General features: G+C 38.7%; 2 protein-coding genes across 2 annotated transcripts; one reads left to right on the top strand and one right to left on the bottom strand.

The window, feature by feature from the left end:
• Positions 3522-200395, bottom strand: FBXL13 (F-box and leucine rich repeat protein 13). The gene is made up of 19 exons (XM_013963219.2): positions 200309-200395; positions 189223-189290; positions 188259-188413; positions 186839-186948; positions 184670-184834; positions 148278-148373; positions 145431-145563; positions 115443-115495; positions 111883-111983; positions 95272-95401; positions 70343-70441; positions 69683-69800; positions 69424-69586; positions 63002-63121; positions 62152-62278; positions 38044-38127; positions 18398-18532; positions 12906-13069; positions 3522-3801 (listed from the first exon to the last, which is right to left on the bottom strand). The coding sequence occupies exons 1-19, from the start codon at positions 200393-200395 to the stop codon at positions 3618-3620; spliced, it is 2292 nt and encodes a 763-aa protein (XP_013818673.1). The 3' UTR covers positions 3522-3617.
• LRRC17 (leucine rich repeat containing 17) lies at positions 95012-135696 on the top strand. Its single transcript, XM_013963247.2, has 4 exons — positions 95012-95331; positions 117991-118896; positions 128568-128723; positions 134745-135696. The coding sequence occupies exons 2-4, from the start codon at positions 118125-118127 to the stop codon at positions 135140-135142; spliced, it is 1326 nt and encodes a 441-aa protein (XP_013818701.2). The 5' UTR covers positions 95012-95331; positions 117991-118124; the 3' UTR covers positions 135143-135696.

Genomic DNA, 211482 nt, shown 5'->3' with positions numbered 1-211482 from the left:
TCAATAAGCAGAGTGACGGTATACAGCCTTGATGTACTCCTTTCCTGATTTGGAACCAGTCTGTTGTTCCATGTCCAGTTCTAACTGTTGCTTCTTGACCTACATACAGATTTCTCAGGAGGAAGGTCAGGTGGTCTGGTATTCCCATCTCTTTAAGCATTTTCCAGTTTGTTGTGATCTACACAATCAAAGGCTTTGGTGTAGTCAATAAAGCAAAAGTAGATGTTCTTCTGGAACTCTCTTGCTTTCTCGATGATCCAACGGATGTTGGCAATCTGATCTCTGTTTCCTCTGCCTTTGCTAAATCCAGCTTGAACATCTGGAATTTCACAGTTCATATACTGTTGAAGTCTGGCTTGGGGAATTTTGATCATTACTTTGCTAGCTTGTGAGATGAGTGCAGTTGTGCAGTAGTTTGAACATACTTTGACATTGCCTTTCTTTGGGATTGGAATGAAAACTGACGTTTCCAGTCCTGTGGCCACTGCTGAGTTTTCCAAATTTGGTAGCATACTGAGTGCAGTTTCAGGGCATCATCTTATAGGATTTAAAATAGCTCACCTGGAATTCCATCACCTCCACTAGCTTTGTTTGTAGTGATGCTTCCTAAGGCCCCCTTGACTTCACTTTCCAGGATGTCTGGCCCTAGGTGAGTGATCACACCATAGTGGTTATTTGGGTCATGAAGATCTTTTTTGTATAGTTCTTCTTTGTATTCTTGCCACCTCTTAATATTTTCTGCTTCTGTTAGGTCCATGCCATTTCTGTCCTTTATTGAGCCCATCTTTGCATGAAATGTTCCCTTAGTATCTCTAATTTTCTTGAAGAGATCTCTAGTCTTTCCCATTCTGTTGTTTTCCTCTATTTCTTTGCATTGATCCCAAAGGAAGGCTTTCTTATCTCTCCTTGCTAGTCTTTTGGAACTCTGCATTCAAATGGATATATCTTTCCTTTTCTTCTTTGTCTTTAGCTTCTCTTCTTTTCTCAGCTATTTGTAAGGCCTCCTCAGACAACTGTTTTGCCTTTCTTTTTCTTGGGGATGGTCTTGATCACTTCCTCCTGTACAATGTCACGAAACTTCCATCCATATTTCTTCAGGCATCTATCAGATCTAATCCCTTGAATCTATTTGTCACTTCCACTGTATAATCATAAGGGATTTGATTTAGGTCATAGCTGAATGGTCTAGTGGTTTTCTACTTTCTTCAATTTAAGTCTGAATTTGGCAATAAGGAGTTCATGATCTGAGCCACAGTCAGCTTCCAGTCTTGTTTTTGCTGACTGTATAGAGCTTCTCCATCTTTGGCTGCAAAGAATATAATCAACCTGATTTCGGTATTGACCATTCTGGTGATGTCCATGTATAGAGTCGTCTCTTGTGTTGTTGGAAGAGGGTGTTTGCTATGACCAGTGCATTCTCTTGGCAAAACTCTATTAGCCTTTGCCCTCCTTCATTCCGTACTCCAAGGCCAAATTTGCCTGTTACTCCAGGTATCTCTTGACTTCCTACTTTGCATTCCAGTCCGCTATAATAAAGAGGACATCTTTTTGGGGTGTTAGTTCTATAAGGTCTTGTAGGTCTTCATAGAACCATTCAACTTCAGCTTCTTCAGCATTACTGGTAAGGGCATAGACTTGGATTACTTTGATATTGAATGGTTTGCCTTGGAAACAAACAGATAATTCTGTCGTTTTTGAGACTGCATCTAAGTACTGCATTTTGGAGTCTTTTGTTGACCATGATGGCTACTCCATTTCTTCTTCCCCACAGTAGTAGATATAATGGTCATCTGAGTTAAATTCACCCATTCCAGTCCATTTTAATTCACTGATTCCTAAAATGTCAATGTTTACACTTGCCATCTCCTGTTTGACCACTTCCAATTTGCCTTGATTCATGGACCTAACATTCCAGGTTCCTGCGCAATATTGCTCTTCAATTTCTTTCATATGATCTAGCACTCCCACTCAAAAACTATAATTTGAAAAGATACTTGCACCCCAGTGTTCATTGCAGCACTATTTACAATAGTCAGGACACATGAAAGCAACTTAAGTGTGCATTGGCAGATGAATGGATAAAGAAAATGTGAAATGTATATAGATATGTGTGTGTATATATATATATATATATACATATATATATATATATATATACACACACACACACCAGAATATTACTCAGTCAAAAAAAGAATGAAATCACTTGGAGCAACAAGGATGGACCTAGAAATTATTACACTAAGTGAAGTAAGCCAAAGACAAATATCATATTATACCACTTATATATGGAATCTAAGAAAAAGATACAAACAAACCTATTTACAAAATGAAAATAACCGCACAGACAGAAAGCAAATTTATGGTTACCAAAGGGAGAGGGTGGTGGGAGGAAGGATAAATTAGAAGTTTGGGATTAACATGTACTCACTGCTATATATAAAATAGATAACAAACAAGGATCTTCTGAAAAGCACAGGGAACTATACTCAAGGGTTTGTAATAACTTAGAAAATGACGACCCTGTATGCAAGACAGCAAAAAAGACACAGATGTGTATAGCGGACTTTTGGACTCAGAGGGAGGGGGAGAGGGTGGGATGATTTGGGAGAATGGCATTGAAACATGTATACTATCATGTAAGAATCGAATCACCAGTCTATGTCCGATGCAAGATACAGCATGCTTGGGGCTGGTGCACGGGGATGACCCAGAGGGATGTTGTGGGGAGGGAGGTGGGAGGGGGGTTCATGTTTGGGATCGCATGTACACCCGTGGTGGATTCATGTCAATGTATGTCAAAACCAATACAGTATTGTAAAGTAAAATAAAGTAAAAATAAAAATTAAAAAATAAAAAATAAAATCTTAAATAAAAATTTAAGATTATTAAAAAAATAATAATCCAAAAAGAATATATATGTATGTGCATGCATGTATATAACCAAATCACTGTACTATACACCTGAACTAACACAGCATTGTAAATCAGCTATACTTCAATAAAAAAAGATCTTTCTGAGACATTGTAGGGACAGTGCAAATTTGACTAAAAGGGACTGTTTCTTTTTAATTTGCCTCTGACTGTTAAGTCAAATGTTGAAATGAGTCCTAGGTTAATTGGCATTTAGATCTGTCTTGTTAAGTGTCTAGAAATTATTAGAAAGCTTTGTTTGTTTTTAAAATGTATATCTATATCATTTATAATAAAGCCTTACAGATCCTTAATGTCGTTGCTCTCACTCAAAACCCTTACTATTTTATATAGCCTTCTGCTTTCTTTTCTAAGGAGACGCTTGTAAATTTCTTGTCAAAAACATCACATCTGTCAGGATTGTTTCGTATACAACTGTAACCTAGATTTGATAATCTCATGAAAACAATTTGATTAAGGTAAATTGACGTAGAAAAGTTACATAGTAGCAATACTTGATTTGGCTTTTTTTAATCATGATTGTTAGAAGAACTCATAGATGTATTTACAAACGCATAGCTGGAATAAAAATCTGGAAATGATTTCCAGCTTGTTTACATTGTTCAGGTCCAGCTAGTAAAAAATACTTGCATTAAATGAAGTTGCCAGATTCTAGATTTTTGGTTCTTGCTTGAGGTTGAAGGTCATACTGCTTCCTCTTCATTACTGTATGTTGACTCTTTTGTGGTAAATTCTGAATCTTTAAGTGATGTATTTTGTTGCTCTGTAAGAGACTTGCCTTCAGAATCATAGCCAAACCAAAGTGGAGGGTTAGAAGCGCTATATTCCTGGTGCTGAACTAAAGATGACATTCTTAAAGCTGCCTCCCTGTAATAACAGTGATGAGCATTAGCTAGTTGAAAAAGTAATTGCTAGTGCAGAATTTTCAAATTAGACCACATTTGGAGTTAAAGAACTCACTGTCACAACTCGAATTCACATCTCTTTTGCCTTCCTGAGGGGGAGGGTGTGGGTAAATTGTGCTAATAATCAGGATCCCAGAGCTTCAGTAGCTCAGTAGTTCTCTGGTTCAGTCAGTTCAAAGATTAACAGATACTGAAATGGGTAAGGAAATAGCATGGCCAAGGCGTGGAAACACTGAGGGCATTCTGTAGCTAGCACTCCTAAGTGAGCTCTCTGCTTGTTATTCGAGTTTCTTTGATGGAAGTATCCTAAGTAGGCAACCCATGAAAGTTAGCTGTGCACCAGAGCAGGAGCTCCTAACCTAGAGTCCACAGATTCCTGTTGGATATGCGGAAGAACTTCAGGGAGGACTTAGGGATTCCTTGAAAATTCATGCAGTTTTGTATCTACTATGCTTTTTTTTTTTTGAGGAGAGGGTTTGTGACTTTCATTAATGTCTCAAAGGTGTCCATGACCAAAATGATTAAAAATATGTGTTTCTTAGAAGGAAGCAAAGAAATCATCAGAAAGTTATTTGGAACCCCAGTTCCAACATGGGGTGGTGGTGTTCCCCATACCACTTAACAGTTCTAAGATACCAGCTGGCCATCCTATAATTCAGCCCAATTCTAACACTATATATCCAGGTATAGCATTAGATTCTGCAAGTTAAGGGCTCAGACCCACGGAAAACCTTCCAGATGTGTTGTTACCTGGGCTTCTGATCTACCACCTAGAGCTGCTGACAGAAAACAGAGACATTTACTTACTGAATCACTGGTTCATTAAAGGATATTACTCAAGAACAACCAGGTATCAGAGCTGCATGGGGCAAGATATGGGGAAAGGATGCCAATCTTCATTGCTTTCTACAGGCATACCACTTGCCCCAAATCTATGCATTCAGCAACCTGGAAGATCTTCAACCCTTTTGGGTTTTTATGGAGGCTTCATTATGTAGGCATGATTGATTAAATCATTGGCCATTGGTGACTGAGTCAACCTCCAGGCCCTCACTTCTCCCCAGAAATCAGAGGGTGATTTTTGAAATCATCCTGAAAATGTTTCACTCCTCTATTCATGGTTGATTCCCTTGGCAACCAGCCCTCATCCTTAGGTGCTTTCCAGAAGTCACCTCCTTAACATAAACTCAGTTGTAGTAGAAAGGAACTTGTTCTGAATAACAAGACACCCATATTTCACCTTGTGGCTCTGAATCAGTTTCAGAAACTGAAGATGAGAGACCAAATACTATGATAAAAGATTCTTCCATTGCTCTTATCACTCAGGAAATTCCAAAGATTTTGGGAGCTGTGAGCCAAAAACCATGGAGGAAGACCAAATATATATATAAAAGATAAATTTTGATCCTCTGAATGACCAAATATATATATTCTATAAAGCACAATATTTCAACATCAGAAAAAATAGTATATCTAACTTGAAAATAATGTCATTTCCAGGAGAGAAGGATTTTCCTGGGAAGCTGGTTTGAATGGTGAGATCGGCACTAGAAAGGAAATAAGTAACTGGCAGCTTCTGTAGGAACAGAGATAAGTAACAACGTTTGCCCATGTGGGGGATTCTTTGCTTGTTATTACTGCATATTACACTCAGTTATTAATTGCATAAGTTTGGAAACTGAGTCATTGATACGGAGGCTGATGTCATATACTTAAGTTTGTGTTCAATGGCCATATGAGTTCTGCTATGGCTATGAAATTTACAAAAAAGCTAAGATACATCAGCTGTTTAAAATACCATTTCACTTCAGTCAAATTTTAGGTAGTTTAAAATAATTGTAAGCAAACTCAGCAGAGAGACAGCCAAAGCATCGCCAGTTCTGTTTTTACCACATTGCTTTTTGGCTACTATACTTGCACTCATAAAACTTAGAAAAGTTTAAAGAACAATTTTAAGGAAAAGCAGTTGTTATACTAATTTCTAGTTCTGAGCCACGAATCCTTGTGCGTTAAAACTTAGCAAACAGATGTCTTCTCTTTAGAGAAATATTTATTCTCACATTTGAAAATAAGTTTATAGTCTAATAACAATATGAAGTTTTGCATTCTGCTAATTTTTCAATCTTTTTTAAGAAGTGTAATTCTATGTTTTAAATTTCTTATATAATCTTTGTATGTCTTCTAAGTAGAATAGTATCATGCAAAAATAACAGATATCTTTAGCTTTCTCTGTTTTCTTCTGAAGATTTTTTCTCCCTTTTCAATTCTATGTAGTTGACAAGATTGCCATGTTTTTTAAAGTGTTTCCTGTGAGATTTTTTTTTTTTTTACCTCAAAAACCTGCCACAATATAATACCAAATGCTGGAGGACTCAGAAACATGGTTAAAAGGTTAAAGCACTATCCTGGGCAACAGAGATCTGTTGTTACTTACCCTTCAGCCTGTCTCTGCCTGTCTAAACTTTGCCTGTCTTTTAAGACTCCAACCCAACTGTTTCCTCGTCTAAACTTTCATAGGAAGTTGACCATAGAATTAGTTTCTTTCCAGTACATAGTTTCATGGTATTAACTGTTTATAATTTTAGACTTTGTTATTTTTCTTTCCTTTGAGAAGGTATTTAAGGGCATATTACATTTCTTTGTATCTCCTGAAATACAGCAGTAATAGAGAAATCAAGAGACTTTAGTAGTTTACTCAAGAGCCCTTTAGCTGTCTTATCTTCTGCTGGTTTTCGGTCTAATTTGATTTGGTTTAAGTTGCTATTCCCAACATCCTAACAGCAGAGCACTGGACACACATACTACATTTCACAGTTATTGATAATGATTTAATGTCACTGATGATAACAACACTACTGAGTTTAGGCAACAAGGTCTTGACCTACAGGAAAAGGACATGTTTGGGAGTAAGAGATTTGTAAATAGTTGAGCAAATTATGTATAACCTTTGGCCTCAGAAGAGTAAGAGTTTTTGAGAATTCTAGTTAACTGGTAAGAGGATAAGCACTCTTAATGCTAAGTTTGTTCAGTCGCTAAGTCATGTCTTACTCTTTGCAACTCTGTGGACTAGAGCCTGCCAGGCTCCTCTGTCTGTGGAATTTTCCAGGAAAGAATACTGGAGTGGCTTGCCATTCCCTTCTCCAATATTAAGTTTGGGGATACATAAATACTAGGTAATAGAGTTCCTCAAATGACTTATAAGACCCAGTAAGATAGATGGTAAGTAATGTGATATAAAAAGTTAGCAAGTAATGGGAGTTTGAAAAAATAACAAGAAAAAAGGTTGGGGATTTTGACTCAATATAGACAAGAAAAATAGGGAATAAATAGGAAAACTACTCATTAAGTGCAAATCATGTGACAGAATAAAAATGAACTGCATATTAAAAAATAAAAAGCTGCATATTGAGCCCTGGCCGTGGATGAAGTACACAGTGGTGCAAGCATTTCTTAGATCTGCAGTTCCATACTGCCTCTACTTTAGCTCTTAGTGATAAGCACTGCTCTCCTTTTACCCACAGTCAGCTTCACTGAAACTAAACATCAGAGGGTCCTGGCCATTGAAGGTGATCCAGACAAGAGAGGAACAAAGGATCAGGTCTGAGACCCCTCTTCCCCCAATCACAAATGCCAGGAGGTTAAGGCTTCCTCAAGTCTAGAATGTCTCTAGGGCTAACTTAGTCCTACATATTTTACCAGCAAGCATGGTCCTGGGGAAAACTGAAAAGTCTGAATCTGTTTAGCGCAAATTTGGCATTAGTTTTAGAGTCTGAATACTAGTGTAGAGTATTTCCTAGTCCGCTTCCTCTCCACCCTTTAGGAAATCTTGAGGCCATAAACTAGCTGCCCTCACCACCTTACTAGGACTTGCGTCATCCTTGCATTGACAGACTCCTAAGACACAGGACCTAACCAAGAGAACGGACCAGCATGGTCCATTTCAAACTCACCACCAGTGAGTTTCAGAGTTACTTTTCACAACATTCTGTGTAGCTGTGTATTTGCACATAAGAACTTTTGAAAAGTTCTTATGAACTTTTGAAAAGTATCAGAAAACTTGAAAATGTAGAGACTGAATGCTCCTGCTAGAAACATGTTTGTCTGCCTGTTTGTCTCAAATGCCCCCTCTTTCTTTTTAAAAGCTTGATGCCTTAATCTATATGGGAGCTGGGAAATATTGAAAATGTCTACTTAGGAATCATTGTGTGTTCTAAGTTCCTTCCAGTGCATATGGAATCCTTTGAGTACCTTCTAATCAGGCTTGGCCTGAGCAATACCAAGACCTGGTAAAAAATGATTTGAAAACTGAAGCAGTCTACTGCAATGGTTAGTCATTACACATTTAACCTAGTGAGAGAGGTTTCTTTGGATCAGAATAGAACAAAGATTTTCCAACATGATATGCCACAAACAGTTGTATTACATTAGAGGGTTTAGTTTGTAAATGACTTTTGTTTTTCATAAATTAAAAGGGATTAAAGGTTCAGTTCAGTTCGGTGGCAGTTGTATCTGACTTTTTGTGACCCCATGAACCACAGCACGCCATCACCAACTGATCCCTGTCATCCCTGTCCATCACCAACTCCCAGAGTTTACCCAAACTCATGTCCATTGAGTCGGTGATGCCATCTAACCATATCATCCTCTGTCGTCCCCTTTTCCTCCTGCCTTCAATCTTTCCCAACATCAGGGTCTTTTCAAATAAGTCAGCTCTTCTCATCAGGTGGCCAAAATATTGGCGTTTCAGCCTCAACATCAGTCCTTCCAATGAACACCCAGGACTGATTTCCTTTAGGATGGACTGATTGAATCTCCTTGCAGTCCAAGGGACTCTGAAAAGTCTTCTCCAACACCACAGTTCAAAAGCATCAATTCTTTGGCACTCAGCTTTCTTTATAATCCAACTCTCACGCCCATACATGACTACTGGAAAAACTATAGCCTTACCTAGATGGACCTTTGTTGACAAAGTAATGTCTCTGATTAAAGGTTATCCCTATATAAACATTGAGTGAAGTGAAAGTTGCTCAGTCGTGTCCGACTCTTTGCAACCCCGTAGACTATACAGTCCATGGAATTCTCCAGGCCAGAATACTGGAGTGGGTAGCCTTTCCCTTCTCCAGGGGATCTTCCCAACCCAGGGATCAAATCCAGGTCTCCCTCATTGCAGGCGGATTCTTTATCAGCTGAGCTATCAAGGAACTGCCCTCAAATTTCCTTCTAGTTAACTGAGTAAGCTAAAAGAAAGGAGAATTTGGAACGTACATCAAAGACTGCTTATAATCAGCCTTATATTTATGCATCGGCCAGTAAAGTAGGCAGAGTACTTATATGCCCTTACTGATCAAATCTCTTGAATGTTAGTGCTTTAGAAAAGCTTGAAAATCACTAATCTAAAGATGAAAGAGCAGCATAGCAATGATAAGACCTAGATACAAAGTATGGCTCTTTTATTTGTATGACTTTAGGCGTGTTATTTAACCTGTTTACGATAGTTTCCTTATTCATTTTTATGGTAATAGAGTATTTGCATTAGATAATAAAATAGGATTTAGCACAATACATGGCAAATAATAATGGTTAAGTAATATTATTTGTTCATGTTAGTAATAAAATTCAGTAGGTCCAGATTACAAAGGCCTTTCCACAAAGACATTCCCATGAGCTGGAGAGACCTCTGAGTTTTATTAAGATTTTCTAACAATGCAGATCTCTTAGAGTGTTTAGGTAGTAATTTATGCTGCCAGCAACTGCTAAATAAGGTCTTCAAAGAATCTGTACTGCTGTTCGAAGCTCTGACAACCATCTAGATTTTCTCTGTTCGTCTCTCTAATGTTTAAAAATTTGGATTCCAGACCCCAATAATGTCAAAAGGGTCCTTTCACTCTTTGCCAGTTATAGACTTAATGGCTCTTCTGCTTCTCTGTGGCTCTGACCCTCCTGGATTGTTGGAGACCATCGTTTGGGTCTTTCTCTGGCTTTCCCATTATGCTTTTCATTTTTTCCTTTGCCTATCTTGCTTTCCTCACAGAGGTCTATAAGTTGAAAGACTTGTTGGATACAACTGCTTCAAATGTAGACAGCTAGATTTTCTTGTCATATTTATAATCTCAGTTATTAAGAATTTCTCCTTGAATTAAAGGAGAATTATGTCTCTTATGGGCTTCCTTGGTGGCTCAGACAGTAATGAATCTGCCTGTAATTCAGGAGACCTGGGTTCGATCCCTGGATCAGGAAATCCCCTAGAGAATGGAATGGTAACCCACTCCTTGTGGGCGACAGTCCGCAAGGTTGAAAAGAGTCAGACACGCCTGAGTGACTTTCATTCATTTATTACGTCTCCACATGAGACTTCTGGAATCATTTCCTGGGATCCCTTCAGGCTCTGAGGTTGTAGAATGACAGAATATCTCATGCTGGAAGCTCTCCTGCAAAAGAGCTATAGATAATTTGCTCATTGACCAAAAGTTTACTACTTCCCTGGTTCAGAAAGGGTGGACTGAAGAGACCTCTTTGATTTGTAAAGCTGGTGAAGTATTTTCAGATTCCATTGAGTATGGAGGAATTTGTATATAGGACAATTTCTTCTGAGAGCTATAACTAGATTTTATATGATTTCATACGTTTTTATGTTCAAATGGAGTCAGATGTGTGGGAATATTTTGCTTTGTGATTCAAAGTCACGAAACCTCTTCCCAAAAAAATCTCCTCCATCCTAATTTCCAGATGTTTCATTTCACCCAGACGAAACAAAGCTCTCACTGTTGAGGGAGCAAGAGCAAACAACTACTTTTTTTTGATACCATCATGAGCTTGTGTCTTCAAGAGTTCACATACTCTACAGCATTTCCAGCTCCACCCAAGGATCCCATGGGTCTAAGTGAAGAAGAAAATGCTCTAGTCTTTAGATTTGAGCCCAAACAGCAAAATGAGGCCAGACCTTACCACTTCTCTAATCAAAATTTTGAAACCCAAGTATCTTGGGACCTCCTTGACTGACAAGTAGCATCCTCTCTGGAAGCTGGATGTCAAGACAGATGCTCCTGGAGCCTTACTAGCCTAGCCACCATGCTGTGGGAAGCCCTCTCCATTGCTAGACAAGGATAGAATCAAAAAATTCTAGACCTCTTTCTTATTGGACCTTAGCAGAAGTGGAGCTACAAGGGAAACTGAAATGGTTTGGCCGTAAGATGGGCAGACAAGCCGGCTCCCCTTTAAGCATGAGGGCCAAGTCTCTGTCTGCTCCTGGCTGATAGGGACAGCCTTAGGCCTGGTGGTAGAAAACAAAATAGGCCTTTAACTGTTCTGGATTGGGTAAAGGAATTTTCCATAGATTCAGCTAGTTGACTAGAGTTTTGCATTGGTTGGGGGGGCCAACCCCAGCTAGTAGTAAAATCTTACTTGTTTATTTTCTTTGCATATATATATTTTTTTCAATCTATGGACCTTGCACGAGGAGCGGGTAACCATGTTTAGTTTCACAGGGACCCTAGCTAAGTCTTCCATTCATTCTACTTAACATCCTACATTTCAGAAGTTTAATAATATTACCTCCCCAAAATAATGATTGGCAAAATATAATCAAAAGACTAAAAACTAAACTCCTTTGTGTAATACATTATCCATTGACTATCATCTTACCCAAAGGTGACATCTTAGCTGTTTTATGATATCACAAGGTCAACAGAAACTCCTAGGACCTTATTTCATGGTGTAATACTCTGAGTTAATAATATTCATGTCAGTCATCTCCAGACCTATCAAGAAAAGTTGAGTCTATTCTGCTTCAACAGTTTTCAAGAACCTGCCCTCTTTGTTCTGATCCATTTTCAGTTGGCTGCCTTCTCCCCTGGCAAGTCTAGGCCCAATGGGAGTGCTTATTCTATAAGTAATAGCTTTGTTTTTGCTTTTTCATTTCATTTTAGCACACATATCCTTAGATCAGAAATCATTTTCTTCCTCAGTTATCAAGTGACCAGATTTCATGGTTCAGCTCTTACAAGGGCTGTTTAATTAAGAAAGTTCCTCTGTGAAATCTACATGCTTAGAACACATTATGTACTTTGTACCTTGATAATATTAACTCTTAGTATTCATTTTTCCAACTTTCAGATAAGAACCTGACCTTCAGGGACTGGTCAAGAATTCTCATGTGAACACTCCACAGGTTACTTCATCAGGTCAGTTAAAATACTTCCATGTTTTTATTTCCAGTCAATAGAAAAAAAAAAATTAACAACAAAGCAGAAAACTGCTTTCTATCTAAAAAGTATACGGTAACACCTAATACCTTCTACCTTTATAGATTTCTTGTTTACCCAGCTGTTATTTCATTGGAAACATTTTATAAATTGAGGAAATAGGCATTTGGCCTGTAGCAGTTATCAGAATACCTTACTCTGAGCTCTGGATCTTAGTAAAATAACAAATATAAATAACAAACAAATAGCTTTGGGGGAGATGGGACTCTTAGGATAACTGTTAGTAATTTGTACCTAATTGTGAGCTAGCTCAAACGGTAAAGAATCTGCCTGCAATGCAGGAGACCCGGCTTCAATCCCTGGGTTGGGAAGATCCTCTAGAGAAGGGAATGGCAACCCACTCCAGCAGTATTTTTGCCTGGAGAATTCCCATGGATAGAGGAGCCTAGCGGGCTACAGTATGTGGGATCACAAAGAGTCAGACACAACTCAGTGACTAACACCGCTGTTACTATGTCTGATGATTTTCTTAACCCACAGGGCAGATTAACTGAATGGCATTATTTTGAGAAGGAAGTAGAGGAAGAGCTAGTGATTATTCCCTGAGGAGCAGAGTTAGGGCTTTGGGCATCTGCACAGTCAAGGAAAGGGAAGCACTAAGGGCAGAAGGACTACTGGAAAAGGAATATAAAACCACAAAGACCATTTTAGACGTCAGCTCAATATACTGCCTTCAGTTAGGTGAAAAAGAAAAACTTCCTAACTCTGAAAGCCACTATGTATTGTATTATGAATGCTGTGGTGACATAATCTGTTTTCTCAGGAAGTAGTTCACAAAACTTTTCATATTCAGGTACATACTTACTTGGAAATAAGTGTGCAGTACTGCATCTTTAGGATCCGGAGTTGTCGGCAGCCCATTGCAAGGTTCTCAAGCATTTGGTCGGTAAGCAGGATACAACCAGAAACATCCAAAACGTGCAGGTAATGGCATTTTGCCGATAGCATCTCCATTGCTGAGTCAGTAATCTGGACATAGGGCCAAAGTAACTACTGATTATTTCGATCAGCTGCATCCCAAGGAAGAATAGTATATTGGTCAGTTTGGGCTGTTATAACAAAATACTACAGACTAGTTGGTTTAACTAGCATACGTTTATTTCTCAGAGTTCTACAGACTGAGAAGTCCAAGATCAAGTTGCCCAAAGGTTCAGTGTCTGGTAAGGGTCCTCTTCCTGACTTGTAAATGGCTATCTTCTTGCTGTAAACTGTACATGATGGAATACTGGGAGTGGGTTGCCATTTCCTTTTCCAGGGGATTTTCCCAACCCGGGGTTAAACCTGGGTCTCCTGCATTGCAGACAGATTCTTTATCATCTGACCAACCAGAGAAGCCCAAAGGGAGCTCTAGTTTCTTTCTATTCTTTAAGGACACTAATTCCATCATGGGGGTGCTACCCTCGTGACTTCAATCTAAACCTAGTAGCTCAGCTCCCATAAGTTCCAAAAACATCACCTCAGTCACTGAACACTTGGGATTCTGATCTACAGGAAATGTTGGGCTCCTTTTCAGTTCCTCTGGTATCAAAAAACCCTAGTACTCTGAGTTCTACCTCTCTGGGATTTTTCCATCATCTCATTGTCTTTCCTTTTCCCTACAATTCATTAGGGGCAGGCTGACTCCTGCTCCCAATGATATCAGATCTTCAGAGACCCATAGAGTGTGTCAGGAATGTCTGAAAGAATTTATGTGAGAATCAGTTGCAATGTTAAACCTTGGTCCTGAGCATGTTCTGGAAACAGGGCATACTTAGACAATGACATCTTTCTTTCCAAACATAAAAAGTATACGTTTCAAATTAAAGGGGGTTTCTGCATAATTCTCTCAATTTTATGTAAAAAACAAGAGCTTAGCCTCATGGCATGTTTTTTAGAATGTTCAAACATTTAAAGTAAATTAAATCCAGTTGGAAAAAAATTCCTTTGGGGAGAGTAATCTAGTTGATTCTGCAGCAAGTCTCAGTTCAGCTATAAATTCAAACACTAGACCTTGAGTAAGTGAAGTAATCTAAGAAGTGGAGTTGAATTACTTCTACAGAACATCTGTGCAAACCCTCAAGATGTTGGAACCCTTAGCAGAAATTCTCAGTGTGAGATTCATGTAGTCTCTGTGGCTTCTGCTCTTCTTTCTTCTGCTGCCTACAAACATCTCTCTCACCTACTAGTCCCTTTCCAGAACCAATTATTCCATATACAAACCATCAGAGATGTCTAGATCCCTTCTTATAGCAAGTTGATTCTGTTTGTAGGTTAATATATATTATATATATAAGTTAATATATATTATGGAGAAGGCAATGGCACCCCACTCCAGTACTCCTGCCTGGAGAATCCCATGGACAGAGGAGCCTGGTGGGCTGCAGACCATGGGGTTGCAAAGAGTCGGACACGACTGAGCGACTTCACTTTCACTTTTCACTTTCAAGCATTGGAGAAGGAAATGGCAACCCACTCCAGTGTTCTTGCCTGGAGAATCCCAGGGAGGCTTCCTGTGTGCTGTTTTGGATCTGTCAGGAATTCTCTGCTCCTTATTAATTCCTGAATACTCAGGAATTAAGAGGAGAGGCAAGCCTCTCCCGGGAGCTGAGGAATCCAGGCATTTCCTTCATTAGTTTTTCTATACAGTGATAACTATCCTCTTCCTCCTTGTGAACCTTACGGTAAAAGTGATTGTTTACAAATCTCTCTCTTTAATATGCATTGCCTATGTTTTGTAAGTCTGGAATTTTAACCTTTATCTTTGCTAAGAATAACAACTTTGTAAGACAGTATTTATACACACACCGCGTTAATGAAAACACCTTTGCTCCATCAGAGCTCTGGTCCCCGTGTCTTTCTCTCTCTCTCTCTCTCTTTTTCTTGCTCTCTCTCTCTCCCTTTCTTTTTCAGGCTGATCCCCTGGAGCACAGAGGTTCTCTGAGTTCACTTTCCTGCCCGGGCTTCCAAGACCCTCTCGAGAAGGTGCTCTGCGCCTTCACCCCATTGAGAGGGTGCCTGAGGCCTTCGTGAACAGAGCAAGCCCCATGCAGGGACTTTATTGGCTTTCTGTGTAAACCAAGGAATATCAGCCTCTTTCTCTCTCATTTACTTTCTTATCGGTCGACTCTGGACCACCAGGTTCCAATCCATTAAAGGACCTCAGCAGTGGGGAGTGTTCATATTATGGTCATTGCATCTTCTGAATCAGAATATTCATTTCACCTGCATAGATGGTAAAGCTCAATGCTTTTCCTTTACATTGAGATTCTAAAATAATCTACTCTCCTTCCTTTTTCTCAGTCTAGATCTTCAGTGTAGAGTGATGCATTTTATAAAATGTTATTTGTGTAATCCTCCTTAGTTTCTAGGCTGTAAGACAATGTCCTCTGCACCTTTTATAGAAGGAACTCTGTCAGGTTTTCCTTACAAAAACAAAACAAATAAACACAAATCCTCTGCCTCAGTTCTTGTTCTCTTTAGAGTCTTTCCTTTTCTCATTCTCCTATTTCCCTCCCTTATTAGTGGAGCCTCTTAAAAACCCAGTCAACATCTGTGCTTTCTTTAGAGCCAGGGCAGTTCCCAGTGAGCCATGTGTTACCCATGTGTCTATGTGTCTGTGTGCAGTGAGAGCAAGGACCCCACGAGCTGTGACTGCCCAAGCTGCAAAGGGTCCATGGTCACTGCTATCCTGAATTCCTTGCCCCAGCTTACTTCTGGAACCAGATGATGCTGACCAGAAAGACAGCTAGTTTCCCTAGTTCTAAAGGCTGTTGAACAAAGAAGAATTTTATTGTAAATTTTCTAGATCAATTTTGTCATGATTGACCATAGCTTTCCCACCACTGCCTCCTCCTTATTGTGGGATGGTTAATGATAGAGAAATCAGGAGGTTCTAGCATCACTCTCTTAACCTACTAACTACCCAGAATGAACAACTGAGAAGCTGAATTTTTACACCAGTTAGAATTCAAGGAGTCTTGAAAGTTCTTTAATGTGTGCAACAGAAGAAGACAAAATTGTTAGTAACTTCGCAATTTCTGAGGATTTTTTAAGAGATATTTTAGTTTTCTTCCCTTTGGGTATTTTACTTCCTCTAAGGTTTTTCTGTTATTTTGTTTTGGTCTTTATCTTCTCCTTTAGAGGCTTTTCTCCTAAGTGTGGCCTCATGTCCTTGACTCTCTGCTCATGATTAATAGTGAAGAGCTAAAAACTGATTGGACTTCCCTAGAGGCTCAGCAGTAAAGAATCCCCCTGCAATGCAGAAGATGCAGGTTTGATCGCTGGGTCAGGAAGATCCCCTGGAAAGGAAATGGCAACCCACTCTGGTGGTTTTGCCTGGGAAATCCCATAGACAGAGGAGCCTGGTGGGCTACAAATAATGGTGTCGTAAAAGAGTTGGACATGACTTAGCGAATAAACAAAAACAACAACAAAAGCTGAATAGAAGATCTGAGTGTATAACGTGGGCCTTCTCTTCTTTCAGCTTCAATGGGCTAAATGACTTATTTGTTGGAAAGTCCACAAATGTCAGTATTTTTCAGTGTTTCATCTTGGACTAGTCAGAGTCCCCAGTAAAAAGGATTCCAGCCTCCTGCCTGGAGGGAAAGATCTGGCAGCCAAATTCTGGATGCTGTGTTGGCAAAGTGCTGAGTATCTCTGCATTAAGCATTTAGTCACTTAATTCCCATTTTCACTTGTGTATCCAAGCTCTCAGTTTTACATGATGTCTCCCAGCGTGGCCACCTTCTGTTTTATTATCTGTAGAGTGGATAGTAGAGAGATTTTACTCCCCTCCTCCATCAGAGGACATTCAACAATATCTGGAGACATTTATTATTGTTATGACTGGAGGTATGGTGTGGGGACTAGGTGCTACTGACATGTACTGGATAGAGGGCAAGGATGCAGTTAAACATCCCACAGTGCACGAAACAATCCCCCACTGTAAAGAATGATCTTGTCCAAATGTCATAATGCCATGGTGAGGAATCTGGCTCTAGGAAATATATCTCAAATCTGGTGAGGATGAGGAGGGGCAGTTGCCTGAAAGCATAGAATAGGGAAGGAGATCTATTGATGTATCTACTTCTCAAGAACTTTTAACCCAGTCTTCCTTATCTTAGCAATCCTCTTGACCCAGTTACAGAAGTATACAGTATTGCCAAGTTGAAGGTTATGGTGTAAATCCATTCTTTCCCCAGCTTTCTCTACTATTGGTTTAGGATTCAAAGTTGTCTCTGGTATGCTAAATTAATTCATCTATTTTCGGGTTTCCAAAATTTTGTTGCTTTTGTCTCCTACTGTTTTCCCTATCATTTGTGGGCCCTCATCCTTCTTCTGCAGTTTTGGTAGCATTTCAAGAGGGAACAAAATTATCAGGGTGTATTTAATCTGCCATATTAATCCAGAACCAGAGACCTCTATTTCTTGACCTGGTGATATTATCTGTAGTATATTAAGAGAAAAGAAAGTAGGTTACAGTGTATTTTAGAAAGTATGATTCTAGTCTTTAAAAAGCAAGACAAACCTTCTTTAACTATAATCTCTGTACATAGAAAAGAATTCTAGAAGAGTAAGTATAAAATGCCAGTGGTTATGTCCTGGATGGTGGTATGACTTTGAATTTTTACTTTCATACTTTTAATATATGCAGTCCAAAGATTTTGCAATGAGTAAATATTCCTTTCAAAGACAGATGTCAAGAAAAATTGTCAAACACTTGAAAATAAGACGAAAGATGGTTGCCTACCCTTACATGTTTACTGGAACATTATTTTAGCAGGTCCAACAGAAATTTTACAAGGAATTATGCCGTTTTTTGGACATACTATTTATAATCAATTAGGGCTCAAATTCTACCTGTTGTATTTTTGTCTAAGAGAGATGCAGATTATTTCTGGTAGAAACTATAGCTCCAAGGTTATTGATCTGTTACCTTGTAGGACTTTAACCAATTTTGGATTTAACCTAACAATCATGTTCCAACATTCTTTCTTCAGTTCCTCTAAATACTCAGTTTGATCAAATGCTGTATGAACTGACTTTATCATTTTGCTGGTCCTCTCATTAGTGAATTAAATAAATATTTGACACATTTTTATATTTGTAAGAGAATTGTCTTTACTTTTTCCAGGTACTACTTTTACACAAATGAAGTCATAAAGCTATTTACAGTTTGGGGAAGGAGAACTCTTGATGAGTACCTCAGATATGGCAAAGAAAAGTTCTGTCATGAGTCCCACACCTAACAGCTACCCTGCCCATGTTCTTTGGCAGAACTTCAATCTGACATGTCTGAGCTCTAACTCCTGCACATACCTTTGGACAGCCAGCAACACTGAGAGATGTGAGATTAATACAATAAATGGCCAATGCTTTAATAATTATATCTGATAGTTGGGGGCAATAAGAGACATCCAGATGTTCCAAGGTCAGTGAGCCTTTGCAGAATACCTGTAAGAAATTCCAAGTTAGTGGTTTCCTTTTTTTTTTCTTCTTCTTAGTCTTTATTCAAATTTTATGCCATCTTATCCCGCGGCAGTTTATTTAGTATGCATTTCAGCTCTTGAGATGTAGATGTGTTACATTTTGTTGCAAACAAAGAAGCCATTACATCCAAAATCTCCTTATAACAAAAGATACTCAGACACCACTTAACAGTTCAGTAATACTCAAATTCCTGCTAATAGAATTTGGTTTTCTATCACTAATGGAATTTTACCCATATGGTTAGTAATTATTAGAGTTATATTCAGCTCAGTGAGTAGAAGAAAAGAAATCTGGAGATAAGAATTAGATGGCAAACACTCTGGAAAGTGAAAGTGAAGTCACTCAGTCATGTCCAACTCTTAGCAACCCCATGGACTGCAGCCCACCAGGCTCCTCTGTCCATGGGATTTTCCAGGCAAGAGTACTGGAGTGGGTTGCTATTGTCTTCTCTGAAACACTCTGGGGTTGACACTAAAATATAATGGAAAAAGCACAGTTTTTGGACTCAGACAGACGTAAGTTTTAATTTCATTCTACTACTTTATTAGCTTTGAAACCTTAGCAAGTCAGTCAGTTTTTCTGAGCCTCAGTTTCTTCAAGTTAGGGAAAATAATATCTACCCTTCAGCATTGTTCTGGAATGCCAAAATGTTCATCTAAAATTTCTAGGGCTAGAAAAGGTCTGGAAATCATTGAAAGTTCTTCCCTTTATCTTGGTTGTTCTTAATTTTCATTCCTACTTTCAGTAAAAAGAAAAAAAGCCTATATTAAAATTTATATACGTGTCATTTTAGAGGCAGTTTAACATATTGATTAGTTCTTAGGAAAGATTGAGGGGAGGAGGAGACAGAGGATGAGATGGTTGAATGGCATCACTGACTCAATGGACATGAGTTTAAGCAAATTCTGGGAGACAGTGAAGGACAGGGAAGCCTGGCATGCCGCAGTCCATGGCGTTGCAAAGATTCAGACACAACTTAGCCACTGAACAACAAGCACTCAATAAATGTTAATTATTACTGGAATTTGCATATGATACCAGTAATAATAAAGATGCACATTTGTGTTGTACTTTGGAGAAACCCAAAAGATATTGCTTATTTTACCCTAAATCATCATCTTTTTCTGACCACAGTAACCATCAGTGATTCCTCTTTCGTCTGACCTCATACAAAACTTGTCTTTTTCAACTGATTCAAGCACTTACAGTACTTGACTCACTCCTGTTTTGTAGCTCAGTTTATGTGGAGATTTGTTTTCTCTAGCAACTAAGTGATGTCAGATATTGGAAGGGGCATCTGGTAATGAGATATTGAGGTCCCTGTTATTGGAGCTTGTCAAGCACAGAGGGCACAACTAGGGAAATCTAGCTTTAAAGGATTGGAATTAGTCTTAAAACTCAGCTCACATTCAACAAGTTTTTCAGTTAGAGTGCAATAAGTCTCTCAGAGGTACTGCCTGGAACTCTGCTTGCTCCTTATACCCCTTTCATAAGCATCATATTTAGACTACAGTAAGTTCTCAATAAATAGTAGCTGCTTGCTCAATCTGTTTGTGAGTATCTTCAAGGATATAAAGACTTGTGTTTTAATAACACAGGAATTCTTATGTTGCAAGGGGTAGGATAACATTGTTTTCTATTTAGAGAATGGATAGACTTCAAGGAACCAGAGAAAATGTAAAGCAAGAAGGAATAGTTGAACTATAAGAAAAACTTATTAAAAGATGAAACAAGCTTCAAAGGGAAATTCAAGTCTCTTCATGTCTGCAGACTCTTTTCAGAATCATCTGTCAGTGTCTTGGACTGCTTGAATCAGTTCTGCTTTAAGCCTTTTTAAAAGCTTTGATATTCTTTGAAGTTAAACTTTCTCAGAATTTTTAAATTAAAGAAGAACTTATAAAAATGATTAACAAGGCCTATGATGCATTCATGGTAGCATTCTCATTCAGGGAAAATCTGAGGCACAAAGATGAGTCCAGGGCTTTATGTTTGGCATAAATCAGTGTAGATCTAAGAAATAAATCAGAACTTTCCCTCTCTTACAATCCATATTTTCCTTTAGAGGCTGTAAGTCGTATTAAGTACTTAAGCCTGCAGGCATGTTTTTCAGCATAATCACTCGTGAAATTCCATACCCCCCTTACCCATAAGATTATTTATGCTCTTCTGGCTACAATACTTCAGAATCACACATATATCAATGCTGTTGATTTTCTTTTCTTGGAAAATGCTAGACTGAGCTTATTCAAAGTAAAAAAATTTTATAATGAAAATGGAGAGAAAGTGTAAAAATTATCAAGTTTGACTTTCATCCCATGTATCAACCAATTTTGCCATGGGTTAGCAGTCTTGAGAAGGAAATGGGCTACCCATTTCAGTATTCTTGCCTGGAGAATTCCATGGAGAGAGGAGCCTGGTGGGCTATAGTTCAAGGGGTCGCAAAGAGTCAGACACAACTGAGTGACTAACACTTTCACTTTCTCAGCAGTCTTTAATACAACTTCCGAATCTCTTAGTGAGTTAAATAATTTCTCTGTATTTCATGAATTGAATAACTGTGTGGGGGCTTAATGACAGCATTCCTAAATTGGATATGTGGAAGAGACTGAATCTCACTAACATTTACCGATTGTGGCAATAATGTGCTTCTGTCAAAATCCTAATTTAAACCACCTCAATAGGTGTCAGCTCCCGGTCTTAAAAAAGCTCACCTCATGGTGCATACTCATAAAACCATCTCTTCACTATTTGCCTTATTAAGTTCTGATTAATCCTGCTACAGAGTTCTATGTGGGAGTAAGATAGAGTTTTCTACTGATAATTACAGAGAATTCTTTTGCTATCATGAACAATTTTCTATAATGAAGGCTATTTTGGGCTAGTTGAAATACAACTTCCTCAATTCTAAGTTATAAACAGAATTCAAAACTATAGTCTCTTACAATGCTTTGTCCCCATTAGGCATCAGCACAGGTAGGAGTGGTGGTTGCCTGGGCACACTGAGCTGTGAAATCGGGGCCCTGGCACCAAAACCGAACTATCAGAGCCCGAGTGTCCACCACCACCCCTACCACCCCACTGATAAGATGCCTCCCCTGCATTCGCGTTCTCCCTGCCAGGGAAACTAGGCTTAGCTTGGGCTCAGCGTTACAGGATTATACCACTTTTAGAGGAGCCTACTGGTTTTAAATATGGAGAGGACTATGAAAGGGAGAAAGGGCAAGACCAAGATGCCAAACAAATATTTCCAAAGATACTTTCACCGTGAAATTTCTTATCAGTTATATAGTGATTTGAGGGAATAAGCCATAGCTTCAAACCAGCTCAAATGTACTTTATTCCATGAAGTTATTCCCAATTCCTCACTCTGGAAGTAATGACTCTCCAAAATTTCTGTAGCTTTAATTTTTTGTCCTTCTCACTTTCCACTTATATTATAGCTATTTATACAACTGTCTTATCTTCTGCATTGATTGTAACTTCTTGAGGGCAGAGACCATGTCTAAATTATCTTGTGGCCCCAACATCTGGTATACAGATGAAGTTCAAGATGAGAGTTTCCGAAGAGAATGGAAAATGTCTCTCATCAAAGGAGTGAAGAGAATGAGCTCCCATAGATTCCACTAAGCCCAGTCCTACCTGGCACTCTGTTCAGTAACTGCTAGTGAACAAGAGTAGTTAAGAGGACAGAATTTGGGGTCCACTAGCCTAATTTCAAATCCTGCCACTTGGAACCTCTGTCTCTCTAGATAAATTATCCAACTTCTCAAAGTCTGAATGATCTCACTTGCAGCATGGGAATAAAATGGTATAGTATTATGGCACCTACTTCACAGAGTTGTTAGGGGGATTAAGTGAATTAAGATGAATAAAGGAATTGAGCAATGCCTGGAACATAGCAGTTGGTAAATAATAGCTAGTAATATTATTTGTACCTACTGATTCTCTATGATTATGATTTCAAAATTTTTAAAATCACCATACCATAATAATATTTTGAGCATATACTTACAAAAAATGTAAGTTAAATGTACTTGTAAGTTATATAGATATTCAAATATATATTATAAAGTATATAAAAATAGAAATAAAATATATGAGATAAAACTAAATCTTAATAGAAGTTCTAATATTTTCTTGTCACACTGAAATAGATTATCTTGTTCACTTGCCAGAGTAAATGCTTTCTCTAGAGAAACCTACTCAATGGTATGCATTTGGTTGTCAGTAAGCCTTAATGACATACTGGTTGTACAGACTCTAGGTATCTGGTAAAAACAAGGGAATTACTTTTAAAGTATCAAATGTGACAAGTACATAAAAAGATGTCAAATGTAAGAAAATTATAAACAGGTTGAGTGAGTGGAAGAAAATGCATATTGGAAGGAAAATCAAGAAAGATCAAAACAAAGTATCTCTGAATTATAATTTGAAATTAGGACTGTTGAAAGAAAATCCTAGATTTTCATCTTAAAAAAAAAAAAAAATGAGCTAAGGTTGGACTACCCAAAGGTCAGTTAGGTATTTTTCTGTGGCTTGAAATATAACCGATTTTTTTTCCATTTTTAAAAAATAAAAAAAGGATATCGAGTGGCCCAGTTACCTGATACTCCAGCAGCCCTGTGAGACCAGAAGGGTGAGGAAATTGCTTTTTTTTTTGCTTTAAATGATTATTAATAATATTTTTAAAATTGAAATGTGGTTGGTTTAAGTGTTGTATTGTGCTAATTTCTGCTGTGAAGTAACTCAATTATACAATATATGCAATATTTTTGTATTATTTTTCATTATGATTTATCCCAGGAGATCAGCTATAGTTTCCTGTGCTGTACAGTAGGACCTTGTTTATCCATCCTATGTATATTAGTTTACATCTGCTAATCCCAAACTCCCAGTCCTTCCTTCTCCCAGCTCCCTCCTCCTTGGCAACCACAAGTTTATTCTGTGCATCTGTGATTCTGTTTCTGTTTCACAGATAATTTCATTTGTGTCATATTTTAGATTCCACACATAAGTGATGTCATATGGTATTTGTCTTTCTCTTTCTGACTTCCTTCGCAGTATGAAAACCTCTCCATGTTTCTACAGATGGCATTATTCCACTCTTTCTATGGCTGAACAGTATTCCATTGTATATACGTGCCACATCTTTATCTAGTCATCTGTCAGTGGACATTTACTTTGTTTCCATGTCTTGGCTATTGTGAATAGTGCTGCTATGAACATAGGGTACATGTATCTTTTTTAATTAATAATTTTATCTGTGTATATGCCCAGAAGTGGGATTGCTAGATATTATGTTAGTTGTTTTTTTTAGTTTTCTAAGTGACCTCCATAATGGTCTCCATGGTAGTTGTACCAATTTACATTCCCACCAGCAGTGTAGGAGGGTTCCTCTTTCTCCACACCCTCCCCAGCGTTTGTTATTTGTAGATTTTTTTTAGTGATGACCATTCTGACAGCTGTGAGGTTGTACCTCATTGCAGGGTTGATTTGCATTTCTCTAATTATTAGTGATGTTGAGCATCTTTTCATGTGTCATCTGTATTTATTCTTTGGATAAATGTCTATTAAGATCTTTGGGCAGGGAAATTACTTAAGCTATAATAATCAGCATTAAAGAATTGATGGGTTTGTATTTGCAAGTCAGCCACTTGACTTCTTATTTTTTCTCCTTCTTCCCCAAGAAAATGGCAACTCAGAACTTGTGTCATTCTGTGACCTCTTCCGTTTAAGAATCTCTATTGAATAATGAGTTCATCAACCATTATTGATGCTTTGATCTCCAATTTTGGTGCATAATGGAATAAGAGACGATGTAATCAAGGGAGGTTTCTGGTCTAGAAGAAAAAGAAAGGGCAAGGAATTTGAAGTTGTGTCTGTGACCTTGGGCAAGTTACTTAACTTCAGATTTCCTCATCTTTAAGAGGAGAATGAAAATAACTGTCTGTCTATCTCTCAGGTTTATTGGAAGGTAGAGAGAAAATGTGTACTCCAGGATCCCTTAGCAGACGTAATACCCTATGTAAATGCTGACTTTTTGTCTGTCAGCATTGGAAGCAGAGAGGCTGTAGAACAATCCTGCCTGCCAGTTAAGACATGAGAATGCCACCTTACCACCTTCAACGTGCTGGAGGGTTTGAGATGAAGAAATATCATGCACACAATTTAACTGGAAGTTAACAAAGAGGATTATTAGAAGTCATAACGTAGAAAAATCACAGCTCCTATGAGACATGCTTCAGGTGCTCAGTTCATGTCAGGTGAGGTGCAGTGAGCCTAGGCAAGCTGCATAAAAGAGAGATCAAACAAACAAACAAACAAAAAAAAAAGATCAAAAAAAAAAAAACAAAAAAAATCAAAAACAAAAACAAAAAAAGATCAAAAAAAAATCAAAAAAAAAAAAAGAGAGATCAAAACCACATTAGCCACTTAGGCTTAAGAAGCATGAACTCATACTATTGTAGGAAAGTGAGATTCTGACACTTATTTTTCCTGCCCTTTTATTTTTGCCTTCAGATAATCTGACTTTGGGCAAGTTTTAGCTTATATAGGATAAACTAATGTTCCAGGGACAGCTTAAATTGAGAGAGGCCTCCAAAGGATTATCTTCAACATATTCTCTTATAGTTCTTTTCTGTGGATGTTCAGCATGAAAATAACAGATGTGTGCATTCATTTAATTAATCCATCAGCATTTCAGTTGTAGGAGAATGGTTCTCTCCAGTGGGAGTAGGCAGGAAGCCAGTACTTGTGTGGGGTGTTCTCAGTTTCGGCTGTTTATCAGACATGAAAATATGGTACCCAAGACTCCATTATGCCTTGAACAGTAGAGACTGTGGGAAAATGACAAGTTGTCAAATCCCACATCCTTTGAAGTGCTGGCAAATTTCTAATTCTATTGAATTGCCTCAACAATTGGAAACACACTAGCATAAGGAGCAGTGGAGAATTCTGAGCTTATTTCTTTTGCTCTTAGCCTTTGAAAAGAGAATAAAGCCTAGGTATCTTGGTAGGAGTTTGTCTGTGACTCAGTTGATTTCAGATTCTTTAGGTCTCTAAAGACTATTTTGTTCTATTATAAATCCTAGGAGACTGTTCTTGGCATGGGTAGCCATGAAGCATCAATTTCTGTAACAAAGCTCATACTTATTCCAGGTTCTGTGGGAGGTGCTTTTTCCATAAGGTTTCAGATACCCCATTCTTAATTCTACCGGAGGGATTCCTTAGTTCCTTCTTCTAAGACCATGTGAAATAATTTTGAACCTGGGATCTTCTGGTATCTTCATCATAGACTGTTTAGTCGGTTACTTCCTAATAATAACCTATATTAGTGGATAAGATAAAGAATTTTCCTGAATGGTATAGCCAAGAGATGAAGTGTCCAGACGTCTGGATGCCCCATCTTCCCACATGCAGTCGATTTCAGAGCTTTCACTGCCCCTGAGGCCAAGAATTGTGGCCGTTTTGGAAATGGATCTTCTGTTTGTTGCTTCCCTTCCAATCAATAAACATAACTATATCCCTGGGGAAGAGGTGGAGTTATTGAAATCCCATGCTTTGATAATTCTTAAATGGTTTAATCTTGGAAACCAAATAGAAATCAATGTTTTTTTTTTTTTTAAACACTGTTGCCATGTGGAGCCAACACATACAGTCCATCTTTGGCACTGTAAGTTATTCTGTGTCAAAGCCCACTAAAACTGATTTTGGTTCAGTACTAGAGGGTGAGGTCTATGAACTGATGAGAATGAGTGATGAGAGTCTGGTATGAACATCATTTTATAACTATTCAGAAAGTTTAGTAATTCAAAGTAAGAGTTTAAGACCAGAAAAGAGTCACTGGGGAGTCATTCAGTTCTTGTTTTAGGTCAAGAACGAATCCAGGATGAGTGCTAGGCAAAACAAGAATCCACTTGCATAACAGGCTGGCCATAGGTGATTATTAAGGAGGAAGGCGCAGATAGGACTTTTGGGGAATGAGGTGAGTACTCCTAGGCCTTTCCAACCTGAGTAGCCATGTAGATGCTCCACACTAGCTGTAAGGGTTTCAGTTCTCTAGCACAGGTAGTCCAGGGTACAGGATTGAGAACCCCAAATTCTTAGTCTCTAGTTGGACTCAGCCTGGAGCAGACCCATATCTACAGAACCATTCAACTTACTAACCATTCCTGGGTCAGGCTGAATGCCAGATGAACAGCCATGGATCCTGCTTTGCTGTTCTCCCAGCTATGAAGTAGCTTATAATTTGCCCCATATGGCCACACTTCCCCTGTCCCTTATTCCTTGATCTTTCCTCTCTTCTCCCCTTTCTGTTTGCAAGTCAAGATAAATCTGTTACTAAAGGTCAAATAAAAAGTAAAATCAAAAGTTTGTAAGTCAGGATAAAAGAGGTCAAAACACACTGAAGATTAAAGGGGAAAAGGAACTTGTTATCTCAAGTGTCCAAGCAGTTAGGGCAAAATTAAGGATCTCAAAAAAGAAGAGTCCCTAAGAGAACAATGAGGGATGTGGAGGTTCTAGCACCTCCACTGCTGCTTTTACCCAAAACCAAAAGTTATCAGACACCTTTGTGATCATCAGAGAATGACAGTAACCTAGACTTTAGTGAAAGTGAAGTCGCTCAGTTGTGCCCGACTCTTTGTGACCCCATGGACAGTGGCCTGCACCAAGCTCCGCCGTCCATGGGATTTTCCAGGCAAGAGTACTGGAGTGGGTTGCCATTTCCTTCTCCAAGGAATCTTCCTGACCCAGGGATTGAAGCCAGGTCTCCCGCATTGTAGACAGACGCTTTACCGTCTGAGCCACCAGGGAAGTCCTAACCTAGACTTTAACTGGGCTCTTAAAATTCCTCAGCGGTGCCATTTGCAAGATACCAGTAAACCAGCTTGTGGACAATATAAACAACAAGCTAGGCAGAAAAGACACAAGAGAGTAGATGAAGCTGAACCGCTACCACGTGCCTCCTGCCTCTCTTATGTGGTTATAAGTCCTACCCACTGCATTCTGGTTAGAGGGTTTTAAAAGATAGATAGCCTTCTCTGTTAGAGATACTTTTTTTCATTAAAAAAATAATAATAAAGAGGGGGCCATGATTGGGTTTGAAGAACAATGACAGTTACCTACATTTGAATCTTCCCCTCTTCCCAAAGCCATAAAATCTATTGAGAGGACAAATAAAACTCCATAGGACCCATACATTCATCGTTACTAGGACACAGAGAACAAATCACATTACCTATACATAGAGTGAAAACAGAAACAAACTCCAGCAGAGCTCCCTTAGCCACCGTGAGTCTGTGGGTGAAGAGCGTGGGAGAGCGGATGCTTAAGACTGTCTTCAGAGTAAAGAGATGACGAGAGCTGAGAGGATGTACAGACAGAATCACTCCCAAGAAAAGAAAGTGCAGTGGTAAAGGCCAAAATGCTGAATCAGACTTGGTAGTTCATAGCCCTGGATACCTGACTTGGCTATGGAAAAGGGCTTGAAAATGAGGGTACCACAAACTTCTCAGGCAGCCAAATCAGAATCATGGTGATTGTTGTTATTGTTCAGTCACTCATCGTGTCTGACTTTTTGTGAAGTCATGGACTGTAGCACGCCAGGCCTCCCTGTCCTTCACTGTCTCTGGGAGTTTGCTTAAACTCCTGTCCATTGAGTCGATGATGCCATCCAACCATCTCATCCTGTGCCTCCCCCTTTTCCTGCCCCCAGTCTTCAATCCAGAAGCATGGCCACCATCCTTAACCATAGCTTGACCCTGTCCCATCCAAACCATTACCATTCTGTGGATTTGCTATCCAGATAGTCTCCCATTCATTCTCTTCTGTTGCTGTTCAGGCTGCCGTCTTCTCTCCCCTGGACTATAACAAAAACCTCTCAACATATTTCTACCTTTAATGGTGATAGCAGTTCTTTCTCCCTCTGATCTTCAATCCATCTTCTATATTGCTTATTAAAGTGATTTTCCAACAGATAGGCTCTCATTGTCATTCCCATGCTGGATTAAGTATCTCAACTGAATCCTTCTGTAGCTTCCTTTATCACAGCATAATGGCAAGAATTGTCACTCTGGAATAAGACATGTTATACCCTAGCTCACATGCTTGCTTGTTTCATTATTTGGGGTAAAATTCATAACCTCTCTGAACTTCAGTCTCCTTATCTGTAAAGTGGAATCAAAAGTATTACCTATCTCATAAAGTAGGTAATTACTGTATGGGAAATACTTAGAACAGTGTCTGGCATGTAGCATGATGCTAAATTAATGTTAGCTAACAATGACTAAGTGGTATTGGATTTTTCTAAGTCTCTTTATCCTACTAGACCCAGCCTCAATATTCTTTAAAGAATTTAGAATTATTTCTTTTTTTAACAACAGATTGTCTCAGTGTCCACTACACAGAAAGTCCAAATGTTTTCAGTTCAGTCACTGAGCAAACTGTCACATTTTCATAAAAGCAGTTAATCTGAATTAGACAGATTATTGTCTTACATGAGAGCATGGAATTCTTCATTCAAGTTGAACTTAATCATTGAAGTTTTCTCCAATTTTGTAATTGCAAATAAAATTCTAGTGTTGTACTAAGGAAACTGAAGATCTTTCTGGAAGAACATGACCAAAGAAAATACTTGAACTTCGGGGCAGCCACAGGCCCCATCTATATAAGCACAGTCAGGCACACCGCAGAGAGCTCACAACAGCCACAGGTGCCATGCTCGACAATGACCGCATACCTGCCCAACTTACCTATGGGTCTCTGCTCTTGGCTCCAGCGACTTTCAGTTCCTGACTTCATTGCTGGGCCTCAAGATCTGATTCAGAGCCCACTATACATTGGTCATCCCTTTTTGGATGCTTCTGATTCAGCCAACACCCAGGGATCCAAAACTCATGTTCCAGACTTCCGGTTTCCAGTCTGTCGTGGAAGTCTGGAACTTATCAGTCCCATCCTCAAAACAAGAAAAAAGCTGAGCAAACTGAAAATAAGCAGCTCTCCTTAAATCTGTCAGATAATTGAGGTCATAAAACAAGTCACCACTGTCGAAATTGGAGAGTCAGGCAAATACAGAGAATTAGGGCTTACTAGGAGTGGGGAAACTTGTGGCTGGAGCCAGTACAAGTAGGCACACTGAAAGGGTAATTGACTAATTGCTGGAAACTGGGACTGGAGTAGCCTGAGAGAAAAATTCCTGGCAGGCCAACCTTAAGTGGGCCTACAGACTTTCATGAGCTTTACCTCTAGGAGGGCCTCTAAGTTCTCACAGCAGAGACTTTAGTAACCATTTTGAAATAATGCTCTGGACATATGCAAGGCTGGTACAAAATTCAAAAATCAACTAATGTAATTCATCACAATCAATGGGCTAAAGAAGAACAACTATATGATCATATCAAAGATTGTATTTGACAAAATCCAACACACATTACTAAAAAACACTCTCAGCAAGACAAGGAATAGAGGGAAAGTTCTTTCAACATGATAAAGAACATGTACAAAAAATCTATAGCTAACATCATATTTAGTGAAAAGAAACCTGTGGTTTCCTCATAAGATCAGGAATGAAACAAGGATGTTTTCCCTTTTCACATCATACTGGAAGTCCTAATTAATTCAGTACAAAAAAGAAATAGAAGGTATATAGATAGAGAAGAAAAAAAAATGCCTGTGTTTGCAGATGGTATGACTGTTAGGTAGAAAATTGCAAAGAATTAACAAAAAGCCAAAACAAGAAAACATACCAACTACTAGAACTAATAAGCAATTATAACAAAGTTGCATGATATAAAATTAGTGTACAAAAAGGAATGTTCTATATGTTCATTTTGTCCCTGTAGACCTGTAATCCTCCAAGATTTGACAAGCCTTGCTCACACATAGGTGGGTAGTAAGAGGGCTTAAACAGAGAGGCCTGCCTTTGTAGTATGTGAACATGATGCCCACTGTTATGAGATTATAACAGAAGTAGATATGGAGTCAGGCTGAGTAAAGATGGAAAAAAAAAAAAACATCTGAGGGCTTAGGGCACATACACGTTGCCAAAAGCAAAAGGGTTAATTCAGTGCCTAAGTTTGTGCATCAATATCCTGAGTGTTATACTAATTTAACTGCGCTAAGTCGCTTCAGTCGTGTCCGACTCTGTGCGACCCCATAGACGGCAGCCCACCAGGCTCCGCCGTCCCTGGGAGTCTCCAGGCAAGAACAGTGGAGTGGGTTGCCATTTCCTTATCCAATGCATGAAAGTGAAAAGTGAAAGTGAAGTCGCTCAGTTGTGTCCGACCCTCAGCGCCCCCATGGACTACAGCCTTCCAGGCTTCTCTGTCCATGGGATTTTCCAGGCAAGAGTACTGGAGTGGGGTGCCATTGCCTTCTCCGAATTTAACTGGGATGTTGGGAAATATGTCTAAAATGATAATCCTAATTAAAAACAATGATCCTTTTCCTTTTTACTTTGTATATTCGCTTATAGCATTCTCAAGAATAGTAGTAATTAATTATGTAGTGTCGTAGAATTGCTTAATGCTCCTACACATACATATGTTTAATCAATTATAATTTAGGTGCCACTAAAAAATGCACCCAGGTGTCAAACCCACGTTCTCGCTCATCACAGGCAGATTCTTTACTACTGAGCCACCTGGCAAGTCCCCCAAATGCACTGGTTCATTCATAGGAATAAAAATTTTTTAATTGTTTCTTCTAAGAGCATATTCGAAACATCTCCTTACCATAGGAAAAAGAATCTTGCCATTTACATAGATACTTAATTTTTTAAAGTATAAACAAAAAGATAATTCTTTTTTTTTTTAAAAATAGACTTTATTTTTTAGAAGAGTTTTAGGTTCACAGCAGAATTAAGCAAAAGTTACATAAATTGCCCTTATATCTCCTACCCCCACACATGCATTCAGTTCAGTTCAGTCACTCATTCGTGTCCGACTCTTTGCAACCCCATGAATCGCAGCACGCCAGGCCTCCCTGTCCATCACCAACTACTGGAGTTCACTCAGACTCATGTCCATCGAGTCAGTGATGCCATCCAGCCATCTCATCCTCTGTCATCCCCTTCTCCTCCTGCCCCCAATCCCTCCCAGCATCAGAATCTTTTCCAGTGAGTTAACTCTTCACATGAGGTGGCCAAAGTACTGGAGTTTCAGCTTTAGCATCATTCCTTCCAAAGAAATCCCAGGGCTGATCTCCTTCAGAATGGACTGGTTGGATTTCCTTGAAGTCCAAGGGACTGTCAAGAGTCTTCTCCAACACCACAGTTCAAAAGCATCAATTCTTCGGTGTTCAGCCTTCTTCACAGTCCAACTCTCACATCCATACATGACCACAGGAAAAACCATAGCCTTGACTAGACGGACCTTAGTCAGCAAAGTAATGTCTCTGCTTTTGAATATGCTATCTAGGTTGGTCATAACTTTTCTTCCAAGGAGTAAGCGTCTTTTAATTTCATGGCTACAATCACCATCTGCAGTGATTTTGGATCCCCCAAAAATAAAGTCTGACACTGTTTCTACTGTTTCCCCATATATTTCCCATGAAGTGATGGGACCAGATGCCATGATCTTCGTCTTCTGAATGTTGAGCTTTAAGCCAACTTTTTCACCCCTATTAGCAACATATGCCCCACCAGAGTGGTATGTTTGTTACAATTGATAAACCTGTATCAACACATCATAATCACCCAAAGTCCATAGTTTACATTAGGGTTCCCTCTTGGTGTTGTACATTCTATTAGTTTTGACAAATGTGAAATGACATGTACTCACCATGATAATATCATGCAGAGTAGTTTCACTGCCCTTAAAATCCTCTGTGCTCCACCTATTAATCTCTTCCTCCCCTACAGGTTTTGATCTTTTTACTGGCTTCATAGTTTTGCCTTTCTAGAATGTTATATAGTTGGAATCATACAGTATTCAGCCTTTTCAGATTGGCTTCTTTCATAGTAATAGCATTTATACTTCCTCCATGTCTTTTCTCGACTTGGTGTCTCTTTTCTCTTTATTGCTGAATAATGTTCCATTGTCTGGATGTTTATTTATCTATTTACCTATAGAAGGACATGCTGGATGCTTTCACATTTGTCAGTTATAACTAGAACTCCTATAAACATCTGCATGCAGGTTTTTTTGTGTACATATACTTTTAGCTGAGCTTTGATGCTTTGCAGGATTTATCTCCCATTCTTTGAAACAAATATGTCTAGTCAAGGCTTCCAATATACCTCCCACATTTGTTCATTGATGGAGTGAACCCTTGAGATATTCTGCAGTATATCCAGATGTTTCACATCCTTTCAGTTTGAACCGGAAGGGTAGACTCTTCCAAGTTGACTTAAATTGAAGCAAGAGGGCTGGGTCTCTTTCTCATAGTATCAACCAGCAACTGGATTACCTCTGATCCAGGGAAGAGGCCTACCCTGGGATACAGCAGCTGCTGAGGAAGGACTCAGCTCGGGGAGTGAGTACCTGATCTCTGTCCTCCCCAACTCACCAGCTGAAACCGTGGAACTCAGGTTGAGACTTGAACCCCTGGTCTTTAAACCGAGATCACACACCTGATCCAGGAATTAATGAAGCTCAGGTTCTCGATGTCTCACTGCAGAATGAATTCAGTGAGAGACAAAGTGATAGGTAAGAAGCACATTTATTTAGAGAGAAAGACACTCCACAGGCAGAATGTGGGCCATCTCAGAAGGTGAGAGCAACCAAAAAGATAATTCCTTAAAAAGCTAGTTTTTATTTGCCTTGAATATTGACCACAATTTATTTGGTATTAGTTTGTTAGTTCAGTCATTCAGGCATGTCTAATTGCAACCCCATAGACTGAAGTACGCCAGGCCTCCCTGTCCATCACCAGCTCCCGGAGTATACTCACTCATGTCCATTGAGTTGGTGATGCCATCCAACCATCTTATCCTCTGTTGTCACCTTCTCCTCCCATCTTCAATGTTTCTCAGCCTCAGGGTCTTTTCAAATGAATCAGTTCTTCGCATCAGGTGGCCAAAGTATTGGAGTTTCAGCGATAGCATCAGTCTTGCCAATGAGTATTCAGGACTGATTTCCTTTAGGATTGACTGGTTGGATTTCCTTGCAGTCCAAGGGACTCTTGAGAATCTTCTCCAACACAACAGTTCAAAAGCATCAATTCTTCTGCACTCAGGTTTCTTTAATAAGCTTTCTATAAATAGTCCAACTCTCAGATCCATACATAACTACTGGAAAAACCATAGCTTTGACTAGACGGACCTTTGTTGGCAAAGTAATGTCTCTGGTTTCTAATATGCTATCTAGGTTGGTCATAACTTTTCTTCCAAGGAGCAAGGGTCTTTTAATTTCATGGCTGTAGTCACCATCTGCAGTGATTTTGGAGCCCTCAAAAATAAAGTCTGCCACTGTTTCCACTGTTTCCCCATCTATTTCCCATGAAGTGATGGGACCAGATCCCATGTTCTTAGTTTTCTGAATGTTGAGTTTTAAGCCTACTTTTTCACTCTCCTCTTTCACTTTTATCAAGAGGCTCTTTAGTTCTTCTTTACTTTCTGCCATAAGGATGGTGTCATCTGTATATCTGAGATTATTGATATTTCTTCCGGCAATCTTGTTTGGTATTAGGCTAAACTAAATAATATTATAACATCCTTATACACAATTTGGGCATACTAAATATACACACACATTGACATATTCATGTAATCTAACAACCACTAAGATGTATACATATATTTAATTTACACACATATACTCAATAATTGGGCTTCCCTGGTGGCTCAGCTGGTAAAGAATCCACCTGTGGTGCAGAAGACCTGAGTTTGATCCCTGGGCTAGGAAAATCCCCTGTAGAAGGGAAAGGCTACCCACTCCAGTATTTTGGCCTGGAGAATTCCATGGACTGTGTATAGTCCATGGGCTTATAAAGAGTCAGACACGACTGAGTGACTTTCACTTTCTCCTGCACTGCAGGCAGTTTCCTCACCATCTGAGTCACCAGGTTAAGGGAGTGTAAAAAGCAGTTAGACTAAATAATTTTATTTATTCCATTGGTTCTATTCAAACAACTTAATAGAACAAAACTAATATATTTGTACCATAGCATCTCAGTTAAAGGGGCTTCCCAGGTGGTGCTATTGGTAAAGAATCTGCTGCCAAATGCAGGTGACACAGGAGACACGGGTTTGATCCCTGGGTTTGATCCCTGGGTTTGGAAGAGGGAATGGCAACCCATTCCAGTATTCTTGCCAGTAAAATTCCATGGACAGAGGAGCCTGGCGGGCTATAGTCCATGGGGTTGCAAAGAGTCATACATGACTGAGCAACTGAGCACACACACACATCCCAGTTAAACCAATTCTTTTGCCAAACTTGATGGTCTGTTATTTAAATTCACAAAATGCTCAAGGAAAAAAGTTTCTTAAGAAATGCCCAGCTATGACTATATCAGACATTGCTTCCAAAATGAGTGTGTCTTTCAAGAGTACCAAACCTAACGTGATCATTGAATGTCTAATGTTCTCAGGAAAAAAACTAAAGTTGGGAAAAGTAATTAAAACCAGATCCTAAAAAGTCAATACATCTGAGGCTCCAGATATTCAAACTTCATATGCTGTGGTTTCCAGTAAAACTAAAATGAGGTAATTTTTTATTCTTATTATGTTCATGACTCTTGCAAAACCAAGCCAGGATAAAAATGCTTATGGTCTCCTTTTTCTCATTAAATCATTATGTAGTTTTCAATGTCATATGCCAAAAAGAGAGTCCCCTACCTTCTAAATAACAAGAGATTTCCTGATAAATTTAGGATAATCTAAACATCTCAATTTAATCACGTTTGTTTCAAATCCAGATAAAGAATCATGAAATTGGCTTATGTATCACTTTCGCCTCCTCCCTCTTTATTTCATCTCTTTTGGAACTTAATAATTAGGCTGGAGGAGGGAAGGAGGTGAAAGATTACACATGCCCATTAGTGTAAACCTTGAAACCTTGGAAGAGGTAAAAAGAGATTGAAAAGTCACAGCATTTCAGTGTGAGCATACAGACACATATACACATACACACACACCACATACACTCCAAAACAGGGAGGAGAGGAGAAAAAACGGGATGATGAGAAAGAGAAAAAAAAATTTTTTTTCATGAACTTAAATAAAACAGCCAATCTTGTGCAACTGATAATTAAATAATTCTGTATTTCCATGCTCCTGTATTCCCCATCTTTTCTTTTAGATCACTGGAATCAATACATCAATAAAAGACTACATTTTTAAAAGCTATACCAAACTCAGCTATATGATCATACAGTTAGCATATAGGTAAACTTTTTCGTCTAAAATCTCAGAGCACCTAAAAATAGTATGATTTTCAGGCTCCCAAGAGGGAAAATAAAAAGGCCACGGCAGGAAGCACTGGCTTCCTGATACTTAGCTTCAAACTTCGGTCAGCACTCTTTCATTCCAAGAAGCACTTTTAAATGAATAGTGATGGATATTAAGAGGTCTTATATGTCATCACCATAAGGGGTTTTAATACTTCCGAATGATTTGTAGTTATTGATCAAATGTAATTGATCACCATGAAGGAAATATAACCCAATATTAGAAATGTTAATACCTATTTAATTTTAATAACCTTTATTCTGTTGCCTTGTTAAAGACCTTTTGAATGCTTGACTAGATCATATTCATGGATAAAGTTTTATGTAAATTCATGTTTAATCCTTAAATGAACTGCAATACATAAATCATGGTTTATTTAACCTTAGAGGAACCTGTTGGCTTTTTCTTCTAGTAGGTTACACGCATTATAACCCCTTTTGTTATTGTAGAGTTACAGTCTTGCCCTATGCAAGTTGTTGGTCCTCTCTGGGATCTTTGCTTTGAAAAAGTGTTTGTTCTTTTTACCTCTTTATACAGTTGAACGTACTACTAGGTAGATTTCTTAGGAACCGGCTAGAAATTTGGCAACCAGGATCTGAAACTGGGAGAAATTCACATTGTTTGACATTATTGCCTACTAAAGGAGACTTTTTTTTTTTTCTTTCCCTTCCCTTCTTTTTAAAGGAGACTTCTTATCAGTGTTACATTCTCCTGTTCAGTACCATTACATTGTCCCGATACAATGAAGTACAGTGAAAATCGTTGAAAAACAATTTTTCCCACTAGGTTATGTTGACCATCAACCATTTAGAACAGCAGTTCTGTGTTTCTACTCTTCATTTCTGTAAAATTAGATTAGTTTGCTGAGAAGGCATAGGACTTTGGACTGTTTAAGCCCTCTGGGCCTTAGTTTCCTCACTTGTAAAATTACAGAGATGGTTTAGGTGATTCTAAGATCCCTTCAGCTTCAGAATGGTGAAATTCTATGCTAAAGTCTAGAACACCATTTGACCTGGCACTCTCTGTAGCCCAAAACAGTTCATATAATGTTTTAACACTCTCCTATTAGTTATGCTAGAACTTCTTGAAAATTTCATTTCAAATTTATGGAACACAGCTTAACTTCAGGTCGCCACACTCTGGTGGACTTTTCAGCTAATATTTGCATTATCTTTCTACATGTGAGATGATTTCTTTTATGTCAATAAGAGTTTGTATTTAAATTATTTTTCTGAGTTTAATCCCAGATTTTCACAAATACTGGGGTTTCTGAACTCTCAGGATACTTTAAATGGGGTTTCCAATGCATTTAACAGTTTCCACATTCCTAGATTATTAGTTCTGTTTAAAAATGCTATCTTCCAGTCTTTTACTAATCAGTAACCAGATTTTGCCCTAGTTCAATACAAGTATGATATATGATTTCAGTTGTCTTCTTTTAACAGCAAATTGAGATGCTTAATGTTGTGATAAACACCATGTGTGGCTTGCTCACAATAACTACTTTATGACTTCCTATCACTCAACAGCAAGTCTAGGAAATTTACTTCTCATGAGTTCTTAAAGTACCATTTAAGCATATAATCATTTATCTTATCCAATTACTTATCTCATGCTTTCCATCCTGGCAAAGTATGCTACCAATTATGTTTGAATAGCTTAGTCCCTAATTGTTAAGTACCTGGTGTAATTTTTCAGACTCCCCCAATTCTCATGGTTAGATGATACAACATTTCTTTCTACAGAACATTTCTATTTTAATATGAGAAGACTTTTACCACATTGCAGTTCATTATTCTCCAAATAAAATGTCAACCTATCCCTGTCTATCCTATGAGTCTGACATCTGGAAGGGAGAGAGTAGACAGGAAAACATGGGAAAGCAAATCCTCTCAATCACCTCGGGCTGTGGAGACCTGACTAAAGGCAGAGTTGATCCTGGCTCAACCAAGATCACATACGTATTATTGGTTTCATTACGCTTCTTTTTTTTTTCCCTATTGTTACCCACAAAGGTTATTCAATTTGCACTTAATTTTCAATCTTAATTCTTTAAAAGTAACAACGAAAAAAAACATAATTATCTTACCTGGATTCCAAAATCGGTGATTTTATCACACTCAGACACAGAAAGTTCCTTTAATTTTCTATGTCTGGAAAGTGTCATCAAACCCTAAAAATGTTTAATATAAAGATTATTTGATGATACATTAGTATAGAAGGTGTATTTCCAATAAGATAACAACAGTTTATGCAAACTAAAAATATATAGCTTCTGTTTTATATTTCTTTAGACTTAATCATACAATCACTTTGGTTAGGCAACATTATTAAATAAAATTTTCAGGTTATCTCTAACGTTTTACAAAAAGTATTACAAATCCTAGAACCAGAAAATTTCTTATCTTGCCTCCTGTTTTCAGGTAAATGTTACATGAATCAATGTAAAGAAATCTTCAGTTGCCTAAGTTTACAGCTTTATTTTATTTGAAAACACTTCATGTGGCTAATGAATCTATTTATCAATAAATTCTTATTTATGTTTAGCCTAAAATCTGAAAATCTTTAGCTATTTTTTTATATTTAATTGCTTGGAGGGAGAAGAAACACATCTTTATGTAAAGGCCCATAGACAGATAATTATTCACTCAGTTCAGTTCAGTTCAGTCCAGTAGCTCAGTCGTGTCTGACTCTTTGCGACCCCATGAATTGCAGCATGCCAGGCCTCCCTGTCCATCACCAACTCCCAGAGTTCACTCAAACTCACGTCCATCAAGTCAGTCAGTGATGCCATCCAGCCATCTCATCCTCTGTCATCCCCTTTTTCTCCTGCCCCCAATCCCTCCCAGCATTGGAGTCTTTTCCAATGAGTCAACTCTTCGCATGAGGTGGCCAAAGTACTGGAGTTTCAGCTTTAGCATCATTCCTTCCGAAGAACACCCATGACTGATCTCCTTTAGAATGTAGTTCGTTTCTCTTTTCAGGCTAAAGGTTTTGTTTCTTTTTATTTTAAAAAAATGGATTTCACTTTCAGCCCTTCACTTTTTTAATGTGTGGTTTTGTTGATGCTCAGATGATAAAGAATCTGCCTGCAATTCAGGAGACCCGGATTCAATCCCTGGGTCAGGGAGATCCCCTGGAAAATACTGGCAACCCACTCCAATTTTCTTGCCTGGAGAATTCCATGGACAGAGGGGCATGATGGGCTGTAGTCCATGGGGTGGCAAAGAGACACAACTGAACGACTCACTTTCGCTTTCACTTTCATTGGCTGGCCCATTTCTCAGTACCTATTCTCCTAAACTGGTACAACATTCAGTTAAGGAACTGGCTATTGTGCCTTATAAATGCCATCCTTCTGTTTTGCATTCAGGATCATGTTACTTTTCTATTTCCTAGATATGCTTCCTAGACTATGTAGACTAGAGCAGTTTCTCCTCCTTTTATGGTCCCAGAGCTGGCTGGCAGGGAAAAATTCTGGAAATGTTATCTGATTTGTCCTTTTTACATTTTATTTTCAGGACTGATTTACCTTTTAATCAGAAAAACCACATTTGGACTATAATTGAAAATGGGTCATGCAAGTATTATATGCTGGGTTTTTTTTTAACCAATTTAAATATTAGGCCTTTTATTTTTCAAAAACAAAATGCATATCAAAGAGACGAGTACTTGAAATTCTGCTTGATTGAAGTCACTGTTAAATTACAATTTCTAATTTCATTTAACAGTTCTGTACGCCACACAAAAATAAAATGACCCCATTTATTCTTTTCATTTCATTGCAAATGTGGATTCCTTTCCTAGGAACACATTATATTTTCTGTCTCATTGTTTCAAAACAAAGAATGGGCAAACTCTGTGAAGCCATCACATGTGGTCTGGGTTCCAGATGTGGATGCTGTTTTATTCACGTTAAAAGAATAGGAATTTAGATACTCTCCCAACAGAAACTAAATTGTTTGAACAAAAATATCAAGTAAGCGATGCAGTTTTCCTCTTTGCCCTATGCTTGATAATAGCTGCTGCTGCTGCTAAGTCGCGTCAGTCGTGTCCAACTCTGTGCGACCCCATTGACGGCAGCCCACCAGGCTCCTCCGTCCCTGGGATTCTCCAGGCAAGAACACTGGAGTGGGTTGCCATTTCCTTCTCCAATGCATGAAAGTTAAACATGTTTTATTATTCTATGTGGAATGTGTTTTATGAAACTATCTCTAAATAGTTTCTCTGAAGTTTTCACTTTTTATTGCTTCTATGTAGACCATGTTAGAAAATTTTTAAGTGAACTATAATGAAGTATACTTGCTAAGTATGACATTTAACAGACTATGGACAGATAATAAGCCTTGGCACTGAAATTTATAAATGCTCCAAATTAGAAGGTGTTCTCTGAACCAAATGATGGTTCCAACATTTTACAGTCTTTCTTTATACCTTAGAAGTCTTGATTCTCAGGTCTAGAGAAAATTCATTCATTTTTAATTTATTATTCATCTGATAAATATTTAATTAGCATGTATGATATTGATCAGACTCTGGGATAGAAGCTGGGAGTATAAAAGTCAGTGAGGTGCAGTGTCTACCCTCAAGGAGTCCATAGTCTGGCATTGAAGACATATTTAAAATAGATTGCTACAATCCTGTGAAGGTAAATATTGTGCACAGTGATTAAACCAAAGAGGAAAGATGAAGCCACTATTTTGGATTAGAGAAGATTGGGGGAGAGTTATGGGGGAGAGTCATGAGTGGGGAAGTATAATTTGCCAAGTAAACTACAGAGGGAAGAACGTTCCAGGCTGAAGGAGCGGAATGCGCAAAAGCATTAAAGTATGAAACAGTATGGTGTATGTATGAAACTGTATAGTATGGCATGATTAGATTTACATGGATTTTTTAAAAATTATATGAAAAGCTGGTCAAAGAATTTCTCTTAGGAAGGAACTACAAGGTTTTGTTTTTGTTTTGTCTAATTCCTTGTTAATTGTTTGAGGGAGGAGTCCTGGGAGTTGGCTGTGCCAAACTTTTACTTCTGGGAGGGATGGAAAGAGGAAAGTGGGAAGATAAGACAAAAATAAGAAGGAAAGTGGATACTTAAATTTCCAGGAAATTTGTAGTATAATGAGAATGTAAATCCTCCTTCATCTCTTTCAAAAGTAAGCCAAACTCAAGAATGCTTTGCAGGAAAGGTTCTGTTTTATTTTGCCAAAACTTAGAAGGGACTAAAATTTGTAATCAGTTAAAATGCAGAGGAAAGCAAATATGTGGTAGCCTGGAGAAGTCACTAGCATTGCAGATTATATGAGAATACAAGGCCTTAGGAATTCATAGGTATCCTGGGGAGCACTTGTCTCCTCAACAGGCCATGGAATTGAGGGATCAGGAGTCCCTGGTGGAAAATTGACTTATATTATAGCTCTGATGGCTTCTCAGGTGGCTCAGTGGTAAAGAATCTACCTGCCAATGCAGGAGATGAGGGTTTGATCCCTGGGTCAGGAAGATCCCCTGGAGTAGGAAATGGCAACCCATTGCTGTATTATTTTTAATTTTAATTGGAGGATAATTATTCTATAAAATTTTGATGGTTTCTGCCATACATCAACATGAATCAGCCATAGATCTTCATATGCCCCCTCCTCCCCCAAACTGCCTTCCCACCTCTCTCCCCATCCCCCAACTCCAGTATTCTTGCCTGGGAAATCCCATGGACAGAGAAGCCTGGAGGGCTACAGTCCATGGGGTTTCAAAGAGTCAGACATGACTGAATGACTAAACACGCATAGCTCCGGTATCATGTCTATAGAATGGAGTGTCAAGACTTAAGATTTGAAAGGAAGCAGGCACCACATCATGAGGGCCTTGAGCATTATTCTGGAATATAGACGTTATCCTATGCAACACTATTAAACAAAACTTTTCCTCTTACAGGGAATAAATGACAATAATGCAAAAAGGAATGAGGATGTGTTTCAAAAGAGGTATAGGGACCACAGAGCAGGGAGTGATTTATTTTAGTTGGAAGGAGGAGGTGTGAGTCTAGAAGAAACTTTCATGGAGGAAGAAGAATTTGAATTAAGCCTTAAAGACTGGGTAAGATTTTGACAAGTAAAGTAATAGGAACCGTGTTTCAGACTGAGAAAGCAGCATGAACAAAGGCTTTATTTGGAAAGTGTGAGTTGTTTGGGAAGTAGTTCAGTCTGGGGTCACTGGGAGTAGTAGGAGGGAATACTGCACACTGCCAGGAAGACATGCGTGTACACCAGATAGCTGGGAGCAGACAAAGCCTTTAAAACTATTCTTTTTCCCCCTGGTTTTACATCTGGATTGTTTAGCTGATATAGATACACATCAGCAATGAACTAGTTACCAAATGTTGAAGTAGTATGTGTGTTTGTGTGCACTTACTGTATGACTGAGTCATACTACTCCAGCCTTAGACTATCACTGACGTAAACAGAAAACATACCTCCCCCAACTCTTTATTTTGAAAACATTCAAATCTATAGACAAGTTCAAAAAATGGTATAATGAACACTTACATATCCTTTATATTTATGTAAGAATATAGTTTTCTATGTGTATATGTTGCTGTTGTTGTTCAGTCATTAGGTCCTGTCCAACTCTTTGTGACCCCATGGACTGTAGCCTGCCAGGCTCCTCTGTCCATGGGGTTTTCCAGGCAAGAATACTGGAGTGGGTTGCCGTTTCCTTCTCCAGGAGATCTTCCTGACCCAGGGATCAAACTCGTGTATCTTGCACCTCCTGCATTAACAAGCAGACTCGTTACCACTGAGTTACCAGGGAATATATATATATACACACACATATATATATATATATTTTTTTAAATTCATATGTGTAGCATGGACCATTTGAAAATAAGTCTCTGATATCATGATGCTTTGCCTCTAAATATTCTATATGCATCTTCCTAGGACACTTCCCTATGTAGCTATATAGTCCTCTGTATATATAATATGATACCTAAGATTAGCAGTAGTACCATACTATATAATATAGAGTCAGTATTCAGATTTTCTTTTTATCCAATCCCCAGAGTTCATGCATTGCATTTGGTTGTCATGTCTCTTTAGCCTTTCTTTTTCTTTCTTTAAATTTTACCTTTCAAGAATCCCAGGCCAGCCATTAAATAAAATATCTTACATTCTGGATTTTTCTGATTGTTCCTTATGATTGGCTTCTAGGTAAACATTTTCTGCAAAACTACTACCTAGGTGCTGTTTCATTAGAACTGTATTTTTCCTACTTATTTAATAAATAATCCATGATGTGATCCTTTGAGACCACATGAGTTCCCTGTTTCTCAACATCCTTTCAGTCAATGATTTGAGCATTAATTGATGATCCTTGCCTAAATCAGTCATTTTGTTGAGAGTTGCAAAAATATTGAGTTTTCTGATTCTGCCTTTCCTTCTGAATGTAGAATCTGGTATTTATTTAAACCTTTTTTTCCATTATTCTTTCTCTTACTCCCTGCCAAATAATTTGGGAAGTACTTTGAATAAAAGATTATTTTAGACATAACAATTAACTGTCCCACTTAATTTTTTGTGTCACTTATTAACAACCTTTTTTATTGAGAGATAATTAACATTATATTAGTTTCAGGTATACCACAGAGTGATTCAATATTTGTATATATTGTGAATTGATCATCACAATAAGTCTCTTTAAAATCTGTCACCATATATAGTTCCAGTTTTTTTCTTGTCATGAGAACTTCTAAGATCTCCTCTGTTAGCAATTTTCAGATATACAGTGCATTATTATTAACTGTAATCACCATGCTGTATATTATATACCATGACTTATTTATTTTATAACTAAAAGCTTATACCTTTTGTCCCCCTTCACCCATTTTGCCCACAGCCTTAACCCCACCTCTGCCAATTACCAGTCTATTTTCTGCATCTATGATGTTTTTTAAGATTCCACATATAATTGAGATCATGTGGTAATTTATCTTTCTCTGTCTGACATTTCGCTTGGCATCATACCCTAAAGATCCATCCATGTTGTCACAAATGGCAAGATTTCCTTCTTTTTTACGGCTAGATACACACACACACACACACACACACACACACACACACACAAACACACACACACATATGTATAGACCACATTTTCTTTATCCAGTCATCCATCAATGGACACTTAGGTTGCTCCCACATTGTGACTATTGTAAATAATGCTGCAATGAACAGGGGGGTACATATATCTTTCTAAATTACTATTTTCATTTCCTTTGGATAAATACTCAGAATAGAATTGCTAGATCATATGATAGTTCTTTTTTCAATTTTTTAAGGATCCTCCATACTGTTTTCCGTAGTGGCTACTCCAATTTACATTCCCATCAAAGGTGCACAGATGGCCCATTTTCTCTGCATTTTCACCAACACTTGTTATTTCTTATCTTTTTGATAATGTTTATTTTAACAGACAAACAGTGTTTTAATTTTCCCACATTCCTGTTAAGTGTGTTTACAAAATGGAGTTACTCTTTTGCTTAATGTAATTATGTTGTTTGTTGGCAAAAGATGACACACTGAAGAAAATAAAAAACATCAGTATTTTGCCCCATTATAAGACTATAAACATTAGATTATAATTTAAAAAGAACCAAGTTTTATATATGAAATTGAATTGTATGAAACCTTGTTAATCAGTTTCACAATCTGAAAGATTTAGTCTTTACAAATTGGATGTGGCTTTTTTTTTCTGAGAGACAGTGCTTTCAGAAAAAGTCTAGGTATTATAGAATACTAACATTAGAATAAAATGTAATGTAACTTATCTAATAGCCACAATGCCACAAACCACCCTTGTTTATTGTATGTTTCAATTTGGGAACTGTCAACAGTTTAATAAGGCACACCAGAACAGTAAGTAAGCATAGATAAATTTTATAACCTGTTCTGCTTTGATTAAAGAAAGTCTGTAGAAAAAAATTATATAAAATTACATAAGATTGCATAGTTTGTCCAACTTTTAATTCATTTTTTCTTGAATATTCTTTATAAGTATAGCTTGTAGACTTTCAAGATTAAAACACTAATACAAGCCTCTCTTCCATAGTTATGAGATAAGCCTTTATAAAGGTATGGTAAAAATATGAAAATATGACAAGTGATTAATAACTACATTATTGCAAGGAGTTCATACAAGTTGGCAGAAATATTGAGACCCCCAACATATAAATGACTAAAGAATATAAACATAAAATTCACATAAGAAAAAATACAATCACAATGATAAATATAGGGGGAAATTATATTGCTAGAATTTTTTAAATGCAAAATCAAATAGCAATAAAGTTATAATGTACATCTATTTTTTGTTGAAATTAAAACAGCCAATATTAATGAATGAGTATAAGTAAGGCCAGCCTACTTATTTTTTTCAGTTCAGTTCAGTCAGTTCAGCCACTCAGTCGTGTCTGGCTCTTTGTGACCCCGTGAACCGCAGCACGCCAGGCCTCCCTGTCCATCACCAACTCCCGGAGTTCACTCAGACTCACGTCCATTGAGTCAGTGATGCCATTTTTTTTTAGTTGATAGCAATAAAAATTACTACAACTTATTGGGAAATCAAGTGACCAAAACAACAAGAAAATATCATGTTCAAAGAAGGGAGGATTTGAGGGGGAGAAAGGTTAGTAAAAACTTTGGGGCAGGTTTCTGGTCTTATTCCTGTTTCTACACTGAAACCTAGAATTACTGCCTTAAATATAGTAGGGACTAGATAATTAAGTACCAAAAGAAGGAGGAAAAAAGAATGAGTGAATCAGTAAATAAAATGTCTCAATATCTAAAGTAATTTAGAATAACTTGGGGTAAAAAAAAACAATACATGGGTGCATTATTAAATTCTTACACATATCAACAAAGAATTATATAAAGTATTAACACCATGCATATTTCCTTTACGAGACCCACAACAGTTCTGGGGAGTTTACTGTCTGTTCCAAATAAACTGTAACAGCACAAAAACACCAATATTCAAGCAAAATATTAAGCTTTGTATGTTAACATATACAAGTATGTATGTATATGAACAATTTTGTTTAACAGAAATTAATATATCCTTCTCTGTCTTCATGTTACTTGGTCCATCTGTGAAGTTCAACCTTGCTTTCTGAAACATCACTTCCCTTAGTTCCCATGACATCACTCCAAACTCTTTCCTTATCTACTGCTCTGGGTGTTCATTTTCAGCTTCCTTTGTGGGTTTATCTTCCAAATCCACCCAGTAAGTATCTGAGTTCCCTGGAGCTTTGAAGTTGACCTCTCTTCTTCTGTCTCTCATCCATAACTTCAGGCACCTCAGCCTTCTATACAGCTAGCCCAGATCTCTCTTCTGAGCTACAGAATTTTTAAATTAGACACCTGAACGTGCCATAAGCACCTGAAACTTAGCACTGTTACTTTCAAAGGACTAGTATTCAAACTGGAAACCACAGTGTTTAATGAGTTCTTCCTACTGTTTCTTCTGGTTTAAGCAAGAAGTCTGGTTAAAGTTGAATAACTCATGGTAGACTTTTCTTCAACTTAATTAAGTACATTGTTCCTTTCTCTGCATTTTACAACTTTTATGACTCTCTCTTTGTTTTAATCTTTTTTTAATTGAATATAGTTAATTTATAATATTGTATTAGTTTCAAATGTACAGCAATGTGAATATATAGCCTTTTTCAGATTCATTCCATAATAGGTTTTTAAGATACTAAGTTTAGTTCCCTGTGTTATAGAGTAGGTCCTGTTGTTTACCTATTTTATATATAGTAGTATGTATATGTTAATCCCAAACTCCTAGTTTATCACCCCTCTGCCCCGCTATCCCTTTTGGTAACCGTAGTTTGTTTTCCATGTATGTATGACTCTATAGCGCCTAGATTTCTCTACCTGGGAAATCTATAAATATAATCCATACAACTTAAGATATTTAGTATCTGATTACAGGATGTTGGAAAACACATCCTAAGAAATAAGATGGAATGTGGTACACACGAGTCTAGGATGACTGACAATTTTGATGTAATTATTGGAGTTGTGAAAAGTGAAGTTGCTCAATCATGTCCAACTCTTTGTGACCCCATGGACTCTAGCTTACCAGGCTCCTCTGTCCATGGGATTTTCCAGGCAAGAGTACTGGAGTGGGTTGCCATTTCCTTCTCCAGGGGATCTTCCCAACCCGGGGATCGAGCAGTGATCGAGACCCAAAACCGGGTCTCCTGCGTTGTAGGCAGACACTTTACCGTCTAAGCCACCAGGGAAGTCCACTGAAGGTGTAGATCTACCATTGGAGGGGTAGATCATGATAAATCTGTAAAGAACAAAAGGTCCCTAACAGAAAACATAGGAAGCCTCCTTTCTTGTTGCTTTTTTTGAGGATAAAATGGGATATAAGTTATTGTAATAGAGGGGATAGAGTTAGAAGGTGTTGTTGAAAATCTTTTGTGTAAATTTTCTGCTTATATTATAATATACCTAAGGCCTATGATTACTTGTCAGATGTACTGAGAAACAAAACAGACAAAAGTGAAGATTCTGAAGTCAAATGAGTCTCTGTCTTCTATCTGTCAACCAGGACAAAAAGAGCTCTTAGTCTGGAGAGAAGTGTCCTGGTACTGAATTGAAATATGTTGAAATAGAATTCAGCATCTTGTGTCCTAGTCCTAATCCTTCTCTTGTTTCTTTTCCTGGTAATGATACTGCTATGTCAACAACTGGTCAAATAAAAACCTGGATTTTATCTGTGTTTACTCCTTGACCCACTGCTCTGCATATCCAGTTAATCAACCACAAGCCCTACCTACACTACCTCTAAATATCTCATACATGCCTCTTCTGCCTCCATGGTCAGAACCTCATTATTTAAGCCGTCATCGCAAAAGCTCATCCTTCTTAAATAGATCTTCCTCACTGTTATGTCTCTGTACACAAATCCTTTTGAGTCCTACTCTGAGTTTTGCATTGGCTCCCTTTGTATATAGCACATAGTCTGAATCACTTTGCAAGGCACCCAAGGCCATATTCATTCTATCCTCCGCCTCCTTCTCCAGCCTCATCTCCTGCCACATCCTCTATCTCCGGCCATGCCCTGACAATACAAAGGCACTTATGGATCCCCAACTCATAACCCTCTCTCATGTCTCCATGCCTTCCTCCCTGCTTCTTCCTTCACTAGAATGCTCGTCTTTTCTTCAACTTACAAACCCCTACCAAAGCTCTTAGCTGCACCTCAAAAGCTGAAGACCATCTCCTGACTCCACCACAGAGACAATAGAGACAGAACCACTCACCTTCCAGCTCATTCTTGCTGCCAAGATGCAGTGCGGTGCACATAACTCCATAACAGCAAATCTACCTCATTATGTCATAGGTCTGATAAATTATTGCTAATTTACCATGTGCCATATACTTACATTGGAGAAGGCAATGGCACTCCACTCCAGTACTCTTGCCTGGAAAATCCCATGGACGGAGGAGCCTGGTAGGCTGCAGTCCATGGGGTCGCTAAGAGTCAGACATGACTAAGTGACTTCACTTTCACTTTTCACTTTCATGCATTGGAGAAGGCAATGGCAACCCACTCCAATGTTCTTGCCTGGAGAATCCCAGGGACAGGGGAGCCTGGTGGGCTGCCGTCTATGGGGTCACACAGAGTCGGACACGACTGAAGCGCCTTAGCAGCAGCAGCAGCAGCAGTCCTTTCTTGGACTGGATAGTCCTGGGGCTTCCCAGATGGCTCAGACGATAAGAGTCTACCTGCAATGCAGGAGACCTGGGTTCAATCCCTGGGTCAAGAAGATCCCTGGAGAAGAAAATGGCAACCCACTCCAGTGTTCTTGCCTGGAGAATCCCAGGGATGGAGGAGCCTGGTGGGCTGCCGTCTATGGGGGTTGCACAGAGTCAGACATGACTGAAGCGACTTAGCAGCAGCAGCAGCATATACTTAGGTTAAGCAGTTTGCAAGTCTTCACAACACTATGAGGAAAGTAATATTATAACTACTGCATTAAAGAGAAGGTAATGGAGGCACAGAGAGGTTAAGTAACTTGCCTGAGTTCTCATAGTGTAGTGACAACAGTGAGGATGTAAAGCCACACTCTGAATTCCTGCTTTTACTAATTTTTAGCCATGTAGTACTGTTACTCTTGGTGGTATTCTTTTGTCACTAGGCTATACCTTGAGACCAGGAGTGTGTCTGTAAGTTTAGTACTCCTAGACGCTTTCATAGCCTTTGACACACAGCTGACAATGAATAAGTATTTGTGAATGAATGAGTAGTCTATTTATAAAATTATCTATTTTTATGAACCTAATTTTCTCTTATCTTGCTAGTATACTGTCATAATTCTTGAGTGGAATCTATTTCCCTTTATAATTGTGCAGCTTCTCTGGTGGCTCAGATGGTAAAAAATATGCCTGCAATGAGGAGACCTGGATTTAATCCCTGGGTTGGAAAGATCCCCTGGAGAAGGGAATGGCAACCCACTGCAATGTTCTTGCCTGGAAAATCCCATCAACAGAGGAGCCTGGCAGGCTACAGTCTATGGGGTTGCAGAGTTGGACACAACTGAGCAACTTACAGGTTTGTAATTGTGTGAATCATTGTTTACATTTAATATGTTTCTTTCTGAAGCAGTCACTGTATTCAGTATTGCTTACACATTCTTTTAAGAATGAAGAACAAAACTTTTGTCTGAAAATACGTTTTATCTCGATTAACACATCCTCTTTCTAAAATCACTGATAACACTATCTTGTACACTGTCCATGAAAATATATCTTTAACCTCAAAAGTGATCTTTTACACTCTGGTTAGCAGTTACAATTTTGTAAAAATAATTTGCCTTTTCTTTTTAATTATTTTTATTTCTATTTACTTATTAGTATGGATTTTGTAACCATACTTTTTAAAATATGCCAACCTTTCCAACCTATTTTACCAACCTACAAGTCTAAAGGAAAGCAGGCTTTGGTCAATACACAGAAATAGGTCCTCTATATGTTTGTGAAGGAAAGAAAATAAGCATCTCTGTTTCCTGGAAATAGAGTAAGTCACCTTGTGTCTACATGCCTCCTACCTGGTGGAGGTTGAGAGGAAAGTTACATCAACCAAAGATTCTCCTGGAGGGAAGTGACAAGCTCACGTTGGTCACTTCTTTTTTTTTTTTTTTTTTTTTTGGTCACTTCTTTTTTGTGATGATTTTAGTAGGCATTTTTCTGGAAACAGGAGAAAATTGACTGGAAGCTGTATGAGGAAAACCACTATTGCTAGTGATGGGACCAGCAGATTCATACAGGGCCACTGGCTGTGAACAGGGGCCTAGAATGGACTAAAGAAAGGTCCAGCTCCATAGGAAAAAGTTCAATAGGGCAAACTTCTTATGTGTGTGTGTGTGTGTTTTGCTGTTGTTGTTGTTGTTTGTAATCCAAGGCAAATCCATTTATCTCTGAGTTATTCTGCTTTCTTTTAACTCCTCTTCTTTCTGTTTCTTAAATCTCAAGTGATTTCCTGTGCTTCCCGCTTTAGGAGCTGCTGTGCACTAAACCTCAGCCTTTATTTGTGTTTGTGTTCCATGCAGATGGGTGGTCTCTTGAAAGCATATCATCTGGTTAAGATGTGCAGCTGTAAGCATTCCCACTCCAGCTCAGATCATAGCTGAGAAGATGTGGCATTTTGAAAAATCTTGTGTTTGGTTTAGAGGAAGAAAATGGTACCAGATCCATTCATTCCCTTACTCACTACTCACTGATCAAATATTTTACACACCTTTTATGTATTAGTTGTTATGCTGGGCATCTCAAAGCTGGGACAATCCAGCTTCTGCCCTGAAGAGTCTTACAATGTTGTAAGGAGGCAGGCATGAAAAAAAATATTAAAATACATTGAGTGACTCAAAAATATATTGAGCTGATTGCTTTATCAAAGACATTATAAAGTACAGTGGAAACACAAGGGAGATCCTAAGCTTTGCTCAGGAATTGCCCAGGAATTCCAGGGGAGCTTCACACAGCTGAAACTTGAGGGATGAGCAAGAAGTTAGCAGGTAGACAAGAAGAAAGGGTGTTTCAGACAGACAGAATTACTCACAGAAGTGAGACGAAAAGAAGAGTAAGACATATCTAAGGACCTGGAGGAGAATCAGTTCTGTATCTCTGGAGCTAAAAATGAAGGTGGAAGTTATCTGGAAGTGAGGCTGCATAGGTGGGCAGGAACCACCTTAGAAAGTCTTGGTCCCCCAAACTAGACTGTTTAGATTTTTTACTGAAAGCAATGTAGGTCTCCTGACGATATATGAGCAAAGAAGTGAAAGACTCAGATTTGCATGCTGGAAGATCACACTGCAGCAGAGTGAAGAATGGATTGAGGACAGTGATGCTTAAGGCAAAGAGGTTAGTAAGAAGAATGATGCTTGAACTATGGCAGTGACAGCAGGGATGGAGAGGAGGCAGGGGGACAGAATTGAGAGATATTTAGACCACTAATTATTGTTAAAGATCTCACACTGGCTTCTTTCTATTCTTATACATTACTTAGTCTTAGAGATTTTTTTTCTAGATCTGAAATGATCTTATAATATATACAGGTAAAATTAATATGGAAAACATGCCAATATTTAATACAGTTCAGTTCAGTTCAGTCACACAGTCATGTTTGACTCTTTGCTTCCCCATGGACTGCAGCACTGCAAGCTTCTCTATCATCAGTTCTCAGAGCTTGCTCAAACTCATGTCCATCGAGTCGGTGATGCCATCCATCCATCTCATCTTCTGTTGTCCCCTTCTCATCCTGCCTTCAGTCTTTTCCAGAGTCAGGGTCTTTTCCAAAGAGTCAGCTCTTCTCATCAGGCAGCTGAAGTATGGAGCTTCGGCTTTAGCATCAGCCCTTCCAATGAATATTCAGGACTGGTTTCCTTTAGGATTGATTGGTTTGATCTCCTTGCAGTCCAAGGGACTCTTAAGAGTCTTCTCCAACACCACAATTCAAAAGCATTGATTCTTCAGAACTCAGCTTTCTTTATAGTCCAGCTCTCACATCCATACACAACTACTAGAAAAACCATAGCTTTGACTAGATGGACCTTTGTCAGCTTCTTTTTAATATGCTGTCTAGGTTAGTCATAGCTTTTCTTCCAAGGAGTATCTTTTAATTTCATGGCTGCAATCATCATCTGCAGTGATTTGGAGCTAATGAAAATAAAGCCTGTCACTGTTTCCATTGTTTCCCCATTTGTTTGCCATGAAGTGATGGGACCAGATACCATGATCTTCATTTTTTGAATGGTGAGGTTTAAGCCTGCTTTTTCACTCTCCTCTTTCACCTTCATCAAGAGGCTCTTTATTTCCTTTTCACTTTCTGCAGAGTGGTGACATCTGCATATCTGAGGTTGTTGATATTTTTCCCGGCAATCTGATATTTCTTTCAGTTTGTGCTTAATCCAGCCTGGCATTTTGCCTGATGTACTCTGCATACAAGTTAAATAAGCAAGGTGACAATATACAGCCTGACAAATTCCTTTCCAATTTGGAACCAGTCCATTGTTCCATGTCCAGTCCTAACTGTCGCTTCTTGATCTCTTTATGGATTTCTCAGGAGATGGTCTGGTATTCCCATCTCTTGAAGAATTTTCCACACTTTGTTGTGATCCACACAGTCAAAGGCTTTAGCATAGTCAATGAAGAAGAAGTAGATGTTTTTCTGGAATTCTCTTGCCTTTTTTTATGATCCAACAGATGTTGGCAATTTGATCTTTGATTCCTCTGTCTTTTCTAAATCCATCTTTAACCTTTGGAAGTTCATGGTTCACTTACTATTGAAGCCTAGCTTGAGGGGGGGGGCACTTTTGAGCATTACTTTGCTAGCATGTGAGATGAGTGCAATTGTGTGGTCATTTGAACATTCTTTGGCACTGCCTTTCTTTGGGATTGGAATTAAAACTGACCTTTTCCAGTCCTGTGGTCACTGCTGAGTTTTCTGAATTTGCTGGCATACTAAGTGCAGCACTTTCACACCATCATCTTTTAGGGTTTGAAATAGTTCAGATGGAATTCCATCACCTCCACTAGCTTTGTTCATAGTGATGCTTCCTGAGACCCACTTGACTTTGCACTCCAGGATGTCTGGCTTTAGGTGAGTGATCACACCATCATGATTAGTATAGTTCTTCTGTGTATTATTGTCACCTCTTCTTAATATCTTCTTCTTCTGTTAGGTCCATACCTATCCTTTATTGTGCCTTTATTGTTTCTATCCTTTATTGTGTTCATCTTTGCATGAAATGTTCCCTTGGTGTCTCTAATTTTCTTGAAGATATCTCTAATCTTTCCCATTCTGTTGTTTTCCTCTATTTCATTGCATTGTTCACTTAGGAAGGCTTTCTTATCTCTCCTTGCTATTCTTTGGAACTCTGCATTCAGATGCTTATATCTTGCCTTTTCTCCTTTGCCTTTTGCTTCTCTTCTTTTCATACCTGTTTGTAAGGCCTCCTTAGACAACCATTTTGCCTTTTTGCATTTCTTTTTTTGGGGGGGATAGTTTTGATCACCGCCTCTTTACAATGTTACGAACCTTTGTCCATAGTTCATCAGGCACTCTATCAGATCTAGTCCCTTAAATCTATTTCTCACTTCCACTGTATAATCATAAGCGATTTGATTTAGGTCATACCTGAATTGGAAAAGACTCTGATGCTGGGAGGGATTGGGGGCAGGAGGAGAAGGGGATGACAGAGGATGAGATGGCTGGATGGCATCACTGACTCGATGGACGTGAGTGTGAGTGAACTCTGGGAGTTGGTGATGGACAGGGAGGCCTGGCATGCTGCGATTCATGGAGTCTCAAAGAGTCGGACATAACTGAGCGACTGAACTGAACTGAATGGTCTAATGGTTTTCCCTACTTTCTTCAGTTTAAGTCTGAATTCGGCAAGAAAGAGTTCATGATCTGAGCCACAGTTAGCTCTTGGTCTTGTTTTTGCTGACTGTATAGAGCTTCTCCTTCTTTGGCTGCAAAGAATATAATCAATCTGATTTCGGTATTGACCATCGATAATGTCTATGTGTAAAGCCATCTCTTGTGTTGTTGCAAGAGGGTGTTTGGTATGACCAGTGTGTTCTCTTGGCAAAACTCTGTTAGCCTTTGCCTTGCTTCATTTTGTTCACCAAGGTCAAACTTGCTTATTACCCCAGGTATCTCTTGACTTCCTATTATTGCATTCCAGTTCCCTATGATGAAAAGGACATGTTTCTTTTGGTGGTCTTGTAGGTCATCATAGAACTGTTCAACTTCAGCTTCTTCAGCAATAGTGGTTGGGGCATAGACTTGGATTACTGTAATGTTGTATGATTTGCCTTGGAAACAAACAGAGATCATTCTGTTGTTTTTGAGATTGCACCCAAGTACTGCATTTCAGACTCTTGTTGACTATGAGGGCTATTCCATTTCTTCTAAGGGATTCTTTCCCATTGTAGTAGATATAATGGTCATCTGAATTAAATTCGCCCATTCCAGTCCATTTTAGTTCACTGATTCCTAAAATGTCAATGTTCGCTCTTGCCATCTCCTGTTTGACCACTTCTAATTTACCTTGATACATGGACCTAACATTCCAGGTTTGTATGCAGTATTGTTCTTTACAACATCAGGCTTTACTTCCATCACCAGTCACATCCACAACTGGGTGTTGTTTTCTCTCTGGCTCAGCCTCTTCATTCTTTCTGGAGCTATTTCTGTTCATTTCTGAGCCTTTCCCTCAAAACCTGTTACTTTTCCTGCATTACTTAACTTTCTTTGAGATAGGACCTCCATCCACCCAAAGTCAGATTTGGAATCCTTCTTATCCTCTCGACCTCTAGGCCCTTATCTTCCCCAACTAGTCAGTCACCAAATTCTTTCAGTTTTACCTCCTAAGTAGTCTTGACAGTGTTCTTTCCACTACTCTCTGACCTAGTTAAAAAATTCATCTCTTTAACTACTGAAATAACTCCCACTACTTTCCCCTCCAATCTATCCCCCAGAGAATTTGTTGTTGTTCATTTGCTAAGTTGTATCTGACTCCTTGTGACCCCGTGGACTGCAGTATGCCAGGCTTCCCTGTCCTTCACTCTCTCCCAGAGTTTGCTCAAACTCATGTCCATTGAATAAGTAATGCCATCCAATCATCCTATCCTCTTTTATCCCTTCTCCTGCCCTCAATCTTTCCCAGCATCAGGGTCTTTTCCATCAGGTGGCCAAAGTATTAGAGCTCTTTGCATCAGGTGGCCAAAGTATTAGAGCTTCAGCTTTAGCATCAGTCCTTCCAATGAATATTCAGGGTTGATTTCCTTTAGTATTTATTGGTTTGATCTCCTTGCAGTCCAAGGGACTATCAAGAGTCTTCTCCAGCACCACAGTTCGAAAGCATTCATTCTTCAGCATTAATTCTTCTTTATGGTACAGCTCTCACATCCATACATGACTACTGGAAAAACTATACTACTTTGACTGGACCTTTGCCAACAAAGTGATGTCTCTGCTTTTTAATATGCTGTCTATGTTTGTCATAGCTTTTCTTCCAAGGAGCAAGTGTCTTTTAATTTCATGCAGTCACCATCTGCAATGGTTTTGGAGCCCTTGGCAGACTCCTTGGCATAGCGTGACATTCCATTGGTAACATCTCCTTTTCACAGTATATTCTAGCAGTACTAAGCTGCATAAAGTTCCCTGAGTAAGCAAGCATAGGCATGCTTTTGTGTTAGACTGGCTGAATTAATAGATCCCTTTCTCTGCATCATCTATCCCTCCATCTTCCATACCATATTTAAATGAGTCACACTTACTCTTCCAAATCGAGCTGCAGAGAACAAATCTTACTCATATTTGGTATTGTAGAGCTCAGCATTTGTTCCTTCATTCAATGAATATTTATCAAGCATCTACTCCCCTCAGGATTCTGGGAAAACAGCAGTGAACAAAATTAAGTCTCAGCCTCATGGGTATTACATTCTCGTGAGGGGACGCCAGGAGATGGCCTACACAATGGACACTTAGGGTGAACATTTTTCTAGTGCTGATGGTGAAAAATTTTGAAAATCAGGCAAATGAAAGAGTCTTCTTAAACCACTGTCTAAGCATATGTCTGGAACATAGCTCTGACTCATTTTTCCTTTAAACAAGTATGGGTGGTGACTAAGACAACCTAAGCAACAGATTTAACTGCCCTAACTGGTGATCCTGTGGTCTTCAGTAAATGATAATTCTCCTAACTAGCAGAAAACATGTTCTCATATACGTGGAAATATAACCTTATATTCAAACAATCCTCTGGGGTAATAGGTAATGAATAATATCCCACTGAATTAGACAGTAAGAAAAAGCTATAGAAAATTAAAGATTTTTAAAGATACCGTAAAATATCATCATATTAGTAAGCTATTTCCTTCACTTACAAACCCTATTTTCTTTATATTGGAAGATGAAAATTGATATCCTTCCTCTTTCTGTAAAATATGCTTATTAGATAACTTCCTAAACAACTTTTATTCTTGGATGATGTAATAGATTAGGCACTATTTTTCCAAAAAGGAATGGCTGAAGACAATAAAATTAGTAAAAGTAATGTATAAAGTTTGAAGTAACCATTCTCTTCCTTGCTGTCCCCATTTAAATTAGTTCTCTTCGTTAAATATATTGCTTGATTTCTAAATATCTATAGGTTTTTCTTTGCTGATTAACTTCCTCATGAGCATCCATGATTTTCCAAACATAAAAGCCCATTACCCATGCAACCTTAAAGAGCTCTTCTACCTTTGAGTAGTAAATTTCACTGATTTCCCTGCTTATTTCTAGAGCTCTTCTACATCTCTGTATAGCTGTCTTGCAGGTGACTCAAACTAAACATGCCTATTTCCCCAACCTGTAGCAATCCTTCTCCTCCCACTGTGGAAAGGACACAGCTCAGTAAGGGATACCACCATTTATACAGCCATTCAAGCCAAAAATCTGGCATCATCCTTGATTTTCTCCTTCTCTTCCTTACCTCCATATTCATTCTGTCTCTAGTTCTCATTGATTCTTTCTCCAAATGTCTCTCAATCTGCTGTGCCAGCCTTACTACCATCTCCCTGGTTCTAGCTCTAATACAGACCCTCATAATTTTTCATCTGGATTCAGTTCAGTTCAGTTCAGTCACTAAGTCATGTCCAACTCTTTGCAACCCCATGAATCACAGCACACCAGGCCTCCCTATCCATCACCAACTCCCAGAGTTCACTCACACTCACATCCATTGAGTCAGTGATGCCATCCAGCCATCTCATCCTCTGTCGTCCCCTTCTCCTCCTGCCCCCAATCCCTCCCAGCATCAGGGTCTTTTCCAATGAGTCAACTCTTCACGTGAGGTGGCCGAATTATTGGAGTTCCAGCTTCAGCATCAGTCCTTCCAATGAACACCCAGGACTGATCTCCTTTAGGATGGACTGGTTGGATCTCCTTGCAATCCAGGGGACTCTCAAGAGTCTTCTCCAACACCACAGTTCAAAAGCATCAATTCTTCAGCACTCAGCTTTCTTCACAGTCCAGCTCTCACATCCATACATGACCACTGGAAAAACCATAGCCTTGACTAGATGGACCTTTGTTGGCAAAGTAATATCTCTGCTTTTCAATATGCTATCTAGGTTGGTCATAACTTTCCTTCCAAAGAATAAGCGTCTTTTAATTTCATGGCAGCAATAACCATCTGCAGTGATTTTTTTCACCTGGATTATTGCTTTCTAATCAGTCACTGACCATTTATGCTTAGTCACTCAGGCATGTCTGACTCTTTGTGACCCCCTGGACTGTAGCCTGCCAAGCTTCTCTGTTCATGGGATTCTCCAAGCAAGAATACTGGAGTGGGTTGCCATTTCCTTCTCCAGGGGATCTTCCTGACCCAGGGACTGAACCCAGATCTCTGGCATTACAGGTGGATTCTTTACTGCCTGGGCCACTAGAGAAGCCCTAGTGCATTATTCCCATGTCTGTCCAGCAGATAGAGTGATCTTTTCAAAATTTCAGTTTTAATATTTTATGGCCTAATTGACAATACTGAATGTCCTTCTGTTGCCAACAAGGCAGAGAACAAATTCACTGTGGCTTCTGGGCCCCTCATGACCTGGCCCCTGCCTACCTGTCAAACATCATCTCTCACTACTCTCCTCACAATCAAGCTATATCCAAATGTGCAGATGTCTTTAATGCCACCATACTTTCAACCTCTTTATCTTTGTGCAAGCTGTTTCTGTGACTTACCACATACCCCTTCTCCTTCTCTTGTAAAAGAAGGTCTTCTCTGACTTTGATTTAGGTTAAGTTTCCCTTCTGTTTGTTTCCTGCACCCATCTCGTTTTATGACCATTGTTCCACACCTGTCTTCCACTAGAATATAAGGGCTAGGAGGAGGGGCCGGGTCTGTTTTCCTGATTCCAGTACCCTTGGCACTGAGCACAATGTAATCAGAATAAATATTTGTTAACTAAATATATAGTATGATTCAAACTGAAAACTCACTATTGAAAAGAATCGTGAGTGAACATCATTATTAGAAAACATAATCTATTTCTTCCCAAAGGTATAAATGGTCACATTTGACCTCTCGTAATATCTGTAACATTCCAGAGTTTAAATCCTAAATGTTAAATCTGTAGTCATATTTGCACTTCGTCAGACCTATAGTCCAGGCTGGTGTTTGCTGCCCAGTTTGACATCTGGGCTGACTCATTTTAATTTGACTGTTTGAGGTTAGCTTCCAGAGCTGTTGTACCTTGCGTTGTTGGTCATTTGCCACTTAGGTCAGAATTTAACTGTCTTGGAGGAAGAAAACAATAGCCTTCAGAAGACTAATTTTTCCATCTTCTAGCAGAAAACAACTAACTTTCTTCTCCACAGGTATTTTTGGAGATTGTTTAATTTTTTTTTTTACAAGAAAATAAAAACAGTGAATGGGACTTGAGGCTATATCCCTAAATTTTATACTTATCCTCAGTTGATAAAAATTTTAATATATGATCTTTGAAAATAAAAACTGAGTTTTTTTGCAAATGCTAAAAACTAGGATAGAGCATCTAAACCTCCTTTCATTAATTCAACAAATGTTCACCAGATACTTCAGGTTGTGAGGAGTGCTGTGGTGGAATTATATTTTGATGTAATTTACAACGTGCTTTGATCCTTCTCATTACCCTGTGATCCTTCAGACAACAGCTGGGCCTTCTGCTTGTATGTGTCAGGGAAGGGTTTTTACAGAACAGCACAGTAGAAAAACATCCTGGACTTGTAAGCTTAAAATTCTAAACCCTGAAAGACTTGGAGCATGACGTTTTTAAAAACCATGTAATCAGTTGGAACATGTCTTCCACCCCCAGATTAGATAAAGAATCTATGCCAAGAGAAAAGACAGGGAGCAAAGAAGGAAAGAGGGGAGAGGAGAAGAGAAGGGAAAGGGGAAGGGAAGGGAGAGAGCAGAGCAGGAAGGAGGGGAGCTTGGAAGAAGAGGGGAAGAGAGAGCCAGAGGGAAGCAAAAGGATGAGATGCTGGGATACAGGGCCCACTTCCAGACCTCCCTGGACTCTATCTCCTGATAGGTTGGGAATATAAGAGTACATGAGAACTCATTCTATCTTTCCCTTGTATGCTTGTGAAAAGCAACAAGGGATCAGAGTTTCCCTATGCTCATCATTGTACCAGCTAAAATCTAATGAGGAAAGTAAAAACAACTCTTGTTTGAAACTGAGGAAATATAATCATGAAAGAAAATTGACTAATAGGTTATTAGACACCTTAGGAGCCTAATGGAATAAGGACAAAATCTAGATATTAGCAGTAGCAGGAAGCCAGTACCATGCCTATGCTGGAAGGACAATGGAAAGAGATAGTGTTTCTAACAGCCCAAAGTCCAAGGTCATGTGGGAAACTGGAACCACAACAATCCTGACCGAAGGGAGTAGATCACAAAAGAAATGCAGCTGATAATAATAATGCAGGGAAAGGTGGACAAAAACCCTGGCCTCTCCCTGCTTCTGAGCCTCCTGTTGTTCACAGATACTTTACAAGCACCAAACCCAGCTGGAATCTAACTGACATAAGTCAGCCACTCTGTAGAAAAGTAAGAAGGGTGAGGCATGGGTCTGAGAACAAATACACCCAGATGTAAAAGTGGGACAGTATCTGCAGGGGATGTCTGGGACTGTGGACCTAAGAAAACCTCACAGAGTCCCCACACCTCAGGATGACCCAGAGGGGCCCAGAGCAAGGCACATATGACAAAAGAGCCCCAAAACTTGAGGGGCCCTTGGAGCTGGGACAGGGAATATACATCTGGGATTTCCCTGGAAGGAAACCAAAGACCAGATGGGCTGTCAGACACTTCAGGGGATTCCACCTTGGACAAAAGACAGCATTGAAGGAGAAGGCAATGGCAACCCACTCCAGTACTCTTGCCTGGAGAATCCCATGGATGGAGGAGCATGGTAGGCTGCAGTTCATGGGGTCGCTAAGAGTCGGACATGACTGAGCGACTTCACTTTCACTTTTCACTTTCATGCATTGGAGAAGGAAATGGCAACCCACTCTAGTGTTCTTGCCTGGAGAATCCTAGGGACAGAGGAGCCTGTTGGGTCCCGTCTATGGGGTCACACAGAGTCAGACACGACTGACGTGACTTAGCAGCAGCAGCAGCAGCAGATGATCTCTGACTCAGCGGCTATACTTGAAAATATAAATTGCATTTATTTTAATAAAGTTTGTAATTTTGTCCTTGAGCTATTAAAAAAAAAAAAACTACTAAAAAAACAAACAAACAAAAAAGACAGCATTGAGAAGACCAGGCTTGATTTCATCATAATGAGTTGACTACATGTAACTGTCCCAACCTCCCCATCTCATTCTACATTTAGACAACACTCCAACACTCCTTAGTTGGTAAGGAAGCTGCCTGCAGTGCCAGAGACCTAGGTTCGATTCCTAGGTTACGAAGATCCCCTGGAGAAGGAAATGACAAACCACTCCAGTATTCTTGCCTGGAGAATCCCATGGAGAGAGGAGCCTGGCAGGCTACAGTCCATGGAGTCGCAAGAGTCAGACACAACTTAGCAACTAAACCACCACCAACAACAACATTCCAAGTAAGAGGAGAGGAGACCAGCTAGCAGAATGGAGGCCAAATCTAAATTCGCTCTTAAAGAAGAGAAAGAAGTGTACCAATAAACAGACACACTTCTTTATTTAAAAGAGCCTACTGAATGTGTGGGGAAAGATAGACGTATAACACAGGTATCAGTAATGTGGTGAGAAAGAGGTCATGGTAAAGGAAACACTGAGGCTGCAGATGTACACAGAGAAGTTGCTGTATTTGCTGTACGGTAGGACTTCTCAGAGAAGGCCTCAGAGACAGTGGTGTTTGATGAGACTGAGGGGTGACTAGGGATTTAGCAAGCAGATGGGGGAGAGATCCTCACCTCTGTTGTCTTCTTCTGTCTCTCCTAATGCTCTGATTTCAAGAGAAGCCAGCATATTTATTATCTAACTGCAGTCCATTAAAGTCTTTCAGAAACATGACAAATCTCTGGATTTATCTTCATTTTGAATGGAGCAGTGCTAGAATGATAGGATGGGTGTGACCTGTGTTTCAACTCTAATGAGTAGCTACAGCAGCCTGCAGGAAATTAGTTTCTTAAAATATATCCTTTTATAGATTTAAAGAGGCCATTTTTATTCCCCCTCTTATTTTCACTTTTTAAAAACTTATTTTTTATTGAGGAGGCCATTTTTAGATTTCAGTTTTGAACTAAAGACTTGAATCTAAAAGCACTAAGGTAGTCTTTTGGAATGTGTAATCCACAAGGAAAATATATTTAAGCCATCTAAAATATATCTTCACAATGAGCAAATGTCCATAGTTGAAACAAATTTCAGATCTAACAGTCTGATCTGTCAGGACTTTCCTGCAAATATTGTATTTTGCCATTTTTTGAAGTAGAAACAAAACCATTGATTTACAAAACCTCAACCATCACTATTCCAGAAAAAAATTTCCAACTTACCCTTTATAATCCAATAATTTAAGAAACAAATAATTGTTGTTCTCTCCATTGTTTACAAAATGGAAATGATTGTGTTACAGAAAACAATAGAAGTCATTTTTTTTTACCTCATTAGAGATATCTGTTCCAGAGAGATCAACTGATACCAACGAAAAGATGTTTACAATAAATTCAACTCCTAAGTCAGTCAGATGTTCACAATTTCGTAAATTCAAGTAGTTTAAATTACAGCACCTGAAAGAAAGTAGCATGAAAAATTAAACTTTTCATAACCCTGTCAAATAGCAATTTCTTTGCATAAAAACCATCTGGGGAAAGCAAATGCTATTGAAACAAGGATTTTATTTTTCTCATCATAATGTTAATAGTAAGCTTAAAAGTGGACAATACACAGCTGAGTGAAATATTTTTTCTGTGATTTCATTTCATATTGCAATTTCTGATAAGAAAAAAATATTGCATGCATGCATGCATGCAAAAAACTCATATAAATACCAAGATGAATAACCACTAAAAGGACAAATTTAAATCTCTCCTTTTCCTTACACATTTACTACAAGAATTAGACTTCACCCTGTAGTGTACACAAGACCTTTGACAAGTAAAGAGGATCAAGAATAAATTCACCCACTAGAGTATCCCGTGGGATACACTGGAGTAAAGGTTTCCTTAGAGACAATGTCCTTGAAAAGGACAGATAAGTCACCCAGGTATAGCTATTTATAACTTTTTGCGTGATTCCATCTCAAACTTTTTCCAAGGTGAAATTAGTAATAAACAGAGATAGAAAAATATTAATCTATGACTCCAATATCTTATTTGGTTTAACTGAATATTGGACCAGCTTCTAGGCATCCCTGATGTTTTCCAAATGGCTTCAAAAGTCCATCTCTGATCTCTCATGTCAACAGATATACAGCTACTAATAATATATGTAATATTATTGTTTTATCGTACCGTTCTGATAGTTTTTCAATGGAAGCATCACTCAGGTGGATACAGTTACTTAAGTTTAATTCTCTTATCTTTGTGCTTGAAGGACCATCAAGAAATTGCTTTAGTCCCATATCACCAATTCTGTAGGAAAGAATAAGGAAAGCTCTACCTGTGATTTTATGTGTAAATATGTACAGTACTATTAAAATAAGAGCTACTACATCCAGTGCATTCCAGAATGGCAAGGCAATATCTATATCTGGTATTTTGCCCACATTTGTAAACCAAATTTGGTTATATAGCTTTTACTTTAATATAAAATATATAAATGATAGTAATAGATGTATTAATAAAAATGCTATTCCTGCTCATTTGTTCATTTAATTAGGTGGCATGACTATTAATAAAACAGATGGCCTGCAAGGTTTCTTCCCTGAAGTTAAAATCTGATCATGTTAAATAGTGCCTGTTGCAATCTCCTGCAAAAGAAAAAAGACCAAAACTTAGGATAGGGAGAAAATACTTACAATCAAACTACTATGAAAATCTTGGATGAATTTCCACTAAGCACAAGTCAGTTTAGCTGGACTAGAAGAAACCCAGTAAGTTACGTATAGATCCTTTCTGAAGCAGACAAGACCTGATGCTGTAGGAAGACCTTGACCTCAGTCTTCCCACACTGTTCTTAATCAGAGACACCTGTGTGTCAGTGCCACCCCTCCCATAAGTCCTGCTTTATAGTGATTCTCTCAGTTATAGTCAACAAGACACACACTTTTAATAAAATGACAAGAAGAAAGTTGTGAAGTAGCATTGCTGCTGCTGCTGCTGCTAAGTCGCTTCAGTCGTGTCTGACTGGAGAAGGGAACAGCTTCCCACTCTAGTATTCTTGCCTGGAGAATTCCATGGACAGAGGAGCCTGGCGGGCTACAGTGCATAGGGTTGCAAAGAGTCGGACACGACTGAGTGGCTAAGCACACACACACAGGAAAAATCATGTTTATGGTCATTGTAAATCAAATCTTACTCTAAATTTTGGTTGCCTTTGAATGTAGATTACAAATTTCTGAATATTAAGTATATTCATAAGCCTAATCATAAAAAATTAAGTCATCCTACAATCTTTTAAAAAATTACCTTTTAACCAAATAATTCTTAAAAATACTACTATGAAGAGAAAAATCCAAGTCATGACTTTTTATGCAACATATAGTGTTAGTCAATGGCACCCCACTCCACTACTCTTGCCTGGAAAATCCCATGGACGGAGGAGCCTGGTGGGCTGTGGTCCATGGGGTCACGAAGAGTCGGACACGACTGAGCAACTTCCTTTCCTTAAAGTGTTAGTCCCTCAGTAATGTCTGACTTTTTACGAAACCATGGACTGCAGCCTGCCAGGCTCCTCTGTCCATGGAATTCTCCAGGCAAGAATACTGGAGTGGGTAGCCATTCCCTTCTTTAGGGGCTCTCCTGGACCCACGGATCAAACCCGGGTCTCCTGCATTACAGACATATTCTTAACCATCTAAACTATCAGGGAAGCCCCTTTATGTAAACATAGCTAAGTCACTTCAGTTGTGTCCGACTCTGTGTGACCCCATAGATGGCAGCCCACCAGGCTCCCCCGTCCCTGGCATTCTTCAGGCAAGAACACTGGAGTGGGTTGCCATTTCCTTCTCCAATGCAAGAAAGTGAAAAGTGAAAGTGAAGTTGCTCAGTCATGTCCGACTCTTAGCAACCCCATGGACTGCAGCCTACCAGGCTCCTCTGTCCATGGGATTTTCCAGGCAAGAGTACTGCAGTGGGGTGCCATTGCCTTCTCCATTATGCAGACATAATATAGCATAAATACAAACTGAAAGAAAAATAATTAGGAATTCAAAAAGAATATAATTAAGGTACAATTTTGTATTAGACTTGATTTTTGACAAAAGTGGGACATAAAAATTAATACAATTAATGTAATTTAAATTCCATGGACTATTAAAGTATATTCAACATGATAAACAACTTAACCATCAACCTTCCCATCAGCCTTACCCCAAATAAATACTCCAAAAGACAGAGATCACATTTTTGTACCATGATTGTTATAAAACTAAAAGTTAGTAACAAAATTATAATTAGATATAAACTACTTAGATATCTAAATGCATTTTTAGTAAATAATTCTGGACAAAGAAAGAGAAACTCAAGTAAGTATTATAAAACTATATATCTTTCCAAAATTTGTGTATTTAACAATTTCAATTAATATCTCAATAGGATTTTTTTCTGAAATGTGACAAAAGTATTCTAACATTCATTTGGAAGAATAAACTGGCAAAAATATCTAATAATTTAAAAGAAGACGACTCATGAAGAGAGTTTCAGTCTGTTAGATATTAGAATATATTTTGTTGTTGTTTAGTCACCCAGTCGTGTCTGACGCTTTTCAGTCCCAGGGACTGCAGCGTGCCAGACTTCCCTGTCCCTCACCATCTCTCAGAGTGCCCAAGTTCATGTTCATTGGATCGGTGATGCCATCCAGCCGTGTCATCCTCTGATGCCCTCTTCTCTTTCTGCCCTCAATCTTTCCCAGCATGAGGGGCTTTTCCAATGAGTCATCTGTTCACATCAGATGACCACAATACTGGAGCTTCAGCTTCAGCATCAGTCCTTCCAGTGAATATTCAGGGTTGTTCTCCCTTAAGATTGACTGGTTTGCTCTCCTTGCTGTTCGAGGGACTTTCAGGAGTCTTCCCAGCACCACAGTTCAAAGGCATCAATTCTTTGGCGTTCTACCTTCTTTACGGTTCAGCTCTCCCAACCATATGTGACCACTGGGAAGACCATAGCCTTGACTCTATGGACCTTTGTCAGCATAGTAATGTCTCTGCTTTTCAACACAATGTCTAGGTTTGTCATCACTTTCCTGGCAAGAAGCAATCGTCTTCTGATTTCACAGACTTCCCTGGTAGCTCAGATGGTAAAGAATTTATTAAGTATAATGATAATAGATAACACTTATTGAGTGTTTATTAAGTGCCAGACACTATTCTAAATATATTATATGAATTGATTTATTTTATCCTCACAACAATCCTGTGTATATACTCTTTATTTTCCCCATTTTTACAGATAAAATACTGTGCAAGATTAGATAGAAGACAGATGAATGATTGAAAGAGAAAAAATAGCCTTAAAACACACATTTATACACACACACACATACTGATGTGAATCTGTGTTTATATGTATGTATATATAAATTTATATGATAATCCAGGAAGCATAAATATCAATAGAAAGGATTATTTCACATAATGGCCAAGTTGATGAGTTAATGTAATTAGTTGTAAACCTGGCTGTGCATCAAAAGCACCCATGTTGCTTTTTAAAAAAATATGTTAGTTGATGTTCCATCGTTAGATATTCAGATTCAGTAGCTCTGGGATAGAGCTTGGGCATGTGTAGTTTTATTCAGCTCTTCAGGTGATTATGATGCTCTGGAATTTTCATTTTAAATCATAAATATTTTTAAAATGTAGCTTTCTATTACTGATTCCTAATATAATTGCACTATAGTAAGAGAATCTAGTTTCTTGATACCAGTACTATAAAAGTTGTGAGGACTTGCTTTAAAACTTTATACACAGTCCATTTTTTGAAGGATTGATATGTGGTTGAGAAAAATATATGCTTTGATTCTCAAATTTCCCATATTAAGTGTATCTTCTATAGATGAATTAAAAAAAATCTAATCTAAAACTCTAAATTAAACCTCCCCTATCTTGTTATACTCTATTACATTTTTCTTTTTATTTTTTCACTCTGCTATCATATCGTCAGTTATCTTCCAACTTTGTATTTCTCTCTTCACTGAGTTCTAATCTGCTGATTAGCAATCCATTTTATTTCAATAACTATATCATATTTTTTCATTTCTAAAAGTTAGTTTTTCAAATTGTTGTTGTTTGGTCATTAAGTCATGTCTGACTCTTTGTGACCCCATGGACTGCAGCACACCAATCTTCCCTGTCCTTCACTATTTCCTGGAGTTTGCTCAAACTCTTATCTATTGAATCAGTGATGCCATCCAACCATCTCATCTTCTGTCATCACCTTCTCCTCCTGCCTTCAATCTTTCCCAGCATCAGGGTCTTTTCTAAAGAGTTGACTCTTTGTATCAAGTAGCCAAAGTATTAGAGCTTCAGCTTCAGCATTAGTCCTTCCAATGAATATTCAGGGTTTATTTCCTTTAGGATTGACTGGTTTGATTTCCTTGTTATCCAAGGAACTCTTGAGAGTCTTCTATAGTACCACAGTTTGAAAGTATCAATTCTTTGGCACTCAGCCTTCTGTATGGTCAAACTCTCACATCCATACCTGACTACTGGAAAAACCATAGCTTTGATTATATGGACCTTTGTAGGCAAAGTGATGTCTCTGCTTTTCAATATGTTCTGTAGGTTTGTCATTGGTTTGTCACATTTTCTTCCAAGGAGCCAATGTCTTTTACTTCCACGGCTAGTCTAGTTATTTTTATCGTATTTTGTTGCCTGCTCATATTTCTGGTTCCATTATCTATTTATTCAAACATTTTATACATAGTTACTTAATATTCTATGACTGATTTTTCTAATATATGAATTACTCAGCTCAAATTTATATTGCATATCTTTGTACACTTGATGACTCATATCTTCATACATTTGATGGTCTTTAATTGTGAACATCTATTTATTTGATCTTAACCTATGGGAATCCCAGATGCTTAAAGAGAAGATGCTTTCCTTCAAAAAAGCTTGCAGATAACTTCTTCCAGGGGCTTGGGCACTATCTACTTGAGACTATTTTGTCCCTTTTGAAGGGTCCAAACACTGCAGAAGTCTCATCCTGATTCCCTATCTTGAGTCTTACTAAAATTGATTCTCTCAATGCCAATGCTGAACATTTACGCTAATAGCAGCTCCACCTTTTATGTTTGCTTGCCCTTCACTCTCCATCTCAGAGAGTCTGCTCACTGAGAGAATGGTGATGAATCATGAACTGGATATTTCTCTTACTCTTTGTAGGCTCAGCAATGTATTGAAAGTATGTTTCATTAAGAATCTAAATTGTTTGTATTAATAGCAAGGAGTCCTTTAAAGTGTTTTGTCAACTATACTGCTAGAAGCATAAAAACCTCCATTTATTTTTAAAATTAATTAACCTACAGAAGCCTGAGTGAAATATATGAGTGCAATTCAATTTTATTTCATGTTAATACAAATAGGATTAACTGTTACGTTCTTAGTTGCTCAGTTGTGTCCAACTCTTTGAGACCCCATGCACTGCAACCCACCAGCCTCCTCTGTCCATGGGGATTCTCCAGGCAAGAGTATTGGTATGGGTTGCCATGCCCTCCTCCAGGGGATCTTCCCAACCCAAGGATAGAACCCAGGTCTCCTGTACTGCAGGTAGATTCTTTACCAGCTGAGCCACCAGGGAAGTCCATTAGCTGTTGTATGATAGCTTCCATATTGTGCTTCTATCATGATGCCAGCTTGTTCATGAGCTTGCAACTACAAGATATCAGCTGGGGCTTTAGTCATCTGTAGGATTTACTGAGTGTGGAGGATCTGCTTCTAAATTCACTTACATGTCTGTTGGTAGGAGGCCTCAGTTCCTTATTGGCTATTAACTTAGAGGCTTCATTTCCTAATCCAGGTTTTCCCATTTCAAATCCTGTCTTTGCCTTCCCTCCCAATCCTCGGTGCCTCCCCATTTTAATAATAGGGACCATGGGTTAAGATTTTGTTTAGCTTAGCTTATTACTCTGACTTGTCTTATGTTATGTAAACTATTAACCAATTTCTTTGTAATCACATGCTGTTTTGTTATCTTCTGGCCCCATAATATTTTAAGAAATTTACATAGGAAAGAGGCTGAGATATCAATTGGGGAAGAAATTTTAGCAAGAATTGGATCCTTGCCCACCTGAGAATGCCAGGTTAGCCTATTTGTAGCTCAGGTGAAAAAAAAAAACGGTTTCAGTAAGAACTTGCCATCTGTGAGCAGATCCACATAGAGGAAAAATCTAACTAGTACCCCAGAGTAAACACTTCAGTAAGATTGGTTCTTCATAGGCAAGTCAGAAAGTCCAGTTGGGAAAAAGACCTATTAACTGAACTAGCTGTGAGAACCTTCACTAGGATAAGTAGCCCACAAATGTTCTACTGAATTCATTTAATCTTATAAGAGCCTGTGATTCCACATATCCTGAGCATTCCCTGATCATCTCCCTGTGCCCACATATAACTAGTCTGGGTTGGGTGCCCCTCCTTTATTTTACCACAGAACTCTGCACTTACCTCTACTTAGATCCCTGACTTTCATGTTTACTATACTAACAGTGAGCATCTTGAGGAAGCTTGAAACATTCTAGATAATCAGTGTTTCTTGACTGAATGACTGTTTACCTTACACAGTTTGCCAGATTCAACACAGTGAGTTGCTTCAAAGGTGAGAGTGATTTGAGGCTGCCATCTGTTATTCCCTTGCAGTCTACCATGTAAATGTGACTGATGTTTGGATAACTCTTGTCTATAAGTTTGAAGCATGCATCAGTAATCCTTTTATTTCCTGTTTTTAAAAAAAGAAAAAGTTAAGGCTTATATTTGAATCACCACAAGATTAAAAGTAAAAATTAATGCTAAACTACTTTTTAATATCTCACACCTTCAAATCGGATCTTTTTGATGTCACAAGCAGATAGAGCTTTGAAAGTACTATCAGAAATATGTGGTGCACCAATGAAAACTACTGATGAAATACGACGGCATTTTTCAACTAAAGCCTTTAGAAGGAAAAAAATAAAAGATTAATCAGATTATATAGAACACATTTATCAAAGTCATGAGATTATTTTTTCTCTCAGTCTTTTCAAAAACGGACACATTAACTATTAAGTTGCCCTATTGTCAAAGAAAATGGGAACTTTTACTTTTTCCAATATACTTTACTACACTTACATTTGAGTAATGCATAGGAATCAACTAAATGATATCACAAAAGATAGGAAAACATGAGACAATGGAATGCTGAAAGAAATCAGAACATTTAGAAGCTTAACATGTAGAACCAGACTTAAGGTTTATGCTTAAGCTTACATATGATTTTGTGAGATTTGATTGCAATATCATTGAAATAAAAATATCCTAAATGTGAAATGAAGTTTCTTAGGGTATTTAAAGATTCAAATGTTCAAATGTGTATATAAATTTCATATAAACATCAACTGGAATGAAAAGCCCACTCATATTTTTCAATAATTCAAGCCACTAGAAAATATGCCTGCCAAATTGGACTGAGAAGAAAATGTAGTTTCCAAATACCTACTTTTACACAGTTGTCTGTCAGAGTTGGCATGTCATTGATAGTCAGATGCATTATCCCACTGCAGCTGTTTGCAATGTTCCTGAAGCCTTGGACTGAAATCTGAATTGTACAAAGTTGGTGAAAATGATGGGAGAACTCATTAGCATCACCCCTAATAAAACCCAAAGATAGTAATAACCAAAGATGTGTTATGATTGATTTACTGTGTTTTAAAATTGAAACCATAACATGTTGCAGACGTAAAAAGGAAACACATATTCTAATCTTGATTTCTTTATATGTATGTTTTGTGAAATGATCACCAGGGTAAGCCTATTTAACTTGTTATTCTATTTTGTATTGAAGTAAAATTCATATAACATAAAATTAGTCACTTAAAGTCTCTTAACTAAGGAGAAATATCAATAACCTCAGGTATGCAGATAACACCACCCTTATGGCAGGAAGTGAAGAAGAACTAAAGAGCTTCTTGATGAAAGTTAAAGAGGAGAGTGAAAGAGTTGGCTTGAAGCTCAACTTTCAGAAAACTAAGATCATGGCATCCGGTCCCATCACTTCATGGCAAATAGATGGGGAAACAGTGACTTTATTTTTCCGGGCTCCAAAATCACTGCAGATGGTGATTGCAGCCATGAAATTAAAAGACGCTTACTCCTTGGAAGGAAAGTTATGACCAAACTAGACAGCATATTAAAAAGCAGAGACATCACTTTGTCAACAAAGGTCAGTCTAGTCAAGTCTATGGTTTTTCCAGTGGTCATGTATGGATGTGAGAGTTGGACTATAAAGAAAGCTGAGTGCCAAAGAATTGATGCTTTTGAACTGTGGTGTTGGAAAAGACTCTTGAGAGTCCCTTAGACCGCAAGGAGATCCAACCAGTCATCCTAAAGGAGATCAGTCGTGGGTGTTCATTGGAGGGACTGATGTTGAAGCTGAAACTCCAATACTTTGGCCACCTGATACAAAGAGCTGACTCATTTGAAAAGACCCTGATGCTGGGAAAAATTGAGGGCGGGAGGAGAAGGGGACGACAGAGGATGAGATGGCTGGATGGCATCGCCAACTCAGTGGACAAGGGTTTGTGTGGACTCCAGGAGTTGGTGATGGACAGGGATGCCTGGTGTGCTGTGGTTCATGGGGTCGCAAAGAGTCGGAGATGACTGAGCAACTGAACTGAACTGAAGTAATCATAATTTTGAATAGTCACTTCTATGTAGTTTCAAAACATATTTATCACCCTAAAAAAAATCCTTTTACTTATTAAGAAGTTGCTCCCCATACACACCTTCCCTAGCCCCTGGCAATCACTAATCTGTTTTCTGTCTCTATGGATTTACCTATTGTAAATATTTCTTACAAGTGGAATTATGCAGTATGTAGTCATTTTTGTCTAGTTTCTTTCACTTGCCCTGATGTTTTTGAAGTTCAAAATATAATATGTGTCAGTACCTTATTCCTTTTTATGGCTGAATAATATTCTATTTCATGGAGATACCGCATTTTGTTTATCCACTTATCTGTTTTAGATCTTTTGGATATTTTGAATAGTGCTGTTGTGAACATACATGTACATCTATTTGTTGTACCAGTTTTAAATTCCTTTGGGTATACACCTAGGAGTGAGATTGCCAGACCATATGGTAATTCTACTTTTAACTTTTTAAGAACCACCAAAATACTTTCTACAGTGGCTGTACTATTTTACATTCTCACCAACAATCTACAAGGGTCCTAATTTCTCCACATCTTTGCCAAAATTTATTTTTTATTTTTTCATATTTTCCTTTTTCAAAAAATTTCCTGAGTTTGAAGTAGTACCTCATTGTAATTTTGATTTGCATCCCCCTAATGACATCTGCATTGCAGGCAGATTTTTTACCAGATTTTTTACCAGCTGGATACTGGAGTGAGTAGCTTATCACTTTTCCAGCAGATCTTCCCAACCCAGGAATTGAACTGGGGTCTCCCACATTGCAGGCAGAAAATTTACCAGCTGAACTACCGGGGAAGCCCAATGACTAATGAAATTGAAATCTTTTCATGTTCTTATTAGTTGTTTGAATATCTTCTTTAGGGAAATGTCTGTTCAAGTCCTTTGACTATTTTTCAATTGGTCATTTGTCATTTGTTGAGTTATAAGAGTTCCTGTATATTCTGGATTCTAGACCCCTAGATATATGACTTAGAAATATTTTGTTCATTCTTTAGGTTGTCTTTTCACTTTTTAATAATGTCCTTTGATACACAAGTTTTTTATTTTGATGAAGTCCATTTTCTCAGCTTTTTCTTTTGTCACTCATGCTTTTGATGTCATATCTAATAATCCATTGCTAAATCTAAGGTCATGTAGATTTATTCTCAGTGTTTTCTTCTAAGTGTTGTCATTTTAGTTCATATTTAGGTCATTGGCCCATTTTCAGTTAATTTTTGTATATAGTATAGGGTAGGGAACCTACTTCATTTTTTCATGGATAATCCACTTGTCCAGCACCAGCTGTTGAAGAGAATATTCTTTCCCCAACTGCATGGTCTCAGCACCTGTGTTGGAAATCAGTTGGCCATAACGGTATAGATTAATGGACTCTCAGTTCTACATGTCTGTCCTGTGGCAGTACCACACTGTTTTGATTACTATAGCTTTGTATGTTGATTTCTTTCAGCTATCATTATCTACATTAATAGAAGCAACAGTGGTAGCGAGTGTTCAAAAATAGTTACTGGTCAAAAGATCAAATATATTTCCCTATGAATTATCTTAAAATAACATTGTTATTTAGACTTTATTTCCTAACAAATGGTCATGGATGGGCAATAAGATGATGCTCTGATTCAGTAATGGGAAAGTAAGACTCTTTCCAAAAACAAATATCAGGGGGAACTCTCGTACCAAGTCATTTTCACAAAATGACAGGGAGATAGAGGAATAGCAGCCGTATATATTATGATCTCAATGTTGTTTTTAAAAATACATGTGTCACAGACAAATAGACAAAAAACTAGAAACATTTCAAAATATTGTTTATCTTTGGATGCTGAGCTCATGAATGACTTTTATTTTCTTTTGTGTTTTAAAAATCTTATTTAATGAGCATATAATTCTTCTGTAATCAGAAAAAAATGAATAAAAGGAAAGAAGGAAATTCAGTCCTCTTCCTCACATAATAGGTTTGCAGTCACATACCTAAAGAAATCTAATGTATGCTGAAAGTGTCTACTGAAGACTTCTGCTCCAGGACATGGTCCTTTTAACTTGTTAAAAAGCCAAGCCTCTAGGTGATATTTGGCCTAAAAATGTCCTGTTAGATGATTTCAAAGACTTCCCAGTAAAGCTCAGGAAAACATTTGTTGAATTCCTCTTACTCCTACTCCTCAGTCATGGACTGGAAGAAAAAGTCTCTGATAATAGGATCCAAAATGTTCCATGAGAGGCTGTGGTGAGCTCTAGAAACCTAGTAGGGCTCATAATAGCTATCATTTAAATAACACTTATTGTTTACCAGGCACTTTTTAAGGCAGTTTTCATATTGTTATTCAGTTACTCAGACACGTCCGACTCTGCAATTCCATGCACTTCAGCATGCCAGGCTTCCCTGTCCTTCACTGTCTCCCAGAATTTCCTCAGATTCATGTCCATTGAGTCCTTGATGCTATCCAACATCTTATCCTCTGCTGCCCCTTTCTCATTTTATGATCAGTCTTTCCCAGCATCAGGGTCTTTTCCAATGAGCTGGCTCTTCACATTAGGTGGCCAAAATATTAGACCTTCAGCTCCAATATATTTTCACATAACTGGTCTGTGTCATCCTCTCAACCACCCATTATGATGTTACTAATGCTACTGTGTTGGTCTGGGTTCCCCAGAAGAAGAGATCCAATAGGAGACAAGTAGATAGGTAGATAGACAGATAGACAAATAGATGGAAAGGGAGGAAGGAAGAAAAAACGTGCATAGATAGATAGATAAAGTTCTTATAAGGAATTGGCTCAAGCAACAACAGAGGCTAAAAAGTCCTAAGATCTGCAGTTGGTAAGCTGAAGAACCAGGAGAGCTGAAGGTATTGTCTGAAGACGGGCAGAGACTGATGTCCTAGCTTGAAGACAGGCATCAGTTCAGTCGCTCAGTCGTGTCCGACTCTTTGCGACCCCATGAATCGCAGCACGCCAGGCCTCCCTGTCCATCACCATCTCCCAGAGTTCACTCAGACTCACATCCATCGAGTCAGTGATGCCATCCAGCCATCTCATCCTCGGTTGTCCCCTTCTCCTCCTGCCCCCAATCCCTCCCAGCATCAGTCAACTCTTCGCATGAGGTGGCCAAAGTACTGGAGCTTCAGCTTTAGCATCATTCCTTCCAAAGAAATCCCAGGGTTGATCTCCTTCAGAATGGACTGGTTGGATCTCCTTGCAGTGCAAGGGACTCTCAAGAGTCTTCTCCAACACCGCAGTTCAAAAGCATCAATTCTTCGGCACTCAGCCTTCTTCACAGTCCAACTCTCACATCCATACATGACCACAGGAAAAACCATAGCCTTGACTAGACGGACCTTGGTCGGCAAAGTAATGTCTCTGCTTTTGAATATGCTATCTAGGTTGGTCATAATTTTTCTTCCAAGGAGTAAGCGTCTTTTAATTTCATGGCTGCAGTCACCATCTGCAGTGATTTTGGAGCCCCCAAAAATAAAGTCTGACACTGTTTCCACTGTTTCCCCATCTATTTCCCATGAAGTGGTGGGACCAGATGCCATGATCTTCGTTTTCTGAATGTTGAGCTTTAAGCCAACTTTTTGCTCTCCTCTTTCACTTTCATCAAGAGGTTTTTTAGCTCCTCTTCACTTTCTGCCATAAGGGTGGTGTCATCTGCAAATCTGAGGTTATTGATATTTCTCCCAGCAATCTTGATTCCAGCTTGTGTTTCTTCCAGCCCAGCGTTTCTCATGATGTACTCTGCATAGAAGTTAAATAAGCAGGGTGACAATATAGAGCCTTGATGGACTCCTTTTGCTATTTGGAACCAGTCTGTTGTTCCATGTCCAGTTCTCACTGTTGCTTCCTGGCCTGCATACAGATTTCTCAAGAGGCAGGTTAGGTGGTCTGGTATTCCCATCTCTTTCAGAATTTTCCAGTTTATTGTGATCCACGTAGTCAAAGGCTCTGGCATAGTCAATAAAGCAGAAATAGATGTTTTTCTGGAACTCTCTTGCTTTTTCCATGATCCAGCGGATGTTGGCAATTTGATCTCTGGTTCCTCTGCCTTCTCTAAAACCAGCTTGAACATCAGGGAGTTCACGGTTCATGTATTGCTGAAGCCTGGCTTGGAGAATTTTGAACATTACTTTACTAGCGTGTGCGATGAGTGCAGTTGTGCAGTAGTTTGAGCATTCTTTTGCATTGCCTTTCTTTGGGATTGGAATGAAAACTGACCTTTTCCTGTCCTGTGGCCACTGCTGAGTTTTCCAACTTTGTTGGCATATTGAGTGCAGCACTTTCACAGCATCATCTTTCAGGATTTGAAATAGCTCAACTGGAATTCCATCAGCTCCACTAGGTTTGTTCGTAGTGATGCTTTCTAAGGCCCACTTGACTTCACATTCCAAGATGTCTCGCTCTAGATAGAGAGTATATTTTCCCTCTCAGCCTTTTTGTTCCATGCAGATGCTCAACAGATTAGATGAGACCCACCAACATTGAGGAAGGCAATCTGCTTTAGTCAGTCTACTATTTAAATATTGATCTCTTACAGAAAAACCATCATGGACAGACCTTAAATAATATTTATCCAAAAAACTGAGCACCCATGGCCCATTCAAGTAACACTAAAATTAACATCACAGCTTCCGTGAATATTTTGGACGTTGACTTTTCCTAGACTCATGGTTAATGCTCTTTTTGCTCTTGGCTGCTTTCCTGGCTGTTCATCTAAGCTTGCCTGGCCACGTTTTTATCCAGATCAGCATCTTTGAGACCATCCACCCCATCTGGCACCACTAACTGTTTGACTCATACACAACTAAAAAGAAAGCCCTAAGACTTTATTTTTGCCCCATATTTTCAAGTTAAAACACAAAATCTCAAGTTAAAACTTTAATTCTAAATATTTAATTAAGGAACTTAGTCAGTCATAAAGGAAATCAGTCCTGAATATTCATTGGAAGGACTGATGCTGAAGCTCCAATATTTTGGCCACCTGATACAAAGAACTGACTCACTGGAAAAGATCCTGATGCTGGGAAAGATTGAAGGCAGGAGGAGAAGGGGATGACAGAGGATGCGATGGTTGGATGGCATCACTAACTCGATGGACATGAGTTTGAGCAAGCTCCAGGAGTTGGTAATGGACAGGGAACCCTGGCGTGCTGCAATCCATGGGGTCACAAAGAGTCAAACACGACTGAGCGACTGAACTGAAATAAGTGTCCTAAAGTTAAAATTTGAAATCGGTAGGGGAAACATTCCATTAAAAAAAATATTTTAGTGAAGTATATAGTTGATTTACAATGTTGGGTCATTTTCTGCTGTACAGCAAAGTGATTCAGATATATATTCTTTTCTGTTCTTTTCCATTATGACTTACTACAGTATATTGAATATAGTTCCTTGTGCTGTACAGCAGGACCATGTTGTTTATCCATCCTATGTATACTAGTTTGCATCTCCTAATCCCAAACTCCCAATCAAAAATTCCATTTTTAATGCTTGTGTATGAATATTATTTAACTTGTATATCCTGAACTTTATTATTTAGACTGTATAACTTAATTTTTATTATTTAACTTGTGTAGCTCTGTGACCAATCATGTTTTTTAGCACTGTGAAAGTTCTCACAGAGTATATGTGATTATACTATGTTGTGAAAGGTCTCATAACTGACTGCTCACACTTAAAAGACATACTACAAAATGTCTGGAGGCAGGAACAGTAAAAGAAGAGAGGCTGTTCTAAGGAGCTGAGACTTCTATAGACTGAGGTAGCCCTAAGAGATGAGGAAATGGAGACTCAGATCTCTTGATCAATTTTCTCCAGATTACAGATTGGTAGAGCAAGAACAAAGATGTGCAAATTCTTAATCCAGTACTCCTTCTGATTAACATTCTTCAACAATAACATCCAGTTCAACTGTTCCATCCCAGCTTCCAGAGCTCTTCAAACTTCGTCATTCTGGCCAGAAAGGCATCCAACTTCTCCAGTACTCAGTGGACCTGTCTGCTCTTTGTCTGACTTTGTAACCTTTCTCCACCCCTTTCTCTTTTCATCTAATGAAGCCTTAGCTATTCGTCAAGTCCCAGTGACTCCAACCCTTTCCTGCTACCTTTCGTCTCTCGCCCTTACACATTTATAATTATTTTAGCATATAACAGTCCTATCATCTGTGCATGTTTTATTTCCCCCAAGGAGATGATTTTATACTCTTTTTCTTTTAAACTTCTTACTGTGTTGAATAACTATTAGGGGATGGATGAATTAAATTTAGGAGTAAGACAAAGTCTGGGAAAGAGTACAGAATTTGACTACAGACAAGATTGAAAATGATTCAAAGTTGAAGGTAAAGTACAAGCAGAGGCAAAGCAGTGGGAGCACTTGGCTTAGATGAAGTGGCAAGATCACCCTTGGGATGAATAAGAAAAGCTTAGTAGGTAAAGAGGGAGAAAAAACTAATGGAAGACCCATAAGACAAAAATTAGGTATTTCGTATTGTACTGCCATGGGTTCTTGAATAAGTTTTCCATAAATACTCACAGGGAAAAGTCCAGGGGAGATAAATTAACATTATAAACCTGGAGAACAGAGGGCAGGGAAAGAATGCTGGGCTTGGAACCAGCAGAGAGCTGGGTTGCTGGGTTTGAGTCTATCTCTTTCTCACTTATAACAAAAGGCAATTCAACCTGTCTGATGCTTAGTTGTCTCATCTATAAAATGGGTATAATAATACTTATTTTAGGAGATTCTTGAGAAAACAGTGGCATGTATATGAAAGTGGTTCGTTAGCATGATACCTGGTATGTGTTTCGAGTACCAGTTTTCCTGTTACCATTTTTCTGGGCATATTGTGAGCTCACTGAAAAATAAAGATACAAGAACTAGAGGTAAAAGACCTTGAGAGATCATTCTAGTGTATCCCTCACACCATAAGTATGAAGAAACAGTATTTAGAGAAGTTGGGTGATTTGAGAATAGATTCCTTATCTGTTCCTCATGGTGTGTCCCTGGTGCTGGACACAGTGCCACACACAGAGTGGGTGCTCTGTAAGTGCCGAATGAATGAATGGATGTTCTTGAGTCACACAGTCAATGGCAGAGCCAAGGCTAGAGACCATTTCTCCCCATAGTGAATAACTCCAGATCCAGGGATGGGAGCAGTTGTTTTTCGCAACACTTCTAAATTTCTCCCCTTTTCTCAGCCCTAGCATATTGCCCTGCTTCCCCATTGGCTAAGCAACTAAGTGGCTAAGAACTAAATAATAACAACAAGTCTATTAGCCTAACACTTGTATCTCCAATAATGGCTTCCCCAAAACAAGTAAAAAACTTTTTCTCTCTTGCTGTCTTGGAAATATGTTCATGACAAGATTTCCTGAACAAGGGGGAAAAAGTGATAGCAGAAATCAGCCACAGCTGAGTGGTTCCTTGTAATGCAGCCAAAAACTGGGTGCTATCAACCAATAAGATTGTATCCAGGAAAGGAAGGGGGAGGGGCAGGGAGACCTCTGAGAAAAGCTTTTCAGTTTTGTCCTGGCATGAAATGCTTAGTTCTGTACATAGTTTATTTTAGAATATCCAAAAAGATGCTTGGCTAATATTTTATGACTCAAATATTCCTGCCAGAATCTTTTAGGCCAACCATTAGTTCTTTCTTTTCACTGAAAAGTAATGAGGATACAAGCCTAAAATTAAAGATTCCTCTCTAAGAGAAAAAGCAAACTATTTCACCGTGGTAAAATCCTGGGTTTTGCCACATCTGATATCTGTGCATATTCTGTATAGGATTCTTATAAAATTTGGGGTAATTTTGGCTTCAACTGGACAACTGGATCCCTGCCACGCTGCTGTTTTCTGGTCAAGCCCCCATTGGTTGGGAACTTGGAGAAGTTGGCCACACCAGTGGTGTTCCAGTCTCAAGTCCCAGCAGATAGCTACTGCTGCTAATGGGGGCAGAGAAGCCTTGGTGCTCACGGGGAAATTCCCTCCATCTGCCTCTGGCTGGGTCTCAGAACAACAGGACTGAGTGGTCTGTGAAGGAAATGAGCTCTCAGTGAGCCACACGAAAAGAAGACCAAAGTGCTGAGCAGCACAATCTAGCTCAGATCCCTCCTCAGGGAGGATCACATCTTACCGAGGTCCCATTTTCCAGTCCTTCTTTACAACATTGTCTCTGAATCAGTTAGCTCAACAACACAGAAAAGGAGATATATATATGTAGGATGAGACCCTCGATGACAGAAATACCCATCTTAGGTAGACATAGCCCATGTTGTGTTCCTGTACCATTTTCAGCTGTTCCTCTCATTCTAACCAGCACTATAACCAATGGCTAATGAGTAATGTGATGACTTCAGTCGTATCCATATATCTTTCATAACCTCTTGATAACCTCAAAGAAGCCTGGAATGAACTGTTGGAAAGAAGGATTTCTCCCAAAACATTATGGAACTTTCTGTTTTATTGCATTCAAATGTGCCACAGGCTTCAATAGCAACATTTCCCAGGATCTGTGTTAAGAGGGCTTGACAGGCTTTCAAATATTGTGTCCTCTGTGGTGATAGGATAAGAGGCCTAATTATTATCCCTACCACTCCCTCTCTTTGCATGTGCCTGTGCTTTCCAGTCTCTATATTCTTCACAGCCACTCCCGCCTCTGTGTCCGCTAATGCACCTCTCCCAGGTAGCTCTGGAAGAGGCTTCAGGCAGAGCTGTCTCTTTCTCTTACATCTCAGAGCGCCAACAACCAGAGCCCTCACTTTGCAGTGTGCACCTTCGGCCTTGTTTAATAATTCCAGGTGCACATGTGTAATATCCCTGCCCATCTTACCCATCAGGCCCTTTACAACACCATGCTGGGAGCAAAGTATGATGCAACAACAGCTTGTTAATAGGCCAAGTAGTTGTCAAGTAAATTGTGTGTGGAATGTAAATGAGAATTAGGAGTTCTAAAGTGGAAGCGGCAGTAGGGGGCGGGGGGTAAGGCATGGTCAATATCGTCCTTTGTTAAAGATTGCCATATTTATCTAAAAACATTGAACAGCCAAACATGAAACAAAAGAAAAAACTTTCATTTTCAGTATGAGTAAGGAAAATAAAACTAAAGCACAAGATTAGTAAAGCCTGCAGATACCAGGAAGGCAAGCATGGGTGCCAACTCTGCATGTATGTACTCACTGCACAATGACTGCGAGCTGTGATCTGCAGAAGCAGGCTGACCCTTCCTAAACTCTACCATTCTTGTCTGGAGTGTACCACGTTGTTCTCTTCCTCACCCACTGGCCAATTACTTACAGCTTCCCTTGTGCTATAATGGATGGTTATCTCCTTTTAAATCAAGAGAATCACAGGTACAATACTTTCTTCTTAAAACACAATTTCCACAGAGCTCTTTTGTCTAGATTATTGAGTTAGATGGAGGCTTTACAGCTACAGTCCTAACCACTGGCTTCATCCAGATCCAAAGAACTAAAGTAGAGTTTTATGAGCAGTTCATGAAATTCTGTGTATAAGCCATTTGCTATGATAGGGAAGAGAGAAGAAACTGAAATAAGTTTAGTTTTTCAGAAAGCATTACAATTTTTTCAAACCTATTTTCAGGAGGGGGAAATATGATCTGAGTCCAATGAGACTCATCATTTCGTCATCTGATTCTTCAAGATCTAAAAATTGTTGCCAGATGTTTTATTTTTTACTACTTAATGTAATAAACATCTTTAAATATTTTGGCTACAGAGATTACATTAATCTATGGATCCTAAACAATAGGCTTTTGTTTTATTTCTTTATTTATTTCAATGTGGCTTGTATTAAGTTGCATTCAAACTAATAATTATGACAACCATTTAAATTTATATGTCTTACCTATAAGATTCATAAAATTTTTCATTAATTCTTCAATATTTTTTCCCAATACGGGTTGAAGTGTGATTCAGAAAGGACACAAAACATTCCTTTAACAGGAAGACTGGGGCCCAAGAGCTGACCCAGAGACAGAGAAATTGCACTGTGACTTTTATGATTCATGCCTGCTTTTCCACTACAACCCCTCCTGAGTGATGACACTTAAGACCATATAACATTTTTCTCAAATACAAAATTTAAATGCAGCAATAATTTCTTTATCATATACAGTATATAGCACTTTATAGTTTTAAAAATGATAGTCTAACAGCTCAATAAAGGACAGAAATGGTAGGTACCTAACAGAAGCAGAAGATATTAAGAAGAGGTGGCAAGAATACACAGAAGAACTGTACAAAAAATATATTCATGGCCCAGATAATTATGATGGTGTGATCACTCACCTAGAGCTAGACATGCTGGAATGTGAAGTCAAGGGGGCCTTAAGCTAGTGGAGGTGATGGAGTTCCAGTTGAGCTATTTCAAGTCCTAAAAGATGATGCTGTGAAAGAGCTGCACTCAATATGCCAGCAAATTTGGAAAACTCAGCGGTGGCCACCAGACTGGAAAAGGTCAGTTTTCATTCCAATCCCAAAGAGAGGCAATGCCAAAGAATGCTCAAACTACCACACAGAATGCTCAAACTACCACACAATTGCACTCATCTCACACGCTAGTAAAGTAATGCTCAAAATTCTCCAAGCCAGGCTTCAGCAGTACATGAACCGTGAACTTCCAGATGTTCAAGCTGGTTTTAGAAAAGGCAGAGGAACGAGAGATCAAATTGCAAACATCCTCTGGATCATCAAAAAAGCAAGAGAGTTCCAGAAAAACATCTATTTCTGCTTTATTGACTATGCCAAAGCCTTTGACTGTGTGGATCACAATAAACTGTGGAAAATTCTTCAAGAGATGGGAATACCAGACCATCTGACCTGACTCTTGAGAAACCTATATGCAGGCCAGGAAGCAACAGTCAGAACTGGACATGGAACAACAGACTGGTTCCAAATAGGAAAAGGAGTCCATCAAGGCCGTATATTGTCACCCTGCTTATTTAACATATGCAGAGTACATCATGAGAAATGCTGGGCTGGAGGAAGCTCAAGCTGGAATCAAGATTGCTGGGAGAAATATCAATAACCTCAGATTTGCAGATGACACCACCCTTATGGCAGAAAGTGAAGAGGACCTAAAAAGCCTCTTGATGAAAGTGAAAGAGGAGAGTGAAAAAGTTGGCTTAGAGCTCAACATTCAGAAAACAAAGATCATGGCATCTGGTCCCATCACTTCATGGCAAATAGATGGGGAAACAGTAGCTGACTTTGTTTTTCTGGTCGCCAAAATCACTGCAGATGGTGATTGCAGCCATGAAATTAAAAGATGCTTACTCCTTGGAAGGAAAGTTATGACCAACCTAGACAGCATATTAAAAAGCAGAGACATTACTTTGTCGACGAAGGTCCATCTAGTTAAGGCTGTGGTTTTTCCAGTAGTCGTGTATTGATGTGAGAGTTGGACTATAAAGAAAGCTGAGCGCTGAAGAATTGATGTTTTTGAACTGTGGTGTTGGAGAAGACTCCTTTGAGAGTCCCTTGGACTACAAAGAAATCCAACCAGTCCATCCTAAAGGAGATCAGTCCTGGGTGTGCATTGGAAGGACTGATGTTGAAGCTGAAACTCCAATACTTCGGCCACCTGATGCGAAGAGCTGACTCATTTGAAAAGACCCTGATGCTGGAAAAGATTGATGGTGGGAGGAGAAGGGGACGACAGAGGGTGTGATGGTTGGATGGCATCACCAACTCAATGGACATGAGTTTGAGTAAACTCTGGGAGTTGGTGATGGACAGGGATGCCTGGCAGGCTATGGTTCATGGGGTCACAAAGGATCGGACATGACTGAGCAACTGAACTGAACTGAATGGTTAAGAGCCTGGTCTTCAGAATTAGATGGATCAAGGTTCTAATCTTTGTCCAGACATTTTTAGTGTGAATAAGCAAGTTACTTACCCTGTTGTGGCATCATTATATGTGGAGATAGCTTATATTAGCTTGCAAGAGCATGTTGTTAAAACTTAGAAACTATGAAAGCCAGTTGTTAAACACAACCAGCTAATAAATTAAAAAATATAAACTTAAAATTAAATCAGCTATATTACAAATGTAACGAACACCCAAACTCATGACTTCATAATTATTTTACTATTATGCTTTACCATTATCTATGTTCTTGAAGATATATATGTTTATTATATCTGTATGATGACAGTATTATATAGACACTTACTCCTTGGAAGAAAAGTTATGACCAACCTAGATAGTATATTCAAAAGCAGAGACATTACTTTGCCGACTAAGGTCCGTCTAGTCAAGGCTATGGTTTTTCCTGTGGTCATGTATGGATGTGAGAGTTGGACTGTGAAGAAGGCTGAGTGCCAAAGAATTGATGCTTTTGAACTGTGGTGTTGGAGAAGACTCTTGAGAGTCCCTTGGACTGCAAGGAGATCCAACCAGTCCATTCTGAAGGAGATCAGCCCTGGGATTTCTTTGGAAGGAATGATGCTAAAGCTGAAGCTCCAGGACTTTGGCCACCTTATGCGAAGACCTGACTCATTGGAAAAGACTCTGATGCTGGGAGGGATTGAGGGCAGGAGGAGAAGGGGACGACTGAGGATGAGATGGCTGGATGGCATCATGGACTCAATGGACGTGAGTCTGAGTGAACTCTGGGAGATGGTGATGGACAGGGAGGCCTGGCGTGCTGCGATTCATGGGGTCGCAAAGAGTTGGACACGACTGAGCTGAACTGAACTGATTACATAGTGCACATTTCTTCCTGTCTCACTGTTTTAGTGACCTCTGTTAGCTTGGCCATGCTGAGAGTATTTACACCATGGAAGTCGGCAACCATTGTAATTCAGGGATTTTCCTGTTCCTTCTCAGGTATTAGATGTTTACCAACACACTAGTGCTCAGTTTCCACATCTCAAAAATGAGAATAATGATACATACCTCATACAGTTATTTATAAATATTAAATGAGATAATAAATGCAGAGCACATACCTCAACACCTAGTTCATCATCAATACCCAACAAATGGTACCAATTTTTATTGTTGTTTAGTCGCTAAGTCATGTCCACCTGTTTTGCAGCCCCATGGACTGTAGCCCTCCAGGTTCCTCTGTCCTCTGTCCATGGGATTTCCCAGGCAAGAATACTGGAATGGGTTGCCATTTCCTTCTCCAGGGAATCTTCCCAACCCAGGGATTTAACCCTGCATTAGCAGGCAGAATTAGCAGGTGACTCAGAATACCACTGAGTCACCAGGGATTAAATGGAGTCACCATCCATTAAAATATAGAATAAGGTAAAATATAAGTGAATTATAATTTTAATGTAGCTGTTACCAATTCATTTTGGTACATAATATCTTCATTCACAGCTGGTTTAGCTGGTCACATAACTCTTACTGTTCCAATTGCCCTCTGTTGATAAACTACCAAATCTGTGCCTCCATTCCCAGCTCTGCTGCAAGGACTGGACTTCCACTTTCAAGTAGTTCTGTCACTGGCAACTAGATGTATCACAGAAAGCTCAAATTCATTTTTCCAAAATAAAATTCATTATTCTTTTTCCCCACTCATATTCCTTCTTTAGTTATCTTAGTTAATCATCTTATAGAAACACAAAATCCTAAAGCTGAAAAAGATCTCAGAGATCTAGCCTAACCTAGCCATTCTACAAAAGAGAGAACTGAAGCAGAAAAACCACATAACTTCCCAGGGTTGCACAGGTGCTTATGTGGCATAGCAAAGGCTGGATGGGGGTGTCTTAACTTTAGTTTGGGGCTCCATTCACCATCCCAGTGCCTTCTGCTTATGAGGGAGAGAGAATGAGATTGCTCTGCTTATGCAATCTCTGTGCCATTTGGCTAATACAGTTATCTCTGGAGGTGCCTCCGCAGCTTTCTCCCACTTCTACCACAAACCCCAGGGGTGACTAAGTAAGACCTTCCATGATCTTTGCCTCTCTGAAAGGGGAGGTTGGAATTTATGTAGCGTAGAGAGAACTGAAATGACCTTAGAATCTTCTAGTTTGCAGTTTACACAGTCCACCTTTAAGATTCATGAGTCTCAGAGAGATTTAGTAGTATAAGAACTACTGATAAACCTCTGTTGCTATATTGAGTATTCTAATCATTTGAACATTTCTGGGATGCTATCCCTTTTCGTTTTTGTTGACTTGCATAATAACTGAAAAACAGTTGATGAAACCATAACTTTCACTGTAATATTTTGTAGTTTCCTAGGCCCTTTTCTCCCAGTAAATCTGAAGAAATATCAGGCTCAGCTCTTACCAAGAAAAGATAATCAGGCTCTGCTCTAGCAAGTTACCAGCTTCTCAGACACCTAACGAGTGTCCTGAGCTTCTACCTGAAGAACTTGCTAACCATGCTCTGAAATTGGCTGCAGTTTCATTCATTCATTCATGAAACGTTGATCAGAGTCTTACTATGTGTCAGGTATTTATGATATACTTAGGATACAGGTACAGATAATCAGGCTCAATCCTGGCCATAAGGAGCTCACAATGGGGCAGAGAGCAGACAAATAAGCAGACCATCAAATACATAGAGAACACTTACCGGAAGTGGAATGAAGAGATCTTAACCCAGATGGGTTTGGGGAAAGGAGGGGTCAGTGAAGGGTTCCTGGGGAAGGTTGTCATTGAACAGAGCCTCAAAGGATATATGAAATTAACCTGATGAATGGGGAAATGAGACAGTATGAAGGTATTTAGGCAGAAGGCAAAAAGTGAGCCTAGTGAGAGTATTTAGGCTGGATGGAAATGAAGAACAAAGGAACAGAGAGGCAGAAACTATTATAAGCCCTCTTGCTCGCTGGTTTACCTTAAATCTGAAAATCTCAAATCTGTACCTTGGCCCAAACTACCCCCTCTTCATCTGGATCCTTTTCCCACTCCATGTTTAGGGTTACTGGTTTCTGGACATTTGGGTTTCAACCTGAGACTGGCTACAACCTAGCCTTTGTTACCAGCACAACTGTGATCATTCTATGCCTAACTTTCTATATAATGCCATAACCCACTGCTAAACACAATTGGAGAAACAATAAATCTGTAGGAAAGGCAATATCAACATGAGAAACCTTGAAGTAACACACAGAGCAGAGGGTAAAGGAAAAGCATAACCAGTAATCTGCCCTCCTAATTGGCACTTTCTCATGTACACATAGGATAGATTTGTCCTTTCCATTAAAACTGTAAATCCTACCCATATTTCTTCTTTGAGATTTTGAAAGAAACAAGTTCACATTTTAGAGAGTTCTGATATGAACATAGAAAACTAATGTGGATCTCTTTGGAGCATTCTGGCTGATGCCTTTTAGTCACTTCTTCATTGATTAGGGGCATATATTAGGTAGACTAGAGCTTCCCTGATAGCTTACTTGGTAAAGAATCTGCCTTCAATGCAGGAGACCCTGGTTCGATTCCTGGTTCAGGAAGATCCCCTGGAGAAGGGAAAGGCTACCCATTCCAGTATTCTGGCCTGAAGAATTCAGTCTGGCCCCTGTACAGTCCATTGGGTCGCAAAGAGTTGGACACGACTGAGCAACTTTCACTTTTCATGAAATAGAATAAAAGAAGGTGAGAAGCTGTCCAGATAGCTGCAGAGTGTTGCAGGCAAGGAAAATAGCCAGTGCAAAAAACCCAGAGGCAAGAGCTTGTGTGTTGAAAGAACAGCAAGGAAGCCAGTGTGGCTGGAGAGGAGTTGGTAAGAGGAAGAATAATAGGAAGTGATGTCAGAGAGACAGAGAAGGAGGCAGATTACATGGGGTCTTGAAGGTCCTTTCAAGGCTTCAATTTTATTGAGCAAATAGGAAAACTTGCCAGGCATTTGAACTGAGGGAGCACATTGACTTCTGTTTTCAGAAGACCATTCTAGGTGCTACTTGTTGAAAAGAACTTAGAGGTTGAAGTGAAAGCAGAGAGACCAGTTAGGAAACTGTCACAATAACCCAGGCAAGAGATGATGGATTGGATGATGACTTGGATTTGAGTAGTAACTATAGAAATGGTAAGGAGTGGTCAGATACTGGATAGATTCTGAAGTAATAGTCAACTGGACTTCCTGAAAGTGTGCATGTGGAGTGTGAGAAAAAGAGGAGTTAAGATTGCCATACTAGTTAAGTTGGATGATGACTTGGATTTGAGTAGTAACTATAGAAATGGTAAGGAGTGGTCAGATCCTGGATAGATTCTGAAGTAATAGTCAACTGGACTTCCTGAAAGAGTGCATGTGGAGTGTGAGAAAAAGAGGAGTTAAGATTGCCATACTAGGTATGCTATAACAGAGGACCACAAACTGGTGGCTTAAATAAGAGCAGTTTGTTATCCAGCAGTTCTGGAAGCTAAAAGGTCCAAGATCAGTGTTGGGGTGTTGGTTCATTCAGTGTGAGGGAAGGATATGGTTCAAGCTTCTCTCCTTGGTTTGTAGATGGCTGTCTTCATGTTTACATGACACTCTCCAGTATGCATATGTTTGTGTCCAAATTCCCCCAAATTTAAAAAAAAAAAGACATCAGTCACACTGGATCAGGGCCCACCCTAATGATATCATCTTAACTAATTGCATTTGCAATGACATTATTTCCAAGTAAGTTCACATTCTAAGATACTAGGGGTTAGGAATTCCACATATTAATTTGGAGGGGACACAATTCAATCTGTAACAGATGAATTCAAGACTTTTGGCCTAAGCATTTGTAAACATGAAGCTGCCATTAACTAAGATAGGGAAGGCCAAAGGAGGAGTAAGGAGTTATTTTTTAGAGCAGAGACTTTTTTTTTTAAGATATGAATCTAAAACTTGAGAGAGAGTAATGTTTAAAAAGCAAATAAACTGGACAGATGCAAGACAAAAATCTGTTCACCCAACTATAAAAGGTGATATATTTTTTAAAAATTACAATAAATGCAGAAGTGTTGGACGCATTTAGTAGCCTTAAATGAAAAAGCATTGATTCCCACTGTTCCAGGAAAACAAAATAAAAACAAAAAAAATTGTTTTATTTTTTTAATTTGAGAGAGAAGTCTGGATTAAAGATACATATTATCTATCATTATATGTGTCTATGTCTATGCATATGTGTGTGTATGTATATAAATATACACACATATATACATGTATTCTCTATATAATATATATATACATACTCATATATATACTCCTATAAGCGTATATACTTATATATGTATATATGCATATATAAACATACTCTTATATATATACATTACATTCATGTATGTGTATATGTGCATTTGAACATATATTTGTGTGTGAATATTACACATATATGATTTTATATGTGTGTGTGTGTATTTGTCATTGTAGGTGATATTTAAAGCTATAATCTGTTAATAGGTGACATCACCAAGGGTGTGATGAGAAGAAAAGCAGAACCAAACTGAACCTTGGGGCTCTCTGTGATTAAGAGGTTGAAGAGAAGAGGTGACTTAGAGAAGCACCTTAAGAAACATTGTCAAAAATCGAAAAAAGAGTGGGAGCTATAGCACAATATAATTTATGAGAATTAATATCCACACACAGAACCACAATATAAGAATTTAAAAATACATTAATATATGTATATTAATGTATTCTTTTTTGTTGCTAGAGGAAGACTTTCATGTTTTACTCATTTTTAAACTGAAGTATAGTTGAACTACAATATTGTATTAGTTTTAGGTGTATAGCATTGGCACCCTACTCCAGTACTCTTGCCTGGAACATCCCATGGACAGAGGAGCCTGGTAGGCTGCGGTCCATGGGGTCACGAAGAGTCGGACACGACTGAGCAACTTCCCTTTCACTTTTCACTTTCATGCATTGGAAAAGGAAATGGCAACCCACTCCAGTGTTCTTGCCTGGAGAATCCCAGGGACGGGGGAGCCTGGTGGGCTGCCATCTATGGGGTCACACAGAGTCAGACACGACTGAAGTGACTTAGCAGCAGCAGCAGCAGCATAGTGATTTAGTTTTTTTGCAGATTATATTCCATTATAAGTTATAAGATAACTGGGTATAATTCCTGTGCTACACAGTAAATCCCTGTTGCTTATCTGTTTTATGTATTGTAGCTTCTATCTGTTAATCCCATGCTCCTAATTTGCCCCTCCTGCCCGCCCCTCCCCTTTTATAACCATAAGTTTGTTTTCTGTGTCTATGAGTCTGTTTCTGTTTTGTATATACATTTATTTTTTTTTAGATTCCACATATAAGCCATAACATACAGATTTCTCTTTTCTCTGACTTATTTTATTATATATATATAATATACATATAACATATACATGTATGTATGTGTGTATGTGTGTGTGTGTGTGTGTATTTGTATACATAAAATTGTTACAGTACCTAAAGAGTTCTGAATGGGTTCTGCTAAAGTCATGTTCTTCCTGGAAAAATTGTAGCAATTGCATATGGAACTTAAGAATGTCTAGGCCTGGGCCAAATGATAATGGCCATTGGAAAACACTGTTAATAATCTAAAAATAATATCTAATAGTGGCTAAGCATTTACTATATGCAACCATCATTGTAAGCCTCTTATATGTGTCAAATCATTTAATTCATATAAAACACAGGTAGTTACCATTAACAGCATTTTCCCCATTTCATAGATAAGGAAGGTAAGGTATACAGAAAGATTAGGACCTGCCCCAGCCCCATACCTATCAAATAGCAAGCTCAGGATTAAAATGCAGGTGCCTCAGAACCCATGCTTCCAATTGGAGAAGGAAATGGCACCCCACTCCAGTGTTCTTGCCTGGAGAATCCCAGGGACAGCAGAGCCTGGTGGGCTGCCATCTATGGGGTCGCACAGAGTCGGACACAACTGGGGCAACAGCAGCAGCAACAGCCCCAGAACCCATGCTCCCAATTATTGTGGTATGTTACTTTCATGATGTCGTGACTGACAGCTCCTCAGAACCACAAGAGAAGGGAGAGGAGTGGTTCCTTGAGGCAGAGAATGAGATGCAAAGGAAAATTACTAACATCTCATATAGTGGTTCATTAGTTTCACTTATTTAACTAAACATTAATCCAAATATTCAACAAGCATCTGATAAACATCTACCATGAGTTAGGTCATACATGATTCCTTAAGACGTAGAAAAAGATGAATCCATTCACTGTCACCAAATGTCTCTCAGATCATAAATTACAAAGGAGCACGCGAAAGAGTACCTTCTTTACATGATAAAACCATTTTGTCTCCAAAGAGTCTTACCACATTGTATTTAAATATGGTTTTTAAAAATCATTTTATGGTATAAGCTTAGATTTTATAACTTTGAGTAAATAGTAAATATAAAAGCAAACAAATTAAATTTGTTCAACTGATTCAGCCAGAATCATTTTGTTAAATGAATGTAGTTTTGTTTTTTTTTTCTTTTCTGAAAATACTATAAGGAAAATGTTGTACTCAGGTTCTGAAGAAAAATTTTTTAGAGAAATATACTAATAGGCTTTATTTTTTAACACCAACTGTGTCAGGAACTTAAGTTACATTATCTCCAATATTCCCCAGTTTGAAAGAAAAATTTTAATTACTTTGAAAAATATTTTAACATTGGCAGCATTTTGAGACAAAAATGCTATCATTCAACAAATATTTATTAAGTGCCTGTGTATGGTTTAACTTTGCCTGGAAATCAAAGAAATACAAATTGAAAATATAATATATATATATATAAAACTTGAATTGACAGGTTTTTTATATAAAATATATTTATGAAGATAGCAAACTATTTTACATTCATCATAAATGTAAATTGTGAGTCTTTGTAGAGCATGGACAACCTTAAAAATAACCTCTGATCATTTCATTTCTAAAAATTTGTACCCAAAATTACATACATGTATGCTAAGATACAGCTACAATAATTTTCCTCAGAGATTATTTATGATAGCCAAAGAAAAGGTAGACCAGGAAAAAGAATTGTAGGCCAATAATGAATGGTTAAATATAAATTGGTCTTTTGATACAATGGAATACTATTATACCTCTTAAAAGTAAGTTACAGGAAAATATTTAATGGAATAAAGATATGGAATAATGAAAGATATGGGTACTATATAATCCTTTTCAATTCAAAAGAAGTCTAGACATGTATAGTAGTGAAAGACCCTGAAATTCTAGTAGTGTTGATTATTTCTGGGTGGTGAGTTTTCAGGTAATTTAATTTTTTTCTTTGCAGAGGACAGTGAGAGAGCTCACTGCAGCAGCCCTATCACAATTCAGGCCAAGGGTGAGCAGAGGTTTTTCCGAAGAGAAGAAACTGGGCAGAGGCATTACTTCAGCCACATCAAAGATGATAACCTGCAGGCAAACATGTAAGTGCTAGTATTCATTAGGAAATCAGTCATATAATTTAATGCACCCTACAGTGTTTATCCAATCCCATAAGACTGTAGAATATTTCTAAAGCATATGTAATTGATTTTCACTTTTCTTTGTAGTTCTCCATCATCCACATATTTATTTTTTCTAACACGTATGGTTCAAATACTTTCACAGTATTATATAAATACATCTTTCCTTTTTTGGGCAGCCATGACTACATTAACATTTAGCTTTTGACATATTTTGTTTATGTTAATCCAGAGTTTCCAAAGACAGAGATGCTATTTTACTCATCACAGTGCCCAGTATGCAGCAGGCACTCAGTAAACACCAGTGAAAAACTTCTGGTCGTAAGCTTCTATTCTCGACTCTTTTTGTTTTACTAGGACATTTTTCCTTGGTCAGATATATTAACACATGTCTTCATAGCGCAAAATTCCAAACATATAAAAAGAAACTACATTTTAGTTTCCAAGGGACGAACCTATAAAACCTGTGAATAGTCAGCTTTCCTTCTTTGAAACCATTTTGTATTGTCATACCAATGCAATTAGACCACGTAGGGTGAAACTATCCTCACAGGTAGGTAGATGGAGCCCGGAAAGTAGATGAAACCACCTCAGAAGACTTCATAAGTCCCTCAGGCGCAGTAACTTCCAAAATACACTGATTCGTCCTGAAGTTATAGCAGCAGCCATTATTAAAATATCTATGGTTCATAATGAGCCCATTTCTTACAAAGTTTCAAATGGTAAAATTTCCAGTGCCTGACAACTAGGGTTAAATCTCTGTTTGCTGTTAAATTATTAAGTGAACAAAGGGAAATGGAATGTAGATAAATAAAAAATGAACACCCTAACATTATTTTGCATGATGTGAAATACTAACATCACTGTCTTTTGAGAATTACAAATTAAGGATCAATTAGGAAACACAATCTATTCTTGATACATTCAGACCAAACTCAACACCTACTAAGACAGGCAGGCAATGCAGTGAAGTGGTAACTGTCCCAGAGTATGTGCATATTTGGACATTACTGAGTGGAGGAGAGGGCGGTAAACTGAGGAGAGGGCTCCATTTCAAGGGCTGAGGCTGACTCTGTTCCAGCCCCCTTTACCATGTGGGAATGCAGGCCCAAGTTTGCTAGTTCTTATGTATTTTTTTAAGAGAAGCTTAAAGTCTAGATTATTTGAAAACTCCAAAATTCCAAATGTTGGCTCAAAATTTAAAGACAGACTATATCTATATGTTTTGCATAAATATCTGGCCAGAAAGTCATCAGTTTGAAACCTCTGACTTTGAGCTGTGTTTGAAAATATTTAACCTTAGGACATGTTTATGTGTGTTTGTGTGTCTATGCCTGTGTTTGTGTTGTTGCTGCAATAATTACTTGGTGGAAACTGAGAAGAAAAAGGAGTTAAGTCACACTGTGAGGAGGGTTCTGAAGCACTGAGATGAGTTAGACACTACTATATATAAAATAGATAACTAATAAGAACCTACTGTATAGCACAGGAAACTCTACTCAATACTCTGTAATGACCTATGTGGGAAAAGAATCTAAAAAAGAGTGGATACATGTATATGTATAACTGATTCACTTTGCTGTACAACATTGTAAATCAACTATAGTCCAGTAAAATTTAATTTTAAAAGAAGGACTAAAGGATGTATCTTTCAGGGAGAGATTGATCAGTGGGATGTGTCAAAAGCATATTGAGTTATTTCTGAATTTGCAAATATTCCTCCTTTGTGATCAGGCCATCTGTGTTTGCTGACATTCATATCCAAGTTAGGCCCCCATCAGTCCACAGAGACTGGGAGATACAGATGCTCTCTCTCTTGATGATTACACATCAAAGGCTGGCTCCCAGGTCCTTGAGGAAGACATTCATGGGTTGTAAAACAGGTAAGAAACTTTTTAAGAAGTTGACATCTCAAAGGGAGCGAAAACAGAATGTACAACTGCAAGTTTTCTAAAGTAAGAAAAAGGAGATCAGGGATTCAGGATCAGAAAGAAGCCTATCTGAAGTTTTGTCGATCTGGAGGGAACATTAAGGCCGTCTTGATCAGAGTGGCAGATGTCGGTGCTTAGCAAACTATTGATATATCAGTAGACTGGATTTAAACAAATGCAAACTCTAGCCTTGCAGCCCTAGCTTAGCATCCTTTCCCCTACATCCTCCCCAGTGCCTAGTGTACCAGGAAACCATGATATGCCAGTGGTGGTGGCTAAGTAAGATTTCTGTCCATTCAAGAACTTGGAGGAGAAATCCATTCTGTCCCTGTATTCTTTCCAGGAATACCTGCTTATAGCAGTACCAGTATGTTTTTACCAGCTATGCAACCCTGAGAACCTTGGTCTTTTCATCTAAATAAGCTATAGTGCACAGCATTTGTATGAGCAGTAAATGTGATATGTATGAAACACTCAACATGGTGCCTGGTGTATAGTAACAGTTCTCATTTGTGTCATTATATTATTTTCATAGAATGATGACCATGCTGCTGCTGCTGCTAAGTCGCTTCAGTCATGTCCGACTCTGTGCGACCCCAGAGACGGCAGCCCATCAGGCTCCCCCGTCCCTGAGATTCTCCAGGCAAGAACACTGGAGTGGGGTGCCATTGCCTTCTCCAAATGATGACCATACTATGACACTAATAGCAAGACACCGAGAGGTGGAAGAAAAGTTAAATGAACCGTGACTTAAATCTAACAAAACAGAGCAGAAGAAACTATCAAGGAGGCAGGAACTGCTTCCACAGAGCCATGCCATACCCTTCACAATTCCACACTATTTTCTGCCCAGGTTTCTTAGTCTTGTTCCTTCAGACTTAAATATTTCCCCATGTAGACCTCAAATCTTCATGTTATTTAGCCCAAGGATATAATGCAATTTAAAAAAATCATTATCTTTGTTGTATTTCCTTTCTTACATTTATCACTTGTCACATTTTACCTAATACTATTTACTCTCAGAGTCCACGTGGAAGCAAACTAACTTTTCAGGAAGTTCTTTGCAAATTCTCCCCACCCTCTCCCCCAAATATTTTTCTTTGTTTGTATCTTGGTAGCAATTCTAAAAAGTTTTCAAGATTTGGACTCTGCTATCATAATTGTGCACAGAGTGTCTACACAGAAGTGGTCTGCTTCATCATCCAATGAGCTCTGCCTCTTCGTGGATGTGACACTCCAGTGGAGGGAAGCCAAGAGCCTATAGTAGCGATCCTTGGCAAAATTTAAGCAGCTGTGTTCACGTAATTCAAAACCTCTGAAAAGTGTGCTGCAGTCCGTGCACAGCGTTAGTATAACATGAGGGCTGGGGCTGGATGCAGCCCGTTCTCTGGAGGACTTCTTTGCCTGCTGCAGGAAAGAGAAGGCTGAAAGACAAACCTGGGTGCAGCCGGAAAGGTCCAGATAGATGAGCTTGTGGCATCCGTTCCCCAAATTCAGGTACTGTAAACCTTTGTCTGTGAACTTTCTGCAGTAAGCCAAACTAAGATTCTGTAAATTGTAGAAGTACCTGAGAAGACAGGGAGAGAGAAGAGAGGAAGGAAAGTGATTATACTTAAGCTGTTTCCTCACATCTTTGTTAAGCCACTATGACAAAGAGAAGTAAAGCTGTAAATTAATCTTTTCTCCTTGCAGCTATTCAAGAGTTGAACTTTATTGTTAATTCTCTTCCTGTTAAGGAGATTGCAGCAGCATATCAGATAATGTATAATCACATTTCAAATGAAACTAAAGATTTGTCTAGATTTTTAAGAAAACCGATTGGGATAAAGCTTTGGGGGCGGGGGAGGTCTGTGCATTCATATTGTTTGCAAGTTAGTTTGTATTTGAAAGCAGTTTCAGTTTGTGTTATTGTTGCATTTACCTTTTATATTGGAGCATCGAAATAACAATGCAAATATCTAGGAGGACAAACTCTTTGTAAACATTTAAATGGTGATTAACTGTTACCTGAGAGTTAGGATTTGGGGCAGAAAGGAGGCAAAATTAAACATAATAGGCTCTTAAAATGGACATAGTAAGCAAATGGCTTGAAAAAATACATTTGCATGTGCATGAGTTTTTAAGTAACAGTTTCATTATTATAACTAAAGAAAGACTGGCTGATACACAGAGCTTAAAAGTGGATTAAAAACAGTCTGCAAAGATGTGGGCAACATATGAGAGGAATAAAACCATATTAGAGGCTATAAATCTCACTGGAGTTGCAACAGATTAACTATGGCATTACCACCATAACCAAAATGAGAGCTTTCAGGAAAAAGGACGGTCTTTAGGACAACTCTTTGCAAGACTCACAGTTTGAGGACACTCTATGGGCAACTTTCAAAGCCCTCCTAAGCCTGGCATTTTTTAAAAGTGCAAGAACTCTCACTTCTGCTCTTGTAATGGAATTAAACAACATGATCTTGGCTTGTGATCTGCAGCAGTTTAACAGTGAACTAGAAAGCAAAAAGAACAAAAAGTAGGAGGAAAATGCCTTTCTGTCCCTCAAAAGCCACAGATGACTAATAAAGTTTACTTTCACATAAATGGGAAATTAGATATGCAAGCTTTGATCATTAATCAGATTTATTTCCCAAATCTGAAAATATCATATGATATAATTCATATTCCGTAGCAGATTATTTGACTCACACACATTTCCCCCTGGTAATGGCTATTTCCATGAGATTCAGTAGAACAGAGAGGGAAGTCTTCTGGATTCCCCGGTGGCTGGGTGGGCAGGGATCTGACGGAGGAGGCAGCACTAACATCCCAAAGACATGACCCTTCTGGGGCCCTTGAGAGCATTGCCAAAGTTTCAGAAATGCTTTATCATTCTCTCCCTGAATTATACCCTTGTGATTCAACTAAGTGAAGTACAATTTTCTTGGGGGGGGGGGTTGTCATTCCTAAGAACTTCTTTGCTCTCCAATTTGGAGAAAGGAATAGTGAGGCAGGCAGCATGACACAATGGAAAATACACAGGGTGTTGGAATCTGACCAAATTGGATTTGAATCCCAGCCCTGACACTTACTGCAACTGCCCCTTAACTGCTCAGAGACTGTTTCCACATTTATTAAGTGGAGATTATAGCATTATCTTTTTTTTCAACCCTGACCAACTGTGGGGCCTCCAGCTTTCCTGAACCTTAGTTTTCTATAACATGAACGTAACGTATCTGCTTTTTCCTCTTAATAAAGATGTGACAATTACATAAGAATGTATATATAATAGTATTATATTGAGGGTGATTTTTGATGATTAAAATCAGCAGGGATATGGTAGAAAGAACCTTTAGAATACATATATTATTATTATTGCTACTACTGTCTCGAATAATACATATGAATTATTCTTACAAAGTTTGACCTTTCTTGTTTCCATTTAATGGTACTTACCTGACAATAGTGGTGCATACTAATTTGAAGAGTTTGAGGGGCCTCATATTCCGTCTGTACCCTATTTCAGTCGTGGTGGCAAAACCATGTGTAGTCTGTTAACCCCAGCGAGATTGATAGTCTGCTGTAGTTTCTATTCCTCCATCTGTTGCCCATGCATTTACAGACTGTTCTTCCTAACCTATTTTTAAGCTCTGTACATCAATCAGTCTTTCTTCAGGTATAATAATGAAACCATTACTTACACAATCATGCATATTCAAATATATTCAAGTCTGATCCAAGTCTATATTTCAGTTTCTTTAAGTGCATGTGATCCATTAACAAACACCAAAAATGAGAATTGAACAAGCAGCTTTTAACTTTTTTGTCTGTCACAGATACTTTTGGATCTATAGCCCCTTTGTCAGCATAATGTTTTCAATGTATAAAATAAAATACAATTACAAAGGCAGCCAATTTTATCCAAAGATATTAAAATATTTTTAAAAACCAAATAAGTGAAATAATGTATATGCTTCTTTATTAACATGTTAAACAACAACATCTAGTGACAGCTCTATTAACTACAATGCTTTTGAAGCAGTACTGAGTACCAATGATAATTTTAAATATTTGTAACAACTATAAGAAAATACATGTGATGAGAAAATAATTGTGATTTGTATGAGTGAAAGAGTCCCAGGGACTGCTAATACTACCCTGAATTTTTTAAATCTATATTTCAGTTAGAGCTTAGTGAAATAGAGATTTTTTTTTTTTCTCCTATCAAAATTTATGGAACCCCTGGTTTCCATTCATGATCTTCTTGGAGGATCCACTGACCCCAGGTTTGGCAAAAGAGTCATTTAATTAAACTAAATGATTCTGAGATTAAGTCAAGATCTATCTCTTCAAAGTGGAACCATATGGGAACCATCAGTTTGAAAGTAAAACACAAATCTTGAGTGGCTCTGTTAGCCTTTCTAGGCTTTTATGGTGCCGCAGACTTAGAGCTTTGGGGGATGAGAAAAATATTGGTTGACAGTGAAATTACACTTGGCAAATTTTATGCAATATTGCCACTTTTTATCCTGAATTTTGGCAAAGAAATATGTCTGTTGTATGAGTAAGATCTGGTTCATCATTTTTCCAATCCAGAGATGAATTTATAGTTCTAATTACACTTGAGGCAGTGTTTTAAGACAATGTTTTCTAATTATTTGATAACTTTTTCTTATGTGTGTGGGGAAGGTTCTCGTTGTGATTTATTTTTCTACTGTTACTATAATCTTTAAGACATCACAATTCTTACAGAAACTACAGAGATTGCTGTTTCTTTTTTCTTTGAGTTTTTTATCCATTAAAGAATTGAGGCCCTCTGTGTTAGATCTTCAACACCTGAGGGTAGCTATTACTAGAAAGAATGTAGAATTCTGTATTTAAATTAACATTTCCCTGAAAAATCTCAACACAAGGTCCAGTCTGTAAAAGAGAGTATTTGCATATGGATTCTTTTGAGTTGAGTACTGGACTTAGTCTTGCAGAGGCAGTTTTTTAATAGAATTCGGGCAGAAAATCCAAATGCAGTGACTTGACCTCCTATTTACAGGGTGGACCCTAAGGATTTCCAGTCACAGCCACAGCTTACTCTGTCTACCCCACTCTGATGAACTGTGGTGAGACTATATAACATGAGAGTACTTGTCAATAAGAAGTTGCCAGTTAATGTAAGGGTTGATTCATCTATAGGAAAAATAGACATCATGCTTCTATAGCATATAAGGCTCTGTTAAGAAGCAAAGATCATAATATTAATATCTTTACTCACCACTCTGTGCCCAGAATAGTTGGAAAGAGCAGTTGATCAATACATAGTGAAAAAGTGAATGAATGTTGCTACTGGAACTCAGGGAGGAATCACTGTGGAGTTCTGATAGATGGTATGACTTGAGATGTAAAGTCTACAGATTAGCAGAGAGAGGAGAAAGGCATTCTAGCTTGTAGAGAAAGAGAAGCATGTAGCAGTCAACTGACCAGAGTTGAGAGTTTCCTTTGGAAAACCTAGGCAGATAAGATTGATCAGATAATGACAAAGAAGAGTAAAGGAAGAGTCTAGACCTTAAGCACGTCAAAGACACGGTAAGACTAAGTTCAGGACAATACGCCTCACAACATAAGGGAAGAGAGACCAAGGGTGGACCATCTGGATGGTGCACCAAATGAGGTATTGAGAATGCCACCTTGACTGTGGCAATGGAATAAAAGGACAGGGTTTAATTCAGGAAATATTTAAAAGCAAAAAATACTTTGAAATGGGCTTGAGCTATGGGCAGCCCTTGTTTTCAACTTTAGAAAACTGAGCAAGTCCCCAAAGAAGTAAGGAAAAATATTCAGATAAAAAGCTGGCAAATCACTGTTGCCAAGACAGGCAAACAAATTACATTTTTCTTTGGAAAGAAACACTAAAGGCACCAGAGAGAGAATAAGAACAGCAACAAACAACACTTCTCTAGTTATTTATAGCTGAAAAAATATTATTACATACCCAAGCATGATTAAAATAATAGAAAGCAGAGCAGAAATAGAGAATCATTATGAAAGGTATTTTTATTATAGATAAGAAAGTCAGTGTACATTTTTTTCATATGATGAGAAACATCAGTATCACGTAGCATTTATCCTGAATGTTATCTCAATAGCAAGAACTAGAAGTTAAAACAAACTTCTCATTTTAGGTCCTATTTTCCTATATGTTGCCCACTAAAGATACAGCTTCATTTGTAAAATAAACATCCTTAAAAAACTATGCAGAGCTGCACCATTATTTTAAATTTCCTAGAAGAAAAAGTTATCTCAAAGTATGGTTGGAAAAAATGTTTTGAGTTTTAAAACAAGTGATAATGCTACTCCCAAATCATCTACTTAAGAGTTCAGATTTTCACATATGGATTTATAGATTTTTAAATATGTATCTCTCTCTCCCCTCTCTAGCCGCCCCCTGACTCACTTTCTATCTATAGATAGATAAAATACATACATACACATATACACATGTACTATATATATAAACACATTCATACATGCACATATATTCATTCACATACACACATATATATCTTAATGTAGAATTTCTAAAGAAAACTACTGAGTGATATTCTTTATAGTAGGGCAGAGAATCCTACAGAATTCTTAAAAGGGTCAGAGGCCCTCCACAGTGGTGCTGATGGAGCTGGCTTGCACTAGCCCATGAGAACCAATTGTTGGCATCTCTTCTCAACTGTACATTCAGTGGCATGGTGGTAGCTTAAAACTGGACATGATAAAATTATTTATGTCACAGTTCAGTTCACTTCAGTTCAGTCGCTCAGTTGTGTCTCACTCTTTGCGACCCCATGAACTGCAGCACGCCAGGCCTCCCTGTCCATCACCAACTCCCGGAGTTCACTCAGACTCACGTCCATCGAGTCCGTGATGCCGTCCAGCCATTTCATCCCCTGTCCTCCCCTTCTCCTCCTGCCCCCAATCCCACCCAGCATCAGGGTCTTTTCCAATGAGTCAACTCTTTGCATGAGGTGGCCAAAGTACTGGAGTTTCAGCTTTAGCATCATTCCTTCCAAAGAGCACCTAGGGCTGATTTCCTTTAGAATGGACTGGTTGGATCTCCTTGCAGTCCACGGGACTCTCAAGAGTCTTCTCCAACACCACAGTTCAAAAGCATCAATTCTTCGGTGCTCAGCTTTCTTCACAGTCCAATTCTCACATCCATACATGACTCCTGGAAAAGCCATAGCCTTGACTAGACGGACCTTAGTCGGCAAAGTAATGTCTCTGCTTTTGAATATGCTATCTAGGGTGGTCATAACTTTCCTTCCAAGGAGTAAGCGTCTTTTAATTTCATGGCTGCAGTCACCATCTGCAATGATTTTGGAGGCGCCAAAAATAAAGTCTGACACTGTTTCCCCGTCTATTTCCCATGAAGTGATGGGACCAGATGCCATGATCTTCGTTTTCTGAATGTTGAGCTTTAAGCCAACTTTTTCACTCTCCTCTTTCACTTTCATCAAGAGGCTTTTGAGTTCCTCTTCACTTTCTGCCATAAGGGTGGTGTCATCTGCAAATCTGAGGTTATTGATATTTCTCCCAGCAATCTTGATTCCAGCTTGTGATTCTTCCAGCCCAGAGTTTCTCATGATGTACTCTGCATATAAGTTAAATAAGCAGGGTGGCAATATACAGCCTTGATGGACTCCTTTTCCTATTTGGAATCAGTCTGTTGTTCCATGTCCAGTTCTGACTGTTGCTTCCTGGCCTGCATATAGGTTTCTCAAGAGGCAGGTCAGGTGCTCTGATATTCCCATCTCTTTCAGAAGTTCCCACAGTTTATTGTGATCCACACAGCCAAAGGCTTTGGCATAGTCAATAAAGCAGAAATAGATATTTTTCTGAAACTCTCTTGCTTTTCTGATGATCCAGCGGATGTTGGCAATTTGATCTCTGGTTCCTCTGCCTTTTCTAAAACCAGCTTGAACATCAGGGAGTTCGCGGTTCACGTATTGCTGAAGCGTGGCTTGGAGAATTTTGAGCATTACTTTACTAACATGTGAGATGAGTGCAATTGTGCAGTAGTTTGAGCATTCTTTGGCATTGCCTTTCTTTGGGATTGGGAAAACTGACCTTTTCCAGTCCTGTGGCCACTGCTGAGTTTTCCAAATTTGTTGGCATATTGAGTGCAGCACTTTCACAGCATCACCTTTCAGGATTTGAAATAGCTCAACTGGAATTCCATCACCTTCACTAACTTTGTTCGTAGTGATGCTTTCTAAGGCCCACTTGACTTCACATTCCAGGATATCTGGCTCTAAGTGAGTGATCACACCATTGTGATTATCTTGGTTGTGAAGATCTTTTTTGTACAGTTCTTCTGTATATTCTTGCCACCTCTTCTTAATATCTTCTGCTTCTGTTAGGTCTATGCCATTTCTGTTTTTTATTGAGCCCATCTTTGCATGAAACCTTCCCTTGGTATCTCTAGTTTTCTTGAAGAGATCTCTAGTCTTTCCCATTCTGTTGTTTTCCTCTATTTCTTTGCATTGGTTGCTGAGGAAGGCTTTCTTATCTCTTCTTGCTATTCTTTGGAACTCTGCATTCAGATGCTTATATCTTTCCTTTTCTCCTTTGCTTTTCACTTCTCTTCTTTTCATAGCTATTTGTAAGACCTCCCCAGACAGCCATTTTGCTTTTTTGCATTTCTTTTCCATGGGGATGGTCTTGATCCCTGTCTCCTGTACAGTGTCACAAACCTCCATCCATAGTTCATCAGGCACTCTATCTATCAGATCTAGTCCCTTAAATCTATTTCTCACTTCCACTGTATAATCATAAGGGATTTGATTTAGGTCATACCTGAATGATCTGGTGGTTTTCCCTACTTTCTTCAATGTAAGTCTGAATTTGGCAATAAGGAGCTCATGATCTGAGCCACAGTCAGTTCCCGGTCTTGTTTTTGCTGACTGCATAGAGCTTCTCCATCTTTGGCTGCAAAGAATATAATCAATCTGATTTCATTGTTGACCATCTGGTGATGTCCATGTGTAGAGTCTTCTCTTGTGTTGTTGGAAGAGGGTGTTTGCTATGGCCAGTGTGTTCTCTTGGCAAAACTCTATTAATATTTGCCCTGCTTCATTCTGTACTCCAAGGCCAAATTTGCCTGTTATTCCAGGTGTTTCTTGACTTCCTACTTTTGCATTCCAGTTCCCTATAATGAAAAGGACATCTTTTAGGGTGTTAGTTCTAAAAGGTCTTCCTAGAACCATTCAACTTCACCTTCCTCAGCGTTACTGGTTGGGGCATAGACTTGGATTACTGTGATATTGAATGGTTTGCCTTGGAAATGAAGAGAGATCATTCTGTCGTTTTTGAGATAGCATCCAAGTACTGCATTTCAGACTCTTTTGTTGACCATGATGGCTACTCCATTTCTTATAAGGGATTCCTGCCTGCAGTAGTAGATATAATGGTCACCTGAGTTAAATTCACCCATTCCAGTCCATTTTAGTTCGCTGATTCCTAGAATGTTGATGTTCACTCTTGCCATCGCCTGTTTGACCACTTTCAATTTGCCTTGATTCATGGACCTAACATTCCAGGTTCCTTTGCAATATTGCTCTTTACAGCATCAGACCTTGCTTCTATCACCAGTCACATCCACAGCTGGGTATTGTTTTTGCTTTGGCTCCATCCCTTCATTCTTTCTGGAGTTATTTCTCCACTGATCTCCAGTAGCATATTGGGCACCTACCGACCTAGGGAGTTCCTCTTTCAGTATCCTATCATTTTGCCTTTTCAATATGTTCATGGGGTTCTCAAGGCAAAAATACTAAAGTGGTTTGCCATTCCCTTCTCCAGTAGACTACATTCTGTCAGAACTCTCCACCATGACCCGCCTGTCTTGGGTGGCCCCACAGGGCATGGCTTAGTTTCATTGAGTTAGACCAGGCTGTGGTCCATGTGACTAGATTGACTAGTTTTCTGTGATTATGGTTTCAGTGTGTCTGCCCTCTGATGCACTCTCGCAGAAATCAGTAAATCCTACTAATCAAAACATATGTTGACCCCCTACCTCAGCCAGTTATTAAACATTTACTGGAACACTGCTGTCCTCAGAAAACACTTTGAGAACTACTGGTACAGAGAATGCAGTATTGCTGAGAAAACAATGATGAGAGATAAGATGATAGCTTTAAAGGACTGGAATAAAATCTGACCTGAAAATGAAAGGGGATTCTTAAGATAAAACATGAATAAATAGGGTTGAAACATTAAAAAAAAAAAAAAAGCCCATCAGTTAACTCAAATTGAGAGATTGTTTACAAAATAAATAAACAGTATTCTTCAAGTGTCATAAATAAACAGTATTCTTAAGTGTCAAGGTCATGAGATACAAGGAACAACTGTGAACTGGAACAAACTGGAGAGCACTAAGGGGAAATGACAGCTGAATGTAGTATGGAAGCTTACACTGGATCCTAGAGCAAAAATAAAAGAACATGAGTGGGAAACTTGATGAAATTTGAATAAAGACTTTCAGTAATAGAAAAGTAAAGAGAAAACTATCTCTTTTTTAGCTGAGAATATTAGTTTTAATGTCCAAGAGGTTTAGCTGAGAAAATTAGTTTTAATGTCTGAAATATTTACTATGTCCCAGGAAAAATTAATTAAAAGAACACAAGTTTGGAAAATGTTTTTAATTTCTCAGAGAAAAGGAATTTCCTGCCAGCATCTTGGCAGGGAAAAAAAAAAAAGATTACCAACAAAAGAAGAGAAAAATCAGGCTGGCTTTAGACTTTTCTTTAACTTGAAATAGTGAAGATTATGGAGCAGCATTTGTAGGGTTTTAAGGCTATGGTTTTTCCAGTAGTCACGTATGGATGTGAGAGTTGGACTGTGAAGAAGGCTGAGTGCTGAAGAATTGATGCTTTTGAACTGTGGTGTTGGAGAAGACTCTTGAGAGTCCCGTGGACTGCAAGGAGATCCAACCAGTCCATTCTGAAGGAGATCAGCCCTGGGATTTCTTTGGAAGGGATGATGCTAAAGCTGAAACTCCAGTACTTTGGCCACCTCATGCGAAGAGTTGACTCACTGGAAAAGACTTTGATGCTGGGAGGTTTGAGGGTAGGAGGAGAAGGGGATGACAGAGGATGAGGTGGCTGGATGGCATCACAGACTCGATGGACGTGAATCTAAGTGAACTTCAGGAGTTGGTGATGGACAGGGAGGCCTGACATGCTGCAATTCATGGGGTCGCAAAGAGTCCGACACGACTGCGTGACTGAACTGAACTGAACTGAACTGAATCATAAATATGATTACAATATTGAGTACAGACACCAAAAATCAATATTAAAAAGAAAGTTAGATGATAAAAAATCACAGTTAGTATGTATTTACATATAGGTGAGTCAAAGTAGAGGGACATCGAGTTCAAGGGAGAATTAGAATTGTATTAGATCTCTTGTCAAACACAGGGGGAGCAAAGTTAGTGTTTCACTGTGACTTTGATAATTAGAGAAATGCATGATAAAGCATGTTTTTAAAAAACATAGAAATAGCCACTAGTTAGAATACACAACAGAATATGCATTTATCTAAATGCATTCAGATTATAGATATAACACATTTTATAACAAAAAGCAGAGAAGTACAGTGCAGTAACATAAAAATAAATAAAAAACATAAAGCAAGATGATAAAAATAAGACCATATACTCAGTTTTGACAAGAAATATTAATCTTTTAAACCACTTCTTAAAAAGGCAAAGAGATTGAAATTTTTTTAAATAGAAGTTAGCTATGTGCTACATGTGAAAGGTAAACCTAAAATATAGCAACACAAAGGTTAAAAATTATGGGTATACATAAAGTTATTTCACAAAGCCACAAGCGAAAGAAAACAAAGGTGACTGTGTAAGCAGCATTTTAAAAGAATTTAAGACAAAGAAACATCAACCAGGATAGAAAAATAAAATTTTATGTAAACAAGTGCTACAATTTATAGATAGATTGTATGTACAAACATGCTACTTATTAATCCTTATGTTAAATAACAAAATTTATGTTATTTACGTTAAATAACATAAAAATAAAAACTTCATTATAATAGGCAACTACTATATCACTATGACATTAAGAATTTACACATGCATGTGCATATATACATAGAAATTTTGTTCTCTGAAAGAAACTCTCTTGTTTTAAACATTCATGGATGATTTATTGAAATTGATTATATTAAGTAGTCCACCAAGAAATCTCCATAAATTTCAAAAAGTAGGAATAATTCTGTCCACATTTCTTGACCGCAGTATACGAAACTAGAATTAAAAACAAAATTCTCTTCTAGATAATTATTGGGTCAAAGAGGTAAGCAAATATACAACAGTTTGTTCAGAAAAGGAGAACAATACTTAATCAAATCATACAAGCTTTGCCAAAGTTCTTTAAAAGTAATTTCATACCTCTGCTTTCTTATTTTAGAAGAAAAGAAGTCAATTAAATCATACAAATGAAAAGTTTAAAAAGATACATGTACATCATATCCAAATCCAAAAGTATTCATTAGAAATATATTGAAAATATGTTTGAAAATATATTAAAAATATATTTCCTCATTAGAAAATATAATGAGGAATCACATTCAGAAAGGATACCATGCACAATGGCAATTAAAAAGACACCACAAAGACTATCTGTATGAATAAAACAAAATTTTGATACATCTAAGAGCGTTTGCAAAAAGATATTTTTTTGAAGTATACTATGTTCCTGATGGGCTTCCCTGGTGGCTCCTTGGTAAAGAGTCTGCCTGCCATGGCAGGAGAGGCAGGTTCAATCCCTGGGCCGGAAGATTCCCCTGGAGGAGGAAGTGGCAACCCACTTCAGTATTCTTGCCTGGGAAATCCAAGGGACAGTGGGACCTAGTGGACTCCAGCCCATGGGGTTGCAAAAAGTTGGACACGACTAAACGACTGAACAACAAAATGTTCCTGATAGGGAGACTAAATATTGTAAAAATATGACTTAGTTTCTAATTTATTTTATCTTTCATTATTGACATACTGGTAGATATCTAACAACTGGCTCTTCAAAAACATGTATGCATATGTATATATGTTTGCTCTAAAATTATACATCTTACTATTTTAAGTCAACTATTTTACAGATATAAAAGATGAATAGCCCACAAATTACAAATAGTAACATACGCAATACTGTTTATTACTGATTTCGTATAACCAGTTGATTCTTACACAATGCTTTCATTCATTGACTTTTGCCAAACTCATAATATAAGTGGTACTTTTGTCTTCTCCTGTGTGTACTCAAAGGAAAAATAAAATTGGTCAGTCTGCTATATTTATTTTTACCAAAAAATAGAAGTAAAATTTGAAAAATTGAGGAATGAATATAATTCCAATACGAGTATATTTATTTATTTTAATGGGTAAGACAAAAGTGAAGAAAAATGTGTGTCCAGATTTCACTCAGTCATCAATGATGTGACTTCTTTGCTCAATCGGATAACAGTTTTCAAGTACTGAAAAGATACTTGCTACACTTTTTTGTGCTATTCACAATGTTGCAGCTACAAATATGACATGCCTTTTTTCAGTATTTTTTGTGGAAGTATAGTTGACTACTGTGACTTACTGTGTTAATTTCTGCTATACAGTAAAGTGGTTCAGTTATACATACATTTCCATACATTCTTGTTAATATTCTTTTCCATTATGATTTGTCATTGGATTTGAATATAGTTCTCTGTGCTACACAGTAGGACCTTGCTGTTTATCGATTGTACATATAAACACTTGACTTCTGCTAACCCCAACCTCTCACTCCATCCCTCCCCCTAACTCCCTCCTTCTTGGCAAGCACGTCTGTTCTATGTCCATGATTCTGTTTCTGTTTCATAAGTAAGTTCATTGGTGTCATATTTTAGATTCCACACATAAATGATATCATATGGTATTTGTTTTTCTCTTTCTGACTTACTTCATTTAGTATGACAATTTCTAGCTCATCCATGTTGCTGCAAATGGCATTATTTCATTCTTTTTTATGATTTTCTATCATGTATGTATCTACCACATATTCATCCCTTCTTCTGTCGACAGACATTCCAGTTGTTTCCATTGTCTTGGCTATTGTGAATAGTGCTGCTATGAATATAGGGATACATACATCATTTTGAATTATAGTTTTGTCTGAATATATGCCCAGGAATGGATCGTATGGTAATTCTATTTTTAGTTTTCTGAGGAACCTCTGTATTTTTTCCCACAGTGGCTGCACCAACTTGTATTCTCACCAAGAGTGTAAGAGAATGCCTTTTTCTCCACACCCTATCCAGCATTTGTTATTTGTAGACTTTTTAATGATGGCCATTCTGACACATGTGAGTGAGGTGGCACCTCACTGTCGTTTTGATTAGCATTTGTCTAATAATTAGCAATGTTGAGCAGCTTTTCTTGTGCCTATTTGCCATTTGTGTCTCTTCCTTAGAGAAATGTCTATTTAGGTCTTCTGCCAATTTTTCAGTTGGGTTCTTTGATTTTTTGTTGTTGAGTTGAGCTGTCTGTATATTTTGGAAATTAGGCCCTGTCCGTGGCATCATTTGCAAATCTTTTCTCCCATTCTATAGTTTGTAGACATGACGCACTTTTAATCACCTATATTGTTTTCTCCAGTCTAAACAATCAACAGAAAAATAAACTAGGCCCTAATTTTGTATTATTTGCCATTTTCCTTGCCATTTTGGCTGATTTCAAACTATTAATGAGAGATCACTGATAATGGAGTTGGGAAGAGATGCACAGAGCACACTATTTTATAGTATTTTCATCATACAGAATCAATAGACATAAATTACCTCAAGAACATAGACAATAGTAATGTGTACAAAAACATTAGAAGGTGATGAGTTTTTAGTAAAGTGAAAGTGAAGTTGCTCAGTCGTGTCCGACTCTTTGTGACCCCATGGACTGTACCCTACCAGGCTCCTCCAGGCAAGAGTGCTGGAGTGGATTGCCATTTCCTTCTCCAGGGGATCTTCCCGACCCAGGAATTGAACCCGGGTCTCCCGCATTGCAGGCAGACGCTTTACCGTCTGAGCCACCAGGGAAGCCTCTAGATATATAAGGAGATATCACACATCACTTGAGAAAAGTTTTATTCAGTATATGATGCTGCAATAATTGGTTAGTTATTTAACAACTCTTTTTTTTAATCACTGAAGTATAGTTAATTTATAATGTTGTGTTAAATCCCAGTGTATGGCAAAGTGATTCAGCAATATATACATGTATACATATATATATATACACACACACATATGTATATAATATATTCTTTTTCAGATTTTTTCCATTATAGGTTATTATAAGATATTGAATATAGTTCCCTGTGCTATACAGTAGGTCCTTGTTGTTTATCTATTTTATATACAGTAGTATGTATATGCTAATCCCATACTCTTAATTTCTCTCTCCCCCTCCCCTGCTCCGCCCTGCTATCCCCAGGAGTTTGACAATTCTTGATGTGAAAAATAAATATTCTGAGCTCATGGACTGCACACAAACACGCTTTGGGCCACATGGGTTGAGCCTGTTAGATTGTTGTTTCATTTATCTACAGAATAAATTCTAGCTTGATTATAAATTTAAAAACAAATCATAGAAGAAAAAAATGTGTATCAAATGCCTGGAAGGAGGAAAACTCTCTATTTTTAAAAGACTCACAAGAAATTTCAAAGGAAAAATTTGATAGATTTGACCGAATAGAATGTGGCAAGTCAATTAATGAGATAAACAAATATGTCACCACCCTTTTCCTAGGCTTGCACATTTCCAGAAAATGGTTGAAGAGAAAAAATAAGGAAGAGTACCACCTAGAATTTTCTGTTTAAGCATCCCTAAAAAGGTCAGTTTTTATTCCAATCCCAAAGAAAGGCAATGCCAAAGAATGCTCAAACAACCACACAATTGCACTCATCTCACATGCTAGTAAAGTAATGCTCAAAATTCTCCAAGCCAGGCTTCAGCAATACGTGAACCGTGAACTTCCTGATGTTCAAGCTGGTTTTAGAAAAGGCAGAGGAACCAGAGATCAAATTGCCAACATCTGCTGGATCATCAAAAAAGCAAGAGAGTTCCAGAAAAATATCTATTTCTGCTCTATTGACTATGCCAAAGCCTTTAACTGTGTGGATCACAATAAACTGTGGGAAATTCTGAAAGAGATGGGAATACCAGACCACCTGACCTGCCTCTTGAGAAATCTGTATGCAGGTCAGGAAGCACCAGTTAGAACTGGACATGGAACAACAGACTGGTTCCAAATAGGAAACGGAGTATGTCAAGGCTGTATATTGTCACCCTGCTTATTTAACTTTTATGCAGAGTACATCATGAGAAACGCTGGACTGGAAGAAACACAAGCTGGTATCAAGATTTCCATGAGAAATATCAATAACCTCAGATTTGCAGATGACACCACCCTTATGGCAGAAAGTGAAGAGGAACTAAAAAGCCTCTTGATGAAAGTGAAAGAGGAGAGTGAAAAAGTTGGCTTAAAGCTCAACATTCAGAAAACGAAGATCATGGCATCTGGTCCCATCACTTCATGGGAAATAGATGGGCAAACAGTGGAAACAGTGTCAGACTTTATCTTTTTGGGCTCCAAAATCACTGCAGATGGTGACTGCAGCCATGAAATTAAAAGACGCTTACTCCTTGGAAGAAAAATTATGACCAACCTAGATAGCATATTGAAAAGCAGAAACATTACTTTGCCGACTAAGGTCCGTCTAGTCAAGGCTATGGTTTTTCCAGTGGTCATGTATGGATGTGAGAGTTGGACTGTGAAGAAGGCTGAGCACCGAAGAATTGATGCTTTTGAACTGTGGTGTTGGAGAAGACACTTGAGAGTCCCTGGGACTGCAAGGAGATCCAACCAGTCCATTCTGAAGGAGATCAACCCTGGGATTTCTTTGGAAGGAATGATGCTAAAGCTGAAACTCCGGTACTTTGGCCACCTCATGCAAAGAGTTGACTCATTGGAAAAGACTCTGATGCTGGGAGGGATTGGGGGCAGGAGGATAAGGTGACGACGGAGGATGAGATGGCTGGATGGCATCACTGACTCGATGGACATGAATCTGAGTGAACTCCAGGAGTTGGTAATGGACAGGGAGGCCTGGCGTGCTGCAATTCATGGGGTCGCAAAGGGTCAGACACGACTGAGTGACTGAACTGAACTGAAGTGAAATGCCTCATTGTCATTTTTAAAAAGATCTAAAAATAGTTACATTCTCAAAAATTATTCACTCCTTCATAGGAGTTTGAAAAATGTTTTGAATCTCTCCCAATATGAGTATATACACTTTCCTAATTAGTTTTTCCTTGGTGAAAATGAGGAATAATTGAATGATGTAAATTTTGGATAAAGTTGAATATCCTGTCAGCTCTTAGTAATGTATTCTTCCATGCCTTCTCCTCCAAAGAAGTGCTAGCTTGTCAACAGTCCATAGGTCAAAAAAAAACCAGCAAATATTAGATTTCCTGGAGGTGATGTGGGGGCCCTAGCAGGTAGCCAGAACACGGCAGTAGGGAACCTGGCGCTGCAGAGTTCAGTCTGAGGAAGCAGGATATTGGCTTTCTGTTGTAGAGAAGTCTGAACACTGGACTAGAATTGAGGGGCCAGGCTTCAAAGTCCAAGAATGAGGACCATCAGAAGGAGACAGGCAGAGCTTAACTCAAGCTACTGGGCAAACTGCTACAAGAGTGACACCAAACCAGCAGCCAAGGCAAAGGATCAGTTAATTATAACTGATAATTTCAGTGGATGCCCACTGAAGTGGGTATTCATCTCAATGGATACCCCCCAAGAAGGGAGAGCAGCGGCGCTTGAAGGCAGTGGAACTTGAAAGCAGTCTCCTGCTACCAGGATAGGGGTGCCACAGGCGGGGGGTGTTAGTGAAAGGAGCGCTGCCTTCGGGTGATACTACAGCAAGTCAGGGCCCAAAGGAGCATAACTATTTTCAGGGTGATACAGGTAACACAAGCATTACCTTGGCAGGAGTCTCATTGTCCTGTTGGTGATAACTGTGTTAGATAGATTGAGATACAGGACACCAGGGCAGCTCTCAGAGATGTATCTCATTGATTCATCCTGCATAACAGTAGAGGGAAGAATCTTATTAAAGTCTAACAGGCTTTGCTATTTCCCCATTATCTATCATCTCTCTCCCTGCTCCCCAAAAAGTATATGCCAGACTTGATCTCTTCATACTCTTTATTAGTTATAAATCAAATTAAGTAGAAGATTGCTTTGCTTGCAACTTCATTACTCTCTCCCCTTCCTTTTCTTTGGGCTTCCCTGGTGGCTCAGACGGTAAAGCATCTGCCTGTAATGCGGGAGACCTGGGTTCTATCCCTGGGTCGGGAAGATCTCCTGGAGAAGGAAGTGGCAACCCACTCCAGTACTCTTGCCTGGAAAATTCCATGGATGGAGGAATCTGGTAGGCTACAGTCCTTAGGGTCATAAATAATCAGACACGACTGAGCAACTTCACTGTTCCCTTTCTTTGGAAATAAAGTCCCATTCCATCACAATGACGCTTTATTAAAATTTGAACCCTTGCCATTTCAACACCATGACAGAAAATTTGAGCTTGTGTTCAAAGTGTCAAACAGTCTTGACTCTTTAGATACATGAAAATGATTGAAAAGGGATCCATTTTTAAACTTATTAAAATCATTCTGAAAGACGGGAGTAGTAAACTCTTTCAACTGGACTTCATTAAAAAATGAGTCCATATTCATACACGGATATATATATATATATATATATATATATATATATATAGAGAGAGAGAGAGAGAGAGAGAGAGATGTTTGTGTGTGGTGAAGTTTCTGCAGTTCCGTTACTGAATATTTTAAACAGTTGAACAGATTTTCACCAAACTTATGATGAGTTTGAGATGGCCTGAATTAGAGGCTGCATACATGTCGGACATGAAATTTAGTGTCGGGGAAACTGTGCAGGAGAATCTTAAAGATTCAGTCAGCCCTCCTCCAGAGAGCTGAAACCCAGAACAAGAGAATAGTGTGACTGTGACATGTGAAAGACAGAAAAACAAAGAATGATTTCAATCATGAGCCCTAAACTCACGTTTACAAGACAGATGAATTGCAAGCTTGGATTGCAGTGCTGCTGCTTCTTGTGTGGGTAACTATTGGTAAATTGTTCTAGAATGAGTAGCAGCAGGTTTGTGTTTATTTAATGATGGTGGATGAGTCCCCAGGAATACTGAAGAGGTCTGCTAGTTTTAAATATCTGTGGTACATTGTCCTAGAAATAGGCCGTTACAGGAAGAGGTAAACTGTCACTAGGCTAGCTGATGTGGTTTGGGGAGGGATTCTGCCTGGTCAGTATGGCTGCCCCCAACAGCACAAAGGATGGCAAATGTTTAGTTTCAGCAGGACCATTGGTGCTTAATATTCTATTCCTAGCTACTTCTTGGAATCATGAATATTAACATAACAAAATCCTACAGGTCAAAGCATCTTCCACATGGGATAAGAATTGGTTGATTTAAGATGCAAACCATACCTTAAAGAGAACACAAGGGGGTTTTTTAAGGTGTGAAACTGTAGTTCTGCCGTAGAAAAGATTCTGTGTGTCAATAACGCCTGAGAGCAAGTACAGGGATTTGAATAAACACTGTACTCTTGCCATTGCATTCAAGATGCCAGCGAGGTTTCTAGACATTCCGTCACAGAAATGTAGGATTTGGATATACATGCATACATTAAAAAAAGTAAACAGTACACTTTTCCCCAACAGGAGTGGAGAGAACAAGTATAATGTGTGGCATTATAGTTTAATACAAAGAATCTATCTTCAAAAATATTCATGGTTCCACTATCGAAGTGACTATGTGCCTGTTGGAAGATTAAGGCAAAAATGCAGATCAGGTGGGACATGGAGGAGGAGAGAAAGCCGGTTTACACCCTTAGAGAAGTAGCCACACAGATATAACTGTGGGAACCAGCAAGAGGAAGATGTTGTAGGCTTTCTGTAACATGGAATAATCCGATGTTCCTTTGAGATGAGGAAACAAACCATTCTCTTCATTTTCCTGTCTGAAGGAAATTCAAACTAATTTTGTTTCAACATTTAAAAGAACAAAAGAACTCAAGTTGCAATCCCCAAATACTTGAGCGCATAAATGCAAAAACTGTTTCTGTGTTTAACACTGCAAGATGGTCTGTGGAATTTGTCCACAATGCACTCAAATCTTTCTGGATGTAATATATTCATAAGGCAAGCTTCTTAAAAATCAAACCTTTTTGAATAAATGTTACTCAACTCCTTAAATGTAAGCCTGTCTCTTAGTCTTTGTCTCAAAAGGAAAGACAATAGTAAAATGTAGCTGGATAAAATTATCAGCCCTGTATATTATTAGACTAAAACTGGAAAAAAGACTTTGATGTTCACAAATTCAACACAGATGATATTGTTCTGACTTTCCTATTAGGAAGCCAAATTTACAGAATATGCTGTTTTTTTTTTCAAGGAAGAACTAAAGCTCCCTGAGGGTAAGAATTGGAACCTAATTCATCTTAAATTCCCTATAACACCTCTATTTTATAACATATAAGTTCCCTATATATCATATATCTTTAACACAGTAGGTACTAAAAATATGCACATAAAGAATGAAATAGAGTAGAAATCTGAAAGAAGAAACTGTAATGATGAGGCTGGGTAGATAGCAAGAAGGAGCCGGTTCATGAAGTCTTTTCACGTATGCCAAGGTGCATGGACTTCAATCTGGAACTGGTGACCTATGAGGAGCATGAAGCAGTGAGGCTCTTCATTCTGTTCCTCCTATCTCCAAGTGAAGAGCACAGCCTGTGCAAAGGCAGAACAGCAAGAGGAGCTTGGTGCACGCAGCAAAGAACACAAGGCAGGTTGCGTCTGCTGCAACTTAGTGTGCAGCAGGACTTAGAAGATGAGACTGGAGAGCGAGGCAGAGGCAAGATCACCGAGGGTCTCCAGAGTACAGTAATTTTAAAGAGCTGACTTTATCCCATAGTGTGGATGACAGGCGTTTGTATAAATGGTGGAAGATAGTAGTGAAATGGTCAGATCTGCCTTTTAGAAGGAATATCTGTGGTCACGCAGTGGAAGACAGATTGAAAGCAGAGGAAGCCTGGAGGCAGGGACCAGGAAGGAGCTGACTAGGGTTACGTGTTCGTTTCCATCCTCTTGGGCACCACAGTTGACAGCCAGGAAGACTGATAGATTGACCCTGTTGTCTCTGCTGGAGCCCATTTTTTTCTGTCTCACACGCACATGACCTTAAACATAAATATAGCTCATTTTTGTGTTATTGTTGAATGGTTTTCACTTTTCAGAGATTCCAACCTTGGGCATACCTATAGGATAAATAATAGCATTATATAAATTGGATAATATTTCTTGTCAATGTTTGCTTTCTCCATATTTAATATAAATGAGCACACAGACATGTGTTTTGGCAGAACCTCTGTGTTATTAGTACTCTAGTGGAGCAAGTCTGAATCCATATAAACAACAGTAAAATTAGCTTCTTATACTCACTGTGAGCGATGGACAGTCAGAGACATTCAGCTCTTGCAGGTTCTTACAGAAACCTAAATCAAACAAGTTACATATTACTAAAAAACATATTACAAATATTTAAACTTAAAGTTTTTCCACCCTGCATTCAATGCTGTGTATTCATTAGAAAGCAAACCAAAACCCCTGGTAAGTAACTTGTTCTAAGTATATGGTTTCCTTTCCTAGAAAAATGATTTCTTTGGGCTTTAAAATTAAAATATGCTTATTATTGTTTGAGGATTACAAAAGGAAAGGGGATAAGAGAAAAATACTACTTTGTGGGGGAAAACTGTATATACTTAGAGCTTTTCAGCTTCGAAGCTTTTGGAAAAAACCAATCTGGTTTTGTTGTGGTATGACATTTTTGTTAATTTGGGAGGTTGTGTTTCCTTTTAACATTATGAAATTTTTCAAACATACAAAGAAAGTTGAGAGAATTGATGGATTGTACAATGAATATAACCATCACCCATATTCTACAATTCATATTTTACTATATTTGCTTGATCACATACCCACCTGTACATCCTCTCTGTCCCTCAATTCATCTTAATTTCTTATGCATTTTAAAGTAAGTTGCAGACATCGGGACATTTCCCCCCAGCAAATACTTTAGCATGAATGTCATGAATAATTCAGCATGCACAGTAATTAACAGAATGTTTATATTTTAGGTTGGATAGCCATAAAGTTTACAAAGAATTTTAGATTGATATGTGGAGAGTCAGAAAGGCCAAGTGCCTGTGAGTTCTGGGACCAGAGACACCTGCCCAGCTTGTGATCTAGAAGGGAAATCAAGACGTGTGCAAAGAGCTAGACAGCAAAGTGTTACACAATCAGCTCTCTGGGTCTAGACTGGCATGAGTAAGACTCCAAATCTGAGACAGAAGAGAAACAGTGAGGGAACACAAAACAGTGAATGGGAGGAATGTTTGGGGCAAAGAGGGGAGAAGGCATTCTAAATGGAGGAGAACCCTACAATCAGGAAAACTCCAGGCAAGGGGGTGATCCTGGCATTCACACTGAGACAATGAATAGAAAACACATCTGTTGCTCATAACCTCAGAGCCCCATGATAATAACAACAGAAATGTTATTAATTACAAATCCATTTTGAACATTTCTTCCTCCTTACAACTGTGTCCTAAGTAATAAGTGCAAACCAGAACCAATTTTAGAATTTTAAAAATGAAAAAAAATTGTTTAAAATGTGCAGATTTTGGAAGTCATCAGTAATACTGAAGGGAAAAATAGATTCCAAAAAAATAACTAAATTTATGAGGTTGTTTATATTTTAAACAGCAGTTACTTGAATTCATGCAATTCAACAAACATTTAACAAGAACCTGCTATGTACTAGAAACCCTGCAGGTGCTGGAAATAACAGCAGTGAACAAAATAGAGAAAAATTCCTGTCCTTAGGAAGTTTATATCCTAGTTGGGAAAGAAGGACAATAAACAAAAGAGGCAAAATACTTATTTTGACAGATGGTGATACGTGCTCTGGAGAGAAATAAAACAAGAAATGGATTAGAGAATCACCAGTGAGTGGAAAGGGGTGCTACCTTAAATAGAGCAGCCAGAAAAGGTTTTGCTGAGAAGGTGGCATTTGAACCAAGATGTGCAGGAGATGGCAAGGACAGTTGGTGATTTACCCTGAGCCTTTCTAGAGCCCACATTCAACATGATTGGTGATTGTGAGATAGCAAAGGAAACAGAAAAATAAGTTCAGCAGAACATCCATTGGAGTCCTACTCTTGTTTGCACATCTCAAAGCTATAAGAAGAATCCCTTTAATTTCTTGAATCCAGTTTCAGTTTTCATAATGCTAAATCCTAACAGTTAAACTGAGTTCTTCCCCTGGACCAGGAACTGTGAAATATTCATTGCGGTGAGCCTGTTTCATCTTCCCCCAAAATGCTAGAGGTATCATCGGTCCCTCTTTACAGTTGCTAAAGATGAGATTAAGCAATTAGCCTGAGATCACACAGTTAAGCAAGTAGAAGAGCCATGATTCACATTCAGAGGCCAAACATTTAGCCATGAAACCAGGCAAGCAGGAGGGCGTAGAGCTTTCTACACCACTTTCTACATGTACCTTTATTATAATAATTGGAATGCCTTTGCCTTAAAAAATAACTTGAGTTCCATGTCTCCTGGTTTAGAGTTTATGGGAACTTGAATAGAATTTGCATCCTGCTATTGGGTGAAAATTATATAAATCTTGATTATGTTGAGTTTGTTCGTAGTGTTTCTCAGGTCTACTCTTTCCTTCTACTTTTCTGTCTATTCTATTAATTTTTGAGAGTTTGATATTGAAACCCCAACTAAAAAATCTTAATTTGCCTACTTAAAAATAGTTGTAATATATAGTGGAACTATATGTAACTTTGCTCTGTATTTTCCAAGTCTCCTGTAAATGTATTATCATACTTTTATAATTTAGAAAAAAAACTTGATAATTTGATTTTATTCATCAGTTGCAGTGTTCACAAAGGTCTCTATTTTTTTTCCTTTTGCAATCTAGGGACTGCCGTACCTCAGCTGGGTCTCATTCTTCCTGAACTGCTTTAGTTAAGATTACCCAAACTTGGATTTCAAAGGAATACTTTCGTGGTTCCATCTGTCACACCAAGTAATTGGGACCAGCTGGATGTCAGGATGCGGGTGGTGACCATCGTAATCCTACTTTTCTTTTGTAAAGCCGCTGAGCTCCGCAAGGCAAGCCCTGGGGGTGCAAGAAACCGAGTGAACCATGGCCGGGCTGGTGGGAGCCGGAAAAGCTCCAACCCGGTCAAACGCTATGCACCAGGCCTCCCCTGTGAAGTGTACACATACCTTCACGAAAAATACTTAGATTGTCAAGAAAGAAAACTAGTTTATGTGCTGCCTGACTGGCCTCAGGATTTGCTGCACATGCTGTTAGCAAGAAACAAAATCCGCATACTGAAGAACAGCATGTTTTCCAAGTTTAAAAAGCTGAAAAGCTTGGATCTACAACAGAATGAGATCTCCAAAATTGAGAGTGAAGCTTTCTTCGGTTTAAATAAACTCACCACTCTCTTACTGCAGCACAACCAGATCAAAGTCTTGACAGAGGAAGTGTTCATTTATACACCTCTCCTGAGCTACCTGCGTCTCTATGACAACCCCTGGCATTGTACTTGTGAGATGGAAACGCTTATTTCAATGCTGCAGATTCCAAGGAATCGGAATTTGGGGAACTATGCCAAGTGTGAAAGCCCACAAGAACTGAAAAATAAAAAACTGAGGCAGATAAAATCTGAACAGTTATGTAATGAAGAAGGAAATGAACAATTGGAGCCAAAACCCCAACTGTCAGGAAAACCCCCAGTCATCAAGACTGAGGTGGACTCTTCTCTTTGCCACAACTACGTATTTCCCATACAGACACTGGACTGCAGAAGAAAAGGTTTGTAAGTTGCTTACTTTTTCATTTTTGTGGATGATTAAAAAATCCTTTTTGAATGTTATGAATCCCTGCACCCCCACCCCCACCTCATGACTTAGAATTTTGGGTGTCATTTCCACCATGGGAGATTTTAGTGAGGCTCTTAACATATTAGTGAAGACACTATCAAAGTGTGGTCTGAGCACTGTTAATCAACCCTAGGACAACAAACAATTTAGTTGTCTCTTTCATTTCTAGCATGGGTTAATAACTTATTTGTAATATTAAAGCCAGATGTCGCTGAATTAGGGTCGTATAGAACATGGTATTATTCCCTCCAATTACTGTAAGGTTTTTTTGGGTTTTTTTTAAGAACAGAAAGGAAAGGTTAAGATGAACCGAGAGACTCCAGCACGTCTCAAAGAAATTATAGAGAGGAATCTGTTAATGTTGAAGAAACAGAAGTCAATTTGTTGATTTATCAGCAAAGTCATGCTCAAGGCTTGCCCCCCTCACTCTGAGTGTGGAAGGTGGCACCTGGTTAGATCTCACCATGACCATATGACACCGAAAGATTTGCTTACGATGACACTCTGAATTTTGATGCTAGAGTAGAGCGATTACAGCATTGTAAGCTGGGAGATGCCATCATGGGATCCTCTAAGTTTGAGAGAAAGTGCTCATTAATTGAGAACCTACTATGCTCCAGGTATTCCACATACACGCTATCCACAGCTGCCAGCAAGGTAGTAGTAATATCCCCATCTGTAGAAGGGAGGAGGAGGAGAAAGAGGCTAAGGTACATTCAGACACTTGCTAGTGGTCTCACAGGTAAGCAGCAAAGGTAAGTCCACCTGAGCCTGCTGGCATCCAGAATTAATCTGCTGCTGCTGCTGCTAAGTCACTTCAGTCGTGCCCGACTCTGTGCGACCCCATAGACGGCAGCCCACCAGGCTCCCCCGTCTCTGGGATTCCCCAGGCAAGAACACTGGAGTGGGTTGCCATTTCCTTCTCCAATGCATGAAAGTGAAAAGTGAAAGGGAAGTCGTTCAGTCGTGTCCGACTCTTTGCGACTCCATGGACTGCAGCCTACCAGGCTCCTCCGTCCATGGGATTTTCCAGGCAAGAATACTGGAGTGGGGTGCCATCACCTTCTCCAAGAATTAATCTAATCATGTTCAAACAAGCTCCTGAACAAGGGAAGCATTAAAGAATTTGAGGAAAGTCACTACACATAGTTTCTCTGTAGCCAGATTGGGTGGAATTTCCCTAACACTGTTACAGTAAGTACTTGGTGCTTCATGCCAAAGAACATGTTTTACTAGGATTTTCTTTGTAATGCTTAAAACCTTGAATTATATATTTAAAAAAACTATTACAAAGCTACTATTCCTAGACTTGAGTTAGAAAATTACTTGATATTGCTGAGGTTCTATCCTTAAGCTAAAGTTCATTTGCACTTGCTATACCAGAGAAAATAGAGTTAAACTCATTAATTATCTGAGAAAAAAAATGCCATCAAAACGAAATTGAAGATTTCTACAACTAGACCACACTGTAATTTAAGAAAAGATAACATAATAGGAAAGAACTTTTTTTTTTACTGTTTTTCTACCCTTAGGCTATTCCCGCTCTAGTGAGTCTATTTCTGCCTTTGTCTTTGTTTCCATAATATTTTTGTCTCTTGGCAAAAATCAACTTAGAAAAATACAAATTTATTTTTATTGCTTTCCTTCCTCAAGTGATTGTTGTCTAAACACAACCTTTCAGATATGCCCCATAAATTAATTACCCTTGCTTTAGAAACATATTATTTACTGGAAAGCAAAGTTTCATGACACGCACAGTTAGTACATATCATTCAGGTTCATACACTAAAGACAACTTAACTTCCTCCATGTATTAATAATGATGTAAATCAGAGCCTATACATTTTAGATTATAAAATGAAGGGTAGTTTTTTCTTTTAATGTCATCAATATAAATCTCTCTCACTATGGTTGATATCACTCTATTGATTCAGCTGATCATTTACTTTTCATTTTTTATTATATTGTTGATTCCCATAAGTTTAAAGTCAAGGATCTTATCTTTTAAATTCCCTTTGGTACTACCTGGCACAAGGCCCCGTTCTTTAGATTGATGGCAATAATTGAGCTGCTTCCTTTGCTCTTACAAAGCAGTAATTTAAGCAACTTTTAAAAATAAAAATACATAGAAATTAAAAATCATGACTAGAATTCAAGTATGACAATCTGAATTTTATCCATTGTACTTTTCCTTACTCCATTCTACAAATAGATAATAAATGTCAACTACTAAGAATGAATGTTCAGCAGTGTTCATCTCTTAACTCTCTGCCAGAATATAGCAATATTTTTTATTGTGTTCCACATGTTGGACACCATGTAGAATCTCTTTTTTTTTTTTAAGTCACTTAGTTGTGTCCAACTCTTTGCAGCCCCATGGACCGTAACCTGCCAGGCTCCTCTGTCCATGGAATTCTCCAGGCAAGAATACTGGAGTGGGAAGCTGTTCCCTTCTCCAGGGGATCTTCCCAACCCAGGGATCAAACCCAGGTCTCCCATATTGCAGGCAGATTTTTTACCATCTGAGCCACCAAGGAAGCCCTAAAGAAGGCACGAGTAGAACTAGCAGTGGTAATTATGAGAAGAAGTGTTAGTCGCTCAGTCATGTCCAACTCTTTACAACCCCACGAACTGTAGCCCACCAGGCTCTTCTGTCCATGGAATTCTCCAGGCAAGAATACTGGAGTGGGTAGCCATTTCCTTCTCCAGGGGTCAAACCCAGGTCTTCTGCATTGCTGGCAGATTCTTTACCATCTGAGCCACCAGGGAAGCCCATATTAATGAGAGCTGCCTTCTAAATGCTCTGTGTGCCTAAGATAAAGCAGTTTTATGCATTGTCATTTAATCCTTGGGCTTCCCCAGTGGTTCAGTAGTAAAGAATCCACCTGCAATGCAAGAGACCTGGTTTCTGTCCCTGGCGTGGGAAATTCCTCTGGAGGAGGGCATGGCAACCCATTCTAGTATCCTCCCCTGGAAAATCCCATGGACAGAGTAGCTATGGTCCATGGAGTCACAAAGAATCAGACATGACTGAAGCGACTGAGCACACACACACATTTACTCCTCACAACCTTAAAAGAAATACTAGCATTATCATTTTAGGACGAAAGAAGCTGAGGAGCAGAGAAGTTGCCCTTTAAGGTCATGTAGGTAGTCCCTAAGCAGGTCCCAAGCCATTGGTCACCATGTTGCTGTTGCTACTGCTGCTAAGTCGCTTCAGTCGTGTCCGACTCTGTGTGACCCCATAGATGGCTGCCCACCAGGCTCTCCCATCCCTGGGATTCTCCAGGCAGAACACTGGAATGGGTTGCCATTTCCTTCCCCAATGCATGAAAGTGAAAAGTGAAAGTGAAGTCGCTCAGTCATATCCGACTCTTCACGACCCCATGGACTGCAGCCCACCAGGCTCCTCCATCCATGGGATTTTCCTGGCAAGAGTACTGGAGTGGGGTGCCGTTGCCTTCTCCAATTGGTCACCATACAAGTCACCATATACCATCATCTTCAAGATTAGGGGTATGCCTGTTAACCAAGAAGATTTTATAAAAGCCTTCTGGGTGGTTCCTCCCAGTATTGACTGTCCTCAGGCTCTGTACAACACATCAAGGAACCTGAATACAGATTCCCCTACCTTGGGAGTTATACCTTCCCCAACCAACGGATGATGAGCCAGATGGTGTGCGTAGGGTACCTAATACATACCAGTTTGACCGCATAGACCTCAAAGATTACTATTTTTGCCTTAAACATCTGACAACAAGAAAAAGAAATAATAGCTCTATTCATTGGGAGACAGGCACTTTGCCATCAAAACTTAGTCTTTCAAAGGGAATAAATGTGAGATTAGTTAAAAGGCATATTTATGCCTTATTGAGATGGATGGATTTAGCAAAAATACATGAAAGTAAGTTTTAAAAACTGCTTTTTAGCTTCACACTTATCAGAATAATTTGCTATTTTTAAGGATTCATTTTCCTGCTAAGATTAGGGCTCGGGAGGATTATGACCAAAAATTGCTCCCAGCTGCCTCCAAAGTTAATTTCACTATTAGTTTGAAGAGTAATTAGGAATCTTTAATTCGCAATAGACTAAAGCCATTTATGTCTCTTCACCTACCACTACCAAAACTTCAGAGTAGTTCTGACATGGCTGACGATCAAGATAGCCTACTAAATGGGAAATTACATGGAAAAAATCCCAATTTCCTCCTCAAAATCAGCAAAGTTTTGGTGAGAGGAGAAGCAATGCTTGTCAGGGGTGATAATCAAGTACATTTGGTATTTATTGAAGGTTTACCAAAATTTATTGGATAGCAGCAAATAACCATGTGGTGCCTGGTCTAGAAATGGGGGCATTGACCAAATTTGACTTCTGGTCTTGGGATATAATCTTTATCAAAGGCAACCATATTTCACATCAGTATTTGCAATTGTCATTTAAGTTTAAAGTTAAAAACAAAGGCCTGTTTTTACTCATCAGTACAACAAATAAGATTTTTCCATGTGTTCTAAGCCTACTGGTAGAGGCTTTGGTTTGCCTTTAGTGGTATTACTTGTGGATCCTATTTTTACCCAGGGCTGCTGGTAAAAATGCCAAAGTTGGTTCTGCAATTCATATTCCTCTTCCACAGGTCTGCCACAATGGTTAAGCTGGGTTTCAGGGTGTTCTCATAAACATTTTTTCTACCCATTTATTTGTGGTAAACCCACTTTAGCTTTGGAGAAGGCAATGGCAACCCACTCCAGTACTCTTGCCTGGAAAATCCCATGGACAGAGGAGCCGCGCAGGCTGCAGTCTATGGGGTCACTAAGAGTTGGACACGACTGAGTGACTTCACTTTCACTTTTCACTTTCATGCATTGGAGAAGAAAATGGCAACTCACTCCAGTATTCTTGCCTTGAGAATCCCAGGGACGGGGGAGCCTGGTGGGCTGTCGTCTATGGGGTCACACAGGGTTGCACATGACTGAAGCGACTTAGCAGCAGCAGCAGCAGCAGCACTTTAGCTTGTTCTACAGTGGTTGCTTGAAAGGTCTCTTGTCATTCACTCTCATGCCCAACCCAGCAGATGTTGGTTCAGCAAGCAAATCCTGATAAATAAGCTGCTTTCCAGAGCCTGCTGCTGCTGCTGCTAAGTCGCTTCAGTCATGTCCGACTCTGTGCGACCCCAGAGACAGCAGCCCCCTAGGCTCCTCTGTCCCTGGGATTCTCCAGGCAAGAATACTGGAGTGGGTTGCCATTTCCTTCTCCAATGCATGAAAGTGAAAAGTGAAAGTGAAGTCGCTCAGTTGTGCCCAACTCTTAGCGACCCCATGGACTGCAGCCCACCAGGCTCCTCCGTCCATGCGATTTTCCAGGCAAGAGTACTGGAGTGGGGTGCCATTGCCTTCTTCCAGAGCCTAGAAGATACTAACTCTGCTGGCAAGGAAGACCTCAGCCCTTAATAGCTTTGTAGGGTTTTGGTGAGGACTTGGGCTTTTATTCATAGTGAGATGAGAAACAAAGGATTCTGCCATCTGGTAAAATGACAGATCTGACTTATGTTTTAAAGTCATGTGGACTTAGGACAATATTGGGATAATCCAGACAAGAGGTGATGGTGGCTTAGACTAATGTGGTCACAGTGAGGGAAGAGAGGGGAGCTGGGATCCTGGATATTTTGAAATAAAACTTTATTCCTCTTTTAAAAATCTGAGAAAATGCCACAACCATTCATTGCCAATAATTATTCTAAATGCTAAATGTCAAGAAATTATTTCTTCTGCCTGCCCTCAAGTGTTCTCTGTGGTTTTCAGTTCTTCCTAGGATCTCCATCTCCTTGTTTACATGGAGTTTATAAGATAGAATGTAGCTTTCCAGTCAGGGTCTTGCTGGTCCTAAAGGAGGATATTACTCAGTATTTCATCATTATAATAAGTTCAAATCTTAAAATCTTTCACATTTCTATGTGTTGGCAGACACAGCTCTAGGTTAAATGAGACAGTATCTTATCAGAGGATGGAAATAAAGTCAATCCAAATTTTCAAAGCAATTTTACTATAAGAGGGCTCAATATTCTTATGGCTTCCCTGGTGGCTCAGATGGTAAAGAATCTGTCTACAATGAGGGAGACCTAGGTTCGATTTCTGGGTGGGAAAGATTCCCCTGGAGAAGACAATGGCAACTCACTCCAGGATTCTTGCCTGGAGAATTTCATGGACAGAAAGCCTGGCGGGTTACAGCCCATGGGGTCGCAAAGAGTAGGACATGATTGAGCGACTAACACTTTCACTTTCATACTTTCAATATTGCTGAATCATTTTGGGCTTCAAAATCACTGCAGATGGTATCTGCAGCCATGAAATTAAAAGACACTTGCTCCTTGGAAGAAAAGCTATACCAATCTAGACAGCACATTAAAAAGCAGAGACATTACTTTGCCAACAAAGGTCCATCTAGTCAAAGCTATGGTTTTTCCAGTAGTTATGTATGGATGTGAAATTTGGGCTATAAAGAAAGCTGAGCATCAAAGAATTGATCCTTTTGAACTGAGGTGTTGGAGAAGACTCTTGAGAGTCCCTTGGACTGCAAGGAGATCCAACCAGTCCATCCGCAAGGAAATCTGTCATGAATATTCATTGGAAAGCCTAATGCTGAAGCTGAAGTTCCAATACTTTGGCCACCTGATGCAAAGAACTGACTCATTTGAAAAGACCCTGATGCTGGGAGGGATTGGGGGCAGGAGGAGAAGGGGGCAACAGAGGCTGAGATGGTTGGATGGCATAATCAATGGACATGAGTTTGAGCAAACTTCGGGAGTTGGTGATGAACAGAGAAACCTGGCATGCTGCAGTCTATGGGGTTGCAAAGAGTGGGACACTACTGAGCAACTGAACTGAAACTTAACATATTTAACAAGCTCATTGTTTCCCATGTGTTATTAGATAACTAACTTTGTTGCTGCCTAAAAACTACCCCAAACCCTAGCAGCTTAAAACAACACACTTTATTATCTCACAGTTTCTGTAGGTCAGGAAGCCAGACATGGGTTAGCTAAGTCCACTGCTTCAGGATCTCTCACGAGGCTGCAATAAGGTATTGACCAGGGCTTGGTGCTGTGGTCTCATCTGAAGGCTCAACTGGAAGAGCATCTTCTTCCAAGCTCATATGGCTTGGCAGGATTCAGTTCCTGAAGGACTGAGGGCCTGAGTTCCTTGCTGGCTGTCAGCCAGAGGCTGCCCTTAATTACTTGCCATGTAAGCCTTTCCAACATGGCACCTTGCTTCATCAAAGCCACCAGAAGAGAGTCTGCTAGCCTGACAGAAGTCATAATTACTTATAACCTAATTATGAAAGTGACATCCTATCATATTTGCTACATTCTATTGTTAGAAGCAAGTCACTAGGTTCAGCCCATACTTAGGGAGAAGAGTTTACACAAGAACATGAATATCAGTAGAAGAATTGTTGGGTGCCATTTTAGAGTCTGGCTTATTTATTTGTGATATATTAGACATTGTTCTAAACCTTCTTCATGAAGCTTTCATGGGTAGGAAGGTACAAAAATTAAAAGAAAATCAATAAGATGTACACTGTGTCTAATGTTGCTATCTACTATTGAAAAAAAAGCAGAAATAGTATTATTACTGTTGTCTGCTTGAAAGCAGAGAGAAGTCATTTTAAATACAGAGCCAGAAAGGTCTTATAGCCATCCCAATATATTGTTTCCACCCCTGTTGCTGCCCAATCCTCACGTTACCCTACATATGCCAAGTTTGAGGATTCTAGGCAGATGGGCAGCATAAATGAGACTGAAAGGTACCATGACTAGTCAGCAGAGCACAGCATTTAGAAGCATAGGTTTGAATCGCTAGTCTAGGTTCGATACAGGATACAGGATCCTTGGGGCTGGTGCACTGGGATGACCCAGAGAGATGATATGGGGAGGGTGGTGGGAGGGGGCTTCAGGGTTGGGAACTCATGTACACCTGTGGTGGATTCGTGTCAATATATGGCAAAACCAATACAGTATTGTAAAGTAAAAAAACAAATAAAAATAAAAAACTACAAAAAAAAAAAAAGAAGCAGCATAGGTTTGGGGGCTAGCAAGTCTGTGTTTAAATCCTAGGTGTATGACTATGAATAAGTTGTGCCTCTACTTTATCTGTAAAATGAGGATAAATGTACTTACTAGCTTATAGGATTCTTGCACATAACACTTGTTAGGACACCTAGAAAAGTTCTTATGCAGAGATACTAAGATACCAAGATCCCATCAAGAAGAAAAAGCTAATATAACAGTAATAAGGATACCAGAGAAGGAATCCATTGACCATGAATTCTAAACTGTTAAAAGAAGGGAGGAAATAAGACTGGATCTTTATGAAGGTAAACATACTATTAGTTAAGAAATCATATATACCAGAGGGTTTTTAAAAAATATTTGGAAGAAATTATCAGCAACTCAGTTATTCTCTAGCAAAAAGGGAATCACGGATAGATGTATACCACCTTTCATGAACTTTACTGTTCCTAGTTCAAAGAATTTCTACATATTCAAGAAGTCTTTGTGTCATGCTACTTCTCAGGTATGAACTAATCTGCATATTTTATTTGTTGCTTCTAGTTTCTTAGGTCCAAACAGGTTTGTTTCTCTTCACAGATTCCACTTGCTCTACTTAGAATTGAGCAAAACCTCTTCAGAATATTTTGCTAAAGATTAAAATAAAGGGCAAGTAGTATGCTAAAATATAAACTAAACACGCTTTATAGTTTTACAAAAGCATAATTTAAAGACAAATATAAATATGAAAGTTAGGTGAACCTTAATTGCCTATCAACCTATGAAAACTGGATTCCTTCCAGAGGCTTCTCTTGTAGCAGTAGTACTGGTAGCAGCATTATTATCGTTGTTGTTCCTGAGGAGTCCAGTTACTGCAGTACCTCAGGAAGAGTTAGGGATGAGTGAGTACAACTGAGTCACAAGGATTCAGGGAGTAAATGGTGATCAGGAAGCAAGAGGAGCAAATGAGGACTATACTTTCTCAAATTTTAGCATCCAAGGAAAGGAGAAATAAGATAACAGCTTGAGGGTCATCAAGGTCAAGGGCTTTTGCTTCTTTTTTAGGATGGTGAAATCTGAGCTTATCTGTTGAGAGGAGAGGGATGAAATGAAGATGCTACAGAGAGGCCGTAATTAGTAGTCAAAGCTCTTAGAGGAGTAGGAAGGGAATCAGAGGGGACGCGCATGGAGTGGTTTGATTTGTAGGTTTTATTTTGTTTCAGCTTTCTGTTTTTAAAAAGCTTTGGTGATTCTGACAAATGGTTAGCCTTGAGCCCAACTAGCCCACACTGCCTGTTGTCCTCCTTGATTTCTTGCCGTCTCTAGGAAGTTTCTCAGAACATTTCAGCAATGAGCGCTATCTCCTCCTCTAAGTGAGATGCACTTAGGTTGCTCGGCTTTGGTGGAATTCAGTATATTCTCAGGCTTGTTCATAGCAAAGTTCTTTGGCTTTAGATGGGTTATCCTTTTTCCTTTCAAGAGCTGACTCTTTACCACATGAGTGATAGAGTCAGTGGGGTCAAGAGGAGAGCTTGGTAACCTGAACATGATTTTTTTTCTAGAGTTGAAGAAAGTTCCAAACAACATTCCTCCAGATATTGTTAAACTTGACTTGTCACATAATAAAATCAACCAACTTCGACCCAAGGAGTTTGAAGATGTTCATGAATTAAAGAAATTAAACCTCAGCAGCAATGGCATTCAATTCATAGATCCTGGTAAGTTCCACAAATAGCCCTTTTAACAGGCCACAGGTATTCTCTGGCAACATTTATAGTAAATACAATTTAGTTTTTGAAAAACTAAAAAGAACTTTGAATTTAATTAGAACTTGCTTGGCACTCAAGGAAATATTTGCCAAATTGTTGCTTTATGAAGTATGTAATAGTATGTAATATTGCTAAGCAACAGTTATTCAATTGGTCAATTATTCAATTGGCCCAAAGAAGTGTTTTGTATAATATATTTTAAAAATAAGAGTATGTGGCTAATAATATGCTACACATGTTGTGATTTTTTTTTAAAAGGAAATTCAGATTTGGCATTCTCTTTGCTATTCATTAAGTCCCAACTTGTTTAAAGTAAGACTTTAACAGTAAATTTGAAGCATTCTGCTAAGCAGAATAAATTAAGTTCATAAAATTAAGTATGCTCATAAATTAAGATAAAATATGCTTAATTAGAGCCAGATAGATTTTTACCTAATCCTAGATCAAGATCAATTCTTTTTCATCCTTCAAATCTCTTCTCCATTTGCTAAGCAAAGCCCCTGACAAGAATGAACATGGTAAGTTAACACACTGAATTTAGAAAGAACTGAGAATGATTGCAATGGTGATCAGATTTGTAATGTACATAGTATTTGTGTATTCCTAATTAAGAAGCCCACTGTTTAAAAATGTGTATTAATGCATGTATGCTATCCTAAGTCACTTCAGTCATGTCCAGCTCTTTGTTGACCCTATGGACCATAGCCTGCCAGGCTCCCCTGTCCATGGAATCCTCCAGGCAAGAATACTGGAGTGGATTGCCATGCCCTCCTCCAGGGGATCTTCCTGACCCAGGGACAGAACCCAGGTCTCTTATGTCTCCTGCCTTGGCAGGCAGGTTCTTTACCACTAGTGCCACCTTGGAATACTATTCTTTTGTTGTTGTTGTTCTTGTCTCTTTTTTTAAATTAATTTATTTTTTAATTGAAGGATAATTGCTTTACAGAATTTTATTGTTTTATGTCAAACGTCAACATGAATCAGCCATAGGTAAACATGTGTCCTCCCTCTTGTACCTCCCTCCCATCTTCTCCCCATTCCACCCCTCTAGGTTGATACAGAGCCCCCGTTTGAGTTCCCTGAGTTACACAGCAGATTCTCATTGGCTATCTATTTAACATATGGTAGTGTAGGTTTCCATGTACTCTCTCCTTATATCTCACCCTCTCCTCCCTTCCCATCCACCTGTGTCCTTAAGTCTGCTCTCTATGTCTATTCCTCCATTACTGCCCTGTAAATAAATTAATTGGTACCATCTTTCTAGATTCCACATATATACATTAGTATATGATATTTATCTGTCTCTTTCTGACATATTTCACTCTGTATAATAGGCTCTAGGTTCATCCACCTCATTAGAACTGACACAGATGTGTGCCTTTTATGGCTAAGTAATATTCCATTGTATATACGTACAATAGCTGCTTTATCCATTCATCTGTTGATGAGCATCTAGGTTTCTTCCATGTCCTCAGTTCAGTTCAGTCGCTCAGTCGTGTCTGACTCTTTGCAACCCCATGAATCGCAGCACACCAGGCCTCCCTGTCCATCACCATCTCCTGGAATTCACTCAAACTCACATCCGTCGAGTCGGTGATGCCATCCAGCCATCTCATCCTCCGTTGTCACCTTCTCCTCCTGCCCCCAATCCCTCCCAGCATCAGAGTCTTTTCCAATGAGTCAACTCTTCACATGAGGTGGCCAAAGTACTGGAGCTTCAGCTTTAGCATCATTCCTTCCAAAGAACACCCAGGACTGATCTCCTTTAGGATGGACTGGTTGGATCTCCTTGCAGTCCAAGGGACTCTCAAGAGTCTTCTCCAACACCACAGTTCAAAAGCATCAGTTCTTCAGCACTCAGCTTTCTTCACCGTCCAACTCTCACATCCATACATGACCACTGGAAAAACCATAGCCTTGACTACACAGACCTTTGTTGGCAAAGTAATGTTTCTGCTTTTCAGTATGCTATCTAGGTTGGTCATAACTTTTCTTCCAAGGAGTAAGCGTCTTTTAATTTCATGGCTGCAGTCACCATCTGCAGTGATTTTGGAGCCCCAAAAGATAAAGTCTGACACTATTTCCACTCTTTCTCCATCGATTTCCCATGAAGCGATGGGACCAGATGCCATGATCTTCGTTTTCTGAATGTTGAGCTTTAAGCCAACTTTTTCACTCTCCTCTTTCACTTTCGTCAAGAGGCTTTTGAGTTCCTCTTCACTTTCTGCCATAAGGGTGGTGTCATCTGCATATCTGAGGTTATTGATATTTCTCATGGAAATCTTGACTCGAGCTTGTGCTTCTTCCAGCCCAGCATTTCTCATAATGTGCTCTGCATATAAGTTAAATAAGCAGGGTGACAATATACAGCCTTGACATACTCCTTTTGCTATTTGGAACCAGTCTGTTGTTCCATGTCCAGTTCTAACTGTTGCTTCCTGACCTGCATACAGGTTTCTCAAGAGGCAGGTCAGGTGGTCTGGTATTCCCATCTCTTTCAGAATGTTCCACAGTTTAATGTCCACACAGTCAAAGGCTTTGGCATAGTCAATAAAGCAGATTGTCCTAGCTATTGTAAATAGTGCGGCAGTGAAGATTGGGGTACATATATCTTTTTCAGTTTTGGTTTCCTTGGGGTATATGCCTAGTAGTGGGACTGCTGGGTCATATGGTGGTTTTATTCCTAGTTTTTTAAGGACTCTCCATACTGTCTTTCATAGTGGCTGTATCTATTTACATTCCCAACAGTACAAGAAGGTTCCCTTTTCTCCATACTCTCTCCAGCGTTTGTTGTTTGTAGAGTTTTTCATGATGACCATTCTGACTGGTGTGAGGTGATATCTCATTGTAGTTTTGATATGCATTTCTCTGATAATGAGTGATGTTGAGCATATTTTCATGTGTCTGTTAGCCATCTGTTTGTCTTTGATGAAATGTCAGTTTAGGTCTTTTTAGATTGAAGTATAGTTGATTTACAATACTGTTAGTTTCATTTGTATAGAAAAGTGATTCAATAATACATATGTGTTTTTTCACATTCTTTTTCATTATAAGTTATCACAAGATATTGAATATAGTGACCTGTGCTACACAGGAAATCCTTGTTGTTTATTTTATATATAGTAGTATATAGTTTCACTGACTTACTCACTCATTATTTTAATCTCTAAGCCCATCCATATGGCTGCAAATGGCAATATTTCATTCTGGCTGAGTAATATTGTGTGTGCATGTGTATATATACATAAACATTCATCTGTCAATAGACACTTAGGTTGCTTCCATGTCTTGGGTATTGCAAATAATACCTGCAGTATTACCCTTTCCCCTTTTGTTCAACTCAGTTTCAAGAAAGTATGATATTTTCTACATTAACAAATATGTACTGAGCATCTGGAAAATGTCAACCACTTTCCTTGGTAAATCCTCTGGCTAAAAAAGCATCTCAGAACTTTTAAGTGGTCATTTCAGGCTGGTCATTTAAGTCAAAATGACCTTTAAAACTTTTAAAATAAATACCTTCTATATTTCAGGGTTTTTGAGTTGAAACACTGCCAAAGCAAACTTACTTTAATGATGTATGCTGGTAGGTATACAAATGCAATGAAATATATCAATCTTAAAAGGCGATGTGAATAATACAGTCTCATAAAATGCCAGATATTATTGCAGAAAAAGGAAAGAAGGCAGCCTCATTTTAGAATCTACCTCGTTTAAGGAGCAAATGAAAAGTAGCTTTCCAAAGTGCCCAAGTACGTATGGTTTAAGTAACAACTTTAGCATTTTCAAAATAAAATATAGGAATGTTTACAGATGCTTTCAATCTGAAGGGCTAATTTCTATTAAGAAAAGTAAACAGTGAGATGATTGACTCACAAAGGTTAAGTTTTTTTTTAATGCAGTGTTTTCAGAACTATCATTGCAAGGGCTGACCTTTTGCTCCTTCACAGCAGCCTGTTCCTCACTCCCTCCTCCTCCCCGCACCCAAGTCATTGCTTTGCACCAAAATATAATTCTTTGGGGGGCTTCCCTGGTAGTTCAGCTGGTAAAAATCCTCCTGCAAAGCAGGAGATCCCAGTTCAATTTCCTGGGTTGAGAAGATCCCCTGGAGAAGCGATAGGCTACCCACTCCAGTATTCACGGGGTTCTCAGGTGGCTCAGAAGGTAAAGAATCCATCTGCAATGCGGGAGACCTGGGTTCAATCCCTGGGTTGGGAAGATCCCCTGGAGGAGGGCATGGTAACCCATTCCAGTATTCTTGCCTGGAGAATCCCCATGGAAAGAGGAACCCCATGTCAGTCCATGGGGTTGCAAAGAGTCAGACGCAACTGAGCAACTAAGCACACATGGGTTTTGTCTGAGAACAAATGATATGAAAATGGTTAATGGTACTGGTTTGAGAGTGTATTTTTGAAATTCCACATAAGGGCACTGTCTACCCTAGCCAAAAGTATTTTAAAACAGCAATGAGAAAATGTTTAAAATATAAACAAAATATTTAAAATCAGGATTGGCCTGTTATAGCATACCCGGTCTATTCACATTAACTGAAATAGGGATAATTTATGTTTAGATTTCTTTACTCTCAGAGAAGGAAAAATAGCTTTTTGTTGTATTATTTTGTATTATGTGTTTAATATTTGTTTTAATTATCTACCCTCTGGTGAAATTAAATACATATGAATTCAAAGCTGATAGCTACCATAGCTTGCCAAAATACAACCAGATGTTTTCAAAATATTAATAATTTTTTTTGTTTTGGACAATACAAGAATATAATTCCTTCCCCATAAACTTGGAAGTGGCTATTTTCTAGGCATTTTCAGAGTTTATTCATTTCCCAAAGAGCTGTCAGATTTCAGAACACATTTCTCATTTTTTGTGCACTTATGTCTTACATTGAAATATTTTCCTAATTCATGTCTTTCTGTGGCATTTTTCCAGTGGATATTTTTAAAAAATGCACATGAGCACAAAATACATTTTTTAGAGATCTAACTTAAAACTGATTTTTCAAATAAAAAATTGTACTCTAGTTAATCTAATCAAGGGGAGAGCTTTGAGGAAAAACATGTTTCAGAATTTTTCATTTAAACATGTATACTGTTAGGGAAATATAATTAAAACCAGAGTCCTTACCCAGCACAGAAACCCTCTCCACAAAGTAGTGGAGAAAGAAAACTCTTTTATTATTGAATAAGCATTAAATTGGAATGTGATGTACACAACAGGCAATCTGCTAAGAGATTGCAGAGGCAGAAAGAAATCTCTCCCTTTATATAGCCAAGCAGAATCAACCTAGCATATGTGTGTTTTCAGGATACATGTTTGATCCCTGGATAGGGAAGATCCAACCCAGAGAAGGGAAAAGGAGAAGGGAAAAGCTACCCACTCCAGTATTCTGGCCTGGAGAATTCCAGGGACTATACAGTCCGGGGGTCTCAAAGAGTTGGACATGAATGACTTTCACTTTCAGTCCTTAAGTAAGAAGCCTTGACAGCACCACTTGCCAAACAGTTCATTCTAAAACCTTACTGAGCAATTGGAGTGGCCATCTGCGGTAGCTAATTGGCTTTATCAAGAAGAAAACAAATTTCTGTCTTTATGACAAGAGATAATTTTGCGCCTTAAAGGCTTCTACCCTCCCACAGTAACTGGGAGTCAGGAGTGTTTCCTCTCTTGATGTTTCCATTTCAAAGAGATTGTTCCCAGGTTTTTAAGAAGGATGTTCCTCAGAGAGCTGAGAAAGGCCTCTTTAGTCTTCTAAAGGATGTATATATATTTCAAAAGAGAAGAGAAAGTACTTGGAAGTTTTCTAAAGTAAGAACTCTGAGAAAAAGGAGGTTAAGGAAAATCTTTTCCTTTATTTTCAACAGCGAGAATTGTCTCTTAATTTTAAATTTGTCCTTATAATATACAGTGCACTTAACCTAATTACTCATTGGTTTAATAAATATTTTCTGTTTCTAGCTGCTTTTTTAGGACTCACACATTTAGAAGAGTTAGATTTATCAAACAACAGTCTGCAAAACTTTGACTATGGTGTATTAGAAGACTTGTATTTTTTGAAACTCTTGTGGCTCAGAGAGAACCCTTGGAGATGTGATTATAACATCCACTACCTCTACTACTGGTTAAAGCATCACTACAACGTGCATTATAATGGCCTGGAGTGCAAAATGCCTAAAGAATACAAAGGATGGTTTGTAGGAAAATATGTTCGGAGTTACTATGAAGAATGCCCCAAAGACAAATTACCAGCATACCCTGAAACATTTGACCAGGATATGGAAGACGATGAATGGGAAAAAATACATAAGGATCACACAGCAAAGAAGCAAAGTGTAAGAATCACTATTGTGGGATAACAGAATTGTTCTTGTTGCAACTAGTTTGCCTTTGCTATACTGGTGTTGGAAAACCGCATGTTTACATTTTGATTAACTGTATTATTTATGCAGGATTATCCAACTAAAGGAAGGTTCCCTTGATTATTATTGTTGTTGTGACAATATAGTAATCAAAGGAATACTCTTATCCTGCTTGCCTGCCTGTTTGCCGAACAGCTTTCGATGATGATCCCACACTGGTAACCTGCAGGAGTTGGGTCCTAATGATGGCATTAGATTTTCATAATGTCCTGTATAAATCTTTTTACTGCTTTTTGAAAATAAAAATTTTAAAAAAGCTTGGTTCATTTTTACATGCTTTTCAAGAGCTGCGTGCACATACCTAAAGATGATCAAAATGAAGAAATACAAATGATTAGTAATAATAAAATCTTATTCTCTCCCCTCTACCCCCATTTTTTTTCCAGTAAGTCAGCTTATACACTGAATAAATTTCCATGTTTGATTCCTGTGCACTCCAAAATGAGGTCCTGGTAAACCCAAATGCTCCACTACTTTTCACTGATCCTTGCCAAAAAAAAAAAAAGTCAAGCTAAACCAGAAGAATTGTCACAGGCAATAAGCCAAGAATCTGAGAATTATATTAGAAATTGGTTAGAAGACCGGACTCTGAGAAGCAGTTGTACGTGGTGTGAATCATGAACCCTGAACAGGTATAAACACTAGTAAGTGTGGAAACAACACTGGTGTTTTAACAGAATTTAGGCTATGGAACCGCCTGTCAGTGAGAAGGATCTGAGCCCTTCATATGTGAAGCAGCATAAAACAGGATGAAATTAGGATTCAGAGTCAGGATTTGAGATGAAAAAGAAACAAAAAAGAAATTGATATCAGAAGCAACTGAGGGAGCAGGTGGTATGGAAGAGAAATCCTATGGGGTTGCAGGTTAAATTCAGCTCACCTAGAAAAACAGATCACCAGAAAGAGAGGAAGTATTTGGAGACTAACCCCATCAGTTTGTATTTTGATAGTACTATTCTATTAGAAAAATAAAATGAAATATGTACACATCATTAGAAATACAACTTTTTATGCAGATTTCCTTTTTCATATTGAGTTGAACATATTTTCATTTCTTATATCAAGGTATTCATACAAAGTTTAGCAACTGATCTTTGATACTTGCACAGATTTCCAAAGCATAGACATGATAAATAGTATTGAACATGTTTTTTTGGCTGTGCCATGTGGCTATGGGATCATAGTTCCCTGACCAGAGATTGAACTCAGGCCATGGCAACAAAAGTGCCCAGTCCTAATCCCTGGACCACCTGGGAATTCTGTTGAGCATTTCTGAAGCACCTACTAGAGCTCAGACACTGTGCTAAGAGCTTCACATATTCTTTTTCTAATTCTTACAAGATCCCCCTGAGGTACATAATATTATCTGCCTTTTCTAGATGAGGAATCTGAGGCATAGTGTATGCCTCCTGAAACACCTTTCTCCTTTTTCTCCTGAAACACCTGTGAGGGCTGGAGACACTCTTTGGGTCAAGTCAGTTAAATCTGTACTAATATGTATAGGAAACCAAGAGACTGGGGAACAGGAAGAATTCCTGGAGCTTGTGGTTCAGGAAACGACACAGCATTGTAAGGTTCTAACCTCTATGCCCTTTTTCCTATGGTTTGGGTCAGGGTGGAGACTTAAGAGACACTGGTTCTCAAAGCAAGTTCTCACGTTATTCAACATGATATGTTAAAGGCAGCTGTTAAATTTGAAGTGTTACCAGAGAGATATAATAAATTTACTTATTGTTGATGAGCACTTAGAGTGGAATATTAAAGAAAACATCCAAGATTTGATGGTGGAGAAAGCCCAGGTGGGACCATAGTAGGAGACAAAGGCACACAATGGAGAGGTGAAGGTTCCAGAAAGGAATAAGGACATTAAATCTGATTCAGACAAAGGACCCAAATTACTCTCTGGGTTAGTCTTTGGAGGCTAGTTGGGAATTTGATTGGTTGATTTTTATATTCAGGATTATCCCCAGGGATCTATTTGGAAATAAAGCTCTGGAACACACGGTGATACAAACTGATCTGGATCATCCAAAAGTAAGTTGTTTAGAATTGCTACTATCTTCCTTGGCCAAAATTTAAATATGTTTTTAAAAGTTTAAGATTGCTATTTTTATGTATCAGAGTTCATAGTTTCTCAGGGAAGCATTGCTGATCAATGATGAAATGAACAATTAGATACTTCCTCTCCTGCCAGTTTCTTACTTATCATTTGATAACTTGTCTTTGCAACTTCCTTCTATTCAACAGGTGATGAAATTCAGGAGTTTTTTAAAAGTATATTTCATAGTAGTCAAAAATAATACAATCCTGAGATCTCCATATTTGAACACATATGTTTAAATATCACCTGAATTTTTATTCAAATACCCAAGTGTTTGTTTTTTTCAACTAGTTCTAAGATTCTTTGATTTTTTCCTTTTTTTGAAGTAAATAAGATTTACTACAAGCTAAGGTCTTTTGAGTGCTAAGTCTGAGTCAGTCCTGACCTAAATCTTGACTCTTTGAGAAAGGTATTTAATATTAAACTGTGGATTATTCATTTGTTAAACATTCCCTCTCCTGGAGTTTTCACTGTGGATCAATTAGCACCCATTTCTGAGAAATCTGAATAAGGCTCCTGCTCTGGCAAATAGAAGCAATTCAGTAATAAGAATCTACTTGGCTAAATTCTGTGAGATTTGGGGGCTTCTTTCTGCAGGAGGCAGAGTATTTGGTGAGTGGATGGGGAGATGTAATATGTATCAGTCAACAGTGTGACTAATCAGTATAAATGAGAGAACCAGTAATAATAACATGAATATGGTAGGCAAACTGGAAAATTACTTCATAAATTCTATTCCTCCCAAAATTAAGTATTTTATTCTATGAATTCTAGAAACATAAACATGCAACTTTGGGAGTATTTACAAGTCAGGTGTTTTCTGAACTGATCTCATCTTGCCAGTCATCAAGTCGGTGTAGAAAAACTGCAGTCAAGTGGAGCCTCTCATCCCTTATGAATCTGTTTTGCTCAGGTTCAAAGATGTAACTGCTGGACTTAAAAATCACTATGTGTATCCTTGCCAAATGTATGCTCAAGTGTTTCATCATATACTCTGCATCAGTTCAGTTCAGTCGCTCAGTCATGTCCGACTCTTTGCGACCCTACAGACTGTAGCATGCCAGTCCTCCCTACCATCACCAACTCCCGGAGTTCACTCAGACTCATGTCCATTGAGTCGGTGATGCCATCCAATCATCTCCTCCTCTGTTGTCCCCTTCTCCTCCCGCCTTCAATCTTTCCCAGCATCAGGGTCTTTTCAAATGAGTCAGCTCTTCACATGAGGTGGCCAAAGTATTGGAGTTTCAGCTTCAGCTTCAGGCCTTCCAGTGAATATTCAGGACTGATTTCCTTGTGGATGGACTGGTTCGATCTCCTTGCTGTTCAAGGGACTCTCAAGAGTCTTCTCCAACACCACAATTCATAAGGATAAATTCTTTGGCACTCAGCTTTCTTTATAGCCCAATTCTCACATCCATACAGGACCACTGGAAAAACCATAGCTTTGACTAAATGGATCTCTTGGCAAAGTAATGTCTCTGCTTTTTAATATGCTGTCTAGGTTGATCCTAGCTTTTCTTCCAAGGGAGCAAGCATCTTTTAATTTCATGGCTGCAATCACCATCTGCAGTGATTTTGGAGCCCTCAAAATAAAGTCTCTCACTGTTTCCACTGTTTCCCCATGTATTTGCCATGAAGTGATGGGAGCAGATGCCATGATCTTAGTTTTCTGAATGTTGAGTTTTAAGCCAACTTTTTACTCTCCTCTTTCACTTTCATCAAGAGACTCTTTAGTTCTCCTTCACTTTCGGCCATAAGGGTGGTGTCATCTGCATATCTGAGGTTATTGATATTTCTCCCAGCGATCTTGATTCCAGCTTGTGCTTCATCCAGTCCAGCATTTCTCATGATGTACTCTGCATATAAGTTAAATAAGCAGGGTGACAATATACAGCCTTGACATACTCCTTTCCCGACTTGGAACCAGTCTGTTGTTCCATGTACAGTTCTAACTGTTTCTTCTTGACCTGCATATAGATTTCTCAGGAGGCAGGTCAGGTGGTCTGGTATTCCCATCTCTTTCAGAATTTTCCAGTTTGTTGTGATCCACACAATCAAAGGCTTTGGCATAGTCAATAAAGCAGAAGTAGATGTTTTTCTGGAACTCTCGTGCTTTCTTGATCCAACGGATGTTGGCAATTTGATCTCTGGTTCCTCTGCCTTTTCCAAATCCAGCTTAAACATCTGGAAGTTCATGGTTCACGTGCTGTTGAAGCCTGGCTTGGAGAATTTTGATCTTTATTTTGCTAGCATGTGAGATGAGTGCAATTGTGTGGCAGTTTGAATATTCTTTGGCATTGTCTTCCTTTGGGATTAGAATGAAAACTGACCTTTTCCAGTCCTGTGGCCCCTGCTGAGTTTACGAGAATCCCAGGGATGAGGGAGCCTGGTGGGCTTCCATCTATGGGGTTGCACAGAGTCAGACACGACTGAAGCGACTTAGCAGCAGCTAGCATATTGAATGCAGCATTTTCACAGCATCATCTTTTAGGATTTGAAATAGCTCAACTGGAATTCCATCACCTCCACTAGCTTTGTTCATAGTGATGCTTCCTAAGGCCCACTTGACTTCACATTCCAGGCTCTAGAGTCTGGCTCTAGGTGAGTGATCATACTATCATGATTATCTGGGTTGTGAAGATCTTTTTTGTACAGTTCTTCTGTGTATTCTTGCCACCTCTTCTTAACATCTATTTCTGTTAGGTCCATACTATTTCTGTCCTTTACTTTGCCCATCTTTGCATAAAATGTTCCCTTGGTATCTCTACTTTTCTTGAAAATACTGCTAGTCTTTCCCATTCTATTGTTTTCCTTTATTTCTTTACATTGATCACTGAGGAAGCTTTTCTTATCTCTCTGTGCTAGTCTTTAGAACTCTGCATTCAAATGGGTATATCTTTCCTTTTTTCCTTTGCCTTTAGCTTCTCTCCTTTTCACAGCTATTTGTAAGGCCTCCTCAGACAACCATTTTGCCTTTTGCATTTCTTTTTCTTGGGGATGGTCTTGATCACTGCCTCCTATACAGGGTCACAAACCTCCATCCATAGTTCTTCAGGCACTCTGTCTATCAGATCTAATCCCTTGAATCTATTTGTCACTTCCACTGTATAATCTTTAGGGATTTGATTTAGGTCTAGTGGTTTTCCGTGCTTTCTTCAATTTAAGTCTGAATTTGGTAATAAGGAGTTAATGATCTGAACCACAGACAGCTCCTGGTCTTGTTTTTTGCTGACTGTATAGAGCTTCTCCATTTGGCTGAAAAGAATATAATCAATCTGATTTCAATATTGACCATCTGGTGATGTCCATGTGTAGAGTCATCTCTTGTGTTGTTGGAAGAGGGTGTTTGCTATTTACAAGTCAAGCATTTCCTGAACTGATCTCATCTTGCCAGTCATCGAGTCTGTGTAGAAAAACTGCAGTCAAGTGGAGCCTCTCATCCCTTATGAATCTGTTTTGCTCAAGTTCAAAAATGCAACTGTTGGACTTAAAAACCACTATCTATTTCCTTGCCAAATGTATGCTCAAGTTTTTCCTCATATACTCTGGCTGCTGCTGCTGCTGCTGCTAAGTCACTTCAGTTGTGTCCTACTCTGTGCGACCCCATAGATGGTAGCCCAAGAGGCTCCACTTGTCCCTGGGATTCTCCAGGCAAGAACACTGGAGTGGGTTGCCATTTCCTTCTCCAATATACTCTGGCTACCTATCAATATTTTAACAGGCATTTCCCAGTCTTGCTGTCATCTGTCTTTTAAACATTTAAAATAATATGTTAAAGTTAATTTTCTTCTAAAGTTTTTTATAGATAGGATTACCAGTACAAGTCGTGTGGCTACTCAGCCAAACAGCCTGAAATATCAGCCAATATTTATCTTCAATCCAACAAAAAGTGAGAAAGTCAAACTTCTTACCAGAAATGTGTATAACTTTGCTACTGCTAAGTCACTTCAGTCGTGTCCGACTCTGTGCAACCCCATAGACGGCAGCCCACCAGGCTCCCCCATCCCTGGGATTCTCCAGGCAAGAACACTGGAGTCGGTTGCCATTTCCTTCTCCAATGCGTGAAAGTGAAAAGTGAAAGTGAAGTCACTCAGTCGTATCCGACTTGTAGTGACCCCATGGACTGCAGCCTACCAGGATCCTCTGTCCATGGGATTTTCCAAGCAAGAGTACTGGAGTGGGGTGCTTTAGGCACATCAATAAATCAACTTACCTCAGCTGGGGGGGAAAAAAACTGAAAAAGCTGAAACATCTCCGAGATTAATTTTTTAATCTTTGATAGATTCAAAGTTGTTGAAATGAACAGTGATTTTATTAAATAAGCTATGGCAACCAGACACCCCCATAAGGCCTACTGCCAGCAGCCCTGGGAACTGGCCCCATCCTTCAGCTGGTGAACACCAGCCCCAAGACCTGCCAGGCCTCACAGCCAACCCAGTGGGCCAATAACCACTGAACAAAGCAGGGTCTTTCCACCAAACACACCCGGGGCCAGCCTTGTCTATCAGACTGCCCACTGTAGTTGGCCCTGCCACAACAGAAGGACCCTCGCAGCCCACACTGAGGACAGCCCTAGAGCATTTAACTCTGGTAACCAGTGGGGAGTGTGCTGCTCAGCCCCATAGGACATATCCTACATAAGACCACTCTTCCATGATTGGTAAGTTTTTTACATTTCCTAAACACATAGAAATAAAAACAGAGACTTAGGCTTAATGAGATAACAGAGAAATATGTTCCAAATGAAGTTACAAGGCAAAACTCCAGAAGAAGAACCAAGAGAAATAGAAATAAACAATCTATGCAATAAAGAATTCAAGGTAATGATCATAGAAGTGCTCAGTTAATTGGGAGAAGAATGAATGAACACAGTGAGAAGTTTAACAAAGAGTTAGAAAAAAAAAACTGAGGAATACCATAATTGAAATAAAAATATACTAGGAGAAATCAACAGTAGATGAGATGATACAGAGGAACAGAACTGGAAGAGTAGTGGAATCACCCAATCTGAAGAGAAAAAAAAACAATTTCTTTAAAATAAGGATACTTTAAGAGACTCCTGGAAAAATATCAAGTGTACTAACATTGGGCTTCCCAGGTGATACTAGTGGTAAAGAACCCACTTGCCAATGCAGGTAGATGTAAGAGATACGGGTTCAGTCCCTGGGTTGGGGAGATCCCCTGGAGGAGGGCACAGCAACCCACTCCAGTATTCTCCAGTACTCTTGCCTGGAGAATCCATGGACAGAGGAGCCAGTCAGGCTGCAGTCCATAGCACTGCACAGAGTCAGTGACGCCTGAAGCAACTTAGCACAACTGCGTGTACTAACATTTGCATTATAAGAAGAAGAGAGGAAAGGGCAGAAAACTGGAAGACATGATAGCTGAAAACTTTCCTAACCTGGGAAAGGAAACAAACACTCAGGTCCAGAAAGCACCAAGAGTCCCAAACAAGATGAACTCAGAGGTCCATACCAAGACACACAATAATTAAAATGGCAAAAATTTAAAGAGAAAATCTTAAAAGCAGCTAGGGAAAAGCAACAAGGGAACTAACATCAGCTGACTTTTCAGCAGAAACTCTGCATGCCAGAAGGAAGTGGCATGACATTTTTTAAATGATAAAGGGAAAAAAAAATACTCCACAAGGCTACCACTCTGATTCAAAGAAAAGACCAAGAGTTTTAAAGAGGAACAAAAGCTGAAAGTAACTGGATTTACAAGAAATGTTAAAGGGACTTCACTAAGTCGAAAAGAAAAGGCCACAACTAGGAATATGAAAATTACGAAAGGAAAAGATGTCATTGGTAACGGCAGGTATCAAAGGCAATAATATCAACCGCTTATAAAACTAGTAGGAAGGTTAAAAGACAAAAGTAGTAAAATCATCTATATCGACAATAAGTAGTTAAGAGACACACAAAACAAAAAGGTATGAACTGTGATGTCAAAAACAGTAAACTTGAAGGGGAGTAAAAATGCATTCAAACTTAAGAGAATAGCAACTTAAAATAATCAAATACATATAAAGATTTCTCTACATAAACTTCATAATAACCACAAAACAAAAATGTAAAACAGGTACACACACAAAAAAAGAGGAAATAAATCCAAGTAAACACTGAAGACAGTCACCAAATCACAAAGAAAAGAGAACAAAAGAAGAAAAAGTAATAAACTGGTTTAAGATGGCAGACTAAGTACCTGTTTCAATTTTCCTTTCCTACCCAAATTACCAGAAACAAATTTTTCTAATCTATCATGTCCTTGGAAAACAACAGGGATGGTCTTGGTGGGTCAGAAATTAATAGTTCCTAAAAATTCAAATGCAAACATTACCAGATTGAATGAGGAACATTCAGAAGATGGCTGCTGTCAAAGTGTGAAACAGTGTTATATCTTTGTGAAGGTGTATCCCAAAAATTAGAATATACAGTAATATTAACACTATTATCATTAAAAATATGAGAAAAGGATTCAAGAACAAGACAAGATAGCTGGATATCCTTGCTACCAGAAAAAGAAGTAGAAGATATAAGAATAGGAATGAATGGAAATATTTCCAGATGATATGATAGTCTACCTAGAATACCCAAAAGAATCAGCTGACAGACTATTAAAACTAGGAAGGCCGTTTAATATATGATCAGATAAAATGACATTATATACGAAACCATCGCTTTCTGCAGCACCAGCAATAATCAGTCAGAATAACTCCATTTTGTATTTTTTCAATTAAAAAAATACAGATAACTGTTGAAAGCCCTTGTGAACCTCTTCCCCATTTCATTCAACTCTCTCCATCTCAGAGGTAACCACTATCTTGCATTTGGAGTTTTTCATTCACATGCATGCTTTTTATATTTTGCTGTCTGTGTGTGTGTCTGTGTGTGTATATACAAGTGACCTTAAATATATAGTACTGAAATTATTTCAAAATATGAAGTATATAGTATTATTTTACACATTGAAAACTTGTATGCAAATGGTATTAGATTATATATATATCATTCTGCAACTTGCTTTCACCCATTAATATCTTTATCATTCATATTGATATTTTAAAATCTATTTTTTCTGTCATTTCCAGAAATATATATATGGAAACTTTAAAATGCACCTCAAAGGACATATATTTTAATGCAATGGGCTGAATGTTTATGTCCCCCCAGAATTCATATGTTGGAATCCTCATCCCCAATGTAACGCTATTAGGAGGTTGGGACTTTGGGACATAATTAAGATGGAATTCTCATGAATAGGATTAATGCCCTTATTCAGGGGATTCCAGAGAGCTCTCTCTACTGCTCTTTACCATATGTGGATACAGGAAGAATACAGAAGTCAACAACCAGAACAAGGCCCTCACTAGACCCCAACCAAGCCTAGGCACCCTGGTCTTAGACTTCCAGGCTTTAGAACTATGAGAAATAAGTTTCTGTTGTTTATAAGCCATCCAGCCAAAACAGAACTTTATTATAGCAGCCTGAACTAAGACAGTTAAACACAAAGTTTACAAAGCAAGTTAGAAAACTTGGAAATAGCCTCAGGGTCCATCAGTAGGAAGAAAGTTAAATAACTATGGTATAGCCATAGTATGGTATTCCCTAAAATCAGGGAAATAATTTTAAGTACTTAAAAATAATGTAGTAGTTCGGTATGTACTGACATGAAAAGATTTTCAGGACATAAAAGAAAATATAAAACAATATTATCCCTTTAATGTTAAAAATTAAAATTGTGTATTTTTAATCACAAATGCTTAAATGTATTTTAGAAAAACAGAAAAATTGACAATGTTGAGTACCACTGGGTAAGTGAATGGGTTTGAGAGAGATGAAAGTAGAGTTTTTCTTCTACTGTCTACTATTATTTCTTTAGTGAGAATATGTCCTTATATTGTGGATAAATTGATGATATATAGATATACAAATGCTAGACAAAAAAAAAATCAATGAGAATGACCAAAGGACCAGGTCTCAGGGCATACAATCCAGGAAGAGCTGACTGTATTATGGGACTTTTAAATAGTTTTGATAGGCATTCTCATGGCCTAAGACTGTAACTGCAGTTTCCATTTTAAAATACAGGGAAGCAAGACAAACAGTTGACAAACATACTTACTGACAGATCTCAAAGTTTTCAATCGGAGAACACAACCACGAAAATTCAAGCGCAGCACATTTAGACGCCACCTTTGCAAAATAGACACTATATATTTATCTGTGATTATATTTTTTACTGCAGAAAAATCGATCTAAAAAGGATAAACAAAAATGTTAAGAAATGAGAAAGATCTTTGGCATGTGAAGTTTTAAAATATTTTTAAAGCATCAAAGAACTAAAATTTCTTTATCTTATCACTCTCTTTTGTTTGTTAGGGTTTTTGTGGTCATTCCCAGGTTTAATTACAAACAAATTCCAAATGTCTAGTCCAGGTTGACAGCTGGGAGGGCAGGGATCTCACATCCACCACCCAACAAGAGTCAATTGTCGTGGAGTGCCTGGATGCCTGCCCCCCATCATTCCAGGTGAGCCCCAAGGCTTCCCCCTACTTCAATGTTAATGGACCCTTCTTCATTCATCACTAATATGTGCCTGCTTCTTTTTTCATGAGCACAAACTATACATTGAGTGCTTGACTATGGAAAGACAATATAGTATATGGATTATTATGGCTTTTCCATAGTTCATAAGTTTGTAGGGGTAGTTCTAAAGATAAGGAAAGATGATCTGAGTGCAGTGTATAAAACTGAAAAGCACAGAATTTTCTGTAACCTCTGAATGGCCAGGGCTGGTGGATAAACAACAACATCGTATTTTTTTAACTGAAGTATAGTTGATAACAATAACATAGTGCTAATACTACCTTTCAGCTAAAAGGTTAAGTGTACTGAACATCCCATTTCTTATTTCTTTCTGAACAAAGTTATTCTTCATGCTAAAATGTTTATTACAGTTTTGTCACATTTGAGCACTCACAAATAAAGACAGAAATAATTGTAAATGAAGGGCAATAGATAATTGTAGAAAGAGAGATTTGCTGAACATAAACTAACTTCCTGCTCTGGCTTTGCTCTTCTCTGCCATGTACTCATATTTTCTCCATCTTTACCCAGTGAGGTCTCTGGGCAGGAGTGTTGGTTTTTTCTGCCAGTTTTCTGTAAGATTTGTCCTGATTTAATATGGTACATATTCTTTCTTTCCCAGACCATTTGGATTCAGTTTATTTCTTCTTTACGGGTTTTCCAAAGGAAAAAGTGACACTCCCTAATCTGTCACATAAGTAAGAGATTTATTATTTTAAATCAGTGGTTCTTACTGTGGTCCAGGGACAAGCAGCAACAGCATCACCCAGGAACTCACTGGAAATGCAAATTCTCAAGCCCTTTCTCAGAAGCACTGAGTCAGAAACTCTGGGGGTGGCAACCAGCAATCTAACAATCCCTTCCGATGATTCTGATGCATTCTAAAGTTTAAGAATCCCTGCCTTCAACTAAAAATTACATCTAACACAAGAATACTAAATTTAGTAGCTAAGAGGTGTTAATTAAGACAAGCAAATTTTTTAAAATTACCATTGCTACATAAGGTAAGAGTAGAACACTATAGTCAAGAATGGAATGGTGCTCTGATGGGATGTAAAGATGCTGTGATGATTATGGAGCTAGAGTCCTTGTACCTTGCCAACTCCTCTTGGGTTCTTTGTCAAAGTTTCTGCAGAATGACCCCAATCACTTATTCATAGGTCAGTCTGAGCACATGATATCATTAGTCCTCCAATCAATAACAATTAAGGAGGGGTGGTAAGGCCAGCTATTGACTGGACATAGGCAACAAGGAAAATGCTGCCACTCCAACATTTGTTGATGGCATAAATGATCACAGTTATTAAGATTAAAGCAGTCATCCAAGAAAAAGAAAAGAAAGGTCATCAAGGATAATATATGCTTATTTTTATCATTGGCTAAGACCTACCACCCAATGTTTTTTTGGAATGAAAAATAAAGCATGTTCTACTTTATGGGAATAGTACAAATATAGTGCAATGACAAGAATAATACAAGAGGCATGAGCCTAGGAGTCCACATTAGAAAATGTCTGGATATATATATGTCTGCTGCTGCTGCTGCTGCTGCTGCGTCACTTCAGTCATGTCCAACTCTGTGCAACCCCATAGATTGCAGCCCACCAGGCTCCTCCGTCCCTGGGATCCTCCAGCTAAGAATACTGGAGTGGGTTGCCATTTCCTTCTCCAATGCATGAAGGTGAAAAGTGAAAGTGAAGTCACTCAGCAGTGTCCGACTCTTCGCGACCCCATGGACCACAGCCTACCAGGCTCCTCTGTCCATGGGATTTTCCAGGCAAGACTACTGGAGTGGGGTGCCATTGCTTTCTCCAATATATATATATGTGTATATGCATGCAAACACACCAAGAATTATCAAACAAGCTTTGTTTACATGTTGTCTATTTTAGCCTGAATTCAGGCTCAGCAGTTTTTTTTTTTTCTTCCCTTTTACTCTATATTTTGTGCTGCTTTTGTTGTGTTTTTCTCTGAACTAAGAGCAGTAGCTAATATTTATTGAGTGCTGCCCACATGCCAGACTCTACAATAAGCACCTTTCTTGCATTTTGCTTAGTCTATCTCTGGAGCTCCTTGAGTAAGGCAATGTTAAGCCTAACTCAGATATAATAGAGCTTTATTTCAATCCAAAAAATAACATGCAATTTATTTCTACTATTTAAATTAGAAAATACTTCTATCAAATCTCTTCAAATAACATTTTTTATCTTTTCCTTCAGGCTGTGCATGGACAAAAGTGAAACAAGTGTATCTCCTTTTTGTGATCCCATGTTGTGGAGCAGGGAAGAAGGTAGTCCCCATTACTGCTATAAGGTGGCCTTATAGCAGTCTATTCTCCTTTAAGAACTAGAATAAAGACATAGCCTCAGGTAGTGTCTACTTACACCATTCCACAATGAGCCCATTTGTGTCATCAACAACCAGGAGCGATTAACTTGACCACATATTACCAAATCTCTTATACTGAGGTAGGAGAAAATCTAAACACAAAGAAAAATAATACACAATTTTGAAAAATGTGAATTTTGATCTAACTCCTGCATTTTCCATTTGTGTGTGTGTGTGTGTGTGTGTGTGTGTGTTAATAAGGATAATGCAATCCATATATTGTGGTAGCAGGGGTTTATGTGCTTGCATTTTATCTAAAGATAGAAATTTCATCTAGAGTTCTAGAACTTATCTGATGATGCCTTTGATATAGTGTGATCAAACTGATAGTTGCAGAAGGACGGTGAAGAAGATAGGTAGATTTATTTTGTTTTCTGAATGAAAGTAGCATTCTGCTAGAAAGTGAGTGATTTCCCTAAATGAAGGCATTCAATAATAATTTGCTGAAATGAACTGGATTCTTTTTAAAGTTACAGGATTCTTGGGAATATACTTAAAATGTATGTTGTAGTGAGTTGATATATGTATACATTGTGAAAGGATTCCTCCATCTAGTTAAACACATCTAACATTCACATATATATCTTTATTTTAATTAATTCATTTTTATGAGAACATTTACGTTCTATTCTGTTAGCAAATTTCAATTTTACAACCCAGTGTTATCAGCCATAGTCACCATGTATCACTTTAGATTCTCATCTTATCACCTTGTTCATATGATAGCTAAATGTTTATACCCTTTTTCAAAACTATGAGTTAAATAGCAGCAGAAACCCAGCTGATGCAAGAAATAGCAAACTGGATTATTTAAGATAAAATTACACAGGGTAAGGCACAGAGGTAGAAAGAGATGGAAAATATGAAGGAAGTTAAGAGCACATTATATAACATAAAAAGGTTATAGATAACATTATACAACCTTCTACATATACCCTTATAGAATTTCCAGAAGAAAGGAAGAGAGCAAATGGAAATCAAAGCAAAACCCAAAAATATTACAAATAAAAATGCTTTAGAAAGATGAAAAGCAACAATTCTCAGATTTAAGAATCACAAGAAATCCCAAACAGGATACTTATTCCATGGCTTTGTAGTGAAATTACAAAAGGCCATAAGCAAAGGAAAACCTTAAGTGCAACCAGAGACAGATTATCTACAAAAGAATGTCACTTAGTCTCAGAAAGCAAAAGTCAGCAGAAAATACTTATCAATCTCAGATACCACATGTAAGTAAATTACAACTCAAGGATGAGTATTAAGTAGACACCCTATGACAAAGATTGAGAGAGTTTGCCTCCAGTGGACCCATCACAAAAGAACTTGTAAATGATGTTTATGTAAGAAGAAAGGAGTGAGATGAAATAGTAATGAGGGGCAAACAAACTAATAAGGATAGGAGTAAACCCAATAACCTTATAAAAGCATATAATGATGATGACTAATGTGGGGGGTACAAAAACCAAGGGACAAAACCACTAGAAAATACTAATATTCTAAGACTGGAGAGAGTAATCAGAGTTAAAATGTTCTAAATTCTAGTAATTATTCAGGAAGAAAGTTTAGATATTCACTTGCTTTAAGCCTTACTAAGGTAAATGTGCATGTTAAAAATATTTAAGTGAAACCATTGCAATAGAAGAAATAGAATGGATATCTTCTAAAATATAAAAATGGGGAATGGGAATAGCTTTTTAAATTCAACAAATAAAGTCAGGAAAGGACAAAACAAGGAAGCACATAAAAAAAAACAAATAGTATAAAATGAAATGAAAAACTGAATCTAAGTATATCTAGTAATAATAAACTTAACAAAATTCACCGGTGGGAATGGAGAAGGAAATGGCAACCCACTCCAGTATTCTTGCCTAGAGAATTCCATGGACAGAGGAACCTGGTAGGCTGCTGTCCATGGGGTCGCACAGAGTCGGACATGACTGAAGCGACTTAGCATGCATGCATGCCTTGGAGAAGGAAATGGCAACCCACTCCAGTATTCTTGCCTGGAGAATCCCAGGGACAGAGGAGCCTGGTGGGCTGCTGTCCATGGGGTCGCATAGAGTAGGACACGGCTGAAGCAACTTAGCAGCAGCAGCAGCAGCACCACCAGTAGTAAGACAAAGATTATCCCTAATAATGTTTTTGCTTGTACGTTTTTCCTTCTTATATTAATATAGCTATCAAAAATCTCCTTTCAGTTGTGTTCATCTTGTTCAGCATTGTACTTTAGGTGGATTTTTAAAGTTTATCTGATAAAGAAGGTCACTACATTATAATTAAAGTAATTCTAACAATCTACTAAGGATATATAACAATTCTAAATGTGTAAGCATCTGAAAACATAGCCACAAGGATACAAGGAGAAATTGACAAATCCACAATCATGATGAAAGGTTATATCAGAACTCTCACTTGTTGATAAATCATTCTGAGGAAATCATCTTTCCTGGATTCCTCAGTGCTCCTGCAAAAAACTCTAGCCTCCGGAGACACAGAAATCTGTATGACATAAAGGTAATGTTTTAAAAAATAAGTAAAAGTAATATTTTATCTTTACTTCCTCTATAAACACTTTACTTTTATGTGAACTACAGAGATTAGATCTGTAGCTATTTGTTTAGTTAATTCTCTGATCTGAAAGGATGATAAAAATTTTCTTTTCTCCCCAAGAATATCAAATGGGTATAATCCAGCCTACTTTCCTAGGTCAAGCTCCCAAAATGTCAGGAAGATCGTTTCTAATTTACATTCAAGGAGATATGGGTCCCAGGACCTTGGCAACATCTCTATGTCATAAAAATCAGAGATGCTTATTTTTTATCTGGCCCTTGGAGAGATGTATTTAAGCCCTGCCTCCCTGATAGGTCAGTTGGTAAAGAATCCACCTGCAATGCAAGAGACCCCGGTTCAATACCTGGGTTGGGAATATCTGCTGGAGAAGGCATAGGCTACCCACGCTAGTATTCCTGGGCTTCCCTTGTGGCTCAACTGGTAAAGAATCCACCTGCAGTGCAGGAGACCTGGGCTCAATCCCTGGGTTGGGAAGATCCCCTGCAGAAGGGAAAGGCTACCCACTCCAGTATTCTGGCCTGGAGAATTCCATGGACTGTATAGTCCACGGGGTCACAAAGAATCTGACACGACTGAACAACTTTCATTAACTAACTCCCTCTTTTATTTATAAAGACGTTGTTACTACATTGGATCCACCCATATAAGCAAGGATAATCTCACCATCTCAAATTCGTTAACTTACTCACATCTGCTAAGACTCTTGCCTTGTATTCACAGGTTCTGAGGATTTGGTGGGGTACAGGGGTGGGGTGAGGAAGCAATTATTATTCTGCCTATCATACTATGTAAGGCAATGAAGGTGAAAGTGAATTTCCCCTAAAGTCAGGAACACGACAAGGGTGCCCACTCTCACCACTACCATTCAACATAGTTTTGGAAGTTTTAGTCACAGCAATCAGAGAAGAAAAAGACATAAAAGGAATCCAGATTGGAAAAGAAGTAAAACTCTCACTGTTTGCAGATGACATGATCCTCTACATAGAAAACCCTAAAGACTCCACCAGAAAATTACTAGAGCTAATTAATAAATATAGTAAATGGCAGGATATAAAATCAATACACAGAAATCCCTTGCATTCCTATACACTAACAATGAGAAAACAGAGAAATCAAGGAAACAATCCCATTCACCGTTGTGACAAAAAGAATAAAATACTTAGGAATAATTTACCTAAAAAAACAAAAGACCTATATATAGAAAATTATAAAACACTGATGAAAGAAATCAAAGATGGAGAAATATACCATGTTCATGGATCAGAGGAATCAATATAGTGAAAATGAGTATACTACCCAATGCAATCTATAGATACAATGCAATCCCTATCAAGCTATCAATGGTATTTTTCACAGAACTAGAACAAATAAGTTCACAATTTGTATAGAAATGCAAAAAACCTTGAATAGCCAAAGCAATCTCGAGAAAGAAGAATGTAACTGGAGGAATCAACCTGCCTGACTTCAGCCTATACTACAAAGCTACAGTCATCAAGACAATATGGTACTGGCACAAAGACAGAAATCTAGATCAATGGAACAAAATAGAAAGCCCAGAGATAAATCCATACACCTATAAACACCTTATCTTTGACAAAGGAGGCAAAAATATACAATGGAGAAAACACAATCTCTTTAACAAGTGGCGCTGGGAAAATTGGTCAACCACTTGCAAAAGAATGCAACTAGAACACTTTCTAACACCATACACAAAAAGAAACTCAAAATGGATTAAAGATCTAAATGTAAGACCAGAAACTATTAAACTCCTAGAGGAACACATAGGCAGAACTCTCTCTGACATAAATCACAGCAAGATCCTCTATGACACACCTCCCAGAGTAATGGAAATTAAATAAAAAATAAACAAATGGGGCCTAATTAAACTTAAAAGCTTTTGCACAGTGAAAGAAACTATAAGCAAGGTGAAAAGACAGCCTTCAGAATGGGAGAAATTAATAGCAAATGGAGCAACTGACAAAGAATTAATCTCAAAAATATTCAAGCAGCTCAATTCCAGAAAAATTAAAGGCCCAATCAAAAAATGGGCCAAAGAACTAAACAGACATTTCTCCAAAGAAGACATGCAGATAGCCAACAAACACATGAAAAGAGGCTCAACATCACTTATTATCAGAGAAATGCAAATCAAAACCACAGTGAGGTACCATCTCATGCCAGTCAGAATGGCTGCTATCAAAATGTCTACAAACAATAAATGCTGGAGAGGGAGCAGAGAAAAGGGAACCCTCTTACACTATTGGTGGGAATGCAATCTAGTACAGCCACTATGGGAGAACAGTGTGGAGATTCCTTAAAAAACTGGAAATAGAACTGCCATACAACCTAGCAATCCCACTGCTGGGCATACACACCGAGGAAACCAGAATTGAAAGAGACACGTGTACCCCAATGTTCATCTCAGCACTGTTTATAATAGCTAGGACATGGAAGCTACCTTGATGTCCATCAGCAGATGAATGGATAAGAAGAAAGTTGTGGTACATATACACAGTGGAATATTACTCAGCTATTAAAAAGAATGCATTTGAATCATTTCTAATGAGGTGGATGAAACTGGAGCCTGTTATACAGAGTGAAGTGAGTCAGAAAGAAAAACACCAATACAGTATATCAGTGCATATATATGAAATTTTCAGTGCATGTATATGAAAGATGGTAACGATGGCCCTATATATGAGACAGCAACAGAGACACAGATATAAAGAGCAGACTTTTGGACTCTGTGAGAGACAGCAAGTGTGAGATGATTTGAGAGAATAGCATTGAAATATGTATATTCCCATATGTGAAATAGATGACCAATCCAAGTTCGATGCAGGAAGCAGGGCACTCAAAGCTGGTGCCCTGGACCATCCAGACGGATGGAATGAGGAGGGAGGGGGGAAGACAGAGGGAGGTTCCAGACTGGGGGATACATGTACACCCATGGCTGACTCATGTCAATATATGGCAAAAACCACCACAATATTGTGAAGTAATTAGCCTCCAATTAAAATAAATTAATTAATTTTTTAAAAAGAAGTGGAAAAAAAGAAAAGAAAGTGAAAGTCACTCAGTCATATCTGAGTCTTTACAACCTCATAGACTATACAGTCCATAGAATTCTCCAGGGCAGAATACTGGAGTGAGTAGCCTTTTCCTTCTTCAGGATATCTTCCCAAGTCAGGGATCAAACTCAGGTCTCATGCATTGCAGGTGGATTCTTTACCAGCTGAGCCACAAGGGAAGCCCAAGAATATTAGAGTATGTAGCCCATCCCTCCTCCAGTGGATCTTCCTGACCCAGGAACTGAACCAGGGTCTTCTGCATTGCAGACAGATTCTTTACCAACTGAGCTATCAGGGAAGGATATGTAAGGAAATTATCAACACTAAATTTAAGAAACCAGTTACATCTGAGGGAGGGAAAAAAAATACAGTCAGAGAGGATTTAATTGTATTTATTAAATCTTATTTCTTAAGCTGATTGGTGATTACATTCATTATATTTTTTTGTGCATGCCTAAAATATTTTATTTTAAAAACCTCACTTTTGACAAAAATATCTAGAAACAAATGTAACTAAGGTGAAAGACTAGTACATTGCAAGCAATAAAGCATTATTGAAAGACATTTAAGACCTAAATTAATAGGAAAATATCCCATGTTAATAGATTGGAGGACATAATAACAATAACAATAAAAGAAATTTAACCAGAATTTGAAATTTGCCTAAGAATAAACACACACACACACACACACACACACACGTAAACCCTACAGATTCAAAGAATATTTTATCAAATATCCGAGGAATTGATAATACTAACAAGAAAAGTACTTAAGCTGTCAGTACCACCCAAACTGCTCTACAAATTCAATACAATCTCTTCAATACAAATACAATATCAAAATCCCAATGGTCCTCGCAGGCAAGAATATACAAAGGGGCAAAGACAGCCTCTTCAATAAATCATGCTGGGAAAACTGGACAGCTACATGTAAAAGAATGAAATTAGAACACTTTCTAACACCATACAGAAAGATAAACTCAAAACGGATGAAAGACCTAAATGTAAGACCAGAAACTATAAAACTCTTAGAGGAAAACATAGGCAGAACACTTGATGACATAAATCAAAGCAAGATCCTCTATGACCCACCTCCTAGAGAAATGGAAATAAAAACAAAAGTAAACAAGTGGGACCTGATTAAACTTAAAAGCTTTTGCATAGCAAAGGAAACTATAAGCAAGGTGAAAAGACAACCCTCAGAATGGGAGAAAATAATAGCAAATGAAACAACTGACCAAGGATTAGTTTCCAAAATGTACAAGCAGCTCGTACAACTCAATACCAGAAAAAGAACCCAATCAAAAAGTGGGCAAAAAACCTAAACAGACATTTCTCCAAAGAAGACATACAGATGGCTAACAAACACATGAAAAGATGCTTAACACTGCACATTATTCAGTTCAGTTCAGTTCAGTTGCTCAGCTGTGTCCGACTCTTTGCGACCCCATGAATCGCAGCATGCCAGGCCTCCCTGTCCCTCACCATCTCCCGGAGTTCACTCAAACTCACGTCCATCGAGTCAGTGATGCCATCCAGCTATCTCATCCTCTGTCGTCCCCTTTTCCTCCTGCCCCCAATCTCTCCCAGCATCAGGGTCTTTTCCAATGAGTCAACTCTTCACATGAGGTGGCCAAAGTACTGGAGTTTCATCTTTAGCATCATTCCTTCCAAAGAAAACTCAGGGCTGATTCCCTTCAGAATGGACTGGTTGGATCTCCTTGCAGTCCAAGGGACTCTCAAGAGTCTTCTCCAACACCACAGTTCAAAAGCATCAATTCTTCGGCACTCAGCTTCCTTCACAGTCCAACTCTCACATCCATACATGACCACAGGAAAAACCATAGCCTTGACTAGATGGACCTTTGCTGGAAAAGTAATGTCTCTGCTTTTCAATATGCTATCTAGGTTGGTCATAACTTTTCTTCCAAGGAGTAAGTGTCTTTTAATTTCATGGCTGCAGTTACCATCTGCAGTGATTTTGGAGCCCCCCAAAATAAAGTCTGACACTGTTTCCACTGTTTCCCCGTCTATTTTCCATGGAGTGATGGGACCAGATGCCATTATTAGAGAAATGCAAATCAAAACTACAATGAGCTATCACCTCACACTGGTCAGAATGGCCCTCATCAAGAAGTCTACAAACAATAAATGCTGGCGAGGGTGTGGAGAAAAGGGAACACTCTTGCACTGTTGGTGGGAATGTAAATTGATACAGCAACCATAGAAGATGGTATGGAGATTTCTTAAAAAACTAGGAATAAAACCACCATATGACCCAGCAATCCCACTCCTAGGCATATACCCTGAGGAAACCAAAATTGAAAGAGACACATGTATCCCATTGTTCATTGCAGCAGTATTTACAATAGCTAGAACATGGAGGCAACCTAGATGTCCACTGACAGATAAATGGATAAAGAAGTTGTGGTACATATACACAATGGAATATTATTCAGCCATAAAAAAGAACACATTTGAGTTCTAATGAGGTGGATGAACCTAGAACCTATTATACAGAGTGACATAAATCTGAAACAGAAAGATAACTACTGTATTCTAATGCATATATACAGAATCAAAATGCTGTTATGTATACACTGGCCAAGTCATTCTGCAAGGACTATGTGTTCAAGTTGCTTGGTAAAGCTGAAGAAGGATGACTATCAGGTTGAGATATATGTATTTCTTGAGGTTTATAAAAAAATAATAATAATAAAAAGCAGGAATGAGAAAAATGTGCCTGTGAAAGGCATTGGAGCATTGGAACTTTGGTGAGACCTGTGGGCACCCCAAATGAGACAGGGGAGGGGGGTAGGGACTGGAAGAGGAGGGCATGGTGTGGGAGTTGAGGCACCAGCAGCATGAGGCTGGCCCAGCACAGGGCGTAGAGCCCAAGTGCACAGGAAAGGGGTCTAGTCAAGGAGTGGGACCCTAGGGAAAGAAAGTCAAGTGATCATACTGAGGGGTAGGGTGGAGATGGAACTTAGCGATGTGAGAATCACATCCATTCATGAGATGAGGGACTGGCCTGTGTGGAGTATCAGAAGAGGAGTATAAGGAGGGTGGCATTTGCACAGGAAATGTGGCTATGACAACAAGAGATTGGTACCTATGGGGAAGAGGTGGATAGACCGAGTAAATTAAAAGCCTAGAAAATTGGGATCCAGGTTTCTCCCTCTAGGAGAAGGTATAGTTGTGAGTGTGGAAAGGAAGAAAACTAGAATGAACTCTGTGCTGTTAGATTAGAATTGAGTATTAATGGGAAATCGTGGTTTTCAGTACACAAGTAGATAAAGAGATGAGGCTAGGAGTGGGAAAATCCTCCCCTGAAGCTCATGGAGAGTGGACTCTTGAACCAAATCAAGCTTCTGTCAGCAAGAAAGAGCAGAGGGATTGACTGTTGAGCAAGTGTCTTGCCAGTCCACTGTCTGATAGATCATCAAAGTAAGGAGTAAATGCCTTTAGCTCCAGGATGCTTTTACCACTTACTTGATTTCCTGGGTCTTACTCACTAAACTGTAGTATTTCTAAGTTATTGCTTGATCACGCATCCACAAACATTTTCTAAAAAGGGGCAAAAAAGTATATATTTTGACTTTGTGGGCCAAGAAGCGATGTCTTCAACTTATCGAACAACAATTCACCAAGAGATAAATTGTCTTTGTTTTTCACATTTTAAAATGTGAAAACTATTCTTAGTTAGAAATTCATACAAGAAAAGGTGGGGGGCAGTTTTGTCCCTTAGGCCACAGTTGGCCACCCTTGCTAGAGATCATCCCCATCCCCATCTCTCCCATGATGGGCCCAGCCAAATTCTTAACCTTGTTTATTTTTTTGTCACCCCTGTCCTAAGGGCAACTTGTGTCCTGAAATACTCATTTCAACAGAACAAACAGCCAAATTTAGGGACAAGAAATGAAAATTCCCCAAAGATATTTTTTGGCAACACTGCTTTGCCTCAAAAAGGCCAGTTTTCACAATTCCCAGAGATTAAAAATAAAATTGTTAGAATGTGAATGTATTCAAAGTTTGACTAGTATTCAGGTCATCATTAGACATAGTGTTTTTAAATGTCAGAGTAAATGTCTTGGGTCCATTCCACCATCGATTGTGTACCAGTGGGATTGTTTAGTATTGGTTTGGTCACATTTATTATTGGTAGGCATGCTCACTTATAGATCACGTCAACTGTATCCGCATTATACAAATCAAGAAACTGAAGATGGGAGAGACTAGATTGCATGCTGTAGGTTACACAGTGCCTCAGTCAGCTCAGGCTACTATAACAAAACACCATAGACCAAGCCACATTCCTGGAGATTGGGAAGCCCAAGATCAAAGCACTGGCAGATCTGGTCCTTGCTAAGGGCTCTTTTCCTGGCTTGTAGGCAGCTGCCTTCTTGCTGTGTCCTACACGGCAGAGAGGAAGCTCTGGTTTTTCTTCCTCTTTTTCTCAGGGCAATAATGCTATTATGGGGACTCTACCCACATGACCTCATCTACACCTGCTTATCTCCCCAATATACATATCATCTCACTGGGAGTTCATTCTTCAGCACATGGTGGAGGCACAAACATTCAATCCATAACACACAATTATTCAGATCTCAGATTCATACTCTGATTTTCTACATTTAAGACTCGTTTCCTTACACAATTTCCACAGAAACTTTCCCCCATTCTAGAATGATAGATTGTTCTCACCTGACTGCCACCCTGCCTAGAATAGAATGAGTCACAAAACACCTCTCAGCATAAAATTTAATCCTCACCATATAAACTCTATTTTGAACATTTTTCCAAAGGCTCATAGTTACTGGACATTTTCTAGTTATAAGTTTCTTGACAGTATGTAATGTCTTTCATAATTTTGCTGATAAATGTTCCTAAGAGACATTTGTATCAAAATTCTCCAAATACCCATTTACTTGAATAAAAAAAAATTATTTGAAAGTAAACTGCAGTTGTTTAATAAAGCTATTCTCCTCATCCAAAATCAAAATGAAAATTTTACCAGCATAAGGTCAAGAGTTTTCTGTTCATTGTTTAAACTAACCTTTCCTTTCAGCACAACACTGAATGTCAAAAAATATAACAACACTGTCACTTCCAAACACATAGTGGAAAATTTATATCCCGTTAGAAATAGAACTCCCAAGAATAAAACAGTTAATCTGCTTCCATGTTCTATTGGTGCTTAATCTTTAAAAAAATCAAATATTATTTCAACACCTGAACTGTTCTTAGGAAATATCTTGTTCTGCTTACCCAAAGTAGAACATTCTAGACAAGTTATTTTGTGTTCTTTTTTAATTGAAGGATAATTGCTTTACAATATTGTATTGGTTTCTACCATACATCAACATGTTTCGGCCATAGGTATACATATGTCCCCTCCCTCTTGACCCTCGCTCCCATTTCCCTCCCATTTCCCTCCCACCCCATCCCACCCCTCTAGGTTGTCACAGAGCGCTGGTTTGAGTTCCCTGAGTCATACTGCAAATTCCCACTGGCTGTCTGTTTCATGTATGAGAGCGTATGTTTCCATGCTTCTCGGTCCCTTTGTCCCACCCTCCCCTTTCCCCACTGGGTCCACAAGTCTGTTTTCTATGTCTGTGTCTCCATTGCTGCCACACAAATATGTTCATTGGTACCATCTTTATAGATTCCATATATATGCTTTAACATGCAATATTTATTTTTCTCTTTCTGACTTCACTTGGTATAATAGGTTCTAGGTTCATCCACCTCAATAGCACTGACTCAAATGTGTTCCTTTATATGGCTGAGTAATATGCCATTGTATATATGTACTTCTTTATGGGCTTCCCTGGTGGCTCAGAGGTTAAAGCATCTGCCTCCAATGCGGGAGACCCAGGTTCGATCCCTGGGTTGGGAAGATCCCCTGGAGAAGGAAATGGTAACCCACTCCAATATTCTTGCCTGGAGAATCCCATGGATGGAGAAGCCTGGTAGGCTATCCATGGGGTCGCAAAGAATTGGACACGACTGAGTGGCTTCACTTCACTATAGCTTCTTTATCCATTCATCTGTTGATGGACATCTAGGTTGCTTCTACGTCCTAGCTATTGTAAATAGCGCTGCAATGAACACTGGGGTACATGTGTCTTTTTCAATTATGATTTTCTCAGGGTGTATGGGTGGGATTGTTGAGTCTTATGGTAGTTTTATTCATAGTTTTTTTAAGGAATCTCCATATGGTCTTCCATAGTGGCTGTATCAATTTATGTTCCCACCAACAGTACAAGAGGTTTCTGTTTTCTCCATATTCTCTCCAGGATTTATTTCTTGCAGATTTTTTGATGATGTCCATTCTGACCAGTGTGAGATGATGCTTCTTTATATTTTTGATTTGCATTTCTCTAATAATGAGCAAACAGTGGCAGAGTTTATTTTGAGGGGCTTCAAAATCACTGCAGATTGTGACTGCAGCCATGAAATCAAAAGATGCTTACTCCTGGCAGGAAAGTTGTGACCAACCTAGACAGCTTATTAAAAAGCAGGGATATTACTTTGCCAACAAAGGACCATCTAGTCAAGGCTATGGTTTTTCCAGTAGTCATGTATGGATGTGAGAGTTGGACTATAAAGAAAGATGAGCACTGAAGAATTGATCCTTTTGAACCGTGGTGTTGGAGAAGACTTTTGAGAGTCCCTTGGACTTCAAGGAGATCCAAACAGTCCATCCTAAAGGAGATCAGTCTTGAGTGTTCATTGGAAGGACTGATGTTGAAGCTGAAATTCCAATACTTTGGCCACCTGATGCGAAGAGCTGACTCGTTTGAAAAGACCCTGATGCTGGGAAAGATTGAAGGCATGAGGAGAAGGGGACAACAGAGAATCAGATGGTTGGATGGCATCACTGACTCAATGGACATGAGTTTGGGTAAACTCCGGAGGTGGTGATGGACAGGGAGGCCTTGCGTGCTGCAGTCCATGGGGTTGCAAATAGTTAGACATGACTGGGTGACTGAACTGAACTGAACTGAACTGAATAATAAGCAGTGTTGAGCATATTTTCATGTGTTTATTAGCCATCTGTATGTCTTCTTGGGAGAAATGTCAGTTTAGCTCTTTTTTCCCACTTTTTAATTGGGTTGTTTGTTTTTCTGGTGTAGAATTGCATGAGCTGCTTATATATTTTGGAGATTAATCCTTTGTCAGCTGTTTCATTTGCTATTATTTTCTCCTATTCTGAGGATTGTCTTTTCACCTTGTTTATAGTTTCCTTTGCTGTGCAAAAACTTTTAAATTTAATTAGCTCCCAATTATTTATTTTTGTTTTTATTTCCATTACTCTACGAAGTGGATCATAGAGGATCTTGCTATGATTTATATCAGAGTGTTCTGCCTACATTTTCCTGTAAGAGTTTCATAGATTATGGTCTTATATTTAGGTCTTTAATCCATTTTGAGTTTATCTTTGTGTATGGTATTAGGAAGTGTTCTAATTTCATTCTTTTACAGGTAGCTGTCCAGTTTTCCCAGTACCACTTATTGAAGAGACTTTTTCCCATTTTACATTCTTCCCTCCTTTGTCAAAGATAGGGTGCACACAGGTGCCTTGGTTTACCTCTGGGCTTTCTATCTTGCTCCATTGGTCTGTATTTCTGTTTTTGTGCCTGTACAATATTGTTTGTAGTATAGTCTAAAGGCAGGAAGGTTGATTCCTCCATCTCCATTCTTCTTCCTCCAGATTGCTTTGGCTTGTTTTTAATATAGTATTCCTGGTGTATAAAATGGTAGATATTCTGAAAACTTTATGAGTATCTTCTCATGTATATAGAATCTTAAGAAAAATAAGAATTTAATGTTTAAGTTTTTCACTTTGTATCTTTCTTCTTCTACTACTTCTATGTATTTCTATTTCTATGTATCTTCTTCTATTTCTCCCTAATTTAAATTTATTCTCAAAGGAGACATATGCTTTCTAGAAGACAGTATCCTAAAAAACATTCTACTATGATTTCCAAATGCCATTATAAATCAAAAAGCTGTTTTGGATATAATAAGTTTCATATGGGTGTGAACTATAATTGTTAGAGTCTGACATTCAAGAATTGGGTCCCAGGGACATATAGGCCAATGTTTTTATGTGTCACTTAAAATATTTTAAAAATATATTTCATAGGAAAAATAATTATGTGGCCAAATAAGTTTGGGAAATTCAGATCAAAACAAAGTAAAATACTATGAAACAGTTAAGCACAGAGAGAGAGAAAGAAAGAAAGAAAGAAAGTCATAAACACTAGGCTTTTTAATGGAAATTCTCTATTCTCATGCTTCCAAGATGCCACAATATCCTGGTTTTTCCCTGACTCTCCACCCTGGTTCTCTGGTCTCTCCATTTTTCTATTAGTCTAAAGAAACAATAGGATACACAAACATATACACACACACACAGGAATTTGCTCCCACAATTATGGAGGCTGAGAAGTCCAAGATCTGCAGCTAGTAAGCTGGAGACCCAAGAGAGCCAGTGGGGGTAGTTCCAGTGTGAGTCCAGGGTCTGAGAACCAGGAAAGGCAGTGGTGTAAGTTCCAGTGCCAATCCGAGTCAGAAGGCAGGAGACAGATGTCTTAGCTCAAAGGCAGACAAGTATGGAGAAAATTCTTCTTTGCTTAACCTTTTATTCTACTCAGGCCTTCACTGGCTTGGATGATATCCACCCACGCTAGAGAGGGCCTTCTGCTTTACTCAGTGCACTAATTCAAAAGTTAATCTCATCCAGAAACATCCTCACAGAACACACCCAGAACTAATGATTAGCCAAATATCTGGGGACTCATGGGTCATTCAAGTTGACACATAAAATTAACCATAACAGTCCCCAGTTGGCTTCCTTGCCTTTTCTTAAATTATGAGTATTTCCCAGTACTCACCCACTGGCACTTGCAGAGTTTTAAAATTCCTCTCCCTCAAAGAGTTTGTTCATTCTTAGGACTTATATGATATTTATGATAACAACCTAATTGAATTATTTAATGCTATATTTTCAGTAAGAAAGGAAAGGTTGTGTGGAAGTGGAAAGGGCACTTGAATTTATTGTGAACTTCCTCTGTGCCAAGCATTTCATGTCAATTCTTAGCAGACTCCTGTTATGTGTCCATTGTTATCCTATTTTAAAGATGGAGGCTAAAAATAAAAAATAAAAAATAAAGATGGAGGGACCTAACTCCACATTACTTTCCAGTTCTATCTGGATTAGGCTTGACAAATAAGATACAGGATGCCCAATTAAATTTGAGTTTTACATAAATACCTAATAGACTTATAGTACAAGTATGTGCCACATATTGCATAGGACAAAGTTATACTAAAAAGGAAAAGCAAACTTTACTTGAATTTTAAATTTAGTTGGGCATTCTATATTTTTACTTGCTAATTCTGGCAACCCTCAACCGGACTGGGGTCTCCCATTGCTTGTGCTTATCCTTTAGCTCTGTATACAGACCCTCAGTGTCAGCCTGGCCATCTGTCCCCGATCACTGGCCTGTCACCATGATCACCACATGTTGACAGCTCCCATACCCTGATCCATGTGCTGTACACACCTATAGGACTCTCGTCAGGAAGGAATTCTTCCATGCTCAATACTCGGCCTAGTTGTGGCTGTTTGGGCAAATCCTTGGAAGACTATTCTCTACCACAAGCAACTATGGGACAGTCTTCCCCTCACTCCACCTAGAACTAGCACCACCCTGGCAGTCATGCTTCTGGTATATAATTCACCTCCAGGAGAAAATGTGGATAGAGAACTCATTTTAAAAAACAAAGCCAGAACACTTACCTGGCAGGGGACATAACGATGATCACACACACGCACAAACACACACAAAAAAAGGCAGAGGCATGTCACAGCTCAGGGTAGCATATGTGCCCCAGAAAGGGAGAGTAGACAGGATTTGTGTTCAACATTTTTTCACCATGGATAAGACTGTAAGTATCATGTTTATAAAAGCAGTGAATTCCACAGGCTGTACGACATAGCTAACTCACTGAATATTGGAACTAGTATCAAAATAAACAAGATGAAATTGAACAGAAATAACAGGAACCACTGTGTTGAGGTTGAGAATAGCAATGACATAAAGTAAAACTGCTGGCCAGCAGTTCAGATAAAGAAGACCTCAGCATTTTTATTCAACACAAGTTCAAGGATAGGCATTATGATGCAGTAGGGGGAAATACAAGACTTAGATTCAGACATACCCCATCTCAATTCCTGGTTTCACCACTTAGGGAAAGAATGGGAGCTTATGGCAGGCATCTGTGCTACGTTCCCATGAAGACAAGGTGACAGGCCCCCGAGTGGGAGCCCTCTGAAGGCCACAGCAACTGACCACTGAATAGCCTGCCTTGAGCACGATGGTAAAGGCCCCTGTGCCCAGGCTTGTTTCAGAGACTGTGGAGCCTCCTACCTTCAAAGGGAGTCAACTTAGGAAGCACAGGTGTGGTGGCCAGTGTGGGCTCAAGTGCTCTAAGATTTGCAAAACCAAAGAGCAGGACCCAGGGGGAATTAGGATTACAATTCATGATTGAGATTGACTTTACTGGCTGCCAAACAGTGGCATATAGCAAACTGACCTAAGGCCCCCAGGGAACACGTATGAAGGGTAACTAACCAAGACTAAGGGAGAGAACAGAAGCCTTTCTGGAAATGTAGCCTTTCTGGAAAAGATGACATCTGAGCTGTGCATAACAGGAGTGAGCCAGTCAAAGAAAAGAAGGGGGCCCTATACAGACAAGGCACTGTGGCTGCAGAGAGTGTCCTGTACTTGGGTAATAGACTAAGTAATGCGGTATGGCTAGAGCCGAAGATTCCTACAGAGAAATGGTAGAGGATGAAGCTGAAAGATGGTGACGGGCTAGATCAGGAAGGGCTTTGTGGGGAATGTTAGAGCCAGTGGGAAGTCAAGGAGAGATTTTTAAGCAGGAAAGTGATGTGAATAAATGTGACTTTAGAAAGACAGCTCTGGTGGACAAATGAAAAATGAGTTGGAAGGTCAAGGTCAAGAATAAGTGCTGGGGAAAAAAAAAAAGAATAGATGCTGGAAGACCCAACTAAAATGCTTTGATATTAATAATGTCACTGAAAGTAATGAGTGCCAAAGAGAATGGAGAGGAGAAAGTGTGAGAGATTACATGTTAAAATGGAAAGGTAGGGACTTCGCTGGTGGTCCAATGGTTAAGAATTCACCTGCCAATGCAGGAGACATGGGTTCAATCCCTGGTCCAGGAAGATCCCACATGCCCTGGGGCAACTAAGCCTTTGTGCCACAGCTACTGGAGCCCACGCACTCTAGATCCCAAGCTCTACAAAAAGAGAAGCCACTGCAATGAGAAGCCCACGCATCACAACTAGAGTAGCCCTCACTCACTGCAGCTAGAGAAAGCCCTTACGCCACAGTGAAGACACAGCACAGCCAAAAATAAATAAATATAAATTTAAAAAAAGAAAATGCGTTAATAAAAGAAAAGGAGGACAGCATATGTAGTGGGGAATAAAGGAGGGAAGTTACCATAATTCACAGATTCTAGCTAGATTACTGGAGTCAGTGATGCTGCTGTTCATTTAGAAACAGGATACAGGAGAAAGAGAGGGTTGGGGGAGGAAAATATTGAGTTCTACTTTGGAAATGATGAATTGGCTTGTACCTTTGGAACACCCAAGTAGAGACCATTTTAAAAGCAGTTTTTGAGTGTCTCTGTAGGTAGGTGGGAGGTAAAATCAAGATGTTTGACAACTCTTACAAGAAGAAAAATATATTAGCTCAAGAAAGGAGGGTTGAGAAGTGTTTCATAGAATAGGAATGAGTTGCATAGATTTATAGACACAAGGAAATAAATTAATAGAAAGAAAGAAACTAAAGGGGCCAGGGAAGGAGCAGGGGTAGCAGTTCTGTCCTATTTAATTTTACCTTCTAGCGCAGTAAAAGGAGAGCTGTCTTCTGAATATAACACACAGCTTCTTGAGTTAACTGGTAAATTACCTAGTGCGGATCATAAGCCATCTAAAACAGATGGTAAACTGCTAAAATGAATTAGGTTCCACCACCCATTTCAATGGAACATTGTATAGTATGGAAAGAAAAACACTTGGCAAGGCAGAAGCATGAGTCAGGAGTAAGTGGTGAGTGGTGTGAGTCATGCATGCATTTAAGATCAGTGAAACCCTGGCTCTGCTCCTGACTTCATTGCTTCTGAGCTTCTCATCCCTCTCGTTGCCCAGGCTCAATGATATCCTATCAGCCTCCTCACTCACTTTTTCACTCTGCGTACTATCTGTTTCAGAATTCTGTGAGTGCTTTGGTTCTCACATGGGCCCTTTCCTTTTCATTCTCACTAAATGACTTTTTAAGTCTGCCATCTGGTCACTGCCCACAGGTTTAAGCCCAACTCCTGAGTGGATACTCAAGGCCTCAAGAATATGGCTCTGTCTCCTTTTTCCAACTTTATATCTTGCTACTCCCAACACATTGTTTTCCATTCCAGTCAAACTGATCTTATTCACCCATACCTGAACTGTCTCTACCATTTTCCTGTCATTATTTTTCTTTTAATTCTTTCACCAAAAGCCCTGTTTTTGTTCTGTTAGAAGAGTGTTTCCTGACAGTACTGTCTACAGCAGCACACCCCAGTCACTTTTCCTTTTTCAATTGAGATATGTTGTTCAGTCACTTAATCGTGTTTGATTCTATGAGGCCTCAAGGACTGCAGCAAGCCAGGCTTCCCTGTCCTTCACTCTCCTGGAGTTTACTCAAATTCATGTCCCTAGAGTCAGTGATGCCAACCAATCATCTCACCCTCTGTTGCCCTCTTCTCCTCCTGCCCTCAATCTTTCCCAGCATCAGGGTCTTTTTTAATGAATTGGCTCTTCGCATCAGGTGGCCAAAGTATTGGAGCTTCACTTTCAGCATGAGTCCTTCCAATGAATATTCAGTGTTGATTTCCTTTAGGATTAACTGGTTTGATCTCCCTGTGGTCCAAGGGACTCATGGGAGTTTTCTCAGCACCACAGTTTGAAAGCATCTGTTCTTCAGCGCTCAGCCATCTTTATGGTCCAACTTTCACATCTGTATATGACTACTGGAAAAACATAGCTTTAATTGTATGGACTTTTGTTGGCAAAGTGATGTCTCTGCTTTTAATATGCTGTCTATGTTTATCATAGCTTTCCTTCCAAGGAGCAAGCATTTAATTTCATTTAATTTCATGAAATTAATTTTATTAATTAATTTTAATTCATTCATAAATTCATTTTAATTTCACTTAATTTCATGGCTTCCGTCACCATTCACAGTGATTTTGGAGCCCAAGAAAATAAAATTAGCCACTGTTTCCATTTTTTCCCCCATCTGTTTACCATGAAGTGATAGGACTGGATGCCATGATCTTAGTTTTCTGAATGTTGAGTTTTAAGCCAGCTTTTATCACTCTGCTTTTTCACCTTTATCAAGAGGCTCTTTAGTTTCTCTTAGCTTTCTGCCATTAGGGTGGTGTCCTCTGAATATCTGAGATTGTTGATATTTCTCCAAGCAAACTTGATTTAGCTTGTGATTTATCTAGCCCAGCATTTCTCATGATGTACTCTACATATAAGTTATATAAGCAAGGTGACAATATATGGCCTTAAGGTACTCCTTTCACAATTTTGAACCAGTCCATTATTCCATGTCTGGTTCTGTTGCTTCTTGACCTGCATACAGATTTCTCAGGAGGCAGGTAAGGTGGTCTGGTATTCCCATCTCTTTAAAAATTTTCCACAGTTTTTTGTGATCCACACGGTCAAAGGTTTCAGTGTAGTCAGTGAAGCAGAAGTAGATGTTTTTCTCTGGCATTCTCTTGCTTTTTCTATGATCCAATGGATGTTGGTAATTTGACCTCTGGTTCCTCTGCTTTTCCTAAATCCAGCTTGTACATCTAGAAGTTCTCCATTCACATATGATTGAAGCCTAGCTTGAGGGATTTTGAGCATTACTTTGCTAGTGTGTAAAATTAGCACCGTTGTACAGCAGTTTGAACATTCTTTGGGATTGCCTTTCTTTGGAATTGGAATGAAAACTGACCTTTTCCAGTGCTGTGGCTATTGCTGAGTTTTCTAAATTTGCTGGTGTGTTGAATGCAGCACTTTAACAGCATCATCTTTTAGGATGTGAACTAGCTCAGCTAAAATTCTATCACCTCTACTAGCTCTGTCCCTAGTAATGCTTCCTAAGGCCCACTTTACTTCACACTCCAGGATGTCTGGTTCTAGGTGAGTGATCACACCATCGTGGTTATCCTGATCATTAAGACCCTTTTTTGTACAGTTCTGTGTATTCTTGCCACCTCTTCTTAATCTCTTCTGCTTCTGTTAGATCCTTACCTTTTCTGTCCTTTACTGAGCCCATCTTTGCATGAAAGGTTCCCTTGGTATCTCTAATTTTCTTGAACTGATCTCTAGTCTTTCCCATTGTATTGTTTTCTTCTGTTGCTTTGAATTGTTCACTGAGGAAGGCTTTCTTGTCTCCCTTGCTATTCTTTGGTACTCTGCATTCAGATGGGTATATCTTTCTTTTTCTCATTTGCCTTCCACTTTTCTTCTTTTCTCAGTTATTTGTAAGGTCTCCTCAATCAACCATTTTGCCTTTTTGCATTTTTTTTTTCTTGAGGATGGCTTTGGTTACCACCTCCTGTACAATGTTACAATCCTCCTTCCATAGTTCTTTAGGCACTCTGTCTATCAGATCTAATACTTGAATCTATTTGTCACTTCCACTGTATAATCATAAGGAATTTGATTTATGTCATACCTGAATGGCCTAGTGCTTTTCCCTACTTTCTTCCATTCACATCTGAATTTTGCAGTGAGGAGCTGATGATCTGAGCCACAGTCATCTCCTGGTCTTGTTTTTGCTGACTGTATCTTTGACTCCATCTTTGACGGCAAAGAATATATTCAATCTGATTTTGGTATTGACCACCTGGTGATGTCCATGTAGAGTCATCTCTTGTGTTGTTGGAAGAGCGTGTTTGCTATGACCAGTGCATTCTCTTGGCAAAACTCTGTTAGCCTTTGCCCTGTTTCATTTTGTACTCCAAGGTCAAACTTGCCTGTTATACCAGGTATTTCTTGACTTCCTACTTTTGCATTCCAGTCCCCTACGATGAAAAGGACATGTTTTTTTGGTGTTAGTTCTAGAAGGTCTTGTAGATATTCATAGAATGATTCAACTTCAGCTTCTTGTCTTTAGTGAATATAACTGACATTAATATGTTAGTTTTAAGTATACAACATAGTGATTTAATCTTTGTATATATCACAAAATGATCACAGTAAGTCTAGTTAACATATTATCACCACACAGCTACAATTTTTTTCCATGTGATGAGAATTTTTAAGATCTACTCTCAGCAATTTTCAAATATACAATACAGTATTATTAACTATAGTCACAGTACTGTACATTACAGGACTTATTTTAGAACTGAAAGTTTATACATTTTGACCACCTTTACTCATTTTGCCTACCTCCACCAGTCTGTTTTCTATATCTATGAGTTCATTTTTCCTCTTGTCTGTTTTTTTTTTTTTTTTTAGATTTTACATATAAGTAAGATCATGCATTAAAACTGGAGAAGGCAATGGCACCCCACTTCAGTACTCTTGCCTGGAAAATCCCATGGATGGAGGAGCCTGGTGGGCTGCAGTCCATGGGGTCGCTAAGAGTCAGACACGACTAAGCGACTTCACTTTCACTTTTCACCTTCATACATTGGAGAAGGAAATGGCAACCCACTCCAGTATTCTTGCTTGGAGAATCCCAGGGACGGGGGGAGCCTGGCAGGCTGCTGTCTATGGGGTCGCACAGAGTCGGACACGACCGAAGCGACTTAGCAGCAGCAGCAGCAGCAAGATCATACAGTATTTGTTTTTCTCTTTATGACTTGTTTCACTTAACATAATGCCTCCAAATTCCAACCATATTGTCAAAAATGCCAAGATTTCCTTCTTTTATGACAGACTAATATTCTAATATATATTATATATAATAATTTCACATTTTTATGCATTCCTCTGCTGATGGATACTCAGGTTGTTTCCATGTCTTGGCTAATTGTAAATAATGCAGCAGTGAACACAGGGTATCTTTTTGAGTTAGTGTTTTTGTTTTCTTCAGATAAATACCCAGAAGTGGAACTGCTGAATCATATGGTATTTCTATTTTTAATTTTTTTTTAGGAATTTCCATAATGTTTTCCATAGTGGCTGCACCAATTTACATTCCTACCTTTGCTTTTGGCATCCTTTTAGTAAAGGTGTTCTTCTTTTACCCTGATATATTTTCTTCATAGCATTTAATTCTGTGTAACATATCCTTTGTGTTTCCTTTTTTTACTATCTGATTCTTCACACTTCTCACACTTGCCCTCTGAGAGCAAGATATTTGTCTAATCCATCACTATGCCCCCAAAACCTAAAATGGAGCCTGTGTACTCCAGTATTATAGGCATCCAACATAGTTATTAAATAAACAAAATGACATCCTTGAGTATCTGCTTGTGCCAGTCTCCTAGATGCTGAGGATAAAGAAATGTAAAAAATCAATAGACAGAAACTTCAATTAAATAGAGTTGGGAGACCATAAAGAGGATCTCTCACATCTGTAGGGATAACAGAGCAAGGACTCCTCTTCCTCCCATGGCAGAGACTCAGCCAGTGAGAAGCCATGGGCTCTTTGTTTACTTAGCCCTCACAACTTCCTTCTCCTTCCGTATAAAAGTGCTCATCTTCCTCTGCCATGGGGGAACTTGCGCATGACTCACAATGGTTACAGACCTCTGATTGCAATTCTCTGCTGATTCTGAATAAACAAACCTTTGCCAGAGAACTGTCTGACAGTGCATTTGTTTTAGTTCAACAGAAGTAATCAAAACAGATGTAATCCCAGTACCCCAAAGCAGGTAATTTAGTGGGAGAGATAGATAAAAAATAAGAACACTGTTAAAAATTAATATTAATACTAATTACAGTGAGAAGTGCTATGAAGGAAAAGAACAGGGACTGATTTTAGATTAAGTAATCAGTTGTAAATTTCTTGACTTAGCATTACTGATTAGGGCTAAAGCAGTAAAAGTCAGGTCTATGGACAGAGCAATCTTGTATCAAAAATAAACTGATCCTAAAACAATTTTTAGATGTTTGGATTCATTTGCTTTTTTATCCACACAACAAATTGAGCCAACATACACATAGTTCTTTGATGGAGCAGTGTAGTTTTGGAAGCTTCCCTATGTGAAGTTCACACAATACTTTCCTAAGAAACCTGGAACCACTCTGCTTTGGTGAATTGAGGTCAGACTGACCCCTGAAGTTATCAAAATATAGACTCAAAAGTCATTGAGAATACTCTTTTGTTTTAGAATCCCAAGTAATTTAATCTAACAGGCTTGAATCATCTGGTTTCCCTCCTGCAACATGGTACAAGTTTTAACAGTTATCCAGTTTTTTTTTTATCCCCCAAGTGAGATGAGTCATCAAACTATAATATCTGAAGGTGATTTTGTAAATTTTTGCAAGTCCACATACTATTATCTTTTACAAACAGAAAGTTATAGGTGTTTAAGATGAAAGACAGCCCTAAGATATTACTTACATTATTAAGCTAATCAAGCGCTCTTTCATTTTAAGACAACCGTATTACTTAACTAGGTTATTTAGACTTTCCAAATTCATCAACATAAGAGGTTTTTTTCTGTATTGCTTGCCAAACTACATAAATACAAAAAACCTTGCATTTTCATGGAAAATAATCTTTGCCAACCCTCTCAACAAGCTCTGAGTTTGACTGATAGTATATGAGCTCTACCATCTGCTAACAAAGCAGCCTTTCATAATGGATAAATGATACTAAGGAAAATGATAGTGAAACAGAACCTGACTTGTTTTCATAAGTTGATGCAACTGAACATAAAAAGCAAGCCTACACTTTTCCAAGTGAAGTTCAAATCGTATCCCAATAATTGAAACTGGGTGTTGTTTGAAATTATTCCTTCAAAACATTAGGCAGTCTAAATAGATAAATCTCTCTTAAAAACTAACACTTCCAAAAACTTTAAATAAGGTTTAGATCCAACTCATATTACATTGCTTAAGTCCCCGAGAATTAATTGACCAGAGAAGTCACCAAATTAAATGTCATTTTAAAACTATGATTAAAAAAATTAACTCTGAAAATCTATTGTATTAATAGGCTTAATATACCCAACTCTTCAAGACATGAGTGTTAGAATCATTAATTTACAGTTTTATACTATAAGTTTACTCTTTTATTACTTGTACATTTTAATGGATATCCTTGACAATTTCTTAGACAGGGAAAATTTGAGAATGTCTCCAAAAATAACACTGTGCTTTAGTGTCATGTAAAGATTCAGTAAATTTTAAAAGTTACTCTTTACTTTTTAAAGGTAGTACAACTAAGAGATATATAATGGCTCTTAATCATTGTTTTTGTTTCATGTTTATTTCACTCATATCTATATATATATTGTGGGGCTTCCCAGGTGGCACTAGTGGTAAAGAACCCGCCTGCCTGTGCAGGAGACATAAGAGACGCAGGTTCCATCCCTGGGTTGGGAAGACCCCCTGGAGGAGGGCATGGCAACCCACTCCAGTATTCTTGCGGCTGAAGAATCCCATGGACAGAGGAGCCTAGCAGGCTATAGTCCATAGGGTTGCAGAGCTGGACACAACTAAAGCGACTTGGCATGCATACATATTATAAATTATTATTTTACATATATATGAATAGCACATTCATAGATATGTGTGTGTGTAAATATGTATATATACATATATATATATGTATATATACACATTCTTTTTACTTAGAATTCTCTAAGAGGAAAAACCAGAGAGATATAGAGGCTATAATTTTAGCCAAGTAGTCAGGAAAAACAAGTGCTGGTCTTAGTTTACAGCTGTCTGGCTTTGGGAATGTCATTTAATTTCTTAGATCCTCAGCTGTCCCTCCTGAAAAAGATAAAATCTCAGTATAGAAATCTGTTCTTTTCTAGATCATGCTATGGTTTGACTACTCTGGCAGACTCTATAAATCTATCCCCAAAGGACTCAATATCATTCCAGACAGAGGCGGGGTGGACGTTGGAATAGAAGGAGGGACAGGAAGCCTGATCATCACCCATGACATGATGTCACAAAGCAATACTCAAAATGCGGAAACTGGCGATGACTTTCATTGTCCGCAGCAACATCCCCAGTAATTTCACATGTTTCCCATATCCTGATAGAAGTGAATCCAAATGTCAACTAATTCAACATAAATGCTTCTCTGTAAGTTTAGTTTTGTTGGGGTGATGAGCAAGGGCCAAGAGGGTTGAAACTACCAACGGGCATATCACTAGTGAGTAGCTGGACTTTTAATCACTGTTTTATCAAACTGAAAGACTTCTTATGAGAAAACATGCAAGCTCATATCTCCAACATAACTGCTGAAATTTCCATGTACAAGTTTGTTAAGGCCTGGATCACATTTTTAAATGGTTTAGTGGCTCCTGGGTTCTGTGGTTCTTTATTAATTGGCATTTTTAGTTTCTCTGAACTGGAAGGAAAGCTATAACAAAGAGACATCACTTTGCCAACAAAGGTCCATATAATCAAAGCTATGGTTTCTCCAGTAGTCATGTACGGATATGAGAGTTGAACCATAAAGAAGGCTGAGCGCCAAAGAATTGATGCTTTTGAACTGTGGTGTTGGAGAAGACTCTTGAGAGTCCCTTGGGCTTCAAAGAGATCAAACCAGTCATTACTGAAGGAAATCCATCCTGAGTATTCTTTGGAATGACTGATGCTGAAGCTGAAGCTCCATTACTTTGGCCACCTAATACAAAGAGCTGACTCACTGGAAAAAATCCTGATGCTGGGCAAGATTGAAAGCAATAGGAAAAAAGGATGGCAGAGGAGATGGTTAGACAGCATTATTGTCTCAATGGATATGAATCTGAGCAAACTGTTAGAGATAGTGAAGGAGAGAGAAGACTGAAGGGCTGCAGTCCATGAGGTCACGAAGAGTCAGACATGAATTAATGACTGAACAACAGGACTGGAAGGTGGAAGCAGCTCCTTTGCAGCCTCTATATCTTCTTGTTTCTTATTTGTTGTAATTGTTGTTTTGCTTTTCACTAAAACCAACACATATTTTCCTGACAAAGAGGAATGCCCTTTTAAATACTGACTGATGAATGGCGGTTTAGGTCCACCTTCAGTGAGACTGACTACTTGTTATCTCACCCAAGCCCCACTCACAGTTCCATGGCAGTCTTGCAGTTAGATGTGGCTTAGTGGCAAAGTTCTAATCTAAAGCACATCACTGCAAGTCTTGGCTGTGAAGTCTTAGGGAAACTTTGGCTTTCCTAATAATCGAAGATAGACAACCTATTGCCTTCTACCACTGTGATTTTCCCCCTTCTTCCTGGTAAGATTTTCCCCCTTCCTCCTGGACTGGTAAGTGAATATGAGGTTGAAAGAGGAGCATATTGCAACCATGAGACAATAACCAAGAGGATACTAAGGGTTGTGAAGTGAAAAAATAGAATTCCATTTTTATTGGCATTGTGGAGAAGCATCCCTAAATGGCCTTCTTCTATTATAGGGAAAAAAACAAGTCCTTGTTTCTTTAAGCCCCACTAACAGTCATGTTTTCCTGTATTGGTAGGTGAAGACAGTATGACCTGATACCTTAGAGAATTACTAGACCCAGAGTGTTGTGCCTAAAATAGCTACTTTGAAGCACAGTTAACTGTTTGCATCCAGTCAGCTTCTGAAACTAAGGACTTAAATGTTCTTATGCTGTCTGTAAGTCACCTATATGAAAGCTCAGTCGTGTCCAACTCTTTGCGACCCCATAGACTGTAATCTAGCACCCTCCTCCGTCTATGGGATTTCCAGGCAAGGGTACTGGAGTGGGTAGCCATTTCCTTCTCCAGAGGATCTTCCCGACCTAGGGATTGAACCCAGGTCTCCCGCATTGTAGGCAGATGCTCTAACCTCTGAGCCACCAGGGAAGTCTAGTCACCTATATGGAGGCCCATAAAAAGAAAGGTACTGTGTTCTTGAAGGCCCCACTGTTGGTGGGGCCTAAAGATAGTTCAGAACCTTGTCCTTTTTCTCTTCTGTTTCCATCAGCACTAGATTTTTTTTAATTATTGAAAACTTACTTTTTATGTCTAACCATCAATAATTGTTGACTGTCACAAGCACAAGAAATAGCCTGAGGAAAACTGTGATCCTTTTATTCCAGATCTGTACTACCTTTTCAACCTTGAATAGGAGCAGCATAGTCTAATTCCTTCAATGACATATTCATTCACTTGATTAAATATTTTAAAATATTCTGTATGCTTATAAATCAGAGAATATAATATGAATAAGACATACTCCTAGACATCCAGGAATAATTTCATACGTGTGTACCATTGAGTGCCTTGACGAACAGGCAACAAAACTATGTTGAGAAACTGTCTTGTGTTTGAAGTTAATTATGCCACTTTCTGTCAACTACTCCTCATGGAATCAAAACTGACATTAATAATGGTCTGAAAATAGCTTGCATCACTACCTATGGCAGAATTTAAAGAAAGGTATCTGATATAGTATTCTATATTATACAGAAAATGCCATTAGAACAGAAAAGGAAGCAAAGATGGGTATGGATGGTACATTTGAAAAGAGGGTACAAAGATTAGGAAAACAGAATTGAGGAAAGGGGTCAGGAAGTAAGCTAAAGGAGTTCCTACCTAGCGGCATATAGTTATTCAGTGAAGAAGGATGGAAAGTGAAGGTGAAGGACAGTGAGGTAGGGTATTTAGCATGAAAACCTGAACAGTGGTAACAGTCTGTTCAGGGTGCAGTAACAAAATACAATAAATTAGGTGGCGTAAACAACAAAAGTGTATTTCTCATAGTTCTGGAGGGTGGGAAGTCCAAGATCAAGTATCTGTCCAATTTGGCTCCCAGTGGGAGCTTTCTCTTCTCTGCCTTCTTGCTGTGTACTCACATGGCAGACAGAGAGCTCTGGTGTCTCTGCCCCTTTTTATACAGGCTACTACCCTATTGGGTTAGGATCCCAACTATATGACCTCATTTAAGCCTAATCATCTCTTCACAGGCCCTGTCTCCAAATACAGTCACATTGGAAGTGAGGGCTTCATCATAGGAATAGGGAGAAGGGGACACACAAACATTTAGTCCATAAATAAGAGCTTAAAAAGTTTCTGTAAGAAATGGAAGGAAGAGACCCATGGAAGGATACATGGGCACTGCTTGGAGCAACTGAAGTTAAATACCACCCAGGTTCAGAAAGCCATGATAGCCCAGGCTTTCTGCATGGAAGCATTTATTGGTGGCTCGTGAGATCGAGGAAATAGATGATGGGGTTCACAGATGTTGAGGTTGCTGGAATTTATTGGCAAAGTGCTAGAAAAGTGGAAGTTACAGAGAAAAGAGGGCTCTAAAAGTCTGCATAGGGATCCTTGCCTCTTTGACTGCATTTTAAACAGTGTGTCTGTGCAGGGGACAGGCCTTGAAGCTGAATAAGAAACCCACTCCTGGGGACAAAGCATCTACCAGGAATCTGTAAACAGTACAACTCTAGTTCATATGGACTGGGAAATTTACAAATTGAGACAAATCAGAGTACAGACACGTCACAGAACACTTAAGGCATTCAGTAAAGATCCAGGAAGATCACTTGATAAGCGTAAGGATAAACTAGCATAAAAATATGTCATTCTAGTCTTCCCTTAACAAAGCTTAAGTATAAGCTGAGAAAAGATAAAGCCTGTCTTCAAGTAAATTAACTGCAAAACCCAAGTTAATGCTTCTTAAAGAAAACAGGCACTCAACAATATAACTTACTAAACATCCAGCATATAATAACTTAAAAATTACAATATCTGTAAAGAGGAAGGAAAATCTGACAGAATGCATAACCAAGAGAAAAATTTAGACTGTTAACACCTAGAGAAATTACAAGGATAATAGAACTGGTAACCAAATTCTTTAAAACAGCTATTCTGAAAATGCTCAAGGATTTCAAATAAAAATGAAAGAGAAAGTGGAAAGATGTTTTAACGAACCGAATAACTTCTAGAGATGAATGTAACATCTATAGTGAAAAAAATCACTAGAATGGCTTAATAGCAGATTAGACACTGCCTTTTTTTTTACCCTAAACAAGCACTGTTTAATTATTTTGAAGTTAGGCAGTCAACAATAAAAACAAAATTAAAAATTCCTGCTATAAAACTAGCCAAATGTCACTGCTGCTACTGCTGCTAAGTCACTTCATTCATGTCTGACACTGTGTGACCCCATAGACGGCAGCCCATCAGGCTCCTCTGTCCCTGGGATTCTCCAGGCAAGAATACTGGAGTGGGTGGCCATTTCCTTCTCCAATGCATGCATGCCGTCTATAGAGTTGCAGTCGGATGAGACTGAAGCAACTTAGCCAAATATCACTAATGATCAACAATTTCCTTGCTCTACATTCTGAGGAAGTTATTGTTTATTGCGGCCATCCTCTCTGTCTCTTTCTGAAAAGTTTCTAAACTCAAGATTGACTGGATGCATTTTTCCCCTTTTAAGGTAGCTGAAGAAAAAGGAGGTTAACAAAAGTTAGTAAGAATTTTAAAACATTCTAAGTTCATCCTACTTCCAAAATTCAGCAGTATGTTGCAGGTCATCTATTATACGAATCATTGGTGCCTTTTTTTTGGCTAATTTAATGAGTAATTAAACAGAAGTTAATGACTTTTTAAAAAACAGTTGCATATTTACTGTGCTGAACTTGAAGACATTACAATAAATGCTATTCAAAATGAAGCTCAGGAAGGGAAAAAACGTCTTAAAAAAGGAAAAGGAACACAATGAAACGTGGGGAAATATTAAGTTGTTTAATGTGTGTGTAATTGTAGTCCAGAAAGATAAAGAAGAATGAAAAATATTTGAAGAAATAATGGCTGAAAACTTTCCAAATTTTCTGAAAAATACAAATATTTATATCTGTGAGTTCAGTGAATTCCAAGAAGGACAAACACAAAGAAAACCACAAGGCATATCAAAATCAACTTGCTGAATATTCAATCATAAAAGGAAAAGTCTTCAAAGCAACGAGAAAGGAAAAAGACACATGCATATAAAGAAAAATATTCCACTGACTTCTCATTTAAAACAATGATACAGAAGATAATGGAATGACATCTTTTAAATGGAATGAATGAAATTTTTAAAGGTTGAGAAAATACAAGCTGAGAAAATTAAGCACCAACAGAAATGTGTTTCAAGAAATGTTAAAGGAGGTTCTTCATGCTGAAGAAAAATGGTTCCAGATGAAAACTCATATCTAAACTAGAAGAATACCACAATCAACCAATCTGTGGAAAAATAGAAAATACTTTTTTCTGTATCTTTAATTTCCTTAAAAGATCCCTTCCACTACCCTTTCACTTTCTTCTTTCAACGCAGTTCAGTCCTTAAGCCATTAGATTGGTCCAAGTGAAGGAAGCATCTGTGCCAAGGTGAGGGGCCCAGGGGGCCTCGGTTGGCCCAAAGCAAGGCATCAGAACTTGGGGAGTATCCACTCAGTGGAGCAGCCTTCCTTGCACAGGGTTTTGGAGACCAAGACAGGTCAGGAGGGTGTCCCCAAGGAGGAATGGCCCACAGTAGAATATCAGAGCCTCAGTGGAAAAAGGAAGACAAATGAGGAAGCATGGCTCACTGTGGGATGCTGGAGCCCAAGAAGAGGACATCTGCTCAGCACAGACTGAGACAAGCAGAATGAGAAGGGCACTAGTCCCTGTGGAAGAACAGTGTAGGATACTGGAGTCTGCAAGGAACGAGGAGGAAGTCCTTAGGGAGGGACAGCCATTGTGGGATATAAGAACCTGAACAAGACAAGGAGGGTGAATAAAGGAAGTAAAACTCTGTGTTAGATCCCTGGAGCAAGGGGCACGTGGAGAGCAGCTATGTTGGGGGAGAAGGGTGACATGTGGTGACAGGGATCCCCAAAGAGGGGCAGCCACGCAGAGAGATTCAGAACCTGAGTAGGGCAAGGGGGGCATTTACCTAGGAAGGTGTTCAGTGCAGGGTGTGTTAGCCCAAACAAAATTAGGAAGGCAGCTGCATAGGGGAAAGGGCAACTGGCATAGAATGTCATGGTCCAAGCATATGAGGAGGGCCTCTGAGTGGCAAGGGGTGTCAGAGCCTGAGCAGGATGAAGAAGGTATCCACACAGAGGGGACAGTGGCAGCCACATGTGTGACTGCTTACACGCAGGGGAGTGATCAGATAAGGAAATACATGAAGAATAATGAGAGTTGGGATTCTCACTGTTGGAGAAGGACATTGCAGATATAGAAAAGGAGAAGACTAGAATGAGTCCTGTGGTGATAAACTGAGCTGGAAGTATTGACATGCAGTGTAGGTTTTAAGTACACAGAGATACGTATATACGGAGGAAATGCGTATATGTGTGTACCTACTTACACAATCTCTAGTTCTAACAAGAGTGCATGGGAGAAGCAACACTCCAATGGCAATGGACACAGGAAGTGTTCAAATCTTGGTTTCTATGTACAATTCTCCATTCAAAAGGATTCAAAGAGTGCTAGATAAATGACTAGGATGGAGCAAGGAAAATACAAGTGGAGACTGGAAGATCATGTTGTGCTATAAAGTAGAGAGGTGCTCAGAAGATGATAGTTACATGTCAACGGGACACAGAAGGCAAATTGTTGTCATTGTTCAGTCACTAAGTCGTGTCCGAGTCTTTGCAGCACCATGGACTGCAGCACACAAAGCTGCTCTGTCCTTCACTATCTCCTTGAGTTTGCTCAAGCTCATGTCCATGATGAGTCGGTGACGCCATCCAAACCACTTCATTCTCTATCATCCCCTTCTCCTCCTGCCTTCAGTCTTTCTAAGCATCAGGGTTTTTTACAATGAATCAGCTCTTTGCGTTACATGGTCAGAGAATTGGAGCTTCACCTTCAGCATCAGTCCTTCCAATGAATTTTCAGGGTTGATTTCCTTTAGGATTAACTGATTCGATCTCCTTGCTGTCCAAGGGACTCTCAAGAGTCTTCTCTAGTGCCACAATTCAAAAGCATCAATTCTTCAGCGCTCAGCCTTCTTTATGGTCCAACTCTCACAACCATACATGACTACTGGAAAAACCATAGCTTTGGACCTTTGTTGACAAAAAGATGTCTCTGCTTTTTTAATATGCTGTCTATGTGTGTTGCAGCTTTTCTTCCAAGGAGCAAGCATCTTTTAATTTCATGGCTGCAGTCACCATTCACAGTGATTTTGGAGCCCAAGAAAATAAAATTTACCACTGTTTCCATTTTATCCCCATCTATTTGCCATTAAGGATGGGATTGGATGCCATGATCTTAGTTTTGTGAATGTTGAGTTTTAAGCCATCTTTTTTACTCTTCTCTTTGACCATCATCAAGAGGCTCTTTGTTCCTCTTCTGCCATTAGGGTGGTGTCATCTGCATATCTGAGGTTGTTGATTTTTCTCCACGCAATCTTGATTTCAGCTTGTGAGTTATCCAGCCTGGCATTTTCCATGACGTACTCTGCATATAAGTTAAATAAGCACGGTGAGAATATACAGCCTTAACATACTCCTTTCCCAATTTTGAACCAGTCTGTTTTTCCATGTCCAGGTCTAACTGTTGCTTCTTGACCTACATACAAGTTTCTCAGGAGACCAGTAAGATGGTCTGGTATTCCCATCTCTTTAAGAATTTTCCACACTTTGTTGTGATCCACACAGTCAAAGGCGTTAACATAGTCAATGAAGCAGAAGTAAATGTTTTTCAAAATTCCCTTGCTTCTTCTGTGATCCAGCAGATGTTGGCAATTTGATCTCCGGTTCCTCTGCCTTTTCTAAATCCAGCTTGTACACCTGGAAGTTCTCAGTTTATGTACTGTTGAAGCCTAGCTTGAAGGATTTTGAGCATTACCTTGCTAGCATGTGAAATGAGCACAATTGAATGATAGTTTGAGCATTCTTGGGCTTCCCTTGTGGCTCAGCTGTAAAGAATCTGCCTGCAATGCGGGCGACCTGGGTTCAATCCCTGGGTTGCAAAGATCCCCTGGAGAAGGTAAAGGCTACTCAATCCAGTATTCTGGCATGGAGAATTCCATGGACTATACAGTCCATGGGGTCACAAAGAGTTGGACACAACTGAATGACTTTCACTTTCACTTTGAGCATTCTTTGGCATTGCCAGTCTTTGGCATTGCAATGAAAACTGATCTTTTCCAGACCATTGCTGAGTTTTCCAAATTTTTTGGCATACTGAGTGCAGCACTTTAACAGATTCACCTATTAGGATTTGAAATAGTTCAGCTGGAATTGCATCACCTCCACTAGCTTTGTGCCTAGTAGTGCTTCCTAACGCCCACTTGACTTCACACTCCAGGATAACCACCATCGTGGTTAGCCAGGTCATTAAGACTTTTTTTGTACAGATCTTCTGTGTATTCTTGCCACCTCTTCTTAATCTCTTCTGCTTCCGTTAGGTTATTGCTGTTTTTTTTCCATATTGTGCACCTTTGCATGAAAAGCTACCATGGCGTCCCTAATTTTCTTGAAGAGATCTCTAGCCTTTCCATTCTATTGTTTTCCTCTATTTTTTTGCACTGTTCACTTTAGAAGGCTTTCTTATCTCTCCTTGCTATTTCTTTGGAACTCTGCATTTAGTTGGGTATATCTTTGCTTTTAGCTTCTCTTCTTTTCTCAGCTATTTGCAAGGCCTTCTCAGACAAACATTTTGCCTTTTCTTGCATTTCTTTTTCTCTGGGATCGTTTTGGTCACCACCTCCTGTTCAATGTTATGAACTTGTGTCCACAGTTCTTCAGGCAGCCTATCAGATCTAATCTCTTGAATCTATTTGTTACTTCTACTATATAAGCATGAAGGATTTGATTTAGGTCATACCTGAATGGCCTAGTGATTTTCCCTACTTTCTTCAATTCAAGTCTGAATTTTGCAGTAAGGAGCTCAGGATCTGAGCCACAGTCAGCTCCAGGTCTTGTTTTTGCTGACTATATAGAGCTTCTCCATCTTCGGCTGCATACAATCAATTTGATTTTGGTACCAACTATCTGGTGATATCATGCTGTGCTATAAAGTAGGGAAGTGCTCAGAGGATGATAGTTACATGTCAAAGGGACACAGAAGGAAACTTGAAAGGAGTCCTACTTCTGAATCTGGAAGAATTTGAGCACCAAAATAAATCGTGATAGTAACAGATTATATCTCACTGAATAAAATAGAAAACCATGAGTCATACGGATATAAATAAACTGAAAGTTTGACGAAGAATGGGAATATTTACATAATTGTAAAATACCTCCCCACAAAATGCATATCCATTTCAAAGAGGGCAGTTGAATAGTGGAGAAGCAGACACCGCCTTAAACAAGCTATCACCTGTGAAATCACCAATCCTGGGCAAATCCAGATTCTGTACCATGGAGTGAGAAGAGCACAGCCTAATGTCTGTGCTATCTCTAATAAAAATTCAGAACTTGAATCTATTCTGGAGAAAACAGAACAAGTTAAAATAAGAGATCTTCTACAATAAAACTGGCCTGATCTTCATGTCAAGGGAATGAAAATTAAAGAAAGGCAGACTCAAGGAGACAAACAGCCATGGTAATCAGCTATTCTGTGTGATTCTGGATTGCATCTTTTTGTATTATCGGGACAACTGGGGATACCCAAATTAGATCCAAGGATTTTGATGGCTGATTTCAAGAGGATGCCCTTGTTTATAGTGAAAACTCCAGGAATATTTAGGGGTGATAGGTTATCATGTCAGCAACTTACTCTCAAATCGTTCAGAAAAAAAAGTACATTGTATTGCACTTGCAATCTTCCTGTTTGAGATTGTTAAACATTAAAAATACACATTGGATAAAATATAACTGACTGTTTAAAGGGAAAATAAACTCTAATGTAGGGTTTCCAAATACATAAAAATAAAGCACATGGAAATAATAGCCTGAAGCACAGGAAGGGGAAGATGAAAGCATACTCTTGCTAGGGTCTTATATTATATGTAAAGTGATAAAAAATGTTTTAAGGCATAATCTGAAATGGATTGAAAATTCAGGTGCTTACAATGTAAATAAACATTAGCAGTCAACATGCTGCTGCTGCTGCTAAGTCGCTTCAGTTGTGTCCAACTCTGTGCGACCCCATAGACGGCGGCCCACTAGGCTCCCCCGTCCCTGGGATTCTCCAGGCAAGAATACTGGAGTGGGGTGCCATCGCCTTCTCGGATCAGTCGACATATAGGAGTTCAAAGAAAAACCGGCTACATAATTGTAGGAAGGAGTTTGATATGGCTTAGAAAAATAGCTAAGAATGACATATTAATATGACACAAAAAGAAATAATCAGGGCAATAGTAATGGATTTTGTTACATAAAGCTTTAAATTTTCTCTGGTCAAAAGTGAAAGCAAAAGTGAAAAGCAAGCCTTAAGTGTAGGCATTAAGGGCTTCCCTGGTGGCTCAGATGGTAAAGCATCTGTCTGCAGTGCGGGAGACCTGGGTTCGACCCCTGGATTGGGAAGATCCCTTGGAGGAGGGCATGGCACTCCAGTATGCTTGCTTGGAGAATCCCCATGGACAGAGGTGCCTGGCAGGCTACAGTCCACAGGGGCTGCAAAGTCTGACCCGACTGAGCGACCAAGCACAGCACATTAAGTGTAGGGGAAAAAAATTTCAAATATGTTCCAGACAAAAGGTGAAAACTACCAGTATATAAAGAGTTTTCTTATAAACTGTAAGAAAATTATAGGAATTCCAGTTTGAACACGAAGAAGATGTGAACAGGCAATTTATAAAGAAGAAACAGTGGACAAAAATGTCCTCATTCTGACTGTATACTATACGTAAAGTGCGAAATGAAATATAAATACAGGTATACATCTTGTTCCCCAAAATAACTTGAGCTCAGTTCTACAGTTAGAAAGATAGGTTTAATACATGGGATTTTATAGTGTAAATCTGCCATTAACCAGAATAAGGTGATATTTTACAACTCTTCCACCATTTATCAGGTAGTCCCACAAAATAGGGATTACATATTTATCAAAATAGGACAGAATATAACCAGTAGTTGGAATTATGGTTTATATTTCAGAGATTAATTCAATGAGTTATAAGATATAGATACATGATTCTTGTTTTTATGAACTCACAATCTAAGAAAGAAAGATGAGAGGCATAAATATATTTAACTAACTGAAAGTAGCATTATGACAAGCCCCACTTACATTCCAGAGTGTGGGTATAACATTCAGGTTAAAGGATTAAGGATTAGAGATTAAAAGGTATGCAGTGAAGTATCTAAAATCTGTGGTACCTTAAATGACAATATGTTCTTGAACGAGGAAGGAAAGAAAGACATTTTTCTTCATTATTTACTATTTCTTTAATTTCTCCATTTTTTGATTACAATTTACAGCCATCCAAATGGATGACTTCCAAAAGCTGAGATAGCCCAAAGGTAGTTGTAAAAAATATTTTTTCTTCAAAATATGGTTTCCATCATTCATACAAGGTTTATAAAACCACTCTTTAAGAAAACATTATCAAAACAACTAGTTAAGACATGAATTCATACGAACCTGTAATATTGCTCTTTTGGGTAACTGTGAAATGTCAAAATCAGGAATCCCACCTACAAGAAAGTCTTCAGACACAAATTGTTCAGGAAAAAAGTGTTCTTCTTTAGAATTTGCTTTGAATTTTAACTTGGAGAATTTTTGTAATTGAAGTTCATGCCTTAGCATCTGCCATGAAAATAATTTACAGATTCCATGGAATTGTTGTAAGGACTAAATGAGATGATACATATAAAGCACAATGCTTGATACAATGACAGCACCAATTAAACATTATTATCATCATCATTATATAAATTATCATTGTCCAGCACATATGTAATAGTCTCTGAACCACCAAAGCATTATAGATCATTTCCACTAGTTGTCATACAATACTGGCATAGGCAGTCACCTTGAAGATGTGGGCCAGCCTTCTCTTATAGAAATGAGAAAGCTGAAACCCAGAGTCAAGGTTCTGGTAATGACAGAACTGATACTTGGGGCATGGAAGGGTAAGGGTTACCCTGGAGCTGTAAGAGGAGAGTCAGGGGACTTCTCTGGTCCAAAGGCTAGGACTCCAACCTCTCACTATCAAGAGCCTGGGTTCAAGGTCCCTGGTTGAGGGACCTAAGATGCTAGAAACCGTGTGGCATGGCCAAAAATGAAAAAAAAAAAGTGTATGTGTATGTGTGTGTGTGTGTGTGTGTGGGTGTGTGTGTGTATAAATAAATGTTTTTCTTAAAAAAAGTCAGAAGGAAAGAATTGGAGAACTGCCTGATGTATCATTACAGTAAATCCCCATTTTTACTTTCAATACATTCATTAAAAGCACATAATCAAGGAAAAAACCCTGAAGGGTAAATAAGTGTTATACCCATACACACACACAATTTTCCTGCAATATATGTACATACTAGAGCCTAAGGAAGCGTGCACAGTGGAGAGCTGGCACGTAGCTCTCTCCTCCCAGCAGACACCTGCTGTCCTCACTCCACCCTAGTGAGTGCAGCAGTACTGTTAGGCCAAGAAATCACATAGCTAAAATAAAACATTTTCTTTAAATACTCAATTAACTATTTAATACATATCTACTCTAGTACTCTTGCCTGGAAAATCCCATGGATGGAGGAGCCTGGTAGACTACAGTCTATAGGGTCGCAAAGAGTCGGACACGACTGAGCGACTTCACTTTCACTGCTTTCACATATTAGGGATAATATTACTGTCATATATAATATACACTATCATACATATTTATATATATATATATATCAATTACTACAAAACATCATGTTTAGTATATGGGGATGGTTAAAGAGAACAGTGCTGCCTTCTCTCAGGGACATTCAGTTTAAGGGGATATAAAAAGGCAGCCTGGTCACGCAGTTACCTTTTCACCAGGAACCATAAAATGGGGTTTAATTTCTTCCTAGTTTTCTCTTTGTTATTTATCCCGACTTTATATTTCAGACTATTAGTAAAACATTACATACTAAATAATATAACTACAAAAAATTCCAGCATGTTTCTGTATCTGTTCCTAGTAGTTACTATGAATATTCTAAAAAAACATTAAATGATAATTTACTATGCTGATAGCTAAAGCAAACTAGAGATGTTTTTATTATTATAAGTTTGAAGGAGTTTGCCTGGATGCTCTGTTTTGACTGCTTTAATTTCTAATACGTGTCCCAGTTAAGAATGATTCAAGTGTAGAAATTTAGTAGTTTTAAAGATAATTTAATATTAAGATTTTAATTTACTAAATTGGATATTGAAAAGAGTAGATAGAAATATAACCTTATCTAGAAAAGAATAAATTTAGTCTTTACCATTTATTTCTGTTATAATCATATCAAACCATTTCTCTTCCACTTTAAACATTTATTTCCACCTAAACACTTGCTGAAACAAAATTCTTAGTGTCTTTATCAATAAATTTAAATGAAATGTTAAAAAGATGTTTCCTTGATGTTGAACTTCAAATGAAAGAGCAAAATTTATTAGGAAATATTTTGGGTAAGTGAGGAGGCATTTAGATTATTAAATTAAAAGAAAAAGGACCCCTTTAAAAGTATATAATATTCAAGTCTTTAGCGTTTTCCACGCATAGCGTTATTATCTGAGACAACATCAATGTAACAGCAAAGTTCAGTTTCTAAAAAACAGTAAGTTTACAATATGCCATACCAGCTCATCTTCTCTCTTTTTAAACTTATGTCTTGCTCTATCCCTCCATTTACTTAGGATAACTATCATCTTGTAGCAGTGGAACATCTTTTGTATCCGCAGTAGTGCATCTGAAGAAAATGCATTAGATTACTGTATATAATTGCACAGTATTATAATTAATATTATATCAGGTTTATAACATGAAACAATGCTGCATCTGATAGTTTTTATTTTAATTGCATCTGAAATTGATTACTATTGACAGCAAAATATAGTACTGCTGAGACTTCATTAACTTGTAAACATTACCTTTGCCCTTATAAATTAAGATATTATAGACGTAACAAAATGTCAAGTTATATAGCATGTCCTTTTTAACAAATCTGTTCTTTATAAAGCCAGAACTTCCAGATTTATTCATAGAAATAGAGTCATGAGATAGTACTTTTAAATGCCCTGTGATTAAATAGGTTGCTATATATATATATATTTTTTTTTATATGTTTAAGCAGGGGTCCAAAGCTCAAACACAGGGGCCAGGCCAAGAAGGAGGATGATTAAGGCAGGCCTTGGGGACACCATTCTTAACTATAGCTAATTGCTTCCTCTCAGAAATAGAGACCCACTACCTAGTTTAGTCGGTAAAGAATCTGCCCGCAATGTAGGAGACCTGGGTTCGATTCCTGGGTTGGGAAGATCCCCTGGAGAAGGAAATGGCAATCCACTCCAATATTCTTGCCTGGAAAATCCCAGGGGCAGAGGAGCCTGGCGGGCTATAGTCCATGGGGTTGCAAGAGTCGGATACGACTTAACGACTAAACCACCACCACCACCCTATGTTAAAATCACCAGAGTCCACTCTGAGGTACCAACAGGAGCCAATCAAGAGGAAAGGATTTACTTGATTTGCAGCAGCCATAAACAGATCAATATGTAGTGAGCTGGATGGACTCTCTATTCCTGCTCTGAAAAGCACATACATGTACTGTCCACTCATTACAGCTATCGAGGGTTTAAGTAAAAGAAAATTATTTTTCTTTAAGTTTTCTCAGAAATTCATTAAATAAAATATAAAGAATAAAGAGCTGTTTATAAAAAACAGTCAATTTTGATATCTATCTGTCCATCTACCTATCTATCCCAACTCTCTATTTTATAAAAAAAAGTTAATAGTAGCTCCCTATTTATATTGAAACTTGTATATATATCACACAAATAGATATAGAATTTTATTTAAAATATGCCTGCTTTCTATTACACTAAAACTCTTTGAGACAAATCTTATTACATACTTTAAATTAGTGACTTTACATTTCATGACAATTTTCTAGACATAAAAATAATAAATTCTCTAGTACAGGTTATGTTTAACTGTTAAGTTTGTTGAAACTTTGGATCCATGAAAACAAAAACCAGTTGTTACTATATAAGGATTTACCTCTAAGTTGTTCTTTTCTATTTTTCACATAAGAGTGCCAGTGATGTAATACGTGTTTTTTAAGTCTGAAATTGTCATATACTATTGCTGCTTCCATTTTTTCAGCCAGAAGTTCATCTTCATTTATAGGAGGTATTGCTATCTCTCTCCATGTGCTATAAGCAGAAAATACAGGAATATAATATTTTGAAGTTACAGTAATACATTAATAAATAAACTGAGAGAGAGAAGAAGTAATATACTGGGCCTCCTTTACCTCCTCAAAAATCACAGCTTCAAAGAAGCTGTTAAATTATTTGCATTGTTTTATTTACAGTCAGTCCTTGCATTTTCTTTCAGCTTGCATTCCCCTTGTCTGCATCTGTAAAGCCCCCAAAGCTCTGAAATAGAAATTTTTTTTTCTCCCATAACTTATTTAGAGGCAAAGCTAGACTTGACCTAAATTAATTTTGCATCAAAACTTCTCAGAATCTGACACATAATGGTTCATAGTATTTCTTCATTTCACTCAGCAAGAATATACAAATACATTTTATTGTAGAAATACTAATGTGTTCAGATATGTTTGGTTCCAATGTGCCATCCCAGACACAACTGAAGATGTTATATAATACACAGTGTATGCAGAGATTTCCTTTCTAAAAAAATTTTAAGAAAGGGAATCTAGATTTCCAAATATGTCTGTCTCCAAGGATTTCAGATAAGAGGATTATAGACCTGTAATTCCAGTTTTGAAGTTCTATTTTAAAAAAGACAAACTGGTACCTTGAAGAAGCAAAGACTATCTTGTAACTAAGTAAAAGCTGAATAAATATAAAAGAAATATACAATAAAAAATGGTGAAAACAAGATTAAACAGATAAAATCAGTACAACTGGCCAAAAGTGAGTTGTTCTTCATATGGAGAATTTCTAGAATAAGAACACAAAGAGGAGGGAATAATATATAAAACTCATGTTCTTACTAAAAATGGGTCTTCAGTAAATGCCCAGTATAAAAAGTACATGCTTTTATCATTAATTCTGGAGTCACCTAAAATGAAGAAAGACATGAAATAAAAGCATTAGAAATAAATGGAATGCACAGGCTACCTCTGGAAGATATACAAGAGAATGAGAGCAGTGATTGCATCTGGGAAGCAGAATTAGGCCTAGGGAGACAGGAACAGACTTCTAGAAGTATAGGCCATTTATACATTTTGGAATTTTATTGTGCTGCCTATTTTTTTTCAAGTTAAAATCACAGCTTAAAATTTTATTATATTGTGCTTACTTTAAAGCATTTTGAGGTAAACACTATGGCATTATTATATCGATAGGAGTATAGAGCTGTTGGACCAGGGTTGGCTAGTCACTATTAAGTTGAATGGTTTTACCTTCTCAAGAGTAGAAAATGAGGGGGGGATAAACTGGGGGACTGGGCCTGACATATACACACTACTATATATAAAATAGATGACTGATACGGACCAACTGTACAGCACAGAACTGTACTTAATACTCTGTAATGGCCTATACGGGGAAAGAGTTTAAAAAGGAGTGGATATGTACATACATAACTGATGCACTTTGCTGTACACCTGAAACTAACGCAACATTGTAAATCAATTATACTCCAATAAAATCTTTAAACTACAAATAGATAAAATTGAGGATGAAACCAAACTCGAAAAAACAAAGTAGAAAATGAGAGTCTCTGTTTGAAAATATATATAGGAATGCCTCATTTAACAAGCAGGAACAGGAAAACTACATAAGTTACAAGTCTAAACTGTGGAATACACTGAAAGAGACGCAGGCATCACTTCCAGTTACTCACAATAACACACATTGATGTGGGAATAGTGCACCAAGGATTGCTGAAATTGTTTGTGCCTTCTCCGTGTTCTTAACTATTTATTATAGGTACATGGCTACTGTTAAGTGTAAATGGTGGTTTTCTGTTGTTATTGCCACCTGTTTACCATTTGTTGTTGCTTACTTGCTAAGTCATGGCCAAATCTTTGCGACTGCATGGACTGCAGCATGCCAGGCTTCCCTATCCTTCACTATCTCCTGGAATTTGCTCAGATTCATGTCCAGTGAGTCAGTGATGCTATCTAACCATCTCATCTTCTGCTGCCCCCTTCTCCTGTTGCCATCAATCTTTCCCAGCATCAGGGTCTTTTCCAGTGAGTCAGCTCTTTGCATTAGGTGACAAAAGTTTTGGAGCTTCAGCATCAGTCCTTCCAATGAATATTCAGGGTTGATTTCCTTTAGGATTGACTAGTTTGATCTCTTTGCAGTCCAAGGGACTATTATGTTCATATCTATTGAGTGTAGAGATAAGTTTGGTTAAAATATATACCAACTTCCCAGAATTCAGAATTCTACTTTTCTAAGTCAAGCATTTTTCTCCTTTGCTCATTGCTGTAAATGCTTTGATAAGTTAATATATACAGCATGCACATGTTGATCATGACGTCAGTTTTAGGCATATAGGAAAGGCCTGTGTGCCCCCTGATATTCTGTCTCATGTTCAATGACATTTGAAAATTCTTGCTTTTAATGGGGATTACAAGTAAATTGTCTGTGGTGAGGGGAGAACATAAGTTATTGAAGTCTTTCTTTACTAAATTCTGATCTTCATGGGGGAAAGGAATCCAGAGGAGTAAAATCAAGAGTATTGGGGTTGGCACAGGGGGAGCTGCTTGACATCTGTCTCAGCCCCATGGATTGTGGGTCTGAACCATATGGAGGAAAAGACTACAGCAAAATCCAAAAACTTGCTCTTATGAGGTGTACAACACAAAATAAGGAAAGGCATTTCCCCCACTTCTGTACAGCACACACAGCACAGTGCCATCAAATTTCATGTGACTTTAAATTTTGAAAGTTGGAAATCGTGTGATATAAAAGTATCACCTACCAAAACCTTACATTATGCCAGGTTTTGAAATAACGCAGACCCTCAAAGTAAAGTTTTATCAAGAAGCGCTTTATTTCGAAACTGGTGGGAAAATGAATGGAAGGTTTTAAGTTCTTGCTACACCGTGGTACTATTTGGGCATGTAAACAAATGTGGCCTTAGTCTTGAAGTACAGGTTTGACTTACTAGACATCTTCAGAAAAGTTATAAAAGTTATCTCTTTTGAACAGTGTGACCACCAGGTATGGTTTGAGTAGGGCAAGGAATCCAGTGAAAGGAGTGCTATTTTGGCATCAGAAAGATTTGTGGCTAAAGGAGCCTGAAGCTCCACCTCAAGTTAGGCATCAAAGCTCTTAGGAAGTCAAGAATAGCAGCACTGTGACTCCACCCTTAGATGATTTCACAGGTTTGGGACAGAAACAATCTTGGAATTCTTGAATTTACGCAGAACAGCTTTGGGATTCCCAGGGGCAACTGATTGGAAGTTTAAGGAAAAACCAACCTCTGTGTTACCCAGATAGGGGCTGGAAGCAGAGAAATTTGGCATATCAATACTGTTAGCAATGAGATGATGAGCTTCCCTGGTGGCTCAGTAGTGCAGGCATGGGTTTTATCCCTGGATCGGGAAGATCCCGTGGAGAAGGAAATAGCAACCCACTTTAGTATTCTTGCCTGGTAAATCCCATAGACAGAGGAGCCTGGTGGGCTACAGTCCATGCAGTTGCAAAAAGAGTCAGACATGACTTAATGGCTAAACAACAACATCAAATCAGCACTCTTACTTGTATCCCAGGTTGCTGAGAGCTGGGGAATTTTTTTTTTAATTAATCAATTAATTTTATGGGGAAATTTTGAAATAAATGAAAGGATAATGAAATGCCACTACAAACCACTAATTCTAGCTTACAAACATACCAAATTCATGGCTGTTTAATGTCAGTAGCAATTGGTCCCATTAGTTTTAAACTTTGCAAGACACTTACTTTATTTGTGTGTGTGCTCAGTCGCCTCAGTCGAGTCTGGCTCTTTGTGACCCCATGCGCTGTAGCCCGCCAGGCTCCTCTGTTCATGGGACTCTCCAGGCAAGAATACTGGAGTGGCTTGCCATGCCCTCCTCCAGGAGATCTTCCCAAACCAGGGATCGAACCCCTGTCTCTTATGTCTCCTGCACTGACAGGCAGGTTCTTTACCACTAGCAGCACACTAGGCTTCTCTGTCCTTCACTGTCTCGCAGAGTTTGCTCAAATTCATGTCCATTGAGTCAGTGATGCTATCCCACCATCTTGCCCTCTTTTCTTTTTGCTTTCAATCTTTCCCAGCATCAGGTCTTTTCCAATGAGTCAGTTCATCACCCCAGATGGCCAAAGTATTGGAGCTTCAGTGCCAGCATCAATCCTTCCAATGAATATTCAGGGTTGATTTCCTTTAGGAATGACTGGTTTGATTTCCTTGCAGTCTAGGACTCTTCAAGAGTCTTCTCCAGCACCACAGTTCAAAAGCATCAATTCTTTATTGCTCAGCTTTCTTTATGGTCCAACTCTCACATCAGCATGACTACTGGAAAAACCATAGCTTTGACTATATGGACTCTTCTCTTTCACCCTTATCAAGAGGTTCTTTAGTTCTCTTCACTTTCTGTCATTAGAGTGGTATCATCTGCATATCTGGGTTGTTGATATTTCTCCCTGCAATCTTGATTCCAGGCTGGGATTCATCCAGCACGGCATTTCACATGATTGAATGTTTATGTTCTCCAGAATTCATATGCTGAAACCTAATCCCCAGTGTAATGGATGGTATTTAGAGGTGGGGCTTTTTGGAGATGATTAGGTCATAAGGGTGGAGTTCTCATGAATAAGAAGTGTGTCTTTAGAGAAGAGACCCCAGAGAGTTCAGTCTCCTCTTCTGCCATGTAAGATTATAACAAGAAGATGGCAGTATATCAACCAGGAAGCAGGCTCTCAAGACATCAAATCTACCAGCACCTTGATCTTGGACTTCCCGGCCTCCAGAACTGTTAGAAATAAATTTCTCTTGTTTATAATCACCCTGTCTATGATATCTTCATTATAGCATCCTGAACAAACTAAGACAGGGTGGAGTGAATTAATTTAAATCTCACCCAGTTCTAAAATATTTATTTTTCATAGGCTATAAAAGTTAATAGAAAAAAACAATAATAGTAAAAAAAAGAAACTATGCCTTTAATGAAGAAGTGAGCATGGTCTAACATAGGTATCATGGCATGACATAAAATGTTAGATTTCTCATGATGAGTAGTTTTATTTTTTGACCTCAATATTATTAAAGACTATTTAATGCTCAAGGGGCTTTTGTACATGGAGGGAAACAGTGACTACTCTTTGTATTTTAGAGCTATAGTACTCTTGCCTGGAGAATCCAATGGAGGGAGGAGCCTGGTAGGCTACAGTCCATGGGGTCGCAAAGAGTCGGACACGACTGAGCGACTTCACTTCACTTCACTTCAATTCAGTACCACTTGGAAAAATCCATTTTTGTTAAACATGTAAATGTCTATTGCAAATTTTATTAGGTAAACTCCTTGAATGGCATCACCGACTCAATGGGCATAGGTTTGGGAAGACTCTGGGAGTTGGTGATGGACAGGGAGGCCTGGTGTGCTCCCATTCATGGGGTTGCAAAGAGTCGGACACGACTGAGCAACTGAACTGAACTGAAACTCCTTGAAACAACTTAAATGAGATTAAAACCTTACAAAGATGTTCTTTAGAACTCTCAAATGCAGAAAAACATACATTATGCCATATCATTAGCTACTATTACTTAACTTTACACTTAAACTTATCCTAAAGTAAACAGTATGAATCTAGTTGCGTATCTTCATTTGTTGTTGTTGTTCATTGCTAAGTCATGTCCGACTCTTTTCGACCCCATGGACTGCAGCACGCCTGGCTTCCCTGTCCTTCACCATCTCCCTGAGTTTGCTCAAAGTCATGTCCGTTGAGTCAGTGATGTCATCCAACCACCTCATCCTCTGTCGCCCCCTTCTCTTGCCCTCAATCTTTCCCAGCATCAGGGTCTTTTACAATGAGTTAGTTGTTCACATCAGGAGCCCAAAGTATCGGAGCTTCAGCACCAGTACTTCCAATGAATATTCAGGTTGATTTATTTTAGGAGTGACTGGTTTGATCTCCCTGTAGTCCAAAGGACTCTCAAGAGTCTTCTCCAGAACTACAGTTTGAAAGAATCAATTCTTTGGCGCTCAGCCTTCTTTATGATCCAACTCTCACATCCATACATAACTACTGAAAAAACCATAGCTTTGAGTATGAGGACCTTTGTTGGCAAAGTGATGTCTCTGCTTTTTAATACACTGTCTATGTTTGTCATAGTTATTATTCCAAGGAGCAAACATCTTTTAATTTTGTCACTGCAGTCACTGTCTGCATTGATTTTGGAGCCCAAGAAAATGAAATCTGACAGTTTCCATAGTTTCCTTATCTATTTACCATGAAGTGATAGGACTGGATGCCATGATCTTTGTTTTTTGAATGTTGAGTTTTAAGCCAGCTTTTTCGCTCTCCTCTTTCACCTTTATCAACAGGCTCTTTAGTTCCTTTTCACTTTCTGCCATTAAAGATATCTCCATATCTTCATATGCATATCTGCATATCTTCATTATTTTTATACTTTTTAAATTTTCATTCCTTCCAGATTACAGAGATACTTATCTTCATGCCTGCTCAGGAAATAGTAATCTACCCACTCTCACAAGAAAACGAATACTTTTGTAAACCAGCAAGGTTATAGGATATGTTTATCTTGTTTGGGGAACAAGGTCTGTCTGCTTCTCCCAAAGTACTAAAACCCCAAATTTCCTTTTCATAGTTTAGCTTTGTTTGTTGTATCAGTAAGATTTTTTTTTAAGTCCATATCTTTCATTTAAAGTTTGGTAACAAAGTGCTCTCTCTGCCAGCAAGAATAGAAGGCTATATGCAGTCTGATACTTTAGTGTAAGAAGTAAAAGGGAAGGAGGATACAGTGTATTTGCTCACATTTTTTTCAAAAATAACAATGGGGAGATGCACTAAAAGCTACTAAAATTGGTTACCTAGAGAAAGGGAGGAGAAGGCGATGGCACCCCACTCCAGTACTCTCGCCTGGAAAATCCCATGGATGGAGGAGCCTGGTGGGCTGTAGTCCATGGGGTCGCAAAGAGTCGGACACAACTGAGCAACTTCACTTTCACTTTTCACCTTCATGCATTGGAGAAGGAAATGGCAACCCACTCCAGTGTTCTTGCCTGGAGAATCCCAGGGACAGGGGAGCCTGGTGGGCTGCCATCTCTGGGGTCACACAGAGTCAGACAGGACTGAAGTGACGCAGCAGCAGCAGCAGCAGCAGCAGCAGAGAAAGGGATGGAATAAGTAGATAAAGAGGCTGGAAAGGAAGCAGTACTTCTCTGAATACTCCTCATTTTATTGCTTTGATTTTGCCATGGTGTAATGTTAGAAATAATTTAAAAAGCATAATTATAGCAAAGAAAGAAAAGATGACCATCAACATAAACAATTATTATTTTAAATAACAAAAAAGTATTATTTTAATGAAAATACCAGGTAGGATATATACATCTTAAAGGCAAAAAGAACTGAGTAATTTTCTTAAACTGCTTTCCATAGTTCTATGGTTAGTGGTCCTCTTGTATAGTTATTTCGAAACCATTATATAGGTACTGTAGGATGAAACTTATAACCAGTTAGTTAATGTCTGTAGGAATCCAGATTCATTAAAAGTGGGTCAAGCAGACCATGGGTGCCTCCTGATACAATGCACTAGAAGGAACCCAACATCCGCTCTGCAGTATTCTTGTCACCAGAGAACAAAAGGAAAAACAAACCTGAATATCAAGGTTGTAGATCTGCCTTCAGACTTGCAGGAAATACAAGAAACAGAGCAAATGAAAACAATCAGAGGAAATGAGAATGTGGGACCTTTTACATGATAGATGATCTGTTTTCTTCAATAAATTAGTGGCATGGGGAAAAAAGAAGAAAGAACTATTGCAGATTACTAGAGATATTAGATATTAATATGTAACAACCAAGTATAATATGTGGACCCTGTATGGATTTCAACTGAACAGAGCCATATGTAAGAAGGCATTTTTGAGGCAATTTGGGAAACCCAAATATGGACTGAATATGGAGTCTATACATATATCTGAATGCAGTCAGTACTAGATGACATTCAGGAGCTACTGCTCATTTCATACGTTTCGTGGACGTTTGCACTGTGCTGTGTCCTCTATCAGGGCTTTCCAGGTGGTGCAGGGGGGATGCGGGAGGCGTGGATTCCATCCCTGGGCAGAGAAGATCCCCTTGAGCTGTCGTGGTTGCTGTTCCGTTGCTCAGTGGTGTCCCATCCCCGGGAGCAGGCAATGGCAGCCCACTCTGGTATTCTTGCCTGTGAAATCCCAAGGACGGAAGAGCGTGGTAGGCTCCAGTCCATTGGGTTGGACATGACTGAGTGACTGAGTACAATATTCTCTAAAAATGCTGTTTCTTGTTAAAGATGCACAGTGAAGTATTTACCAGTAAAAGTAATACAACTCCCGAGATTTACTTTCTAATACTCCCAACCAAAGGTGGAAAGGAGAATAATTAAGAAAATTGGCAAAATATTGACTATTGTTTAAGCTGAATGAGGGGGATTATTATATACTCTCACTTTTGAGTTATGTGTAAGTTTTTTCTATAATAAAAATGTTTTAATGCTATAAATGTCTTTTCTTCTTGTAATTAGTAGGCCCATCTAGAGATTTCATTTCCTAAGAAATGAGAATCAAGTCTGTGAAGTTATTTTTCCTTCTTAACAATAGACAGTTCCTTCATCTTGGAACACACAGTTAAACTGTCTATCTACTGTTATGAGAACAGTTTCTCTGTCTTTTTATAATTGTTTGGCTTATGGTTTCTTGTATTCATTCTTCTCTTGGCAAAGAATAACAAGCAAATGCTTATTATTAAAATGGGCATGTAAACAGGCTGTCCTTGCTGTGCAAGACTGCGTAGTGTGAAGCCATGATAATGACTGCACCATAAAAAAATGCTGAAACCATGCAAAGCACTCTTAATTATGAACGAGAAAAATTGCGATTGTTTGTGATCTATAAAACATTTTTATCAAAACCTTAAAATCTCTCTGACTAGCAATTATAACTATAGGAAAGAAAAATGAAGGGGGAACACAACTAATGTTTATTTGGTGTGCTATAATTTAAAATGCCTTGGGATTGTTTAGTTGTTCAGTTGTGGCTGACTCTTTTGTGACCTCATGGACTGTAGCCTGCCAGGCTTCTCTGGCCATGGAATTTTCAGGCAAGAATACTGGAGGGGGTTGCCATTTCCTTCTCCAGGGGCTCTTCCCGACCCAGGGATCAAACTTCAGGCTCCTGTATGTGCCTTTTGCATTGCAGGCAGATTCTTTACCCCTGAGCCACCAGGGAAGCAATCGTTGCATATGGCGACTACAGCCGTGAAATTAAAAGACGCTTGCTCCTTGGAAAGAAACCTACAACAAACCGAGACAATGTGTTAAAAAGCAGAGACATCAGTTTACCAACAAAGGTCTGTGTAGTCAAAGCTCTGTTTTCTCCAGTAGTCACGTATGGATGTGCAAGTTGGACCATAAAGAAGGCTGAGTGCCAAAGAATGGATGCTTGTGAATTGTGGGACTGGAGAAGACTCTTGAGAGTCCCTTGGGCTGCAAGGAGATCAAACCAGTTATTTCTAAAGGAAATCAACCTGGAATATTCATTGGAAGGACTGATGCTGAAGCTGAAGCTCCAATACTTTGGCCACTTGTTGTGAAGAGTCAATTCATTGGAAAAGACCCTGATGCTGGGAAAGATTGAAGGCAAAAGGAGAAGAGGGTGGTGGAGGATGAGACAGTTAGATAGTATCACCAACTCAAGGGACATAAATCTGAGCAAACTCCAGGAGATAGTGAAGTACAAGGGAGCCTGGTATGCTACAGTCCATGGGGTTGCAAAGAGTCAGACACGACTTAGCAACTGAACAACACAGATTTACAGTTTGCAAAGTTATACCTAGTTTCTATTTTTTCTGACTTATGAAGTGGGCATTCTTTCTATGCCTTGGTGAATTTTCATATCCCATTCTAAATCTGGATCTGTGCCAATATTTTGTACTTTTAATGTCATGAAATATCTCTGAGAATTTCTTTTCAAGTGAAACTTAAGATTTGAAGTAGCTACAGTATCTCTTAGAATTCTGTGCAAACTTTTAAAGATTCTCTTTAGGCTTCTAGCTAGACATTGGACACAATCTGATTGTGTTTTATGAGGTCAGTTTCAAAATATTGACAATGTTTACCCTTCTAGATCAGTGGTTTGTAATAATTTTAGTATCTTAGAGCAGTGGTTTTTCAAGCTTTTTTCATGTGACGTTATTCTCAATGCAGGACTGTTCTAGAGGATAAGGGCTGAGGAGGAGAGGACCAAGAATGTCATCCCCTGGATCTTCCCTCTCCAGCTCCTGAGGTTGCCCCAAAACACCTCCAAGAACACACTTTGCAGATGTCTGTGCTCTGTAGTGGATCAAAATTCTGTGCTTGATAAAGTCATTGAGACTCACATATCATGATGCAGATCATCTATGATCAAACAAGTGGTTCTTCCCAGTGTACTGGTGCCTCAGAATCATCCCAGGCTTGACAGAAATATCCCATCCCTCTATTTCTATCTCTCTGTTGCAGACACTGGTTAAGATCCAATGTTACTCTTCTTCTTCTTTTTTAAAAAACAGGTTTTTAAATTTATTTGTTTGCACTGGTGGCTCAGTGGTAAAGAATACACCTGCAGTGTAGGAGATGCAAGAGACACGGGTTCGATCCCTGGGTGGGGAAGATCCTCTAGAGAAGGGAATGGCAACCCACTCCAGTATTCTTGCCTGGAGAATTCCATGGACAGAGGAGCTTCGCAGGCTACAGTCCATGATGCAAAGAGTCGGACACGACTGAGCAACTAACACTTTATTTCTGGCTGTGCTGGGTCTTTGTTGTGGTCGGGCTTTCCTCTAGTTGCAGCGAGCAGGGGCTACTCTGCATTGCACAGGCTTCTTACTGCAGTGGTTTCTTTTGTTGCGGGGCACAGGCTCGAGGGCACTGAGCTTCAACAGTTGCAGCCTGTGGGCTCAATAGTTGTGGTTCCCCAGCTCTAGAGCACAGGCTCAGTAGTTGTGGCCAGTGGGCTGAGTCACTGTGAGGCATGTGGGATCTTCCTGGATCAGGGATCAAACTTGAGTCTCTTGTGTTGGTGGGTGGATTCTCTACCACTGAGCCAACAGGGAGGCCCCTCCACCCATCCTTCTAAATGACTCTTCAGTTCTTTCCCGGCTCTCAGCACTCACTGTGACCATGACTTTGATTCCGCTTTTCAATGCCTGGCTTCACCAGCAGCTAGCCCTGTCTACCCTCACCGAGACACTGGTGAGGGATCTAGAGATATCACACACCTAGTTCGTGTTGCTGTTTCTCTCTCTACATGCCTTTTGTCATTTTAGCTTCTCTCAGTTACACAATCTTTGTTCTAAAAGTCTCCATATCCTGCAGTACTTCCTTGCCCTCTTTACAGGATCAAAACCAACTGTTGGAGCTGGTTGTTCCTCTCATTAAGTTGGTCTGGCTTTTAAGTTAGGTTCTTATTAATGTTTCAGCCATATCTTTGGAGCATAATTCCTGGACAGACAGCAAAGAAAATGGAGGAGAATGGAATACAGAGGAAGTAGATTAGAATGGAAAGAAACTATCCTCCTTTAAAGCTTTCTATAACGCTATTCTTTTAAAAACCATTGTAAAGATGCAAGAGACGGGCAGAAGGAAAAAGGGGGAAATTTAATGGGAAGATTTTATCAGAAAGATGAATAATAACTGCCTATCCAAATGCTTCTTGGAAGTCTGGGGAGGTTACTATGAGTGTTGCTTTGTATATATGTATGAAATGTTCCTTCACTTTCCTGAGTGTCCTCAGTTTCAAAAACAATTTGACCTCATGCCTCTCATGAAATCTAAAATCTATTTGAGGGTTTCCATCCAAACTTAAGACTTATAGCGTAGAATGTTTGGTTAATAATACTTACCAGCTGATCATCCAGTCCAAAAAGTTGTTCCAGGTAAGTTTCAGACAGTCTCCGAATTTTTGGTTTCATTAATGGATCAATGCACATATCCCTTGGAAAAAATCAAAAGATGTAGTAAAAAAATCATTTCATTTCATAGTTGTTAGTTCCATAATTAAATCTGTGATTTTAAATGGTGGAGGGGAAGGGAAGGAAAAACACTTCCCCTTGGGCTTAACATGTCAGAATCTCCTGGAAAACTTTTTCAAATTACTCCCCCTCACAATTCTGCTGAGCTCCCCAAGAAGGCATGCCTCTGTCCTCATCCTCAAGTTGAAATAAACTGCACATGTTCTTGATAACAGTGAAGTATGTTTCTGAGTTAGGAACCAGTGGAGAAATTGTTACTATTGAAGTTTAGGGGATTTAAAATCCCCTGCAAAGATTCTTTAATAATCTTAAGATTGGAAACATTCATTAGTAAGACCTTTTTGGATACTATACAATGAGTGTTTTATCTTCAAATTAAAATATCTCCCTACCATTAATCAAAATACTACTCACCAGAGTAGAGTTTCAAGACCATTTTCCATTATTCCAATGATCATTTCCTCTAAATACCTCAGAGGATCCTCAGGACATGTAACCAGTAGACCACATAACAGAGCCTGGGGAAATAAAGTAGAATCAGTGTGTCCGGATCTGCAAGTTCTTCCTAAGCAACAGATAGACTTTCTGTTCAGTCAATTACAAAGTCAAATAACGTGACAGTTTTTTCAGTAAATGTGCCTTACAGATATGCCCTCTATATTTATTCAGTGCTACCAAGTGACCAGAACAAAATGCAGTTTACCTTTACTCTTTAAAAAAATCCATTGTAAACGGCAACAGAGTCATTGCACAGAATTTTCCAGTACTTGAGAAGTGCTTTACTGTCCAATTGAAGACATAGTTGTGATTACCATAGATCAATGGTTTCTACCAATTTTAAATATGAGGAACCCTTTTTTATTGATGTATAGTTGATTTACAATGTTATATTAGTTTATGGTGTACAGCAAAATGCTATATATATATATATTTATACACACACACATACATATGCTGTGCTGTGCTTAGTTGCTCAGTCGTGTCGGACTCTTTGCGACCTCATGGACTGTAGCCCACCAGGCTTCTCTGTCCATGGGGATTCTCCGGGCAAGAATACTGGAGTGGGTTGCCATGCCCTCCTCCAAGGGATCTTCCCAACCCAGAGACTGAACCCAGGTCTCCCATGTTGCAGGCAGACACACACACACACACATATGGGCTTCCCAGTGGCTCAGTGGTAAAGAAACCACCTGCAATGCAGCAGATGCAGGAGACATCATGAGCTCAGTTCCTGGGTGGGGAAGGTCTACTGGCGGAGGGCATGGAAACCCACTCCAGTATTTTCATCTGGAGAATCCCATGGACAGAAGAGCCTGACAGTCTACAGTCTATAGAGTCGCACAGAGTTAGACATGACTGAAGTGACTTAGCAATCACACATGCATATGTCCATATATATGTATAATTTTTCATTACGGTTTATTATAGGATATTGAATATAATCCCATGTGCTATACATTAGGACCTTGTTCTTTATCTATATTATATATAGTAGTTTGTATCTGATATTCCCAAACTCCTAATTTGTCTCTCTCCTCTTCATGAAAGTGAAAGAGGAGAGTGAGAAAGTTGGCTTAAAGCTCAACATTCAGAAAACGAAGATCATGGCATCCAGTCCCATCACTTCATGGGAAATAGATGGGGAAACAGTAGAAACAGTGTCAGACTTTATTTTTGGGGGGCTCCAAAATCACTGCAGATGGTGACTGCAGCCATGAAATTGTAAGATGCTTACTCCTTGGAAGAAAAGTTATAACCAACCTAGATAGTATATTCAAAAGCAGAGACATTACTTTGCCGACTAAGGTCTGTCTAGTCAAGGCTATGGTTTTTCCAGTGGTCATGTATGGATGTGAGAGTTGGACTGTGAAGAAGGCTGAGCACAGAAGAATTGATGCGTTTGAACTGTGGTGTTGGAGAAGACTCTTGAGAGTCCCTTGGACTGCAAGGAGATCCAACCAGTCCATTCTGAAGGAGATCAACCCTGGGATTTCTTTGGAAGGAATGATGTTAAAGCTGAAACTCTAAGACTTTGGCCACTTCATGCGAAGAGTTGACTCATTGGAAAAGACTCTGATGCTGGGAGGGATTGGGGGCAGGAGGAGAAGGGGACGACAGAGGATGAGATAGCTGGATGGCATCACGGACTTGATGGACGTGAGTCTGAGTGAGCTCCGGGAGATGGTGATGAACAGGGAGGCCTGGCATGCTGCAGTTCATGGGGTCGCAAAGAGTCGGACACGACTGAGTGACTGAACTGAACTGAACTGAACTTTTCCTTTTTCCTCTGGTAACTGTTTTCTATGACTGTGAGTCTGTTTCTATTTTGTAAATAAGTTCATTTGTATCATATTTTAGATTTCATATAAGTGATATCATTTGGCATTTGTATTTCTCTTTCTGGTTTACTTCACTTAGTATGATAATATCCAGATCCATCCATGTTGCTGCAAATGGCATTATTTCATTCTTTTTTATGACCAAGTAACTTTCCACTTGGGCTTTCCTGGTAGCTCAGACAGTAAAGCGTCTGCCTACAATGTGGGAGACCCAGGTTCAATCCCTGGGTCAGAAAGATCCCCTGGAAAAGGAAATGGGCAACCCACTCCAGTATTCTTGCCTGGAAAATCCCATGCCGAGGAGCCTGGTAGTCTAGAGTCCATGGGGTCGCAAAGAGTCAGACACGACTGAGCAACTTCACTTCATTCGGAGAAGGCAATGGCAACCCACCCCAGTGTTCTTGCCTGGAGAATCCCAGGGATGGGGGAGCCTGGTGGGCTGTTGTCTGTGGGGTCACACAGAGTTGGACACGACTGAAGCGACTTAGCAGCAGCAGCAGCTTTCCATTGGTTGTATATACTGCATCTTCTTTATCCATTTATCTGTTGGTGGACATTTGGGCTCCTTCCATGTCTTGGCTATAAAGAACTTCTTTTTAAAGTCAGCCATGAAAATGACTGAGAAAATCCAACATCAAAATCAAAATTTACTGTGAATCCAAAAATTCTTTTAAAAACTCTCAAATTTTATCATTCACAACATTTTCAGGGTTATATTTGAAAAACTGTAGCACAGTTCATATACTTGATAAACAAATGACTTATTGGATTATATCTAAGATAGTCCTTAAGGCACATATATGGAACGTCAGAAAGCTGCTGCCATCTTATTTTCTTCTATGAGTTCCTCCCCAAAGAAGAAACTTCTTATTAAAGTATTGGTGAGACATATATTGAATATCTCTCCATTTGAGACAGAGGAAAAGGATTTGCAGCACCCATCTCACAGAAACCACCTGGAATCCTTAGACATTTCTCTTTGCCTCTTGGTTCACTGGTGGGTCTTCTGGGTGTGTATGTGTGTGTGTGTGTGTGTGTGTGTGTGTGTGTGTGTGTCTGAGTGTGTCTGTAGTGATGGAGGCACTCTCTTTGGCCCTTATTCCACATAAGACCTACTCTTGCTGGATTTTTTCCTGCTCTTTTCTCTTATGAACAAAATAATTCCACCTTCCAGTCATGCACAGTTCTTCCCACCTCCATGGGCCAAGTCAACAGATGCAGGCCTGGGGTCCTGTATTAGATCCTCAGCTGTTCTCACAGTATTCCTTCAAATAAGAAGAGGATCATCTCTCTTGATAGAACCTGCACAACACATTTTCCCCCTTTCAGTAATTCCATGTCCCCCTCTTAGTGTGCAGCCTGCAAGTTGGGAACCTAGCCTTTAGGACTGTGGTAAGCCCTCCATGTCTCTCCCTCCCCACCTCTGCCTCCTGACCTAGCCCCACCCCAGGTGCTTACAGTGAGCACTCAGCCATCTGCAGACTAATTTTCTTCTCCCTCAAACCTAAAGAATATTGTGACAGAGGAGATCAGTGTTTTCACCAAAGACGACAAGCTGGATTTGAATAGCCTTCTATTGAAGTTGTTACCTGGAGGCTAGACTTCAGAGCCTGGCAGGCTACAGTCCATGAGGTTCCAAAAGAATCAGACATGACTTAGCAACTAAACCACAACAATAACAAGAATTCAGCCAGCTCCCTAAATAGCCCTGATGAAAAGCCCATCTGCATTCTAGCACTTCTGTGCCTTGATCACTAGAGTACTGACCTCCTCCACTCCCTGAGCCACATCCTCCCCTTCATCCTAGTCTGGTACCCAGGGGACATCTGCATCAGCATAACCTGGGAAGTGACCTGGTCTCAGAGGATGAGACATAGGAACCTGCATTTCGATTATCTCCCCAGCTGATTCTTATCACACTAGTGCCTTACTGGAGATCACCTTTAAAATAAATTATTAAGGAAACTGGCATCTGATTAATAAATATGAGAAGTTGCTTACTTCTTTATATTTCCAAGCTCCACAGATCAGAAAACTACTTTTCCTGAAAAGTTATCCTGCAGAAATCAAATCAAGTTGAAAGGGTAAGTCTCTGGATTGCTAATTAAGTCATGTAGAACTAGCACGCTTCAAGTGTTCACTTTTTACATAAGCAATCTCATTGTTTATAGTTTCCCATTGGGCAAAATAAAAATCTGAGATTCCACATATTAATGTGTGAATAGTGCATAGCTCCATATAAATAAGAAAGCATATTTCTTATGCTTATCTGTTAGTGAATCAACAGATTTTTTTAATGCTCAGTGAAAATAAAAACTGTCAAACCATTAACTTGGTTTTTATAAGCAGAGACAAAATATGCAAACATGCCTGCAAGATGAATGTTTGATTCTGAAAAACAATGAGTAGGGCTTTGTTTTTGCTAGTCTTCTTAGTAAAAACTTACATGGTCAAGGACAAAAAAACACCATGATTTAGTTGTATTCTTCAGGTTTATAAAATCACAAGCAATTGTGCAACACTCCACTTTCTTTTGGCTCTGCTTCCCTAATCTCAGTCCAGAATATTTCTCAGATATTCTGAAAAATGTCTGGGTACTGAAGACAAATGGGAGTTTATCCAGGACAATTGTTTCTACTCCTTTACACTAACTACCCATCTTTTAAGAAGCAAGATAATGCAATGAATGGAGTCCACTGGGTTTAACTCCTGTTCTTCTGTTTCCTTAACTATACATGGGATAATAAAAGTATATATGTTATAGGGCTATCCTGATAATTAAATGAATTCATGTATGTAAAGAACTTCAACTTGTTTCATAGCACAAAATAAGTACTCAATAGATAATAATGATAGTAAGGCATCATCATTTTTAAACCATTTCACTGCTAATTATCATTCCATTAGAGAAAAAAGATTGGACAAAGAGAAAAGAAATTTAAAAACATTCCCTCATACCATTCAAAGGCCAGTGTAATGACAGAGGAAGAGAGACTGACTTTATACCAAGTCTACTAGCAGGAATTAAGACCAATGCATTTGGTGGGAAATGGTCAGAAGAGAGAAATTTATAGAACAATAATTTAAACAGAAAGATAGTAACTGTCTATTAGAACTATGGGTAGATGTAAGACACTTGAGAGAACAAATCTTATTTATCTTTTTAGATACCCAGATAAACATAATTTTTAAAAAATGCTAAGGGCCTAAATAGCAATATAGAAGATAATTTCTTCTTGAAGGCAGAGAAGAAAATGACTGCCAAATGCCTGTGGGACACCCAGAAGTTGGAGAAACTTTCAAGTGGTAAGGAAAGGGTAAGGGTCCTCTCTTGGCAAGAGCAGAGCCTCAGGAGCACAGACCAGTTTGGCTAGAATGGAAGATAAATGTGAGAGATGAAGTCAGAGTTACTCTGTGAAGACACCAGAATTCCATACTGGGACCCAGGACTGGTTCCTCCTCTACACCCATTAGGTTATTCATGATCAAACCCATGCAAGATCATTCATGTGGCCAAAGTCACAGATGGCCATATGGTAGAGAGTCACAGTTCAGTGTGTTTCTAAAATCCCTCCAGGGATGACCTCGACTTTTAGCGGGTATATTCTCACTTCTGGATTAAACAGATGAGGCAAAGAAGGGCCAAGTGATTCACAGAGCCAGCGTATTTTTAAACTACAAACCCAGGATTCCTCCCCTGCCCGTACCATGCACTGAAACAAAACTGTGTTGCGTATCTTCCTCCTGAACTTGAGGATTTTTTTTCACATTATCTATCCCCCAAATTTTTATTCATATGCAAATGCCAAAACACATTCTTCTTTCAAATAGATCATAATCAACATATAGTTTACACCTTGTTGCTTTTTTTTTCTTTCTTTTTTTCAGATGAGATTGCTTTTAAAATTGCAATGTCAGCATCACATACAGAAATGCCTTTATTTAGGAGTGGCCTAAGTTCCTCGGAGAAGGCAATGGCAACCCACTCCAGTGTTCTTGCCTGGAGAATCCCAGGGATGGGGGAGCCTGGTGGGCTGCTGTCTATGGGGTCGCACAGAGTTGGACAGGACTGAAGTGACTTAACAGCAGCAGCAGCAGGCCTAAATTCCTAAACCCTGTTCAAAGTCCCTTCTACTTCCCTTCCCTCTAACCTCCAAAACAAGTCCAAAGTGACATCTCAGAAATGCTCACCATCCCCATCTGTGGTAGAGATGGTATTGGCATGTGTTTCTGTGGATGTTACTAAGTTAAAAATGTGAAAGTTAAGGGAGTTCTGTGTCTTGTGGACATTTATGTAGAGGGTGCCAAATTTTTATTTTAGATACCCTATAACTAAAAACATACTGAAGATTATTGAAAGGGACTAACAGGCTTTAACCATTAAGGAGGGACCCCAGGGACAGGAAGATGCCCTTCAAGGTCAGAACTTGAGGAGTTTTAAGGCAGACTGGACAGGTGAGGAGACACAGTCTGTATAAGGTGAGAGCAAGACACTGGATCCCAGGCCCAGCAGGATTGTGCGTGGCCCAGTGGGGAGGTGGTTACCAGCCAGGTAATCCCTAGATGAGTAGGTGAATTGTTACTAGAGAACTAGTAAGTCATATGCTTTTTGGTTAAGTGTCCCATGGGTTTGTCTCTGAACTACATCTATGAATTGGTGGGCTGGGCTCAGCAAGCAAAACTGCCCCCAGGAGAAACCACAAACTTCTAGCTCTAAGGTCTAGCAAGATGAGTTAGCGTGACCAGTTCCTTCTCTTCTGCATAAGCCTGTAGTCTCTTGCTCACAAATTCGGTAATCCTGATTCTTACAACTGTGGCAAATATTTGCAGCAATTAGTCTAAAAAACAATTCTGATGGTAGAATCTATGTGATTTAGAAATAAATACCGTATTTTTAAAATACAGGTTGGTAACTTAATCATGAAAGAAACACAAACTATAAAAACTGCATAAAGTTTTTTTTAAAGTATTTGTTTCTAAAAATGGAAAATGTTGCATAAAAACCATGATTTGTAACTTAAACATGCCCTCTGCTGGGCAGATCTAGTTTTGCAAATTCCTTTAATCTTTCTTAAGGTTAAACCAAAAATCTGAGCTAACACTTTTTCACTCTCAGATATAGTCTCTGTACGTAGCTGCTTAATAGTTTTGTAGACACTATACCCTTAATATCGGGCCCGTCTTTGGTCCTTATGGGGCAGGCCTTGTTTGTAGACAGGGTGCTGACTTCTGCCTAGTTGTAGAAAACTGAGGAAGAAACAGATTTCTAAATACTTTTGATAGTCAACCAACAGGGCTTCATTGTATGGACTCCTGGCTTGGTGATAGCTTTTTAAAATACAAATATCTTTTGAAAGAAATATCTCCAAGGAAGGGGGTTTCAACAGTGGTAGGATGTGTATTTCAGAGTTCTCAGAGAGAAAGAAATGATGAATATAGTGAGAGTGAAGAATTAAAAGGCAATATTCCATTTCCCTACAATTATATTGAGGTGCAGGCTCTCAGTGTTGACATGCATGCAGTTTTTTTTAAGCCTTGAATTTCTAAAGTATACTTTTGCCACATCTTAGAATAATATATAGAAAGTAAATATTTTATTGTCCAAATCCCCAAATCTTTGATCATTTAGTTCATTTATTTCAAATCTAAGATTAAAGTTAAAAAATATTTGGCTCCAAGGTCTGAGAAAGGTCTCTATTGTATAAACAAATACATCTAGGTTGCATGAAAGCTGTGCTAGATGCTAATGGTCTATAAGCGATAACACTAGCTTGCTGCAACACGGAAGATATGAACCATGAAGGAAGAGATTATTTCCCGTCATTGATCACAGTGGTTTCAAATTTATTTTTTAAATCAGAAAGAAAAAAATCTTTAAAAAAATCTAACCTCATGAGAATCCCCAAATATAATCCAGATGAAAGCAGAGTTGCTCTTGGATGTTTCTGGATGGGTATAAATGGAAAAAGCAAAGCTCTTTTTTAACCTCTAGAGCATACCTTACAGGAATTCTTAGAACTAGGATTCTGCTAAAACAACAACAACAAAAGCCTTTGGAAATCTATCAGTGTGCAATCAGCCACACACAGGCCTAACTGAAACCAGAGTGAGAGGGTTTTATGAAAGTGCCATTGTAAACTGGAACAGAGGCTAGCCCATCTAGGAAAGAGGGTGTCCAGGAGACCCCAGCTGGCCAGAGGAAAAGGATTCTCATCCTAAGGAGACCAGACAAAGGCCTGTGACCTGGCCAGCCTTCCTGACTTCCTGACTTCTTGTATGAAAAGCCAGCACTTCCCAGCAATTAGTGTTTTTATGCTTCCTACGCTTTCTCTGCATGTTTTTCTGATTCTCCACCAATAAAATTCATTTGCTAATAGTATGAGAAAGCAAAAGAAAGGAAGCACATTTTCCTACACATAAGCCTGTTTTCATCATTATGTTTTAATATAGGAACTCTTTCTGATTATAAAAATAGTATATATTAGACATAATTTGGAAAATTAAAAAATAAAGAAAATAAAAATCAACCATCATCCTGACAACCAGAAATAACCTCTAATAAAAATTTTAATTTTAGTCTTTCCTTAATACATATATTTTTTACAAAATTAAAATTAGGATCATAATATATATAATTTATATCTCTCTCTTTTTTTAATTCCTGGATAGTTATTATATTGTGAACATCTTCCATGCCACTAAAAATTCTTCAAGACATCATGTATTGAGATTGGTTGATAATCTATTACATAAAAAGTATACCATAAATGTTAAAAAATTTCAAAATGATTGCACATTTAAGTTGTTTCTTTTTCTCATTATTAAAAATTTTATGATATACATATTAATTTTCACTGCAAATGATAATGTACATATCTTCACTCTATTTCCCTAGAAATAGAATATAGAATCAAAATGTGTATTTTGAATCTCTTCATACATTTCTCAAAATTGCTTTTCTAAGAAGATATTATCAGTTTATACTTTCATTAGTAGCCAGCGGAAGTGTCCATTTCACCTTGCCAACTCTGAGAATCAGAACATTTTTAGTTTTGTTGATTTGAGGAAAAGACTTCGTTTTATATTTCATTTTTGTCAGTGGACTTAGTTTTCTTACATTTCCCAACTGCTGTAGACTGAATCATGTCACCGAAAAATTCATATATTGAAACTCTAATCCTCCATGTAATGGTATTTGGAGACCGGGCCTTTGGGAGATAATAAGGTTTAGATGAAGTCATGAGGATAGGATCCCCACAATGGGATTAGCACCCTCATATAAAGAGACACCAGAGAAATTTGCTCTTTCTCTGCCCAGTGAGGACACGATGAGAAGGCAGCCGTCTGCAAGCTAGGAGGGGAACCATCACTAGAACTCAGCCATGTTGGCACCACGATCATAGACTTTCAGCCTTCCGAACTGAGAAAACAATTTTTTGTTATTTAAGCCACCCAGTGTATGCCATTTTATTTTAGCAGCCCAAGACAACTAAGAGACTAGCCAGCCATGATTTTCTATACGTTTGATATGTCCTTCATTTAGATAGGGATGCAAGATACAATAGTAACCAAAGAGAGAATCTCAAAGGGATGGTAAAATTCAGAAAATTAGCAGGACCACTTGTTGAATCCCTACTCATATCCCCAGAAGTCTCGCCTGGAGTCTTTCTCAGCTAAGAGTTTTAAAGGCTTTTGTGGTTTAAGACAAGCCATGGCAACATTTAGTCCATGACTTATTCTCTGTCTTAGTCCATTTGGAATCTTAGAGCACTAGAGACTGGATAACTAATAAGCAACAGAAACATATTTCTCACAGTTCAAGAGACTGGGAAATCCAGGATCAAAGTGCAGGAAGATTCTGTGTCTGGTGAGCAGCACGCCATAGATGGCCATCTTCTGACAGTGTCCTCGTGTGCTGGAAAGATCAGTGGAACTCTCTGGAGTCTTCATTATAACGACTCATGCTCCATCCATGAGGGCTCCACCCTCATGATCTGATCACCTCCCAAAGGCCACACCTCCTAATACCATCACATTGGAGATTGGGTTTTAACATATGAATTTCGGGGAGAAACATCCAGTCTACAGAATGTTCATATCACTTTGTTCATTTCCACAATAAACACTAATCATTATGATTCCTGAAGATTTGAAAATAGGTATATATTTGCTTTGGTGCATGTGAGAACAACTGTCCCATCTGTGACACATTGCAGGTGACCAACCTGGCTAGACAGCCACTTCACCCTCCCTGTGCTACTTAGACTCTTGCTAAAGGTCCAGAAACTAGGTGCCCGTGAAAACAACAACCTTCTCAGAGACACAATGATCATTTCTGGGTCAGAGGTAATTTTCTCTGGCTTACTAAATATGTTAATACGTTTTCAACTTGCACTGTCTAATGTGGCAGCTACTAATTTCATGTTGCTATTGAGTCAGACACAACTGAGCGACTGAACAATTGAGCACTTCAGATGTGGCTTGTCCAAACTGATGTGCTGCAAGTATAAAGTACACACTCAGTTCTGAAGACAATATGATTTTATAATGAGTCTATGAGTCCATATTGAAATGATTATGTTCTGGATAGATTGGTGTGTAGAGAATCTAATGTCACCTATTTCTTTTTACTTCTTTAATGTGTCTGTAGGACACCAGAATTGATAAATGCACAGAGTACTAAGGAGAAACTTTGAGCTAGAGACA

This window comes from Capra hircus, chromosome 4, assembly GCF_001704415.2.
Source record: "Capra hircus breed San Clemente chromosome 4, ASM170441v1, whole genome shotgun sequence".
In the NCBI taxonomy this organism is placed as follows: domain Eukaryota; kingdom Metazoa; phylum Chordata; class Mammalia; order Artiodactyla; family Bovidae; genus Capra; species Capra hircus.
The sequence above is the reverse complement of the archived record's forward strand: the minus strand, read 5'-3'. Positions and strand labels throughout refer to the sequence as shown.

Bases quoted from the DNA above. Each gene is read 5' to 3' on its own strand.
- LRRC17 (XM_013963247.2), top strand. From the start codon at position 118,125: ATGCGGGTGGTGACCATCGTAATCCTACTTTTCTTTTGTAAAGCCGCT. The intron at 118,897-128,567 runs GTTTGTAAGTTG...TTTTTTTTCTAG, and splicing joins ACTGGACTGCAGAAGAAAAG to AGTTGAAGAAAGTTCCAAAC. The intron at 128,724-134,744 runs GTAAGTTCCACA...TTCTGTTTCTAG, and splicing joins CATTCAATTCATAGATCCTG to CTGCTTTTTTAGGACTCACA.
- FBXL13 (XM_013963219.2), bottom strand. From the start codon at position 200,395: ATGTGCATTGATCCATTAATGAAACCAAAAATTCGGAGACTGTCTGAA. The intron at 69,587-69,682 runs GTGTGAGATATT...TTTTAAAAACAG, and splicing joins CAAAAAGATCCGATTTGAAG to GAAATAAAAGGATTACTGAT. The intron at 38,128-62,151 runs GTAAAAAAAAAT...AAACATTTTTAG, and splicing joins GAACAGATATCTCTAATGAG to GGTTTGATGACACTTTCCAG.